This window comes from Oryctolagus cuniculus, chromosome 8 (genome assembly GCF_051225735.1).
Source record: "Oryctolagus cuniculus isolate XC-2025 breed Fujian yellow rabbit chromosome 8, ASM5122573v1, whole genome shotgun sequence".
NCBI classification, from domain to species: Eukaryota; Metazoa; Chordata; class Mammalia; order Lagomorpha; family Leporidae; genus Oryctolagus; species Oryctolagus cuniculus.
This window is the reverse complement of record NC_142874.1, coordinates 116,521,320-116,804,305: the sequence shown is the minus strand read 5'-3', so window position 1 is coordinate 116,804,305 and position 282,986 is coordinate 116,521,320. Positions and strand designations below refer to the sequence as shown.

General features: G+C 40.9%; 2 protein-coding genes across 6 annotated transcripts; one reads left to right on the top strand and one right to left on the bottom strand.

The window, feature by feature from the left end:
- The first annotated feature begins 71,467 nt into the window (after positions 1-71,467).
- On the top strand, positions 71,468-222,490 carry BMP2K (BMP2 inducible kinase). Of its 2 annotated transcripts, XM_002716997.6 has the most exons (16): positions 71,468-71,775; positions 130,228-130,346; positions 132,901-133,006; positions 142,014-142,156; positions 144,384-144,505; positions 147,547-147,628; positions 152,616-152,748; positions 163,448-163,551; positions 164,951-165,030; positions 170,722-170,882; positions 176,032-176,237; positions 177,134-177,232; positions 177,819-178,003; positions 183,692-183,849; positions 191,761-191,871; positions 216,641-222,490. In XM_002716997.6, the coding sequence occupies exons 1-16, from the start codon at positions 71,610-71,612 to the stop codon at positions 218,071-218,073; spliced, it is 3,408 nt and encodes a 1,135-aa protein (XP_002717043.1). In that variant the 5' UTR covers positions 71,468-71,609; the 3' UTR covers positions 218,074-222,490. The 2 variants fall into 2 exon arrangements, with proteins under 2 accessions (XP_002717043.1, XP_008265910.1); XM_008267688.5 differs by lacking the exon at positions 191,761-191,871.
- PAQR3 (progestin and adipoQ receptor family member 3) lies at positions 215,292-246,566 on the bottom strand. Of its 4 annotated transcripts, XM_051820186.3 has the most exons (7): positions 246,168-246,533; positions 242,415-242,577; positions 237,693-237,848; positions 232,079-232,276; positions 230,139-230,229; positions 226,531-226,679; positions 215,292-218,104 (listed from the first exon to the last, which is right to left on the bottom strand). In XM_051820186.3, exons 1-6 carry the CDS (start codon positions 246,350-246,352, stop codon positions 226,537-226,539), a joined length of 936 nt encoding a protein of 311 aa, XP_051676146.1. In that variant the 5' UTR covers positions 246,353-246,533; the 3' UTR covers positions 215,292-218,104; positions 226,531-226,536. The 4 variants fall into 4 exon arrangements, with proteins under 4 accessions (XP_051676146.1, XP_051676149.1, XP_069904083.1 ...); XM_070047982.2 differs by lacking the exon at positions 215,292-218,104 and having other exon boundaries at positions 224,029-226,679; positions 246,168-246,566; XM_051820189.3 differs by lacking the exons at positions 226,531-226,679; positions 230,139-230,229 and having other exon boundaries at positions 246,168-246,496.
- Positions 246,567-282,986: the final 36,420 nt, after the last annotated feature.

Sequence of the window (282,986 nt, the reverse complement as noted above, 5' to 3'; positions counted from 1 at the left end):
AAAAATCTGGAAAACTTATTTTTAAAAAAGGTTTATTTATTTGTTTGAGAGGCAGAGTAAGAGACAGACAGAGACAGAGAGAGACAGAGAAAGAGTGAGAGAGATCTCTTTCATCTGGTAGGTAAGTCCCCAAATGGCTGCAACAGCTGGTGCTGATCCAAGCTGAAGCCAGGAGCCAAGAACTCCATCCAGGTCTCCTATATGGTTGGCAGGGGTCCAAGCACTTAGACCATCTTCTGCTGCCTTCCTAGGTACATTAGCACGGAGCTGTATCAGAAGCAGAGAAGCTGGGTCTTGAAACGGCTCTCTAATATGGGATGCCGGCATTGTAGGTAGCAGCTTAGCTCATTGCACTACAACACTTGCCTTGTACCTTTAAGTAAATGTGCAGGTTTATGCTCAAAAGAAGTGAGTACATTTCCAAAAATTACTACTATTCCTAATTGCCCAAAACTGGAAATCATCTACACACATGAACGAAATAATGAAATTTTCTGGAATATTCCTGCAGTGAAATACTATACAGCAGTATATATGAAAAACCTACGACTATATCAAACCACATAATTGAATCTCCCAAACATCATACTGAGGAAAACTAGTCACTTTCAAAAAAAAAGTAGGATTCCATTTATAAAAAGTCTAAAAGTAAGCAAAACTAATCTTTTATTTTTGAAAGGCAGAGAGATCTTCCATCCTCCAGTTCACTTCCCAAATGCCCCCAACAGCTGGTACTGGGAATTAGGAACTCAATCCAAGTCTCCCATGAGGCTGCTTGAGCATCACCTGATGCCTCCCAGGGTGCACATTAGCAGGAAGAAGGAATCAGAGGCAGAGCTGGAACTTGAATCAAGACGTCCCTGATATGGGATACAGGCATCCCAAGGGGCTTCTTGACTCTGTTCCCAATGCCCACCCCTAATCGCTTATTTTGGAAGTCCAGCTAGTCACTAACCTTAGAAAGAGGTAGAAATAATGATTAACAGGAAACAGGAAGGGGGCTACTGGGGTCCTTGTGAGGTTCTGCTTCTTGAGCTGAATCCTGGTCATATAGATGTGCTCATTTAATGAAAATACTTACTGCCTGTACACTTTTCTGTCTGTAGGACATGTTTAATACGTATGTAATATATTAATTAATTTACTCATTACCCTGTTGTCCATGCCAAAGGCAAGCTAGGCATGCCATCATTCTGTGCTATGGCTCCACCTTCTTGAAATCCCAGATATCTTAGGAGCAGAGGAAGGAAAACCAAGCTGAACATAGTCTGGGAGTCCATGATGAACCTTTGGCTGGCATGTCCTTTCCTCACCTCTCCTAATGAAATCCTAACCTCCTTCAAGTTCTATTTAATGACAGCTCCTGGGACTGGCATTGTGGTGGAACAGGTTAAGCCACTGCCTGCGACCCCAGGATCCCATGGGCACTGGTTTGAGTCTCAGCTGCTCCACTTCCAATCCAGCTCCCTGCCAACGCTCCTAGGAAAGCAGAGAAGGTGACCCAAATCCTTGGGCCCTAGCACCCATGTGGGAGACCTGGATGAAGCTCCTAGCTTCAGCCTGGCCCAGTCTTGGCTGTTGTGGCCAACTAGTGAACCATCAGATGGAAGATATCTCTCTCTCTATCTCTCCCTCTTCCTCTGTAAACCTTACTTTCAAATAAACAAAATAAATCTTTTTTTAAAAATGACAATTTTCTCCATGAAGATTTCTCTGATTGCTTCAAACAAAAAAATACTCCTTCTTCAAGGCACTTATCTCTGCTACTCATAATTTATTATAATGCAATACAGTGATTTCTAAGAGATAGTAAATATAGTGCTTAAAAGCTTAGACTATGGCGTCAACCAGAGTTCAAGAGCTTCCTTTAAAAAAAAAAAAAAGATTTATTTATTTATTTGAGAGGTAGAGTTACAGAGAGAGGAAGAGACAGACAGAGAGGTCTTCCATCCACTGGTTCATTTCCCAAATGGCCACAATGGCTGGGGCTGGGCCTGGCCAAATCCTGGAGCTAGGAGCTTTTTCTGGGTTTCCCACATGGGTACAGGGGCCCAAGGACTTGGGCCATCCTCTGCTGCCTTCCCAGATGCATTAGCAGGGAAATGGATCAGAAGTGGAGCAGCCAGGACTTGACTGATGCCCATATGGGATGTTGGGGTCGCAGGCAGTGGCTTAACCTACTACACCACAGCCTCGAGATCTTCCTTTACCACTTGCTGTGTGACCAGGAACAAACTGCTTAGTCACCATGTATTTGCTTCCTCAGCTGCAACACAAGATAATAGTACTGCCTACACAATGGATTGTTATGAAGATAAGAAGAGATAATGGAGGTACAAATAATGGAAATCAGTAAAATCTCAGGAAATGTTTCCTAATTTCATAATTATCTCCTCTATCAGATAAGAACGTGAAACATGACTAGGACGAGTTTCAACAAATAAGCTTCTTGCCCATGGACGCTGCCTTTCCATGCATACACTCGTGTTCTTTTCTCTCTCCCACCAGGACAAGAACCAGGACTTACTCACTGCACTGTTGCTCATATTGCATAACACTAGGTGGAGACCTCGGAGGTACTTAGTAATGGGTTGAATCTACTGGGCAACATGTGTCCCTTTTCATTTGAAAACAAAAGAGAACTTGCATAAACTCCCACTACAAATTGTCCTACTTTGAGGGCGACCAACCATTCCAGTTAGCCCAGGGATGTCATACTTTTTTGGCACTGAAAATCTCCAGAACCAGGACACCTCTCAGTCTTAGACCAGCCAGAGACTTCGAGTCACCCGATCTGCACCTGTGACCATCCACTCGGGCTAGCCTGTTGTTTGTGTGGATGAACATCCACACTGGTTCTGAAGCCAAGCCCTTGCTCCGGCTGGCATTTTCTCTGCCTTCTCAAGGTTTGGGCTCTCAAAATTCTCTTTCTTTCCTGCATTATCAACCTTTTTCTCTCTACTAGATCACTCCCATTAGCATACAAACTCACTGTATTTTTTCTATGTTATTTTAAATTCTTTTTTATTTTCACTTCAGTTGAAAAGCAGAGGGACAGAGAGACAGACAGAGAAAGATTTTTCATACATTGGCTCACTCTCCAATTGCTGACAATAGCTGGCAGGCCCAGAGCCTGGCACTCAATCTGGGTCTCCCAGAACAGGGACCCAAGTACTGGAAACATCATTCGCTCCCTCACAGGATCCGCATTAGCGGGAAGTTGGATTAGAAGCAGAGGAGCCAGGACTCAATCCAGACACTCTAACATGGGATGGAGCATTCCACGCAGCAACTTAAGCGCTGTGCCACTCACTTACCTTACTTTTCCTATTTAAAAAGAAGGCTTTAAAATAAATTAAAAAAAACAATTTCAAACCTACATCTCCCTGAAGCTACCACCACTTTTCTTGGCTCCTTTTTAGAACAAAATTCCTTGAATATATTGTCTACACAAGCTCTAATTCCAATTCCTCTTTTACCTATTCCATGTTGAACCACTTCAATCCAGTTTTTGTCCCCAACTCTTGTTAGAAATAGGTCGATCACAGTTTTCCAGTGAACTAGAATTCCTTAGAGTAGTGGATTGTGAGAAATGACTTTCTATTGTATTGAGCTATTTTTTTTAATCACAGAAGTTTGTTCTAACTTAAGTAATAGAGCTAATGACTTCCACATTTGTGTCTTCAGTTTTATAACTCCCCTGTAATTTGCACGTATATATCCAAATGACTATAGTCAACTTAATACAAAAAAAAGAATCTCAAACTCAACATACCTTTGATTTTCTTCCCCAGGTAGTGACCCCTCTCCAGAAATGGCTCTTGCTTCTTGCTCAATCTCCGAACTGTTGAGTCATCCCTGATACCTCTCCTCTCATATCCCACACCCATACCCCAGGAAAGGCCATCAGTGGTTACTAACAAAAGTTTCCTAACTGGTCTTGGGGCTTCCATATGGCCCTGCCATAGTCCATTCTCAGCACATCATTCAGAAGAAGCCTTTAAGAACATAGGTTGCTGTAAGACACAAAACCTCCCCCAGAGTTTCTTCATCTCATTCAAAATAAAATCCAGACCTCTTTTCTTAACCTACAGGGCCAAATGCTCTTTTGTTGTGTTATGGGTCTGGCCCAACTTCTGCTTTCCTCCTCCCTCACCTTCCTCCCAGTCATTCTGGCCTTTTTGTGCTTCCTCTAAGACAAGTGCCTCCCTTGCCTCAGGGAAATCCAGCCTGGGGGAGAGGGGAGAGAGTATGTCATGAGCTGGCTGCACTTCCTGCCTAGAAGGTCCTTCCCAGGTAAAGATGAGACTCAACAACCACACCCTCTCCACCTTTTCTTCAAATTGTAAACTCTAGCCTTTGGCTTTTAAATCATTCATTTATTGATCTGAGAAATACTTTTCATGGCCGGCGCCGTGGCTCAATAGGCTAATCCTCCACCTTGCGGCGCCGGCACACCGGGTTCTAGTCCTGGTCGGGGCACCGGATTCTGTCCCGGTTGCCCCTCTTCCAGGCCAGCTCTCTGCTATGGCCAGGGAGTGCAGTGGAGGATGGCCCAGGTGCTTGGGCCCTGCACCCCATGGGAGACCAGGAAAAGCACCTGGATCCTGGCTCCTGCCATCGGATCAGCGCGGTGCACCGGCTGCAGCGGCGGCCATTGGAGGGTGAACCAACGGCAAAGGAAGACCTTTCTCTCTCTGTCTCTCTCTCTCACTGTCCACTCTGCCTATCAAAAATAAAAAAAAAAAAAAGAAATACTTTTCATGTAACAGACACTATATTGGCAATCTGAAGATGCATATGACATGAGCTCTGTCTCCAGGAAACTGCTAGATTGTACTCGGCTGCCTAGGAAATCTTGGAATAGGTTGTCCCTGAGATGAATCTTGAATAAAAAAATATGGGAGTTAGCTGGGGAGGAGCAGAAGGGTGATGAGGCCTCTCTGCCTTTCAGGAGAAGAGCAAATGTGAGTGTGTGTGGATATGAGAGAGGATGGCACAGCCAGAGGCTACAGGATCAGCTCCATCTGACCCCAGAGCCTGGTGTGTACTGTGACGTGAACACTGGCGCTCGTTCAGTGAACCGCACACAGGGAGTGGTAAGGACAAGAGAACCAACACTAGGGTGGCCATGAGGGTAGTGCAGGAGAGCACACCAAGAGTAGCACACAATGTGGAAACTTCAGAGCCCTGCAGTGAAAAGAGGGGATTTCAGACATTAGCAGGAAGAGCCATTAGCAAGAGGGAGGAGAAATAGCGCAACATGTGAGCAGAGTTTGGGAACAAGATTCCCTAAGCAAGCAGGAGTCAGAGGAAGTGCTGGCTTTGAGAGTCTGTTACACTCGGTGGGGACTTGCTTCCCAGTAATCACCCTCTTGTAGAGCCTGTCCCTAGATTCTGGGCTGCCTAGTGACTCACTTTTCCTCAGTAGTTCACATCCAGGGGAGATTCTGTCTCCGTAGGGGATATTTGTCAATGTTTGGAGACAATTTTCTTTCAAATGGGCAGGGAGAGGGCTTAACAAAGAGACACAGAGCCTGGCAGCACCACTCTGCTCACAGGTAAAGCCCAGGGATGTGGCTAAATATTCTATAATCACAGGTCAGTCCCCCACAACAAGAATTATCTGGCCCAAAATGTCAATAGGGCCAAGATTAGAGAGGCTGACATTGCAGTGTAGCAGGTTAAGCAACATAAGCATTGCGTATGAATGCCAGTTTGAGTCCCAGTTGCTCCACTTCCAATCAAGGTCCCTGCTAATGCACCTGGGAATATAGCAGAAAATGATTCAAGTAATTGGGCCCCTGCCACCCACATGGGAGTTCTGGATGTAGTTCCTAGTTCCTGGCTTTGGGCTGGTCCAGCACCAGCCATTGCAGCTTTTTTGGGAGTAAGCCAGTGAAAGGAAGATATCTCTCTGTAACTCTGCCTTTCAAATAAATAAATAAATCTTTAGAAAATAAAAAAAAAAAAGCCAATGAAATGCAGGCTAAGCCTTAAGATCATATGTCTTAAAAAATCTAAGTCACAAGAAGACCCAAAAACTTCCATATTAGCATTCTTGAAAGAAAGTAGCCAATCTTTTTAAATGGCAGCTTGGAGAGCCATGGAGAGACCACAAGGAAAGAGAGAAAAGTTCTGTCTACATGATTTCTCTGACAGAACCAAGGTCCCAAATGCACAATCCCAGGCAGGCTCTTCCAGGTAACCCCTAACCATCTGAGCCATCTTTGCTGAGGTGACAAAAGAATGAGCTAAGAAGTTGTCATGAATGTGTGCCATCATCAGGAGACATCACAGAGAGCAGAGACAAACTGTCCCCACTGAACTCTGCCCCAGTGGCAGAATCTTGAGCAAACAAATAAGTTGTTAATCGCTATGTGTTGGGATTGTTTGTTACATAGTTACAAAGAGATGAAATATTAGCCGTTAATTTTAACCATTCCAGTCACATCCTAGCTACAAACAAGTGAGGTAGGATCTTTAGGAGACCTAAGCGCGTATGCACAGAGAAGTTAAGCACCAACCCAAGATTAACACAACTAGAAAGTAACTGAGTTAAGACTATACCTATTTTTTTAAGATTTTATTTATTTATTTGAGAGAGAGAGTTTCAGGCAGAGAGAGACAGAGACAGAGGTCTTCCATCTGCTAGTTCACTCCCCAGATGGCCATAATGGCCGGAGCTAAGCCACTCCAAAGCCAGGAGCCAGGAGCTTCTTCCAGGTCTCCCAAACAGGGGCCCAAGCACTTGGGCCATCTTCCACTGCTTTCCTAGGCCATAGCAGAGAGCTGGGTCAGAAGAGGAGCGTCTGGGACTAGGAACTGCACCCTTCTAGCATCCCAGCACTGCAGACAGAGGCTTAGCCTACTACACCACAGTGCCAGCCCCAAAGACTCTATCTTAATCGCCATACCATATGGCCTTTCCAATCATGTGCTCATTCACTCAGTTATTCAACAGATATTTATGGAGAACCTACCATGTGCCGGTCACTGATCCAAGCACCCGGGATACAGCAGGGACAAAAACAGACAAAACTCCTTGGTCTCATGGAACTTATTTCTAGCATTGTCTGAGGATCCAGAGAAGTACACCATCAAGTAGAAAGACTCCAGCCACCCAATGGGACATGGTGGGCATGAATTGCTCTTTTCACTGCCAGCCATCTATGCTAGCATTTCCATTTCCCCTAGAAATTACCCTCCCATTTAGGTACAGCGTGTTAAAACTGCTTGCAAATCAAGGTGGCCAGCTCTCCATTAGCCAAGCCAAGCCAAATGTTCCTCCCCTGCAATATGACCCTTCATAAGAGTAGTAAAAAGATTGGAGGTTGGAGCTCATTCATTCCAGGGCTGGCTCCCAAAGAAAATTCTTAAGACGTTCCCGTTATCCACATGGCTATTCGCCTTGCTTCTTACCCGGTATGAGCCTTGCTAGATGGATTTCTTGTTGACTCTGTTGGCCGTCTAATATCTTCCTAAGAAATTCCTTTGTGAGTTAGGCAGAGACTGGTTCTGACGCTTGTGACAAAAGGACTTTGACTGCAGGTCTGGAGCTCAGGGGCAGAGACTGGTAAGAACACAGTAGAAAGAGAACCTCCTGCAATTCTCGTTTACTTCATCTCCGTTTTCTTGATATGAACACCACATGTTTGCACAACTTTATGTACAGTGTTAAAAATGTTGCCAAACCTCCTTCTTCGGGCTAGATTGCTATACTAGCAACACCTTTCTGCAGAGAAATTCTAAAGCCAACACTGAGGACAATGTTTAAAGCAGAGATGGAGACACAATGATGCTGGTTAATAGAACCGGGATAAAGCCACAAAAGGACTGATGAGCCTTAGCTCGGAGCAGAGCTGCAGCCCACACTCAGAACAAAGCAGATTCCAGGGCCCCGTCCCCGACTCCCAGAATCAAAAATCTCCTGAGCGGAGACCCAGAATCTTCATTTTCATATGCATGTCAATGATTTTAAGACTCAGTCAAGTCTGATAACCATGCCGTGCAGTAGGGGCCTACAGCCCCTTAGACTAGTGCTTGATGTGATTTTGCTACAACGTGGATTCTGACCCAGAAGGTTGAGGGTGGAGCTTGAGTCTCTGTTTCTGACAACTTCCCAGCTGATGAACCTGAAGCTGGAGTCAGAAGGCACAGAGCCAGGAGCAGAGCTGTGAAGTACGCAGCACCCGACAGCTCATTCCCTGGCAAACTGACAGAAGGAAACCTCAGAGCCTGCAAAACCGACAGCTAAGCTTCTTCACCAAAGCCGTGCCACCGTGTTTCTGGCTTCCTCTGAGCAGCCCGGCTTAGCAGCTAGCAGATCCAGTCCATTAATTAAACCCACAAGTGGCACCTTTGCCTGACCCATGCCCTGGGACTCCTTACTCAGCACTACCCAAGATGAAACAGAAACAAAGAGGCGATTCTGAAGCCCAAGCCGATGTAATTGGTGCTTTGTTCTTAATGACAGTGCAAAGCATCCATTGAGTCTGCAGATAGCAGAGTGTCCTGTTTATTGTTCTACTTTAAACTGCTTCGCATTATGAAAATACATGTGCCTCAAAAAGCTGACGGAGAGTTTCCAAATGATGGATGTGACAGAATCAAATTACTCTGAAGAGCCTGTGAATATTTAATTACCAGACAAGGCCCCTCCTTCTCTATTCATTGATGCATTCAATAGTAATTAGAGGCCGGAGATTATGCTAAGCACTGGCACATGTTGTAGACAATATATGGTCCCCAGGGCCTGGCAAAGAACCTGGGAAATTCAGCCTCTGCATACAGTTTAATGAAACTCCCAGGATCCATCCCGTTGTTGGATTTATTTATATAATGGAAGACTATGTGCAAATCCCTGTTCCATGTCCTCTGGAGTAAACCCAGAAATGAAGGTAGAATTCCAAATGGTAGGGAATAAACAACAGGTGGTCTGGGCTTCATTCAAACTGTGAGTCACACCAAAAGTGGATGTGGTTTGTTGTTTTTTTTTTTAAGAGTCATTTCCAGCCCTGATTTCAATGTACGCTGCTCAGCATAACGTGGGTATTGAATAACCACCACCATGCTGCATCTGAAGGCTAAACTCTGTTGAATTGATACTTTTAGAAGTGTGAGCAGCATTTGCAGGGCTGAAGGGATGGAGCTGGGGGGAGAGTCATCCGCCTCAGAGCCTTTTATCTCTCATATACAGCAGTTCGTTGAACCAAAGGCTTGGAAACCTCTGATTTATACTAGAATGACTCCTAAAAATAGCCATTTCCAAGGCATATGAAGGATATTAAAAATATGTAAGCAGCAGCCACATGCAAATTCTTTGTGACAGGGCTAAGCGCTTTAAAGAAACTCCTGGAAGTGATTAGGGAAAGAATAGCAGACAGGAAGGAGTCCAGAGCGAAGGCAAGCCTAGGAAAGTAACACAGCCCTGGGAAGAGTGGGACTGAGGGCGTGGGGGAGCGAGAATAGGCAAGAGGGGTAGGAGAGAAGCAGAGGTGAAGAAGTAGGTCACCAACAGCCAGGTGGCTGGAGAAGAAAGTAAAAACACCGAAAGGAATGTCACCTCGTGGAGTCCTCACCAAATCCAGGTGCCTAAAATAACTAGTGACATCATTCTCTGTTTATCTGCACTACTGTTTCTTTCCTGATGTTGCTTTTAACCTAACAGCACTGTTTTATGTGATACAATATACGTGTGTGTGCCAGGGTGTGCTTTTCCTGATTTCAGCTGGAACGGAAGATCACCATGCTAGGAACCTAGCCTGCTGTGTCCACAAACCTCCATCAGAGCTTGATAATAGTGAGTGTGCAACAAGACTTGTGGACTGAATTAGTGAATGAAGCCAACACAGGGAATTCAGCAGGAGAAAAGAAAGATTGCTAGCAGAAGCATCCAGAATAGAGGGGCAGTGAATAAAGATGAGGAAAAAGACAAGTGCAAGTACAATGTGTTATCACAAATCTTAGAACGCAACAAGATATGGGAGACACTAAACACACTCAAAACCCAACTTGAACCACCGACAAACACTGAAAAATACTTGTGAGCATTAGAATAAAAGAAGCAATTTTTAAAAAGGAGAAGAAGCAATGAATTCTCAGAGAGAAAACCAGGGCCCAGACTCCAGTAACCCTGGTTCTCCACTCAGCCCCAGCCTTGGGCGAGCTGCCTTGCCCTGGGCCCGTGGGACCCTCCGTGTGAAGTCACACTAGGGGGAGGCTCCAATGCCACTGGAGAGCGGTTCCGGAAGAGGAGAAAACAGTCGGCAGCTTTAGCAATCTGGTAAGGAGTCAGGAAAGAGAACTTGACTAAGCACCCTGGCTTCCGCCCCTGGTGGCCTCAGACAGCGTCTCATTGTCTAAATCGTGTTTATTTCAGAAAAGACAAAGCCTTGGCTGTGCCGCTGTGGTGGTGCACCCCCTAGTACTGTTTGACCAAATACCTCCTGGCCCAAAGCAGTGACACGGAGGGGGGCCGGGGAGGGGTGGGAGACTCCACCGAGGAGAGAGTGCGACTTCCATAGCAGCCACGGGTGTGTCCGTGGCATGGGTAAGTTATGGCTTGATAGACTGCTTTAAACAAGATGCTTGCCCAGGCTAACCTGACAGGGGCGGTTGCCTCTGAAGATTGAAGGGAGAAAGAGGGGGCTGCTTACTTATTATTTCTTATAAAGTCTAAAAAAATGGTGAAATTTGTTTTATTTTGTTAGGTTTTTTTTTTTTTGCTCCAATCGACATTTTTGAAAATGTTTTGTTGAATAAAAAAGTGGTGCATTGGGACCTCTGCTGTGGTACAACGGGTTAAACTGCCACTTGCCACAACGCTGACATCTCATATCCGAGTGCCAGTTCAAGTCCAGCCCAGCTCCCTGCTAATGCAGCAGAAGACGGCCCAAGTGCTTGAGGCCCTGACACCCACATGGGGAATCTGGGTGGAGTTCCTGGCTCCTGGCTTCCGCCTGACCCAGCCTTGTCTGTTTGCAGGCATTTGGATTGTGAAACAGAGCATGGAAGAGTCTCTCTCTCTCTCTCTCTCTCTCTCTCTCTGTCTCTCTCTCTCCCACCCCACCCCCTTCTCTCTTACTCGGCCTTTCAAGTAAATAAATAAATCTTTTTTAAAGAATGGTGGATTATGGAAATGTTTATTTTTAATGTCTTGTTACAATTCACTTTTTAAGTATAGATTTACATTGGAAGACAATCAGTTTGCAGACAAAAATCAGGTTTAAAACAAATAGGAGCAAGCCTTTGGGGCAGCCATGTCCCATAATAGGTGCACCTGGGTTTGAGTCCCAACTCTGCTCCTTAGTTCAGCTTCTTGCTAATGTACAACCTGGGAAGCAATAGGAGATGCTCAAGAAACTGGGTCCCTGCCACCCATGGGGGAGATGTGGATGGAGTTTCTGGTTCCAGGCTTAGGCCTGGCCTGGTGCTGGCTGTGTGAGCAAATATTTGGGGAGTGAACCAGTGGATGGGAAATCCTTGTCTGTCTGTCTGACTCCTCTTCCCCACCCAATGTGTGTTTGTGTGTGTGTGCATGTGTCTAACTTTCAAAAATACAAAAATAAAAATTGGCCGTTGGGTTAAAAATGGTTTGAAAATGGAACTACCAGTTGGTCCTATTTTATAGCACTGTGTAGATTTTAGCATGGTTATGGTACAATGATAACTCAATCACACTCCTTGCTATGTCCTAGGAACTGCTGTGAGTTCTTTGTTCTGTGTTTATTTAAACTTTACAGCAATCATATAAAGAAAACACTATTACAACCCCCTTTTATAAATGAACTGGCACCTTTTGGGGAGGAAGATTTAAGAAACTTACAAAGTCCTGGGGTTATGCCACTGACAGCCTGCAACTGGCAACAGAGATGTGATATAAGCTGACCTGGACTCTTTTGTTAACTTTTTAATTAAAAGTTAACATGTAAACCGGTGCCTCAGCTCACTTGGCTAATCCTCCGCCTGCGGCACCCGCACCCGGGGTTCTAGTCCCAGTTGGGGCACTGGATTCTGTCCCTGTTGCTCCTCTTCCAGTCCAGCTCTCTGCTGTGGCCCAGGAAGGTAGTGGAGGATGGTCCAAGTGCTTGGGCCCTGCATCCATATGGGAGACAAGGAGAAACACCTGGCTCCTGGCTTCAGATCAGCGCAGTGTGCCAGCCATAGCAGCCATTTGGGGGTAAACCAATGGAAGGCAGACCTTTCTCTCTGTCTCTCTTTTTGTCTAACTCTGCCTGTCCAAAAAAAAAAAAAAAAAAAAAAAAAAAAAAAAAAAAAAGTTAACATGTATGTATTACAATTCACAATGTACACCAATCTTGGATAAATAGGTTGATGAATTTTTACATCTATATCCCACTGGAAAATCATCATCCAAATCAAAATATAAAATATTTCTAGCATCCCAGAGGTTCCTTTCAGTCCCTTCCTAATCCATCTCTCTCCAAAGATAAACATTATTCTGACTTCTATCATCATAGATTAGTTTTACCCATGCTTTAAAAAAAAAAAAAAAACTATTTTTTTTTGACAGGCAGAGTGGACAGTGAGAGAGAGAGACAGAGAGAAAGGTCTTCCTTTTGCCGTTGGTTCACCCTCCAATGGCCGCCGTGGCCCGTGCGCTGCGGCCTGCGCACCACACTGATCCGATGGCAGGAGCCAGGTACTTATCCTGGTCTCCCATGGGGTGCAGGGCCCAAGCACCTGGGCCATCCTCCACTGCACTCCCTGGCCACAGCAGAGAGCTGGCCTGGAAGAGGGGCAACCAGGACAGAATCCGGTGCCCCAACCGGGACTAGAACCCGGTGTGCCGGCGCCGCAAGGTGGAGGATTAGCCTAGTGAGCCGCGGCGCCAGCCAACAGCTATTTATTTAATTACTTATTTGAAAAGCAGAGCAACAGGGAGAGGGAAAGTCAGAGACAGAGATCTTCCGCCCACTGGTTCACTCCCCAAATAGCCAAAACAATCAGGGCTAGTGTAAGCCAAAGTAAAGAGCCTAAACTCCAAGCAAATCTCCTCTGTGGGTGTCAGGGACTCAAAAGCTTTAGCCGTTATCTGCTGCCTCCCAGGCACAGTAGCAAGGAGCTGGATCAGAAGCCAAGTAGCTGGAACTTGGACCAGCACTCTGACATGGGTTGCAGGTATACTTAAATAGTGGCCTAACTCATGTACATGGAATCGTGCAGTGTATATTCATTTCTGGCTTCCTTTACTCAATGTTATGCCTGTGTTTTGTGTATATTAATAATTCACAAGGCCGGCGCTGTGGCACAGTGGATTAACGCCCTGGCCTGAAGCGCCGGCATCCCATAAGGGTGCCGGTTCTAGTCCTGGCTGCTCCTCTTCTGATCCAGTTCTCTGCTGTGGCCTGGGAAAGCAATAGAAGATGGCCCAAGTCCGTGGGCCCCTGCACCCACATGGGAGACCCAGAAGAAGCTCCTGGCTCCTGGCTTCAGATCAGTGCAGCTCTGGCCGTTGCGGCCATCTGGGGAGTGAACCAGCAAGTGGAAGACCTCTCTCTGTGTCTCTACCTCTCTCTGTAACTCTCTCTTTCAAATAAAAAAATATTCACTATTTTTGTTGCTGTAGAGTATTCCTTGTGTTGAATATTCCAAAACTACCCATTCTGCTCTTGATGGGCTTCTGGGCTGTTTTGCAGTTTTAATTATTATAAATACATATTATAAATAGATAAATGTGACTACCCTTTTCGACGTCTTCTAAAGAACAAACATCCTCATGTGTCCCAGGTGTGTACCTGGGGATGGGATTGCTGGGTGATAGAGTAAGTAAGTATTTAAAACGCTGGGATCTCATCTAACAGTTTCCTAAAATGGTTGTGCCAACTTACACTCCCACCGGTGATACATGGGAGTTCCAGCTGCTTGCCAACTCTGCCGTGCCAGCGGAAGTGTAGCGCTCTCTCACTGAGGGTTTAATTTGTGCTTCCCTGATGACAGGAGTGTCCAATACCTCTTCATACCCTTGTTTGGCCATTGGATGCCCTCTTTTGTGAAGCGCTTGTCTAAATCTTTGATTTATGCTTTTAATTAGGTGGTTTGTTTTTTCTTATTGAATTGTAGGAGCTCTTAATGCTGTATTCTTGTTATGAATCCTTTGGCAGATGCATAGGATCAGGAACTCATGGATTCTCACAGTCTGTGGCTTCTCTTTACACTCTTAATGGTGTCTTCTGACACCAATTCCTTTTCAGGAATGAATACATTTCATATAACAAATGTAAAACAAAAAACTTAGCTAATTAAGTTAGCAAACATATACCACGTAATAAAATGTATACGAATAGCTTCAAATAAAGTCTCTTTCAAATAACTATTGTGTTCCGTCAAGCATACATTTCATATTCATTCCACATCAATTATATACAAGGCATCATGCCTCAGGAGCAAGAACCTGCTGAGACTCGTCTTGATGTCAGGAATTCACTGGATTCCATAAGGTTGGCAGGCAGTACATTGCCATAATGTAATGAACACAATAATATAAGGCAAGTACACATTCCTGTGAGACCATGTTAAAGTGAATGGTTTTTTGTTTGTTTTTTTTGTTTTTGTTTTTTGTTTTTTGTTTTTTGTTTTTTTTTGACAGGCAGAGTGGATAGTGAGACTGAGAGACAGAGAGAAAGGTCTTCCTTTTTGCTGTTGGTTCACCCTCCAATGGCCGCCGCGCTGATCTGATGGCAGGAGCCAGGTGCTTCTCCTGGTCTCCCATGGGGTGCAGGGCCCAAGCACTTGGGCCATCCTCCACTGCACTCCCTGGCCACAGCAGAGAGCTGGCCTGGAAGAGGGGCAACCGGGACAGAATCCAGTGCCCCGACCGGGACTAGAACTCGGTGTGCCGGCACCGCAAGGCGGAGGATTAGACTATGGAGCCGAGCACCGGCCGTGAATGTATTTTAAGAGTGAGACAAGAGCCAGGAGGAGGAGCGTTAGAGCAGGTTCTTCAAGTGACATTGCCCAGACTCTTCAAGGAGTTCACCAGGCAAGCTTGTAGGCAGGGAGGTGGAAGGCACAGGGATTGAATGCAACCATCTGGCTCTCACCAAAGCAATGATTCCTAATATGTGGTTTTCAGTCCACCTGCACCAGATGGACTTGGGGTACTTGTGAAGATTGCAAATACTGCCTCTCACCCCAGACTTTCTTAACACAACTCTTTGGGGGATAGGACTTCATAATCTTAATTTTAAATATGTTCTTTGAATGATGGGATTCTGTTTTTCTTTTTGTCAGATTCTTTTACATTCTTGGGTTTGAGAATCCCTGAATTAGAATGCAAGGGAACGGGGGCTGGCACTGTGGCCTAGCAGATTAAGCTGCCATCTGCTGTGTCAGCATCCTATATTGGTGCTGCTTTGAGTCCTGGCTGTTCCACTTCCAAACAAGTTCCCTCCTAATGCTCCTGGGAAGGGGGTGGGGTGGGGTGTCGAGAGAAAACAGCCAAATTTCCCAAACAAGACAGTTTTACCTATTATGATAGAGAAATCCCTTCTGCTTTAAGCTTTACAAGAAAAATAACTTTGAATTGACGAATCTGGTTTCTGCCCTCTGTTCCTGATTTTCTTCAGTCCTTTCTGTCTATCCAACCAAACTTCATTGCTGGGGTGGATATTGGCTCAGCAATTGAGATGCCACTTGCCCAGTTCTGCTTCCAATCCAGCTTCCTGCTAATGTGCTCCTTGGACAACAGCAGGTCTCAAGTACTTAGGTCCCTGCCACTCATGTGGGAGATACAGACTGAGTTTCTGGCTCCTGGCTTCAGCCTGGCCCAGGCATTTCAGTTGCAGGCATTTGAGGAATGAACCAGCGCGTGGAAGATTCTCATTCTCTTTTTCCCCCTATGCCTTTCAAATAAATAAACAAATATTTTTTAAAAAGATATTTAGGCCAGTGCCGCGGCTCAGTAGGCTAATCCTCTGCCTTGTGGTGCCGGCACACCGGGTTCTAGTCCCGGTTGGGGCACCAGATTCTGTCCCGGTTGCTCCTCTTCCAGGCCAGCTCTCTGCTGTGGCCCGGGAGTGCAGTGGAGGATGACCCAAGTCCTTGGGCCCTGCACCCACATGGGAGACCAGGAGAAGCACCTGGCTCCTGGCTTCGGATCAGCGCGGTGCGCCAGCCTCAGCGCGCCGGCCGCGGCGGCCATTGGAGAGTGAACCAATGGTAAAGGAAGACCTTTCTCTCTGTCTCTCTCTCACTGTCCACTCTGCCTGTCAAAAAAAAAAAAAAAGATATTTAGGGGGTCAGCATTGTGGCATAACAGGTAAAGATGCCACATGTAACGCTGGAAGTCCATATAGGTGCCGGTTCCAGTCCTGGCTGCTCCACTTCCAATCCAGCTCTCTCCGAAAAGCTTGTGAAAAAAGCAGATGATGGCCCAAGTCCTTGGGCCCCTGCCACCCATGTGGGAGACCCGGAAGAAGCTCCTGGCTCCTGGCTTTGGCCTGACTCAGCACTGCCTGCTGCAGCCATCTGGGGAGTGAACCAGCAGATGGAAGGTTTCTGTCTGTCTCTCCCTCTCTCTCTGTAACTTTGACTTTCAAATAAATAAATCTTAAAAAATAAAATAAAAAAATATTTAGGCTTTGAAAAACTGAATGAGGCATTTCTGGATTCTAGACTTGCAAATAAAAGCCATTTAGATCTTTGGATTTGTTGTCAAGAAGTGTTTTAGGCTTTGCAGGCCACACAGCCCCTGTCACCACCTTCTTGAATCTGCCTTCCTAGCGGGAACCTGGAACACAGTCATAGGAAATATGTAGGTGGATGTGGTGATGGATGTGGCTGTCTTCCAAGAACACTATCAGGTGGCCAGATCTGGCCCATGGGAAGGATAACTGGCCCACCATGGTTCCAGGTAATTTCACTTAGTCTAGCGGAAAACTTCTAATTTAGCGTTTAAGTGCAAGAAATGTAGGTCATAGCAGCAACTCCTCCCCAAAATTATGCTTAATGGCTTCAGTTTTAAATAAATGTTAATCTGAAACCAATTGTGAAGAAAAAAACAGCCAGTAAAACCTAGATTGTGATCGATTCCGCAAAATAACTGCCCTCAACGCTTGAAAGAAAACTTGAGAAATGGGAGGAAAAGGGCAAGAGGAATGTCGCAGTCTAGATTTAAAGGAATTTAAGAGGCTTTATGACCAAATACAAGCCATGAAGCTTGTTTGGGTCCTGGATTTAAAAATGAAATAAAAACTGCTAGAAAGAATATAAAAAGCTAGTGGGAGATTGTCATTAAAAGATAAGTTTATATTGGAGCAAAAATAATGTTGGGGCAGTGTCAGCATTGAGTGGGCGCCAGTTCAAGTCCCGGCTGCTTCACTTCCAATCCAGCTCTCTGCTATGGCCTGGGAAAGCAGTAGAAGATGGCCCAAATCCTTGGGTCCCTGCACCTGCTTGGTAGTCTGGAAGAAGCTCCTGGCTCCTGGCTTTAGATTGGCCTAGCTCTGGCTGTTGCAGCCAATTGGGGAGTGAACCAGCAGATGGAAAACCTCTTTCTCTCTCTCTCTCTCTCTGCCTCACCTTCTCTCTGTGTAACTCTGACTTTCAAATGAATAAATAAATCTTAAAAAAAAAAAGAAAAGTTACCGAACAAGGTAGGTTTGCTGCCCAGTGCGCTCCAAGTCCAATCTGTGATGTTGCTGGCCTTCCAAGAGGAGAAAGCGGTTATCGGTGTGGCCCCTTGCATGGAGAGCGGGGAGCCGGGAGGGTGGGGGGACCAGTCATGGGCTGGGGAAAGTTTTATGGATTAGGTAGGACACACTGGTATGCAGAAACACTGGTGAGACAAGTTCCAAAGGCAGGGGCTTGCACTCAGACCATTTATGATAAAGTTTAGCAAAAGGGGCTCCAATGGCAGATTTCCTTGTTCAAGGGACTCCTTGCCTTTCAAGGACTTCGGATGCTTAAGTCTGAGCTTGCTCCAGTCTCATGGTTCTGCAGGCTAGGTGTCTCCTAGCCTAGGTGTCAGTCCTAGTCTGTTCTGCACCAGTGAGACTACCTTAAACAGCTTTCCTAAGAAAACAGGAAGTCTGAAGGTGTGACTGCAGTATTGTGGCCAGAACCTATTGTGAAAGCCTTGGATGGGATGGAAGGGTGGGAAACAGAGGAGGCCTTTGAGTTTAAATGTGTAGAGGGAAACCCGATTAGGGGCCAATCCAGTTTCAAAATTTTGAAATCCATGCATAGTTTTTTTATAATACACATTTTCCATGAACTATTTTGAAGACCCCTCATATATGGAACAATTGGAAAACTTTGAATATGATCTTTACATTAGATGATCTTCAATCTATGCTGCATTTCTTAGATGTGATAATAATAGTATGATTATGTAGAGAATGATTTTGTTCTTGGAGACACATGTTCAAACAAACATTTAGCCCAGCAGTGTTCCATGTCAGTGTTGGTAGGATTAAACAGTCCTTGTAGCAAGGCTAATATCAAGTTTATTTAAAGGCAGGATATGAGAGTGACTTGGGCCCAGGAGACACAACTATTAATGAGTCTTGGGTAGTTTCCAAAGTGGCCAAACTGTAGTCAGAATTTATATATTCCATGACAGTAAATTTTAGTTTTACATTACACACTAAACATGTGTTTGCTTGCCCCAGAAAACATGGCTTTCCATAAGGGGGAGTGAATTCCTCAGATTGGAGATTACATTCTATTGAATGTGATTGCTTACAATCTTAGCCCCTTTCTGAAAAGGGGCTCCTGACTAATTTTAAGGAGGAGATTTCTGGGAATAGATTAAAGAGCAAAGGTGAGTGCAAGGTCACTCCAGGTGACTGAAAAAAAACAGAACCTGGTGTGCATCACTCAAGTGAAACTGGACACTCCTCAGGTCTCAGCAGGTGCCTCTCCTCGGTGCTTCCAAGGCCTTTTAGGGGCAGTTTGTTCTCACCCCAGACACTGGATTTGAGTTCTGACTCTGCTCCTATGTCCTGTTTCCTGTTAAGGCAGACCCAGCCAGGTGAGGGTGATGACTCAGATGGGTGACTCTGCCACCCACGTAGTTTCCAGCTCCCAGGAGGCAGCTTGGCCCAGCCCAGCACAGACCCTTTGCAGGCTGACCTAGCATATGGGGGCTCTGCATCTCAAAAAAAAAAAAAAAAAAAAAAAAAAAAAAAAGGAAGAGAAAGAGAGAGAGATACAGAGGAGGCTAAATCTTAGCAAAGTTCAGTCTTGGCGATTGGGTACACAGGTTTTCATTGGGCTATTATTTCACTTTTTCTGTGACTAAATAAAATGAAATTTCGGAGTAAATGAATAGGGTAGACCTCAACTCGCCCTATACACAGTACAGTACTAATTTTCCATTTTGAAATACAGAAGGCTTGTCTACTTCAAAGCAGTTCAGTGTTAGAATTCTGTTGCAGAAATGCAAGCCCGCATCAAAATCTTCAATTTGGGTCTGGAGTTGCCATTTATAATTTTTGGCTCTGCTTGCCCCATCCTCCACGCCTCCTTTCTTCCTCCTCCCCCCGCCCCCACCAAGTTGCGGGAGAGAGGGCGGTGGAAAAATCCACATTCCACAAGAGTACAGCACAGGACATGTCATAAAACTGCGGCTTGTGGCCATGTTGGGAGCACGGCCCCACGCCCTCCCCCACCGCGGCGTTGACATTGTCCGGGGCCACCTTGCGTCTCCTCCCTTCCGTGCAGGCTGTGGGGAGCTGATCAGAGAGCACAGGCTCATCTGTTTACACAGTTCCCGGCTGTCTCCGGCTTAACTCCACCGCTCTTTTATCTTCCCCCTCTTTCTGGCTCAGCCTGGCCTCCCCTCGGGTCATTTCCGGAGTGGAACCCGCGCTCCGTCACTCCGCCTGGCCGCTTCCTTCCCCTTCCCTTGGCGGTTGCAGAACCTGGCCCTGAAAAGTGTTCCAAGGGGGACGGGATGGTTGGCGGCTGCAAATAAAACGACACCTAAACCTAGCTTGTCATGGAGGCTATTGTGCAGATGTATGTACCCTGGACAAGAAAACGTGTACGATGCGAAGGGAACGACCAGGAAGTAGGGTGTTGTTTAAAAGCAGGACACTAACAAGAACAACATGAAGGCATCGTGCACACGAGGAGTTAGGTAGACAGGAGGGTAGCTTTGCAAAGGCCACTGGCTGGCAGGGCCGTCTCAGACCGACTACCGAACTTCTCTGAAGCGCAACTTCCTCGTGTATAAAATGGAGCAGACACAACAGCTATGTCTTCCTAGGGGGAAATGTCACAATATGATTCTTCCCTCCTGATGGAGGGGGCTTCTGGATATCTGAACTTGGATCTGACAGCGTTGCCTGCGAGCAAAGTGGTTCCTCCTATGCCGCAGGAACGGCTGAGCACGCACAGCCCCCGGGGAGAGAAAGGGACAGCTGAATAGCTTCCCTGAGGGCCAAAGGCAGAGCCCTTCTTTGAAGTCTTTTATGATTCAAATCGATCCGGAGCCTATCTGGGCAGCTCTGCCTCTAAGGTGAAGAGTCACCTGCGGCCCTGGTTAAAAGGCCAGCTTTGATTCCTTCGGCGTGGGGTGGGAGTGGGGGTGCTGCTGGCCCCTGGCCCACACTGGACACTGAATACTAAGGCCCTGGGGGTGTCTGTTAGGGAAGTGGAGCTCGCTCCGCAGTGGGAACTTGTAGGATTTCCAGAGTCTCCGTTCTATCTTCATTCGCATTCTCCTTCTCCGGCAGTAACCTACTTAACGGGCTCATTTTTCGGTTTCCATCCTATTAAAACGTGATGTTCCTTTCACCATGTTTTAATGAAGTAAGGCTCCTTTGCAAACTGAACGGCATTGTTAGCTGCCAGCGGAAAGCTCACCAAAGAATGAAAGAAAACCACGAGTTTCTCCGCAAACGCGAGGGCTGCCGTGTCAAGCTGGTAATGAGAGAGGCAGCTTAGCAACAAGCACCCCGGGGTGCATTTCCACCCCCTCCCACTAAGGGTGGAGGCGCCCTCCAATCCCCTGCGGTATTCGTGAAAGCTGGAAAGAGGAAAGCAAAGAGCTAAGGAGGTGAAGCCCTGAGCACCTTGGATACTTAAGGTGGCTTCTTTTCTTCCCTTTCCTCTCCACTGGACAAGTTAGCACTTGCACCCTCCTCCCGGAGAGGGCAAATGCCCCTTAGGAGGGGCTGGAGGCTCAGGACTGGCCCAGCAGGTTCTGTGTGCTATTCAAGGCCTCCCTCTGTGAGTCTCAACAGCCTGCAGAGCCCAGGGATTTTACACTGCTGGATTTAGCATATGTTTGATGTCAGAGAGGTGTCAACAAGAAAGAATTAACTACATTTCTCATCCACAATCACCAAAATAGTTTTGAGATTAAAAAAAAAAAATCAACCAAAGCAACAAACACCGAGAGTCCATCAAAAGCCAAGAATTAGGTTAAGGACTGTGGAAAATCAAGCTTAATGAGACACCCCACTGTCTTCAAGGAGTTTTAATTTTATTCCAGGAGATGGGCAAGCAAATTTACAAGGCACAAGACATTAATAAGTGCAGAACAGTGCAACAAGTGAGAGGGTGAGAGTACAGACTGAAATGAAGGAGTCCATCAAACCAGTCTGTGTTTGTCTAGTGAGTGACACAGGACCTGTTACAGAAACGCCTAATTTTGCTGAACGAATGAGCCAGTGAGTGAGAACGAATGAGGAAATGAATGTGCAAGACATTCATTTCATCAAACAATCAAACTCACTTTTCCCTTTTTCCCCTCTTTAATTGATTATCACCCCACCCCCAAGCTGTCAGGGCAGGTGTTGTGATGAAGTGGGTTGACCCTCCTCCTTGGATGCTCTCGTCCCATAGCACAGCTCAGATGCAAGTCCCAGCTGCTCTGCATTTCCCATCCAGCTTCCTGCTAGTGCCAGGGAGGCAGAGGATGGTGGCCCACGCACTTGTGTTCCTGTCACCCTCATGGGAGACTTGGTTGGAGCTCCTGGCTGTTGACTTCTGCCTGCCCTGGTCCTGGCTGTTGTGTCATTTGGAAAATGAACCAGTAGATGAAAGATCTCTTTGTCTTTCTTTCCATCACTCTGCCTTTTATATGAAGAAGGAGGAGAAGGAGAAGAAGAAAAATAAGAATGTGTACTGCCTCTCACTTTGCCCTCAGCAGATGTGTTTGGAGTTCAGATTTGTATATTGGTACCTAATTCTGCTAGGAAATTTCTCCCACAGTTAGCAGATATCCTGAGAGGAGTCCTCCAAGACTAGGAACCACTGTTGCTACTTTTCTGATGGAGGAAAAAAGAGAGTAATTGTGTACTGAGAGTTTGTGTGTTCCCACTGCCCTCCAATGATACATTGAAATCTAACCCCCAGTTGTGATGATTTGTGTAGCTGGAGCCTCGGAGGTAGTCAGATCATGAGGCTGGAGCTTTCGTGCCGTATAGGAAGAGCCTAACGAGAGCCCTCTCACCTTCTCACGGTGTGAGGACGCCACAAAACCAACAGTCCACAACCTGGAAGAGGGAACTCGGCAGCCAGGTTGGAGTTCAGACTTCCAGCCCGAGCAATGTGAGAAGTAAAGCTGTGCTGCTTGTAAGCCATCCAGTGTGAGTGGGATTTTGTGAGCCACCTAGACAGCCTAAGACAACGGGGAAGAAGAGTCACAGCTGTGATGGCAGGACAGGTGCAGCAGCCGCAGCAATCGCCCCTTTCTGGAACAGTGTCCCAGAGCAGTGTCCCTCTCCAGCAGGGAGGCTGCGTGAGTGCAGGCTTTGTTCAGTTGTATCTCCCTTTATTGGTGCATCAAACTAGACAGAATATTATGGATATGAAAACTTAGAAATACAGTGTTTTAGGCTATGGTTCTATTCCATCAGCACTTAGTGAGTACCTATTAAGTACTCCACTCACAAATCTTGTTGATTGTTATTGGGACCGTGTACAAAGAGGTCCACTATTGTGGTAATAAAGACAAAGATTCAGAAAACTGATCTAGAACCTGTCTTACATGACCCTAGCCTGGCCTTACAAGCCCATCAGGAGCCTTCGAATACTTAGGAAACTGAGAAGAGAATTTCAAATGTAAAGATATTATAGATGAAATAGTACTGAATGGATTACTTGGGCCCTATTTCAGAGTCTTGGAATAGCAAACATCCTGTTTGTTTGTTGGAGGGCAGTGGAAGATGGCCCAAGTGCTTGGGGCCCTGCCCTGCACCCACATGAGAGACCAGGAAGAAGCTCCTGGCTCCTGGCTTCGGATCGGCACAGCGCTGGCCGTAGCAGCCATTTGGAGGGTGAACCAGTGGAAAGAAGACATTTCTCTCTGTCTCTCTCTCTGTCTAACTCTGTCATATAAATAATAAAAAAAAGAAAGATAATACATATTCTGCATGAGTTTTTCTTATAAGATTTTTGATTCTGTATCTTTTTTAGAAAAGGTTTTTATTCATTTATTTGAGAGGCCAAGTTACAGAGAGAGGGAAAGGTCTTCCATCTTCTGGTTCACTCCACAAATGGCCATAACAGCCAGAGCTGGGCTGATCTGAAACCAGGAGCCAGGAGCTTCTTCTGGGCCTCCCACATGGATGCAGGGGCTCAAGCACTTGGGCCATCTTCCACTGCTTTCCCAGGCCATTAGCAGGGAGCTGGATCGGAAGAGGAGCAGCTGGGACACGAATCAGGGCCCACATGGGATGCAGGTAGAGGATTAGCCTACTACGCCACAGCGCTGGCCCCTTTCCACAAGTTTTTAAAGCTGTGTGTTATCTATACCATTCTTGGGAATAGTCCAAAAGTTTAGTTTTAAAGTCAAAAGTTTCTTTTTAAACTTTGTATCATTTATTAGCAGTAGACCTGGACAAAACTCATTTTCCTTCCCTATAAAATGAAAGAAAAATCTGCTATTCACAAATGGAAAAAAGAAAGCATTATGAGAACTCCTACTTAGGGACAACTTACATGCCAGGGCCTATGCTAAGTACTTGTGGCAAATCCTGTTTTCCTAATACTTGTTCTGAATGTAATAGAATCCTAATTTTTTGGTGAGAGGGGAAAATCCTGCCACCTGTTTTTTTTTTTTTTAACAAATTTTTATTGGTGTACAGCCATTCACTTATGTAATTTTTATGGCTGCTTTTATGCTACAACAGAATTAAATAGTTGCAACTAAGACCAACTGGTCCACAGAGGAGAAGATATTTACTGTTAAGCCCTTTCTAGAAAAAGGTCTCAGATATTAATGAACATTAGAAACACACACACACACACACACACCTTTTCTGGACTATTTCTATTTCTTACATAACCATGGTATAGTTATAAAAATTAGGAAATTTAAAGTACATACAATACTTTTATCCAATCCACAGTCTTCGTGCCAGTTTTGTGTCCCAGAAACATAACATTTTTCCTTCTCCAATAAGATCCAGTTTGTGATCACAGACTGAGTTTTTGTATCTTTTTGATGAGCTGTTTTTCATGTATTTTCCCCGTTTGCAATAGGATTTTTTTCAGTTTTTAAAAATTCTATTGCTATTAGGGAAATCAGCCTTTTAATTCTAATACATACTGCACAGATTTTATAATAATGTATCATTTGCTTAGGTGACAGATGATTTTGCTCAAGCAAGAGTTTTTTTTTTTAATGTAGTGAAATTTAATATTTTTGCATCTGGATTTTTGAGTCATACTCAGAAGCTTTTTCCTACCCTGAAGTTAAAGTGAAATTTTCTCATGTCTTCTTCAAGTGCTTGCATAGTTTTACTTTTCTATTTTGATCTCTCATTCATTTGGAGTTTATTTTTATGTACACTCTGAGGAATGAATCTAATTTCATCTTTTTTCAAATGGCTACCCAATTGTGTCAGCACTAATTATGAAAAAAAATGTATCTACCTCAGGGATTTGAAATCCCATTGTTATCATATGTGAGATATCATATGATATCATTGTTATCATATGTCATCATATGTGAGATATCTATATGTAGTGGAGCCTATTTCTGTTGGACATTTCATGCGAGGTTTCCATTGTATTTATGCTTTTGGGTGCATGTACCAGTGTCGTGTTACTTTAATTATGCAGGCCTTGGCAGTGTGTTTCTAAAGCTGGTATGGTTACTCCCTTGTTGCCAAGTAGCAGTCCTCAAAGTAGTTCCTGCTATGCTGTGCTTTAGATAGTCTAGGATGTATATTTTTCCGTGCAAACTTTTTTATATCAACTTTTTGGCTCTGTATGTTTTTATTGAGATCACAGTAAAATGGTGTATTAGAGAACTAATATCTTCATGATTTTGAGACACTCATTCATTTCAGTCTTCTTTGTGTTTTTCAGGAATATTTTACAGTTTTCTTTGTGTGAATATTCAACATTTTTTACAAAGTCTGTTCTTAAATATTTTACCTTTTTTGACACCTCTTGCAAATGAGAGTTAAAAGAGATTCTAAGAAACTTTGTTTTTATCTGTGTGTGAAAAATGTTGATTTTTGCATGTGGATGTTAGTTATAACTTACTGCTTTACTGAATTACTTTATTGCTGTCTAAGCATCATAACTGATTAATCAAGGCAGCACTGTCCAGTAGACATACAATGTACAAGTATAAAGTTTAATTTTTCTAGCAGCTAAATCAAAATTAACTAAAACAAACAAGTGAAATAAATGTTAATACAAGTTAAATATGCCTTGTCCAAAAAGATTGGAACCATAAGAGCTTCAGATTTCATATTTTCCAGATTTTGAGATATTTGCGCAGGAAAGTGCTTCAAAAGTTCATTGGTAGGCGATGTTGTGGCACAATAGGTTAAGCCAGCACCTGTGACGATGACATCCCATGTCAGAGCAGCTGTTAGAGTCCTGGCTGCTCCGCTAATGTGCGTGGGAAAGCAGAGGAAGACTTCTAAGTACTTGGGTCCCTGCCAACACATGGGAGACCTGAAGGAGTTCCTGTCTCCTGGCTTAGGCCTGGACTAGTGCCAGCCATTGCAGCCATTTGGGGAGGGAACCAGCAGACGGAAGATCTCTCTATATCTCTCCTTCTCTCTCTCCCTCTCTCTTTCTATGTGTGTGTGCATGTGTGTGTCCCTCTCTTTCTATAACTCTGCCTTTCAAAAGATAAAAAATCTTCAAAAAATTCAATAAAAATGTGTATATATAAGTATGCAAATATGAGAGAGAGGAAGAAAGGGAGGAACAGATAATGCAGTTGGGGCAAAATGTTAACAGTATACAGATCTAGGTAAAGAGCTTAGAGTATACTTTGTAGTACTCATGCCTCTTTCCTCTAAGGATGAAATTATTTCCAAATTCAAAGTTTGAAAAACAATTTGAAAATGATTTTCCACTATTTCAGAAACAGCTGACTGCGGCCATGCAACATGGGGACCAGCAGCTTTTTATCTTTTTACCACCTACCTATAAAAATGTCAACGAGTTAATATTAGCAAAGGCCCCACATTTGGACTCACTAAGAAAAAGAGGAAACATTCACTTGGAAATGATTTTAAACAGTCACACTTTCCCCCACTTGAAAACAAAAGGTAACTGTTGGCTATTGCCTTTAAATTGTTGGCTGGCCCTCTCCTTATCTTAATGAGCTGGCCTGCAGAAGCACTGGGTAAATTCACTAGAACGTTTGAGATCTTGGGTTCAAAGGTCATGCACTGCCGTAATTTCTTTCTTTGGTTTCATGGAAACTTTCCTTTTGGTCAGGAAATCTCTTGCTGAGTTTAGTGAGTAAAGGCAACTCAGATATGAGGGGGAGCGGGGGAAGCCTGTTCATGGGCTAACTGTACACTTGTTAGTAACTTCAGCAAATGTGTGCAAGGCAGCTCCACCTTGTCTAGGCTAGAAGAACTCTCGCAGCTGGTCATCAGGAATTCCTTCACTTGCCAGAGTTCTAATGTCGATGCAAGTCACCACTGTCATTCAGTCTAACAACAGCTTCCACGTTTCCCACAATCCCTGCATGTAATCGTCTACTGTGTGCTTGAATATACTCAGCAGAAACAGTCACTATGCCTAAAACAGCACTGTGAATAATCTATCTTCACTTAAAAAAAAAAAAAAAAAAGGTTGTGCCTTAGCAGTTAGTGGTGATGGTTTAAGTATTTGAGTCCCTGCCACCCACGTGGGAGACCTGAATTGAGTTCCAGGCTCCTGGCTTTGGCACAGTCTTTTGGGGAGTGAGTCAGTGGATGAGAGATCTCTCTCTGTATGTTCCTCCCTCTCTGTCTCTCTGTCTTTCAAATAAATGAAATAAATACATAAATTTAAGAGATAACCCATTTTCTTATACAAACAAAAATGTTCATTGCATTGCTTTTAATGATAAAAAAAGTTAATCAATAGACTTAATTTCTTGAACTTCTAAATGTAATTTAAAAGGAAAAATTGGCCCTATATACTCCTATTCAAAAATAATGTCTCCACTGTAATGCTGCTATGGTTTGAGTGTGGCCCCTAAAAGTTCATGTGCTGGCAGCTGGGTCCCCAGTGGGGCGGTGCAGAGGTAACCACCTAGAAGAAGGTAATTAGGTCTTAGGAGCACCACTGTTAGAAAGGATTAAATGTAGTTTTGAACCATCAAGTTAGGTCTTGTGAAAGTGGGTTACAAAGTGAGGTCACCCCGGGGAATTTGTTCCTCCTGCAGGTGTAGCTTCCCTGTTGGCTTCTCTGTCACACCCTGATGCAGCCATTGTCCTCTCATCAGAGGCCAAACCAATGTGGCCACTGATACTGAACTTTCAGCCTCCAAAGCTGTGAGCTACATAAACCTCTTCTCTTTGCAAAGAATCCAACAGCAGTTATTCTATTGCAACACAAAATGGACTTATGTTAACTTATAAAAGGAGATTAGGGGCCGACTCTGTGGCATAGCAGGTAAAGCCACCACCTGCATCCTATATGGGAGAAGAGTCCCAGTTGCTCCACTTCCAATCCAGCTCTCTACTAATGCACCTGGGAAAGCAGAAGATGGCCCAAGTCCTTGGGCCCCTGCACCCATGTGGGAGACTCAGAGGAAGCTCCTCGCTCCTTACTTCTGATGGCCCAGCTCTGTCCATCTGGGGAGTGAACCAGAGGATTGAAGGCCTGTCTCTCACTCCATCTCTGTAACTTTGCCTTTCAATATGAATCTTTCTTTTTTTAAAAAAGGAGATTACTAGATAGCTTATATAATCTCATTCTGATTTTTGCACAAAAAATGAAAAAAATATATACTCACTTAAAAAAAAAAAGGAAAGAAAAAAAAATTTGGAGGGATAAATTCCAAACAATTCCTAGCTGCTAACAGTGATTTCCTAGGAGGATGTTGGTGGCAACAATTATTCCCACTCCTTCTGTTTCCACTGGGGGGAATTTCCCTTACACTTCTGACCTCTTGACCCCTGCCTGTTCTTTATTCCAGTCCTTGGAGGTTGACTGGACAACGTGGTAGACAATGCTTGTTTTCAGGTATGGGGGCAGGCATTAGAGAAGCAACACTCCTGGGTGAAGGAGTGCCTTGTCAGACTGGTAGTTCTGTGGACAGGAACAAGTGTAACTCAAGCACATTTTCTCTCCCTCTGGGTGGAATCAGCAAGAACTTGTGCTGCTCTTCCACCCATGTGTGAGTTTACAGGGGCAGCCGCGTTAGGAGCAGAGGCTGTGGTTGCACAGCATTCCCAGCGACTGGGGCAGACAGATGCCATCCTGGACCAGTGCTGCCTCTGATGTAGTCCATTTCAGTGGTATCCCTGGCAGTAATAAAACTGACGCTTTTATTTCTGTCTTCTTTGTTCTGCATTTCTTTCACTAGTTCTGAACTTGGATATATAATATGAGTATCATTCATTGGAATCCCTCAGATGTGAATAAAAATAGCATTTTTATTTGTATGTATCTATGTTTTTTTTTTTTTTTTTTGACAGGCAGAGTGGACAGTGAGAGAGAGAGACAGAGAGAGAAAGGTCTTCCTTTGCCGTTGGTTCACCCTCCAATGGCCGCCGCTGCAGCCGGCGCACCGCGCTGATCCGATGGCAGGAGCCAGGAGCCAGGTGCTTTTCCTGGTCTCCCATGGGGTGCAGGGCCCAAGCACCTGGGCCATCCTCCACTGCACTCCCTGGCCATAGCAGAGAGCTGGCCTGGAAGAGGGGCAACCGGGACAGAATCCGGCGCCCCGACCGGGACTAGTACCCGGTGTGCCGGCGCCGCAAGGTGGAGGATTAGCCTATTGAGCCACGGCGCCGGACCTGTATGTATCTATGTTATTTTAACGTTTTATAATAATGAGCATATAGGGGACCGGCACTGTGTAGTGGGTAAAGCCACCACCTGCGGTGCCCACATGCCAAATGGGCGCCGGTTCAAGTCCTGGCTGCTCCTCTTCTGATCCAGCTCTCTGCTGTGGCCTGGGAAAGCAGTAGAAGATGGTCCAAGTCCTTGGACCCCTGCACCCACATGGGAGACCCAGAAGAAGCTCCTGGCTTCTGGCTTCAGATCAGTGCAGCTCCAGCCATTGTGGCCATCTGCAGAGTAAACCAGCGGATAGAAGACCTTTCTCTCTCTGCCTCTGCCTCTGCCTCTGCCTCTCCCTCTGTGTAACTCTGCCTTTCAGATAAATAAATAAATCTTTTTGAAAAAATGAGCATATATTACATATAGAGCTATCAATAGATATCTCTGGATACAGAGATAAGAAATCACCATATGTGTGTGTGTGTGTGTGTGTGTGCATTGTTATCATTTTCACCCAGTATCAGGGTTCCTGTGTCCATTTTGTCCTTTACACTTCAATTTTTAAAGCAATATATTTTCTTTTTAAAGATTTATGTATTTTCTTTCTTTTTAAAGATTTATGTATTTATTTGATAGGCAGAGTTACAGAGAGAGAGAGAGAGAGAGAGGGGAGAGAGAGAGAGATCTGGTTCACTCCCCAAATGGCCACAGTGGTCACAGCTGCACCAGTCCAAAGCCAGGAGTCAAGAGCTTCTTCTAGTTCTCCCACACTGGTGCAGGGACCCAAGGACTTCGGGCTATCTTCCACTGCTTTCCCAGGCCATAGCAGAGAGCAGGATTGGAAGAGGAGCAGCTAGGATTGGAACTGGCGCCCATATGTGATGCCGGCACTGCAGACGGCAGCTTTACTCGCTATGTCATAGTTGCAGTCCTCAAAGTATATATTTTCTTAGAAAAGATACTTTGCCTTGACCTATCCTGTACTTCCTTAGTTACTAGACACTAGTTTCTTGTTGCAAACATACCAAGGTGTTGCACAAATGCCATGAAAGCAAGATAAGTTTATTAGATGCAAAAATATTTAAAATCTGTGAATAGGAGGGGGTCTTCAAAAAGCTCATGAAAATGTGTATTATTAAAAAGTGCATGGTTTTCAAAATCATTTTCACAAAAATGAACTTTCTTAATTCCATTTTTCACAGTTGAACATTTTGCAGCCCCCTAGTACTTTTCTCCTTCTGATGTAAGCAGCTGATTGGGCCCTTCTCAGGAAGAGAAGAACAGCACCTGCAGGCACTGATGTGGGGATCCGGAAGTCCACCACTGGATGGAAGATCTCTTGCTGTCTCAAGGCCACTGTCTCTCTGATGCAATTTGGAGTATTTCTTGCTCTTCTGACAGCTTCCAAGCTTACTGTCTTGTGCTCCTTTTTTGAAATAGTATCTTGAAATAGACAGTAATATTGCCCACCCAACACTCACTTCCCTTTTACTCCACAAATAACTCCTCTCCCACACAGTCACATGTTTTAAAGAGACCTGACGCATCCCCACCTCCTGAGGAGTCTAAAGGTTAAGGATAATCCATGATCAGCAATTTTTGGTTTTGGATATGCACATTACCCAAGTAGGCCAATTAAGACTGGTTAAGGGACAGGGTTTCTCTTATTCTGGGCAAAAAAGATAATCATTGGCAGCCCAATGACCACTGGCAACCACCTTCCAGCCAAGAGAAAAGCAGAAAAAAAAAAAAAAAAAGAAAGAAAAAGCCATTTCCTAGGACCGCAAAGCAGAAGGATGCAAAGAATTTGAATCGAGTCACTGAGTCAGCCAAGCTTAGATCCTGCCCTGCCTCCGATTCCTTGTTATATGAAATAATAACTTTTGTTTTATTTTCCCAAAGCCATTCCAAGTGAGGATTTCTGTTACCGTCGCCAAAATAATCTTGACATTCATCAAGATGTAACTTGAACAGACTGAGTGCCCTAATCTCAGTTAAATTAGGTGCTGATTGCCTCATTTCCTCCACCTTCCTGAATCATAGTCTCAATTACCCTGCCCCATATTCATCTCAAAGTTTGTATTTGAATATTACTGAAATGTAGAAACTAGTGCTATTCTTTAACTCACAGACTTTCCAGGAGGGTGAGGAAGAATGAACACAAGAACCTTTCTCCCATTCTGAAGCCTTGAGAGGGAATTGAGATTGTTTTATTTTTTTTCTTAAGATTTATTTTATTTATTTGAAAGTCTGAGTTACAGAGAGAGAGAGAGAGAGAGAGAGAGAGAGAGAGAGGAGAGAGAGACAGAGAGAGAGAGAGAATCTTCCATCCAATGATTCACTCCCCAGATGGCCACAACAGACAGCCCTGGGCCAGGCTGAAGCCAGGAGCCAGGAGCCTCATCCAGGTCTCCCATGAGGGTGGCAGGGACCCAAATCCTTGGGCCATCTTCTGATGCTTTCCCAGGCCATTAGCAGGGAGCTGGATTGGAATTGGAGCAGCCAGGACATAAACAGGTGCCCATATCAGTTGCCAGTGTCACAGTTGACAGCTTTACCCACTGTGCCACAACACTGACCCCCAATATTGCTTTTTAACTTACCCAATACATCAGGCAATTCAGTTGTCTGGTTCATTTTATTATTGTTATTCAAATAACACATGCATCTGGGACATCTGTTTTGCAGAATCCCTAAGTAGTAAGTCTGTGCAATTTGGAGGAGGGGAAAATTAACATGGCAGCCACCATACGAATATTTTGCTGTCAATAGAAAAAAGGAGGAAAAAATCCAATTTCCATTTATCACTCTTGGTTTGCAACCTTAGAATCTTTTCTTGTTTTTCAGAAGAGAACAGAAAGTGTTTGTAGCTGCAGCTATGGCACAACTGTTAGCTCCTCTTGTTTCCTTATGCAGCAGCAGGAACGAATCTCTCCCCCGTGACCTCACAGCTGAAGGAAAATTGTCAGTTTTTCTTTCCTCTATGAGATGGTTTTTCAGATACTGAAATTAGAAAGTCATTATTTAGGGGCTGGCGCCATGGCTCACTTGGTTAATCCTCCACCTGCAGCACCGGCATCCCATATGGGCTCTGGGTTCTAGTCCTGATTGCTCCTCTTCCAGTCCAGCTCTCTGCTTTGGAGGATGGCCCAAGTGCTTGGGCCCCTGCACCTGCATAGGAGACCAGGAAGGAGCTCCTGGCTCCTGGCTTTGGATCGGCACAGCGCCGGCCATGGCGGCCATTTGGGGGGCGAACCAACAAAAGGAAGACCTTTCTGTCTCTCTCTCTCACTAACTCTGCCTGTCTAATAAAAAAAAAAAAGAAAGTCATGATTTAAAAAGTGATAACGCAGAAGACACAAATCCATTTGCTCGGTGACTTACTGTCTTTCCTGCCCTCTAGGCTGCACAGGTCATGGTTAAGGTGGTTTTCATTGTCATCTCCAAACCTGAGAGGACAGCTGTGCAAACTGAAAACAAATCAAATGAATTATAACTTAGGAAAGAGAATATTCTCTTCAATTAGGGAATACTCCCTTCTAGTAGGGAATACTCAGAGTTTCTGTGTTGTCAGAATTAGTCTATAAACAAAGAGACTAAATGAATTATTTACATGAATGAGCTAAAAGATTCAAGTTTTTTTAAATGCTCATTTTTTCTTTTTTTAAGATTTATTTTTATTTACTTGGAAGGCAGAGTTACAGACAGAGGAGAGAGAAAGAGAGAGAGAGATCTTCCATCTACTGGTTTACTCCCCAAATGGCTGGCAAGATGGGGTGGGGGATTGGCTGAAGCCATGAGCTAGGAGCTTGCTTCTTCCAGGTCACTCACTTAGGTGCAGGGGCCCAAGCTCTTTGGCCGGGGACATTAGCAGGGAGTTGGATTGGAAGTGGAGCAGCTGGTTCTCAAACCAGTGCCCAAATAGGATGCCAGCATCACAGGACAGCGCCAGCCCAAGATTCAACCTGGGAGCCGGCATTGTGGTGTAGCAGATTAAGCTTCCACCTGAGATACCAGCATCCCAAATGGATGCAAATTTGAGTCCTGGCTGCTCCACTTCTGATCCAGGTCCTTGCTAATGGGCTGGGAAAAACAGCAGAAGATGGCCCAAGTGCTTGTACCTGTGTATCCATGTGGGAGACTTGGAAGAAGCCCAGCTCTGGCCATCTTGACCATTAACTTTTTAAAAGACCTTTCAGGTTTATAGATTTTGAAATGTTTTTTTGCACCAAAATAAATGTAAGTCTTAATTCCATTTTCTCCATGAACTTTTTGAAACATCCTCCTATGTACAGATTCCTTAATAGAAAAATACTGGCAGTATAGCTGTATACTGACAGTATATATATATACTTGTATATATGCCAAATGTTTTCTCTCTTATCTTTAACAGATACAGTAATATTTTCTTTGTCCTTTTAGATTCTTACCACAAGTAATATAAATGAAAATAGCAATGTCTTGAAATACAAGAGAATCTACCAAGATCAATTAATATTTGAAAAAGAGCTTTGAAATGTGTTGCTTAAAAAATACCTAGGGACAGGCATTGTCATGTAGTGGGATACACCATTGCTCAGGATGCCTACATCCCACATCAGAGTGCCAGTTTAAGTCCCACCTATTCTACACTTCCAATGCAACTACCTGTTAACAGGCCTGTGAGGCGGTCGCTGATGGCTCAAGTATTTGAGTCCCTGCCTTGCACATGGGAGACCCAGATGGAGTTCCTGACTCCTGGCTTCAGCCTGGCCCAGCTCCAGCTCTTGTGGAAATTTGGTGAGTGAACCAAAGGACACCAGAAATCTCTCTCTGGGTCTCTTCTTCTCTACATGTGTGTCACATTGTCTTTCAAATACATAAATAAATCTCTAAAGTAAATTTAAAACATGATGATTTTTTCAAAGATTCAGTCCATCAACACTCATCTCATACATTTTCCAGCACAGATCAGAATCTGTCACACTTACTGCTTAATTTTCCTTGATGTAAATGAGAAAAGGGCTTCATTTTAAAGCCCTAAAGGCCAAATTTTGAAATTATCATAATATTTGGCAAGTTCTACTATAAAGCCTAAAAGTTTCATTTGGACTTCAAATAGAAAACTTTGGGTTTATACACAATATTCTTAGTTACCTTTCTGGCCAAAGTTAAGATTATCCTTTCAGTGGATGTTAGTCCTTCCTGTATTATAATCTGCTTTAACACCTGTTATTGAAAATATCCAATTTCTTTCATAGTTTCTGGAAGCTTACAGTTTATTGAGATTTCACAGAGCTTCTGTGGACCTTTCACTAGAAGGCAATCAATGCTGTGGCTAGATTGTGGAAATATTCACTTACATTCCAGACAACCTGATCAGGAGTGGTTGAAGGGAGAGCTAAGTGACTCAAAAGAACGAAATGGAAGCTGAAGCTTCTGAGCCATCACCAGGCCAAAGCCATGATTATTGCAGACATAGACTGACCTTGGCTCTACTCACAGAGAGTAGGTAGTGTTTTGGTTCTTAATGGTGTCATTTCTGTTCTGGCAATTTTAGCTATAAGGCCAGGGAGTCATGCAACTGGTATACTAAACTCTCTCCTAAAACTGACTTGATTCACCTGGGAAAGGAAGCTGATTCTGCCCTGGGCTCATGCGCGTGATGACAACCAGCTTCCACAAGCACAGAACTCAGGAGAACTACAGATCAGCTTTCAAAGGCTGTGCTTGCGTATTTAATCTTCACACTTTTTTTTTTTTAAAGATTTATTTATTTATTTGAAAGTCAGAGTTACAAGGAGAAAAGAGAGGCAGAGGGACAGAGAGAGAGGTCTTCTATCTGATGGTTCACTCCCCAGTTGGCTGCAACAGCCGGAGCTGCGCCAATCCAAAGCCAGGAACCAGGAGCTTTTTCTGGGTCTCCCACATAGGTGCAGGGGCCCAAGCACTTGGGCCATCTTCTACTGCTTTCCCAGGCCACAGCAGAGAGCTGGATGGGAAGTGGAGCAGCCGGGTCTCAAACCAGTGCCCATATGGGATGCTGGCGCCTCAGGCCAGGGCGTTAACCTGCTGCGCCATAGTGCCGGCCCCTCACACTTTTTCTAAAAATTGAGTTTTCCATAAATATAATTAAATGTCATGAGAAGTTAAAAAACATAAATAAATACCAAGTTATCTTTATTTGGAAAGAAAATTATATGGCTAATATTTTTAGTTGAAAAAAATGTGTGCACATAAGAAAGAGAAATAGAATAGACACCATCTGAAAATCCACACTGGTTCTTGGGAGAAACAGAAATTAGAACCCATGGCTAGGTCTACATTATTACAAGTACTTATTAATTATACAAATTCAACACAAAGTAAATTCCATGAAAATTAATAAAAACCTCTTTATTTTTCATTTTAATAATATAAGTGAGGTAATCATTTGATTAGTTGATGATTACAAATATTCTTAAAACCATTTTTAAAATAAATGTTCATTATTTTATTTCAATCTATATGTTCATTATGAAAAATTGAGAAAATTTAAAAAAAAATCCAAAGAACAAAAATTACCCATAAGTCCACTTTACAGGTATATTCAGCATTGTCCTTTTATTGTTTGCCCTTTGGATTTTTATAAGCAGAAATTATATGCACTCATTTATGTATTCAAAACTAGGCTAATAATGTATGCTGTTTATAGCTTTTCCTTCACTATAACTCATGATTAGATTTATTCTACTATGTCTACTCTTGTAATTAATATATATGTTCTTGTCAATGTTTTGTTAGAAATAAAGCTGAAATAAAGGTACTTGCAAATTAATTTGTACATCTACTTTAGATTAATTCACTAGGGAAAGACTGATTGGAATACCAAGATAATTATTAAGGCCCCTGGAACATCTGACCTTTTAGAAACTTTGAAATAAATAAATAAATTCACAAATAGTGAAAAGGATGCTAGTTTGCCCATCTCTAGCTAACACCGAGTGCCTGCAGCCACCTGTTTTCCCATGGAGACACAGAATAAAGTAACAATCACACCAGCTTGACAAGTACCTATGCATCCATGCATTTCCTTCTAAATTGTCCAGAGACTTCTTTTGCGCTCTCATATCGTGCAAGTCGAAACCAAGTCTTCAAAAGCAGGGATGGAGGGACTGGACTGACATCATGATTTTGGCCTTCATGGTCCAAAACTTCTATCTTCTGACTCATTCGTTCCCTGTTGTCTAATTTGTCTTAGCTCTTAGGCTGTCTTTGTTTCAAGTTACTCAGTGAATTATGAAAGTCAGATCATCAGCAAAAGAAGGGAAATGGAACCAAGTGCAGAGGAGGGTGCTTTTATCCCTACAAATTCAGTGTCTTATTACAGTAAATTTTTTTATTTATCCATGAGACTAAAATGCTGCAATTTGTGTAGCTTCTTATTACCCACAACAAAATAAGCATATTTTAAAAATTAGATGAATTTTCTAAGAAAATTCCAGAGGAATTACACCACATCATAGGAATCAACAAACATTTCCTGTAAAGGCCAGATAGCAAATATTTTAGGCCTTGCAGGCCATGCAGTCTTTGACAGAATGATTCAATTCTGCCCTTGCAGTGTGAAAACAGTAATAGAGATATGTAAGTAAATACAAGTGACTGTGTTCCAATAAAATTTCATTTACAAAAATGGTTACCTGGATTGATTCAGCCTGTAGGCGCTATTTTGCCAACCCCTGTTCTATCACAGAGATTGGATATAAAGAAAAAGTGCATCGAGGAAAGGGGCAGATGTTCGGCAGAGTTACCATCTCAGTCACCACTTGAGATGCTTGCATCTCATTACCAAAGAGCCTGGTTCAAATCTCAGCTACTCTGCTTTCAGTGTAGCTTCTTGGCAATTTGCACCCTAGGAGGAAGCAGGTGATGGCTGAAGTGCTCACGTTTCTGCTACTTATGTGGGAGACCTGGACTGAGTTCCAGACTCCTGGCTTTGGCATGACCCACTCTGGCTGTTGTGGGCATTTAGGGATTGAACTAGCAAATGGAATATTTCTCTCTCTCTCTCTCTCTCTCTCTCTGCCTTTCAAATAATACGAAATATACATATATATAAATATGCATGTGCATATTTTTATATATACCAAGGAATGTTTGCATAAATATTCCTGGAAAATGAAATCATTGCTTATATAAAATGAAATAATTCTTTACAATAGGAGATGATGTCTATAATAGATGTGCTAAGCAGGAGTGATCCATATAAAGTTGCAGACCTTCCAAGGAAGGGTGATTACTTTTGCAGAAGGGGCACAGGAGGGAAAAGTCTGTGAGCTCCAAAACTAGAAGCAAACAGTTTAGAAGTTGAGAATTGAATCAGATGGAAAGGGACTGAAAGAGACAGCCTGGGACTAAATATTCTGGGCCCAGCCGGAGACAAAAGAAGATTGAAATGGAAAGGACTCCCTTTGCTTCACTTAAATCAAACTTAATACTGAAACTCTTCAACTTAAGTACTTTAAAACTTACAAATCTTCGTAGATCAGAACAAAGATATGCCCCAAAGCCAAAACAAAGCAGAGCTCAGTGCAAAGGCACCGCTCTGCTAACCAGCAACAGTACAGAGAGCTCTCTCATCCTGATCACCCTGGTATTAGGACTGACTGACAGGCTTGGTGCACCTTCTTGCCTTTTTTTTTTTTTTTTCCCTGATGCTTATTTTGGAGATATTTTTCAAAGCTTAGCTCTCATGGCTAAGGGCAAAACAGCAAGGGCAGGATGGAAGTGCTTAAAAATGCTTCAGAGAGACATAAGAGGATGAGCAAAATGGTAAACTGGGAAGTCAGCACCAATTCGAGTTCTTTTATAAAGCAACTTTACATGGATGTGTTGCATTGTACAGATTTCAGTGGTGTCACTTTGGCTTTATGAATAAAAGGATTTATGTAGCCAAAGGCTAACCTGTTCAAGAGTTCAGAAGAAATTTCTGTATTATTTTCCTTCACAACACAAAACTTTCAGCCAAAGAGCTTTAGCCTATGCGGCAGATTAATGATGGCCAGCGATTCTTCGAAACTCCCCTTGAGAGTCAGGCTCAGCGGCCCCTCAGCTTCACTAGCGGAATGCAGTGGAGGAAGGGCTGGTGTCATGGTGCAGTGGGTTAAGCCACAGCTTGCATGATGCCGGCATCTTGTACTGGAACAATGGTTCGAGTTCCCATGGCTCTGCTTCTAATCTGTAATCAGCTTCCTGCTGGTGCGCCTGGGATAGCTGTGGAAGATGACCCAAGTCTTGGGCCCCTGCACCCAGGTGGGAGACCTGGATGGAGTTCCAGGCTCCTGGCTTTAGCCTGGCCCAGCCTGGGCTGTCACAACCATTTAGGGAGTGAATCAGTGGATTGAGGATCTCTCTGTCTATCTGTCATTCTGTCTTTCAAATAAAGTAAAATAAAATATTCAAAAAGAAGAATACAGGGGAGGTAACCCTCTGTCAGTTTTCAGGCCCAGGCTTGAGGAGCTCAACATTTTCATTTCCTATCTCTTATAAAATTTGCTCTTCGGGAGCCAGCATTGTGGCATAGTGGGTAAAGCTGCTGCCTACTATACCAGCATCCCATATGGGTGCCAGTTTGAGTACTGGCTGCTCCATTTCTGATCCAGCTGCCTGCTAATGACTTGGGAAAAGCAGCAGAAAATGGCCCAAGTACTTGGGCCACTGCCACCCACATGAGAGATTTGGTAGAAGCTCCTGGCTCCTAGCTTTGGCCTGGTCCAACACTAGGAGTTGCAGCTTTGGAGAGTGAACCAACAGATGGAAGATCTCTTTCTCTCTCTCTCTCTCTTCCTCTCTCTCTATTTCCCTCTTTCTCTCTCTATAATTTTGCCTTTCAAATAAGTAAAATAAATCTTTTTTTTAAAAAAAACAAGTCCAATTACCTTGTTGTGAAGGGCATCTGGACCCCAAGATTGCATGAACGTGAGAAGCTTCGCTGAGCCAGGCTTTCCAGTCATTCCCTCATGGTGGCAGGCATGCAGGTGAAGCCATCTTGGACCAGCACATGTTGAGCAGAAGAACCACACTGCTAAATTTCTGGTTCACAAAACTGTGGGAGTTAAGAAAGGCTTGAGGTTTTAACTTTGATGTTGTTAGTGATATAGCAATGGGTAGCTTGTGTGGCATAGAATGATGAACAGCAGAAAATAGTTTACATGTATTCTATAGGAATGAATTACTTTGTGTTTCTCCCTTTTATTTTTTGTTTACTTATAATAAAATGCAAACTCCCTGGCAGACATGTGGTCTCATGGTTAAGATACCCATGTCCCTCATTGGAGAGCCTGAGTTTGATTCTCAGCTTTGATTCCTGACTCCAGCTTCTTGTTAGAACAGACTCTGGAAGGCAGTGATGATGGCGCAAGGAACTAGGTTCCTGTTGTCCATGGGAGGCCTGGGTTGGGTTCTCAGCTCCTAGCTTCAGGTCCAACGCTACTCCACCACTCCCAACCAGCCATTTGGGAAGTGAAACAGCATATGGAAGGGTTCTGTCTGTCTGCCTCTCTTTCTCCCATTCCTTCTCTCCCTCTCTGCCTCTCAAACAAATAAAAAAACTTTTTTAAATTCCCAGCTTTTCCTACTCTGTAAAAGTCATGATCGCTTTCCATCTGAATGTCATGATATTTCACTTCCTAAATATGAACTTCATGATGAAATGTTTAAGATTCTTGTTGACTCATGATTGCCAATTAAAAAGTTACTTTCAAAAAAATTGTCCAAAGCCTGCCACAGAACAATTGTGAACTGGCAGGCAGATCTTAAAAATAAGCAATGGACCAAACAGCTAATTAAGAGATTAATCTTGATAACCAAATTCAACTTAAATTGCCTTGTTCAATGATTGCACCCCAAGTCCCTTATTTTCATGCATGACATGTTTCTAATGAATGCATTGAATCACAAAATTCTCCATAATATCTCAAAGAACTTTTTCTATCATTCACATTAGAATGAAAGTGTAGATCATATCACATAGCAGGAATTGGGGGTAGAGCAAATTATACCTTCCGTGCATATATAAACTCCTTTAGAATGCAGAATATGTACCATAAGAATACGTAATACTTGTTTATATCTTTTCTCAGCATTCCCATCTGGTATTCTCATGCATGTAATTCTATAGCAACATCCTATTCTCTCAAGTCAGAGCCAAGAAGTTTGTTGAATCTCTATAAACATCTGGCTTATGATCTCATGAGATTCACTAGTTAACTCATGGGAAAATTTTTCTAATCTAAAGAAAAAGAACAATTTATGATAACAAATCTTCCTTATGAAAAATACTTTCTAACACAGCCTGGCATGGTGCAGTATTTCTCAAAAAGGATTCTTCAGGATTAGATTCCTCAGATATGAAAAGTTGTTAATTGGATTAAAAGTGTTCTTTGCAAGTATGTTTAGGAAAATTTAGGGAGAAAATTGTTAAACAGTTTTCCATTTCAGAATTTTCTGGGATCCTTAAATGTGCTAAACACTCCCAGCAAAAGCAAAAATAGTTGGATGTGGCATCTTTTTCTTTTCTTTTTGGAAAAGTATTTTGTGAGGTACATGTGGACTCAAACTCTTTGGGAAAGACTGTCTAGAACTTGGAGCCCAAACACTTTTTGACTTTGACCCTGACCTGCTGAGCAAGTCATTTTATTAATGTCAATCTCATTTTATGCAAGCTAAGAATGAGAATACATACACTCACTGTTGACTCGTAGAGTTTTGATGAGAAATAAATGAGAAACTTAAGGTAAATGTGACTAATTCAATGCCTGGCTTACAACAAGCCCTAGCGACTGTCTGGTAGAGGAATGGCTTTCTTTCTACAACAATGCTTTTGGTGTCCTTTGGTGGCTTAAGGTCTTGGTGAGAAGAGGCTCCCTTGATTGTGATTCAAGTGCTGATTTCTTATCAACTTCTAAACCTCTACTCCACATTGATAAGTCTAGGTCCAGTTCTCCACATATTGAACCCCCATGGACATTACAAACTCTCTACTCTCTGCTGAATTAAAGGTCAATTGATTTTGTTGTTAAGTCCATTTACAGCTGGACAACTAAGTACAAGGATTTTACAGTCAAATTCTTAAGGAAATATTAGATGGAGGTAGAATCTATATTAGCACAGATGGCTAGTACCAGATACTCAGGGAGGGGCTTATTTAATCTCTGAGGCTCTTTGTTTCCTTGCTTACAAATAAAAATAATACTTGACCCTCAGGAATATTATGAGGATTAAATTTGGCATTACATATGGGAAATATGTAGTAAGTACAGAACATAGTATACACAAGGCTTCAAAGAGTTTGTGGGAAATTGAATTAAAAGATATGTCTATTTTGGTGCAAAAAGTGAAATGCATTAATTTTTTTCATAATATGTATTTTCCATGGATTCTTCGAAGACTTCTCATAGTGAATAAACCACTTTTGCATAATATTAAAATCAAATAGACTACTATAGATTACTTAATTTAATTCCCTCCTTTTCTAGAACTAAAAAAAAAAAAAAAAAAAAGAAAAGGGAGAGTTCAGAAAAATGAAGGAATTTAGCTAAGGCCTTATGATTCTCAGTGGTAAAGCCAGGCAGGTTGTAGTAGCTTTCACCAGCTGTGCACTGGAACTTACGCATAAGCATCATGACTTGGCCACACGACCAGCGCAATGCCTGAGATACACCAGACCCATGACAGTGCTAACCTTGGACTTTGTGTTTTGCAGGAATGCAGGAGTCACAACCTCATTGGAAGAAAGCACTGAAAGTTGTCATTTCTTAGCACTTTATATGAGATTGAGAAAATGTCAAGTAACCATATCAAAGAATAAGATCTGAAGGAAATTATAGGGGGAGCTAAATTCCTTTAACCAACTTGGCATGATCTTTGGGTATATATAGAAGCTTGGGTCAACTCTGCTGTATGGTTAACCATAATTTTAGAATCTGTAATTTTCTATTATCTGTACTGACGGCCTTTTTATTTGTGTGGATAATTGAAAATTGACTGTAATTATGAAATCTGACAACCTCAAGCCAAAGTCATTGAATGTCACTTTTTAGAAACAGTGTAAATTGAGATGTTCCACCCACTAGACAACCCAAGTAATGTTTTCTCATGGGTAAAGAACGTGCTGTCAATCACAATACCCCAAATCAAAAAATAAAGTTCTCTCTTAGAAACAATCTTAGTGAGACAAGACTGACATTCGTAACAAAAGAGAAGTGAGAGGTGATTTGAGGAAGTAAAATAAAGTTCAGTAAAGGCTGGGATATTTCTGTGAAACCTACTAAAAGGGGAACTCCAAGAGACGCCTGGCCCTACACAGATCTGGACCTGAGTTTGCATGTTTTTGTGATTTCAGAGTAAGTTCTGATTAAAATAGTAAATACACTTAGTATAAGTGGTTAATGAGGCTTCAGAAAAGGAGGCACATCCTGTTATAGTGCACATAATAACAAAGCTAATATTAACAGAGTGCTTGCCATGGGCAGGCACTGTGCAAAAACGTTCCACATGAGTTAACTTGTTTAATCCTCATTACAGGCCTGTGATGTACGTGCTAATCTTGACCCTATTTTCAGGAAACTGAAAAATAGAGAGATTGACTGCTTTCCACAGCTGACACATGTCCCACCCTCAGGTTTGAGTCAAGATCTTTTGACTGTAGACTTGGTCTTCTCACTAGGGTGCACTGTATGTTACTTGTGCACCTGCCCTTGGAACATTGACATGGAATGCAGTTTTCTTGTTTTAGTATCACTGTCATTATCCCTGGAGAAGCCTATTATTTACTACCCAGGTGGCTAGCTATCTGCAGGCCATCTGTGGGCATGCCAGATGTGTCTACTTCATGTTAATCTTTGGAAGAAGCCTACTTAAAAAGTAAACTTTTTTTCCAATCAAGGTCACGATGAGTCAAGATCTACCGAGGATGAGACGTGCCTTTACTTGTTGCAATAGAGTTTATTCAGAAGCAGCATAAATTTAAGTATAATCAGGAAAACTATCTGACTCTATTTTATAATGATATTTAATGTTAAAAATGACTTGTGGTTGTTGTTGAGGAACTCATTCAATGTCATAGACTAACTACAGCAGGTCTTAATATCCAAACCCTAAGGGAAATAGGGTAGAGGGTGAGCCCCAACATGTACAGAGCAGGAAGACATTCAGGATGCCAAAAAGGGCATCTTCACCCAACTTGTTTTCTCCCGGAGTTGCCAACTAGTCTTAAATTCTCCCCACTACTCTCACTTACTTGGATAAAGACCCTTATGTTAGAATATAAACATATTTCTTTTTTTATAAAGATTTTATTTATTTATTTGAGATAGAGAATTACAGACAGTGAGAGGGAGAGACAGAGAGACAAAGAGAAAGGTCTTCCTTCTATTGGTTCACTCCCTAAATGGCCACAACAGCCAGAGCTGTGCTAATCCGAAGCCAGGAGCCAGGTGCTTCCTCCTGGTCTCCCATGTGGGTTCATGGGCCCAAGCACTTGGGCCATCTTCTACTGCTCTCCTGGGCCATAGCAGAGAGCAGGACTGGAAGAAGAGCAGCTGGGACTAGAACCAGCGCCCATATGGGATGCCAGTGCTGCAGGCGGAGGATTAACTTACTGCACCACAGCGCCAGCCCCTAAACATATTCTAAAAACATGAATATATCAAGCCTTCAGCAGTCATTATAGATGAGTGAGCTGTGATGTTAGAAAACAGAGCTGAGCTTTGAGTGAATGAGACCCTGGTAGGTAAATCCTGATGGAAAAAAGAAGAACTGGGAAGATCACAGCAGTGATTTCTAAATACCAGTTTGCAGTTCACTGTTGGTCCAAGAGGAAGCACTTGTTACCTGAAGGCAAATATGAGCAACAAAGACAATGTTGCAAGATATTATCATTAAAATGATAAATTCTGAGGTCATATTCTCCTATTTGGAAAAGATCATGCTGTTTCTTTTATGAAATAATTACAGTAGGTGGAGGTCATACTTTGCTCTTTACTGTCTTATCTTGGTCACATTAAAAGTTAGTATCATCTTGTTAGTCTTGAACATGCTAAGTGCTTTACAGGCAATATTTTATTGAATCCTTACAATAATTGTATGAGGAATGTACTATGATAATCACTAATTTATAGATGAAGAATCTCAGGCCTAGAGGATAAATAACTTACTCAAGTTATTTATATATATATAGTATATATATTTATATATATATATATATATATATAAACTAACAAGTGGCAGAACTGTGATTTGGACTCCTTACTCCTCCCTTTTGGACAGGGACATTGGGGCCATTGTAGGATGGCTCAGTGCTAAAATTGGAAAGAGAAACCTTAGAGGAATTTACCAGTAGGTAAATTTCACCTACTTAATTTTATCAAAGACTCCTTTAAACTTTGCTTGCAAAAATATTCTCCCTTATAGTCAGCATTTAAAAACTAACATCATAAAAACTTGGAAGGGTAAGAGCAAAAAGAATCTTACAGTTCATTCTTCTTTTTAATAAATGGGGAAACTTGGAGCTAGGGTCTGACTTAAAATTCTATGTGGTTGGGTAATAACAGCACTCAGGAATGTTTACTTTAAGCAAGAGACATAATGTAGCCATTATTTGGAAATATAGAGAAAGAAAATAGCAAAGAAAAATGCAGCCTGCTCAGATCAGCTAAGTGCCTGAATATCATAAACTCCAGTCCAACCAACTTGGTCATCCATGACAAATGAAGAGCATTAAATAGGAAAAAGAAAACTCAAAGTAGAGTCAATTTCAACTGAGTGCTTTCTACACAGTAAACATGCAACAGAAAGTAAGTTACTAAGAGAAATAATGAATCTCCAGGTAATGCCCATTGATGAGCAATATACATCCTTTTGTTCTAGAAGTGCACATTGGAAGATCTATGGTAATGCTTAACCAAGAAAGAAATTATATGAGGCTTCACGTTGATTGATCAGGCATGATTGCCGTTAAATCAGATGTGAACTGAAAATATGCTGCTTTAGACACAATACACACAGTGATTAAGACATAAGAATTAGTGTCATTTGTTTGACATTTTTCCAAGCTCTGAACATTTGAAAACATTTTTTATTAGTGAACTTTGTTGCCACCAGGGAGCACAACTATGTCCAGAATTAGACTTTCTTGAGGGAGAGAGGAGGAGTTCTCATCAGTCACAGTAACCTGAGCAGATGGCTGTCTTGTGCTTGCTCTGGAACACATATCAAGACTTAAAGATTAAAGATGTGCTCAGCATTTCCAAGTTCTAACCAGCATCTTCTGTTGACTACAAGGACCGTGAGTGAGCAGTCAATTCAAATATTTCGGGAGGTTCGGCCAGACAAATGTAAGATGGCGTTCTATGGCCTTAGTTCTAGGCTTTAGGAAATACCATTGTAACTCTCACGTCTCTAAGCCAAAGAACTGAGGGAGTCCAGATAATGCTTCTGGAACTCAAGCATTAGGGCCCTCATCCACCTTGTAGGCCAAGATACTGCCTGTCTGAACAGGAGCCCAGGTATCCCGTTGAAGAGCTTCTCACCATGGCTTGGGTTTACAGGAGAAACATCATCAAATCAAACTTGACTCCTGAACATGGGTAGAGAGATGCAAAACTTTGAAGATACTTCCTCATTCATTGGGGATCCAAGGTGTGACTGGCTACTTTCCTCACTTCCGGAGGGAAGCTGAAAATTCTAGCAATATCTGAGCCCACTTCTGGCTTTCAGAACCCATTTCACTCACAATCTTGAGCCCCTAAGGCTTACAGCTGGTGAGAGTGGGGCAGGATTTCCCACTATTCTCATTCTATACAGACCTGGCCCGCAGACAGCGGCTGGGTCCTTGCCAAGTGGCTTCACTATTTGCAGAAGTTCCCAGCTGTTCACAAACTCTAATCCCTGCTTCAGGCCTCACATTCTGAAAGGAGTCAGATGTCCCTGAAATAGAGATCCTGTGGTGACCACAGGCCTGAACATGTAGGTCCCATTGCAACCCTTGTGGGGCCAGCAGTCGTTTTTTTTAGGAAATTTCTCAAATTTTGATCTCTGGTTATAAGATTTTGGAGGATGACACTCAGCTGGGAAACTGGATTTATTTATTTACTTCAGCAAAAGTGTATTAAGGACTTATTTTTGTAACACTAGAAAGGATGGGATTGCTAACAGTTTGAGGATCACTTTAGAGACAGCTTGCAAGTGCTGCAGACGAAGCAGCACTGAATATCCGGCCAAGGTGTTCCTTACTTCAATCTCTTCTGGAAAGGGTCTATTTGGCACCATCATTAATCCTATTAGGTTTTTTTTTTTTTTCCTCCTGAAAATTTTTATGTCAAGACTGATTAGACACGGGGCCAACGCTGTGGCGCAGTGGGTTAAAGCCCTGGCCTGAAGTGCCAGCATCCCATATGGGCGCCGGTTTGAAACCCGGCTGCTCCACTTCCTGTCCAGCTCTCTGTTATGGCCTGGGAAAGCAGTAGAAGATGGCCCAAATCCTTGGGCCCCTGCACCCACGTGGGAGACCGGGAAGAGCCTCCTGGCTCCTGGCTTCAGATCGGCACAGCTCCGGCCGTTGCAGCCATCTGGGGAGTGAACCAGTGGATGGAAGACCTCTTTCTCTCTCTCTCTCTCTCTGCCTCTCCTCTCTCTGTGTAACTCTGACTTTCAAATCAATCAATCAATCTTTTTAAAAAAAAGAACTGACTAGACGGTTGCATGATAGTTCAACCATTTAGGAGATATCAAGGCTAACGTTGTTGGACTGTTTATTAATCCATGAAAATCAGTAAAAATTAGAGATCTTTATTTTTGGCTTCTGGTGTATAGCACAGTGCTTAGCCTATTGTGGTTGTTTGTAAATGTTGATAGCATTGAGAGTAAAAGAATCCCGATGGTGAGTATTTTACCTCGGGCTTTGCTTGACAGGATTCAACTATTTGCATGATATTTTTTCAGTTGAAATGTTTTTTGAGCCAGAGAATAGTAACACTGAATAGCAATAAAGCAACAATTGATTATTTTACTTTTAAGCTAGGAAATTAATGCCTATTCAAGTAATGAGATTCAGTAATCCAGTCCATTGAGTCTTCAGATACTTCAGAGCCAGAGCCAAAATTGCTGCTCCTTTTGAAGTATCAGGAGCGCTGACAAGGCCGGCCCGTGGCTCACTTGGCTAATCCTCCGCCTGCGGTACCGGCACCCTGGGTTCTAGTCCCGGTTGCTCCTCTTCCAGTCCAGCTCTCTGCTGTGATGGCCCAGGTGCTTGGGCCTTGCACCCGCATGGGCGACCAGGAGGAAGCACCTGGCTCCTGGCTTCGGATTGGCGCAGAGCACTGGCCGTAGCGGCCATTTGGGGGGTGAACCAATGGAAGGAAGACCTTTCTCTCTGTCTCTGTCTCTGTCTCTCTCTCACTGTCTAACTCTGCCTGTCAAAAAAAAAAAAAAAAAAGAGTGATGACTAGACTAGAACCTATTCTAAAACTCCCTCTATAATTTTTGTCCTCTGACTCAACTTCCCTGTTTGGAAGGTCCTTGTTGTAATGGTCTATTCTTTAAGAATGACACCAAACCCCTACACAATGGCCTTGATATAAGTATTAGGTACTACTAAGACTTAGGCTCCCTCATCTCTCCCCTTTATCTTGATATTTCTTTGGGGCTGGCACTGTTGCATAGTAGGCTAGGCCTCAGCTTGTGTGCTGGCATACCAAATGGGCCCCAGTTTGTGTCCCAACTTCTCCTCTTCTGATCCAGCTCTGTGCAATGGTCTGGGAAAGCAGTGGAGGATTGTCCAAATATTTAGGCCCCTGCACGGACATGGGAGGCCCAGAGGAAGCTACTGGCTCCTGGCTTCTGATTGGTCCAGCTCTGGCAGTTGTGGCCTTTTGGGGGATGAACCAGCAGTTAGAAGACTTCTCTCTCTGTCTTTCCCTCCCTGTCTCTATCTGTAACTCTACCTCTCAAATAAATAATCATCTTTTAAAAAAGTGCTCCTTTGCCCTATGATTGCAAATCAACCACTTACTAAAATTAGCTCACTAAATTTGGGGAGTGGTACATTAGGTCTAGTTGGTACTCAGAAGGTCCCAGATTGTAAGACTCATGGAGTCATTTATTTCTTGTATAGATAACATCTTAATGTTTGTTCTTATATTGAAGGTCTTTTTTTTAATAGAAAGCTTTTATGCAGGTACCAACGCCATCTTACTAGTTAAAGTGATCAGTTTAAGTTCATAACTGATCATAAAGGTAGGATTAAGTGTCAAGGAGATCACATAAATAAGATTAAGTGTCTGCTAATAGTAATAGATAGAATTAAAAAGGAGAGAATGATCCAACAGGGGAAGCAGGCCACAGCAGACTCATAGAATGACAAATGCCCTAAACAGCACTCTGGCCTCAGAATCAGCCCTTAAGGCATTCAGATCTGTCTAAAAAGCCCATGAGAGCATTTCAGGCATGAAAGCCAAGTCACTGTGGCAAAAAATGACCTACATGAAAGATCTCTGTGAGTGAAATCCCAGTGGAAAGAAGGAGCCATTAAAGAAGGAGGTATTGAGGATCTTCCCAGGAACCCCAAGCCTTGAACAAAATGTAATTACTGCCTACATACAGTCCCCATACTGACTGGAGCCCATTTTGTCATCATCAGAATTCACAAAAGAACTCAGCAGTGCTGACCCAAGAAAGGTCATAAGCACTGAGGACCAGCCGGAGACCTGTGCACGAGCTGAGCATACACCTGTCAACCCCAGCTTCAGTCTCTAGGATCCTGCACACTTAATGCCTTGAGAAGTTCAAGAATTAAGCAATATCTGCCCGACTCTGTTCTGTGCCTTGCAAATAAATACCTGATGTCAGTGACTGGCTTTTTGTGAGTTGGGCTAGTAGATCGAGGCTTTCTCTAGAGTTCTGTACCAGGAATATCTATGAAAAAGTATGTGAACTATCAATTAGATATTACTGAATACTTATGACTACCATGACTGTCAATGCTAATTATTAGATATACAAATTGTTGAAAACAGTTGTATACTTCCAGCAATAAAGTGTTGAAATTTTTTTTTTGACAGGCAGAGTTAGACAGTGAGAGAGAGAGAGAGAGAAAGGTCTTCCTTTTTCCGTTGGTTCATCCCCCAAGTGGTCGCTACGGCCAGGAGCCAGGTGCTTCTTCCTGGTCTCCCATGCAGGTGCAGGGCCCAAGCACTTGGGCCATCCTCCACTGCCTTCCTGGGCCACAGCAGAGAGCTGGACTGGAAGAGGAGCAACCGGGACAGGATCCGGCACCCCAACCAGGACTAGAACCCAGGGTGCTGGTGCCACAGATGGAGGATTAGCCTAGTGAGCCGCGGCACCGGCCTAAAATGTTGAATTTTAAAAATGATATACAGTCAGCCTTCTGTGTCCACGGGTTCTGCATCTGTGGATTCAGCCACTGCTGATCATTTAAGAATGGTTTCTGTGTTGAACATGTATAGTTTTCTCCTTGTAATTTTCCCCCTAAACAATACAGTATACTAATACTTATATAGCAATTATATTGTACTAGACATAACTAATCTAGAGATGATACAGAGCATGTGGAAGGAAGTGTTTAGGTTTTATGTGACTCTTATACCATTTAATATAAGTGACTCACGCTTCTGCAAATTTTGGTGTTAATGAAAGTCTTGGCATGAATTGCCTAGGGATATTGAGGGATGACTATATTTAACACATTCAATTCAAGACTATCACTCTTCCATGCATTCCCACTCCCTGATTTTTTTTTAGCTAATTTTTTCTTTATTTTTGAGAAGATGTACTTATTTGAAAAAGAGAGAAAGAGAGAGAGAGAGAGGGAGATCTTCCATATGCTGGTTCACGCCCCAAAAGGCCAAAAGACCTGGGGCTGGCCAGGTCAAAACAGGGAGGTGGGAACTCTATCGGGGTCTCCCACATGGATGGCAGGGCCAAAGTACTTAGGCCATTCTGCTGCTGCTTTCCCAGGTGCATTAGCAGGAAGCTGGATCAGAAGTGGACCAGCTGAGACTGGGACTGGCACTCCAATGCTGGCATTGCAAGTAATGGCTTAATCTGCTGCACCACAATGCTGGCACCCTTAAGCTGATCTTTTCTGAGTGGCAGAGAATGAGGTGGCACATACCAGGTACTAGGAACTGATACATACATAGCACACAAGGAATCTCAGTGGTCCACCTTTGTTGTGGGAGTGTGTGACACGTAAATGTCATCATTCACTTGTGGCAAAGTGGAGAAGTTTGCATATTCCATTCTATAATCCTTATCTTTTACTCTAAATTATAATCACCACTCAGAAATTTAAGTTAATTGTACACCCTTAGAAACGAGGCAAACATCTACCTGGTAATACACCCAAAACCTACATTACCAGTCCTTTTCTCTGCCTTTCTTATCCCATAGCACTTATTTCCATCTGAAATGTATAATTTAATTATCCATTTATATCTTCTTTCTAGAATTTACACACTCCATGAAGACAGGTATATTTGTCTTATTTTCTGTGATTTTCCTAGGCCCTGGAATAGTGCATAGTATGTAACAGGCATTCAGTAAATATTTGTCAAATATTTTCTCAACTCAGAAATAGTTATTAAGAAAATCTAGTAATCTTTTCTATTTAGATTGTCAGTTGCTTTTATTAAAACAAAATTTGTATGAAAGATGAGTGAAGTAAAAACATCCAATAATCCAAACACAAGTCCGGTCCAAAAGTAAAAATAGAGTAGTGATGGAAGAGAAACAATCTAAAATTATGGCCCTGCTCTCTGACAAATTTTTCAAGAGCTTGAGTGATACATAAATTCCAAGTACTTCTGGGAAAGGAACACTTCTCAAATCAGTGTCTTTTAGAGAAAAACTACGCATCAATTATCAGGCTGGACAATAGTGTTATGAACAATAGGTTGGTAATTCTAATAAACCAAAGTAAAAAGATAATCCTCCTGATGTACAGTATTAAGAAGAAGATGCAACTTAAAGTGAATCAATTTTAATTGGCAGACAGAAATAAAAAGATTATGAGTCCTACTTCATTTCACCAAAAAAGAAACCAAATGCTGACACAGATTATCATAGGCAATACATTTGTTTATTTTTTTAACTTTTTATTTTTATTTTTAAAGGTGTGCTTTATTTATTTGAGAGGCAGAGTTACAGAGAGAGAGGGAGAGACAAAGACAAATAGCTAGAATGGCCAGAGCTGGGCCAGTCCAAAGCCAGGAGCCAAGAGCCTCTTTTTGGTCTTCCACATGGGTGCAGGGGCCCAAGCACTTAGGCCATCTTCTGCTGCTTTTCTCAGGGAGCTGGATTGGAAGTGGAGCAGGCAGACTGGTGCCCAGATGGGATAGTGGGCATTGCAGGTGGTGGCTTTACCCACTAAACCACAGCACCAGCCCCTCCACCCCACCCCTAACTTTTTATTTTTGGGTCATTGTCAGTTCACATGCAGTTGTGAAAAACGATGCAGAGTGATTTCATGTATCTTTATCTTCTATCAAGTAGTGGTAACATCTTGCAAAACTAGAGTATAATATTGCAATCAGGATACTGACATGGATAGAATCAATATAGAGGATATTTGCACAAGGAATCTATCACATTACTTTTTTTTAGTGGATTTATTTGAAAGGTAGAGTTACAGAGAGGCAGAGGCGGAGAGAGAGAAGTCTTCCATCCACTTGTTCACTATCCAAATGGCCACGATGCCCAGAGCTGGACCGATCTGAAGCCAGAAGCCAGGAGCTTTATCCAGGTCTCCCATGAGGGTGCAGGGGCCCAAGGACTGAGGCCATATACTGCTTTTCCAGGTCATAGCAGAGAGCTGGATTGGAAGAGGAGCAGCTAGGACTTGAACTGGCGCCCATATGGGATGCTGGCACTGAAGTCAACAGCTTTACCTGCTATAACACAGTGACAGCCCCTCTTTTTTCTTTTTTGAAGATTTATTTACTTATTTTGAAAGTCAGAGTTGCACAGAGAGAGGGAGAGACACACACACACACACACAGAGGGAGATCTTTCATCCTCTGGTTTACTCTCCAAATGGCCACAACAGCCAGCGCTGGTCCCAACTGAAGCCAGGTGTCAGGAGTTTCATCATCTGAGTCTCCCACCTGGGTGGCTAGGGCCCAAGCACTGGGAGCATCCTCTGTTGCTTTTCCCAGGTGCATTAGCGGGGAGCTAGATTGGAAGTGGGGCAGTCAGATTGGTGCCCATATGCTATGTGGATATCGCAGGTGGTGGCGTTACCCTTTGTGCCACAACAGCAGGGGGTGGGATAGGGGTAGGGTTGCAGGGTGGGGGGGCATTACTCTTCTGTAGCCACATTCACTTCCTTCTGCCCCAATCCCTCTTGAAGTCCTGGGAACCACAAATATGTTCTCCATTTCTACAATTTCTTTATTTCAACTGTTTTATATAAATAAAAACAGACAGTATGTAGTATTTTGAGACTGGATTTTTCTCATTCAGTATTATTCTCTGGAGATTCATATGGTTTTTTGAGTGTTATCAACAGTTCTTTTTTATTAATTAGTTTTTTTTTAAAGATTTATTTATTTTTTGAAAGTCAGAGTTACACAGAGAGAAGAGAGGCAGAGAGAGAAAGGTCTTCCCTCCGCTGGTTCACTGCCCAGTTGGCAGCAACGACCAGAGCTGCACTGATCCGAAGCCAGGAGCCAGGAGCTTCTTCCAGGTCTCCCAAGTGGGTACCAAGCACTTGGGCCATCTTCTATTGCTTTCCCAGGCCATAGCAGAGATCTGGATTGGAAGAGGAGCAGCCGGGACTAGAACCTGCGCCCATTTGGGATGCTGGCACTGCAAGTGGTGGCTCAAGATTGCAATTGCTGGGTTGTATCGGAGCTGCACTATTAGTTTTTAAAGAAACTGCCAGCCTGCTTGCCAGAACGGTCATACCGTCTGTTTCCTTCAGTAAAGTGGAAGTAATCTACTTTTTCAGCCTTCTTGCCTGCATTTAGGGCTGTCACTATTTTCTTTTTTTTTAATTGGATAACTTGCTTTCTTTCTTTTTACTATTTCCTTTGTTTTAGCTATTCTGATAGGTACATACTGATATTGGATTGTGGTTTAAAGTGTATTTACTTGATGTCTAATGATGTTGAAAATCTTTTGAAGTGCATTTTTATAGCCTTTCAGTGAAATATCTGTTTAGGCCTTTTGGCATTTTTCCACATGGACTATTAGTTATTTCATAATTGAATTTTGTAAGCTCTTTAAATCTTCCAGATACTGGTTTTTGATGTATACGTGGTTAGTAGATAATTTCTTCCAGTCTGGAGGTGATCTTTCTTATTCTTAAAGGAATTTTAATCATGGTGAAAAACAATTCAGCAATTTTTCCTTTGCTCAATCATATTTCTGGTGCAAAGCCTAAGAAAATTTTGTCTAGGCCTAAAACCCAAATATTTTTTCCTAAAAGTTTTATTTTTTTCACATTTGAATCCATAATTCACTTTGAATTTAATTTTTAGACATGATGTTTAACTTCCCTAAAAGTCCCTATACCCTCTCTTGTTTATAAAATAAATGTCTTAAGTATTTCATATATAGAACCATATCAGACAATATTATAATTTTTGTTTCAACATCAATAATTTTTAAGGCTTATTTATTTATTTGAAATTCAGAGTTAGAAAGAGAGAGAGAGAGCTTGATTCCATCCACTGGGTCACTCCCCAAATGGCCACAATCAGAGCTGGGCCAGGCTGAATCTAGGAGTCTGGACCTCCATCCTGTTTTCCCCGGGGGTGGCAGGGACCCAAGCACTTGGGCCATCTTTGGCTGCTTTCCCGTGCCTATTAACAAGGAGCTGGATCTGCAGTGGAAAAGCTGAGACTCGATTCAGCACCCATATGGGAGGTTGACATCGCAGGCAGAAGCTTAACCTGCCGCACCACAATGCTGGTCCCTCAACATCAATCTTTCTTTTTTTAAGGATTTATTTATTTATTTGAAAGTCAGAGTTACATAGAAAGAGAAGAAGAGGCAGAGAGAAAGAGAAAGAGAGAAAGAGAGAAAGAGAGAGAGAGAGAGAGAGAGAGGGGTCTTCCACCTGCTGTTTCACTCCCCAGATGGCCGCAATGACCAGAGCTGTGCTGAACCAAAGCCAGGTGCCAAGATCTTCCTTGGGATCTTCCACGTGGGTGCAGGGGCCCAAGGACTTGGGCCATCTTCTACTGCTTTCCCAGGCCATAGCAGAGAGCTGGATGGGAAGTGGAGCAGCCAGGACTTGAACTGGTGCCCATATGGGATGCTGGCGCTGCAGGCCAGGGCTTTAACCCTCTGTGCCACAGCGCCGGCCTCTCAACATAAATCTTAATATATAAAATTAAAGAACAGAAGGAAAGTTTATTTTATTTTTACATTCTGTGTTGTCATGTTGATCATTTCTTTCCTGTTTAGAAACTTCCTTTAATCATTCTATTAGAGTACATTTGCTTTATTTTTAAAATTCGTTTAATTTTTCTTTTATCTGAGGAGTTCTTTGTTTCCCCCTAAATCTTGAAAGATATTTATGCTAGGTATAGGGCTCTGGGTTGACAGTTGTTTTATTTCAGCATGTGCAAGGTCACGTGCCACTTCCTTCTGGCTCGGTGGCTTCTGCCGCGACATCAGCCATCATGTGAATGGTTTCCCCTTTAGGTAATGTGTCCCTTTCCTTCAAAAGTTTTTCTTTGACTTTAGTTTCCAGAAGTGTAATTTTACTGTTTCTATGTGGATTTGGAGTGGAGGGGGTGACTTATGCTGTATGGCATTTTTCTCTGCTTCCTGAATTTGTAGATTTTTTTCACAATTCAGAAATTTTCAGTCATTTTTTTCCCATGTCCTTCAAGAACTTGACCACTTCCCATGGGTTTTATAATCTCATATGTCTATAGCCCCACCAATCCTGAGACTCGGCTCTCTTTGTTGGGTTTGTTCAGATGAACTAATTTGTATTGTTCTATCTTCCAGTTTACAGATTCTGGTCTCTGTCTCCAATATTCTGCTGTTAAGCCCAGCCACTGTGTGTGTGTGTGTGTGTGTGTGTTTTAATATTAGTTATTTGTATTTTCCCACAAATTTCTAAGTTAACAAACTGGTTCCTCCTTGTATTTTCTAGTTAATTTTTGTCTGAGGTTTTCTATGTCCCGTTGGTTTCAAATGTGGTTATGATTGCCAACTGAAGTTTTTTCAAAATCATGGCTGCTTTAAAATCTGTTAGATTATTCTAACATCTCTGTCATCTCAATGTTTATTGACTTTTTAAAAATATTTATTTATTTATTTGAAAGGCAGAATGAGAGGGAGAGTGAGAGGGAGAGGGAGAGGGGCAGGGGGAGGGGGAGGGGGAGGGGGAGGGGGAGGGTTCGAGTGAGCATGCTTTCATCCCTTACTTTCATCCCCTACTTCAATTCCCAAATCCCTGCAAGCAAGTCTGAACCAGGTGAAAACCAGGAGACAGGAACTCCATTTTGGACTCCACATCATCTTCTTCTGGCTTCCCAGGCACGTTAGCAGGAAGCTGGATTTCAAGCAACGTAGCGAGGGTTTGAATGAACACTCCCATATGGGATGCTGATGTTGCAATGGCACCTTAAACTGTTGTACTGCAAAACAGGCCCCTACTGACTGCGTTTTTTTTTTTTAATGTTAGTTTTAGATTAATTCAGTTGAGGTTCATTCATTATTGAATCTCTGTAAGAACAGCCTCAGCTTGAAATCTTCTTTCTTTGTATAATGTGTGATCTTTGAATAAAAAACTGAATGTTTTTGCACTATGAGATTCTGGATCTTTTTAAACTTTCTGTTTGACTGCCTTTCTCTGACCCCACCCTGGTAGGGGAGGGGTGGGCACTACATTCTTATAGCCAGGTGGAGGTAGATGTCAACTCTTCTTACTTAGCCTTCATTGTCCTCTGCTTGGGGCAGGCTCCTCCTTGCCAATAGGGGTGGCAGTTTCATCTCCCCATATGGTCGCCGTTGGCATCATAGGTGGATGGCCTCATTACTGCCAGGTAGTGGTGAACATACCAACTGTCTACTAAACTTTGATGGCGCTGCAGTGGGGAAAGAAAGCTATGTCTTGTTATTGCCAGGACAGGCTGGAAATACAGGCTCTGCATATTTCTGTTGATGCTACAGAAGGTGGGGCACTCAGTACAGAAGTGGGGATGAAAGGGGCAGTGTCTACCTGCCCTTCTCCGCCACCACCCTGGGGGATGGTCATATCCTCAAAGCCTGGAAGGTTGAAAGTCTAGATTCCCTTAGTCAGCTTTTGCTGGTGTCAGTGGAAGTGAGACACAGTTTTCTTCCTGTGGTGTTTGGCTGAGGGAACAATTAATGTTAAACATTTTTTGCCTTACTTGGTGACCCTTTCCCATTTTTTAGCTAAAGAAAGTGCTGAGGGGGCTGGTGCTGTGGCACAGCGGGTTAAAGCCCCAGACTTTATTGCCAGCTCTGGGGAGCAGTGGGTTAATGCCCTGGCCTGAAGAGTTGACATCCCATATGGGCTCTGGTTCTAGTCCCGGCTGCTCCTCTTCTGATCCAGCTCTCTGCTATGGCCTGGGAAAGCAGTAGAAGATGGTCCAAGTCCTTGGGCCCCTGCACCCACATGGGAGACCTGGAAGAAGCTCCTGGCTCCTGACTTCAGATCGGCACAGCTCCATCCATCGCGGCAATCCAGGAAGTGAACCAGCAGGTGGAAGACCTCTCTCTCTCTCTCTTTCTGCCTCTCCTTCTCTTTCTGTGTAAGTCTGACTTTCAAATAAATAAATAAATCTTTTAAAAAAAAAAGCCCTAGATTGCAGCACCCACATTCCATATGGGCTCCGGTTCTAGTCCCGGCTGCTCCTCTTCTGATCCAGCTCTCTGCTATGGCCTGGGAAAGCAGTAGAAGATAATCCAAGTCCTTGGGCCCCTGTACCCACATGCAAGACCCAGAAGAAGCTCCTGGCTCCTGGCTTTGGATTGGCACAGCTCTGGCCTTTGCAGTCGTCTGGGGAGTGAACCAGCAGATGGAAGACCTCTCTCTCTCTCTCTCTGGCTCTACCTCTCTATCTAACTCTTTCAAATAAATAAAAATAAATCTTAAAAAAAAAAAAAAAAGAAGTGCAGAGACTTTTTTGTCTTGCCCATTGGCATCCTAGGTTGTTTGCTTCTTCAGCTTCACCTAGGCTCTGTGTGACAAAAAGAAACCCCAGGGAACTCAATGCTACGTTGTTCATTGGATCCCAAAGTCTCCAGCTGGTCTGTCTGCTCTCCATCTTTCAGTCTCTTCCTATATTTGTTTTTATGTAATATCCAGGGAAAATAGGAAATATCAATAAAAAGCATCTCTGCTTTGTCTTCCTGGATATAGAACCACATGCAATGTATTTTATTCCACAAAGATATAAGTAAATAAGCAGAGAGCTATCACTGAACTTTATGAAAGTGTATTGTAGGCTGGCGCCACAGCTCAATAGGCTAATCCTCTGCCTTGTGGCGCTGGCACACCAGGTTCTAGTCCCAGTCAGGGCACTGGATTCTTTCCTGGTTGCCCCTCTTCCAGGCCAGCTCTCTGCTGTGGCCAGGGAGTGCAGTGGAGGATGGCCCAAGTGCTTGGGCCCTGAACCCCATGGGAGACCAGGAGAAGCACCTGGCTCCTGCCTTTGGATCAGCGCGGTGCGCCGGCCGCAGCCCGCCAGCTGTGGCAGCCACTGGAGGGTCAACCAACGGCAAAAAGGAAGACCTTTCTCTCTGTCTCTCTCTCACTGTCCACTCTGCCTGTCAAAAAAAAAAAAAAAAAAGTGTATTGTACAATATGGTAGAGCCAATTTTTATAAGGGAGTACTCAAATTTAAGTTAATTTTAAAAAATAAAAAATGTAAGTGAATTAGAATGGAACAAAATGAAAAATCCAATTCTTTGGCTGCTCTAGCAGCACTTCAAGTGCTCAGTCGTAGTCACAGGTGTCTAGTGACTCCCCATTGGACTGTGCAAACTCACACTGTGCAAAACATCTTGAACATGTCAGAAAGTTTTTTGGATAAAAAGGATCTAGACACTGAACAAAATGGTTTGTTATACTAAATATTGATTTTCTTTAAGAAATGGGAAAAATATAAGGTAAATGGATGAGATAGTGATCCTGGGCATGCCAAGAATATGAAAAGTGAGGATTTATTCATAAGGCAAATTTGTGAAATGGACACCAAACTCACAACCCATGGATTAAATTTTTACTGAGTCTGGCCTGCCTGGGACTATTCCTCAGGCCATCTCTTTTCCCAAGGCTTGATGCAATTTGGGACAGTCAACGCTAACTGATGTGGTACCTGAAAGTAGCATGTGTCTGCCCTCGCACCGGATGTCGTCTTCTATTCTGGTTTCTTCTGACTTTAGCACGTGTTCAATATATTTGTCAATTTTATTTGGTAGTGGGGATTCATCTACTTTGTAGAATTGTTTTTAAAACGCTAATAAGCTGGAGGTCAGCGTGGTTGACACAGTGGGTTCCACTGCCAATTGTGATGCTGGCATCCCGTACTAGAGTGCTGGTTTGGGTCCTGGCTCCTCTGCTTCTGATCCAGCTTCCTGCTTAGGTGCTGGGGAGGGCACAGGAACATGGCCCAAGTACTTGGGCCTCTGTCATCCACGTGAGAGACCCAGATGGAATTCTCGGCTCCTGGCTTCAGCCTGGCCCAGGCCTGGATGTTATGTCACTTGACCTTCAAATAAAATAGATAAACAAATCTTTAAAAAGAAAGAATAAGCCAAAGTGATATAGAGGCAACTTTAGCAGGACAGTACAATTTCAGAATATACAAAGCCCAAATACATACAAATGAGATATATACAAATAAAAAGGGAGATGGCTAAAATATCATAAAGGTTTCAGAACTGAAGACTTTTCTCATTTAATTTATTCAGCAAGCATTTACCAAATACATGTTTTCATATTGCAACAAAACTATATGAACATAGAAATTGGCTTTCATTACTTAGTGGAAAAGTAAGGGAAAAACACAGGCCACTCCTTCAACATTTAGCACCCTTCCTGTGTACAACATACAGCCAACTAAAGGTCATTTGTAGCCATAGTGGCCATGTTGGACTCTTCTTATTTGACAAAAATTCCAGCAATTTCTCTTCCACGGTTAACTTGTGCTTTTTCCTTATTATCAATTCTTTCCACAAATACTTGTCAAGCACCTACAGTGAGCAGCAACTTCCAGGCACCAAAGTACATGCATCAGTGCACTGTTTGAAAGAGAGATCCATATCAGAAAGCTTACATTCTCATGGTGGTAAGCAGACAACAAATACGATCAATAGGCTGTAAAGTGTTAGAAGAAGAATGTTATGGAGGCCGGCGCTGCAGCTCAATAGGCTAATCCTCCGCCTAGCGGCGCCGGCACACCAGGTTCTAGTCCCGGTCGGGGCGCTGGATTCTGTCCCGGTAGCCCCTCTTCCAGGCCAGCTCTCTGCTGTGGCCCGGGAAGGCAGTGGAGGATGGCCCAAGTGCTTGGTCCCTGCACCCCATGGGAGACCAGGAGAAGCACCTGGCTCCTGCCATCGGATCAGCGCGGTCCGCCGGCCACAGCGTGCCAGCCGTGGCGGTCACTGGAGGGTGAACCAATGGCAAAAGGAAGACCTTTCTCTCTGTCTCTCTCTCTCACTATCCACTCTGCCTGTCAAAAAAAAAAGAAGAAGAGTGTTATGGAAAAAAGATTAGTAAATTTTTTTTTGTTTTCCAGGCAGAGTTAGACAGTGAGAGAGAGAGTTTTAGACAGTGATAGAGAGACAGAGAGAAAGGTCTTCCTTCCATTGGTTCACTCCCCTAATGGCTGCTATGGCTGGTGCTGTGCTGAACCGAAGCCAGGACCTGGGTACTTCCTCCTGGTCTCCCATGCAGGTGTAGGGACCCAAGCACTTGGGCTATCCTCCGCTGCCCTCCCACGCCACAGCAGAGAGCTGGACTGGAAGAGGAGCAACCAGGACTAGAACCTGGGGTGCCAGTGCCACAGGTGGAGGATTAGCCAAGTGAGCCATGGCGCTGGCCAAGAATAGTAAATTAAAAGAAGGGTCAGATAGGACCAGATGGACCAGATGAAGTCCCTCCATTGGGACCCACCAGCAGCATTTGCTGGAGTCCTGTTTTATCCAGTACCATTCTCCTCTACCACCTTTTCCAGGAAACCCTCCCCAATAGCTTTGTTAGGATTAATCTCTCCCACTACACTCCTATAACACTTCTGTCTTCATTACAGCACTTAGCATTCTGACTTGTATTAAGACGAGAATGCATCTGTCTCTTTATTCGAATCTTAACTCCTTAATAAACAGAATGTGCCTCAGTAATCATTTTATCCATTGCAGAGTCACATATTGTGTCTGGCTTAATAAGTATCGATGGAATAATGAATCTTCACTTGAACAGGAATTGATAAGGTGCTGGATTATTTATCAGCTATAATCTTTATGTTAGGATTCAATAATATGCACTCAGTATTAGAGAGCAAATGCTCTATTCACAATAGCAGGCTTTCTTCTACTAACAGCTACAGGGTTAGAGAAATCATAAGTACTTTGAGGAGGAAGTATCCATTTTTTGCTCTTGCTAAGTTTCTAGTACAAGAATATGGCATGCTAACAAATCTAGCAAAATAATGGTATCATCAAGAACTGAATTCATCTTCAAAGATAAAATGCTTTATTCATATATCCTATTAAATTAATTACTGTAGATTAGAATTCAGAAAAGGCAATCAACACCATTACCTTTATATGGTATTATGCTTTTATCCAAGAAACATAATTTATGTGAAATTGTCATTGTTCATTTTCTCTTTGCCAATGAATAAAAACCACAGAAACCATCAAGTTATATTATACTTGATTTCTTTTACAAAATGCACTGCTTTACACGGCCAAGAACCGGTACAACTTGTTGGTTGAGAAACTATATTTTTACAGCATAATAACATACTATGTTGAAAGTGCTAGTATAGACAATATTTTCTATACTCATGACTACTAAATAAAACATAGCTACAAAATTAATTTTGATTACACATTCTGCAGATATCCTAAATGGTAGGTGTGAGCAAAAGACTTTTTAAAACAACTATAATGTAGTTTTTGCATTTTATTTCTTTTTTTAAAATCTGATAATTTAAGGATTTAGTTAGAACATAATTAGAAGATATTTATAAATTCTTAGTAACAGTAGGTTGAAATGCTTAAATTAGTGATAAATGTTGCTCTTTTGAATAGAAATGTGACAACATGAAATATTAATGAATGCTCTATTGGAATTGTTAATGACAAATTTTTCTGAAGAAGAGTTTAAAACAAACCTCTTTAAAATAAGGAAATGTGTATTTTAAATATTTTTATTAAATTGGAGCATTGATGTTACTCTTAAAGGTATTTGTTTTTATCTAACACTGACACACAGGACATATTTTGATTACATTTTATCTGTGATGTTCTGGGACTTACCACAGTCAAGATGAATGAAGTTGCTAAATTGGAGTTCTCGGTATTATGGTAACATTATGATTATTGTAGGGAAACATACCAGATGTGTCATAGGTGAGAGAGGTAAAAATGGCAAGGGGAAGAGAAAATAGCAGAGCAAATGTAACAAAGTACAGGATGATTAATAACAGGAGAAACCATGCCTATACCCACTAGATCCAACACCGGGAAGAGTGTGGCTAGTACACCAGTGTGTGCATGTTCATGCATATTTAGGCCTGCAACAATGCCTATTTAATTAACTTAATTAGGTCTGAAGTTACTCTTTGCCCTGATGCTGTGTGTGAATGCTATCGAAGCAAGTGGCAGATTCAACAACAATAAGTTTTTATGTGAAATTATCTTTGTGGTTGGACTTCATTTTTAAATGTTTTTTTATCACCTGCTCACTGTTACATTATTATAAGAAAAGTCAAAGCTTAAGTGGGTCAAATCTATAGGTGGATAATCCTCTTTGGTATAAAGTATTGACATTAATAGAAATTGTAAGAATTATTTTTTAAAAGATTTATTTATTTTATTTGAAAGTCAGAGTTACACAGACAAAGGAGAGGCAGAGAGAGAGAGAATGGTCTTCCATCCGCTGGTTCACTCCCAAATTGGCCGCAATGGCCAGAGCTGAGCCAGTCCAAAGCCAGAAGCCAGGAGCTTCTTCCAATTCTATCACGCAGGTGCAGGGGCCCAAGGACCTGTGCCATCTTCTACTGCTTTCTTAGGCCACAGCAGAGAGCTGGATTGGAAGTGGAACAGCAGGGACCGGCGCCCATGTGGGACGCCAGCACTGCAAGTGGCGGCTTTACCCGCTATGACACAGCGCCAGCCCCAAGGATTATTTTTACTAAAATACGTAGTAGACACGTTTTCTTTCCCTCCCTCCTTCCCTCCCTCCCTCCCTCCCTTCCTTCCTTCCTTCCTTCCTTCCTTCCTTCCTTCCTTCCTTCCTTCCTTTTTAATTTGAAAGTCAGAGAGAGAAGGAGAGACAGAGAGGCCTATAATATGGATATAACATAGGGATTCTACAGATAACATTTCATTTGCCCAAGAATGACAAAAATTTTAATAAGAGTTAACGATATTTGAGTTTTTCTTAGCTATGCAGTTTCTTTCAGTCTTAAATTGAAGTGACTCAGAGGTACAAATTCCCTTTGCATCTTGTAGATCTCTCACTTGCTGCTCATTTATCAGTAAACAGTTGTTGGGTGTTGTCATGGTAAATGAGAAAAATGCTGTTATCTGTCAATGTAAGTAGGTCCACTGCAGTCCACAGATCAGTGTGAAAACAGAAACAACTTGTGGTGTTGCGGTATGAAAAACTAAAATGTTTTTAAAAACCACATATTTACTTTTTTTTTAAAAAGATTTATTTTACTTATTTGAGAGGTAGAGTTACAGACAGTGAGAGGGAGAGACAGAGAGAAAGGTCTTCCTTCCATTGGTTCACTCCGCAAATGGTCGCAATGGCCGGAGCTGCGCCGATCCAAAGCCAGGAGCCAAATGCTTCTTCCTGTTCTCTCATGCAGGTGTAGGGGCCCAAGAACCTGGGCCATCTTCTACTGTTTTCCCAGGCCACAGCAGAGAGCTGCATTGGAAGAGGAGCAGCTGAGACTAGATTAACTTACTGTGCCGTAGCGCTGGGTCGGCATATTTACTCTTAAAGGAGTGATTGTTTTGAATATTGTTTTTAGAGTATCATGCAAATAATGTAACTGAAAAATTTCAATAAAAATGTTTTCAAATGATATGATTGAGACATGGGAACAATATTCTATTTTAACTTGGACTATGCACTGAGATGATGACACATCTTCACCAGGATGAAAACTGATAAAAATTGCTTTTTGATCATTTCCAGTTACACTTTATAAAAATTTTTCCAAAGGCAGACCTACAATAGGAATTTCTTTTATACCTTTAAACATCAGGATGATCAGTTTACATTTGCTTCTTTAGACTTTGATCAATTGCAACTTTCCCCTCAAAGCATTTGTGTTTATTTTCTCTCCTGTGAATTCAAAATATAATAATACTAACTTTTTGACAGGCAGAGTGGACAGTGAGAGAGAGAGAGACAGAGAGAAAGGTCTTCCTTTTTCCGTTGGTTTACCCCCTAATGGCCGCCACGCTGATCCGAAGCCAGGAGCCAGCTGCTTTCTCCTGGTATCCCATGCAGGTGCAGGGCCCAAGGACCTGAGCCATCCTCCACTGCACTCCTGGGCCACAGCAGGGAGCTGGACTGGAAGAGGAGCAACTGGGACAGAATCCGGCGCCCCGACCGGGACTAGAACCCAGGATGCCGGCACCACAGGCGGAGGATTAGCCTATTGAGCCACAGCGCTGGCCAATAATAATAATTTTAAAAACTACCATAATACATGTGATTTGGTCTGGCAGTTAAGATCCTAGTTAAGACGCCTGAGTCCTACAATGCATGTGTGTGTTTGAGTCCTGTCTCCAGCTTTCTACTAATGCACATCCAGGGGGCCAGTGGTGATGGCTCATATCGGGCAGGTTCTTGCTGTTGTGTGCATTTGGGCCAGTAGATGAAAGCTGTTTTTGTCTATCAAATAAAAAATAACCCCGAGCTCCCAAAATGCACATTTCAATTGCAAGTGGCATTTTTAAAATCTAGGCACTTTGATTCACTAAGTGTTTATCACCTGCAGTGTTCCAGTATTGGGCTATGTATGGAATTACTTAAAAATGAAAACCAAACATTGAAACATTGCCTATTTTGTTCAACAGGTAAGACTTAGATCCACAGTCCAATTAAATAATGTAGTTTAGTAGGCTTGTATGCAGCCAAAAGTGTCTTGGCAATTCTGAGAAGTGATGTAGTGTTACATACTGAGGAGGTTGGGAACAAACTTCTCAGAGGACAAATTCGTGCTGGGATTGCTATATCTATCTACAGGAGGGAAAGTCAGTGTTCAGGGCCAGAGAAAAAGCAAGAGCAGAAAGGGTGAGAGATTTTAGGCACTGGAAAATTAATCAGCTTCTTAGAGCAGAACTGGGGGTTTCCAGTGGTGGGATCCACTTTTCATTACATCCTCTGGCTTTGCTTTCAGATTTACTGCAAGTTTCAGAGTTCCTTGCCTGGCGTTACTTGCTGGTGATACAGCATTTTCTTGGTCATGCTGTCCTGATTCTAACACTTTTTTTTTTTTCATTTTTTCACTCCAGAATCAGGCTATACTTTCTTATAGTTTCATAAGCCTCCCCATTTCTTGTTTTTCGTTTTTGTTTGTTTGAGCTCTCTGCATTTTTTTTAAAGATTTATTCATTTATTTGAAAGTCAGAGTTACACAGAGAGAGAAGGAGAGGCAGAGAGAGAGAGAGAGAGAGAGAGAGAGAGAGAGAGAGAGAGAGGTCTTCCATCCACTGATTCTCTCCCTAAATGGCTGCAACTGCCGGAGCCAGGAGCCAGGAGCCAGGAGCTTTTTCCAAGTCTCCCATGCGGGTGCAGGGGCCCAAAGACTTGGGCCATCTTCTACTGCTTTCCCAGGCCATAGCAGAGAGCTGGATCAGAAGTGGAGCAGCTGGGACTCGAACCAGTGCCCATATGGGATACCAGCACTGCAGGTGGTGGCTTTACCCACTACGGCACAGCACTGGCCCTTCTGCATGTCGTAAGACTATCCTGAGGGATCCAGGAAAGCCCACAGGTTTACAGTGATCAGCACTTCAGTTCCACAAATGTTTAGTAAGCACTCCTCGAAGGACAGACATACACAGAGACGGAGAAGCCATGGTCCTCACCTCCCAGAGGCTTTCAGCCCGTTAAGCACCTTCTTGCCCTGAATTTGCATATACTGTCTTCAGCTACAATTGCAGTTTAAAGTCTGCCAAAATAGAAAAAATAAAATAAAATAATAAATAGTAAGAATAAAACACTCCAAATTAAGAATGGATGGATTTCAGCTTCCTGCTAATGTGATTGGGAAAGCAGCAGAGGATGGCCCAAGTCCTTGAGCCCCTGCATCAACATGGGAGACCCAGAAGAAGCTCCCAGCCACCTGTGGAGTGAACCAGAGGATGGAAGATTCTCTCTCTCTATATATATAGCTCTGCCTTTCAAATAAATAAACAAATCTTAAAAATATTAATGGATTATATGTGTGAGGCACTGTGATGCAATGCCAGCATGGTAGTTTGCATCCTAGCTCTGTCACTTCAAGTGACAGCTCTGAACAAGATAATAGGGGCAAGAGGAAGAGCAGCAAAGTTTCTGGATTACTTACTATGTGTCCAGCACTGTGATGAGTTTATTACATATTGTTTAGTACATATAGTATAGACCACCTCCAAGCCCCTCACTTCAAAAACAAAGCCAATACAACCACTGAAAACAAAACATAAAACTCATATTTTTCCCATTTTATTTATTTTTAATTTCAATTATTCATTTGAGAGAGAGAGATTTCACTCACTGAATTACTCCCCAAGTATCCACAAGGGCAGAGCTGGGCCAGGTCCAAAGCCAGTAGCTGGGAATTTATTCTATCGGTCTCATGAGAGTGGCAGGAACCCAGTTACTTAAGCTGTAACTGCTGCCTTTCACGGTTTGCAGTGGCAGGAAGCTGGGTCAGGGGCTGGAGTGAGGTGTTCAACCCAGGCTCAGTTCCTGCCCCCTTCCTATTTAAAGATGTTTGAATCTCAGATGCAGAGAGGCTGAGTTTGGAGTTTCAGAGAGACCTGTGATTTGTGTCTGTGCTCAGCCCCTCGGTTCCACCACTCACAAGACGTTTTGCTACGTCACTCTTTCCTTCATTCAATACTTCAAGTCGAGCATGTTGCTTGGCATTGGGTTTCAGGAAACTGTGTGACATGTTCCCATTCCTTAAGAAAACCTTTGATAGCACAGCAGAGGGAGAAAAGCACGCAAGGACGCCCTAGTTGTAAATGAGAGCTGCAGTTCTGGAGGATCATACATAGTGTGGGCCAGCAACTGAGGCCCTAGCCCATTCTAATCCAGGACTGGCCGGTGGTAGGGGTCAGGAAGCTGTCACAGTGGCAGTGGCCCTGGAGCTCCACATCACTCCTTAAGCCAGGTAATGGTGAGACAGAACAAGACATTCTAACCTGGGTGAGCACCGGGGCCTGAAACAGCACTGAAAGAAATGAAGTGTTTCAGGGCTAGCTGGAGTGAGACAGCTGAAACTGGGGGCAATACTACCCACTTTCCTTGTTAGAAGACTCAGGAAGTAACATGCATACAATAACACAGATAGTGTCCTGAGCGTGAGGCCTGGGGCATACTAGGTCCTCAAGAAAGGGTTCCCTCTCTGCTTAATCATAACTATCAACCTCCAGCTCCGAAATTTTATGATTTTTTTCATACCATATGGGTTTTTGCTGTGAAATGGTTCTCACACTGCCTGGCATCTTGTCATGTTAAAAAAAATAGCCTGTACTGCAGTTGGCAGAAGTCTAGGTAAAACAAGATACAAGATCATTTGAGAAATGATTGAAGCAAAAACTGAATTTAGCATCAATCACTTTTTCCTCTTTGTCCCTCTAAAGAAACTCGAATTGATTTTTTGCATGTGTGCATGGACTGGAAGTGTTGTACATGGGTTAAAATTCAACATCAGTTCAACTTATTAGAACAGAATTAAGTATTTTTCCATGGGAAATGCTCACCTGTTTGCAAACCCAGGCAAGATATTTTTCTGACTCTAGAAGTTTCTAAGATCATAACACCAACCACAGTGCCAAGAGGAGACTTGAGGGCGGTGTACACAAAATAACAGCCACAGAGCTCATTTCTGAATAGAGCTTATAGTCAGCTCTGTGTCTACTTCCAGTCTGCCTCCTTTTACTTTAAATGGTTCTCTGTACATACTTGTCTCCTCTCCAAGAGTATAAACTCTGAGGCCTTGACTTGTCTTACTCAACTTAGTGTCTCCTAGCTGTACTCTAGTCCCACAGTGCTTTATTCATTGTCAATATTCAGCAAAATGTTAAATTTAAAAAATTTAGATTTTTAAAAATCTTAAAATATTAAAAATACCTGGCTATCAGAAATTAACTATAATCTCCCTTATTATACTAGGACTCTCTGAGCTATGGCCGAAACTCCTATTAAGTAAGTGACCAGAAAGTATAGGAGGGTATCTTCTCAGACTGTAGCTATCATGTCATTTAATGCTTGTTTTCAAGGAGCCTGCTAAGAGCATGAGCCATAAAGTCATACCATCTGGTTCTGAACCCTGTTACTAGTCATAAGACTTTGGGCATGTGTGTGGTCTAATCTCTGTGTATCAGTATTCTCATCTGCAAAGTAGGAGTAATAACAGAATCTATCTTCCAATGCTGGCATGCAGATTTACTGAGTTAACACATTCAATACATGTAAAACACTTTGTAATAGCTTTGGAACATTGCAAGGGCCCAATAAGAAGTAAGTTTTTAAAAAAAAGTTTATATTTTTTTAATTGAGAGGCAGAGGAGTGGCGGGGGAGAGAGAGAGAGAGAGAGAGAGAGAGAGAGAGTTTGAGAGAGATCTTCCATTTACTAGTTCACTCCCCAAATGGCTGCAATAGCCAGAGCTGGGTCCATATAGAGGCAGGGGCTTCATTCAGGTCTCCCACATGGGTGCGGGGCCCAGGGACTTGGGCCATCTTCTGCTGCTTTCCCAGATGCATTAGCAGGGAGCTGGATTGGAAGCGGAGCAGTCAGGACTCCAACTGGTACCCATATGGGACGTGGGCACCACAGGTGGCGGCTTTACCTGCTATGCCACAGTGCTCGCCCCTTGCACATTTTTAAAAGCATGGCTAAATAGTAGGAAAAACACTATCATAGAAAGTTATTTCATGTGAAATTAGTCATTTTTCCTATAAAGAATATTTGTGAGCATCTTGTTTTTTTTTTTTTTTTTTTTTAATTTTTTGACAGGTAGAGTGGACAGTGAGAGAGAGACAGAGAGAAAGGTCTTCCTTTTGCCATTGGTTCACCCTCCAATGGCCGCCACGGCCGGCGCGCTGCGGCCAGCGCACCGTGCTGATCCGATGGCAGGAGCCTGGTGCTTCTGGTCTCCCATGGGGTGCAGGGCCCAAGCACTTGGGCCATCCTCCACTGCACTCCCTGGCCACAGCAGAGAGCTGACCTGGAAGAGGGGCAACGGGGACAGAATCTGGCGCCCCGACCGGGACTAGAACCTGGTGTGCCGGCGCCGCAAGGTGGAGGATTAGCCTAGTGAGCCGCGGCGCTGGCTTGGAATTTTAAATTATGCATATATATTAAATAGATGTTAATTTATTTGGAAGGCAGAGTGACGTCAAGACACAGACACAGATGACAGAAAGAGGTGGGGAGGAGAGAGAGAGAGAGAGAGAGAGAGAGAGAGAGAGAGATGAATCAATCATCTGTTGGTTCACTCTCCAAATGCCTGCAATAGCCAGGGCTAGGAGAGGCCAAATCTGGGGGCCAGACAGTAGATACGAACATTTATTTGGCAGTAGAAGTGTTTGCAAACGTTTGACATTATTTTTATTACTGATACAATGTTTCTGCAATGTTTTTAGTAAGGTAATGTTTGTTACTGATGGTTATAGAATATGGCAGAATTAACACTCCATGACGATCAGAGAATGAATAATGTGACATGGTTGGTGAAAAATCAAAGAAAATACTGTTTGGTGTTACCCTTGGTATTTCAGAGAAGTCCCTCCCCTAAACTATTTGTGAACTTCAATATGGAAAGTCAGGTTATAGGGGCACACAGTGACGATCTTTTCAACAGCAATTGCGATAAATTAGCTCCCAAATCTTTTAGGCAAGATTTTATTTATTCCTATGTTGTGATTAGGTGAGGTTTCATTAGGCCCAAACTGGACTTCAGTCCGAATCCAGTTTTGAATTTTGTGAAATGACTAAATTTCTCCAGTCTGCTGGAAAAGCAGAATCCCGATGTTGTGGCAATGAGGCTCTGCAGTGAATCGCCACGCACAGCAACGGCCAGCTTACTTCTAAACGGAGATTCTTAACTGGCATGCCACATCAATCATCTGACATATAATCTGAATTCCATGAGCGGAAATGTACTTTCAAAGGTCAGGTCTCTGGATGAGGAATTTTCATTTAGTGGGTTATATAGCAGAAATGCTTAAATCTGGAGCACAGTTTCAGTGGTAGCAGAAATAGCTTCTCTTCAAATAGCAGAGAGGAAGAATGATTTTAAGCTCATTTCTAACGTTTCTGCCTGTATCTCATTAAAAAAGTTGGATAAGAGAAATGAGGTTGGGGAGGGAAGCACACTCATTTCCTCTCACAGAAAGTGCATCCTGGTGGCCTGCAGTTATAGTTTGGGCTGTACGCTAAACAATTTGAGAAATGCCACAGTAGAAGAAGACCCGAATTTTGGGTTTCTCTTAAGAAATGGGTACCGTTGGGCTTGTGTTCCTATGTGGGAAAGTGGAGTGGAGCGGAAGCTGCTTGCCTTACACGGGTCCTAGAATTTGCTGTTCCCCACCCATCTGAGCCTTCTTAGAACCACATTCCCTTCGCTGTCTTATTCTGCAGACAGGAGACTTCTGCAGCTTATGAGACGGATGCAACGGGATTTTCACCTTTTTTCTTTTTTTTCATTTGAATGGGCAAAACTCTTTGTTAAGGCGGGGGAGGCGGAGGCCAGGCTACTTTGGCTTCCATATAGTCCCAAATCTGTGCGTTTTTCAACGACCTGACCCTAACCTACTTTTCCACAACGGCCCAAAAGCGTGGAATCAAGCATGCAGGCACGGTCCCAAGGACCCCACGCCAGCCGCGTGACCTTGGGCGCCTCCGTCCGGCTCTCTCAGCCCACGGTGACGAGCGGTATCTGTAAAACGGCCCGCACACTTGTTCTGAAGCCTCCACAGGACTGCAGCGCTTCCCACGGAGCTGCTAAGCGCCGATAAACCGCAACGCGCTGCCCTGCACCCGCGTCCGCCACACGACGGTTGCCGGAATCCACTCTGCAGATCCGGCCGGCTCCCACTTCCCACGCTCAGGGTGGGCGAGCGGAACAAGATGCTCGAGGCACGAGGTCCAGAGAGCTGGCTACCACGCGAAGCGACGAGTCCCCCAGCGGGCTGAAGTTGCTGGCGGCATTTCTAAGTCCCCACGTTGACACACCGAGTGCCCCGCGCGGGAACAGGCCCTCAGGACACCTCCCACTGCTCGAAGCCGGGCTTCCCGGGCCTGGCCCGAGCCCTCCTGCGGACAAGCCCGACTCCGGGACCCCGGACTTCGCCCTCGGCCCCCAACCCCCACAATCACGTCCCCCACTCCCCCTCCACGTGACAAGAGCCGGAACCGTCACTTCCGGCGGCGCCTGCGCGGGGCACCCGGCCTCAGAGCGGTTGGCAGCAGCGCCGCGCCGCCAACGGCCGCGAGTGGCGGGCGGCGCGGGTCCGGTGAGGGGCGGCGGCGCGGCGGGCTGCGGTCCTCAGGGTGTGCGGCCGCAGCGGCCCAGCCCACTCCCCGCGGGGGCCGGCCGCCCCGCCCCCTGCCCCGTCTCCTCCCCTCGCCCCCTCCTCTCCGGCTCCCGCCCCGGGCGCTCCGCGAGGAGGCGAGGGCGCCCCGGGCACTCGCGGAGGCGGCGTCGTCGCCCCCGCACTCGGGCCCGCCCCCTCGCGCCCCGCCCCGTCCCCGCCCTCCCCGCCGCCCTCTGCGGGAGCCGGGCAGCTGCAGCGGAGCCGCGGAGCGGGCGGCGGCGCCGGGGCTGTGCGCTCGGAGCGCGCGGAATGTGAGGCTCGGCGGGCCGCAGCGCGCACGGACGCTCGGACGGGCGAAGGGCGGCGACCCCTCGCGGACGGCCGGCCGCGCGCCGGGCCGGGGACTCGCCCTCTCGCTCGCCCTTGCGCGCTCCCCGCGCCCTCCAGCGCGCCGGCGGGACCATGAAGAAGTTCTCGCGGATGCCCAAGTCGGAGGGCGGCAGCGGCGGCGGAGCGGCGGGTGGCGGGGCCGGCGGGGCCGGGGTCGGCTCGGGCGGCTCGTCGGTGGGGGTCCGCGTGTTCGCGGTCGGCCGCTACCAGGTCACCCTGGAGGAGTCGCTGGCAGAAGGTACGGGGGCTTGGGGGGCTTGGGGCAGGCAGGTGAGGGAGGGCTGGGGTGTGGCGGCGGCTTCTCCGGGTCCTCGCCCTCTCGACTTTTCTTCTCTCCCGCTCTGCTACCTCTCTGCTGGGCCGGCTGAGGCTCTGAAGAGAGTCGCTCAGGCTCTCGCCGCCGTGTGGGTGTCTCTCATGTTGCGAGTTTAAATCATCCTCTGTCCTGCCGGCCGCGAGGACATCAGCAGAAGACGTCCTGGCGGTTGATGCGGCGTTGCGAGTGGGCTGGTGACTCAGGACGGGGTCGGATCGCGCAGGGTTGAGGCTCGCTGCTTTGCCAGCCCCGGCTCAGGCGGGTGGCACGCGTTGGCCTCCGCATCCGAGCCTCCCCAACCCGCGCCGCAGGGCGCAGCACCCTGCAGCCCCCGGGGTCGCGCCTGAGCAGTCGTCAGTTTAGAAGCAGTCCATTTCTGCGTGTGTGTGTTTCAGGGGATACAGTGTCCCAAATTCAGTTTGGGAGGTTGCCTTGGAGGAAGAGGTAAACTTGAAGCCAGCCCCATTTATCTTTGTTGTTTAGAATCCTCCCGGCACGTCGGCTTGGGTAGTACATTACAGGGTGATGGGAAAGCAAGTTAACTTTCACTGGGCCCTTCGGAGACCTGTAACAAGTTGTGACAGCAGTTAGACTTGCATAATAAAGTTTTTTTTTTTCCTTTAAAAAACATCCCTAAACTTTAGCTTTGTATTTCTTGTGTCATTGGCTTGAAGAAAATACTTTTCTCTTGTTTCTTGGATGCTTTACTGACCTTTGAGTTTTTAATTGCAAAGTGATGTTACAACGTAAATAACTTTAAAAGATGCACAAGAATAATTTCTGTTGATAAGTGGCTCTTTTAAGTTCTAAAGTTAAAAAGAGAGTAGTTCTGGTTTCCTGAGAGTTAGACGTTGATGTGGTTTGAGACAGCAGACCGAGATTCCGCCTGTTATTTTTTTTAAATGTCCATAAACAATAGTAAATTGGTGCAGCAGAAAAAGCTGAGGGTTTTTGTCTATAAATAACCGAGAAATCAATCTTGAGTTACTCAGGGTGGATATCATTGTTTTGAAAGCCCTTGCCCACAGTGAAGAGGCCACAGTGAAGAGGTGGGAGGTGATGATGCTTAGCTTTTTAAAAGAATGCACATATGGTAATGGTCTTTATAGAGGGATTGACTGTGCCAGGAACTTCCTAGCTCTTTATTACATGAATTTCAAATTTTAAGGACACAAGGCAGTTAACTCACAACAGTAACTAATTGAAGTGTAGTGTTAATGTTCACTTCGTTCCACTAAATCTGAGACTAGAAAGAATATATTGACATCTCACAAACTAGATTGTGAATTTGTAACTTGTATCACTGCCCTAAGCATATCCTATCATCCTACCATAAGCAAGTCATTTTCAGTAAGAGGTGGATTTAGGAAATGAAAATAAAAATGAATTTCAGAAGAAGTCTTTATAAACCACAACACCAGAAATTCCTCTTAAGCACTAATGTCACTGTCACTGTTCCACTGACTTTGCCATAAGTTTGTTGCTTCTTGTGAAAACTCAGTAATCAAGTGATAGGAAGAATCGGGTTGAAGAGACGCTATTTGAAGATGAAACTTCCTTATCCCTCAGCCCAGCTGCTTGGGACTCGGCTTTTAAGTCTCCCCTGGAGGTGAAGTCATGGCCTAGCCTTTCTTCCCTGGGTGTTTCTTCTGGTGCCAGCATGCACAACTGAAGTGATCTGTATAAACGCTTCTCTGTTTATAGTGGGATTACATCCCTATAAACCCATCCTAAGTTGAAAGTGCATTTAATTCACCTACTGAACCTCATAGCTTAGCCTCATCTACCTTAAAAGTGCTCGGAACACTTACATTGCCCTGCAGCTGACAAAACCATCTAACACAAAGGCTGTTTTATAATAAGGCATTGAGTATCTGATGTTCAGTGAATACTTGACTGAAAGTGAAAAACAGAATGGTTGTGTGGTGTAGTTTCATTCGATTGTAAAGCTGAAAAAAGTCATCTCTCAAACCTTCATAAGTCAGGGACTGCCTAAATCCAGTTTACTTTTTGATGCTGTTTTATTTTATTTCAGGTGCTTAATATCCCCTTCCCCTTTGAATGAGTGATGCCACAATTCAGACAAGATGTTTAAGCACGAGTTTGGTTCACATTTAAGCGGGATTGATTGGTAATTGACAGGTTTGCTTGATTATAAGAGTGAGGCAAGCCTTTAAGAAAGGCACTAGAGTTTAGACTACATGAGTTGGAGACTGGTGGTTAAGGTGCTGGCCTCCCAGATCAGAGTCCCAGGCTTTGAGTGGTGGCTCTGGCTCCCGGCTGCAGCTTCCTGCCACTTCAGACCCTGGGAGGCACAGGCTCAAGTAACTGGCTTCCTGCTATGCTTGTGGAGGCTAAGATTGAGTTCTTGACTCCTGGCCTCTGCCCTGGCCCAGCCTTGACTGTTGTGGCTATTTGAAGACTGAGCCAGTGGATCAGACCCTCATTCCCACTATGCCTCTCTTTCTGCCTCTTAAAAAAAAAATCCAAGAAAGGTGTATCATTGAGTGGAAAAATAGGTAGATGCTAAGACAGATCAAAAACCAGTTTTTTCCCTTGGGTCAGTGTTGTATCAACAGAGCCAGCAGATGCTGTGCCCTGAGGTGTTCTTGCTGTGCTGCTGCAAACACAGGCAGCTTCCTTGTAGTAATCTCTGCGGTGTCTGTCCCTGTCTGTGTCTCTTTAGTTATTATACATAATTTGTTATGTTCCAGAAAGTCACCATGAACACTGACTTAACAAACACTGAACCATTGCTCCTAGGGGAGATGCATGGTTATGTTCCTGCAAACCGCTGTTTACAATGTTTTGTCACCTGATCAATATACTTCCTTGTTTATGCAGGTTTCTGTTTAAAGACCAAATTTGATATATATTGTTGATATATGTTTTATTGTTATATATATTGTTGATTCACTAACGTCAAAATCATGGCCAACAGAACTATAACTCATGCTTAAGGGTCATTCTAAACACCAAGAAAAAGCCCAAATATGAAAACATAGAACTCAACAGACCACACAAAAGACACTTATTTGCAGTATGAGAACTGAAGCACGAATGTTCAAGTCAGGAGACATGATTTTTCACGATTGGGCACATGTCTGTAAATGACCATGGATGTGCTAAAAGGAGTGATTTTGGGGATACATGTGCATTGTTGTGACTAGGTAGATCTGCAAATGCAAGGTCTTCTAATAAAGAGGATCAACTGTATGATTTATGTACATGAAGATATACATCTATAATTAAAATAAGATTCTATGGTATAGTTATGTTGTGTAACTGAATTGTTGGGGGAGTTTCCTCTCTGAAACATTATAGACTTTGTATCTTGTCCTTTAAGTCAAGCACATACTTGTTTGAAAATGCTGACAACTTGGCGTTTTTTTTAGTATCTGCTCAAAGTTTGGAGGACTGATATAGTGGGAGTTTTCATTTTTTTTCCTCCTAAAAATGGTTTCGTTTCAGGAGTCTGTGCCAAGAAAATCCCAATTTTGGGCTATGTGTTGGAGAGGCGGCCAGGGCCTAGGGCTAAGATGCTATAGGCAGGATGCCCTGTGCAGGGCTTCAGGTTTTATCTGAAGTACAGTTAGAACCTATTGAGGGAGTTAAATTGGGGACAATGACATCTTCTGATTTGTATTTGTACATAATCATGCTGATTACTATGTAGAAAATGGTTGACGGGTGTGCAAATTAGATGGTTAAAGTGGTGACAATCGGAATGAAGATGAATTTGGAAAAACATTTTATTAAAATATAGTGTACATATCAAGAAATGCATTTAAGTGTACAAATCAGTGAGTTTTTTGTCATCTGCTCACCCTCATAACTACCACCCAAGTCAAGAGCAAAGCATTGCTAGTACCTCAAGAGTCCTTGCTATCTGCCCCGTTCCTTTCTTTTTTTTTAACATGCGAAAGAAGAGTATATTGTCATTTGTGTGGTATGAGTCAGTGAAGCAACATTTATAACTATATACCAAATGGTCTGACATCCACACAATTTTTATTCTGTTAACTACCACAAATAAGAGAAAATATGTGATATTTTTCTTTTGGGTCTGGCTTATTTCACGTAGCATAATGAACTCCAGTTGTATCCATTTTGTTACAAATGTATTTCATTTTTTTAATGGCTGAGTAATATCCATATATGTGTATACATATATCTATATATTTATCACACTTTCTTTATCCAGTCGTCAGTTGATGTACATCTAGGCTGATGCTGTATCTTAGCTATTTTGAATTGAGCTACTATAAATGCAGGAGTATAGGCATCTCTTTGGTATGCTGCTTTCATTTCCTTTGGATATATTTCCAGGAGTGGGGTAGCTGAATCATATGGTATGGATGAATGTCACAAAGCTTGAATGTGGACAGCTGGTGGTGGATTGGATGGGGAATGGATAGTAGGAAGTATCAAGAATGACTTGCTTAGGCAACTTATGGATTGAGGCACCATTTGCTAAGATCAGGGAGGATTTGTGTGTGTGTGTGTGTGATGTTGGGGGATATTCTGTGGTTCCAGACTTACTATTTGAGATATCTGGAAAGAAATGTCAGGTGGGAAGTTGGGTAATGGTGTGGAACTCAGCAAAGGTGTCACAGATTGCTGGGCTCGCCCCAAGTGTGATTGAGTGTGTCTGGGTAAGGCCTAGAGTTTGCCTTTCTGTCAGCTTCCTCTGATACTGGTGCTGCTGGGCCGGGAACTACACCTTGTAAGCCACGGACTTAGGGCAAACAAAGATGACCAAGAAAGAGCTGCCAGACAGGTGCGAGGTACATCAGGAGGCTCAGCTGCCTGGGAACCAATGAGTATTTCAAGAAGCGGAGGGAACGAGCAGTCGTGTTGCTGGAAGTCATCTTGATCGCAGCTTTTGGCCTGGTGTTCACAGTTATGCATGCTCAGTCCAGTCTTAGGTCTGGTTATTTGCTAGGTGAAAGTTCTTTGCCCCAGCCTCGGCTGCTCCACTTTCTGTTGCTCTGTGACGAAATCTCGTCCTGGCCTGTCACTCTGCCTGTGCAACTCCTGTTCCCTAAGTACGATCACTTACGATCACTTCCTCCTTCCTGCGGACACTTAGTGATCTGGTTTTTTTCCATCTTATCAAGTTTGATCTTTTGTCTTGAGATATAATTGTGCAAGCACTTGGAAGCACTAAGGTGGTTAGTTATTATTCCACTCTTACCTCTTCTAGCAGACAGTAAAATATTTGAGGCTAGGACAACTCTGTTTTAATGCTGTAGTATCATACAAATGATCTGACCATAGCATGGGCATCCAAATATAAGGGTACTTCAAAAGGTTCATGGAAAAGTAGAATTAAAAGATATGTTTATTTTGTTGTGAAAGATTTTAAAATCTATCCGTAGTTTCATCACAGTGTGCATCTTTCATGCACTTCTGAAGACCCCTTGTATGCATAGATTTCAAAATTTTTTGCACCACACTAAACGTATCTTTAAATTGCATTTTCCTTAAGCTTTCTGAATTGCCCTTGTGCTTCTCAAAGGAAAGGATAATTGACTTCTTTTTTTTTTGGTTTCTTTTAAAAACCAAATGGTCTTCAGTAGAATTTGAAACTTATTTGCAGATTGAAAAGTACCAATGGAGGGCTCTTTATTGGGCTGTCAAAAGTCTTCTGCTTAGGTCAGGGGAACCTGAATTTTCAGTGTTGCTAAAGACAGTGGTAAATAGAGTGGCATTTCACTTAGCCCTTTCATGATTGTAAAGAAAGAATAATCTGGATGCCCTCCTATAGTCATCTCAGTTTATTAGCATTTTCTTTATTCTACAAAAGTGGTTAAATTAAAACAAAACATTTTGTTGCAAATGTATTTCATTTTTTTTAATGGCTGAGTAATATCCATATATATGTATACATATATCTATATATTTATCACAGTTTATTTATCTAGTCATCAGTTGATGTACATCTAGGTTGATGCTGTATCTTAGCTGTTGGGCAGTTGTTTTACATTCTGCAGTTGATTTTGTCAGCCTTTTTGGCTGGTGACCCTTTGTAGAACAGAACCTCTTGTCCTCTGTTCATATTTATATGGTAGGATATGTCTAGCAATTTTCTTTTGTTAAACTGAACCCTCTGGAAACATTGTTTCCTCTTTTGAAACATCAAGTTAATATATATATATATATATATACACACACTGAAGGTATTTTGGACAAAAATATTTATTTGAAAAGCAGAGCATCAGATCTTCCGTCTGCTGTTTTACTCTCCAAATGGTCACAGTAGCCAGGTCTGGACCAGGCCGAAATCAGGAGCTGGAACTCTATCCGGGTCTCACACGTGGGTGGTGGGAACCAAACACTTGTGCCATCTACTGCTGCTTCCCAGGCAGATTAGCAGGAAGCTGAATTGGAAGTGGAGCAGCCAGCACTCCAGTATGGGATGCCGGTGTCCCAGGTGGCAACTTTACCAGCTGTGCTACAATGCTGGCCCTGTTTTGAAGATTAAAGAAGATAATTTGTGAGAACACCTAAGAGTATATGCAAAAATCATCAGATTTGGATTTGTTTATAAGTGTTCAGTGAAAACTTCTTTTGCAGTTGTGGAAACTTGCTTTTACCTTAGACAGACAGTTACATGACATTCAGCCATATGTAATTTTCAAGTTTCAATCATCTATATAGAATTTTGACTTTAATAGCATCATATGCTTCCACAGTGAAATGTGAGTGATGTGCAACAAAGGATATTACACAGACTAATAGCATGCACTTCTCTTTTGGGTTGTTTATGTTATTGTAGGTGCAGCTCCTAGGACTTAACAGTGTTTATTTTCTCTTGCATTTTCTGTAGAGGTAGCAATTTTACTCAAGGACAAGCTACTAACCCTAAAGTGATTATTCCCAATTTTCAGTATTTCAAAGAATATAATGTAAATTATGTAGTTCATCTCCAGTGAAGGTGCTAAATTGCACTAAGAATGAAAAGTTTCTTTGCTTTTTGCAGTTGTCTGTGGCTGTGGTTAATACTGACATTTTCATGCTGAGCAAATTGAAAAGGTTATGTCTTTGTTATTTAAAACACAGTGAAAAAGCATATTTATTAGTATCTTCCATCTTGGAGTCTGCAGGAGGGAAAAGGAACGGATCCTGATGATGTGAACATTAAGGAATGCGCGAGAAGGTGGCTTGGTGTCCTCTCGTTGGTCCTATGTCTTCCCCTGCAGAGGTCTTCACTAATCTTGTGTGCTGTCTTGCTTTTCTTTCTCCATTTCCTGCACATTGTTTGTCAAGACTTGAAGCAGACTGCATACATTAAGACTCCTAATTTCAAGCTGCTCAACTTTCTTGTGGTTTGGACATAAGGTTTCATCTCCAGGGGGCGAGACTATTTATTACGTGGTTTTATCTTGCGTGCATCTGGGGAACCATTCGTCTTAACCCGCAAGTCTGCTATTTTTAGGAAACTGAGTTGGGAAGTTGACTGGTTAATGACTGAGCTGTTGTGCACTTAGTTAATTTGGAGATTCCCTGAGTGTGTCATCTTTATAAATGAGTTCAATCAACACATGTCTGTTAACAGTTTCAAAAGTCTCGCAGTGCTCAGTGGGGCAATCCTCCGCTTGCGGCACTGGCATCCCATTTGGGTGCCGGTTCTAGTCCTGGGTGTTCCTCTTCCGATCCAGCTCTCTGCTGTGGCCGGGGAAAGCAGTAGAAGATGACCCAGGCGCTTGGGCCCCCGCACCCAAACATCCCATATGACCCAGAAGAAGCTCCTGGCTTTGGATCAGCTCAGCTCCAGCCATTGTGGCCATTTGGGGAGTGAACCAGCAGGTGGAAGATCTCTCTGTCTCTTCCTCTCACTGTCTGTAACTCTTTCTCTCAAATAAATAAATAAAATCTTAAAAAAGAAAGTACTTTGCTGGAAAGTAGTTACAAGGCCTTTCCACAATGAGATATTGTTTTTGGAAATTTTGGTTTGTCATAGTCTTGTAGAATTTCAGAAACTTTAATGATATAGTTTGGATATGGCCTTTAGTGTGACATTTTGCAATGGGTGTTATTTTAAAATATGAAATGACTGTTGCTACTGGTTTGCCTGTTTTAATTTTTTTTTTTTTTTGAAATTGTACCTTCTTGCAGACAAATATAAGGTTGGGGGAGGGAGACAGAGTTTGGAGTTGTGCCAGCTGCTAATCCTAGTTCTACCCCCCAACTTGATTGTGGCTTTGTTTTTTAAAGATTTATTTATTGGCCAGCGCCACGGCTCAATAGGCTAATCCTCTGCCTGTGGCGCCGGCACACCAGGTTATTTATTTTACTTGAAAGAGTTACAGAGAGGCAGAAGCAGAGAAAGAGAGAGAGAGAGAGAGAGCGAGAGAAAGGTCTTCCATCCACTGGTTCACTCCCCAAATGGCTACAGTGGCTGGAGCTGGGCCTATCTGAAGCCAGTAGCCAGCAGCTTCTGGGTGCCCATGCAGGCGCAGGGGCCCAAGGACTTGGGCCATCTTCTACTGCTTTCTCAGGCCATAGCAGAGAGCTGGATTGGTTGTGCAACAGCCGGGACTAGACCGGTGCCCATATGGGATGCTGGCACTGCAGGCAGAGGATTAACCTACTGCGCTACAGCGCCGGCCCCCATTATGAATTTTTGATGCTAGCTTCTAAAAGATAAACATGATTTTGTGACATCTTTTTCTAGTTTAGTATTCTGGTTCTGTCTCTATAACTGACTTTTCTTGCTTCTTATGATAAGACAGGAGCATGGAATGGGGAGGCGTAGCAATGAACACTTGTAGTATTGTGGCTGTAATAAAAGGATTGTGTTTCATTATATATTTGAGTTCTTTGACAAACTTAAAATTTAGCATTTATTTACTTGAAAGGCAGAGTTACAGAAAGAGAGAGAGAGAGAGAGAAAGGGAGAGGGAGGGATCTTCCATCTGCTGGTTCATTCCCCCAAATGGCTGCAATGGCCAGAGCTGGAGCTACTTGGGCAGCTACAAAGCCAGGAGCCAGAGAGAGAGAGGTCTTCCATCCACTGGTTTACTCCCCAGATAGCCAGAATGGCTGGATCTGGGTTGGGCCAAAGCCACGAACTTGGAATTCCAGGTTGGGAAGGGGGCTAAGCATTTGGGCCATCTTGTGCTGCTTTCTCATTCACATTAGCAGGGATCTTGATCTGAAGCAGAGAAGCTGGGACTCCACTTTGATATGAGATGCTAGAATTGCAGGCAGTGGCTTAATCCACTGTGCTACAACACAAGCCCCTGAAAAAAAGTCTTTTCTAAGAATTTCCCTTATGTGGTACCCCTTGAGATCAGAGCAAAGGAGCTCAAATAAAATTGTGTGCATTTCAGGATGCTATTTAGTTTTGAAGGGCATCCACCTTAAATGCTTATTTTATTATCTTAATAATTTGTATTTTCCAAGTGACTCTTAATATCTTTCATTCATATGTAGTTTGGAGGGAATTGGGAAGTAAAAGAAACTCTTTTGATTTCAAGTTTTTATAGGAAAAAAGTGTGTGAGGAAAGTTTGTTGCAGTACTTTCTCTGAGTGAGTTTGTGGGTAGAAAGTTTATACCCATGTTAGGTGTGAAGAATTTGGTAGCTTTTGTTTCCCATGCTGTAAACTGTAATACCTTTCACTTAGATCATTATGTTAGCATTTGGGCTGCTTTTTCAGGCTTTCTTCTTGCCAAACCACGTCTCCAATTTTTCCCACTTTATTCTTCCTGAAGTGGACTTCTGCTCCTGCCACTCACTTTATTTGCCTAACCAGGTGAAGGACAAATTCATTACTCTGGGACTCAAGGCCTTCTCTGCAGTGTGTACCATACTTCAGTCTTAATCTCTCACCCTTACTCCAAATGTATATTACTGCACACATTCTTGATATTTCCTGTGCTTCCCATTGGTTTGTTTTTCATTTTTATTTGAATGAGAGGGGTGGAGAGCAGAGATCTTCTTTTTTTTTTTGGGGGGGGGGGTTATTTTATTTATTTATTTTTTGACAGGCAGAGTTAAAGAGAGAGACAGAGAGAAAGGTCTTCCTTCCGTTGGTTCACTCCCCAAGTGGCAGCTACGGCCGGTGCGTTGCGGCCGGCGCGTGGAGAGCAGAGATCTTCTATGCACTGGTTCAGATGCCTGCAGCAGCCACAGCTGGGCCAGGCCAAAGCAGGAGCACGGAATACAATCTAATGGTATCCACAATGCCTCCTGGGTGGCAGAGACCCTGTACTTAACCCATCAACTGCTACTTCCTGGGTAAAAATTAGCCAGAAGGTGGATCAGAAGTGGAGGATCAGGGACTTGAACTAGGCACGCTGATAGGGAGTTTATGGTTGCATAAAGTCATGATTTGACCTCTGTGTCCAGTGCTGGCTACTTCTGCACTTCTCTGAGGTTTTCTGCTGCAGTCTGAATGTGTATGAAGCCCACCTCCCACCACATTCATTTGTTGAAATCCTCATCCCCAGAATGACAGTATTAGGAGGTGGGGCCCTGGGAGGTGATTAGATGGTGAAGACAAGAGCCCTCTTGGCTGGAGATAGTGCCTTTGCAGAAGGAACCCTGGAGAGAGCCCTTGCCCCCTTCTACCATGTAAGGTTGTAGGGAGAAGGCAGCTTGTTATGACAGACTGGGCGCTTGCCAGCCTCTGAATCTGCCAGTGCCTTGGCTTGGACTTCAGAAACTGAAGAACAAATTTGTAAGAAACAAATCTTTTTTTAAAAGCCACCCAATATTATGGTACTCAGAGCAGACTAAGATATTTTCCCATTCCTATTTTGTAGCTTTTATTGTTATATTTGCCTAGAGTGCAAACACCTGCCTCCTTTACTCCCTTGAAATTGGGACCTTGTAAGATACATTTAAAATACAGTTACTTTCTTGTAATCTTTATTTTTCCATGAAACATTGTCTCCAACTGAATGCCTTCCTTTGATGCCTTAGGTTGGAACTGTTACCAATAGGCACTAATCTTACACAGTTTTGTTCTATTTGGTAAAATGTGAGGTTTTTTTTTTTTTTTTTTGTATTTCAAAATTAGCTCCTTTAAGATATGTCTTGTACTCATCATTGATCTCTTGAAGTGCTATACTCATGTTACCCATTCAGTGCATTTGTAAAAGACTTGAGTTTTGGAATGAACCAAGTGGTCAGAATGCCTATTAAAAATTACTATAAAACAATTGGATCATAACCATATTTGACATATCCAGTGGACAGTTGATGTTTAGGAGAAAATTGGCCTTGTTTTTTATATCCATTTAAAGAAACTGTAATAAGGAGATAAAAGTATTTGATAATACAGCTGAAGCAACATCTAGATGGATAAGACGTACTACTAGTTTTATTTTTGAATTCCTCACATGTTTCTTTTCTGGTATGATCTCACATATAGTATATCTTTTATTTTGTGGGTACTGCATTGCTTTTCTTATTAGGTTTAATTCTCAAAATGTTCTTGCCTGAGTTCCCTTGAACCATGTCATTTCTCTCTAGTAAAGAAAGTTACCGTGGGATAGAGCAGAAGCTGAGAAGGTCTAGAAGAAATGCTCTAGATAACGTATCCAAAAAGGGAAAGAGTTTTGGGACTGGTCAGCTGTATACAGCTTTCTCTTGTGTGGCCAACAGTATCAAGGCTTAATGGGTTTATGAGTACCAAGAGGATGATCTAATAGGAAGAGGGGGACTCAATCTCCCAAAGGCACTGTGGGAAGGAAACAAGTTGCTACTGCTTTTTGAGGGGAGCCATGTAACTGATAGATACTATATGGAGGTATTTATTTTTTAGGTAGAGAGACATTGAGTTTGCTTTTAGATAGAAATTTGTAAGCCTGGCGTAAAGGTCAAAGGGTAGTAAGCCAGGTCTCTGGAGTTTTGTTGATAGTCATCATCAGCTGTGACGGACAGTACATCCTGTACTTAAATGCTGTGTTTACTTATTTTCCTTAAGTTGAGGTGATTAAGTCATTGTTAGGGCTGACTGGAGCTTTTATGTACTTAGTCTCTTTTGAATGAGATTGTCAGGATTTCACTGTTCATTCTGCAGTTGATAAATTAGCACTACAATTGCTTAAACAAAAATAATAAAGTATTTTATATACTGAATCTTATCAGGGCTGTTTTTCTAGGGAGTAGGATTGAGCATCACTGGCCATGACCCACTTTTTCATTCTCTTTGCTTGTGTTACAGAATCTCTCCTACTGAATGCTAATGGTCTGTTCTTTGTATAGGGGGAAAAAATGATGCCACTGACTCATGATCAGTTGGGCATGTGCTTTGAGTTATTTTTTTAGAAGTAGGATGTATGAAACCCCAGCTGTACATAGGCTTTTGATGGTATTTGCTATGTTCAATAACAGAAGTTTGTGAGATAGTTCACTGCACACAGTAACGTGGATCTAAAGAATTTCTAAAAATTATATGTATTGTGGGTCTAAATTGAAATTGAAATAGATTCTTGGCCTCATTAGCACAGTGTTATGGTTAACTCATCCAACCACCAGTTAAAATCCTAGTGAATAGTTAACTGCTTTGGTAATTTCTCGTCTTCTAGCAAAGTGTTGTTTGTACCCTGTGACGGAGAAGGTCTAAGGCTCTCAACCTGAGTTAGTGCTTGTTCTTGTGTTTATCTCAGTGATTTTATGGTGTTTTTTTTTTTTTTTTTTTTTTTTTTGCCTCATTGAAGTGGGAACTTTAGAAATATGGTAAATCGATGGATTTATTTATTTTTTAGAATTTTCATTTATTTATTTGAAAGGTAGTTGAGGGAGGGAGGGAGGGAGGGAGGGAGGGAGAGAGAGAAAGAGAGAGAGAGAGAGAATCTTCCATCCTCTAGTTTACTGCCCAGAGAATCAACAACAGCTGGGGCTGGCCCTGCCACAGCCAGAACCAGACACTCAGCTGAGTCTCCCGCATGGGTAGCAGAGACCTAATTACTTTAGCTGTCCCTGTTGTCTGCCAGGGTGTGCAGTAGCAGGAAGCTGGAGTCAGGATCTGCAGTTCCCTAAATTTTCCATAATTGTAATGACTATCAAATTTTAGTTTGTTCGGTTTAGTATGTGACTGTGGGAAAGATGGACCTAAAGCTACACTGTCAGCGTACACCTTATGTAGCGTGACACTAGCACTCTTTCTGCTGCAGGTGGCCTCTTTAACTGACTCCTGTGTACATACTGGCAATTGGCCTTTGATTGGGTGTGGGCTTGAAGTAGACTTAAGGGACTAGAGGGTTTTTAATAGGCTGGAGGAAGCGGGGCTGTATTAACAGGTGCCTGAGATGTCTGAGTGGGAGAGATGTTTCCAAACATTTTTACCTGAGTTTCAAGACTAAAAGTTTGCTCTTTCTGGAGGCCATGAAATAATGTGCTACAGTTGAGTTAAAATATCAGGATTAATTTTTTTTTTTTTAATTTTTTGACAGGCAGAGTAGACAGAGAGAGAGTCAGAGAGAAAGGTCTTCCTTTGCCGTTGGTTCACCCTCCAATGGCCGCCACGGCCAGCGTGCTGCGGCCAGCGCACCACGCTGATCCGAAGGCAGGAGCCAGGTACTTATCCTGGTCTCCCATGGGGTGCAGGGCCCAAGCACTTGGGCCATCCTCCACTGCACTCCCTGGCCAGAGCAGAGAGCTGGCCTGGAAGAGGGGCAACTGGGACAGAATCCGGCTCCCCGACCGGGACTAGAACCCAGTGTGCTGGCGCCACAAGGTGGAGGATTAGCCTAGTGAGCCGCGGTGTCGGCCTTCAGGATTAATTTTAAAAGTTTAAAGTTCCATCTTTGTTCAGGTTGGCTTATTATCTAGGTATGGACAGGTCTAGGCCTAAGTGAAATGACACATTTGTGATTTGTGAAGTAGCATAAAATCATAATATTTTAGTTAGCTCCTTAGTTGAATCTAGCATCGCAGTTCTTAGGACCTCTTGTAGAGAGGAAGGACATGAATAAAAGGAAGAGAATTAGCCAAGTACTTATTCCCCACTTTCTTCTGTTCCTAGTTCAAGGTTATAGGAGCTGCAAGGCTTGGAGTCTGATGTGCTGTGGGGTAAAATGTGTTTTTGCATTGTATCTAATGCATTTGTGTGGCATTTATTTCAAGAAAATAAAATAGGGCTCTTCCAAATTTCTATTTATTAAATCACAACACAGATGCATTTGACTTAAATCCAGAGTACTAAGCATCCACGGATGGATATTGTGGCCTGGTAGCTTAGTGACGGCTGGGTTGCCCGCCCACAGGTCTCAGTGATGTAAATTCATGACATCCTAAAACAGTTGCCTTACTTTTGGTGCAGTGCTTAAGATGGCCATGGGATGCTTGTATCCCAAATCAGAGAGCTGGGTTCAAGTTCCAGACATGCTCCCATTTCCAGCTTGCTGCTGATGTGTACCCTGGAGATGCACCCAGGAGATACTGACTCAGATGGCTGGATTCCTGCCACTCATGTGGACGTTAGTGAATGGGAGCTCACTCTGTCTCTTTAGTAAACAAATAGTTTTGACGATTGGGATGGGTGTTGTGGCACAGTTGGTTATGCCACTGCTTTGGATTCCGGTGTCCCAAATTGGAATGCCTGTTCAAGTCCTGGCTTCTTCCCTTCTGATTCAGCTTCCTGCTGAATCAGTGTCCTGAGAGGTAGCAGGTGGAACTTGAAGGATGTGGTTCCCTGCCATCCACGTGGGAGCCATGGTTGGAGTTCTCTGGCCCTGACTCTGATCTGACCTAACCTCAGCTGTTGTGGGCTTTTGGGTAGTGTACTAGTAGATGCACAATCTCTTTCTGCTGCTGTGCCTGTCAAATAAATAAAAATAAGTGAACGTTAAAATGTTTCAAAAATAGTATCATGCTTGAGCAATCTTTAAAAAATGTTAAAAGCTAACTTTTGAGTATTTTCAGTCTGTGAAAATATCCCCGTTATTAGTTATCAGGTAACATTCATCTTGTGTTTGTAGTTTTCTGAGAGAGCTTCTTGGTAAGTCAAGGTCGTAAACCCTACTTCCCCTGCCATCTGCTTCTAAACTTGTCTCCCTTGGGCGTCTTCCCTCTCATTTCTGTTTCCATTAGTGGTCTGGTTTTTCTGTTTTTAAGTTGTTCCTTAATATTTACTTTATTTAGATTCCTGTTTAGCATATACACCTGTTTTTCTCTTAAGAGACCAAAAAAAAAAAAAAAAACCTACAAATAAAACTGTCCTGTGATCTCTGTGTTTTGGTTCCTTTATTAATTGACCTTTCTGAAAGATGAGGTTCCTGTGGAGCAGTCTGTGGGATTCAGGGGGAGGAGTTTTCAAGCCCTTTGGAAGGGGGTCTGTCAGGGTAAAATTATTTTTATAGTAACGTTAAGATATAATTACCATTTGAACTGCTGGCACCTTAACACAGATCAAAGCAGTTGCCACTAAATTGTGCTGTTAGTTACTGTATCCTTAACTATCGTGTGCTCTCAGTTTATTTTATTTTAAGATTTATTTATTTATTTGAAAGTCAGATTTACACAGAGAAAGGTGAGGCAGAGAGAAAGAGAGAGAGAGAGAGAGAGAGAGAGAGAGAGAGGTGTCTTCCTTCTGCTGGTTTACTCTCCAATTGGCTGCAATGGTCAGAGTTGTGCTGGTCTGAAGCCAAGAGCCAGGAGCCTCCTCAGGGTTTCCCTGTGGGTGCAGGGACCCAAGGACTTGGGCCATCTTCTCCTGCATTCCCAGGCCATAGCACAGAGCTGGATGGGAAGTGGAGCAGCCAGGACTTGAACCACTTGAACCAGCACCCATATGGGATGCTGGCACTGCAGGCATCTGCTTTACCCACTCCGCTACAGCACCTGCCCTCATGTACTCAATTTAAGAATGAAAAGCCAGTGTCCTCCCTCCTGCCCTTTTTAAAAGATTTTATTTATTTATTTGAGAGGCAGAGTTACAGACATAGGAGAAGAGACAGAGAAAGGTCATCCATCCTCTGGTTCTCTCCCCAAATGGCCACAACGGCCAGAGGTGGGCCGATTAGGGGCCAGGAACTTTGTCTGAGGCCCCCATGTGGCAGTGGACCATCTTCTACTGCTTTCCCAGGCCATAGCAGAGAGCTGGATCGGAAGAGGAATAGTCAGGACGCAAACTGGTGTCCATATAGGATGCTGGCACTGCAGGCAGAGGTTTAGCCAGTGTTTCCTTAAGAGTGTCCTTGATAATGCGATAAAAAATATGCCATTAATCTTGGCTCTTGAGTACATGTCCTTTTTTTTAATTGTAATTGTAAAAATTGTAAAATTGTGTAAGTTACTATCTTACCCATTAAATTATTGATTTGAAAGGCTCTAGAGAGAGAGAGAGAGGGAGTGAGAGAGCTCTTTCATCTGTCACTCCCTAAGTACCCACAACAGCTCGGGCTGCGTCAAGGCTAAAGCCAGGAGGCAGGGACTCAGTCTGGGTCTCCCAGTCAACCTGGGTCTGTGACGTGGATGGCAAGGACCTAAGAATTTGAGTCGTCACTGCCTCCCAAGGTGTGTGTTAGCAGGAAACTGGTATTGGAAGTGGAGTTGGGACTGGAACCCAGGCACTCTGATAAATGAAGCAGGCATACCAAGTGATGTTTCAAGTGCTATGCTAAACGCCTGCCCATCTTAGTCATTTTTAAGTGTACAGTTTCATGGCATTAAATACACTCACATTGTTAGGCACCATAATCATTATGCAGTTCTAGACATTTTTCACCACCTGAAACCGAAACTCTACCCATTAAGCGCACTGCCTTTTCATTTCTTATGTTTCCTGTAGCCCCTGGTAAGCACTATTGTATTTTCAATGTCTATGAATTTGATTGTTTGAGGTCTGTCTTAGAAGTAGAATCGTATGATGTTTGTCTTATTTTTCCTAGTGTAACGTCTTGACGTTCGGTTCCTTTTGCAGTGTATGAAAAGGTCCTTCCTTCTCAGGGCTCACTGCTCCTCCATTGTGCTTGTGTATCGCATTTCGCTTACCTCTGCATCTGGTGGTGGACATGTAGGCTGTTTCTACCTTTTGGCTATTGTGCATAATGCTGCTGTGAATTGGGCATACACATGTATGTTTGATTTCCTGTTTTCATTTCTTTTTGGTATTTTCCCAGAATTGCAATAACTGAATCATGTGATAATTCTGTTCATTTTTTCTAGAACGGCCATACTGGTTGTTTTTGTACAGCAGCTGTATCATTTTACATTTTCACCAGCAGTGCACATGGATACTAATTTCTCCACATCCTCTCCTCGACAGTTCTTGCCTATTTTTTTTGGTGGTGTTACTGCTTTTTAATGAGCACCATTAATATGAAGTGGTGTCTCATTGTGGCTTTGATGTGCTCTTTCCTAATGATTAGTGATCTGAGCATCTTTTTGCTGCTTTTTGGTCATGTATAAGTACATATCTTTTTAACATCTGGTGTAGGCCGGCGCCGCGGCTCATTAGGCTAATCCTCCACCTTGCGGTGCTGGTACACCGGGTTCTAGTCCCGGTCGGGGTGCTGGATTCTGTCTTGGTTGCCCCTCTTCCAGGCCAGCTCTCTGCTGTGGCCAGGGAGTGCAGTGGAGGATGGCCCAAATACTTGGGCCCTGCACGCCATGGGAGACCAGGAGAAGCACCTGGCTCCTGGCTTCGGATCAGCGCGGTGCGCCGGCCGCAGTGACCATTGGAGGGTGAACCAACGGTAAAGGAAGACCTTTCTCTCTGTCTCTCTCTCACTGTCCACTCTGCCTTTCAAAAAAAAAAAAAAAAACCAACCAAACAAAAAACTGGTGTAAAGAAATGGGACATGCATGTAAAGCATTTTTGTTGGATGATGAAGCATGATGATGCTTTTAAGGAATAGCACTTCGGTGACTGAGCTGTGTGCTGAACAAGGTGCCTTTTTCAAGGAATATAATTTCTTATTTGAAAGAGTGATAAACTATGATTCTTTACATAGACTTGGGTATTTGGCAGACAGTTTCTCAGATGATAAAGTGAGTCTGTCCCTTCAAAGAGAACAACTGACAGGTGTTACTAATGTTGGAATTTGAACTGGCAGACAAGAATTAGAGTTTCGGAAAACTTTTATCTCCCTGTGTGAGCTTGACAGCTTCCCATTACTATAAAGGCTTTTCTGTGGAGATAGGTGATGATATTAAGAAATGTGACCTTTTTTTGGGAAATTGTATAATGGAAGATTGTACAATGCAGTGAATTGATATTTTCCAGTGCATGAATTTATAAATGTAAAGTACAAGATCGATCAATGGATTGTTGTGATAACACTGCAGGCAGTTCAGTGATGTGGCCTTTGGTACCATATTGCAAGTAACCTTTAAGAAATTACTAATTGTCATGCTTTGCTGCAATAACAAACAAAAATAGAATGTCTATAGTTATCTGAAAAGATGATTAAAATAGGCTTCACCTTTCCCATCACCTATCCGTGTGAAGCTGTTTTCATCTGCTTCATTCAACCAGAACAACATAATGTAAGAGATTCATTGCAAAAGTAGGTGTGAGAATCCAGCAAAAATATAAAACAGTGCTTTCTTCTAATTCTTTTGAAAATTGTAGCTATTTTTCCTAAAAATGGTATGTTAACATATAGTTTATTATTTTAAATGAATTAGTGAAGTTTCTAAAAACTTTAAATTTCTAATGTAATAAATATGGATTGATATTGCACATGTGTAAAATAAAGCTTTCTGGAGTCTTTGATAATTTTTAAGAATGTAGAGGGAAACCTAAGCTAAAAGGCATGAGAATCTTTCAGACTTCACGGGATAGCAACACTAGTACAATTAATAGCTAGCTGCATGTGTGTATTGAGCTCTTGAAATAGCCTGGTCTGATTTGAGATGTATAGTACTATAAAATGCACACAGGATTTCAAAGCTTTAATATGAAAAAAAGAATGCAAAAGACCTCTTAATATTTTTATCTTTATAATATTGAATACATGTTAAAATGATTGTATTTTGGATATATTAAAACTAATTTATTTAAAATTTTTTAAATTTTATTTTTAATATATACATAAAAATTGCACATGTTTAAAGGGCACCATGTGATGTTTCTCTATAAGAATATACTGGGTAATGTCCAGTCAGGATGAACATATCTGTCTCCTCAATGTATTTTTTATTTTTTTACCTTTTTAATATAGCTACTAAAAAGTTAAAATTATATACGTGGCTCACATTGTATTAAACATGTGAGTATATTAGTGCTGATCTGTGCCATTTGTTGTGTGGACCCTGCGTTGTGTAGTTTTGATTATTCACATGGTATTTGTAGACATCCATGTTTCTCTTGGGAGATGGCTGATGGCTTTCATCATAGCCTCAAATGGGCTTGTGGCCGAAGAAAAGTTAGTTGCTGCAGTATGGTTTGCACACTTGCCTGAGCTGCTGCTTGTGGTTCCTTGGGTATGGCTGGCAGTTTGGATATGGAGGACTCCTCTTCTTACAGTTTGGAAGGTGGCTGAAATCTGTGTTGCTGCGTGGGAGCAGTGAGGTGCATTCTTGGCTTCTCAAGTTGGATCACTGAATGAATGTTTCCAGAAAACATTCATAAAATAGATGCACATTAAGCATTATAGGACCATGTGTACTAAACTGCATGTGGACCTGCAAACCCAGTAACCCCATGTAAGGGTGTTTCTGAGGGAAAAGATTCTGTGTGCCAGAAGTAGACTTAGAAGCTGTCAGAGCACAATCCACTAGTAACCTGGGGATTTCATACACTTTGTGTTGGGAACCTGATCACATGAGGAATATGTTAACTTGAGCATTCATAAAATTTGCCAGACTAAGCATGTGTTAAAATAAAGTGGTCATGCATTCTAAAGATGATGTTATGGGATGGATGCTTACTGTGTATCCCTGAGAAGTGGGATTACATAAAGAAGCCACTGAACTTGAGGCTGTATGAATTAAGTTGGTTGCATGTTTAGTTTGAGTAGGTCTTCAAGGCTATGGTTGTAATAGATTCTTGGTTACACAGTCAATTCTCATCAAGAAAGGCTTTCTAAAACAATGACATGTCAGAGCCCATTTAAGTGAACAGAGAGTGCAGAGTAAGCTTTTTCCAGACACAATGATTTCATTAAAACCTTTTATACTCCAGTTATGTTGCCTATGGGGTTCATTACAATATGCTATAACTTCTTTTTGTCTTTCTCCTCTAGTAGAATATAAGCTCATACTTATATTGTTCTGCTTAAAATGTGTTCCAGAGGCTAGCATGCTTTGCCTTTTTTTTTAAATTTAAATTTATTTATTTGAGAGGCAGAGTTACAGACGGGGGAGAAGAGAGAGAGAGGTCTTCTATTTTCTGGCTCACTCCCTGAATGGTTGCCATGACTGGAGCCGAGCCGATCTGAAGCCAGGACCTTGGAGCTTCTTCCAGGTCTCCCATGTGGGTGCATGAACCCAAGCACCTACGCGATCCTTCACTGCTTTCCCAGGGCATTAACAGGGAGCTGGATTGGAAGTGGAGCATCCAGGACTCGAACTGGCACCCAAATGGGATGCCAGCGCCACAGGCAGAAGCTTAATCTACAACGTCACAGCACCAGCCCTGCTAGCACACTTATCAATAGTTGTTGAGAAAATGAACCTGAGGTGGGCTCTCAACTGTTGGTTAGTTAATGGGAGTTTAGTTAATTAATGGGAGTGACTGTGTAAGGTCACTGGGGGAAAGGAGCAAGGAAGGCACCCTGAGAAAGCAGATGATGGCTGTACAGCTGCAGGTGCAGAATTAGGGGAGATGTGATGAGGTGAAGTGTTGATTTTTGTACTTAGTAGTTATAAGGCCACTTGCCGGAGTCCCAAAGAGAAGTAGGCACAATGCCGAATTTGGCAAGAAAAGATGAGGTTAGCAACACTGAATAAGAATTGACTATAACTTGATGCTTTTGGAGCCTCCTATTCTGTTGAGAGGAAGATGTGAATGGATGAGTGAGTACTGTATGAGTGAAGCTTTGGATTTATGAATGGAAATATTTTGAGATAGGAGAAAAAAAGTAAAATTAGTGGAGAGTTAAGTATGTAGTTTTTTCAGTTCTGCAAAAACAAAACCAAACATCAATAGTTTCAGAATATGACAATTCCACTGTAGAAAAGAAAATGTAGGTTAGTGAGGGGAGAGGATGTAGTGACTGGAGTTCAAGCAAAGTCAAAAGGTGTGGCAGCTTCATTCCAGACTCCAGCATGGGGGTTGGGATGGGGCGCCCTGGAGACTGGTGCTGCAGCAGGGATGCGCAAGGGGACTGGATGCCCTTTAGCTGAATTGCTGGTCTATTTCAGAGTTAATCTATTTTAAATAATTTTTTAAAAAAGATTTGTTTATTTTATTTGAAAGGCAGAGTTAGAGAGAAGGAGAGGGAGAGAGAGAGATTTACCATCCATCGGTTAACTCTGCAAATGGCCGCAATGGCTGGAGCTGAGCCGATCTGAAGCCAGGAGCCAGGAACCAGGAACTTCTTCCAGGTCTCCCAGGTGGGTTCAGGAGCCCAAATACTTGGGCAGTCTTCCACTGCTTTCCCAGGTTCATTAGTAGGAAGCTGGATTGGAAGTGGGGTGGAGGGGAATCGAACAGGGACCCATATGGGATGCTGGCACTTCAGGTGCTGGCCCCAGTTACTATATTTTAAAAAGATTTTTGGGGCCAGTGCTGTGGCATAGTGGGTAGGGCTGCCACCTGCAGTGCCGGCATCACACATGGGCACCGGTTCGAGTCCTGGCTGCTCCACTTCTGATCCAGCTCTCTGCTATGATCTGGGAAAGCAGTAGAAGATGGCCCAGGTACCTGGGCCCCTGCACCCACTTGGGAGACCCGGAAGAAGCTCCTGGCTCCTCCTTCAGATTGGTGCAGCTCGGGCCATTGCGGCCAACTGGGGAGTGAACCAGCAGATGGAAGACCTCTTTCTCTCTCTGCCTCTCCTTCTCTCTCTGTGTAACTCTGACTTTCAAATAAGTAAATTAATAGATCTTTAAAAAAAACCCAGAATTTTTAGGCATTTCTGTTCTTAATGCAGCATATCTCTAACTCTGATACCTAAATGAGTCACTTGGGATTTATTAAATTGCATCTTGGTGGCTGCATTTCTGTACTAGCAGCAAGCTCTGGTCTGTTGCCAGTGCTGCGGCTGCCATGGGTCACACTCTTACCCCCGAAAGTGATCTAAGGGGTTCATGAGGAATATCTGCTTTGTTCTTGGCCTTCTGTGGGGTCCTTAGTAGACAGCAGAACTCATGTAAAGGTTCTTAAACTTCATTTAGGGTGCTTTGTTGAATGGATTTCTTGACTCAAACCCAGAGATTTAAATCTAGGTTTAGAGGAAGGTCCAGAAAACTTTTGGCCTTCCAGATGATTTCTGCAGTGTGTTGCTTTTGATTGGCATTACATGAAAACCGTATATTAATTTGGGAGATTGGCATACTGACAACATTCAGTATTCCTTTCCAGGAACATAGGGTGTCTCTCTGTTTTATTATATTTATTTATTTAAAAAATTTTTAAGATTTATTTATTTATTGAAAGAGTTAGAGATAGGAGAGGCAGAGAGAGAGAGAGAGAGAGAGAGATCTTCCATCTAATGGTTCAATCCCCAGTTGGCTGCAGTGGCCGGAGCTGCGCTGATCCGGAGCTGCGCCAATCCGAAGCCAGGAGCCAGGAGCTTCTTCTGGGTCTCTCACATGGGTGCAGGAGCCCAAGGACTTGGGCCATCTTCCACTGCTTTTCCAGGCCATAGCAGAGAGCTGGATCAGAAATGGAGCAGCGGGGTCTCGAACTGGCGTCCATATGGGATGCCAGTGCTTCAGGTCAGGGCGTTAACTCGCTGTGCCACAGCACCAGCCCCAGTTTTATTATATTTAAAAATTCCTCTCAGTGCGGTTTTTCTAGAGTTACGTCCTGCAACTTTATAAGCTTAGTCATGTGTGTTTTATATTACGTTGTAAATGGGTTATGATTTTTCAGCAGTGTCAAAAATTATTTTGATTACCCTGATTTTGGGAGCAAATGATTTGCCTCTGATTGAGAATGTGTTCTTGCAATACTATTGCTCAGGCCTAGGAAGTGAAGATAAAAGGCAGATCTGTCTGGGAAGGCCTTGCCGTCTGGTATGCTTGTAATGAACTGGTTTCCTCAGAAGCAGGGTTGTCAGGTCAGTAGAAGAAAACAGAGTCATGTCATAAACATGAGAACTGTAAGGAGCCCTTTGAGCATTTGGTCAGAAGAAACAAAGGAAGGAGGACACCGGCTGGCGGCCGGAGAGAAACCTGACTGCAGTGAGTCAGAAAAGGCTCTGGCTGTTGTCTGGGTTCTTCCAGGGCGAAAGGAATAGTCATATAGTTTTTAGGTTATGGGCATGGTTTTAGAAATATTTTTTAACATATGTAGATTCACTGAGTAGAAAAATAACTGGTTTGGGGGCCAGCTCTGTGGCACAGTAGGTTAATCCTCCGCCTGCGGCGCTGGCATCCTATATGGGCACTGGTGTGAGTCCCAGCTGCTCCTGGTCTGATCCAGCTCTCAGCTAATGGCCTGGGAAAGCAGTGGAAGATGGCTCTGGGAGACCCAGAAGAAGCTCCTGGCTCCTGGCTTCAGATGGGCTCAGCCTCGGATGTTGCGGCCATTTGGCGAGTGCACCAGCAGATGGAAGACCTTTCTCTCTGTCTCTCTCTCACTGTCTGTAACTCTGCCTCTCAAATAAATGAAATCTTAAAAAAACTGGTTTTATTTCTTCTAGAATAAAGGTTTTATGCTGAAAACAATATGTTCTTAGAATACTATGTTCTTTCACAGGTGAGACTGCTTCTTGCAGTAGTAGTGGTCAAATATAGCACTTCAGGTGGGCACTAGTCTACAAGAGAGTTGCAGTAGATACCTGGATTCTCCTACCCAGAGTTTCACTGTAGTCATCATTAATGAAAAAGTGCTCATAACTACTGTGTTCTCTCAGGTAAAAATCTATTCTACTGTAAACCGACGTGTCATAGAGACTCACAAGCTGAACAAGAGAACCAAAATTGAGCATCAATGCTTGTGAGTTGAAGAGTGTTCTTTTTATGGTACAAACTTTGTCTGAAATTTTAAATCTACAGATCATACTGACATAAGTTAAAAAAAATCAGTGATAACATAATAACATTATCAAGTTGTTTCTATATCAGCGTGTTTTGATAAAAATATTTGGTTGAAGAAATTTCTTCTTCATTGAAACATTTAGTGTTCTTAACAATTCTGAAGTATTCAGGGCAATAGCTCTTCCCATTTTTACAGAGGAGGAATCTGTGGCCAACAGAGGTCAGACCCTCAGAAACTAGTTTATTTAGACAATAAATTTTTTGCATTTACCTTTTGAAAGGCAGAGAGAGAGAGAGAGATCTTCCATTAATGGGGGTGTGAGGGGGCAGGAGATCTCCCATTAACTGATTCACTCCCCAAGTGTCTGCAACAACAAGGAGTCAGAAACTCAATCAGGATTTCACATGTGGATGGCAGGGACCTAACTACTTGAGTCATCAGTGCTATCTGCTAGGGTGCCCATTAGCAGGAAGTTGAAATTGGCAGTGGAGCTGGGACTCTGGTTTGCGTCTCTAGTGGTATTTTAACGGCTGTACCAAATGCCCACCTCATTTGCAGACACTTTAAAGAAGGAGTTGTATACTTGTAGGACCATAGTTTGCAAACTATTTTGTTTGTTGGGTATTCTAACAAAGGTATTAAAAACATTCTTATTGGGTTGTATATTTCTTTGAGAATCGGATAAAATTATAAAGACCATTGTCAGGAAAGTTTGTATACAAATCTTGCATATGATTTCAGAAAGTGCTTAGACTATGTAAATTATTCTTACGTTATACTTTTTGATTTCATAGTGTTTAATTTAAAATTAGCATTCAAGGTTTTGTATTTTAAGAACTTGGTTTTTCATTGTGGCAATAGGTATTTATGATCAGCATGCAAATATTGGGAAGTAAAATTGTGTAGGGAATTGATGTTTCTGAGCTGTATACAAATACTTGTGTGATTGGTAGAGATTCTGGTGCTGACTTGAAGGCTGTGTATGTTTATACATGTATTTAAAGAGTTTTATGTATGAGTTTTCCTCCGTATGACTGGCATTTCTATCTGGAAAAGCCATGTAAAATACATAAAGTGAGTGTAAGATGTTCTAGACTTAGCTCTGAGTATCAGCCCTTCTCGACTGTTGTGCTCAGTCTGGTATGCCACAGATGGATTACAGGTGTCCCAAAGTGATGTCCCCCTTAGCCCTCAAAGTAGCCCTGTCTCTTCCTGGCAACTCAGACTGAATATAAACTTTTTCATTAACTCATTGGGCTGGCCCCAGGGGAAAGCAACAGTGATACTGGATGGTGTTCCTTGGGTGGGATAAACACAGATTTCGTCAGCGGAATAATGAGTTCAGGGAATGGTGGAAATTGGTGAGAAGGATGTGCTTTACTTGCCTGACAGGCTTAATCAGTCAGGAAGTAGACTGGAGCTGTCTTTGGAAGGGAGGAATTTCACAAAGGGCTCTTTCACTTTGAGAGTCTCATTTTTGTTTTGTAACATCAAGATAAACTTACTTGAAACATTGTAGAGTGTGCTTTTCTTGGGCCCTACACAGAATATGTAAATACGTGTCTGTTTTCTGAGCCAATGTTTTGGTATCAGGCCTTGGAGTCTAGATAGTGGCTCTGAGCTGTGGCTTTTCTCAGTAGTCCTCTCGCTCCACTTCTGGAGTAATCACAGAAGACACTGTGTTGACTTGGCACACTTGAGATGGTTGTGCAAAGTGCGTGCATGAGCATCGACATGTTGTGCTGGCATAGTGATAGAGGATAGTGCCCAGAGGAGCTAACGTAGCCCATGTAGTATACGCTCTGGTCTGTGACTTAAACGCGTTTACCCTTATTTGAATTGGAAGATGCGGTATTATGTGTTTCCTACCCTTCACATGTATATTCAGTAATACAAGTTTTCATGGTTTTTGTTTGCTAACCTCAGACTGTGATGTATAATTTAAATTCTGTACTGAAGTAGGTACTAGAGTGTAATTATGTGTGTGTTGTCTAATTTCAGGTTAGCTGAAATTTCAGGTGTTTTAAAAAATGGGTTTTGCATTTTACATTCTTCTATGATCATTTTTCCTTAGTATTTTAAATTGGAATGGTGCAAAACTAACGTTGCCACCAAAACTTTGAAATAGAACAGTTTTATTTAATAAAAACAGGATTTGCATTACAAAGCAAACAATTGAAATAAAACATTGCAAGCTCAACTCATATGCTGATGGACTTTAGATTAAATTGCCTGTGTATATGCAAGGAGTATCTCAATGTAATAAGTATTATCTTTCATGTAAAGAAGTTTTTGAAAGATGGATACATTTTTAAAGTTTAATAAACCTTTCAAAAATGTAGCTCAAACTGGTTTATTTTTTCAAACAATCCTGTTTTCTGGGGCTGGCGCTGTGGTGTAGAGTGCTAAGCCTCCATCTGCAGTGCTGGCATCCCATACTGGCGCCAGTTCTAGTCCCAGCTGCTCCTCTTCTGATCCAGCTCTCTGCTATGGCCTGGGAAAGCAGTGGAAGATGGCCCAAGTCCTTGGGACCCTGCACCTGCATGGGGAGACCTGAAAGAACATCCTAGATCCTGGCTTCAGATTCGCCCAGCTCTGGCTGTTGTGGCCATTTGGGGCGTGAACTAGCAGATGGAAGACTTCTCTCTCCCTCTGCATCTGCCTCTGTAACACTGCCTTTCAAATAAATAAATAAATCTTAAAAAAAATTTACCTGTTATCTCCTCTCTGTGAATTATCTTTGTTATCTCTCCCCTGCTCTGGTGAAGTAACTCTGTGTGTGTGTTTTAATGCTGTAAGTAAAAGGAGTAATTTTTTCTTACAGAGCAAACAGTATACGTAGAGGAAGTTCTTCACCTTGACCTATTCCCACACCCCTCTTAACAGTCTCCTGTATCCTTTTGAGACCTTTTTCTGAAAATGGAAATAGCTTTTGATTTTTTTTCTCCTGCTTTTTTGCTCTTGATTTTTTCATATCTCTTCAGTGCTTGCTAATGATCTTTTTTATTCTTTTCTTGTTTTGTTTTGGCCTGCTTAAGGGTGTTTTTCTGCCAGTTCATCTCTTGCCTTCTGTTATTGGAAGCAATGTATGTGTTTTTCCTATACTTTTAGTGGTTGTTTAATCCAGTAAGATAAATATGTATCTGTATGCCTCACAAGATTCAGAACCTTAAATACTCCAATTCCCATTACCACCACCTCCCCCTTCTGAGAGAAATGATACAGTTCTTACACTATGACTTATGTTATTGCTGTCTGAGATTTTATGTGTATCTTCATTTTTCTTTAATCCATAAATTAGACATTGTACTTATTGTTTTACAAGTCAGTGTTAAGGGGCCAACACTGTGATGCAGTAGGTTAATCCTCTGCCTGCGGGGCCAGCATCCTACATGGGTGCCAGTTCTAGTCCCAGCTGCTGCACTTCTGATTCAGCTCTCTGCTATGGCCTGGGAAAGCAGTGGAAGATGGTCCAAGTCCTTGGGCCCCTGCACCCACGTGGGAGACCTGGAAGAGGCTTGAGGCTCTTGGCTCCTGGCTTCTGATCAGCCAAGCTCCAGCCTTGTGCCCATTTGGGGAGTGAACCAGCGGATGGAAGACTTTTCTCTCCGTGTCCCCCTCTCACTGTCTGTAACTCTTTCTCTCAAATAAATAAATAAAATATTTAAAAAAGTCAGTGTTAATAGGTCAGACTGAATGCAAGCTTTTTCATTAACTCATTGGGCTGGCCCCCGGGGAAAGCAGCAATGATACTGGATGGTGTTCCTTGGGTGGGATAAACACAGGTTTCGTCAACAAGAAGTCAACAAGGAAGTCTTATATGACGTTCTGTCTGGGCTCAGTTGCTTTTCATCTGCATTTCCTTCTTTAGTGAAGATTTTTTTCTTTTGTTAGCTAGAAGGAGTGTTGTTGAATATAGAATTCTAGACAGACAGATATTTTCTTTTAGCATTGTGAAGGTACCATTTTACTGCCTGATTGCCTCTGTGGGTTATATGCCTTTTCTCACTGCTAGTGTTGATGGCTTTTCCTTATGTTGTATAGTTTCACTGTGATGGTATAAGTTACGTTTCTGTTATTTATCCTATCTTAGAATTCATTGTTTTTCTGAATCCAGTGTTTGATGTCTTTCATCAGTTCTGGAAAAATTCTCAATGCTTCTTAATGGTTTTTTCCTAAATAACAGATGTATCTTAAATCTTCCTATCCTGTCCTCCAAGTGTCACCATAATTCCTCCTTTCTGGTTTCCATTTTTATTTTTTTTGATTTATTTATTCATTCGAGAGGCAGAGGCACACAGAGAGAAGGAGGGTGGAGAGAGAGAGATATCCCCATCCTGTGGTTCACTCTCCAGATGGCTGCAATGACTGGGGCTGGACCAGGCCAGAGGCAGGAGCCAGGAGCCAGGAGCATCCTCCTGGTCTCCTGCATGAGTGCAGGGGCCCAAGTACTTGGACCATCTTCCCTGGTTTCCCAGGTGCAGCAGCTGGGAGCTGGATCAGAAATGGAGCAGCCAGGACTTGAACTGGTACACATAGGGGATGATGGTGCTGCAGACAGAGGCTTAGCCTTCTGTGACACAGCACTGGCACTGGCCCCCTAGTTTCCATCTTCTACTCTCTATGCAGATTTTGCTGCATGTTAGCACTCTGCTGCATTCAGATCTCTCAGTGTGCTTCATTTGATGTTTACCTGTCTGGTGAGTTTCTGATTTCAGTTATATTTCTCATATTAGAAATTAAAATTACTTGGATAAGGTTTTTTTTCTTTTGGTCAATTCTGATAACCTTTTAATTCTCTGTTTACTGTTTAATTGGTCGAAACAGGTAGAATTACATTTATCTTATATTCCATGATTCATAATTCTGATATTTATATTTTCAAGTCTTATTTTGTGGTTGTTTATTTCCTCTGAGCTTTGTTCATGGTTGTTGGTTTCTTGAGTAGTCAAGGAAAATCACAAGGAATGACTTTACTTCCTTTAAAAATATTTGGGGGGCCGGCACTGTGGTGCAGTGGGTTAACGCCCTGGCCTGAAGTGCTGGCATCCCATATGGGCGCCGGTTTGAGACCTGGCTGCGCCACTTCCCATCCAACTCTCTGTTATGGCCTGGGAAAGCAGTGGAAGATGGCCCACGTCCTTGGGCCCCTGCACCCACGTGGGAGACCTGGAGGAAGCACCTGGCTCCTGGCTTTGGATTGGCACAGTGCTGGCTGTAGTGGCCATTTGGGGGGTGAACCAATGGAAGGAAGACCTTTCTCTCTGTCTCTGTCACTGTCTATAACTCTACCTGTCAAATAAAAAATATATATATAGAGTACAATATGGGAACAAAATTTGCAGTTGATTCTCATATTACAATTCATTAGGGAGAGAGGTCCTATCTGGCGAGCAAGTGCACAGTGACTACTGTTGTACCTTTAACAATTAACACTCTAATTTATGATGTCAGTGATCATCTGAGGCTCTTGCCATGGGCTGCCAGGGCTATGGAAGCCTTTTGTGACCATAGACTCCATTGGTATTTGGACGCGATACATAAGCAAAGTGGATGTTCTCTCCTCCCTTCAGAGAAAAGTGTATTTTTCTTTGATGACCCTTTCCTCTGAGGTCTCACAGAGATCCTCAATGTAGGATTTTTTTTTTTTTGTCATGGAGTTTTGGCTTTCCATGCCTGAAATGCTCTCGCAGGCCTTTCAGCCTGACCAGGAAGCCTTAAGGGTTGATTGTAAGGTCAGAGTGTTATTTACAGTGAATGTCATTCTAGGGGTCTGCAGTGTGGACTACTTCCCATGTTGGTGTTTCCTTCCTTTTTAATTCTATTATTTTTACCGGGTACTTGATGTTATTTATATCATCCCTTTTAAACTTAGACCGATCTATATGTTCAGGCTTATTTCCAATAAATGTACAGGCTTATTTTCAGTTCTTTTCTGTTGGTTTAGTTGTCTCTCCTGCCAGTACCCACACTGTCTTCATTACTGTAGCTTGGTAGTGTGTTTTTAAATCGGGAGGTGTGGATATCCCTCTTTTTTTCAAGACTGTTTTGGTTCTCTTAAATTTCTGTATGAGTTTTAGGACCAGCTTGTCTAGTTCTGCAAAAAAAGGTAATTTGGAAGGGATTTGGTGAGAATTTCCATTCAGTTTTCCAGTCTATTCATGAGGGATATCTTTTCATTCATTTACATCTTTAGTTTCCTTCTATGATATTTGGTAATTTTTAGTATATGTGAGTTTAATCTTTTGTTATATTTATTACTAATTAGTTTACTCTTTTTGATGCTGTGAATTGACTTGTTTTCTTAAATTTTTTTCAGATTCTTTATTGCTAGTGTATAGAAATATAATTGATTTTATCATTTTTTGCAGAATGATCTTGTATCCTATTAGCCTATTAAATTAAGCTTTGGTAGTATTTGTTTTTGCAGATTCTGCAGTCTTTTCTAGATGATGTCATCTGCAGCTGGAGATAGATTTTTTTTTTTTTTTGACAAGTAGAGTTATAGACAGTGAGAGAGAGACAGAGAGAAAGGTCCTCCTTCCGTTGGTTTACTTTCCAAATGGCCACCATGGCTGGCGCTGCACCGACACGAAGCCAGGAGCCAGGCGCTTTTTCCTGGTCTCCCACGCAGGTGGAGGGGCCCAAGCACCTGGGTCATCCTCCACTGCTCTCCTGGGCCACAGCAGAGAGCTGGACTGGAAGAGGAGCAACCGGGACTAGAACTTGGTGCCCATATGGGATGCCAGCTCTGCAGGTGGAGGATTAACCAAGTGAGCCAGGTGCCAGCCCCGATAGATGGTCTTTAAAATTTTTCTCTCCGGGCCAGGCATTGTGGCATGGTGGGTAAAGCCGCTGCCCCCTATAACACAAGTCTATCATATGGGCTCCACTTCCTGTCCAGCTCCCTGCTAATGGCCTGGGAAAAGGAGTAGAAGATGGCTTTAGTGCTTGGGCTCCCACTACCCATGTGGGAGACACAGGCGAGGTTCCTGGCTGTGGCCTGGCTCAGTCCCTGGCCATTGTGGCCACTTGGAGAGTGAACCAGTGGATGGAAGATCATTTTCTCTCTGTTCTCCCTCTCTCTGTAACGCTTTCAAATAAATAAATAAATTTTTATATGTATATATTTTATTTTTTGATTTTAATTTTCAATTAATTTTAACAGATTCAGTGTACTTTGTAGATACAATTCTATAAAAATAATGATATTCCCTTCCTCCCTCCTCCTTTTTCCTTCCCATCTTCCTTCTCCCTTTCTGTTTTTTTTTTTTTTTTTTTTTTTTTTAGTTTTTGAGATAACATTTAAAATAAATAAAATACAATAAAAGCACGTAATACTTCGCTGAAGAAGTTTAACAAGTGAGAAGCGAAAAGACTCTAGTTTATTGGGAATACAGATAAGGGCATAAACAATAATTGAATGGAAAAATATTTCAGCCATATACAAACAATTTTAAAGTAATCACAGATCATTAAAACTATAGTAGTATAACCTTCTTAACCATTGATTTGATAAAGGTATAAAACAGTTTTACAAAACCAAATTTGCAGCAGTACTGATACACACACATCTCTTTCTTCCTCCTCCCCCCTCCTCTTCCTCTTCCTTCCTCCTCCTCCTCTTCTTCCTCTTCCTCTTTCTCATCTTCATTTTAGCTCCCACATATAAGGGAAAACAAGTGGTATTTGTCTTTCTATGTCTAGCTTATTTCACTCAACATGATTTTGCTGCAAATGGTAGAATTCCATGCTTTTATAGCTGAATAATATTCCATTGTATGTATGTATGTGTATATATATATACACACACACACATATATATGTATATATATACACACCACATTTTCTTTATCCATTCGTCTGATGATAGCTTGGTTGGTTCCAAATTTTGACTATTGTGAACAGCACTGCTATAAACATAGTACTACAGGTATCTCTGATACGTTATGTTCAAGTCTTGGATCAGGTAGTGGGATCGCTGGATCATACGGCAGGTCTATTTCTATTTTTTTAAGAAATGTCTACACTATTTTCCACAGTGGCTTGACTAATTTACATTCCTACCAACAATGTATAAATGTTCCCTTTTGTCCACATCCTCCTCAGCATTTGTTACCCTCTGTGTTTTGGACTTTAGCCATTTTGACAGGGGGTAAAGTGATATCTTACTGTGATTTTGATTTGCATTTCCTTGATGGCTAGTGATGTTAAGCATTTTTTCATATATTTGTTGGCCATTTGTATTTCTTCTTTTGAGAACTGTCTTTTGAAGCTCTGCCTATTTCTGAACTGGACTGGTTATTTTATTTTGTTGCTGAGTTTTTAAGTTGCCGATATAGTCGGGATATTAAAACTATGTCAGGTGGTTTGCAAATATTTTTTCTCATTCTATTGGATGTCTCTTCATTTTATTGATTGTTTCTTTATTTTTTTTCTTTGCTGTGCAAAAGCTATAAGTAAATTTTAAATTATTTTTTCTTCTTTAAATTGGCTTGGCTAGAATCATCCACACAGTATTTAATAGAGGTGGTAAGAACAGATGTCCTTGTCTTGTTCTTGATCACAGGGTTTTTTTTTTTCACGGTTTTTTACTATTAAGTATGTTACCTAATTTTTTAGTAGATATTCTTTATCACATTGAACAAATTCCTTTGTATTCTTTAATGAGTGTTAGGAAAAGGGTGATGGATTTCGTCACATATCATATCTGCATTTATTGAGATAACCATGTAGATTTTATTAGAATGTTTATTACATTGATTATTGTCTGTTGAACTGATCTTGAATTCCTGGCTTCAGTGCCACTGAGTAATGGTGTGCAATTTTTTTTTAAAATGAGTTTATTGGGTTGCTAGGGTTTTGTTTAGGATTTTCACATGTGTACTCATGAGGGATATTGGTCTGTATATTTCTTCTCTTGTAATTTTTGCCTCCCCCCCCCCCCCCCGGCTTTCATTAGATGAGTGAAAAAGTGTTCCCTCTTCTTCTGTTTTTTGAAAGAGGTTCTGAAGGATTGTTTTCAATGATCTTGACACATTTGATAGGATTTGCTAGTGAAACCAAGGGTATTTGGCCTTTTCATTATTGAATTTGTTTGGATACTAACTCAGTCTGTGTTATAGATCTATTTGAACTTTTTATTTCTTTTTGGGTCAATTTGATTTTATTGGTTGCATCCAGGTTATCTAATTTATTATTTTTTAAAAAATATTTATTTATTATTTTTGAAAGGCAGAATTACATAGAGGCAGAGGCAAAAAGAGAGAGAGAGAGAAAGAAAGAGAGAAAGAAAGTCTTCGATCTGCTGGTTCACTTCTCAGATGGCTGCAGTGGCCAGAGCTGTGCTGGTCTGAAGCCAGGAACCAAGAACTTCCTTCAGGTCTCCCAAGGGGGTGGGTGCAAGGGCCCAAGGACTTGGGAGCCATTTTCCACTGTTTTCCCAGGCCATAGCAGAGAGCTGGATTGGAAGTGGAGCAGCTGGGTCTTGAACTGGTGCCATATGGTATGCCGACACTGCAAATTGTTCACCTTTAAATTGTTTTAAAATCTTTCCTGTGATGTTGATAGTAATACTTCTTTTTTTAATTAAAAGATTTATTTATTTATTTGAAAGGCAGAGATAGAGAAGGGGGGGAGAGGGGGAGAGAGATGTGGGGGAGAATCTTTCTTCCTTTGGTTTATTCCCCAAATGGCCACAACTGCCAGGTCTGGGCCTGGACAAAGTAAAGAGCCAGGAGCTTCTTCCAGGTCTCATAGGTGGGCACAGGGGTGTAAGTACTCAGGCCATCTTCTACTGCTTTCCCAGGTACATTAGCAGGGAGCTGAATGGGAAGTGGAGCAGCTGGGAGTCAAACCAGCACCATATGGAATGCCAACCCTGCTGGCAGAGGCTTGGCCTTCTACACCACAGCACTGGTCCCAGTAATATTCCCTTTTGATTCTTGATTTTAGTAGTATATTTTCTGTTTTGATCAATTCATCTAATAGTTTGCTAATTTTGTTGACTTTTTAAAGAACCAAATTTTGGTGTTGTTTTTTATTTTCTGTTTTTTAATTCTTTATTTCACTTATTCCCTAGAATTCATTATTTCCTTCCTTCTGCTTTGTGTGGGTGTGTGTCTTCTGCTTTTTCTAGCTTTTTTTTTTTTTTTAAAGATTTTATTTATTTATTTGAGAGGTAGAGTTACAGACATGAGAGGGAGAAACAGAGAGAAAGGTCTTCCGTCTGTTGGTTCACTCCCCAAATGGCCACAACGGCTGGAACAGCGCCAATCTGAAGCCAGGAGCCAGGTGCTTTTTCCTGGTCTCCCATGAGGGTGCAGGGGCCCAAGGACTTGGGGCATCTTCTACTGCTTTCCCAGGCCACAGCAGAGAACTGGATTGGAAGAGGAGCAGCTGGGACTAGAACCGGTGCCCATATGGAATGCCAGCACCACAGGCGGAGGATTAACCTGCTGTGCCACAGTGCCGGCCCCATTGGTTTTTCTAGGTTTTAACAACGTAAGTTAGGTTAGTGATTTAAGATCTCTATTCGTTTTTGAGTATAGATTATGACAATTTGTAAATTCTACCCTAGTATCTATTTTAACTGCACCATATAAGTTTGGGTATATGTTTTTAACTTTCATTAATCTTAAAGTATTTTCTTTTTTCCCCTGTGATCCTTCTGTGGTTCATTGATTATTTTTAGTGTATCCTGAAATTTCTGCATATTTGTAAATTCCTTAAATTTCCTTTTATTATTGATTTTTTTTTGACAGGCAGAGTTAGAGTGAGAGAGAGAGAGAGACAGAGAAAGGTCTTCCTTCCATTGGTTCACCCCCCAAACGGCTGCTACGGCTGGTGCGCTGCGCCCATCCGAAGGCAGGAGCCTCCTGGTCTCCCATGTGGGTGCACGGCCCAAGCACTTGGGCCAACTTCCACTGCCTTCCCGGACCACAGCAGAGAGCTGGACTGGAAGAGGGGCAACCGGGACAGAACCTGGCACCCCAACTGGGACTAGAACCCGGGGTGCCGGCACCGCAGGTGGAGGATTAGCCTAGTGAGCTGCGGTGCTGGCCATTATTATTGATTTCTAATTTTATTTTATTATGATTGTAGAACATAGTTTGTATGATATTAGTCTTAAAATTTATTGAAACTTATTTTATATTCTGACACATCTATTCTGGAGAATGTTGTGTGTGCACTTCATAAATCTGCATCCTGCTGGCGTTCAGAGAAATGCTCTCTAAATGTCTGTTAGGTCTAGTTAAGTTTGTAGGGTTAAGTCCCATTTTTTGGTTGATCGTCTGCCTGCTTGTTCTATCCATTATTGAAAGTGAACTATTGAATTTTATTTTACTTATACATCTACTTTCCATTCATGTATTTTGGAACTTTGTTAAGTATATATCTGTTTATAATTATTATGACTTTGGGCCACTAACCCCTTTTGAGATCATAAAGTGCCTTTTGTTGTCTCGAACAACAATTTTTCTTTTAAAATACAGTTTGTGTGATGTAAGGACATTCATTCCAGCTTTCTTTGGTTACCGTACACACGGTGTTTCTTTTATCCTACTTACTTTTTTTTTTTTAAAGATTTATTTTTATTTGTTTCAAAGACAGAGTTAGAGAGAGAGGTAGAGACACAGAGAGAAGTGTTCCATATGCTGGATCACTCCGCAAATGACCACAACGGCTGGAGCTTTGCCGATCTGAAGCCAGGAGCCAGGACCTTCTTCTAGGTCTCCCATGTGGGTGCAGGGGCACAAGGACTTGGGCCGTCTTTTACTGCTTTCCCAGGCCACAGCAGAGAGCTGGATCGGAAGAGGAGCAGCTGGGACTAGAACCGGTGCCTATATGGGTTGCCGGCGCTTCAGACCAGGGCTTTAACCTGCTGTGCCAAAGCGCCGGCCCCTATCTTACTTTAAACTTATGTGTGTCTTTGAGTCTGAAATTTTTAAAAATAATTTCTGTTTGGGGACCGTCACTGTGGCACAGCGGGTTGAAGCCCTGGCCTGAGCGCTGGCATCCCGTATGGGTGCTGGGTCTAGTCCTGGTTGCTCCTCTTCCGATCCAGCTCTCTGCTATGGCCTGGGATAGCAGTAGAAGATGGCCCAAGTCCTTGGGCCCCTGCACCCATGTGGGAGACCCAGAAAAAGCTCCTGGTTCCTGGCTTTGGATTGGCGCAGCTCCGGCCGTTGTGGCTGTCTGGGGAGTGAACCAGCGGAAGGAAGACCTCTCTCTGTGTCTCTACCTTTCTCTGTAACTCTTTCAAATAACTAAAATAAATCTTTAAAAAGAAATAATTTGCTTGTTGATTTCTCCGCTTGCTGAGACTTCATTTTTATAAATTATTTTAGTTCATTCGTTCTTTTATTTATTTATTTGAAAGGCAGAGTTACAGAGACAGAGGGACAAAGAGAAGCGAGATTGTCCATCCGTTGGTTCATTCCCCAAATGGCCCTGATGACTGTAGCTGGGTGGGGCCGAAGTCAGGAGCCAGGAGTTTCTTCCAGGTGTCCCTTGTCGGTGCAGGGGCCCAAGCACTTTGGCTGTCCTTCACTGCTTTCCCAGGCCATAGCAGGGAGCTGGATTGAAAGTGGAAAAACCAGGACTTTAACTGGCACCTATATGGGATGCTGGCGCTGCAGGTGGCGGCTTTACCCACTACACCATGGCACTGGCCTCCGTTTTAGTTTTTCAGACATGGCTTTCATAGTTCTTTGATGACGTTTATGATAGCTGATTTAAAGCCTGTCTAGTAACTCCAGCATCTGGGTTTCCTCAGAGACAGTTTCTGTTGACTGCTTCTTTTTCTCTGTTGGCCTTATTTTCCTGTTTCTTTGCGTGTCTCATGGTTTTTGTTGAAAATTGGACATGTTAAATAATGCAGTATGTTATCAACTCTGGAAATTGGATCCTTCCATACCCCAGAATTCTTTGTTGTTGCTGCTATTTGTTGACTTTCCTATCCTGATTCTGTCAAGTCTTATTTATTTATTTTTTTTCCTGTGAATTGCCACTGAAATCTCTACACAGGTTAGTGGTCAGCTAATAATTGGACAGGAATTTCCTAAAGTACTTGGGCCAGCTAAGTCTTTTGGCCCTTGCTGAAGGGCTTTGTATATTTGTTACGACATGAATTAAATGCTGCAGGGTAGTTTAAGATTCTGCCTTAGCCTTTACTTCTTGCTCTACAGAGCCTGGAGGCCATACACACCTCAGAGACTAGGGCCTTCTCAGTTCTGTCCTTGGCATGCACCTGTAGATGTGTGTGGCCCTCAGATTCCCAGGAATACATTAGAACTTTCCAAAGTGCTTTATAGATTCCTCACTGCCAGTTTTTCTGTGTAAGTTTTTTGGTCAGTCTCTTTGCTGCCCTCAACTTATATTCCTGCCTGTAAGGGCTTCAGTGTAATAACAAATGCTGGTGATTGTTTCCAGTGGTACTCTGCTGATAGACTTTTTGCTCAGACCAAGTTCTGATCCCGTTAGCTACCCAACAGGTCTAATAGTGACAAGTCTTAAACATGTTTCGTTTCCTCTAGTAGCTGCTTGGCCAGAAATTATCACAGCTACTCTGATTATATGCTGTATCTCTCAAGGCTTCCATTGGAGCTAGAGAGAGTAGAATGGGAATGAGGCAAATTAAAATGCCACAAAGTGTGCTGTTCTTACCAAGATTCAGCTAATTTTCTTGAATAAATGCTCCGTGTTGCAAGCCTTTGGTTCATCCCAAGAGTTGCAAAGAATTTTATTTTACAGTTTTTGCCAGTATTCTCATTGTATTTATGGAGGAACAGATTTTTGAAGATCTTTAATTTTCCATCTGGATGTCCCCCAACTCTAATATTTTTGTGCCCGTTTTCCTCTCTAAGCTTTACTTCACTTCCTTGGACGTTCAGCTCGTATGGTACTTTTCATTGATGTGTTTTCTGATTTCCTTCCATATGTGACATTTCTTTTTGTTTCCAAGTGCTTTGAATATTACTCTTAATGCACTTGTTAATAGTATTTTATTTGTTTAGTCATATTGTGTGTTAGATTGTGGGTTACTTGAAAATGTTTTTACATATGGTTCCCCAAAATAGAAGAATTTGTAGAGTTTATGTTTAGTTTTTAACATAAGTTTATAAATGAGGAGATTGAGGTCTAGAAAGAATAAGACATATGAGAAATTTGACTATTTCGTGGCAAGTGTGTCTCTAAAATATGCTTTCTGTTAATTGTGCAGTATGTAATTGTCACATACTTTTAATTATGTATTTATTGAATTTTATGTAAAGCTATGGTTGTATGTATTGCTGTATTTTATAAATACAATTATATATTATTAGAATTTAATATATACACATATGATCAGGGAATTATAGATGTATGACTTCTGCCTTTTATTTTCAAAGTTTTTTTTATTTTCATTTTATTTGAAAGGCAGAGACAAATGCCTGCAGTAGCTGGGCTGGGCTGAAGCCAGGAGCCAGGAACTCAGTTTGGGTTTCCCATGTTCTGGTGTAATCACTTGCTCCCTCCAAGGCATGCATTATTAGGAAGTTGGAATTGGAAGTGGAGCTGCAAATGGAACCCAGTTACTCTGATATGAGATCTGAGTGTGCCCTGAGTGTGCCAAGCAATGTTTTTTTTTTTTTAATTGCTTTACCAAATGTCTACTCCTTTTCTTTATAAATTTTATAAAAATAATAAGAAAATTGCTGTTGTGCATGTTGATAAAGTAATGAGTTTGATCTTTTAGATAACTCTGCAAATAAATGAGCGGCATTTTACCAAGTAATTGCTGATAAGCGGGTCTGTTTTGGTAATAAAGACATATCCTAAGTCATTACAGCCTAACTTGTTGACCTGTCATGTATTGACTCCCAAATACTCTTTTTTTCCCCCTCATGTCAAAACTTTTATTTCTCCTTGTTCATCTGGCTTGGCTAAGGATGACTTAAAAAATACTTTTGCAGAAGCTGGCATTATGATGGTAGTGTGTTAAGGAATGGCCTGTGATACCAGCAGCCCATATGGATACTGGTTCAAGTCCTGGGTGTTCCACTTCTGATCCAGCTCCCTGCCAATGGCCTGGGAGAAGCAGCAGAGGATGACCCAATGTTTCGGCCTCTGCCACACACGTGGGAGACCTGGAAGAGCTCCTGGCTCTTGACCAACAGAGTCAAATTTTACCTATTTGCAGATGAGATGATCTTATATATAGAAGACTTCAAAGACTCCACCAAAAACTGTTATATAACTAATACATTCAAGCAAAATTGCAAAGTACAGTCAGTATGTTAAAATCAGCAGTGTTATACACCAATAGCAAATTATCTGAAACAGAAATCAAGAAAGCAATCCCATTTCCAATAGCTACAAAAACAGAAAACCCCTGAAAACCCCCTACAAACCCTAGAATAAATTTACTCAAGGAAGTGAGAAATCTCTACACTGGAAAGTATGAATCATTGATGGCAGACATTGAAGAGGACACAAAGAAATGGAAAGACAACCTGTGTTCCTGTATTAAATAATCAATATTGTTGAAATTTTGAATTACAGATTCGGTGCCATCTCTGTCAAAATACCAATGATTTTTTTCACAGATCTAGATCTGTGGAACCATAAAATACCCCAAATAAGCAAAAGCAGTTTGGAGCAAAAAGGACAAAGCAAGAGGCATTATACTACCTGATAGTAAAATGTATTACAAAGTTATTAAAGCAGCACACTGCTGGCATAAAGACAGAAACAAACACCAGAGAAGAGAGCTGAGAAGTAAACGAACACATCTATAATCACTTTATTTTGACAGTGGTACTAAGAACGTACATTGGAAAAAGGAGAATCTTTTCAGTAAGTGATGCTGGGAAAACTGGATATCCATAAGCAGAAGAATTGAACTAGATTCCTATTTCTAACCATGTATATGAATCAACTCAAAGTGCACTGAAGACCTAAATGAAAGACATGAAGGTTGAAACTTGTGGGAAAAAACACAGGGGAAATGCTTCAGGACGTTGAAATGAGCAAGGATTTTTCTTTGATCATTCCCCAAAGACACAAGAAATAAAAACAAAAATAGGCCGGTGCTACGGCTCAAGGCTAATCCTCCACCTTGCGGCGCCGGCACAGCGGGTTCTAGTCCCGATCGGGGCGCCGAATTCTGTCCCGGTTGCCCCTCTTCCAGGTGAGCTCTCTGCTGTGGCCCAGGAGTACAGTGGAGGATGGCCCAAGTGCTTGGGCCCTGCAACCCATGGGAGACCAGGAGAAGCACCTGGCTCCTGGCTTTGGATCAGTGCGGTGCGCCAGGTGCAGTGAGCTGTCCGCAGTGGCCATTGGGGGGCTGAACCAATGGAAAAGGAAGACCTTTCTCTCTGTCTCTCTCACTGTCCACTCTGCCTGTCAAGAAATAAAACAAAACAAAATAAACGAAAAAAAAAAAAACAACAACACAAGAGTGAAAAGATAACCTACAGAACGGGAGACGCAGTTTACAAATTGTATATCTATCTGACAGACATTCCTAACCAGAGTGTATATAAGGAGCTCAAACAATAGCAACAATCAAACCATATAATCCAATTAAAAAGTGGACAGTAGATGTAAACAAACATAAAAAGGATGAAATCTTGTCATTTGCAACACTGGGTGGAACTAGAGGTCATTATGTTAAGTGAAATAAGCCAAGATCAGAAAGGTACATACCGTCTCACTCATAGGTGAAATCTAGAAAAGTTGATCTCATAAAAGTTGAGTATAATGGTGATTAGCAGAATTCTGGGGGAGTAGGGAGTTGAGAATGATGGGGAAGGTGGTTTAATGGGTTCTGAGTTATAGTTAGAAGGTGTAAGAAATTACGAGGAAATTACGAAGTCCTGTGGCTCTGTAGCAGATTAACTTGTATATTTCTCAGTTAGGAAAAACCTAGGATAGGTTTTTTAATCCAAGATAGGATTTTGAATGTTTTCATGATAAAGAAATATTAAATGAGAAGATACATATATTTATAATGATTGAACATTATACAAACATAGTCATGCATTGAAAAATTACAAGGTATCCCATAGATATGCGGTTTTTGTGTTTCTGTTAAGAGTTTAAAAAATATGTATTCTACATACCTAGAATTGCAATTTGATATTTTGATATGCATATATAATATCTGATGAACAAATCAATTTAATTAGCATATCCATCATCTAAAGCATTTATTATTTCCTTGTGTTGAAAGCACTCAAAAATCTTGTCTTTTAGATATTCTCAAATACACAGTAATGTATTGATAACTAAAGTCACTTTACCATGATATAATTCACTAGACTGCATTCCTGTTAACTAGCTATAGTTTTGTACCAATTGGAGAGAGGTTGCTTATTTTCATATTTCTAATTTAATACTACTCAGCCATAAAAAGAATGAAATCTTTTACAACAAAATGGATGCAATTGAAACCATTATACTTAGTGATAATAAGCCATTCTCAAAAATATAAATGTTTTCTCTGATATGCGATAGTTAATATAGAATACAGAAATGTGTAGGAATGAAACGGACATTTTGTGATATGATTGTTGGTTTTAGCCCTTGTTTATACTCCTGTGGAACTGTGGTCTTCCTACTTTTTCTTGTTGAATATTATGGTTAGTGGTGAATGAAGCCTGTGAATATAGAGTGCATTAAAATTATGTCTGCAAAAACTGATGGAGAGGCAAGGAGAGTGGGGGAAAAAGGGGAGGGAGGGAATTGTTGTTGTCTTCTTGGAACTGTACCTATGGAATGCCTGAAATCTGTTTTCTTGACATTAATTAACAAAAAGGGAATGCCGGCACTGTGGCTTACTAGGCTAATCCTCTGCCTGCGGCACCGGCACACCGGGTTCTAGTGCCGGTTGCTCCTCTTCCTGTTCAGCTCTCTGCTGCGGCCCAGGAGTGCAGTGGAGGATGGCCCAGGTCCTTGGGCCCTGCACCCGCATGGGAGACCAGGAAGAAGCTCCTGACTCCTGGCTTTGGATTAGCCTGGTGCGCCGGCTGCAGCGGCCGTTGGGAGTGAACCAACGGAAAAGGAAGACCTTTCTCTCTCTCTCACTGTCCACTCTGCCTGTCAAAAAAACAAACAAACCAAAAAACAACAACAACAAAAAAGGGAAACAAAACTCTTTACAAATGCTGGTAAGAATTTGAAACTACTGGAATTCTCCTACATTGCTGTTTGGAATATAGACTATTACATCCCTTTGAGGGAAAAAAGAGAGGATCTAGGTTATTGTGTTGTAAGAATGAAATGAACTGTGGTGTAGCAGGTAAAGCCATTGCCTTGCAAACCATACAGGCGCCAGTCCGAGTCCTGGCTGCTCTACATCGATCCATTTCCCTGCTGATGGCCCTGAGAATATGGCAGAAGATGGCCAAAGTGCATGGGTCCCTGCACTCCTGTGGGAGACCTGGATGAAGCTCCTGGCTCCTGGCTCAGGCCTGGCCCAGCTCCGACCATTCTGGTCATTTGGGGATTGAATCAGTGGATGGACGATCTCTCTCTCTTTCTCCCTTTCTGTGTAGCTCTGCCTTTCACATAAATAAAAAAAAAAAACTTTAAAAAAGTTAAATTAGATAATTTTGTGAAAGTGTAGCATGGAGCCTGACATGTGAAATACAATTTTTAAGTTTACTTGCAGAAGAAGAGACAGTATTCTTCTGGCACATTTATATTGTTAGATTAGCTGTTTATTTTCTTTCTCAGTGTTAGGTTTATTATTCATCTGTAGAATAGGAATAACAAGTTAAATGCTATGCAATATTATGAGAGCTAAATATGATAATATTCTCTTTCTACCTCTCTCTTCCTGTTCTTTGGCTGATCAGATGTATTGAGTCATTCTTTGATTGCTTTGTAGTAAATGGCACTTACTGATAACAGCAGTTTGGCAAGAATTTAAATTACTGGGGGCGAGAGTTTAGCTTAGCAGTTACAAAACCTGTGTCCCACATTGGAGTGCCCAAATTCAAGTTCTGGCTGTAGCTCCTGACTCCAGCTTCCTGCTAATGCAGACCCTGGGAGGCAGATGCGATGGCTTCTGAATTCGGGGTCTTGCTGAGGGACTACTTGCTTGAGGGACCTGGATTGAGTTCCTGGCTCCTGGCTTTGTTGTGCACGTTTGAGGAATGAACCAGTGGGTGAGAGTGCATATCTTTTTTTTCTCTGTCTTCCTCCTGCTGCTTAAATAACTAAATAAATAATCTTTACAAGGAATTAAGTTAGTAATCACTTCTTCTTGGGAATATTTCACTTTTGAAAGACATTCCTGTAGTCATTGTTGTAATCTAAAGTTACACATCTGATGTTTCACAGCTTCTTGGTCATTGGATGGGTCATTTTCTGTCTCAGATCCCACAGGGACTAAGTGCTTGTTCCTCTTGTAGTTTTCCAATGGCATTGTTTTCTTTGGCAAGTTTGGAACCCGAAGTTGCTGATAGGTAACTATTTCCTCTGTTTTCCTGATTGACGAGATGTCTGATGATGTATGCAGTACAGAAAGATCATGACGACGTTTTATTTTTTCTGTCCCTCTCTCTCCTTCCACTTGCTAGGAAAACAGAGTTGATAGAAGTAAACATTACTAAAAGCTCAGTTGTGTGTTTTGGGATGTGGAGCTGTAAGTGTCGAGGATACCATAGAATTTTCTGTGGCAAGAGACTTAGGGTATCTTTGGGGGAAGACTCAGATCTGGTTAATGAGCAGCAGTGGCTTTCTTATGGAATAATTATTAACAGTGGTGATAGGATTGTTGGATTGCAAAAGGAAGAATCCACCTCCCATGTCTGTCTTTGTTTTTCTTCCAACTTTTTAATGAAAAGTTTGAAACTATACTGCAAGAATGCAAGAGTAGTATAGTGAATACCCATATGTTTAGATTCAATTACTAATAATAACATTTTGCCATATTTCCTTTAAATATTTTTGTAGCATGTGGGTAGTTTTGAATGAGTACTGTATGTTAGAAGAATTATTTATTTCCTTAGGTGGGATAGAGGTACTGTAGTTCCATAGGATAACCTGTGCATTTTTAGGGTGTATATATGTTCAAGTACTCATTAAGTATGAATGAGCAAAGTGACATGATTTCTACAACTTACTTTCAAATAGTTTACCACCAATAAACTGGCTGTATTCCAGCAATTCTCTGACAAGCCAAAAATTCCACTCAATTCTGAACTAACTACACAGAGTTGGCACAGACCCCTCAAGTTAAGGGACTCAGTCTCACAAGACTGCTGCCATGTCAGACACCAGTTTTAAGTCCTAGGAGCCACGTTCACTTCTGATAAACTGGCTTGACTGCAACTTTGATAATTTGCTAGAAGGACTCACAAAACTTAGAAAAGTGCTAGAACTATGATTACTGTTTTATTGTTAAAGATACACATAAGCAACACAGTGAACAGGTACATAGTGCAGTGTCTGCATGGCTCCCAAGTGCGGAATCTTTGTCCCCAGGGAGTCAAAGTGTGCCACTCTCCAGTACATCAGCCCTTTTCACTAACCAGGAAGCTCTCTGAAACTCCTTATTCTGAATTTTTATTGAAGTCTCATTATATTGGCATGGCCGATTAGATTACTGGCCATGTGATTCAGCATGTTGTCTCCCATCCCCAGAAGCAGAGGGGTGACATTGAAAGTTCCAGCCCTCATTCTAAAGCTATGTGGGTACTCCAAGATGAATCACATTATTAATACAATGACATGTCTATCAGGGAATTCTAGGTGTCTTTTCAGGTCTGTGGGATCTGGGGACCAAAATCAGATGAAATATTTTTTCTTATATGATGGTAATAAGAGAATAATGCTTTTAGTAAACATAATAAACCATTAGGACATTACTACCTTAAAATGAGTGGAAGAGGTATTCATTTAGGTATTTTTAGTGACTCTAGTGAATTGCTGTTCCATTAGGCACAGAGTTACAGAAGCCAAAGCATAGAAATGGGTGATGGTGATTAAAATATTATCTCAGGGGACCAGTGTTGGGTGCAACAGGTTAAGCCATAGCTTGTGATGTCAGCATACCATGTGGGTGCGAATTTGAGTCTTGGCTGCATCACTTCCAATCCAGTTCCCTGCTAATGTTCCTGGGAAAGCAGCTAGAGATGACCCAAGTACTTGGGCTCCTGTCACCTACGTGGGAGACTCAGATGAAGCTTCTGGCTGTGGCTTCGCCTAACCCTGGCCATTGTGGCTATTTGGGTAGAGAACCAGTGATGGAAGATTCTCTGTCTTTGCCTCTCTCTGTGTCACTTGGCTTTCCAAGTAAATAAATAGACCTTTAAAAAAAAGTTACCTTAGCTTTCATTTAACTTTCAAATTGCTAAATCTTTTAAATGAACTATTATTTTATGAAGCTGATTTTTGGGTGTGGATTATATATATCTTTCTCATTTATATTTATATTTACAAATGATATGGAAATTTTTAAGCAGGTAAGCCTGTTCTTTTTGATTAGTATTGTGTTTATTTTTACTTGTTTACCAAGCCATATGTTTATTTCCATTCTTTATATTCTCTATCTTCATAATATGGAGCAGTATTAATAATAGCAGTGTAATTGAAATAATAGTGGTAGTAAGTATAATAGCTGCTATTTATGAAATGGGCTGTACCAGGTGCTTTATGTACATATCTCTTTTATTCTTCAGAATAATTCCATGAGGAGATCTTATCTCTGCTGAATGTATGAGGAAGGCAGAGCCCAGACGTTGATTTGCATATAATCACAATTAATAATGGTGGAATTAGTATTTAATTTCACTTCTCACTCTAAATTGCTTCCCATTTCCTCTTGCTATGCTGTATTCTAAAAAAAGAAAAATTAACAGAGCATTTTCCTATCTGTTTATTCATTCAGTAAATAATATTGTGTGTTCACTAATTCATCTGGTATTGTTCTGCCTTCCATTTATAGTAGTCTTTCTCTTGGAGGGATGTGTTCCAACATCCCGAGGGGATTCCTGAAACTGCAGATAGTACTGAGCCCTGCGTATACTATGTTTTTCCTGTAGGGCCGGCAGCATTACCATGTGGTAGCACAGTTGATCAGTTCTTCTGTGTTTTATACTGTAATGCTTCCTTTGCATCTCTTCTTGTGCTTGTGGTATGACCATTTGCTTGAGCATTAGCACTGTGATCCTGTGACAGTCTGATAACTGAGGACTACTAAGTGACTGACAGGCAGGTAGCAAATACAGTATGGATACACAGGGTAGAGGGATAATTTACATTAGGGGCTCTACGGAGTGAGACAGCACAAGATTTCATCATAATGCTCAGAATGATGTGCAATTTAAATTTAAGATTTATTTATTTCTCAAATTTTCCATATATTTTTAGACTGTGGTTGTAGTAATTTTAACTGCAGAAAGGGAAACTATGTTCAAAGGGGGAATACTTAGCAGTGCTTATTTTAACACAAAATGTTTATGTCTTTTTATTTATTTGGAAGTCAGAATGATGGGATTCCGGGGAGATATCTTCCATCTGCTGATTCTTTCCCCAAATCCCTGCAGCAGCCTGGAATGGACCAAGTTGAAGCCAGGATCCTGGAACTCCATCTGGGTATCCCACTTGCGTTGCAGGGACCCAAGTACTTGAGTTGTCATCTGCTATGTCCCAGGTTGTGTGTTAGCAGGAAGGTGCAAGTGAAGTAACCAGGACTCAACCCAGGCACTCTGATTTGGGATGCAGGTGGTTTAACAACTGTGCCACAATGCTCATTCTGTTGGCTCCAACCTCTACGATACTCATTATTAATTTAAAGGATTAAATCCTAATTTGTCCTATATCTCCTGCTGATCACTTTTTTGAAGTGGTAAATTTGGAATACTCAGTTTTATTATATAATACCTAGAGTTATTATTTTTTAAAAGTTATAGTAGGTTATGGATTCTAATGTATCTTCTGGATACGTTTACACTATTTACTGGCATTATTCTAATGTTGGGCATTTATCATAATAATTTTATGATGACTGTGGAAATGGAAGCTTCTTGAATCAATTTTAAAAGTTTTCATACTGATTTAGTAAAATGATACCATCAGCATATAAATGCCAGTTTAAAAATAATGTTAGCTTAATTTTCTGACACATTCACTCACTCTTTGTGAGATGACTGGTTATGGATTAGGGCTAATGCCATCCCTAACTAAGTCAACTGTGCAACCAATTTTCTTTATGGTTGCTTTTAGGATCTTTTTATCCTGAAATCATCTGAAATTCATGGTTATAAGCCTTGATGAGGATGTTCTTTTTTGTTCAGTGTACTGAGTATTTACCAGGTGAGATCTCTATATGTGGGATCTCATGTTTGAAGGTACTTCAGAAACTTTTTGGAGAAAAGGAATTAGAAGATAAATTTAGGGTCTGGTGTTATGATGCAGTGTGTTCAGCTGCCTCTTGGGATGCCGGCATCCCATATTGGAGTTCTGGTTCACCTGTGCTCCGGATCCAACTCCCTGCTTATGCTCCCGGGAAGCAGAAGATGATGGATGGGCTAAGTACTTCAATTTTTACCATGTGGGAGACCTGGATGGAGTTCCTGGCTCCTGGCTTCAGCCTGGCTCAGCCTCAGCTGTTGTGGCCATTTGGGGACTGAACCAGAGGATGGAAGATCAACCAATCTCTCTCTCTCTTTCTCTCTCTCTCTCTCTCCCCCTTACAAATAAATAAATCATAAATTTATTTTGTGCAAAAAATTTTGTAAACTATATATTTGAGAGGGTCTTCTGAAAGGTTATGAGAAGTGCTTATTATGGAAAAACTTTATGTGGGTGTCACAATTTTTTTGCATCAAAATAACTTTTTTTTTCCATTTTCCATGAACTTTTTAAAGTTCCTTCATGCCTTATGTTTGATGCATGTATTGTATGTTGGACATATTTTTCTCCTTCATTTTCTCTTTCTAATTTATGTAAATTTAATAATTTACATTATTTTTTAAAAAGATTCATTTACTTATTTGAAAGAGTTAAATAGGGAGAGGAGAAGCAGAGAGAGAGAGAGAGCGAGAGAGAGAGCGTGAAAGAGAAAGAGAGAGGGGTCTTTCATCCACTGCTTCATTCCCCAATTGGCCACCACGGCCAGAGCTGAGCAGATTGAAGCCAGGAGCCAGGAGCTTCTTCCAGGTCTCCCACGTGGATTCAGAGGCCCAAGCACTTGGGTCATCTTCTACTGCTTTCTCAGGCCATAGCAGAGAGCTGGATAGGAAGTGGAGCAGCTGGGTCTTGAACCAGTGCCCATATGGGATGCCAGTGCTTAAGGCCAGGGCGTTAACCCACTGCGCCACAGCGCCAGCCCCTAGAATGTTCGTTATTGAATATTGACATGAATGGGGCTAGTCCTTCAACATTCCTGTCTTTCCTCTTTCTTTTATTTTGTGGAAAATTTCTGAAAGATTTCTTCAATTTTATCTTCTAGTTCCTCTGTTGATGTTTTTACTTTTTTTTTTTTTTAAAGATTTTTTATTTATTTGAAAGGCAGAGTTACAGAGAGGCAGAGGCAGAGAGAGAGAGAGAGAGACAGAGAGAGGTCTTTCATCCACTGGTTCACTTCCCAGATGGACACAATTACCAGAACTGGGCTCATCTGAAGCCTGGGCTGGGTGCAGGGGCCCAAAGACTTGGGCCATCTTCTCCTGCTTTCCCAGGCCATAGCAGAGAGCTGGATTGGAAGAGGAGCAGCAGGGACTCGAACCGGCGCCCATGTGGGCTGCCTGCACTGCAGGCTGTAGTTTTACCTACTTCGCCACAGTGCCAGCCCCAAAGTTTTTACTTTTGAGCTCTTATTTCTAATTTGCAAAAGTAATTTCTCATTTTCCAAATATCCATTTAATGAGAGCTTGCTCCTATTTTGTGATTTGTAAGCTTTGTTCAATTCTGAGACTAAAGGTTTTTTTGGATGATTTCTTTGGCTCCTAGAGCCTCTTTAACATTCTGTTTTCTTTTTGTTCTTGCCTTTCTTCATAATAGAGATTTTCTCTCACTGTCCTTTTGTTTCTTAGAAAGAAGGAGAGAGGGAGAGAACATGCTCCTATCTGCTGATTTGCTAGATGCCTGCAGTGGCACAGTGGCTTCAGCCTGGGCTGTGGGACTGGTCTGCCTGAAGCCAGAAGCTGGGAACACAATACAGCTCTCCTGTGTGAGTGGCAGGCACCCAACTACTTGAGCCATCAATACTGCCTCCTAGGGTGTGCATTAGCAAGAAGGTAGAATCAGGAACCGGAGCTAGATATTGAACCCATGTGCTCTGATAATGGGATGCCTGTGTCTTAACTGCCTGCCCTGTTCTTTGTAAGGAATTAATTTGTAAAGTAAATGAATTTGATTAGAAATGTTTTATACAAATGGCAAGTTTCTTGTTTAGGTGCTTCACTATACAGTAATGAGAGAAAGTTGCTTTTTCATTGCTTTTTCATTTATTGACTCCCATATTTCATTATCTTTTTGTTTTGTCAGTTTCCCTTAAGAGACATTCTCTATAATTTCCTTGTGTGATTAGCCCTGAATTTAGCTGCCAATGTTCTGGTACCTGAACAGTGACATTGGCTTGAGATGAGGGATTCTCTTTCCAAATGAAGACTTATACTTAATTTCTCCCGTTGTTAGGACTACACTCATCTTTCCCTCCCCTCTCCTATCCATGTGCCCCCAAATAGCACTTACTGTCTCATATATACAACTGGCTTAACTGATTCTGCTTTGGGGTGAGTGTTGGTCTGATTGTGAGGAGTAGGGTAGGGAATCTAGAGATCTGTTTCTGTGAAGACCTTAAGCCAGACTTCTTCAAAGTCCCATTCCAATTCTTCTGTGTCTTCAGCTTTATGCTGTTAGGATAGGCTTGCTTTTGCCCACCCCTGGTTCTCTCCTTGCTAATCAGTTCTCTTAAATTTGTTGCTATATGTTGGTTAGTTTTTCTCTATCAAAATTTTGTTGACATCTACTGTCTATTCCCTACTCTTTGACTTTCTGGATTTATGATTTAAACAATTCTTTGTTACTTTTGTTCTGGAAGACACAGAGGTAAATGCTAATGTTGATACTATAATATCTTAATTGGAAATCTGTTGACTTTGTGTGATTCATTTTATATGCTGCTTTTATTCTGTAGCAGTTCTGCTTGCTAACATTCTTAACATTTATGTCCCTGATCTCCTTGATATCTATTTAAAGGTGGTGAGTAATTTGCTCATTCACTTAAAATTAATTTTACACAGTTCTTTTAAAACTTACCAATGAAACACAACCAGCACTACAATGGCAGGTTAAACAAAAAAGGGGGTTGAATTCCTTATCCTTCAGTTGTCATGTTGAGGCAAGTTTTTGTGTATGTCCTTGGATTTTTTTTTTTCTGGAGAAATGCTACACATGTGCTTTTTCATTTGTTAAAACAAACACCACTCATAGCCAAAGTAGAACAAATATTAGACTAGAAAAAATATTTATACTTATTAATTACTAATTGACAAAAGTTTATAATGCTCTCTTACCAATTTAAAGAAAATGATAACCCTTAGGAAAAGACTCCACAGAGGCAAAGACAAGTCACAGAAGTGGAAATGTAAGTGGGCAACAAATAGGGTGAAGATGTGGAGGCTCGCTGGTAATCAGAGGAATGCAGGTTGAAATAACAATAAGAAAGACTTATCAAATTGGCAAAAAATAAAATGCTTCACACACTCTGGTGAGGATGTGAGAAAACTGACTCTTGCAGATGGAAGTTGCCATAACCTTTCAGTGTGTAATCTGCTTCCTCTGAGTTGCCTTGGGAATTTACAGAAACAAAAGCACCCAGTCTTCAACAGTGTTACATTCAGTACAACATTGCTGATAATGGCAAGGAACAAACACACACAAAAAATAAATCCAACCCACATGAATGACCATCACTTTGGACGTAACTACATTATGGTACATACTTGGTATGACATAGTATAGTGCCACGTATACAGGTGGGATAGGTACGAGATGTTACTGTGATCTGTAGAATATGGTTCTTTTTTTTTTAAATTATTTATTTGAAAGAGTGAAAGAGATAGGGAAAGATTTTTTTTTTTTTTAAAAGGCAGAGTGGACAGTGAGAAAGAGAGAGACAGAGAGAAAGGTCTTCCTTTTGCCGTTGGTTCACCCTCCAATGGCCGCCGTGGCTGGCGCGCTGCAGCCGGCGCACCGCGCTGATCCAAAGCCAGGAGCCAGGTGCTTCTCCTGGTCTCCCATGTGGGTGCAAGGCCCAAGGACTTGGGCCATCCTCCACTGCACTCCCGGGCCACAGCAGAGAGCTGGCCTGGAAGAGGGGCAATCGGGACAGAATCCGGCGCCCCGACTGGGACTAGAACTTGGGGTGCCGACGCCGCTAGGCGGAGGATTAGTCTATTGAGCCACGGTGCTGGCCAGAATATGGTTCTATTTTTGTAAATGGGATTGGAGGAATGATAGGGAGAGAGTGAACTCCCTACAGGAGTGTCTTTTTTTACAAACCAGATATTTGTATAAACATTATCTGACTGAGCCTGTAAGAAATTTCCTTGGGATTGGCGCTGTGGTGTAGCAGTTTAAGCCACTGTTTGCAGCGCTGGCGTCCCCTATGGGCGCCGGTTCATGTCCTGGCTGCTCTACTTCGTATCCAGCTCCCTGCCAGTGTGCCTGGGAAAGCAGCAGAGCATTGCCCAAGTACTTGAGCTCCTGCACCCATCTGGGAGACCAGAAGAAGCTTCTAGTTCCTGGCTTCAGCCTGGCCCAGCCCCGGCTGTTGTGGCCATTTGGGGAGTGAACCTGCAGATGAAAGACCTCTCTCTCTGTCTCCTCCTGTCTCTCTCCCAGCCACCGCTACAACTCTGCCTTTTGAATAAATGAAATATTTTTTAAAACAAGAAATTACTGCCGGCACCATGGCTCAATAGGCTAATCCTCTGCCTGTGGTGCCGGCACCCCGGATTCTAGTCCTGTTCGGGATGCCAGATTCTGTCCCGGTTGTCCCTCTTCCAGGCCAGCTCTCTGCTGTGGCCCGGGAGTGCAGTGGAGGATGGCCCAGGTCCTTGGGCCCTGTACCCGCATGGGAGACCAGGAGAGGCACCTGGTTCCTGGCTTCGGATTGGTGCAGTGTGCCGCGCCGGCCGCAGCGTGCTGGCCACAGCGGCCATTGAGGGGTGAACCAACGGAAAAAGAAGATCTTTCTCTCTGTCTCTCTCTCTCACTGTCCACTCTGCTTGTCAAAAAACAAACAAATAAACAAATACGAAATTACCTCAATAAAGCCTTCATTTTTACTCATCTACCTTTGTGTGTATTAGTGTATAGAAAGAAAAGAAGTAAATTTTTAGTTAATTGTCACAGGGAGTTATTTCACGTGTGAACCTCATATACTACCCTGGAAAAAAAGCTGAAAGAGGCTGAGAATCAGTGTTCCTCAGAGCGTATACCTACGAAGAGGTAGGTACAGTCGATATCGCTTACAGGTTGCAGAAGTGACCAGTCATCCTCCTTTTCATATTTATTTTCATAAATAAGCATGTATTTCCCATTTTATTCCATCAGATTAATCCCTGTCACCAGTTCTTTTATTTTCATGAGATTTTTGAGACCATTTTAAATGCTTTAAATACCCTGATCATCTCATATTTGGAATTATAAATACAGTATTTATTTAACAACTGTGCCTTTATAATGTTGAACTGAGCATAGAAATAGATAATAAATGGAAGGTGTGGTTATTGGCAACAATCTTTCTTTTTTTTTTTTATTTTTTTTGACAGGCAGAGTGGACAGTGAGAGAGAGAGAGAGACGGAGAGAAAGGTCTTCCTTTTTGCTGTTGGTTCACCCTCCAATGGCCGCCGTGGCCGGCGCGCTGTGGCCGGCGCACCGTGCTGATCTGATGGCAGGGGCCAGGTACTTCTCCTGGTCTCCCATGGGGTGCAGGGCCCAAGCACTTGGGTCATCCTCCACTGCACTCCCGGGCCACAGCAGAGAGCTGGCCTGGAAGAGGGGCAACTGGGACAGAATCCGGCACCCCGACCGGGACTAGCACCTGGTGTGCCGGCGCTGCAAGGCGAAGGATTAGCCTAGTGAGCCATGGCGCCGGCCGGCAACAATCTTTCTTATGTATAAAATGAATTGAGAACTGAAGTACATGAGAATATGATACAGGTGCTTGTGTGAGTGAGGAGTGTGGAAATGATCCTGGAATACTTCCATGAGGAAAAATAAGTGTTGAATAATTTGGTATATATGACTGGTGGCCGGCTCCTCTCCTGGACTACTGCAGTGCTTTAACTACTTATCTTCCACTAAAGGTGTGCTTTGAGCAGACATAATATTAGTTATCACTGAAGCAGAAGGAGATATAAGCAAGTTAACCCTTTTTATTGTGAAAGCAGACACTGTCAATGATCATTATTTACAACATTTCAATGTAAATCAAATCTTAAAGTTGATGAACACATTTTCTTTATTTAGAAAATTTAACATCTGACCACATCTCTCTCTGAATTCATTGAATTGGAAAACTTTAATTTAGAAAAGTGTCTTATGAAGAAAACGGTACTCAATACTTTCCCCTTTTTCCTAATTTGCAGTTATAGAATCACACTGCCCTCTGGATAGGTAAGAATGGTTCCTCCAGGAATTTTTCACTGGCTGCATAGTTTAGTTGTGCGTCTGCCCCATCTGAGTAAGCTCTTCTTCCTCCCCTCCTACCCATCTAATAACCAATTTAAAACATACACAAAAGTAGAATAGTTAACTTATGTTGGGGGGAGGTTTAATAATATATGTACTAGGGCCCCATTTAGATCTGTTGGTTCAGACTTGGGTTAAAAACTTGGAAACTATTCAAGATAAATGGACCCATGCACCAGCTCACCAGCGGGTCTGATGTATAGGTGTTGTCTGGCCTTAGGTAAATGTCTCAAAACAAACATCATGAAATGATTTCTCTTGACCTGTAGTCATACCACTTCTTCATTCTAAATATGTTCTAACTTTCAGCATTTTCCTTAATTTTTGTGAACAAAAATTTCAGTAGATTAAGTGGTGCTTTATTTTTTATTTACTTTCAGGTTGGTTACTGTTTTAATATGAAATTAATGCTAAATGAGCTTTTTATACCAATGTCCAGCATTGTCAGAGCTTTTGCCTTAGGTACCTTTCCCCAACATGATCTTACTCATTCCTGCTAACTGCCTTGTGAGGTGGTTGATTTGATTTTCCTTTCATCATACACATGGAGATTCAGATCTAAGACATGGGAATTGTGCAGTTGGAGGAAATGCAGAATGTACTGACTCTAGAGTTTCTTAAGAGCACTTTTCCCTTACCTTTATCCCTAATAGTTTACTTTTCCTTTGGCTGCTTTGAATAGAACCAGAGTACAGATTACGTATTATGACTCAGGATGCTGCTTTACAAGGGCTATCGAATTGATAGACATGTGGGGCTGGTGCTGTGGCCCAGTGGCTTAAAGCTGCAGCCTGCAGCACCAGCATCCCTTATGGGTGCTGGTTTAAGACCTGGCTGCTCCACTTCCGGTCCAGCTCACTGCTATGGCCTGGGAAAACAATAGAAGGTGGCCCAAGTCCTTGGGCCCCTGTACCCACATGGGAAACCTGGAAGAAGCTCCTGGCTGCTGGTTTTGCATCAGCTCAGCTCTTGCTGTTGCAGTCGTTTGGGGGAGTGAATCAGCGGAATGGAAGACCTCTCTCTCTCTCTCTCTGTGGCTCTACTTCTCTCTGTAACTCTGTCTTTCAGATAAATAATTCTTAAAAATATTGATAGACATGGTACAATTTTAAAACTGCAATTAACCTATAGAGGATTCTGTGCCAAGAAGCTTTAAAAATTAAGGTGAGAAACTTTGTTTAGATGTGACAGAAGCAGTTGTTCTTTAGAATATACAGTCAATAGGATGCTTCAAAAAGTTCATGGAGAATTGAATTAAAGATAAATATTTTGGTGTAAAAATGGATACATGTGTATGAGAGATCTTCAGAAGGTTCATGGGAAATGCATACTATGAAAACAGCAGCATGGTTTTCAAAATTTTCTTACATTAAAATAAATGTGTTTTTAATTTTTTCTTTTAATTTTTATTCATATTATTTGAAAGAGAGCTCTCCATCTGATGGTTTACTTCCCAAATGCTCTTAACACACAAAGCTGGGCCAGGCCAAAGCCAGGAGCTGGGAACTTAATCTGGGTCTCCAATATGGGTGGCAAGGACCCAAGTACCTGCTCCCCAGGATGTGCAAAGCAAGAAGCTGAAATTGGAAGCAGAGCCAGGGCTTTAACCCAGGCACTCTGATATGAGATGCAGGCATCCCAGGCTGCATCTTAGTCGCCGTATCCAGAAGTCCCCCCCCCCCCCCCCGCCCCCCATTGGTTTTTTACTTCTATTTTTCCACAACCTTTTTTTTTTTTTTTGGACAGGCAGAGTGGACAGTGAGAGAGACAGAGAGAAAGGTCTTCCTTTGCCGTTGGTTCACCCTCCAATGGCCGCCGCGGCTGGCGTACCGCGCCCATCCGAAGGCAGGAGCCAGGTGCTTTTCCTGGTCTCCCATGCGGGTACAGGGCCCAAGCACTCGGGCCATCCTCCACTGTACTCCCAGGCCACAGCAGAGAGCTGGACTGGAAGAGGGGCAACTGGGACAGAATCCAGTGCCCCTACCGGGACTAGAACCCGGGGTGCCGGCGCAGCAAGGCGGAGGATTAGCCTACTGAGCCGCGGTGCCGGCCTATTTTTCCACAATCTATCTGAAGCACCCTCGTTTGAATTTCAGATACTTTCTCAGATGCAGTTAACAGAAATGCCCAATTAGCTGTGGCTTATGTAGTAAAAACATTTATTTATTTTTAAAGATTTTATTTATTTATTTGAGAGGTAGAGTTACACACAGTGAGAGGGAGAGACAGAGACAAAGGTCTTCCATCCGCTAGTTCACACCCCAAGTGGCCGGAGCTGAGCCGATCTGAAGCCAGGAGCCAGGAACTTTTTCCGGGTCTCCCACATGAGTGCAGGGGCTCAAGGATTTGGGCCATCTTCTGCTATTCCAGGCCACAGCAGAGAGCTGGATTGGAAGAGGAGCAGCTGGGACTGGAACTGGCGCTCATATGTGATACAAGCACTGCAGGTGGAGGATTAACCTACTGTGCTACAGTGCCGGCCCCCAAACATTTGTTATCTTAACATGAGAGTTTGGGAGGAAGGTAATTCCAAAGTTAGCTAATTCAGTGCCCCAACTGTTGATGTTCTGGGTAATTTCCTCTCTGATTCTTTCTTCCATCATGGCCATAGATGGCTGCATTGAGACAAAACATCATATCTGTATGCAACAAAATTGAAAAGCAGGAAGAGCAGGTTCTTCAACAGTCAGTCTGTATCTCTTCTAGATAGCTAAGATGTTACTTATTTACTAACACATATCTAAAACACTATTTTCTTGTGTTTTTAGATGAATAGCCTTTGATTGCTTCTTCATATTACAAGGGTTTTCTCACATAATTTTTATTTAAGTTTTTAGCAGACACATAAAATCATACATCATGAGGGGCAACCGGGACTAGAACCGGGGGTGCCGGCGCTGCAAGGCAGAGGATTAGTCTAGTGAGCCGCGGCGCCGGCCTCAGGCCAGAACTTTATCCCACTGCACCACAGCGCTGGCCCCCTGAATGATTATCTTTTGCATTGCATATGCATCTGGTAGGGTGAATGCTATAGTAGTTGTAGTTTCAATTTTTTAAGGAACTGCCAACCTGTCTCCACCATAACTGTACTAATTTACATTCCCGCCAACAGTGTGTGCAAGGATTTCCTTTTCTCTGCATCCTCACCAGCACTTCTTACCTTTTATTTATTTATTTATTTTAAAGAGTTATTTGAAATGCAGAGATAGAAGGGGGAAAGAGAGCGAGCGAGTGAGCGAGAGATCTTCTATCCACTGGTTCATTCCCCAGATGGCCGTGACTGAGATGATCTAAACCAGGAGCCAGGAGCCGCCTCTGGGTCTTTTTTGTTGTTGGCAGGGCCCAAGCCATCCTCTGTTGCCCTCTCAGGAGCATTAACAGTGAGCTGGGTTGAAGTGGAGCAAATTGGTGAACACTTTACTTGGTATAGAGTTGGTCTTCTGTGTATAAAGTTAATTGAAAAATGGATCTTAGTGGAGAATGGGAGAGGGAGGAGGAGGAATAGGGGTGTAGCTGGAAAGAATCATTTTATTCCTAAAGTTGTACTTATGAAATGCATGAAATTTGCATTCCTTAAATAAAAAATTTCTTTTTAATTAAAAGAAAAAGAAAATGAAGTGGAGCAGCCCAGGCCTGAACTGGCACCCCAATGGGATGCTCTCACTGTACATGAAGGCTTTATCTTTTATACCACAGCATGGGCCCCTATCTTTTATCTTTTTTGATAAAGCTGGATCTAACTGGAGTGAGATGTTGTCTCATTGTAGTTTAGATTTGCATTTCCCTGATGGTTACTGATGTTAAGTATTTTTTCCTGTACCTGTTGACCATTTTCTGTATGTCTTCCATTAGTGATAAGTGATATCTGTTTAGATCTGCCCATTTTTCATGTTGGAGTGTTTGTTTTTGCTTTTAAATTGTGTGGGTGCCTTATATATTCTGGTTATTAATCCATTGGTTGTCACTTCACTCTGTTTGTTGTTTGCTGTGCAGAAGCTTTTTAGTTTGATAAAATCCCATTTTTGTTTCCTATGGTTTTGGAGTCTGATTGAAAAAGAAATCCTTGCTTATTCCAATGTCCAGTCTTTCTTGTATCTGGGTAGAAAAATTGTTCCCTGCATTTTACCCTTATGTTTCATGGAGTTAGTTATATACTCAGTCCTGGGTCAGTTACTCATGAGGGGAAATGAAATTCCCAAGATTGAGATCGCAGTGTTGGTTGGTTCCATAGAACTGGATGAGTGACCCCGTGTGATTTGTTGATTTCTTAGTATTAAGTAACTTTATTGGTTTGTTATCACAAGAGTAGAAGTCTGATAGACAGTCAGTAGCATATGCTAAACTATAGTGTTATAATCATGTTCTGACATTTTCCATATGCTACAATTAAGGTATTCCAATGCCGAAATTAAAATTTCAGTATTAGCCTTTATAAGAGAAGCAAATTATCCTCTCTGTGCCCGTTATTGATTGGCATAGGAGGCCAGTGATAGGCTTGTAATCTGTTGGCTGCTTACTGTACTTATTTTTGTTTCCCTCTGATATTAAGCCCCACAATATTACATGATTTTGGCAGTAGTTGCTCATTCTTTTAAATTAATTGGCACTTGTTCTTGTAGGTGGATTCTCCACAGTTTTCCTTGTGCGAACTCATGGTGGAATCCGATGTGCATTGAAGCGAATGTTTGTCAATAACGTGCCAGACCTCAACATTTGTAAAAGGGAAATTACAATAATGGTAAGTGAAGAGTAACTTTGTTTTTGAAATTTGGTGTGTGTGTATGTATATTGTAAAATATTTCACTTATTTGAGAGGCAGAGAGAGGGAGAGACACAGAGAGAAGTCTTCCATCACTGGTTCATCCCCAAATGGCCACAACGGTTGGAACTGAGCCTATCCAAAGCCAAAATCCATGAGCTTCTTCTGGGTTTCCAGTGTGGGTGCATGGGCCCAAGGACTTGGACCATCTTCTACTGCCTTCCCAGGCCATAGCAGAGAGGTGGGTCGGAAGAGGAGCAGCTGGAACTAGAACCAGCGCCCATATGGGTAGCCCGCACCGCAGGAAAAGGCTCAGCCCACTAAGGCACAGTGCCGGTCCCAGGTGTATGTTGTTTTGATTTTGTATTGTAACATTCACTAGCTTTTACTCCAGCGGCTAATCGGTTTATACACCTTTTAGAAAACCTTTGAAGAACATTAAATTGGAAAACTCTCTGGGGATTTGCAGTGCATTCCTTATAGTAGTAGTTAGGGCTAAATGCAGCCAGCCTTGTCCCCTCCTCTTCCCTTTCCTGGTGTAGGTTCAACAGGCAAGCAGCTGTACTTCTTGCTTTCTTTTCTTGAATCCATTTTAATTATAGAATATTTTGAAGATAGAAACATCCAGAGAATTATATAGTAAACACCAAGTTTATCTACCATCCAGCTTAAGAAATGAAAACCTTGCAGATACTATTTGAAGCCTTCTGTGTATTTCTCCCCAGCTGTGTCTGTGTGCTGTCTTCCTCTCTGTAAAGAACCACTGTCCTGAATTTGGTGTTCTCTGTTCCTATGCTTGTATTTTCCTTTTTTATTTAGGGAATTCATGTTTCACTGCTGTGGATGGCTTCTTCTTATTATTTTCACCTCTTCCATTATTTATCAAATGATTAGACACAAAGACACATATATGTGTACACACATATTTTAAGTTTTTGTTTATTGAAGTGAAATATACATAATGTAAAATTAGCCATTTATAAAAATTTATTCGAAAGGCAAAGTGACAGGGAGAGACAGAGAGAAAGGGAGAGAGATCTGTTTCCCACTTGCTGGCTTATTAAATAAATAGCTGCAGTAGCCAGGACTGATTCAGGCTGAAGCCAGAAGCCAGGACCTCCATCTTGGTCTCCTATGTGGGTGGCAGGGAAGTAGTTTGGAAACAGAGTAGCTTAGACTGGAACCTGCATTCTGATAAGGAATGCAGGCATCCCATGCAGCAGTTTAACCTTTCACATCACAATGCCTGCCCCAAAAATTAACTGTGTTGAAGTGGCCAATTCAGCAGCATGTAGTACATTCCCATTGCTGTGTAACTGCTACCTCTCTAATTTTTAATGTCACCCAGAAAAGAAACTCCTACCCATTTAGCAGCTGCTTCCCATTTCCCCTTCCTCCAGCTCCTGGCAACCATAAAACTGTGCTGTGGCTCTCTGGATTTATCCATTCTGGGTATTTCCAATAAATACCGTTGCCTAGTATGCTGTCATTTGTGTCTTTTTACCTAATATGTTTTTGAGATTATGTCCATGTTATAGCATATTTCAGTACTTCATTACTTCATAAGGCCAAGCAGTATTCCATTGTGTGAGAATGCTTCAAAATATTGATGGAGCAATTAAAAGATGTGCTTATGGGGCTGGTGCTGTGACCTAGCGGGTAAAGCTGCTGCCTGCAGTGCCAGCATCCCACATGGGCACCGGTTCGAGTCCCAGCACTCCACTTCCAGTCCAGCTCTCTGCTATGGCCTAGAAAAACAGTAGAACATGACCTAAGTGCTTGGGCCCCTGCACTCCCATGGGAGACCTAGAAGAAGCTCCAGGCTCCTTACTTTGGATCAGCCTGGCTCTGGCTCTTGATGCTATTTCGGGAGTGAACAAGAGGATGGAAGACCTCTTCCTCTGTCTGCCTCTGCCTCGATAACTCTGCCTTTCAAATAAATAAATAAATCTTAAAAAAAAAAAAAGGATTTGTTCATTTTGGTACAAAAAGTTTTGAAATCTAAGAATAGTTTTTTTTAATCATAATGTGCATTTCCATGAGCTTTTTGAAGACTCCTTATGTAAACATATATAAAATATTTTGCTTATTTAATTGAGAGGTAGAGTTATAGACAGAGAATGGGAGAGAGAAAAGCAGAACAAAACATAATTGTTAATTCATAAATAGAGCTTCATTCTTTTACTTTTTTAGATTAAGATAAATATAAGTAAAAATTCTTTTGTTCTTGAATTTCAAAGGACTGTCTTGTGCTCTCACTTTTTGAGTTACTTTTGAGGGAACTGTCTTCCTGGTTGAATTGAAAAAGAAATATTTATAAATATTTTCCTACTATAAATGGCAGTCACATATGATAAACTTTGAATTGAAATCATAGAAGCCTTTGGTTGATTGAAATATGTCAGATTCCATACTTGTGCCTACTGCTTACATTTAGTCTTTAAATATAGTAATTTAGATTTATTTAAATGAGTGTTTAATGTTATACTTCAAAATGTATATTTTCTACTTTTTAAAATTTTCTTTTTTACAGAAAGAGTTATCTGGTCACAAAAATATCGTGGGTTATTTGGACTGTGCTGTTAATTCAATTAGTGATAATGTATGGGAAGTGCTTATCTTAATGGAGTATTGTCGAGGTAAGTATCTTTCTGCATTTGTCATACACTAAAAATTTGCCTTAAAATGGGCTAGTTATCTTGAAGTCTCCCAGGATAGCTGTTATTTTGTCCTGAACACTTACTATTGCAATCTCGGCTTTAATTTTCTATTTAAGAATCCTATCAAAAAATTATTTAAAATCTAGTCATAGCTGCTGCAGTTATGAGCATGTAGTTGGAGAATTAGAAAATGCCGTTGGGCTTAAAACAGGAAATATAAGTAGATAAAGAGTTAGACTTCTTGATCATTATAGTTCTTTAGTAATGTAATCAAGAAGAGCAGAATGTGTCGATGCTAGTGTTGGGACATTTTTCCGTACTAAATTTAACAAAATTGAGAATGCATTTTGATCTATAATCTTTTTTTTTTTTTTTTTTTTTTTTTTTTGACAGGCAGAGTTAGACAGAGAGAGAGAGACAGAGAGAAAGGTCTTCCTTTCATTGGTTCACCCCTCAGATGGCCGCCACAGCCCGCGTGCTGCGACTGGTGCACCGCGCTAATCCGAAGCCAGGAACCAGGTGCTTTCTCCTGGTCTCCCATGCGGGTGCAGGGCCCAATATAGCCTTCCTGGGCTATAGCAGAGAGCTGGACTGGAAGAGGAGCAAGTGGGACTAGAACCTGGGGTGCTGTCGCCTCAGGTGGAGGATTAGCCTAGTGAGCTGCGGCGCCGGCCATGGCCTATAGTCTTTAAAAATCCATATTATGTAGTTTTATTTATTTATTTTGGTAAATATCAAAAGAAGATAAAAAGTCAGTGTCTTTGGACCTAATATGAGATATTTATGTCTACATAAGGATTTATTTATTCAGTTGAAAGAGTTACAGAGAGAGAGAGAGAGAGAGAGTTAGTTGGTTAGTTCTTGCATCTGCTGGGTCACTTGCCAGGTGGCTGCAATGGCTGTGACTGGGCCAGGACAAAGCCAGGAGCCTCAAACTGCATCCAGGTCTCCCATATGGGTGCAGGGACCTAAGCACTAGGGCCATCTTCTGCTGGTTTCCCAGGTGCACTGAGGGAGCTGGGTTGAAAGTGGAGCAACTGGCATTCGAACTGGTGTCCATATGGGATGTTGGCATTGTGGACTGTGGCTTAACCCCCTGTGCCACAATGCTGGCCCTGATAGTGATATTTTTTCTTCCCACTTTCCTGAATTCTAGCGTTTATGATTCAGATTTTTAGGTGGGTTACAGTTCACCAGTAGACCTTTACTAGTTGTGCCTTTTTACAGATAATTAAGTCAAGTGTAGTCATATCTCTGGTTGAGTTTCATTCACTCAGAAGACTTTTTTTTTTTTTTTTTTTAAGATTTATTTATTTGAAAGGCAGAGTTAGAGGGAGAGAGAGAGACAGAGAGAGGCGTCTTCCATCCGATGGTTCACTCACCAAATGGCTGAGCAGATCGAAGCCAGGAGCCAGGAACTTCTGGTTCTCCCATGTGGGTGCAGGAGCCCAAGGACTTGGGCCATCTTCCACTGCTTTCCCAGGCCATAGCAGAGAGCTGGATCGGAAGTGGAGCAACTGGGACTTGAACCGGCGCCCCTGTGGGATGCCGGCACTGCAGTTGGTGGCTTTACCTACTGTGCCGCAGCGCTGGCCCCTCAGAAGGCATTTTAAAAGGGAAAATCTAACGAGCTGCAGGCTTTAGGGACAAATTTTATTTTAAAGTAGAATAGTCACTACTCTCATGCCCTATTCCTCTCCTACAAGGCACTTAAAATACTGAAGATATATCCTGTTTTTTCTTTTTTAAAGATGTTATTTATTTATTTGTGAGGTAAAGTTACAGAGAGGGAAAGACAGAGAGAGTGGTCTTCCAGCTGTTGGTTCACTCTCTAAGTAGCATCAGTGGCTGGAGCTGGGCCAGGAGCTTCACCCGGGTCCTTCACATGGGTGCAGGGGCCCAAGCACTTGGGCCATCTTCTACTGCTTTCCCAGGCCATAGCACAGAGCTGGAGCTGGATCAGAAGTGAAGCAGCTGGAACTCGAACTGGCACCCAAATGGGATGCTGGCACTGCAGGCGGAGGCTTTTACTCTCCATGCCACAGTGCTGGCCCCTAGAGATATTTCTTATCATACTGTCCTGAGGATCGATAATTTCATTGAAATCTTAGAGTGCAAAATAGAAGGAACTCAGAAAATCAGGGCAAGGATGTGATTCTGGGCATGTGAAGGCTCCTCAAAGCAGGCGTGCTAGTTCTGTGTCTGATTGAATGTTTGGATGCTGTCTCCAAGAGATAATATATTCACTTTTTAAAAAAAGATTTATATATTTATTTGAAAGTCACAGTTACACACAGAGAGAAGGAGAGGCAGAGAGAGAGAGAGAGAGAGAATCTTTGATCTGTTGGTTCACTCACCAAATGACCACAACGGCCGGAGCTGCTCTGATCTGAAGTCAGGAGCCAGGAGCTTCTTCCAGGTCTCCCTCGTGGGTGCAGGGGCCCAAGCATTTGGGCCATCTTCTACTGCTTTCCCAGGCCATATCAGAGAGCCGGATTGTAAGTGGAGCAGCTGTGAGTTGAACTGGCACTCATATGGGATGCTGGCACTGCAGGTGGCAGCTTTACCTGCTATGCCACAATGCCAGTCAATATATTCACTTTTAAATTCACTCACTGTTTTAATTGTTTTGTTTGCCACTTAGTGGTAATATGTAATAGTCTACAGTTATATTTCGCTATACTTTTGTTTTCTCCTGAAGTTAATTCCTTTTTTTTTCATTTACCTAATTTTCTTTTCTTTTTCTTTTTTTTTTTTAAGATTTATTTTATTTATTTGAAAGACAGAGTTACAGAGACAGGTAGAGAAAGAGAAAGAGAGGTCTTTCATCCACTGGTTCACTCCCCTATTGGCTGCAATGGCCAGAGCTGCGTCCATCCGAAGCCAGGAACCAGGAGCTTCTTCTGGGTCTCCCACACAAGTGCAGGGCCCAAGGACTTGGGCCATCTTCTGCTGTTTTCCCAAGCCATAGCAGAGAGGTGGATTGGAAGAGGAGCAGTTGGGACACGAACCAGCGCCCATATGGGAGGCCAGGGTGTTAAACTGCTGTGCCGTAGTGCCGGCCCCATTTACCTAATTTTCTTTGATATGTAGTGGTATTTTAGTCCCACAGTCCACATTAGAGATTTTTATGCAGGATGTTTAGACATGTCAGTATTTGTGTCGATTTTGTTTTTTCTTCTGTTGGAAACATTCCTTGGGACACTTTAGTCCTCCTGCTTAACTTTAAACAGCACTTTGTTGTCGTTCCAGGAACTCTTTGCCTTCCTTCTAGTGAGACTCTCTGATACTAATGCCTCCCCATTGTGTTTACGCCCTTGCTTGGAGGAGTTCATTTTTCAGTGGCTCTCTGATAGGGAATTTATTGGAGGAAACTTTCTGAAGCCTTGAATATATAAACATGTGTTTATTCTACACCCACATTGAAGTTTTAACTGAGTGGCTGGATTTTAGCATAGAGATAATTTTTGTTCTAGAACTTTGAAGGCATTGTTCCTTTCTTTCCCTAGCATTGCTATTGAGAAGTCTGATGTTGTGACTGTTTTCTATGTGACCTTTTTTCTCCATAGACACTTTCAGTTACAATTTTCCCTTTATCGCCAGCATATCAGAGTTTCAGGATTAAACATCCTTAGTAATGCTCATTTTGGTATCCTTTTTCCAGGACACGCATTTCTTAAGATTTACTTTATTTATTTGAAAGACACCGTTACAGAGAGAGAGGGACAGAGAGAGAGAGAGAGATCTTCCTTCTGCTGGTTCACTCTCGTAATGGCTGCAACGGCTGGGGCTACACCCGTTCCAAAGCCAGGAGCCAGGAGCTTCTTCCAGGTCTTCCATGTGGTTGCAGGGGCCCAAGGACTTGGGCCATTGCCTACTGCTTTCCTAGGCCATAGCAGAGAGCTGGATCAGATAAGGAGCAGCATGGATTAGAACTGGCGCCCATATAGAATGTTGGCGCTTCAGGCCAGGACTTTAACCCACTGCGCCGTAGCGCTGGCCCCTATTATTCTATTTTAGTTGGATTCATTCATTCTTTTTTTTTTTTTTTTTTTTCCGACAGGCAGAGTGGATAGTGAGAGAGAGACAGAGAGAAAGATCTTCCTTTTGCCGTTGGCTCACCCTCCAGTGGCCGCCACAGCTGGTGCACTGCGGCCAGCGCACCGCGCTGATCCGATGGCAGGAGCCAGGTGCTTCTCCTTGTCTCCCATGGGGTGCAGGGCCCAAGCACTTGGGCCATCCTCCACTGCCTTCCGGGCCACAGCAGAGAGCTGGCCTGGAAGAGGGGCAACCGGAAAAGAATCTGGTGCCCCGACCGGGACTAGAACCCGGTGTGCCGGTGCCGCTAGGTGGTGGAGGATTAGCCTAGTGAGCTGGGGCGCTGGCTGGATTCATTCTTTAACTCTTATCTTTCAGTTCTATAGAATTTTATATTTTTAAGTATCTTTTTAAGAAGATTTATTTATTTGACAGGCAGAGTTACAGAAAGGAGAGAGAGAGAAAGAGATAGTGTGCACATGAGCTATATTTTATCTGCTGGTTCCCTTCCCAGATGGCCACAATGGCTGTGGTTCGTCCAAGCTGAAGCCAGGAGCCTAAAACTTCTTCTGGGTCTTTCATGTGGTTGGTAAGAACTCAAGTACTTCAGCCATCTTTTGCTGCCTTTCCATTAGCATTAGAAGGAAGCTCTGTTAGAAGTGGAGCAATCAGGGTTCGCGCTGTGTTGTAGTGGGTAAAGTCACTGCCTGCAGTGCCGGCATCCCATATGGGTGCTGGTTCGAGACCTGGCTGCTCCACTTCTGATCCAGCTCTCTGCTATGGCCTGAGAAAGCAGTAGAAGATGGCCCAAGTGCTTGGGTTCTTGCACCTGCATGGGAGACCTGGAGGAAGCTCCTGACTTCTGGCTTCAGATCAGCCCAGCTCCGGCTGTTGCTGCCATTTGGGGGAGTGAGCCAGTGGATGGAAGACCTTTCTGTCTGATTCTCCCTCTCACTGCCTGTTACTCTACCTGTCAAATAAATAAATAAAATCTTAAAAAAATACACCTTGCCTTTTTTTTGGTTTTAGGCCCAAATCATCTGTTTGCAGATATTAATTTCAGTTACTAAAATATTTTTTCTTTCTCTTGTGTTTTTGTTTTATTTGAATTCTTTTCTATTGTTAGGCTCTTTTATGTTTGTAGTTTTCTGCACATGTTTCACTGGCTAAGGTTAGTCCATGAGTTACAGATGAAAATGTACCTTCCTGCGTGGGCAGTTCTGTCTTTAGAGAAAGAATCCGAGGACCTGAACAGAATATGCTCAGTCCTTTTGTCAGATAAATCATTTAGGTACACTCCTTTTTCTCCCACGGAGAAGCAATGTTTTGGAGGGGTTGAACATGGGAAGTAAATACTCTCTCCTTATATCCTCTATAAAAGTAATTGTATAACAGAAAATTATTGAACAATGAATGCACTTTTGCAAGAAAACCAGTGTAGTATTTAAATAGTTCAAGTGCATTGGTCTTGATTATGTAGAAATCAAGCTTTATAGAAAGTAAAAAAATGTGAAACCCCTACATGGTTTCAGATATTCAGTGTTTATAATCAGCTTTTATCAGTCTCTGCAAATTCATGGCTTGATAGTGCTTTCTTTGTGATTATTCTGATATACAGATTGAAGGGAGATGATATACTTAAGGTACCAGACTTCCAGATATTAATGTTAGTATTTTGAGAACATTTTCTGTTATTTTAGGTATAATTCATGAGTAAATTATGAAAATTTATGAATTTTTAATTTCTGTTCCTAAGAGGTGTTCTACTTAAGTTCCCATGAATTATGTATTTTAGCTTTTGTATATTTAGAAGAATCCCTGAACTCAGGAGTATCAGACAGTAGCTGTCTGTTGCTTGTGTGTGTCTGTGCACTGCTGCTCTCCTCTGAGCTGATGGGTGGTGCTGCTGGTTTTGGCGGGGCTGGGTCACGTGTCAGTGTCCTTAGCTGGGATTAGTTGGGATAGCCATCTTCACGCATTCCTCTTCTTCCTGACATGAAGAAGCTGTCTTGGGGCAGGTTTTTGCCATGGCAGTGGTGAAACTAAGAGGGCATGTGGGAGCACATGAGGCCCTTAAAGCCTCATTTTGGGACTGGAACACTGCCACTTCTGTCCTTTTTGTTGTTCAGAGAAAATCATGACCAAGCCCAAGTCAAAGAGCAGGAAACCTCTGCCCCATTTATTGGGAACATCTGCAAAGTTACCTGGTAAAGGCAATGGAACAGGGGAAGGTCGGCAATATGGGGCCAATGGTGCAAACAACTACAGATAAAATTGACTAATCCTGTAGTACAAGCAAGCCAAATTACCAAAATTTAAATGGAGCAGTAGGCTGTACTTAATGGTTTTTGAAGTGAAGTAGTACTCAGTGTGCTCAGGAATAAAGGTTGTTGAACAAAGTTAAAAGGTTCAAAAAATGTTGAGTTGTAAAGTTTTAGTAATGAAATTGGGCTTAGTGTACAAAGCTTTTGTTTAAGAAATGAGAAATATGCAAAGATTTGAGAGGAATATACATCTTACTTTAATTTTAAAGTATTTATTTATTTATATGAAAGAGTTATGGGGGTTAGGGGTGGGAGAATAGACAGACAGATCTTCCATCCAATGGTTCACTTCCCAGATGGCCGCAATGGCTAGTGCTGGGTCAGGCTGAAGCCAGGAACCAGGAGCCTCATTGGGGTCTCCCATGTGAGTTGCAGGAGCCCAGACACTAGGGCCATGTTCCGCTGCTTTTCCCAGGCCATTAGCAGGAAGCTGGATTAGAAGTTGGGCAGCCAGGATATGAACTGGTGCCCATATAGGATGCTGGTATTGTAGGCATTGGCTTTATCTGCTGTGGCCCTTATATCTTATTTTAAAAGGCCGTCAATATATTATGTTTGATTTCTGAGTCTCATTCTATACTTTTTTCATTATAGTAACCTTCTTTTAAACTTTATGTAATTTCCATAAAACTGATGTTGAATGAAATCTACATTTGAAATTCAACTCAAATACAGTTTTTAGTCTTCTGTTGGGACCTGATGTGTTGGTTCAAGATTTCAACTCTAGAGATCTCTGATAGATGAAAGGGGATCTGTTTAAAATTTGGTTGCTCAGTTTGTCATTTTGAAGTTTGGAAGAGGTAGAATGAGTTCCAGGTTTTGACTTCTTTAGTTGCAAAATTGTAGTTGAAGTATGTGAATGACAATCAAGAAAGCATTTTTCATCCATTTAGTTTTGATTTAACCAGATTTCTCTAGTTTAAGAAAATATAGGGAGTGGGCCAAATGACAGAATGGAGGAAGGCATTGTCCAGTCAGGTGCCTCAAGCTTTTGGGATGAGACAAATGAAACCTGAGTTTTCTGAAAGTGGAGATTCATAGGTAAAATGTAATATTCTTTCTGCCTTAAAATCCTAAGGGAAAAACAAGTATTTTGGAAAAGACAGAGATTGCTATTTAGGTAGTAATAATAAAAAAAAAAAAACAGTGTATCTGCACTGCATATGAATTTCAAAGTAGTAAGCATTTGTTTTATCCAGTTTTGTTAAAAGGAATGTTAAAATTTTTTAAAAGATTATTTATTTGAAAGTCAGTGTTACAGAGAGAAGGAGAGGCAGAGTGAGAGTGAGAGAGAGAGAGAGGGAATGAGGGAGAGAGGTCTTCCATCTACTGGTTCACTCCCCAATTGGCTGCAAGGGACGGAGCTGTGCCAATCTGAAACCAGGAGCCAGGAGCTTCTTCCTGGTCTCCCACTGCTGGTGCAGGGGCCCAAAGACTTGGGTCATCTTATACTGCTTTCCCAGGCCCTAGCAGAGAGCTGGATTGGAAGTGGAGCCCATATGGGATGCTGGTACTGCAGGTGGTGGCTTTACCCATTATGCCATAGTGCTGGCGCCAGAATGTTAAAAATTAATACAAGATTTATGCATTTTTAAATTATCAAGTTTTGTTCTTAATAGATAAATTTCTGTATGAGTCACATTTATTTGTGTTCTTATTGTATAATGGTGTTAAGTTTTTCTCATTGTTATTAGACTATAATTATTATATTATATAATAACCCTCTCAAGGCTGATTGATTTTAGCAGATTACTCTGGTCCATTCTCTCTTACGGGCATTATAGCACTAGCCTCTTAACTCACCTCTGCATTCCCAGCCTTGATGCCCCTGTCTCCCAGTCAAGATAAATCTTCAAGAGTCAGGTCAGGAAATTTCACTGACTCTCAAGATAGATGTATTGGAGATCCCCATCTGCCTTGTCAGTGTCATCTCCCCTTGACGTCCTCTCTGGTTCCTAGAGCATATTGGCTTTCAGGCTCTCCTCCATGCTGAAGTGTTTGCTGTGTATTCTTTTCTCATCTTTGCTAGCACACGCTTTGCCTGGTTCTCCACCTTGTGAATTCCTCATATGTTTCAGTCTCAACATAAATGTCACTTCCTTAGACAAGCCTGATCTGACACTCTTTTCCCCATCTTCCCTCACCAATTTAAATTCAGGTATCCTGTATTAAGTTCTTTCTTATTACTATTACTGTATATAATTATGATTGTGTATCTCTCTCTACTATTAGACTACAAGTTCCATGGTGATAGAAACCTTATTTTTGTTCACCACCATTTATCCAATAAATAGCTCACTGTTGGACAACTATTTTTATTTCTTTACATGTAATATTCTGTCAACTAACAGATATTCCTTGACTTCAGAGAAGTTAAAATGTTAAAAAGTGGCTGATTCAACTAACAAACCTTTATATTTCTTAAGATGTTCTGATCTTAGAGTTGTTAAAATGTGAAAAACTTCATGTTTTTGAATGAATATGCTATAAGCAGCACCCTTATATGAAAAATTGAAAAGCCAATTCCTATTACCTGAAGCCATAGAGAGATTTCTTAATTTCTTTGTTTGTGGTAGACTTCATTTATTAAAGATACATCTGCTCAAAATTACTCTTTTGATTAGCTGGGCAGGTAGTTAATCAGATGAATAAGAAGCTGCAGACGGGTTTTACGGAACCAGAAGTGTTACAGATATTCTGTGATACCTGTGAGGCTGTTGCAAGGCTGCATCAGTGTAAGACTCCGATAATTCATCGGGATCTAAAGGTAAGAACTTTACTTATGAATTGAGTGATACTTCGGACTTTAGAGTTAAAATATTCTTGGACTGTCTTCATCTAAACCCTTTTTTTAATCAGTATCCCCGAGATTAGTGTCTCTGTTCCCTCCTACATTTTCTGAAGTCCTGTGAAGGCTGCCTGTAGGTTTGCATTTGTGCTTTACCTGACCTGAGGCTTTCTGGCATGACTGTGGAGGTGGATTTTGTGCCTCCGACACTGTCATTGTTTTACTTAGCTGCCTAATATATGATACAGAATGTTTCATTTGAAGAAAAATGTGAACACGCCTCCACAGGATTCCCTCAGGTCAGCATTCCTCCTACCCCCTCGAGTCCATGTTAAGTATCAGTACTGGAAGAGGTGATGCTGGAAGAGACCGGCCGTGGCTCTCTGTTCTCATTTGTACTTGCTGTGGTTTTTGTACTTTGCTGGTATTTGATGGTGATGGTCACTTAATCTTACCTTCCTCTTGGTTCTAGTCTTCTTGTATTTGGTACCTTGTTGCACTGGAAAAAGTCTCCCAAGAGGACTGACTGTTTCTGGTATCACAGTGTGAGACCTGTCGTTTAGAACTAGAGGTGTCTTCATGAATGCCCACATACACTAACAGTACAAAAATCACTTCCTGAAATACTTTGTGCCAAGCTAGCCCAGGAGTACCCTTCTTTAAGTCTGCCAGATTTCGCCATCTCCGTGAGACCTATCTTAACTCTCCTTGTTGTTATTATAACCTAGCATTTCTAACCTCCACTTGCTCCGTGTTGTAATAGCACTTAACCACTTTCTAGGATGCCCCATGACTTACCTGGTAGTGATAGATGTCCTCTCCCACTAGAATGTCAGCTCCATGTGGGAGGAAACTTTGTTTTTGTCTCTTTTAGTGATGCATTAAGAACACTGCCTGTCATATAACACAATCTCTGTAAATATTTAATTAATGAGTGAAACCCATTTCTGATGAATATAGCATTTTATGAAAAGGAGTTATGAAATGCTGTTAAGATGAAAGAGAATAGTAGGTGTTTTTTAAAATATAGGATGTTAATCATGAAATCATCATCCAGGGAAGTGTGTGGGAGTAGGAGGTAAGGTCAAGGGTTGAGAGCAGACTTTTCTTCCTTCACTTGGATAACCAGTACAGCTTGTCTCAGTTCTGATTATGCAGTTTTTACATTTCCCCTAACATTTGGTATCTTTTTTTGTGCTGCTATATAGCTCATTAACTCTTTTCAATACAAAGTTGATAATTTCAGCTGAGTCGTCTTGGTTTAAAATTCTAAAAGGAAATTCAACTGCATAATTTTAAATAGTCTACTTCCAAGTGCTTCTTCTTTTTACATGTGTACCTTTGTGCAAACATGCATTTGGTTTAAGTACATTTCTTACATGAATCTTTATTTTGTACTAATTTTTTTCAAAGTACATAAATATGTGGAAGAAAACTATGAAGAAATTGTAATATGTCTATTTTGATAGAAGGCAAAGATGTGAGTTACTCATCTAGGACTGTATCATAAAAATGATAGATACTGTGAAAAAACGTGTAAAATAATAGAGTGTGTAGAGTGCTTACAGTATTCCAGGTACTCTTCTAAGGCACTTTACATACTTTAACTCATTTAATTTTCCCAACAGTTCCAGTGGTAGATACTGCTATCTTACTTGGTTTGTAGATAAGGAAACCACAGCAGTGATTAAGCATATTGCCCAAGGGCATACATATGCTAGTAAGTAGCAGATTGGACTGTGAACTCAGAGTCTACTACTAAGAAACTGTGTACCTAATTTATTTAGTTAATATAACCCTGATTTCCAAGTTAAGCAAAGTCTAATTTGTAAATGGTACTAGGAGTCAATCAGAGGAAGGATTTAAGTGATTTTCATTATTACTTGTCTGTAGATAATTTGAAGGATCAGGAAAAGAGAGAACTTGTGACTCAGTAAAAAGAATCTGGGCTCTGCCTGTTGCTGGTTCTTTTAATTAAAGCAGTTTTAGGGTTGCTTGGTCCTTGCACTAAACATTTGGAAGAAGCACTTCTCAGTTTTTATTAAAAGAAGTAGGCATAGTCAAGTGTGTTTTTCTCTGGTTTGTCTTTGAGGTATCTCATGTATGCACACACATACTGCACCACCACTTCCATGTTTATCAAAAGTGTTGTAAAAAGGATAATTTTCATTTCAAAAATGCTAATTATTGATTTTCTTTTCTTAAGGTAGAAAATATTTTGTTGAATGATGGCGGAAACTATGTGCTTTGTGACTTTGGCAGTGCCACTAATAAATTTCTTAATCCTCAAAAAGATGGAGTTAATGTAGTAGAAGAAGAAATTAAAAAGTAAGTGTTTATTTTATTTTCTTTCATGGGAATTTTAGTTAACATAAGTCTGTAACCAACTCTGCTAATACAAATTTTAGATACTGCATTAGAAATTTCTAAATTAATGCCATTGGGGCCGACGCCGTGGCACAGTAGGTTGATCCTCTGCTTGCGGCGCCGGCATCCCATTTGGGCCCCGGTTCTAGTCCCAGCTGTCCCTCTTCCAATCTGGCTCTCTGCTATGGCTTGGGAAAGCAGTAGAAAATGGCCCAAGTCCTTGGGCCCCTGCACCCGCATGGGAGACCAGGAAGAAGCACCTGGCTCCTGGCTTCGGATCAGCACAGCTCCAGCTGTTGCGGCCATCTGGGGAATGAGCCAGTGGAAGGAAGACCTTTCTCTCTGTCTCTGTCTCCTCACTGTCTGTAACTCTACCTCTCAAATAAATAAATAAAATCTTTAAAAAAAATAGCCATTGACATTGATTTACATTTCATCTAGCTCAATAGAAAATATATTTCACTATGGATGCTTTAAATTATACTGTAAAAATTTATGAAGAAATTTAATAAGTAAGCCATAATAGTGAGCATTAAAGGGAGTATTTCTTTTATAAAGATTTTATTTATTTTATTTGAGAGGTAGAGTTCCAGACAGTGGGAGAGAGAGAGAAAGAGAGGTCTTCCTTCTATTGGTTCACTCCCCAAAGGGTCGCAACTGCAGAAGCTGCGCCAATCTGAAGCCAGGAGCAAGGTGTCCTCCAGGTCTCCCACGTGGGTGCAGGGGCCCAAGTATCCAGGCAATCCTCCACCACTTTCCCAGGCCACAGCAGATAGCTGGACTGGAAGTGGAGCAGCCGGGACTAGAACTGGCGCCCATGTGGGATGCCTGTGCCGCAGGTGGAGGATTAACCCACTGCGGCATGGCGCTGGCCCCTAAAGGGAATTTTAAGTGATTATAAAGTTCAGTTAAAAACTTTGTTTCTGCTGAGGATTTATGCTTGTCATAAAATGATTACCTTATTTAATTTACTTCTTGTTTAATATTAAGAAAACTGACTAATGTATGCACTGAACAGTGTATGGAAAATAAAAGTGTTGAGTCTGTGTCAAGTCGTGGTTGCTTTGTGATGCTATGCTGAAAAGCTCTGGTGGGAATGCAGGTCACACCTGCCATTACGCTGGGCTTTCCATGGTTGCTGCAGCACCTGTGAGGTCCTTCTGACTTCTTAGGGTTTCTTTCTTTGTTTTTAAAGTTTCAGTTTTGAAAGATGAAACTATTCATAAATTTTAATTGTCTTAATAAAGTGGTACAGAATGCAGAAAGATCTGTCAGAATAGAACTTTCTAAGATGCTGCCTTTGCTAAGTTGCCTTGCATTGTTTCCTCACAGATTCTGTTTGAGACTGTATAGGAACTGTCATTGAACTGCAGTATTTTGAAATACTTCAAACAGAAATGGCATTACTCTGGCCCATTTGTATAAAACAGTGGATTTCTGTATTATTTTTTCTCAGAAATTTAGCCTATGATGATTGTTAGATTCCATAAAAATTAACACCTTGATTAATACATTAATGTCCTGAAGAATGCAAAACTAATAAACTATTGAATTGGTTTCTTGGGGATATAAGCATATAAATTTAATTTTAAAAATTAATTGGGTTCTGATTTCTAGTGGCTGCTGTGAGACTTCACTTAGGCATCTCTGACCTGCTAGGTGTTTTGTTTCTTGTTCTTGTAGTCTGAGGTATAGTTATGGTTCAGCTGAATTTTCTATTAATGATGAACTAAAGCTCACCAGGGGTCTTCTCATGCTTTTTAGCTCGCTTGAGAAGTTAATATTTTGCCATTCACAACGGGCAAGTATGTGTTCAGAACTGACAATGTTCTTGGTTCTAGGGTTTAGTAGTTAACAAAAGTCTTACCTTCATGCAGTCTGTATTCTAGTTTTTAGGTCATTCCTCCGTAGTTGTACCTTTCAGACTGTCTCGGGGTAATCTGGAAAAAGTAAGAGGGAAAGTGTTGAATTCTAAGACATTTCTTGTAAAATAAGATATAGAATAGAATACTCAAAGTAAGTCTTACATTATGTCATGATCAGGAACTCCATCTATACTTTGCTGTTTTCTGCCATGAGATTTTAGCACTACTTCATTAAAATGCTCTGGTCTTAAGAGATTTGGGGTCTTTGAATTGGTAAATGTTTATTTATATTATCTTCTAATTATAAATAGCTTTCCTTGGCAGTGACTATTCAAAATGTTCATAATGAATATAGTTAGAATTATGGTAACTAGATGCCTTTTTAAACAGCAGTTATACACATAGACTCAAAGATTTACTACTGTGTGCAAGGAATTATCTTAGTGTCCCTCCAGTCCAACTCCCTGGGGCAAGCATTGAACCTCGCAGTTAAAATGACCACATTCCAAGTCACAGTGCCTGGGTTCGTTGCCCACCTCTGGTTCTTGACTGCTAATGTAGACCCTGGGAGATGTTGGTGACGGCTCAGGTAATTGGGTTCCTGCCACATATGTGGGAGTCCTGAATTTAGTTCCTGGCTTCTGGCTTTCCCTTGGCCCAGTCCTGGCTTTTGGGGGCAATTGAGGAGTGAACCAGCAGATGGGAGCTCATGCTTGCTCTCTGTCTCTTTCTGCCTTTTGGAAAAAAAAGAAACTTCCTCAGTAAGCATATAAACTAAGCTTTTGAGAGGGTAGAAGACTTACCGTTAAATTGACAGAGTAAAATAGTAGAGTCAAATTGTATTATTTCATGGAAGAAATTCAAGGGAACCTATTTTCAATACATTGTTATTTAGAATAAATAAAATTAAGCTTTTATATCATTAAAGATATGCAATTTGTTGAGTAAAAATTATATAGTTATTGGATAGCTCAATTCTTGATGGACTTTTAATAATTTTTTTAATAATATTATTTCCATATAATGTTATAACCTAAAAACTTTTTTATGAAAGTGTTTATGCAGAAACAATGTATTATCTGTTGTTTTATATCTCTCTATATATCTCTCTTCTCTATTTCATTCATTTACCACCAGGTATACAACTCTGTCATACAGAGCCCCTGAAATGATCAACCTTTATGGAGGGAAACCCATCACTACCAAGGCTGATATCTGGGTAAGATCAAGGAAGACTGAAATTTGCTCTAAGTAAAAACATCTTAGTTCAGATGACAATTTCTCCCTTGCCCTTCCAAAGACATTTCCTAATAAGTAGAGCTTTTTTTTTTTTTTTTTTAAAGATTTATTTATTTATTTGAAAGTCAGAGTTACACAGAGAGGAGAGGCAGAGAGAGAGAGGTTTTCCATCTGATAGTTCACTCCCCAGTTGGCTGCAACGGCCGGAGCTGTGCCAATCCAAAGCCAGGAGCCAGGAGCTTCCTCTGGGTCTCTGACACGGGTGCAGGGGCCCAAGGACTTGGGCCATCTTCTACTGCTTTCCCAGGCCATAGCAGAGAGCTGGATCAGAAGTGGAACAGCCAGGTCTCGAACTGGCGCCCACATGGGATGCTGGTGCTTCAGGCCAGGGTGGTAACCCACTGCTCCACAGCACCAGCCAAAGTAGAGCTTCTTATCTGAGAGAGGAAAGATGCTAGAACATTTTATCTTCTCAGTACTGAGGTGGAAAGCCTGAGTATCAAAAAGCAAATAAAGAACTTTTCCCCACAGTATTTTTTAGGATTTAAATTACATATGAGTGTTAGCACTTTTTTTAATTGAAATTTTGATTGATCACTGTATAGAAAAGCTAGACTTAACTATTAAGTTACTTTTCTGGAGCATATAGGATCTTTTTAGTGGAAACGGGCATGAGCCAACATTTTTTTAATTACAGACATGCACTGACTAACCTGTCTATTGAGGTTCTTTATCATTTCATATATATATATATGGTATATCTGGATATTAGGTCTTGTTTCTATATAAAGTTTATATAAGACTGTCAAAGATTTATTTTATAAATAAAATATGTTTTTGGTTATATTTAATAAACTAGTAGGGAACTGTTAGTTTAATGATGTAGTAAGAAACTAATTTTTTTACTATTAAATTCAGTGATTTAAAATTAAATCCAGTAATTATTTTTCCATATCTACCACTCGGGAACATATCAGACATGGAGGAATGAGATATTTTTGGGAAACTGTTCCAGAGTTTACAAAAAAAGGCCAGATTTTTTTTGTTTTTAAAACATAATGTAAAAAAAGGCCAGATTTTTTTTGTTTTTAAAACATAATGTTTGGGGCCAGCATTGTAGCATAGTGGGTTAAGCCACAGCCTGCAGCACCCACATCCCTTATAGGTGCCAGTTCAAGTCTGTGCTGCTCCACTAACAATCCAGCTCCCTGCTAATGTGCCTGGGAAAGCAGCAGAGGATGGCCCAAAAGTTTGGGCCCCTGCATCCATGTAGGAGACACGGATGAAGCTCCTGGCTCCTGGCTTCAGCCTGGCCCCCTCCTGTCTGTTGTGGCCATTTGGGGATTGAACCAGCAGATGGAAGACCTTCCTCCCTCTCTCTCTCTAACTCTGTCTTTCAAATACATAAAATGAATCTTAAAAAAAAAAAAACCAAAAAACAAAAAACATAATGCTGAGAAGTAGTCAAGCATAGGTTGTGTGTGGAATGAATATTTGCTTGATTTTCCTCTCCTGACCTCCTCCTTCCTGGGGTCGGGGTGCCAAACACAATCTTGACAGGCAAATGATTCTTATAAGGTATCTTTGACACATTTCCATCTGTCTACATACCATGGACATTTTCATGAAACAGTGATTCTTGTGGTAGTTTAGTTTTTTTTTTTTTTTTTGACAGGCAGAGTGGACAGTGAGAGAGAGAGACAGAGAGAAAGGTCTTCCTTTTGCCGTTGGTTCACCCTCCAATGGCCGCTGCGGCCAGTGCGCTGCGGCCGGCGCACCGCGCTGATCCGATGGCAGGAGCCAGGAGCCAGGTGCTTTTCCTGGTCTCCCATGGGGTGCAGGGCCCAAGCACCTGGGCCATCCTCCACTGCACTCCCTGGCCACAGCAGAGAGCTGGCCTGGAAGAGGGGCAACCGGGACAGAATCCGGCGCCCTGACCGGGACTAGAACCCGGTGTGCCGGCGCCGCTAGGCGGAGGATTAGCCTAGTGAGCCGCGGCGCCGGCTGGGTAGTTTAGTTTTTATCCAGATACATGATCAAATCAGATCACAAGTTAAGTTTGCTTTAGTTAATTTGACGCTGCATATGTATATCAGCTTGTGTGACTTGAATTTGGTTTGCTTTCCTCATCATTAACCTTTGACTCATTATTGGCTTATAGTATAAATGAAAATTATATATACAGTGTAGAAAGCAGTTTGAATTAATGCTTACTTTATAAAATGAAAGTATTAGAAGAGGTGATTGTGGAGGTTGTTGGTGGCCTGATTTTGTGGCTGCTGTTGAATTCCAGTTTACTTGAGGAGAGCATTTCAGCGGCAGGTAAGCAACAGGCATGATAGCTCATTTGGATAAAAAGTTGTTCTCCAGGTACACACTTGTTACCCAGTGTCTTAACACAAAGAAGGGAATCGTTTGTGTGGGTAGTATGATTGTCAGTGAAATTTATACCATTTATAAATTAATATTTGAAGTAGTGTTTCTGTGATGGCTAGCTAGCTATAGCTGTGGGATTGCAAATAGACTTTCAGAGATAAAGACACACAATCAGAAAATAATAGCTATGTTTATATGCTTATGACAAAATTTTAATTTCTGTGATGCAGTTTTTATGCTTATTTTACTTAGCTGCTGTGAAAATGAAGTGTGCTACAAGATTGTAGATGTGAATTCAAGAATATCCAAAAAAATCCAAATATGTCAAGAATTACACTTTTAAACTTGTTTTAGGATAGTAGTGATGCAAAATTATGATATTCAGGCTTAAGTCCTCAATTAGCACTTCATATTTTGGCAGAAATTTTTTGTGTGGGGATTTCCATTCTAGGTTATTTTTATTCTGATCCTAAGAGGCTGATTTTGTGCAGCTTTATACAATTCAGTAAGAGGTACTTCATGTTTCCTTTTAATGAAGGGAATTGAAGATGGTGATCCATTCAGCCTTCAAAATCAGGTCACTTGTTCCCTCTTGTTTCTTGTACAATTCTCCCTGAATTAAATGGATAAAGACAAAAATGCCTTTGGTATGAAAAATTAGCACACTTCATTGTGTTCACACTGTGCCAAGGAGAGCATTTAGGTTTGCATTTTTTAAGTACACTGGTGTTGCTCAGATTGTTAGCTGGGAACCCCTACAACATTTACTCTATCAGATTACAAATTACTGAAGATTTGATTCACTGGATAATATTGGATAAAATGCAGATCTGTTATCTAGACTCATCTGGGCAGTGGAAAGAAAGATATAATTTAAGGAAGGTGTTAGACAGTTAATAGATTTTTTTTAGCACTTTTAAGGAAGCCTTATGTTCAGTTTGCTGTATATGTACTAAAAATGTCTTCCTGTCTTCCTTATAGAATAAAGCATAACAGGTTTTTAAACATATTGAACTGAGTATTGCTTTTCAGAATCTTTTTAATCTCGTTAGTCATATATTCAGTAATATTTTTGAGTGAATACATTGAAATTTCCATAGTTTAGACACTTTTTTAATTAGAAGGCTGCTACAATATTAAGAATAATGTTTTATAAATTAATGTTGTTGAACTTAGAAGGGAGTTTTGTGTATATTACAATCTTCCTAGTAACGAAAATTTATATACTTGTTTATTAGCTATTCTAGCTAAATTGATATGTTGAGAAAACCCAACAAAGAAAAGCTGATTTGTTCATATTTAAATCTTAAGATCAAATTTCAATTTTCCTGATACAATTGTATATTAACTGTTGGGTGATTTTTCCAGTTAGAATCGGGTAAGTTCCATACACACGTATGGCTTGTAGGTGACAGTTCTTGTGATGAAGTAATGATTAGTAATGATTTCTTGAGCCAAAAATTCTGCATCCCTCCCTCCCTCCCTCCCTCCCTCCCTCCCTCCCTCCCTCCCTCCCTTTTTCTTTCTTTCTTTCTCCCCTCCCCTCCCCTCCCCTCCCCTCCCCTCTCCTCTCCTCTCCCTGCTGTTCAGGTTTGACCTTTTTGCAGTTTAGCTAGAAATTTCCTATGCTACTTTTCTAGGCACAGTTTGTGCTTCAGGGTCTTTTGCTTTTGTTCTCAGCAAGTAGATTTGTTGTTGTTGGAATGTTTATGAAACTGTTAAGTTAGGCCGATAGAAACCTTCTTTTGAATTTTAATATAGATTACTTAGGTTACAAATATAATTTGTGTAATATATGCATTAGAACTATAAGGTTGTATACATAAAGGACTGATTTTTATAGTAGAAATAGCATGTTTTTAGTAAATAATTGATAACCATTTATTGATAGTTATCTAAGTTTAACTGTGCTGGCTAATTCATACTTGGAAGCCCAGGATTTTTAAACATGTTTTATAGTGAACTTTTAAAAAGGCTATTAGAAGGAGTCATGCGTTTACTTTGTTAGTTATAGGCTAAGTACTAAATTTATTTTTTCTTTATGGAAGAAATTTAAAAATACATATTTTTTCCCAAAGGGACCATCCACTTTTAATTTTAATGATATCATTCATGATCAAAGTGCTATGATACCATTAATTCAGACAACTGACTAAGATATGACAGAAAAACATGGAAATGATATAGTTTAAAATTTTTTTTTAAATTGACGATACTGATGTGTTTAAGCCAGGAGTGTGGAACCTCTGGCCCACCAGCCATAAAAAGCCAGTGAATCATATGGTATGGCACTACCAAGGCAACCATAAGTGGGTGTTGAAATTAAGTAAATCTATTATAGCAGGCTAATTTTTAAGTTGATAATTTTGTATGGCCTTCAGATGATATTATAAATACCTAAGTAGTCCTTAGCAGAAAAGGTTCTCAGCCTTGGTTTAAGCAATTGTTTGTAAAAAGATTGATCCAGTATAGAAACATTAGAGATTTGTTTTTCTTTAACATACTTAGTTTTGGTTTGGTTCTGTGTTTATATCTTGGGGTTAAGTTATTTACTTGGGCTTTGGTAATATTCATGTTTCTTTGTCCTACAGGCCCTGGGATGTTTACTCTATAAACTCTGTTTCTTCACTCTTCCTTTTGGTGAGAGTCAGGTTGCCATCTGTGATGGCAGCTTCACCATCCCAGACAATTCTCGCTACTCTCATCACATACATTGCCTAATAAGTAAGTACCTGGAAAAACTATGAAAAAATTTGTAAGATATTTATATCCCTTTACTGAAACCTATTCTTTTAATTTCATGTGTTATAATTTTTGAAACTTAAGAAGCATTAAAGAAGGTGTTTAAGACTTACAGGAGTGAAAGCTGCCTAATTACTGAATAATATCATTGTATTTTTAAGTCCTCAGATAAGATTTAGTACACACAGTAGAGATAATATAATTAAGGAGCCAGAATTTCTGGGAACACTTACAGCACACCATTTCATTGTTTGGTCTTTGTACTTTTGAAATCAGATATCTAGATCTTTAGTTATTTGGATATAAAAGTTTTGCTAATCTTATATTGTAGCTTATCGTCCTACCCTTTTAAATGTCTATATCCTATTGATTGTGTAGTGATTAATATAAAGCAACCACAGTGTAAGCTCAGAAGGGGTAGGCTGGCAGGCCCTCCAATTCCTAAAAAATTTCTGTTTTCCTTCCAACCTCCATTAAGGTTTTTTTTTTTTGGGCCCACTTAGATAAATCCTATAACTTAATGCTTTATATTTGTACATGGTAAAATATCTGGAAAATGTTTTGAGAGGAGGAGAGAACCATTAAATACTAAAATATATTAGAAAGGTGCAGTATTTAACCAGTGCCTCCCAGCACTGTTTAAAGTATCTCTAGTATTTTCACTTTGTTCTCTGCATTTTAAGTACCTTCTGTTGTAGCCTACAGCTAAATGGAATAGAAGGTCAATTTAAATACATTTGATGTTTAAATGATTAAGGTGGCATTTCAACTCTGAAGAAAAATAAATGGAAACAAAAATTTTTTAGCCGTTTTTGAACAGAAAATATGTCTGGATTGTGTTTCATTGCTTGTGCTAAATTTCAGGTAAATTAAATACTTAAATATAAAAGATAAAACACAATGTGCTTGAAGAAAATCAATGTGAATTTTTTATAGGACTCTAGGAACTACTATAGAAGAAAAGATTAATCAATTGACATGTGTCTTTAACCCACCAGAAGTTCCCTCACACTCTTCAGTCAATACTAAATAATAAGTGAAAATAATACTCGTTATGCATTTGATAGGTGGCTAATCTTTGTAATTATGAAGCTTGTATAAATGATAAAAGGATAAGCACTCCAAGTAAAAGGTAAAAAAGTTGGCCAAAAGAAAATCAGGAGCACTAAATCTAGTCTCACTTTGCAAACTTATTCAATGCACAATCATTTATTTCTGTGATGTCAGTTTATTCATAGTGAATTGGAAATTGGATAATTATGTCAGTTTAACTCCAAATTTACTATGGTTCATGTGGAATGTTTTTCTTAAGAATAATGGAGTGGGTTAGGTAGTGGTGTATAACTTGCAGAGCAAAGGAAATAGCCTAAACTTGGCTGCTGCACTGTCAGCATAAACACTTTTAGCTCTGTTTTGGCAATATGAATTGTCTGTTCCTGGGGTTTTCTCCCCAAAGAACTACCTCTCAGCATGGAAATGGCTGCCTGCTTAGTAGCCTGGGGGCTCCACTTTTATCTTCTTGGGTGGAGAATCTATCAACCTTGTTTTGATGTGCTTTTATATACTTGTGGCACCCTGCCACCAAGTTAAGTTGCCTGCCTAGCAGTCCAAGTTACCTTCCCTGGCCCAAGTTTAAAGATTTATTTCATCCTTTGGTGATAAAGTTGTATAGTTTTTATTTTGTTTTTGCTTTAAAAAAATATTTGAGAGCAGAGAGAGAGAGAGAGAGACAGACAGACAGGTAGGTGGAGATAGAGGACTCCCACTCCCTAGTTCCATCTTGAAATGCTTGTGCCTGTGCCTGTGCCTGTGCCTGCCCATGGGCTGGGGCAAGCCGAACCTAGTACAAAGCCGGGAATTCTCAGGACTCAGTTTGGGTCTCACTTGTGAATGGCAGGGACTCAACTACTTGAGTCATCAACTAATGCCTTCTAGGATGAATATTGTCAGGAAGTTGGAATCTAGAATGGTCCTGGGACTCAAACCTAGGCATTCTGATGGGGTGTTTTGGTATTCCAAGGGGTGGAGTCTTAACCCTTAGGCCAAATGCCCACGTGCCCAACAAAGTTGTAATTTGTAAATTGTGCACTTCAGCATTGTTATTTTCCCTCTGATGCCTGCTTTTTTTAGCATTCCGTTTTCAGACTAGTTTTTTTTGAAAGGGAAAACATTGATTGTATGCTTGAGTAAACATTAGACCTTTAATCCCATCTTTCAACTAAATTAGTTGCTTTCTCTCCAGAATTTAGGGCAGTAAAAATATGAAAGGATTCTGATTACTTGAAATGCTTATGATTGAGGAATTGCCTGTTGTATGTTCTGGCTAACTGAAGCTTAAACTTTTATTGCAGTCCTTTTTATAAATCATGGTAGCTATGATACTACTTTGTTCTAAGTACAATATTTTAATCATAATTGAACTTATGATAACCATAAGATAAAGCATAAAAAGATATATCTTTTTTAGTATTAATGATAATATTGTTAGTATTAATTTTATACCATCCACAATTTTTGAAAGTGGTCATCACAGGTCTTATTAATAACTGTATGCTTGATAATTACCTAATTTTGAATGTATTTTTGATTATCACTAAGGTAGGTAAAGGGGCTATTATTATGTATTAATCTTGCTTTCTTGTAGGATTTTTTTTCTTAAAAGCAACAGAATTAAATGTCTCAATTTTCTTTGTAGCTTCTGTTAACTTTACCAGTAGACAAGTAATGGGAGTGGTATGTGGGATGAGGAGAAAAGCGCTTTACTTTTTGAGTCCACGAGTTGAAAAGAATTTAGAGAACTTTTAGAAGTGAGTGAGAAGTATAACTCACAGGATTACTGAACAGTTACGAAGAGTGAACAGAAGGCTGGTTGCCTCACTTTCTTTTACCTCTTGTATTATAAGGTGGTTGAGGAATTACACTGTAGAGATTATGAGCAAGGCCTCTACTGCTAAACAGCCTGAGTTTGCATCTATTCTTTTACTTACTTAGTATAGAACATTGGGCACCTCTGTTTATCTCAGTGTCCCTACTTCTAGAGTGAATATATTAATCTTAGTGTTATTGTGAGACTTCAGTGAATTATGCAAAGTGCTTCTTAGTGTGTTGAAGTGCTTAGTGAGAGATGACCCTTAGTACTGCTGTCATTACTACCACTACAGCTGCTGCTGATAACATCATATAATTCTTCCTGAGCAGACTTGATGTCTGGCTTCTTGAGTAAGGGACAGGAACAGTACCGGTCCCACAGAATATGCTCTTTTTTTCTTTTTTAAAGATTTATTTATGTATTTGAAAGTCAGAATTACACAGAGAGAGAAGGAGAGGCAGAGAGAGAAAGAGAGGTCTTCCATCTGCTGGTTCACTGCCCAACTGGCTGCAGGGGGCGGAGCTGTGCCGATCTGAAGCCAGGAGCCAGGAGCTTCTTCCAGGTCTCTGATGTGGGTGCAGAGCCCCAAGGACTTGGGCCATCTTCCACTGCTTTCCCAGGCCCTAGCAGAGAGCTGGATTGGAAGTGGAGCAGCTGAGACTAGAGCCAGTGCCCAAATGGGATGCCGGCACTACAGGTGGCAGCTTTACCTGCGACGCCATAATGCTGGTCCCCAGAATATACTTTAATGATTGTCTGACTACTAAGATTATTTTTCTTACCCTTCCTCCCCCCACTTTGGATCGGTTTACTCACTATTACTTTATTTATTATCTTAGCACTTAATATCTTACCTATTGAGATTAAAATTTTTTTTTTTTTTTTTTTGGACAGGCAGAGTGGACAGTGAGAGAGAGAAAGAGACAGAGAGAAAGGTCTTCCTTTTCTGTTGGTTCATCCCCCAGTGGCCACTGCGGCCGACGTGCTGCGGCCAGCGCATCGGGCTGATCTGAAGCCAGGAACCAGGTTCTGCTCCTGGTCTCCCACGTGGGCGCAGGGCCCAAGGACTTGGGCCATCCTCCACTGCACTCCCGGGCCATAGCAGAGAGCTGGACAGGAAGAGGAGCAACCAGGACAGAATCTGGCACCCTGACCGGGACTAGAACCCCGTGTGCTGGTGCCACAGGCATAGGATTAGCCTATTGAGCCGCGGTGCCAGCTGAGATTAAAATTTTAATACCTATTTTGTGGGAAACTAAGTATTTGCTTTCTTGGTTTAATATACTTAAAATGATATGGAAATTTAAAAATGTTTAGTAATATAAAAATAAAATAGTGCAATATATTTTCATGTGCCTGTCAGCCAGCTCCAGTGATTGTCACTTCATGGCCAATCTTTCATCTATATCTCATCCACTGAAGATCCAATAACATATATTTGAAAAGAAACTCAAAATGAGGGTGGAATTTCCTTGGAGGTTTTCAGTCATTGGCTCTGGGTTATCAGTTGGAGAGATGAGAGACAGGGATCTGAACTATAATTTCTAACGATGTTTACCAGGACCTTGTAAAACATGTATATATTTTTAAATTTGAGAGGGATGGGAGAGAGTGAGCAAGTGAGCTGTTATCCATTGATTCACTCTGCAAATGCCTATAACATTTGGGGCTGGGTCAGGCTGAAGTTGGGGGCAGGAACTGTATCCAGGTCTCCGGCATGGATGCCAGGGACCGACTACTTGAGTCATCACCTGCTATCTCCCAGAATCTCTGTGAGCAGGAAGTTAGATTCAGGAGCAGAGCCAGGACTCAAACCCAGCCACTGCGATGTGGGATGCAGGCATACCAACCAGCGTTTTAACTGGTGGCCAAATGCTCACCCTTATCATGGCATATTTATAATGCCACTTAGTGTTTTAGTTATGATTGGACATAATGTTAGCTGTTATATTTGGTTTTATTTCAACTCCATAGAGTAAGATATGTGGGGCATATGTGTCTAATATGTCAGCTTCTATAATGATCTCTGGTAGCTTAACAGAATAACAAATTAATGCTTGAATATTTATGGTTGGAAAATTAGGGTGATGTTTCTTTTTTCAAGTAAATTATTAAAATGTATCTGTAGGTCACCAAGTTTGGGGAAGAAAAAAAGTGTCTCTATGGAAGGACAAAAAAATTCAACAAATTTTAAGCAGGAAAATTCTTTTGAGACTTCTGTTTAAAGCATTTTCCTCTTAAATTAATTCAGCTGTTAGACTAGAAATACCAACTTTTGTGTAGACCCAGGCATGGATCCATTGTTTTGTGTAACTTGAATGGTAACTACTTTATTTGATTTTTGGCTTGGGTCCTTGATTAAATCCTAGTATGACTTGGCTGCTACTATAGCAGTAACAGCAGCTCCTTTAGCTGCTATTTTTGTTGGAATACGTAGCAGTGTTGTACTTTTCTACATTATTAGAATAAACATAATTAATTCAGCAGCCTTAGATAAATGTTTCTTACCCAGAATTGTCTGATAGCTCAGTAGGAAATACTGTGTTGGTTTAATCATATCCTTCTTTCAATGCTGAGACTATTTTGTGTTCTCAGCTTGGATTGATGGTGTTTGTGTCAATAGAAAGATTTACACAGTTAAGTTGAGCAGAAAAATATCCACTTATTTCTGTGTAGCAAATGTTTTTAGAACTTGATTTTATCTTTGTGGTAGAATCAGGGTCAGTGGTAAAGGTCTTGTGACCATTGAAGTTGAGTAAGCAAGGGTGTGATTTTGTTTTTAAACTTAATCACGTGACACCACTTTTGGATGAAATGGACATACATATTCCTTAATCTACTCCTCTCCAAGGGCATGTTTTTATTTGATAGTAAGGTATTTTACTTTAACTCATACAAAAAATTGTTAACATTTATGGGGTGCCATGTTATATTTTAATATGTATATGCATCGTTAATGTTCAAATCAATTGAACTATTTCTGTGTCTGCAAATAGGTATCATTTATTTTGGTGATAACTTTCAAAACTTCTAACTGTTTAAAAAAATTTATGTATTTTATTTTATTTATTTGAAAGTCAGAGTTACACAGAGAGAAGGAGAGGCAGAGAGAGAGAGAGAGAGAGAGAAAGAGAGGTCTTCCATCTGATGGTTCACTCCCCAGTTAGCTGCAATGGCCAGAGCTGTGCCAATCCGAAGCCAGGAGGCAGGAGCTTCCTCCAGGTCTCCCACACTGGTGCAGGGGCCCAAGGGCCTGGGCCATCCTCACTGCTTTCCCAGGCCATTGCAGAGAGCTGGATTGGAAGTGGAGCAGCCAAGTCTTGAACCGGTGCCCATATGGGATGCGAGCACTTCAGGCTAGGGCATTAACCTTCTGCGCCACAGCGCTGGCCCCTTATGTATTTATTTGAAGTTCAGAGTTACACAGAGAGAGGAGAGGCAGAGAGAGGTCTTCCATCTGCTGGTTCACTGCCCGATTGGCTGCAGGGGGCGGAGCTGTGCCGATCTGAAGCCAGGAGCCAGGAGCTTCTTCTGGGTCTCCCACACAGGTGCAGGGACCCAAGGACTTGGGTCATCTTCCACTGCTTTCCCAGGCCATAGCAGAGAGCTGGATTGGAAGTGGAACAGCCGGGACTTGAACTGGTGCCTATATGGGATGCTGGCACTGCAGGCGGTGGCTTTACCTGCTATGCCAGAGCGCTGACCCCAAAACTTCTAACTTTTAAAAAATTATCATTATCCGTAGAGCAAAATTGGAGATGGGCATAGGAGCTCATGTGATGCAACAGTTAACCTTATTTTAGGTTGAACATCTCTAATCTGGAAAGTGAAATTTGAAATCCTCCAAAATTCAGAACTCTTTTAGTACCAACATGATGCCACATGGAAAAAATTTCATATTCGACCTCATGTGTAAAATTACTTTAGGCTCTGTGTATATATGGAACATAAATGAGTTTCATGTTTAGACTTGGTCCCACTTCTTAAGAAATCTCAGCATATGTAGGAAAACAAAAACAAATCTGAAACAGTTTCGGTCTCAGATATTTTTGGTAAGGGATATTCAACCTCCTGATAAAGGAGAATGCAGAATGAAATTTGCATCTGAAGCTAGATAGGCCTGTTATTCTGTACTGAGCCCCAGCTTTACCCTTACTGAGTAGAGCAGTGCTGGGAAACCAGAGTTCTTCCGCAGAAGAAAGCCACTTGCCAAAAATAGTTTAGCAGAGAACCTGTATGTTTGGCGAATAACTGGTTCTGAAAGAAGGAGCGTCAGAGATTGATGAATGGATGCACTTAATTCTTTTTTCTAGTCCAACAGTTAAATTAGATAAATCATTGTCTTTCATGTGGGGAAGAATTGAGTTACAATGTTAGAGGTTATGTACGGCAATATACTAGGACAATAGTTTCAAACTTTATTATTATCATTATTATTTAAGATGTATTTATTTTGAAGACCAGAGTTAGAGGGAGAGATCTTCCATCTGCTGCCCTCACCCCCACCCCAGATGGCCACAATGGCTGGTGCTGGACCAGACCCAGGTCCAGAGCCAGGAGCTTTATTTGGGTCCCCCATGTGGGTGGCAGAGACCAAATACTTGGGCCATTTTCTGCTGCTTTTCTCAGGCCACCAGTAGTGAGCTGGATTGGAAGTAGAGCTGCTGGCACATGAACATATGCCTATAAGGGATTCTGGTATTGCAGGCTTTGGCTTAACCTGCTATGCCACAACACTGGCCTCAATATTGTTTTTTCTTAGTTTTATTTGAGAAGGGGCCAGAGAGTAAAAAAGAGTGCATCCCCATTCCCTAGTTCACTCTACAAGAGCCTGTAGTGGCTAGGGCTGAGCTAAGCCAAAGCTGGGAGCCAGGTGTTCTATCAATTTCTCCCACCTGAGTGGTAGGAACCCAGGTTCTTGAGTTATTATTGCTGTGTTCCGAGTGGCATTAGCAGGAATCAGGAACAGAGTCAGAACTCAAATCCAGGCAATCTGATTTGGGTTGCAGGTGTCCTGACCAGTTTCTTAACATCTAGACCAAATGCCTGCCCCATCAGACTTTTTTTATTGTGATCCAGTTTAAATCATACATTTTGGTATGAGCTACTGCTGCTGCTGCTGCTACTATTGCTACTACCACACACACACAGTTCATGGAATACTGCTTATGCTTACGACATTAATACACTCCAATATTTTCTAATCTACTTCATTACAGAAGATACTAGTCATGACCTTATATGTTGGTTTTCTATCACGGAAGTTGGGATCCTTACAGTTAGATAAATTAAATTGGTTTTAGCAGGTGTACTGTGTACTGTCATATGTGAACAGGAACTAGAACCTTTTACTTCTTTATACAATAATGTCAGTTCTACCTCAAACCTGACTAGTTGATCGTTGGAAGCTGTGGCATTGTTCTTAACTTGAGAGAAAATTACCTGTATCAACATTGCTTAGGACATAAAATCTCAAATCTGTTCATTTCTTCCGTGCTTCTCAACTACTGTGAAAGAAAAACTGTGTATAATTGCCTGAAGGATCTTTGTGCTCTATATTCTTAAGTTTTTGTTTGAGCTAGGCCACTCGGGAGGTGTATTTTTTTTTTTAAATTTTTTTTTTATTTGAAAGAGTTACAGAGAAAGAGATAGAGATAGAGAGAGAGGTCTTCCATCTGCTGGTTCACTCTCCAGATGGCCACAATGGCCAGAGTTGCACTGATCCGAAGCTGGGAGCCAGAAGCTTCTTCCAGATCTCCCACGTGGGTACAGGGGCCCAAGCACTTGGGCCATCTTCTACTGTTTTCCCCGGCCATAGCAGAGAGCTGGATCAGAAGAGGGGCAGCTGGGACTAGAATGCCGGCTCTTCAGATCAGGGCTTTAACCCGCTATGCCACAGCACCGGCCCTGGGAAGTGTATTCTTGTACTATTCCGTTCTCTACCCCTGTGGAACGGCTCTTGCTGAACTTTAGTTAGGTGTCACTCCAGAAGGCCCCTCTGAAAGAGTGTGAGACAGGACCTTGTTCCCTCAGTGGAATTCTTGACTGATGTCTCACTCTGTGTCAGCCATCTTTGGAAAGATTCGAGGGTGAATTCGCTCTGCTTTTCAGGATTAAGAATTGTGTGTTTTTCCTTAGCACTGTTTTGTTTCGGACACAGTGGTTCATGCAATGTATCACGTTGCCCTATTTATTATGACAGCTAGAAAGTTGAAAGCTCAAATTTGGACCTGCATTTAGCAGCAAGTTTCTTTACTGACCTTATTATCTTGTTTGCTTCACCCTCCTTACTTCTCTGTTAGTCCTAAATTTCTCTTACCTTTAAAGACTCTTTGTTTTATCTTCCACTTCAAGTCCCTAAAGTAAGACTATTTGTAATAGCTACTCTTGAAATTGGATTTAAAACCAAATAAATTTGTTGGACTAGAAGACTATGATCATAAGTTTGTGAATTTGATAGATTTCTTGAGATTTGATTGTTTTTTAAAATTATGAATACTTTTGTTAAAAAGCATGATTAAATTTATTTGAGTGAATTAATTTGTATGCTGCTGTTACTTTTAAAATGTGTGTATTGAGATAAAACATGATTTATTTTGGGTAATTAAATAAATAGACCTTGGTAAATTCCTGAAATCTTTTCTGGGATGAAGTTGAATACAAAGTAGTTAATACTAGAATTAAAATGTTTTTTGTTATTTCAACATAACCATGAGGATAAAATGATAAAAATCTTAACTGATGTGCTTACATTTAAAATATATGAAATTGAGTTACATGGAGGGCTTTTATATTGTTAAAACTGAGAATGGGATCTCACAAGTAAATCCCCATGTTTCTTGAACTCAGTATCATTTGTCACACAACTGTGTTTTTAGTAAAAATAAGCTTAATGTGTCATTGTAAACGTTACGTATTCGTTGTTTAAAATATTACATCAATTTGAAGGAAAAATATATTTTGATTTATAATTATATGTTAGCCATTTATATGCTTAGAACTACACATTATTAGCAAACTTCAAGATGATCTGATGCTATAAATTATATTTCAAATAGTTTAAAAATAATTTAAGCATGAGAACTTAATGAAGCAGAGTTAGACATGGCGTTGTCTTAGGACAATATGAATTTTTTATTGTAAAATTGAGTGTAAATAACTACCTTCTTGAGAAATTTTGAATTAGAAGTTCAGGAAGAAATAGGTAAGTGGCATTTCAAGCAATGCTATAAGATTGGTGTGAAATCTGTTTATAATGTACAAACTCTGTGCATATTTTTGGTCATGATGTGAATAACAGGTTAAGGTACAGAACTGGAGCGGGTATCATGAGCACCAGCCTGGGGAAAAAGTAGGTTTTTGGAAAACTGTAATGCCAGTCTTGTAAAGCCTTGTTAAATATATTACAATGTGTACAGCTTAGCTTTGTGTTCACTGTTTCAGGGTCATTTAAAGATTAATGAAAGTATATTAGATAATAGTTAAACTTATTTTGAATTCCCTCCTCATCCACCACCACCTTGAAACTTTCTTGAATAATTTCCTATTCACTAAACTTTAGTTTTGGTTTTTATCAGTTTCATATGAGAGTAATCAGTTCTGGTACACAACTATATTTAGTTTGGGTTAATCTTCTTTAAGTTCGTTTATAAAATGGAGTTTCTGTATTTTCCATAAACATTAACAAAGTGTGCTGGAATATCACTGGTCTTAGAATGGAACAGAAAGAAAAAAGTTTTATCCCTATAGCATTTCCTAAGTTGCATCTCTATGTTCACTAAAACTTCTTAACATTTTGATCTATTTTTGTAGGATTCATGCTTGAACCAGATCCAGAACGTAGACCGGATATTTTTCAGGTGTCATATTTTGCATTTAAATTTGCCAAAAAGGATTGTCCAGTCTCCAACATCAATGTAAGTAGTTTTCCCAGTACCGTATGAATTTAAATTTCATTTTATCATGTGTGGATTTATGAACTTTGAGAGTTACCTGTTCCATGGCAAGTGGTCCGCTGGCATGTTTACAGTTATATTTTTGGTGTAAAACCACACTTCCCAGACTGTGTGCACTGAGGCGCCTTGGAGAGCTATAGCAGACTCCGGGATCGCTGTATATTTTACGTTTTCGTGGGAACCATAGTGACATCTGTCTGGCTCAGTACAGGCTATGTTTATTAAGTTGTTTGGGCTAAAACATTTAATAAACAGGATTATTCACTTTTGTTTTTCCCAGAAGATGTCATGAAAAATTATGCTAAATGCTCTGTTAACTGAGAGTCTTTGGGAAGCTTTGGTATAAAGAGCACATGCATTACAAATGGAGAGCCCTGGGTTTCATTCTGTCTTATGAGTGACTGATTTTAAATCTTTGGGGGAGGTTACTTAATATGCATGTCTTTTTTCTATAAAGTGAGGATAGTAGTGATAAGAGTTACAGCTGATAAATGTAAAACTCAGTGCCAAGTCCATCACCATTGCTCAGTTGGCAATAGCTAACAGCATGCAAATGCTCTGAGTTGTGTTTGCTGCTGCATAGGGCACCTCACTACTTCAGATGAACTGTGTATGGCAAGTCTTTGCTAATTTTAATCGCTGTTAAATATTCATAGATAGTCATCAGTGATTTTAAGCCACTCTCAGTATTGTAAAGATCATTCTGGCTTAATTTGTTCTCATAGAGTTTCCTTTAAGTAGAATGTATAATCTATGTCACCAAGAAAAAGGGAGGAATGTGTGGTACTTTTCTATTTTATTTTTGAGTCCATAGCATATATATGAAATATTTTCTCTGTTAAAACTGAAAGTTACACAGTTCTAACATCCTAATAATGATAGTAGCTTTTGCGTTATTTGCCATTTGACTGGCTCTTTAGTTTTTTTATTCAGTGTTTGGAGTACCTGCTGTGACCCAGACATTGGGCGTAAACCAATGAGTAAGGCCTTCCATCATCTGTGCTAGGGAAATTATCTATAATATTTAGAAAAGCACTTTATGCCTTGTGTTTGCTTCTTTTGCCAAGGTTCAGTGTAGTCGGTGATTTACAAGTGTAATACACTCTTTTTAACCAAGATTTACCCATTCATAAAGTGTATGAAGTGATATTCTACTTATTTTCCAAGGATTTCCATGAAAAATGAAAGTGACATTTGTGTAATATGTAGTGTTACTATCAAATTAGATCTGGCAAATATAAATCAATTATTTGTAAGAATCTATTGTGAAAGTAGTGCTTTTATAAATTTTTTTAAAGCTTTCTGCAATTCAAATAGAAACTAAAATGAAAAGTTCGCTCTCACTTTTTTTCCTCCCAAGAATTCTCCTATTCCTTCAGCTCTTCCTGAACCGATGACTGCTAGTGAAGCCGCTGCTAGGAAAAGCCAAATAAAAGCCAGGTAGGCCGAGCTATGCTGACATTGCAAAGGCATTTCTGAAAAAAAGGTGATGCTTCTTGTTTTAATCCTAGCAGTGTCATTAGTTCAATATCATCATCCACAAAAAATGCTGTGTGGCTTATTTCATGTGGTTTAGTTTTGATGGCAGATGTGAAAGAAACTTTTTTAAATGAATTTTTATGAGTTTGTAGGTTTAACATCAGTCCCATTTGAACTGCTCACTCTCAGCAACAAGGAAGTGATTGTTTCCTGGTGACGGTATAGTGGATCTTTATGGGGGGGTTGGCCTTTTCAGCATATGGCAACTTAAATTTAGGAAATTTTGTTTCACAGCTAATACGCTTATTTTTTAAATTTAAGGAAGAGAAATTAGTTATTACAGACAACTAGAATATGTATTTTGCAGTTTGTAACAACTAGTATAAGTGTAGTTCAGAATGTTCGTGGAAAATTGAATAAAAAGGCTTATTTTGGTACAAAAATATTGAATTTCATAATAGTATTTTCTTTTTTTAGATTTATTTGTTTATTTGAGAGGTAGAGTTACAGAGAGAGGGAGAGACATAGAGAGAGGTCTTTCATTCATTGGTTCGCTCTCCAAATGGGCGTAGCAGCCGGAGCTGAGCCAATCCGAAACCAGCAGCCAGGAACAACTTCTGGGTCTCCCATGTGGGTTCAGGGGCCCAAGCCCCTGGACCTTCTTCCACTGCTTTCCCAGGCCATAGCAGAGAGCTGGTTCAGAAGAGGAGCAGGCAGGACTGGAACCGATGCCCATATGGGATGCAGGCACTGCAGGCAGAGGCTTAGCCATTGCACTGGCCCATACAGTGTTTTAGTAACATGTATTTCCCATGAACTTTTTGAAAAGCTCTCATTTATGGGATTTAAAAGCTTTTTGTATCATAAAAAACTTACCTTTTAATTCCATTACCCATGAACTTTTAAAAGCACCTTTGTATTTTTGAAGACTGGTTAAGAAATATTTTAAAATATTTTCATAGTTTATTGCATTATTAGCTTTAAAATATATTATGTAGGCTCAGAGGCTGAGACCTGATATGTTAATGATTGATCTTTTTCCTTTTTTAAAAACTGTACCAGTTGATAAGGAGGACTGTATTGTAGATATTAGGTATAATTTTTGTGTTTGGGAAGATTCCTCTGTCATAGCTATTTGGTATTATATCTTTCTTATGCAGTGTTTTATTTGACATAAAAGACAAAAAAATGTACTTGTCATATACCTTTAATGTGCAAGATATAGCTACTGGAAATTCAAAGAAAAAGAAGCAGTGCACATTCCAGTTGGCAAGTAGATGTTAAAGCTTGACAGACTTGAGGCAGCTTCTGAGGGTGAGGAGGAGGGCAGGGCGGAGCAGAGAGGAGGGAGCACAGGAAAGGCTTCAGTGGAGCAGCCCGCTGGGCTCTTCCTCGACGGATGACTCATCGCTGGGAAGGCTGGGCCCTGCGCTCTAGCAGGAAGGCCATCCGGGTAGCAGCGTGGCCCTTGTGCGTCAGCAAGGCTGGAGCACAAGAGGACACAGGTGCGAGGAGTTGGGGGTGAAGCCTGGGAAACAGGTGAGTGCCCGTCAGGAGCTGCTCTACTAATAAATGATGTCCTGCTGAGAAGTTTGTACTTCTGATCAATTCTTTTTTTCACTTGGTAGTTTGATGTGTTGTAATTGATCTGTTATTTAGAAATTGTTAAGATATCCTTTGTGAATGACTTCCTTTTACAAAGAATATGGGGGGGCTGCAGTAGCGCAGTGGGTAAGCTGCTACCTGCAATGGGTAGCAGTTTGTGGCCTGGCTGGCAGCTCCACTTCTGATCCAGCTCCCTGTTAATGCCCCTGAGAAGGCAGCGGCCCAGAAGCTTGGACCCCTGCCACCCATGTGAGAGACCTGGATGGAGTTCTAGGCTCTTGGCTTCTGTGTGGCTCAGTCCTGGAGATTGTAGCCATTTGGGGAATGAACCAGCAGATGGAAGATCTCCCTCTCTCTTCCCCTCTCTGTAACTCTGCCTTTCAAATTAATTAATAATTATTAAATAGATAAACAAAAAGAATAGGAAATCACTCTAGAAATATCTACATTCACTTGAATTTCAAATGCTATCTTGAGGAGGAGACAAAGGAGTGAAGCTGCATCTGACTCCCAGGACTCCAGCGTGGTCATCAGTCTTCCTCACCTATGTCACAGCTTTAATTAGCAACTGCTGTTACAGTTGAGGGCTAATTATGAATTATTATAGCTCTTGTCAGTTAGGTTTTATTATGATGTGTTTTTAAATGAATTTATTAATAATTAAATTTTTAACAAAGAAGTTATAGATTAAAAAAAACATGAATCAACTGAGCAAGAATGATTTGAATGTCTTTTCACCATGACACAAGTTATAGTTATACAGTTACAAGCAGATGGAATAGTACAATTAAAATTCACACTACTGGGGTTGAGTGTTTACCCTAGCAGTTAAGATACCAGGTAAGGTGTCCGTGTCCCACATCAGAATGCCAGGATTTGAATTCTGGTTGTGGCTCTTGACTTTTGCTTCCTGCTTATGCAGACCCTGAGAGGCAGTGGTGATGGCTGAAGTAACTGAGTTCTTGCTACCCTCGTGTTAGATCTGGATTGACTTTCTGGATCATGGTATCAGTCTGGCCCAGCCTTGGCATTTGCAGAATAAAAACCAGCAGATAGGAGCTCTCTCTTATTTTCACTTTCTCTCTTTGTTTCTCTCTCATATTAAAGAAAAATAAAAAAATCAGTGCTTATTTATATATGTCAAATATATTATGTATATTTAAAAATAAAATTCCTTTTTGCATATTGGTAATATAGATTTACTCTTTATTAGTATCAATGAAGAACGTGGAAAAATTTAAATGTGTGCAAAATTTAATATCCGCAGATTGTTAGGTGTCTCTTCATGTAAAAGGCATGGTGGGGACTGGGTCTGTCAGCAGCTGGTTGCATCATGCATGTTTCCCGAGCTCTTACGGATGTTGTCTGCCCGCTGTGCGTCGTCTGCGCCACGTCGGTGCTTCTCACCAGGCCCTTCACCATCTCACACTGTATCCGCCCTGGGACTCTGAAGCCTTTGTACTTGCCTGGCAGATGTCTTGGGGATCTCTCTCCTTGCACAGGAAACCAGTGCAGAGTTTGACAGGAGAAAAGTCTCCGTTTTAGGAAGGCTGTTGGGGTAATAGTGAGGAAGCGGAGGAAACTGCTCTGGGACTGTTGTAGGCAGATGAGGCAGCGCAGCAGTGCACATGCAGTAAGTACGTGCTTCTCTTCATTTCTGTCAGTTTTATGTCTTCTCTCTGCCTAACCTGTCAAGGTCTTGTCTTCCTCTTCCTTCACAGATCATGATCTGATGAAATCATAATTATTTAAAATTTTTAATCTGCAGTTCTACCTGAAGCCTTCTTTAGCCATTAGGTTAAAGGTGGAAGTAGTCCTCTGAAATTCTTGACAGCACTAGTTTGACACCTGTTATTTCCCATCTTATATTTTGTGAAATTTTCACCATTCTCTACTGTTTCCTTAGGTGTATTGTAAACTCTTGGAAGACATTGTTGTGCAGTGTTTTACTGGGAATCAGTAATTATATACAGAGACTGGTACAGTGGAAAATAAGTTGGAGACATTAGATTGAATACTTTCTGCAGACTTTTTATTTTTTTAGAAGATTTATTTATTTATTTGAAAGAGTTACAGAGAGAGAAAGAGAGAGAGAGAGAAAGAAAGGTGTTCCATCCACTGGTTCACTCCCCAAACGGCTGCAGCGGCTGGAGCTGGGCCTTTACAAAGCCAAGAACCAGGAGACTCCTCAGGGTCTCCCATGCAGGTACAGGGACTCAAGTGCTTGGGCCATCCTCCACTGCTTTCCCAGGCCACAGCAGAGAGCTGTATCGGAAGTGGAGCAGCCAGGACTTGAACCGGCACCTGTATGGGATGCTGGCACTGCAGGTGGTGGCCTTACCTGCGAGGCCACAGTGCCAGCCCCTCTGCAGACTTTCAAAATGCTATTCAGAGCGTTTGCTGTTCTCATGTGTGTTGTTTTAAGTTTAGATCAGAAACAAGTCAAAGTCAAGGGTGACCTACACTAGCCACTTGCTAAAGAATGCAGAGTTAAACAGAGAGAGTGCATAAATAAATTACTTGAACTGAGAGGGGTACAGCATTGATTGGACTTAGTGCCATGGCCTGTAGTTTGAATTGAGTAAATACTTGATTATCATTAAAATGAGATAAAATTGATTACATGTATACACATACACACATGTATATATGATCAGTTTTCATACGATTTGTACCATATCCTTCTTACCTAAAAGGTGTCACATTTAGAAAATAGCACATACACATGTAATGTATTTTTTGTATCATTTCCCCAACTTCTTGAAAAGATAGTTGTTAACAGGGCTCCCTCTTGTGGTTCCTGAAGAGGTTAGGAAAGAACTTTAGATTCTGGCAGTGGGCTTTTTCATAATGTAGCAGATGTGTGCATGAAATAATCACGTGTCTAAAAGTTAAAGTATTAAGTCACTTGAAAATGTGGTGAGGGAACTTAGTAAATCTTGCTGGAAAGTGAACATTTGACCCTACTCAAAAATATTTGAGTTTTTTACTGACTTTATAGAAAGCAAAGTTGATGGATAGGAATGTTTAGATTTTACATGACTTTTTTTTTCTGAAAAAGAAAGGCAAATATCTCAGTCTTCTAAGACTTATTTACTGTTTCTTGCTTTTACAAATGTGTTTAATACTTGACCACCCACATCTGGTGCCTATGCTAAGTCCTAGTTGGCAGGATTTCATGTAATTTCCATTTGGTGTTTCAAGTAAAGCAAATTTGAAAATACAAGAGGTTGAATATGAGCAGGTAGCACTTACTGCTAAAATTTTTGACTCCTTTTGTTTTAAAATCCCTGAGGTGCATTCTTTTCTTTTTATTTAAGTCTCAACCAGTAGAGATTATTTTCTTATTTTTTTTGTTTTTATTTCTCTGACTAGTTCAAAGAGTTGGCTGTCAGTTTTGTTCAAATCCTTATGAGAAGGTATCTGTCTGTTCCCCTTCAGTCTCATTTCATCTCGTTAAAAGTATTCTTTCTCTGGCACCTTCAGTGACAGATTGTCAATGGCAGTGTACCATCTTAAAGGAAAATTAGTTTTCTTTCCTTTCTTCCTTAAATATTTAGTTTTTAATAAGATTTGTTTATTTGAAAGGCAGAGTTGGGGGGAGATTAAAAGAGAAAGAGAGAGGTCTTCCATCTGCTGGTTCACTCCCTAAATGGCCACAGTGGCTGGAGCTGGGCTAGCCTGAAGCCAGGAGCTAGAAGCTTCATCCATGTCTCCCACCTGGGTGCAGGGGCCCAAGCACTTGGGCCATCTTTTGCTGCTTTCCCAGGTATATTAGCAGGGAGCTGGATTGGAAGTGGAGCAGCTGGGACTAGAACTGGCATCCATATGGGATGCTGGCATCGCAGGTGGGGGCTTTACCTGCTATGCCACAGTATTGGTCCCAAATATGTAATTCTTGAGAGTGGCACTTGGAAGGAAGCCAAGAAGACTAATGTGATGTTCAGTAATAATTGGATCAATTGAAATACTAGTAGAGGTTATTGAACAAATGGTATGTTAAAAATAATCCAAATATTTGAAATGAATTGTATTCTTGTCTTATAGAATAACAGATACCATTGGACCAACAGAAACCTCAATTGCACCTAGACAAAGACCAAAGGCCAACTCCGCTACTGCCACTCCCAGCGTGCTGACCATTCAAAGTTCAGCAACACCTGTTAAAGTCCCAGTTCCTGGTGAATTCGATAACCACAGACCAAAAGGTAATACAGTCCTGCAAACTCTATTCCCTTTATAGTGAACATAGAAAAACCTTATATAGTTTCATTTGTTAGGGCTATAAATTACTGGCAAACTTATGATACAAAGCGTTAAGACACTTTATCGTGATGCCTCATAAACCTGTTTCCCTAAAGTTGTAGGCAAAGGAAAGTTACTGTCAATACAAAGGTATAATAGAAAAACTCAGCTTGTTTTGATTCTATAGATGCCACTTTATTCTTAGAGCCATTAGCTAGTAGATCTTGAGGGTTGTAGAAAATTGTGTTGCACTGGAAAAATTCAAGTTGAAACTGTAGCTGTAGAAGGTGATATGTGAAAGAGTCTGTCTTGAACCATGTGCACATTTACAACATAAAAACCTTATCTTCTCATTTGATTTTGAGAAAAGTTATTTTTCTAATCTAAAATGTCTTTTAAGTGTTATGGCACAGTATGGTACTTACTTCTTAATATTCTAGAGGAAACTTGATTCTCTCAAGGATCTGGCAGTATAATCTGAAGATCCCTTTCAAGGAAATCTCGATTTGTACTTTATTTTGTGACAAATCTTTCTTGTTTTAATATTGAAATGTTTTCATTTAGGTTATGGCAATGGTTAAGAGTCCACACTTTGAGTCTCATCAGTGTGGTTTGAGAAAATTTCCTCCGTTTTTCAGTGATATACCTTACAAAACTACTAGTCTCTCTCTTATAGGATTGTAGAGAGGGGTAAATGATAGCTTAATGTAGTGCCTGATGGATCATAAGCCCTTCAGGATTTTAACTATTAGCTACTGAAGTATATGGTCAGGGAAGATAATGTGTATTTTATCTGGCATATTGCTACATTACATATGTAGTAATCAGGTATGCCTGTTTGAAGGGTATTCCATGGAAAAGAGAACAATAGAATTTCAAGTAATTTGTGTTTAATTCCCGTTTTACCATTTCCAACCTCACTTTTCTCTTCTGTATAATGAAAGTAATTTTTTTTTTCTGTTCTGAGGAGTAAATGGCAAAGTGTCTGGCATCTAGAAAATTCTGTCTCAAGTACCTATTCAGTGTTAGTTTCTCTGTTTCTGCCTTTTGGATTGGGGGTTCTTGTACTTTTTTGTATCAGTGCCTCCCAACCAAAAACCACCAGGAAATACACTTGTAGTTGAATGTGTTAGGTTTATAATTCCCAGACTATGGGGGTCTTTTGGAGTATCTCGGTAAGATGGAAATTGAAAAGGCTTGCTAAAGGATTTGGGCTTGAGTAACTTGAGGGTGGCTTTACGGAAACTGGGTTTTGCTCTGTATTGGATATTAGCAGAAATGGGGGCATGATAGGATCAGGTATCTGAATAAACCTTAACTTGAAGGAGGGAGGCTAAGGGTTCTAATGTAAAGAAGCAGTATTTAGGCACGTGAGGTAAGGCAGGGGATGCTGGATCATTTCTGTGGTTTGGCCAGTGTTCATGATTTTGTCTGTATTCAGACAGAGTTATGGAGTGGTCTTGACTCTTGGCATTCAGAGTGGTCTTGTCTGAGGTTGGTTCTGTGTGAAACTGCTCAGCAAGAGTGCCCCAGGCCTAGCCATGAGTGACAGGCCTGTTCCTGTGTCAGGGCTGCTTGCTCTTTTCTTTTTCTTACGTGGTTCCAGCTTAAGTTGGAAAAATTATACTCCCTCCCCCGCCTTGTATTTTTAACATCTCTCTCCTTTCCCTTTGAGTTAACCAGCAGCCAGAAGTGTACACCCTCCTAGCCCTCTTTCGTATATATATTTTTTTAATTTTAAGATTCATTTGTTTGAAAGAGTTGGAAAGAGAGACAGAGAGAGAGAGAGAGGGAGAGAACAGAGAGAGATCTTCAATCCACTGGTTCACTCAACAGATGGCCACAAGGTCTGGGTCCTGGCAGCCAGGAGTCTAGAATTCCATCCGAATCTCTCATGTGAGTGGCAGGGTCCAAGCATTTGGGCCATCTTCCCCTGCTTTCCCAGGTGCATTAGCAGAGAGCTGGATTGAAAGCAAAGCTGCTGTGACTAGAACCTATGCTCTCAGAAATGCCGGCATTGGAAGCAGTGGCGTCAAACCGCTGCACCACCACACTGGTCCTTCATTTTCTTGCATGTATCTATACAGATAGGAATAATTGTGGTTGTCTTTAACATAAGTCATTCCTATTCTACTTTTTTGCAACTTGATTTTTTTTTTTTTTTTGCTTAGTATATTTTGGAAAGCTTTGATTAGCAGAGCATATAGATCAACTGTGTAGTTTTAGTAGATCTTTATACTGTGAATATATCTATGTAACTAGGTTTTTCTGATATTTGCTATTATTAATAGTGTTGTCATGAACATTTAAAAAAAGATTTGAAAGAGAAAAAGAGAGAGGGAAAGAGAAAGATGGATAGCTAGGTCTTCCATCTACTGGTTCACTCTCTCATTGGCTGTAATGGTTGGGGCTGGGCCATGCCTGAAGCCCGAAACTAGGAACTCCATCCGTGTCTCTCACATAGGTGGCAAGGGCCCAAGTCTTTAGGCCATCTTATGTTGCCATCTCAGGCGCGTTAGTAGGGAGCTGGATAGGAAGCTGGGCAACTGAGATTTGAATGGGTACTCATATAGTATGCCATAGTCACAGGCAGTGGCTTGACCCGCGCCTCAATGTTCCTGAAGCCAGGAGCCAGGAGTTCCACCCAGGTTTCACATATGGGTGGCAGAAAACCAAGAGCTTGAGCCATCATCTGCTTCCTGTGATGCCAGCATCCCATATGGTCACTGGTTTGAGCCCCAGCTGCTCTACTTCCAATCCAGTCCCTGGTAATGTGTCTGGGAAAGCAGTGGAAGATGACCCAGATACTTGGGACCCTGCTACCTATGTGGGAGATCCAGATAAAGCTCCTGGCTCCAGGCTTCAGCCTCGCCCAGCCCTGGCCATTGTGGCCACTTTGGGAGTGAACTAGCAGATGGACGATCTCTCTGTGTCTCTTCCTCTCTCCTTCTGTAACTCTGCCTTTCAAATAAAGTAAGTCTTAAAAAAATGAGGTCTATATTAGATCAAGCCTAATTTTGTATTTAGATTTCTGTTCTTACTTATTTTTATTTGATCTTTTGGTGAATTCATTTCTTGGGCTTAGAGTTATCATTTACAAAAGGGAGAATAATAATATGGATAATTGTGATGTATTTGAAAGCATTCTTTTATGTGAAATTGCTGTGATGTTGATTGAGGGTGTTCTGGTGCTCTTTGGTTATGGCTTGAGCTCTCTCCTTTGCCTGGTGACACTAAAGCAAAGTCAGAGTTGGTTAGGTGAGGTGTAGGGCTCATCAGTCATAACTTGGTACTGCTGTGCTGGAGGTGGGGCTCTGGCAGTGAACATTGCTCGGCTAGACATCAAGACCCTGAGTAGTAAGTGGATAATCAGGGAATGACCTGACTCTTTCACACTTAAATATCAAGTTATGTCTGTGTGGTACAATTGTTATTTTCATTTTCTTCCTTGTATTTTTATAAATATTTCTGAGAATAATTAAAATGGGCATGTATCCTTTTTTTATATATATAATTAGAAATAGTTATGGGACCTGTGCTGTGTTGTAGGAGGTTAAGGCTCTGCCTGTGGCGCCAGCATCCCATATGGGTGCCAGTTTGAGTCCCAGCTGCTCTGCTTCTGATCCAACTCCCTGCTGATGGCCTTGGAAAGCAGCAGAAGATGGCCTGAATGTTTGGGCCCCTGCACCCATGTGAGAGACTCAGAAGAAGCTCCTGGCTCCTGGCTCTGGATTGGCCCAGCTCTATAGCCATTGTAGCCATTCAGGGAGTGAACCAGCAGATGGAAGATCTCTTTCTCTCTCTTACTCTCTCTGTAACTCTACCTTTCAAATAAATAAAATAAATATATTTAAAAAATAGTTATAAAACTTTTCTTAGAGCTATTAGTACTTAGGCCTGGGGAGATTTGAAACTGTTGATATCAATGACAAAGTTCCTTCTCTTTCTCTTTGCACAGTTCATCCACTTCTCCCTTCACCCCTAATATGGAGTAGTTGTATTTTAAATTAGGAATAGTTTTGGAAGACTATAGAGATTATACTGTATTTAGTCTCATCTTTTCTGATGTTTATATCTTTGTAACTAATTTAAAAAGTTTATTGGATTTTCCAAGAGTAACAAGTGGATTCTAAATATCCATTTAAGAGATTGTGTTAATGGACTCATTGTAGTGTGCGTTTTATTGAGAATCTGTTACATAGAAGATTCTTTGGGTCTAAAGAGTAAGGCATCCCCTCAAGGACTTGGGTCCCATTTCTGCAATAGCTTTTCCATTAAAATGTGTAAGATGGAATGAAATGTAATATATAAAATAGAAGCATTAGATGAGGGACAAAGGAAGAGAGATTGAGCTAAACTTTAAAGGATAATAACATTTCAGTAGGTGGGAAATGGCAGTCTAACTTGAGAAAATCATATTAGCAAAGACACCTACTCATAATATGATATAGTTGAACACAGAATATGACATGACTGGTGTGTTCTTGAGGAAAGCATGAAACATGCAATTTTTCTAAGATTTTCATTTGTTCAGAATTGTAGATGACATAATTAAGTTCCCTGAGTATTTAGAATTACAGTAAATAACACCTTTAGACTTACATGCTGATGGAAGTTGCTCTGTTATAAGGTATGTACACCTTAGTTAAATTATTATTATTATTATTATTATTATTATTATTTTTTTTTTGACAGGCAGAGTGGATAGTGAGAGAGAGAGACAGAGAGAAAGGTCTTCCTTTTGCCGTTGGTTCACCCTCCAATGGCCACCACGGCTGGCGCACTGCGGCCGGCGCGCTGCGCTGATCCGATGGCAGGAGCCAGGTGCTTCTCCTGGTCTCCCATGGGGTGCAGGGCCCAAGCACTTGGGCCATCCTCCACTGCCTTCCCTGGCCACAGCAGAGAGCTGGCCTGGAAGAGGGGCAACTGGGACAGAATCCGGCGCCCCGACCGGGACTAGAACCCGGTGTGCCGGTGCCACTAGGTGGAGGATTAGCCTATTGAGCCACGGCGCCGGCCAGTTAAATTATTATTGAAATGAATTGTTTGAAGTGTAGCCATTTTGTTGAGCTTTTTAATGTGTTGATAGACATTTTTGGAAACCCGTTTTAGGAGCACTAAGACCTGGAAATGGCCCTGAGGTTTTACTGGGCCAGGCCCTGCCTCAGCAGCCTTCGCAGCCGCCGCCACAGCAGCACAGAGTCCTTCAGCAACTACAGCAGGGAGACTGGAGGTTACAGCAGCTGCATCTACAGCCACGCGGGGCGCACCAGCAGCCACAGCACCATCAGCTACTTCAGGATGCTTATATGCAGCAGGTAATGTTTTTATTGTTCTTTAAGTAAGGACATTGATGCATCACTTGAATGTCATTAAATCCTCCTCCCCACACCGTGATTCTGGGTACCTTGATCTATGTTCCTGTAAGTATTTTCCCCAGTTTGCTAATTATTATGGACTATGTATTAGTTTTTTGTTTGGTGAGATACCTAAAGAGTACTCTGTTAAACAAATGGACATTGCAGTTGATGACAAGTAGTATCTGTTTTAGGTTGCATTTTGAGTTCACAGACTAATGATAATATTGTTAGAAAGGTAGTATTAGGCTTCTCTGAAGTGATATTATCTTATGGTTTTTATTAAAATTTTTTCTTTTATAAGGGCAAAGAACAGCATTTAGAATTTTGAGGGACATAGGAAAAAGATGAACTGACGTTCTGTTCTGTTACCTCAGCAGAACTATTTGTGATTTCCTTTAAAAAGTTTTAAATTGACCTATGGTAACCTCTACTTTTGATTGATAGACTCAGAGAGCAGGTAGTAAGTGGTGCCATGGGGTGGACGAGGACTTCATTGAGGAGGAGCTGGAGAGAAGTGGGGATTTACCGTGCTGGGTTCTGGCCAGAAGTCACTTTAGGGTTCATCATCAGCTAGGAAAAGGAGCCATATATGTTTAGGGTTATCTTTCTTTCAGACATCCTTGAACTGTGCTGAACATAGCTTTCAAGAAATCTCTCTTTTTTTTTTTTGATAATTTTGAAATCAATTTTCATAAGCATATAAAGGAATAGTCACTTACAGGCTGTTTTATATTGGTGAATGACTGCTGATGTTCCAAATAATTGTTATGGTGAAATCAGTGCTTTAAAAAAGGACTCTGGCGGGATAAAGCCATGAGTAACAATGATTGGTTTGGTTTTTTCCCTGCGTCTAGTATCAACATGCAATGCAGCAGCAGCAGATGCTTCAACAACAGTTTTTAATGCATTCAGCCTCTCAGCCGCAGCCTTCTGCATCACAGTATCCTGCGATGGTAAGTGTGAGACGCTTCTCTGAGTATGCATTATAGTAGTGGAGCACACATCAACATTACCCTGATTTAGTCATTTATTTTAGCAAAGCCAGTATTTTCCCAGGAGCCTTAAATTGTGCTGAACAGTGGTACCTGAATATGGACGTTGTAACTGCCTGATCACGTACTTGTGTAGTAGAAGGGGACTGATCTGTTGCCTGCAATCTGTCATAGGTTTCCTCCATTCAGCAGATATCTTTTGAATAGACAAGTTAAAAGTTAAACCCACCAGAAAGTGCGTTTGCTTCAGAGAATAGTTTTTTAAATAGCTACTGCCGTACCAGTGACTCTGCTCTTTCATTTCTTTGTTAAAATATTTAAAGATGGATTTCTGAATCTCATCAGGGGAGCCTAGCTTCACCACTTTTTGAGTAGATTTATTTCTCCTCACGTTGGGTTTCTGGCAGTAGAGCTACTCTGTGAAATTATAAATGGTTTCTGATTTTGTCATCCACGGGGAAAGGAAGGGAAGTGGCACTTGGACTGTGACGCTGCTGATGCCTCCGTGACTTGAGCACTGTTGTGTGTGATGTCTTTCTTGTTTCAGGTGCAGCAATATCAGCAGGCTTTCTTGCAGCAGCAGATGCTGGCTCAGCACCAGCAGTCTCAGCAACAGGCGTCACCCGAGTACCTCACCTCCCCTCAAGAGTTCTCACCAGCCTTAGTCACCTACCCTTCCTCACATCCAGCTCAGCTTGCAACCACAGTGGACTCCTCTTACAGTGCCAGTAGGCAAGTGTTTTTCCTGTGAATGCAAAGTGATGTTGTGGAAGTGGATGCAAATATTCAATGGGGTTATTAAGTGGCTCTTGAATTAATTTATTGCTCATTTTTCCATGGAACTGCCTCTTCCCTCCCCGTAGTTCTTTCGTGTCCTTTTGCATCCCCATCTTCCCTCCCATTCCTGTCAGTTAGTTCTGCTAACTGCTGTTGTGGATAAGGCTTAGCAACATCCAGCTGCATGCATGGCTGAATAAATTTTTGGCTTACATATTTGCATTCTTTGTAATTTAAGTAGAAACAAAAAGTTAACAAGCTGCTTTAGTAGTTTAAAATAAATAATCTTTGTAGACAAGTTTATTTTGTATATAGTATTACTTTAAAATAATTTGCCTATTTACTCATAAAGTTTATATAATTTGGCTTAAACAAGTACAAACTTTCATATAAATAATTTTTTAAACATTTTTTTTATTAATTTGAAGGAGTTACAGAGAGAGGAAGAGAGACAGAGAAATTTTCCATCCTCTGGTTCACTCCCCAAATGGCTGCAGTGGCTGGGGCTGGGCCAGACTGAAGCCAGGAGCCAGGAGCTTCATCTGGGTCTCCCACATAGGTGCAGGGGCCCAAGCACTTGGGCCATCTTCTGCCGCCTTCCCAGACACATTAGCAGGGTACTGGATTGAAAGTGGGGTGACTGAGGCTTAAACTGGCACCCATATGGGATGTCGGCACTGCAGGTGGAAACCCAACTTGTTAGGCCACAGTGACAGCCCCAATATTATACATTTTAAACAAATTAGAGTCACTAAAATATAAACTATGAAGTGCAAGCAGTAATCTCCAAGTTTGAAGAAGAGACATATCTGAAAATGAGCCCCACAGTGATAAGAAACTGGTTTTCCTCATTAAAAATAGGATATTCTCAATATTCTTTAGTTTAATATATCCGTGAGACTGTTGTACTAGTTAGAAATCTGCTTGTCAGGAGACAGGATTTTTGCACAGCCTTGTGAGTGAACCGTTTTGTAAAACAGATCTAACGAGGCAAGTATTGCCGACCCAGTCATACCAGGCACAGTGACTTGGCTAAGGCACTCCCCAAATTCCTGACCTAATGAAAGTGTGTAAGAAAGTAAGTGTTTTAAAAATTACTTATTTGAGAGGCAGAAGCTCCCCACCCACTGATTCACTTCTCAGATACCTGCACTGGCTGGGACTGGGCTGGGTTGAAACTGGGAGCCAGGAACTCAGTCCAGGTCTCCCACTTGGGTGACCTGGGCCCAGCTACTTGAGCCATCACTGCTGCTTCCCAGGGTCTGTGTCAGCAGGAAGCTGGAGTCTGGATCTGTAGCTGGGCATTGAACCCAGGTAGTCTGATATGCAATGCTGGGTCACAACTGGTGCTCTGAGTACTAGGCCAGACACCTGCCCCTATTGCCTAAAACTCCTAAGTTTCAGGATAATTAGTTATCATCAGTGGATTCAACAGGACAGTTATAAGAACTAAGATCATTTATGCATATAGGACATTATTTTAACTGTTACTGAAATAAAATGCAGTATTATTCTTCAGTTGTTTTATTAATGGTAAGTAACACAGTGGAAGAGTAGAAATTTTAGTGGATCCTTGGGAAAGAAAAGGATGTATTTATTTTAACCAATAAAATGACCCTCTGTTTCTAAGAATGACATGGGTTCTTAACACCTACTCATCCCTATACACAGAGACAGACATTTAACTTGTTTTCATCTTCAACTCATTTAGTCGTTAGCACTAACATTTGCTTGCAGAGAGCTCTTTTTAAATTGTTTGAGAAGATACTGTACTTAACATATGAGTGTAATCTGACATCAAGTTGGTTTAGTAATATTAATGAAGTAGTATTGAGGCACCAAATGCTGCTGGAGCAGAGTTTTTTGTAGGAAGTTCTACATTGCTACCCTCCTATGGCCTAGTCTGTAAATATTTCTACCCTTCAAACCATCACCCCTTTCCTGCTCCATCCTCCCCATCCTGCAGTAACATAACTTTACAGTAGCGGGCCGGCGCCGCGGCTCACTAGGCTAATCCTCCGCATTGCGGCGCCGGCACACCGGGTTCTAGTCGCGGTCGGGGCACCAGATTCTGTCCTGGTTGCCCCTCTTCCAGGCCAGCTCTCTGCTGTGGCCAGGGAGTGCAGTGGAGGATGGCCCAAGTGCTTGGGCCCTGCACCCCATGGGAGACCCGGATAAGTACCTGGCTCCTGCCATCGGATCAGTGCGGTGCGCCGGCCGCAGCGCGCGGGTGGCGGCGGCCATTGGAGGGTGAACCAATGGCAAAAGAAGACCTTTCTCTCTGTCTCTCTTTCTCTCACTGTCCACTCTGCCTGTCAAAAAAAAAAAAATTAAAAAAAAAAATAACTTTACAGTAGCAGAATAAAACAAATATCCAGCCGGGGAATGCAAGATGATTTATTGGTAATCCATTTTTTAAAAAAAAATAGTAGTCATATAGAAATTAGGAAAAAATGTGTATCTGATATACCAGACTTGTGGTCTCATGAACAGTGTCACTAGAAGTGAGAGTAGGGTAGGAAGTGCTATAGTAATTCACATGAGTAGGCATCTGCACCTTACATGCTTGTTTGCCTCAGATCTTTGGATACCCAACTTTTCTTTATGACAGATTAGAGTCGAGATAGTGCATTTGCTATGGAACACTAACACGGATTTTGTCATAAAGGATTCCCTGTTCATTACTCCATTATTATCAGAAACACAACTTTGCTTCCAGAAGATGATAGTCTTTTAGAATATGAAGTGTACTTAAGTGTATATATGCTGTACCAGTTTAATATCTTTTTTTTTAAGATTTATTTATTTGAAAGAGTTACACACAGAGAGAGAAAGAGAAGTCTTCAATCAGATGGTTCACTCCCCAATTGGCTGCAATGGCCAGAGCTGTGCCGATCTGAAGATCTGAAGCCAGGAGCTTCTTCTGGGTCTCCCACATGGGTGCAGGGGCCCAAGCACTTAGGCCATCTTCTACTGCTTTCCCAGGCCATAGCAGAGAGCTGGATCAGAAGAAGAGCAGCTGTGACTAGAACCAGCACCCATATGGGATGCCGGCGCTTCAGGCCAGGGCATTAACCCACTGAGCCACAGTGGGTTATCTTTTGTACTCTCCCACTACATATACTAGGTTTTTTTTTTTTTTTTTTTGGGACAGGCAGAGTTAGACAGTGAGAGAGAGAGACAAAGAGAAAGGTCTTCCTTCCGTTGGTTCACACCCCAAATGGCTGCTACGGCTGGTGCACTGTGGCTGGCACGCTGCGCCTATCTGAAGCCAGGAGCCAGGTGCTTCCTTCTGGTCTCCCATGTGGGTGCAGGGCCCAAGCATTTGGGCCATCCTCCACTGCCTTCTCGGGCCACAGCAGAGAGCTAGACTGGAAGAGGAGCAACTGGGACAGAATCCGGAGCCCCAACCAAGACTAGAACCCGGGGTGCCGGGGTGCCGGTGCTGCAGGTGGAGGATTAGCCTAGTGAGCGGAGGCGCTGGCCCATATACTAGGTTTAAGTGGTGTTTTGATGCTAATTAGTATCAAAAGTAAAAGAGAACACTCATTTAATGAATAAAACAGTCTCATTTATATGCTAAACTGAACATTGAGTAGACTATCCCATTTTTAAGTGAGGGAAATTCTTCCATTTTTAACCAGAGGAATTAATTTTGGGTATGTCTTTTCTAGGATTTATTAAGATTACTGCTTGTAATTTTTAAGTTTATTTGTTTGAAAGGCTGAGCAACACAGTGAAAAAGAAAAGAGAGAGATGGAGAGGGAGAAGGAGAGGAAGAAGGAGAGAGAGAAATTCATCTTCCATCTGTTTGTTCGTGTCCTTCCTTCTCAATGCCCATGATAGCTGGGGCTGCAGGCTGAAGCTAGGGGTCAGGAACTCCATCCAAGTCTCCCACTGGGTGGCAGAGAGGGTCCCAAGCACTTGAGCCATCAGCTGCTGCCTCTGAGAGTGTGCATTAGCAGGAAGTTGAATCAGAAGCAGAATAGTCTGTACTGAAACTGGCGCTCTGATAATAGGATATAGACCTCCCAAGTGCCGATGTAACCTCTCTACCACAATGCCCTCTGAGAACTGGTATTTCAGAGTTTATGTTTTAGTGATTCTAGTTCTTTGAAGTCTATGTCATGTTTTCCTTTTATTATTTATAATAGTGCTATTAATTTATTAAGAAAGTGCTGTGTAGGTAGAGCAAAAATTGCAAGTAGAGTAGGAAATGATAAAGATGGGAATAGGTTTCACCGTTTGAAGGGAGGAGTGTCAGAGAACTGTGCACATATTTTCATTCCTGTTTAAACTGTATCCATTGGAATACAGTCTTCCAAGAAGAATCCATAAATTCATTCCATGCATGGGAGGAGGGTGATTTCAATAGGGAATCAGCCATTTCTGTGTGAGGTTGTTGGCAGACAGGAGTAGGAATGCCCGTCTCTTTGGAGTTTTCCCCTTTCTGATCTGTGGTTTGAGGACTCTGAAAGTCTGTAAAGATAGTTTCGCAATGAGAGATGGAGTTGTGTCACGTGAAGGCTGGCTTACTTACCCCTGGCAATTAATACATTCTTAAATGAGTGGTAAACAGAATTTTATTTCTTATGAGGGTATCTAAGTTCTATTTACTCAGCAAGTCCATCTACGTTTAGGTAAATTGCTGTGTGGATTTTCTTCTGTTAGACTCTGGCCTTCAGTAAATATTTAAACGTTCTATTCTTGGCTCAGGTATACTGAGGCTTCTTGGACTAAGGAATTCTATGGACATTTACTCCCTTCTAAGACCTATATGGTGGCAATGGCAGTGAACTGCCATTGAGAAAGTGAATTTAATGGGATGAATCAAGGCTTGCACAGCTGAGATACTCCCTCCACTGTCACTGTTAGCGGCTCTGGAACTTGACAGCTTTGTTATATTGCTTCATTCCCAGGCTATGTTTCTAGACTGGACCGATGAGAGGTACCCAGGGACTCTGGGTAAAGAAATCTTTGGGCTCATCTTCCCTTAGAAGACAGGAGGGCCGTAAGACAACTTCCATGGAGCCAGTGGTCTTGAGCCTCAGACTATAGTTACTTTATATATCATGGATTATTTATTATACAAAATAACCTCATTTAACTTTGGCTGATTCATAAAGCAATCCCAGCAGTTTGTTGGTAACTGTATCTCTGTCAGAAGGAAACTTACTGTGGTTTCTGCACATAGCCAGGATATTTGGTCATTGTACAGTACTAGTAGTGATTTTGGAGTGAGACTACTTGGTACGGTAACTGGTTTTCACTTTAAGACTTGTTTGCTGTGATAAAAACAGATCATTTATATTGAGTGCTTCTTTACTCCACATTGTTCTCTTGCTTTATATATGGAAAATAATTTAATCTCAGTTACCCTGCAAGGTAGATACTGTTACTTTTTGTTTGCCCAGAGTACACAGCTAGTGTCCCTTTACGATGAAGGAGCCAGTGTGCCCTCTGGAGGTGGTCCACAGGCCAAGTATTCTCTCTCTCCTTCATCTACCATGAAGGCTCATCTGTCATGGCCACTATTATAAAGTAATCTGGTTTTCTAAGCATTTATAAAATGTGAACTAAGGCTCTGTAAAAATTGTTTTTCATTCTAATGTTTTCTTCTTTGTCCTTTCTCTATTATGATAGGTCAGTTGCTGATAAAGAGGCAGTCACAAATTTTACAAATCAGAAGAACGTCAGTAACCCACTGGATATGTCAGGGTGGAATCCTTTTGGAGAGGATAATTTCTCCAAGTTAACTGAAGAGGAACTATTGGACAGAGAATTTGACCTTCTGAGATCAAGTAAGGGACACTTGAAGGCTTATTTTGCTTCACAGTAAAGTAACAAGTCTATAATTACTCGGCAAGGCCAAAGACTGTTTTGAGGTGATGTATAGAAAATTCTTTTTGTGCATTTGAGGGCAGAATTCAGGCCATCTTCTTTCATAAACGCTATCAGACGATGTTGTGTGCATTAGAAATCAATTGCTTGGTAGTAGCTATTTAATCCAAAATTGCTTATAGTATGCTGATATCCTAATACTTAAATATTGCCTATCTATGAAAGTGAAATTCAGAACATCTCCAAAACATGGAAAATTAATGTTCAAATAAAAAGGGAGATACTAATACCTTTCCTTATTAATAATTTGGAGCTGTGTTTTCTCGCACACTCAATAGAAAATATTGTGGGTCTGAGATGCCCTTTGATGCCTGAAAGAAAACATGGGCTACTACATTATGTTAATGTTCTGTGATGCCCTTTAATGGGTGGTGACATGAAAGGGCTGCTTTGTTTCCTGATATGGCAAAGTTAAATAAATTCTTTCCAACTTTAAATCAGATATCTCAATGTTTTTACTCAAAATCATTGCCTTTTCTTAAACTGCCTAATAGATATATGTCCGCCCTCAGCATACATATTTTTAGAAGTGTTCCTTTATGTAGGTTATAAAATAGGAGCAAAAAGCTCCTTTCTGGAGTACGCTGATAATTTTCAGGTTTCTGAGGGTTTGTGTGTATGTATATGTGTGTAGGTGGGCATACATACTAGTGTCTTACTCCTTCTGTGTATGAAAAAGTCTTAGTAGTCCCCAGTTTATAGTTCCCAGCTGCTGTTTTATTTAGGTAACTGGTCTTAGGAGAAGAACACTTAATAGGTGAAATGCATTGTTCCAAATTGGTATCTATTTTGTGTAAAATTTATGAATGCTCTGAATGAATGTAAGAATAGTTGTTTGGGATTTAAATTTGTGTTTACTTAATGGTTATATAATTATGAAAAAATTAAATTTGGTGATTAAATGCAGGTATAAAAATGAGTTCTGAGCCTTTAATAAAAGTTTGTTAACTTTAGGAAAGCCAATTTTACATCTTATTAAAAGTATTTTTCTTGAACCACGACTTTTTTGTTTGGCATTTTTTCCAGATTTTATATTGAGTAGTTCTAAAAGCAAGATTTTAAAAAAGAAAATAAAATATCTCTCTTTTTATTTTTGGAGAGATGATATGGGGAGGTAGCAAATCATTACAATTTATAGGATTATTTTAACAACAGATGGTATTTATTGTATGGTTTATTGTACGGTTTAGTCAGTACTTCTTATTCCTTATGTAAAAAGTTTTTTTTTTTTTTTTAATCAGTTTTTGGACTGAGTAAAGGATTCTCATTGATTTTTACCTGATAACAATCTAGTCTGAGCTCCCTAGCATTTGTAACAGTACCTAGGTTTTATTTATGTGGGATAGGCAAGTATGAAAAAGAAATATGTCTGTATGTTTCTAACTTCATAAAATTGAGTTTAGCATGTACCACTTATTTTCCTTCTAATTTCAAGGTGACTGACCTTGGACTCCCAGGTGTAATTTGTATACATATCTGTGCACACCTATGTGTGCCAAAAGAGAACTCAGACTTCACTGTAATATTAATTACAGAGTGATACTAGGTTCCTGATGAGAGTGCAGGAGGAACTTTAGCTGAAGGTCAGACTTGGAGCAGCTTCAGGCTTTGGAAAACCACCTGATGATCTCGGAGTTGCTGAATCACCATCACAGGGCTGATGCACACAGTACCAGAAACAGTGGCATTTAACTGGGTTTTATCTCAGGAAAGTCACTGCTGTTGGTCCACATCGAGATTTTTAAACTGGGGAGAATGATGCCTGCCTCACAAGATTGTCAGGAGGAAGAAATGAAATATACTTGGATCACCTTTAAGGAACCTGAACACAAGTAAATTCTGTTTTCCCTGTCTTAACTGTCCTTATAAATCTGTAGGCTCTGAATCAAGGGGTTGTAGCCTTTAGCTAAATTATTATTAAATAATTATGTCTACATTATTGTAAAAACAATATAATTATTCCTATATTATCAAGTTTCTCAGCTAATTTAGAAATGAAGTGTTTTGGGGCAAGCATGTCAACATCAGAAGTGAGAAATGCTAGCAAGGAGGGAGATGGAAGATTGTCTGTCTTTAATAACTGAGAGCCCTTACAAAGGAGTTCAGAAAAGGTGAAATGTCTTTAATAAGGTTTATAAAGAAATCAGTAGTGTATAGAATATAGCTTAGAAAGCTTTTCCCCCAGAGTTGTATTTAACAGTGGCATCAAGTCAACTTTACCATTTCTTTCATTCACAAGCAAGAAGGTATTTACGATTAGAACTATTTGATAGGGTTTAAATTACACGGATGGCAAGAGACCTCTTCTAGAACCTCAGAAGACTGAACAGAAGACTTACTAGCAGTGCAGACTGACAGTTGATCATTACTGGTTAGTTCTCCTGTCCTTGACTTTTTCCTAAACAAACAAACAAATGCATTTGAAATGCTTAGTGAAATATTTGCACTTTTTTCCCCCTTGGAACGGGTATTTATTAATACTTTACCAAAGCCCTTTCTAAATAATTAAATAGTTTTATGAAATACTTTTCTATGAGAAACTGAACACCTTTATATGATCCTTAAAAATATGGGCATTTCCTTGTGATGATGTAATGGTTGTGGAGCATCACAGAATAAAACATTGCCATTTGAGGTTTTACTTGTAAAATGGTTATTTTATTTTATAAATTAAATTATTTGAAAGGCAGGAAGAGAGAAAGAGAGGTACAGTTCACTCCCCTCACTCCCTTAAACTTCCACAAAAACCTGGGAGCTGGGGATTCAGTCCAGGTCTCCCATAGGGTGGGCAGGACCCAATCACTGAGCCATTACCTGCTATCTCCCAGGGTGCATATTAGAAGGAAGCTGGAATTGGGACTGGAGCTAGAACTCAAACCTAGGCACTCTGATTTGGGATGCTGGCATCTCAGCTGCATCTTTCTTTTTTTCCTCTTAAAGATTTATTTTATTTATTTGAAAGGCAGAGTGACAAAAAGAGAGGGAGAGACAAAAGAGAGAAACAGATCATTTATCACTCTTCAGATAGCCACAGTGACCCAGGCTGGGCCGTGATGAAGCCAGGAGTCAGGAGCCTGGAACTCCATTTGGGTCTGGTTTGCAGAGGGGCCGTTTTCACTGCTTCCCAGGCTTCATTAGTAGGCAGCAGGATCAGAAGCGTAGTAGCAGCTTGGACTCAAACTGGTGCTCTGATTTGGGATGCTGGCATTGCAGGTGGCGTTTTAACTGGCTGTGCCACAACACCAGCCCCTCAAGTTGCGTGTTAACTGATAAAACAAATGTCTGCTCTGTAAAAATGAGAGACAAAATGTACGCTGTCTAGGAAATATTTTACTTGTTTTTTTTTACCCTAGAAGCTAATTTAAAAATTATAGTAGTATTTTGAGCTTTATTTTTTAGTGATCTTCAAGAAAAAATATATTTCATATACTAGGTAAAGGGTATATTTAGTATATTTATATTAAATAAATAAATTATTCTTTTACTTTCAGGGAAATGAACATTATTTGTGGTTCACAATTTTTTTTACTAGTTCATATTTAAGAGTAACACATTTAAATAAGACTAAGCATTAATGTTAAAACTTGTCTTGATGTTTTTTTTAAACTTTAAGCTTGTATTTTTCATTGTCTTTTGTACCAATATATCCAGATTAGCATGTAAACTTTGTAATTATAACATTTAATATATTTGGGATATAGAGATTTGATATGGGGAAATTTTTTAACTTGCATTTGTTCAAACAGTTGTATAGTTCAAAATGTTAATTAAAATGATTAATGCAATATTCTTTTCTTGTTGATGGTCAATTTATTGTGTTTCTGTTTAGAATTGCATCAGAATAGCTGAAAGGAAGGATAACCAGGATAGACAGGTTGCTTTGCAAATATGACTCTGGAGCCATAGAAATAGGTACACACATCTGAATGTATACATTCTTGTAACATTAACTCACTTTTTAAAAATACTTCAGACTTATTGTTGTTCCTTCCGTACAGAATGAAAGAGCTTTTCACTTACATTAGAAGTTTCAGAAGTCTCAGATGAAGACTGCACTGCTAAACCTTCCTTATCAACCTGTAAGCCATTATGTAAACAGAACAGTGAACTCTTTAGCATGGGCCGTATAAGGCCCATGAAATCATTTGATCTGGCTCTGCGAAGGAAATCCCAGGCCAGACTCGAAATTCAATACTATAGCAGGCTAATTTTTAAGTTGATAATTTTGTATGGCTTGTTGATGATGTTATAAATATTCAGATAGCCTTTGGCAGAAAAAAGGTTCCTACCCCTGCTTTTAGAGTACTTTTAGTTTGTTTTAATGGTATGAAATATACTTTGGCCCTGGGATTTTTAAAATCTGAATTTTTGCCATCCGTATCAATTATAATTCTTGAGAATGTCTTTATTCACCAACACAGTCCTTTTGAGAAGGCAGGATGAGGTAAGTTGGATATTGGACAAATCAGTTCTAAGCTTTGTTCTCAGCAAAACCATCTGAAAATGGTTCTTAAGCGCATTCTAGGTGTAACTTCATATTGGAGAAGTAGCTTTCATAATACCTTCTTTAATTCTTATTTATAGATCATTGATAATTTGAAAAAATATAGCTATATTTAATTTGTATTTTGTCTACTGGAGTCTGGGTTATTATGTAAGCCTTACATCTAAATGATTTAAGAAATATATTCCATTGAAAAGTTGGCTCTATGTTTTGTGGAATTACGAGAACATAATTTTATTAATATATTCTGACTTTGTTTTACAATAATTAGGGAAGTGAACTCTACATAGAATAGTCTCTCCTATATTTTTCTTATGGGGACTTTCTTTTAAAACTTTGTTCACCTCTATGTGATAATGTTTGTATTCATGTCATAACTAAACAGGGCTGTTTGTACTTTTCCCTGAGTTTACCATGGATTGATGGAAATGAAATGCCAGTGTGTGAGGATTCAGAGCTGTTGGATATTGATGTGCTATAATTATCCCTCTGTTAGTCTTTCTCATTGTTATTCCCTCTGTCCCTTTTCTTTGTCCTTATTGTCTCATTTACTGGAATCTGGGAGATGAAGGAGGATGGGGGAGTCTAGGAGGACTGTGATAACAAGGCATAATTCCTGTCTTTCTAGTTACTGTGTAAGTGCATTGAGAAACTGACACACTGGATGACCACAGATAATCTCTATGACTCAGTGAACCTTAGGCAAGCTCTCCTTAAAGTTTGATTGTAGCTTCCCACCACAGTAATGATAATTAGGGGTCCTTGTGGGGAGCAACTCGGACTAGACTAAGTTACTGGAATTAAGACTTATTCTATGCATCTGCTTTCCCACAATATGGCGCTGAGAAGGGAAACAGCTTCTACACAGCTGCCTCCAGTTCAACCAATAAACTGTAGGACCTGCTCCTGATTGGAGGAGAGCAGCGTACTCGGCGTGTGGGTAGCAGAGTTGGGATTGGTGGAAGAGGACTATAAAGGAGGAGAGAGACAATATGCACCAGGAACATCTATCTGAGGGAACACCTGTGCAGCCCCCGAGAGAGCCGGCCGGCGGTGTGCCGCTCCCCCGCGGAAGTGGGGAAAGTGGCCAGGGGGAACCGCCCTTCCACGGAGGTGGAAGGGACGGTAGCCAACCCGGGAAGAACCAGCAGCAAACCCGGGGAGGGCCGAGCAGACAAAAGAACAGCGCAGGGTACTGTGTCGTTCCTCCACGAAGAGGGGGAGCGACAGATCCTTGGTTATATAAATTATCTGCCAATCTTTTTCAGAGAGTTGTACTATGAGACAGGCTTCACTTTACTTCTCTTTAATAGTTTTTTTTTAACAATGATATATGAAAAAAATCTCATGGTACCGTGAGCATTTGCTATGGATTTCCTGAATTAATAGTTAGCATCTTTGAATATCACCTAAGATAAACTTTTTATTGTTAGCCATTGCAGTATTGGATTTGAAAAGTAGCTCTTAAGTTAGCAGGTTTCTTTGTTCATAAATCTGTTCTTAGATGTGTTTGTTACCTCTCGTCTTCGCTTCAACAAAATATTTCCTAGTGTTTCAATGATATTGTAAGTAAAAATTTAGACGTTAAGTTTCATGTTGCTACACAAAGTTTGCTTTAGTTATAAAAGCTGTCATAAAGGCTTTAAAAATGAATTTAATTAAATACATTCAGATATTGTAGACTGTAGGACTTTACTTTTTCAAGTGTGCTTCTTGGCCTAGCAGGATCAGGATCTTGTGAGAGCTCATGGAAGCTGCAGAATCTCAGGACACGTCCTACAGTTATCTAATCAGAATCTGCATGTTAAATTTGAGAAGCACTGTCATAGGAGATGCTGCTCTAAAGTGGGGCTTTTGCTTCACTTTGAAGTTGTGTTGTTTTTAGAGAATTCCATTTCCATCTGGTATCTGCCTCCCTACCCTTCAGTCCCTTCTTAGAACTCAGTGAACCAGTATAATTTACCCATTGATTATAGGTGAGCTGAAACATGAATTGGATTTCTTTGAATAGCTGTGGCCCAAAGGTCTAGTCTTGGGAATGCCTAAAATACCTGGAGAGGAGGCAGAGGGAACCCCGAGTAATATAATTTTGATTGCTAAGATCAGAAGATAGGGAGACCATTCTACAAAAATCAGGGGGTTCTAACCAATGTAAGTGTATTGTGTAGAGAGTTTGATAGGGAAGAGATTATCATTACTAGGATGTTAGGATGCATCAGCTCTTCCTCTGACATATCAGGCCTGCTCCTGTCTTAGTCTTTGTTCCAACTCTTCCTCTTCCTGAGTGTTCTTCCCCAGGTTTCCACTCCCTGACTTCCTTCAAGTCTTTGCTCACCTCGTAACTGTTAGAATCATTCTGTTACTGCAACTTGTTCCCATTGACTTAATTCCTTTTACTCTGCACATTTTTCTCTGTAGCTTTATTAGTTATTAACATACTGTGTAAATTTCTTATGCTGGTCTGTTTTTCCACTCTTCATATAAACTGCTTGAATTCAAGTGTCTTTGTTTTGTTGTTACTTGCCAGTTGCCTAGAATAGTGGTACGTGGTACATAGTTGATGTTCAAGACTTTGTCTTTATGTGTTTGTGTATGTGAATGGTTTGATAATAGAAAATAATATGAGAAATGAAGAATAAAGTGAAATATAATGGATTACTTTGTATTGCTGTTGAAAAACAGGTAGGGTTTACCTGTTTCATGGGTTGATGACCATTTGCAATATTTTTTCAATATATAATTTTGGAAACAGTCTGCCAAATATCTGCTTGTTTAGTAAGCTGGATTTAATTTCAGTGCACTGTGTTACAGGTTGAAGACTACCAGTATTTAAATTTACTACACTAAGTTCTTAGATCATTTGTATTTACAGAAACCTTGTAGCAATGATTATCTTGTTAAACTTGCCTTTGTAGTAACAAATGTGTGTTAAAGCCATGACTTCTCTCAAATATGAGGGTTCTTAAAAATGTTCATGGAAAATAGAATGAAAAGATAAGTTTACTTTAGTATAAAAATTTTGAAACTGTATATATGAAGAGGTCCTTAAAAAGTTTATGGAAAATGCATATTATGACAAAACTCTACATGGATTTCAAGATTTTTTACAGCAAAAAAAATTGCCTTTTAATTCCATTTTCCACAAACTTTTTGAGTTACCCTTGTGCTCGTGATATTAGAAATCTGAATCTAGTATTTTTCAAAAAGGCTGTTGCTTTGTTTAATTTCCACTTTTATATCCCCTTTTGATTTTAAGATCATTTTTATTTTGTTTTATTTTTTGTTTTGTTTCATCTTATTTTTGCAGACAGGCTCGAGGAGAGAGCATCCTCAGATAAGAATGTAGACCCACTGTCTGCTCCACATAACCATCCTCCAGAAGATCCTTTTGGTTCTGTTCCTTTCATTTCTCATTCAGGCAAGTTACATATGTAACACCATCATGACCATTGCAAAAAACACGCACAGGAACCACTTCAAGCCTCATTAATGTAAAACATGAGTAAGATGCATTGTCAGTTACGAAACATAGATGAGACAGTTGTTTGAACCCGTAGCCACCCTGTTCCTCACAGTGTGGTGCTTTCCCTTGGGCTACTCAGTTGTACCTTTGCCAACATAGAAAATGCTGATTTACCATAATAGAAGCCTAACTGCTTCTTTTCACCTTGGATACTATTGAAAAAAAAATCATGAAAATATCTCTCCTTTTATATATTTAAAATACATTTAAAGGTACTTTATACTTAGCTTTTGCTTAACAACCAGAAATTTTCCCAATTTATACATATTCTCTTGTAGTTGCATTTAATAGGTATTAATGACTGTACTTGTTGCAATCATTTTGTTTTTAGGTACCTATTTCTTCTTATATCCCTGTTTTTGATTTGAACCCAAAAAATTTAAATAATGGTGTTCACTGTTTAAAACTATGTTTAGTAATAGTTTCGAAGTAATTATTTAGTTACCATTTGGGAGATAATATAAGATGGAATAGGGTCCCACATTGGCATAAATGAATTTTTGGGTATATGTGGTTATAGTGGAAAAAATGAGTTTTAATTTTGGCAAAGGGAAATAAATTGGAAGAAACCATGCTTGGTTCGAAGGTAGTCTTAGTTTAATATATTCAAGGTAATTGTCAGCTGTGTTCTTTGGTTCTGTTCCTTTTGTTTCTCACATGGGCAAGTTATATATGTAACATCATCACTCCTGTTTAAAAAAATGCATGCAACCAGTCAACAAAAGAAGAACTTAAAAATGTGAAATCAGGGAGCCAGTGCCGTGGCTCACTTGGCTAATCCTCCGCCTGCAGTGCCGGCATCCCATATGGGCGCCGGGTTCTAGTCCCAGCTGCTCCTCTTCCAGTGTCCATCTCTCTGCTGTGGCCCGGGAGGGCAGTGGAGGATGGCCCAGTGCTTAGGACCCTGCACCCACGTGGGAGACCAGGCTCTTGGCTTCCAATCGGCGCAGCGCACCGGCCGTAGCGGCCATTTGTGGGGTGAACCAGCAGAAAGGAAGACCTTTATCTCTTTCTCTCTCACTGTCTAACTCTACCTGTCAAATAAGTAAAACAAACAAACAAAAAATGTCAAATTAGTATGGGACCTGGGTGTTGAGGATTTCTGGTGAATATACTGAGGCAGTGCTGTTGGAAAAAGAAAAATTCTATCCCATGAAAATATACTCCGCCTAGCATTGTGAGATTGAAAACACATCTGGGGATTGCTAAGACCAGTGAAAGGCAAGAAACTGCCTTGGAGTATATATGTGTGTGCCCAGTAAAGAATGGAAAATACACGTGATAAGCCGTCTCACTTGAATCTGAGAGGTGACACTTACTCAACAGAACTTAAGTAACCATATGGAGAATGCTGGTTTGGGAAAAAAGATGATTTGTGTGGCAGGATGTTACAAGAATGCAGGAAATTTGAAGTCTGAGAAATGTTGATATGTACTTCGGAAGTACCTCTGTACTGAGTCTAGTGTTCCCACACTGCTTTTGTTAGCAGTTGTTCTCTTGAGTTTTAATATAAGATATTTCTGTTGAAATTCTTAACTTTGAAATATAGCAGATTAGTTTTTGCTTTGCTTTTCTTCAGTTTATCATACTTTTACAAAGTGATTTTTATATTGAAACCTTAGTTTTATTAAAATAGCATATATAATTTAAAGTCAGAGTTCACCCCAAAGGCCCCCCCCCCAAAAAAAAAAAAAACCTTACCAGCCTGCTCCTTCTGGTCACATTTCTCATTTCTCTGTTGAAGGTTCTTAATGGGTGATTGTTTTGCTTCTAGCATTTTAATATATTATGCTTATTCTACTATTTCTTAGCCCCTCACCTTCATTTTTATATAATATCCACGGATGTCTTATGGGCAGTGGGGGTAGAGATTAATTGTCCTGTTATGCCCTCTCTTGCACACTCAGCCTTGGGCATGTGTGTGTGTGTATCTGTCCATGTCCATCCCCCTCATCTTTCCAGCACAGTGTTTTTTTTTTTAATTTTTTTTTAAGATTTATTTATTTATTTGAAAGTCAGAGTTATACAGAGAGAGGAGAGGCAGAGAGAGAGAGAGGTCTTCCGTCCAATGGTTCACTCCCCAGATGTCCGCAACAGTCGGAGCTGCGCTGATCCGAAGCCAGGAGCCAGGAGCTTCTTCCAGGTCTCCCACGTGGGTGCAGGGGCCCAAGGACTTGAGCCATCTTCTACTGCTTTCCCAGGCCATAGCAGAGAGCTGGTTTGGAAGAGGAGTAACCGGGACTAGAACCTGGTGCCCATATGGGATGCCAGTGCTTCAGGCCAGGGCTTTAACCCGCTGCGCCACGTGCCGGCCCCGTCCAGCACAGTGTTGACATAGCTTTCCTTTGAATCGGTGTTCAGTGTGTACATTTTCTGAACATGTAAATATTTGTTAGCACTGAGATCTAGTAAGCCATGATCACATTTACTTTCTCCTGAAGTTGCTTACTATGTGTATAATTACTTTGGTTTTTGTTTGCTTAATTTTCTGTATACTCTTCTACTTACCCATCTCCGTTTAGAAGCATACATTTCTCCCAGTTTAAGATGACTGCCATTGTCATTTGTACTTCGTTGTAGCTCTCTTGGAGCTCTGCAGCCTAAATTGGTCGTATCCTGGGCCTCCTGCATTGCATAGTCTTGATATTTTCTTTGAATTCCTCAGTCTTCCTGAAAATTCTTGGTGGGTATCTTCTCTTTATTGTTTTGCTTTAGAGTAGCTCCTCAAGTTGTTTCTTTACAAAGTAGATGTGGAAGGAAAAGGCTTTAAAGTTTTCTCCCGGAAAATATCTTTTTTTTTCCCTCTAAACTGGCTCTTAATTGATAATTTGGGTCAGTAATTATAGTTTAGATTGAATTTTCCCTGTGAATTTTAAAGTCATTGCTCCATTGTATTTTGGCTTCTAGTATTGTTGTTGAGAAATCTGATGTCATTCTCATTCCTGGTATGTGACCTCTGATGGCTTTTTCCTTCTCTTCATAGACATTTTCACATTTTTTAAAAAAGATTTATTTATTTGAAAAGCAGAGTTAGAGGGGGAGAGAGAGAGAGAGATCTTCCATCTGCAGGTTCACTCCCCAAAGGGCCGCGATGGCCAGGGCTGGGTAAGGCTGGTGTCAGGAGCCAGGAGCTTCATCTGGCTCTCCCATGTGGGTGCAGGGGCCAAATTATGTGAGCCCTCATCCACTGCTTTCCCAGGCACATTAGCAGGGAGCTGTATTGGAAGTGGAACAGCCAGGTACCCATATGGGATGCTGGCATTTCATGTAGCAACTTAACCCATTACACCTCAGTGCCAATTTTTTGCATCTTTATTACATTCTCTGAATACTCAAGATATTGAGCCTTTTTTATTCACTGTGCTAGGAACCTAGTGGTCTTTTCAGTCTGTGAAGTTACATTTTCTTGCTTTATACCTTTTTGTAACCTTTGTTCTTTTAGGATTTTCTTTTTTTTTTTTTTTTTAATAAATATTGTTATTAGGATATTGTGCCTCCTGGATTGATTTTAAATTTAAATTCTTGGCCGGCGCCGCGGCTCAATAGGCTAATCCTCCACCTAGCAGCACCGGCACACCGGGTTCTAGTCCCGGTCGGGGTGCCGGATTCTTTACTGGTTGCCCCTCTTCCAGGCCAGCTCTCTGCTGTGGCCCGGGAGTGCAGTGGAGGATGGCCCAAGTGCTTGGGCCCTGCACCCCATGGGAGACCTGGAGAAGCACCTGGCTCCTGCCTTCGGATCAGCGCGGTGCGCCGGCCACAGCGCGCCAGCCATGGCGGCCATTGGAGGGTGAACCAACGGCAAAAAGGAAGACCTTTCTCTCTCTCTCTCTCTCTCTCTCTCACTATCCACTCTGTCAAAAAAAAAAAAAATTTAAATTCTTTTCCCCTGTTTTCTATAAAAACTTTGTCCTTTATATTAGCATCTTAAAAATTTCTTAATTTTACATAACAAACATTACTCTTATTTGCAGAGAGAAGTTTATGCTTTTTTTTTCAGATGAGATATGTTTTCATTTCTTTGTTTTGCACATTTTGTTGTGTCTTCCACTTTAATTTCTGCAAATGATTGTTAGTCCTTAGCAGCCCAGAGAAGAAAGCACTTAGTTTAAATTCAGCCCTGTAGGATGTGAAGTAGTTTACTTATTGCACCCAGCGTCCCCCATGCCTGAGAAGTCTTTAACTTGGTGCACATCACTGAGTGCAGTCTGTGGTGGGCAAGTGGGAGAAGAGGAGACCATGGGAATGCCAGACCAGTCTTGAATTTCTTGGATATATCCAACTTGACCATGATATATTAAAAAATATTGCAGGTTTTAGTTTTTAAATGTTTTTGTATTTTTTTAATTCATGAAGAATTTTGGTCTTTGACTTTTTCTGTAATGTTTTTGGTCAAGTTTTTGCATCAGAGTTAATGCTAGTCTCATAAAATGAAATGGGAAGTATAACCCATGTTTTTTCAGGAATTATTGTATGATTTATTATATTTTTTTATCTTAAACATTTAGTAGAGTTTGTGAAGCAAACCAGGTTTAGAGTTTTCTTTGTGCTATAGTTTTTGATAACATCTAATTTATTCAAAGCTACAGGGCTGCTTAGAGGTTTAGATTCTTCCAGGGTTAACTTTGAAACTTGTATTTTTCAAGAAATTTGCCCATCTCATCTACCATACTTTTTTTTTTAACTTTTATTTAGTAAATATAATTTCCAAAGCACAGTTTATGGATTACAATGGCTTTTCCCCCCCATAACTTCCCTCCCACCCACACCCCTCCCATCTCCCGCACCCTCTCCCCTTCCATTCACATCAAGATTCATTTTCAATTGTCTTTATATACAGAAGATCGATTTAGTATATATTAAGTAAAGATTTCCTCAGTTTGCACCCACGCAGAACATTAAGTGTAAAATACTGTTTGAATACTAGTTATAGCATTAATTCACATTGGACAACACATTAAGGACAGAGATCCCACATGAGGAGTAAGTACACAGTGACGCCTGTTGTTGACTTAACAGTTTGACACTCTTGTTTATGGCGTCAGAAAATTCCCTATGCTCTTGTCATGAGTTGCCAAGGCTATGGAAGCCTTTTGATTTTGCCGACTTTGATCTTATTCCGATAGGGTCATAGTCAAAGTGGAAGTTCTCTCCTCCCTTTAGAGAAAGGTACCTCCTTCTTTGATGGCCCTGTTCTTTTTACTGGGATCTCACTCGCAGAGATCTTTCATTTAGTTTTTTTTTTTTTTTTTTTTTTTTGCGCCAGAGTGTCTTGGCTTTCCATGCCTAAAATACTCTCATCGGCTCTTCAGCCAGATCTGTATGCCTTAAGGGCTGATTCTGAGGCCAGAGTGCTGTTTAGGACATCTGCCATTCTATGAGTCTGTTGTGTGTGCCGCTTCCCATGTTGGATCGTTCTCTCCCTTTTTTATTCTATCAGTTAGTATTAGCAGACACTAGTCTTGTTTGTGTGATCCCTCCTCTGTTTTCCCAGGCACACCAGCAGGGAGTTGTATTGGAAGTATTTGTATTGGAAGTGGAGAAGCCCCCTGGACATGAACCAACTGCCCATATGGGATGCTGGCATGATATAGGCGGCAGCTACACTATAATGCCAGCCCTAACTTTTGACTTTATTTGCTCATTTAATTCTTTAATATGTACTATAATTAAAATTTTCTTAAACATGATTTGGGAATAATTTATTTGCTGTTCTTAAACAGGCTTAAAAACTCAATTTTGCACTGATCTTTTAAAAGGACAGGTGTTGAAATGACAGACTTCTTTTCAAGCACTGTTTTAGCTGCATCTCACACATTTGATTTAATGTGTTTGTCATTTAATTAAAAATATTTCTAACTTTCTATAAGTTCAAAAAAAGCATTTTAATTAGTGTTTTAAATCCCAGAAGGTTTAGGATGAAGTTTTGAAAATAGAAGATGTTGAAGAGTCCCTTAAAGTAAATTGCACTTAGAAATGTAAAAGAACTGATACTTTAAAAAATAAAATAAAATAAAAATTGAAAGTAAAACTTGGTTGAGAAAAAAAATAATATATGTATTTCTGTATTTATTAATGGATGATGGGATGTGGATGGGATTCAGTCCAAATCTGTTTTTTAAATGATATACAACACCACACTGGAAAATTTTATGGAGGAAAAGGATATTAATTTTTTGCCAAATATGTGCTCAGTTTCAAAAGAGTACAGTTTTAAACTAGTTTAAAATTTAAATTATTATGAATTTCATAATAGACTTTTCTAATCCTGTCCCCTTACCCTTATGAATCTATAGCCTGTTTTGTAGTCAAGATTAAATGATTTTGGTGTCAGAACAAGGGATAGACTATTGAGCTTGTAGAGCCAAGTATAAAAGTATCAGATCTGGCCTGTGCCGCGGCTCAATAGGCTAATCCTCCGCCTGTGGCGCTGGCTCACCAGGTTCTCGTCCCGGTCGGGGCGCCGGATTCTGTCCCGGTTGCCCCTCTTCCAGGCCAGCTCTCTGCTATGGCCCGGGATGCAGTGGAGGATGGCCCAAGTCCTCTGGCCCTGCACCCGCATGGGAGACCAGGAGAAGCACCTGGCTCCTGGCTTTGGATCAATGCGATGCGCCGGCCGCAGCGGCCATTGGAAGGTGAACCAACGGCAAAGGAAGACTTTTCTCTCTGTCTCTTTCTCTCACTGTCCACTCTGCCTTTCAAAAAAAAAAAAAAAAAAAAAGAGTATCAGATCTGTAATTTTTTATGTAAATGCTTATTTTTTTTAAAGAATTATTTATTTAATTGAGAGGCAGAGTTACAGAGAGAGAGAGAAGGAGGGAGAGACATTCCATCTACTGTCCCACTCTCCAAACGGCCACAGTGGCTGGAGCTGTGCTGATCCAAAGTCAGCAGCCAAAAGCTTCCTCTGGGTCTCCCATGTGGGTGTAGGGACCCAAGCACTTGGGCCATCTTCCCATCCTTTCCCAGGCCTTTAGCAGAGAGCTGGATTGGAAGTGGAGCATCTGGGACTTGAACTGGCATCCATTTGAGATGCAGGCACCGCAGGTGGCGGCTCAACCTACTGTGCCAAGTGCTGGCCCTGTAAATGCCTGTATTCTGATTAGATAATCAAAGGTATGCATTGAAAAAAATAGAGATTAGAAAACATTTAATGGGACTTAAATTTTGAAAAAAAGATCTATCTATGAATATATTCTTGAAGCCAAGATAATCTGCATTCAATATAAGCTTCTTTCCTTACTAGCTGTGTCACCTAGGCAAATGACCTACCTTCTGTATGTCAGTTTTCTTACCTAGCTATAAAATGGGAATAACAGTGGTGTATATATCACATGACTGATATGCCTTCTAGTGATTAATAAAAAAAACTTGGTGAAGCCTGACAAATGTCTGAGAAATAGTTTTTCAAAAAAAAACTTTCTTTGTCATGACATCTATGCACATCTGCTAAATGCAGTACAGTGAAATCTCAGTTATCTTAAAACTGTTAATTTTGATATGTTTATTTGATTTTCACAAGTGATTTATCTTACCATTCTTGAGGGAATTTACAGGAGTTTTCACATCTTTAATATTTGTTTATGTCATATGCCATCACATTATATTGCCGCTGGTACTTTTGCAGATTTACCAGATAGAATTGACAATATTTTAAATAATTCTTTATTGAATAACCTTGTACATGAACATTCAACACATAACATTATTTCTAGAGGAGAAATTGTTCAGCCCAAAGTATGTACATTTACAAAATTGATTTATTGCTAGATTGGCCTGCAGTATGAATATTAACCATTTATGCTCTCACTGGCAGTGTTTAAAAATGCTCATTTATTTGGAATCTTTCATTTTAGAGTTTTGATAGTTCATTATGTTTAAATGTATTGTTTGGGGAAAATGTACAATTGAGCTGGTAAGTCCAGTGTGATACTGTTTTATGTAGTAAATTAGCATGCTAATATTGCTTTTGGTGTCATAAATTGGCACTTTTTTTGGAAAGCAGTGTTTTTTGCTTGTTTTATTCTCTCTTCTTTTAAAAAGATTTTATTTATTTATTTGAGGTAGAGTTATAGACAGTGAGAGGAAGAGACAGAGAGAAAGGTTTTCAGTCTGCTGGTTCACTTCCCAAACAGCTACGGCTGTCAGAGCTGGGCTGATCTGAAGCCAGGAGCCAGGAGCTTCCTCTGGGTCTCCCATGAGGGTGCAGGGGCCTAAGCACTTGGGCCAACTTCCACTGCTTTCCCAAGCCATAGCAGAAAGCTGGATCAGAAGAGGAGCAGCTGGGTCTTGAACCGGTGCCCATATGGGATGCCAGTGCTGCAGGTGGAGCATTAACCTACTGGCCATAGCATTGGCCCTGGAAAGCAGTTTGAGTAAAATGTTTATATTTTTAGATTTTTGGGGGCTTATTTCTGGCAACTTACTTAAGGAAATAATGCAAAACTTGAGGGAAAAATGCAACTACAAAAATATTCAGTCTTTGAGTTGTAGAAGCAGAAAATTTAAAATATCCTAAATGTCCAATATTAGGCAAATGATTAAATTGTGACCTATTTAGATTAAAGTAACTGTTTAAAAATAATAGTATTAAAGTATAGCAGTATGGAAAAATGCCTGTGCCATGATTGACTTAAACAATTTTAATGAAAGGATATAATGGAAAGATAACTGTTATAAAACTGAATAATATTGGATAAAACACTCATATTGTCCTTATTGTACTAGCACAGCTACTTGCATTTTGATCTTTTGGCTTCATTTCCCTAAGTTTTGTACTTGTTAGGCATGGTATATGTAGAATTTTTAGATCCTGCCTCTTCCCACTTGATACTATGTTTACATAGCAGTTTTTTCATTGCTAAGTGTCCAGCTGGGTACAGATAATTCTGTTTTAATTTGCATTTGCATGGGAGCCTCGTATTTCTCCCACCTGCTAATCCCAGCCTTGGTTAAAAAGAGAATTGCTTCAGAAGTTATTTAATTTTTATTTGTGTTAGGACTAGAGTTCATTTAGGTAGAAATAGCCATGATAACCATGCACATTTTACTGCAGATGCTACAATAGGTTGACATTCAGTGGTCCCACAAAGGGGGAGAGTTGCTTTGTTCTGGCTAAATTAGGATTGGGAAATAAGGAAAAATTCATGGAAAAGTTATGCGTTGGGAAATAAATACACGTGAACTTGTATGAAAGATAGGGTACCGGATTCAGAGCAGAGAGAGCAGTTGTGAGCAAAAATAGGCCTGAGACAGGTCAGTGTGTTTGGGCAGTTTAGCATTTGAGGATGGTAGTATTAGTTGAAGGGAAAAATTAAACTGGAGATGCAGGGAGGGGCATGAGGTGGAGACAGTGGAAGCAATGGGTAGATACAGCAGGACTGTATACAGGGGAAAGGAGTATGATGAGATGCATTCTAGAAAGCTTACACCGCAAAGACTGGAATGTAAAGTGGATAACTGAAATTGGAGCTAGGAATTTAGAACAGTACTCAAAGTATGGTCTGCTGAGAGCAAGTGAGAAATTAACTTTGCGAGTGTTAAATTGCTTGGATGGCATGGAATGGGAACACCAAAATAAGTAGACTTGTCCCTTAACCTCACATAGTTTGAGAAATGGTGGTCAGACTATTGGGAAACATTCCACACTTGAAGTGACAGCCTGAAGGAGGCTATACAGACAGATCTATAGGATTCTGTGACCATTTAGGAATGAGCTGGGACATTGAGGGAAACAGAGGAACATAAAATGATTACCAGACTTTTCATTTAATGAAATTGGTGATGGTAGGACAAGAAGAAAAATTCATTTTCATACCCACTGAGCTTGAGTTGTCTGCTGGGGCTCACCAGAATCTCAATAGTAGGAATTTCGATACAGAGAACTGGCATTCAAGGCACAGATAAATCTTGGCTAGAGACAAGAGAATTCAATTTTTTTAAAAATTATTTTATTTATTTATTTGAGAGGTAGAGTCACAGACAGTGAGAGGAAGAAAGAGAGACAGAGACCTTCCATCCCTTGGTTCACTCCCTGACTGGCTGCACTGCAGGAGTTGGGCCAATCCAAAGCCAGGAGCTTCTTCCAGGTCTCCCATGTGGTTACAGGGGCCCCAGTGGTTGGGCCATCTTCCACTGCTTTCCCAGGCCATAGCAGAGAGCTGGATCAGAAGTGGAGCAGCCAGGTCTCAAACTGGCATGCATAAGGGATGCCAGCACTGCAGGTGGTGGCTTTGGCCACTACGCCACAGTGCCAACCCCTAGGCCCTACCTCTTAAAAGTCATACCACCTTAAAAAATAATAATAAAAAAAGGCTGGTGCTGCAGCTCACTAGGCTAATCCTCTGCCTGTGGCACCTGCACCCCAGGTTCTAGTCCTGGTTGAGGCGCTGGATTCTGTCCCAGTTGCTCCTCTTCAGTTCAGCTCTCTGCTGTGGCCCGGGAAGGCAGTGCAGGATGGCCCAAGCTGTACCCACATGGGAAACCAGGGGGAAGCACCTGGCACCTGGCTCCTGTCTTCGGATTGGCGCAGTGCGCCGACCGCAGTGGCCATTTGAGGGGTGAACCAACGGAAGGAAGACCTTTCTCTCTGTCTCTCTCACTGTCTAACTCTGCCTGTCAAAAAAAAAAGTCATGCCACCTTTTAACATTGCACACCGGGGACCAAGCTTTAGAGGGACAAACTTCATCCAAACAATTCCAAGAGGGAAGACCGTGAATATGGGAAAAGAGATGAATAAAGAAGGATCATAGAGACAGGAAAAATAGAGAAGAATTTTAGTAAAGAAAGAAAATATTAAAGGGTTGAATATGTTATGTGAAATGCACATGGGCATATGTTGTGTCCTGCCCCTGGAAATGAGAAGGAATCCTGGTACTGAAGATTGAAGAAGTTCCGTGTAAGAATGAAGAATGTGAGACTGGTTCTGTAGTGTAACAGGCTAAGCCTCCGCTTGTAACCCTGGCATCCCATATGGGTGCTGGTTCAAGTCCTGGCTGCTTCTCTTCCAATCCAGTGCCCTGCTAAGGCCTGGAAAAGCAGTGGAAGATGGCCCAAGTGCAGGAGCCCCTGCACCCATGCGGGAGACCGGGAAGAAGCTCCTAGCCTCCTGGCTTTGGATTGGCCCAGCTCTGGCCGTTGCAGCCATTTGGGGTGTGAACCAGTGGATGGAAGACCTGTCTCTGCCTCTCCCTCTTATTGTCTGGAACTGTACCTAATAAATAAATATAACCTTAATAAAAAAAAGGGCAATTTACATATGAGATTATAGTCTGGAGTGGATGGCTAATTTGGACAAAGCTGCAATAGGAATTTTCTATGCAGGGCAGCAGAAGGAGAAAGTTTTTTTTAATAAACTTTTTTTTAAAAAAAGGATTATTTATTTATTTGAGAGGCAGAGAGAGATCTTCCATCCGCTGGTTCACTCCCCATCTGGCAACAATGGCCATTGCTGGGCCGATCCGAAACCAGGAGCCTTGAGCTTCTTTGGGGTTTCTCATGCGGGTGCAGGGACCCACACTCTTGGGCCATCTTCCACTACTTTTCCAGGCACATTAGCAGGGAGCTGCATTGGACGTGGAGTAGCCTGGACCAAACCAGTGTCCATATGGGATGCCAGCACTGTAGGTAGCAGTTTTACCCGCTACACCAGAGCACTGGCCCTGGAGAAAGATTTTATGCATTTATCAATTCAATAGCGATACAGAGTAGGACCTTGTTCTGTAACATCACTTTATAAATGTTTTAGGAGCTGGCCCCTCAGGTGTCCTGCTAGTCTGCCTGACTTACTGGAAAGACATGGGATAGCAATTAAGCTTTATGACCAGGTAGCAAAGTCAGCTAGACCAAACAGATGGTCAGTGTCCTGTCATAGAGGGAGAAGTGAAAATGGGTGGGTGAGACTCGACATGGAGTTACTATGGTTTGTTGTCCACAAGGGTAACGTGATTGGAAGTAGTTGGTTAGATTTAACATTTAGGAGCTATTTGATCTTAGCAAGAATGATGTAGTTAGAATCCTGATTGCTGTGGACTTAGAAGTGAGTGGGAGATGAAGAAATTTGAGATATCAGTGATGGGTTATTAGGATGAGTCTAAGTGTACTAAGTACAGAAAAAAATGTAAGGGTTAAAGAGAGGAATTTGTTTAGTTTTGATAGGAGCAAGACCAGAAGTAGACATAGGAAGTGGGAGCAATGTTACTACATATAGAGAAAGGAGGATTGAAAGTAGAAGAGAAGACATAAGAGAACAGTTGCTAGAAGAGATGAGCTAGCATCCCAGATGGAAGGAGCGGTGTGCAACCAAATGCAACAGTTTGTCCTTGAGAAAAGCATGGATATAAATGTTTGTGGTGGAAAATGATGGAGAATTGATGCTTCGCAGCCTCACCATTTCTCTTTGAAATGTGGGACAAGGTTGTCTGCCGAGATTAGTGAAAATGTTGGTAGGGCCAGTGGGAAATGACAGTGCTGATTCTGGGGATCTGTAAGGTTCTGAGAAACCAATCCAGCTTGGTTGTGATTGGCTTATAGTGTCGTCAGTCCCCTTGACTGTCATTGCTGTGGTTTGTTGGGATTAGCTTAGGGAGGAAGGTGGCAAGTACCATTGTGTGTGATCAGCAAGAAAGATTTAGAAGGAAAGGAAGGGTGCTGGTAAGACAAGGTGAATTTGTGTGTGCAGGATGAAGTCATACTGGGGAATGCGGTACAGCCACTGGGGGTGATAAAAGTCACGGGACCCATAGAAAATGTGATGCTCACATAGAAGAAGATCTCCGCAGTTGAGAGGTTCTGATTATAGACACATTTCTAAGTGGCTGTGCCAACCTGGAAGTGGAGGATCCACTGATTTAGTATCTGGGCAGGGCTATCATATCTGACACTGAGGTTCTCACATGAAGGTTTTTGGCTAAATGGTAGCAAAGACAAAAAGGGCAGTCCTATGGCTGTCTGAGCTAGCAAAGGGAAAGAGTTCTTATATGGAAGTTGGAAAATTATATAGAAATAGCCCAAAAGAGAGAACATCAGATTTTAAATACTCTCCATTTGAAAGACCAACAAAGGAAGCAAAAGCTAAAGAGTGTCAGGTTTTCTCATTGATTTAAATGACTTTCTCTGCTAGGTAGCATTTTAAAAATTTTTTAAATTTATTAGATAGTGAGAGGGAGCAAAAGAGGCAGAAAGAGCAAGCGAGTAGGAGTGAGTACACTAGTGCCCTCCAGCCGTTGTTCACTATCCAAATGCCTGCAATGGCCAGGGCTGCAGCTAAGAATCAGGAACACAATCTGAGTCTTCCATGAGCGTGGCAGGAATCCAATCACATGAGCCTCACCACTGACTCCCAGGGTCTGCATTGGCAGGGAGCTGAGGTCAGGAGCCAGAGCCAGGAATTGAACCTAGGTCTGGTTTGGAACATCTTAACTGCTAGGGACAAAACCTTACCCTGTTACATTGAAGTAGAAAACTTTATCTGATGTTACATTTGTAGTTTTCAGCCTCCAAGGAGATAAGAACCTCTGTAGTTGAAGCGTGTGCATAAGGAGCCATTGACACTGATGTGGATGGATGGTAGGAAAGGTGGTGACTAGGAACAGATGATGTTTCAACTAAGTTTTGGAAGATAAGGAGGAGTTTCCAGAAGGAAAATAGGTAAAAAGGTGTTCTACCAAATGGGGTAGGCTGTGTTTTCAAGGAGGTTATCCGAGAACCTGTTCCCTTTGTCCCCATATACTCTTGAGCCCAGACTATCTTCTTGCTGCATGCATTTTCTTCCATGTGGGTAATAGGTGCATGTACTCCCAAACTAGTATATAGTCAACTGGCCTAACTTATTTGGCCACATAGAATCATCTTGCAGATTTGTTGCCTTAGTTTATGATATCGATTTCAGACCTCAGAAAGAGTAGCTAAAGATAATGGGTTGGCCTCCGCCTGCGACGCCAGCACCCCGGGTTCTAGTCCTGTATAGCATAGCCATAAAAATCATACTGAAAGCATAGCATTCATTCTCTGCCTTGAAACTCATACCCTAGTGCCTTGCTTTGCAGTTGGTATGTATGCCAACATATGGTATACTCACTTTTAAGGAGCACTTCTGAAACACCTATATGTTTTGTGGAATTCTAAAACTATATTTGAAGAGCTTTATTGCCATGTAGGCCATATTAGGTCACTGGAGTTTCAGATTTCTTACATTTTATTTTCATTTTTAATTAGATTCAGGTCCAAATGCTGACCATTATCATAAGTCACCATTAGGTCTATTGTTTATTCATTTAGAGTGGAATATTTGATTCTTGAACATTGTTGAATGTTCAAAAATTTTTTATTTCTGGATGTTCACAATAGTTGTTCCCTTAATATTGAATTCTGTGTACATACAGTGGGAAATGAGCCTCCACGTCAGTGATTTGCTCAAGTCCATGTGGTTTCTAAGAAGGAACTCTATAATAGTGAACAAATGAAAGCTTTGAGTAACTGTTTTAAACAAAAATCTGTAGTAATTTGAGTAACAAAATCGAAATGACAGTTTTATGGCATTTTTAATCTGGCTAGGAAATGCTGTTCACAACTGGTATGATTCTCTTGTACTCAAAGGCTGTTACTTGGCCTGTCTTCCGAGAAGTACTACAGATTTGGATAAAACCTCCTGATCCTCTAATCCCTGGGCCTAAGATGGTAAATTGCTGGGAAATGATGACAGGCAGTATGCTGCCAATTCAGAATGAGTGTACCATCTTACAGCCCCTGCCCTATCCCTAAATGATGAGACAACAGAAGGCATGCAATTAGAGGAGCAGCTTCAAGACATTTATCCTCTATAATCTGATAGCAAAGAAAAGAACATCAAAATGAAATTTCCTTGATGCTGGAATCTTCTTATATGATGAAAACGTACCACCTGTTTTATAACAGAAAGTACAATGGGAACCCTGATTAGAGAATGGTAATAGGAATAGTATGGTGCAATACATGCTCCTCTCTCCATAGTTGATACTTCCTAAATATTCTGAATTTTTTGGTAGAGTTTATAAAGTTTGATTTATTTGACCACACATATTTTATAGTATTAGCTTAAAATCATGTGGCATTAGCTAGGATATTCTTTTTATGACATATTTACAAGAATACTGTATAACAGCTGTATGAATGTCTAGTCTAAGAAATGCCATTTCAGGTCTAGTTATATATATGGTTTTTGAGTTGGAATCTTCTGTTAGACTTTGAAAAAGGTGGTATCTTTGCAATCTAAACATTTAGAAATACCTTTTATGTAAACTTGTTATTCTACAGTAGATAAATGCATGTTCTTATATCTATCTGGTGAATCTTTGTTCTAAGTTTTATTTGGTGAGGTAATCTTGTTTTTCAGAACTGCCCAAATTTCCTTACCTTGGTTACTCATTTTCCAGGTCACTAGAATCAGGATTAGCTGTTAATGTGAATGATAAGCTTCCTTGAAGTCAGGTATTTATCTTTGTATGTCATACAATACCTTGCTGAATAAATTCTTTATCAAAGTATACTTTGGGAATCTAATCTCATACACATCCCCCCAATTTAATGCACTTGCAGTAACTAAGATGATGATTAATCATCCCTATCAGGTAAGTTCTATTGTTGGTCCTTTTTTATAGATGAGGAAAATGAGGGTCATTTGGATATTTATCTTTCAGGGTTTTTTAAATTTTATAATTTTTTTTGTTCTTTGATAAAGCTTTATAGTATATCTTAACCCTATAGGCTATAAAATACTCTTTTTTTAAAATAAATATTCCATTTTTCCTCTAATTTTTAGAGTGTGTAAGCTATTTCTACTTTTTTTTTTAAGATTTATGTATTTATTTATTTGAAAGGCAGAGTTACAGAGAAGCAGAAAGAGAAAGAGAGGGAGAGGGAGGTTGGTCTTCCATCTGCTGGTTCACTCCACAGAGAGAGAGAGAGGGAGAGGGAGGGAGGGAGGTCTTCCATCCACTGGTTCACTCTCCAGATGGCTGCAGTGGCCGTAGCTGAACCACTGCAAAGCCAGAAGCCAAAAGCTTCTAGGTCTCCTATGCTGCTGCAGGGGCCCAAGCACTTGGACCATCTTCCACTGCTTTCCCAGGCCATAGCAGAGAGCTGGATTGGAAGAGGAGCAGCTGGGACTCGAACCGGTGCCCACATGGGATGCTGGCACCACTACACCACAGCACTGGCCCCTAAAATATTCTTAACCCAAGGAACTCATACGTGTCAACAAAACACTTTGATAAAAAAAAAAATAACACAGATCTCATCCTGTTTGTATTTTTGACTTTTCAGGCATGGCTTTGTAAAGAGGATACAAAAGATAAGCAAGATACTGATTATGTTCTATGAGTAGCTTAATTGTTGAATTTACAAGTAAGACTTTTAAACAAGTATTGTTAGAGGAGAAGTCACCATGGCCTTAAACTCAAATTCCTTATATGTTAAGAGAAATTAGGCTAAGTATTTAGAAATCCCTTTTTTGACTTATGCCTTTAAAATATAGTTGAAACTATGCAACAGAATTAAGGTCACCAAAAGATAAAAATAGAAAGAAGGGAAAGCTGTGACCTGTTTTGGGTAGTCACAATGATGCTTTGTGGTAGGAAGTTGCCACAGTGATCTGACATGGGAAAAAAAAGCTAACTTCTTGAAGTTGGAGTTGGTAAAACTGAAGAAGGGAAAAAGCTGCAGGCAAGATCATAGCAAACCTTACAGAGCATTTCTGCCCTAATGCTGTTGTGGAAGCATAATAATGGGTTAAGGGATGATGTATGAAAAGGCCTTGGAACTGCATGTGTGCCCTTGACCAGATTAGTTCCTGTTGTTTAATGCTCATCTCTATCAGGTGATTTAGTTTCTATTACAGTATGTCTGTGGTAGGTACTCCATAAAGAGTCGTGGAATGATGGTAGCAGTAACAGTTACAGCCCTTTATTTAGAATCTGTAACATACTAGTACTTTACATGTATTTCCATTTCAACCTCTGCTACAGCTCTATGAGGTGGTTATTGTTGTTACCTGTGCTTTAAGAAAGTGAAATACTAAATAATGCATGATTCCAAATAACCACACAGCCATCAAAGGACATTTGCCTTTAGTGTCCCCTGCAGGTGAAGGAATATATATATATTATGGACAGTTACTAAATGGTTGGTGTTATATTTAACTTACTTAGTAAATGCTTGTTAGTTGACGGATAGCTTTGAGTGACTATCTTGCAATTCTTTGCGTGGGGTATATGAAGTATAGCAGTGAGAATCAATCAGAGTTTATGTGTGTGAATAAGTAGCAGTTCTGTTAACACTTCACTGATACCTCCATTGCTGTAACATTTCTTGCAGTATTTGAACTTGGAATTTCCTTGAGACAGTTTACATGCTACACAAAGTAATGTGGGCCCTCATAACCCATCATTGTTCTTCAATAATTTACACAGATCCGTATTGTCTGTCTTAACCACTCACCTATTCTTAGGATTGGACTCTGAGTAATTTTGGCTGTTTGTAGCAGTCGCTCCCCTACCTCGGAGATGAGGATTTGTGTATTTCCGACAGTGGAATCTAACAGAAGTAAAGAATTGAAAGAGCACAAGATGTTAAGACCTTCATTCTTTGCAAGTTCTATTAAATATATGTATACTTTCAGTTAAAGATTTCAGTTCTACTTTAAATGGTTTAGACCAATACTAATTACATTATCTCTGAAGTTTTTCTGTTTGTAAAAGTCTGTGGTTTTATAGGTCTAGGTTCTGAAAATAAGGTAATAGTAGTAATTCAGTCCACAATATCGAATCTGTGAAAATATTTGTTATTTAAAAGTGGAAAAACATTCTGTCTGTCCTTGAGCTACCTTAAAATAATTTGATTCCATATGTTATGTATAAATATGTCAAGGATGTTAATGTAAGTTACTTGCTAATTTTCTCACTAAATAAGTTATTTGAGGAACAGCATTTGAAATAACTTTCTGTTGATTAACTCTTGTTAATATTTGCTTATAGATACTAGTGATCACATATTTTTGCATGACACTTGTTTATTAAATCAGTACACTTGCTTCAGTATCACTGGTTAAAATCCAACTTGCTAAATTACTCAGAAAGTTAAAATTATTAGTTTGTAGTCCCAGGCACAAAGGAGAAATAAAGAATATCCTGATTAGTAGCCACAAAGACCTCATTCTACTTTAGTTAGCTTAAGGAGAGAGGAATGCCTACATAGAGCCTCAAATAAAAAAATTAATCAGTATATGAAATTTTACCATGTTTTGTAAAATAAATTAACAATAAAAGATGTAACCTAGTAACCATCCCAGGCACATTCTAGCCATTTGTTTGTGTTGTAAGTGTACATTCTTAGTGCTGTTCTCTCCTGCAGTTTACTTGAAAAACAGCCACTTTCATGTTAATAATATAAACCTTAGTCAGTATGGGGATTATTAGGATTTAGGATATATTGAAAAGCAACATATTTAGAATATACTTTTGGGAAATTAACTGCAGCAGTAAAATAATCCTGATTAAATTTCATAGTAAATCAAATGCGTATTATTTAATCTGACAACTGGGAAGAAGCAATCTGGCTCCAGAAGCAAAAAGTAGGAACATCCAACATTTTTTAAATAATAGGAATATGTTGAGGCAAAGTAATGAATAATGAAAATTCATGACACTCTTAGCTAGAGGTCACATTTTAAAGTACTATACATTGTACATTGTATAACCAACTTTATGATTTGAAATACTTATTTTGATAGTTATGTTCTGGCTATGGGACAGGATTTAAAAGCCTTAGGGTGTATTAAAGTGTTTTTTTATTTTTCTTTCTCAGTTCTTCTATGGTTTCAGTAAAGAGGGATGAGTACATAAACTGCTGTTACTGTAGGGAAGTGAACCCTCTCTAGGCCTGTTGCAGCCTGGAATTTAAATTTCCCTTAGCAGGAGATGCTGGAGAGAGAGGGCCACGTGTATGAAAACTGTTCTTGCTGGGGGTCAGCATGGTAGGTGCTCTCACCCTGCTTGACTACAATGGTTTATGCAGGGGAAATAGAGAAACGTCTGAATGTTAGTGTGGTTTGCAAGAATATGGGGATAAAAATAATTTGGATATTTTTATTTATCTTTGAAAAGGAGAGATATTTATCTATCCACTGGTTCACTTCCAAATATGAGAGTAGGGAAGAGGGAGAGAAAGAGAGAGACATACTCACACACAGATATCTCTGCTAGCCACTGGTTTACTCCCTAGATACTCGCGACAGACAGCTGGGACTGGGCCATGATGGAGCCAGGAACCTATAACCCAATCTGTGTCCCATGTTGATTGCACAGACTGAATACTGGGGCCAGCACCATTGCCTCCCAGGGTGTGCTTTAGCAGAAAGCTAGGATCAGAAACAGAGCTGGGATTTGAACTCAGGCACCTCAATATGGCATGCAGGCTTCTAAAGCAGCATTTTTTTTTATTATTATTATTTTAAAGAGTTACAGAGAGAGAGAGATCTTCCATCGGCTAGTTCACTCTGGAGATGGTTTCAACTGCCAATGCTGTGCTAGGCCAAAGCCAGGAGCCAGGAGCCTCATCCAGGTCTCCCATGTAGGTAACAGGAGCCCAAACACTAGGGCCGTCTTCCGCTGCTTTTCCCAGGCCATTAGCAGGGAGCTGGATTAGAAGTGGAGCAGCACACACATGGGATGCCTGCATTGCAAATGGTGGCTTTCCCTGCTATGCCAGAATGCTGCACCCACTGCTTGACTACTGTGCCAAGTGCCTGCATCTGTATACATTTGAAAACTAATTTTTTGAGAGGCAGAGAGAGAGAGAGACAGAGAAAGTGAACCACTGGTTTACTTCCCAAATTCTGGCAGTAGCCAGGGCTGAGATACAGTAAAGCCAAGAGCTGGGAAAAATCTAGGGTCTTCCCCAGGAGGACAGTAGCCCAGTTATTTGAGTCATAATTACTGCCTCCCAGGGTCTGCATTGGCAGGAAATTGGAATCAAGAGCTGGAACTTGTTGGATATTTTTGATGGCTATTTTAATTTTATGAAGGGGAGACAGCCAGTCATTCCACACCAAAAATTTCCCCAGTTGCCTGTACTTTTTGGAGATGTAATCTGAAACCACAAAGATGGTATAGGTTATTGTCTGTCTTGTTCTTTTTGAAGGCAGTCCCTTTTCAATTCTTAAACTGTTCTCAAATATAGCTCTTTAAAAATCAGAAGTTATAGAGCAGCATTTTCCCATGGTGCTTTGTGCATAACTGTTCACAGAGCTTAGCAGGTGTTGCCTGTAAAAGTATAGTGAAGGCTTCATAAAATCTTAAGTTTCCTAAAATGGATTCTTTTGTGTGTAAGACTCATCAGCACATTTAATGAGCTTTTCCAGCTGAATTGGAGTAGAGGAGGACTGTAGAGTGCGTCATTTGCTCAACTCAGTCACCTGAAACCACTCGTGTAGCTCTTGTCATGGCCGTAGTGTTCTGCAGAGTACACTTCAGGAAGCAGAATATAACCAGTCATGACCATGCACAGGTGCGTGGGGTGCACGTTGTGGCTCTGTGTGGGTGGGATAACACCTACAGCATATAGTTCTGGGCTGGTTGTAAGGAACCAGCAGAAGATTATATTTGCATTTCAGTGTAACCTGTGGAATTTTCCACCTTCTTTCCCACTCATCACTGTTGCTGACAGATCCAGGGGCCACTTTCCGTCATCAGCTCTGTTGTGTTGGCCCCCCCGGAGATACTGTTTCTCCCAACTTCCATGACATTGTACTTCCTTGGCTTTGCTGCTCTTCTCTGGCTGGTACTTAATAGGTTGAAGGTTCTTCCTCTGCTGACATTTGAATGCTTTATAACTTAGGGTTCAGTTTTTCACCACTTTCTTTCTAGGTAATGCCCTTTAGTCACTTGGCTGTGTCCTTGCTCTGCGTGATGATAACTTGCAAATCTGTTTTCTTCAGTCCAAAAAACTTAGCACTTTGCTCATGTCAGGAATACCTGCTCTGCACATAAATGTTGCCTTGTTTAGTTATCAAGTTTAGTGTTTCCAAAACCAAATTTTTGATCATCTCTACTTTCCCACTTGTTTTTTACTTACCCTTCCTTCCATCCAGACTTTTCCTCTCCAATGTCTTTCAAAATTTTTCCACTTCTATATCCTAAGTACTTGGGACCCTGCCACCCATAAAGGAGAATCAGTGGAGTTTTGGTCTCTTGGCTTTGGCCTGGACCAGCCCCAGACATTACTGCCATATGGGGAGTGAGCCAGAGGATGGAAGAGCTCTATCTCTCTCTCTCTCTCTCGCTCACTCTGCGTTTCTAATAAATAAATAAATAAATCCTTAAAAAAACAAGCAAATTTTCCCACTTCTATCCACCCAGTACTGCGAGCTCTAACCTGAATTACCATTTCCTCTTCCATGATCCCTCACTTCTGCCACTCCTCCTCTAGTCTTCCCTACATGTCCGTGGTCTTTTTGAAATATCTGATTATGGCACCCATCTTAAAGCCTTCCGGTGGCTTTCCACTACCCACCGGATTTTGCTTAAAATCTGACTCCTTCATGGTCTGGCCTGCTGCAGTCTCCTCTCCTTCATCTTGTCCACGTCCTGTTTGCTCCCTGAGTTGTAGTCTCACTAGCCCGTGTTGAGGCAGAGTGAGCGAGGGGCTCAAATACCCTGTGTGTGACTGGTGCCTTCTCCTGTTTGGGCTTAACCGTCCTCTCCTTAGGGAGGCCTTCGCTGACTGCCCGGAGTGGGTTTTTACACCCATTCCTTCTGCTCTGTTATTTCTAAATTTACTTACAGCCTCTGATTGTGAACCCCATGTCTGTGGTGTTCACCAGGGCTTAATCAGAAGAGAGCACGTAGTAAAGTGCCCTTTGAAATAAATGTATTGTTGAATGAATTAAGTAAATGTGAGTGACTAAATTCTGAGCTAAAATATCTCCAGATGTAAAGAATTTATCTTGATTATATTCCTTTATTATATTAAATTTATGTTTATTATCACATCCCTTAATGTAGTTTGAATATAGTTGGTGATTTCCAAGTAGTCACTTACTGTTTCAACAAATACTGATACCTTACAATGCTAGAGTACAGAGATGAATGATAAACAAGATAATGATAAATAGCAATACTAGACAAGTAGACACATAATTGCAATAGAGTAGAGTAGGTAGTACAGTTAGGGTTTGTACTAGTTTCATTAGGAGCATCATGTTTAGAGTAGTTCCTATCCCCCCCCCCCCCCCCCAGGAGTGGCTCTGAAAGGCTAGGCCATGTGTTAAGTTCATCAGGCTGTCCAGTGGGAGTTGTAGAAGGGCACTCATACTGAGGTACAGTATTGCAAAGGGAGACAGATCTTAATACAGCAAAAATTGAAATTAAAGAGCAAGACAGCTCAGAACAAGCCATCCCATCTATTTGGTTCTTGTTTTTAGGTAGGGAGCATGTGGGTGTGGCTATGAAGAGACTACCCAAGGGAGGCATCGGGCTGAGGCTGCTGATGTGGTGGGATGGAGCCCTGTGAGCAAAGAGCACCCTGCGCCTTGTGAAGGGTCAGGCTCTTAGAGAGACCCTGGAAAACAGTAGTTGTGTGATTAATGTCATCGTTCTGGTGACCATGTAAAGAATCCATCTGAAGGATAATACTTGAGGCAGAGGCAAGCTTAGAGTTGATCTGTGAGATAATGAAAGAATCAGACAACAAGGAATGAAATGGCAAGCAGAGGGAGGAGGGGAACAGGTTCATTAGGTTTTAAAGCAGTGAATGGTGGGAGGAGGGAAGATGACTTCCACATTTTTGGTGACTTGAGGATCTGAGTAGATGGAGGTGCCGCTCAGTCGTTTGCAGGGAACTGTGGAGGCGCACATTTTAATGGTGTCTTTTGAAATGACTGAATTTGAGGTAACAGTAGGATCCTCTTCTCAATAGACAGGTAAAATGTATTCATGGTAAGTATTAGAGATTTTTGTCTGGAACTTAGGAATAATGGGTTAGAGATTAGAGCCAGCCAAAACTGTTGGTGTACCTTGCAGTCACCACCCAGGTGGTTAAGACCCCAGAGAGTGCATGCAGAGAAACACAGGCAAAGATAGAATCTGCGGGACCTATGCATTTAAGGGAATGTTGGTAAAAGCAAAGTCCCAGCAGTCAGAGAGGTGGGATGACAATGGTTCTGACTTTTCAAAGAGGAGAAAATACTCCAAGGTGTCATGTCAGAGACTGCCGTATTAATAATGGGAAAGGAACTGTACCTCCTACCTAATTATTTTTTCATGATTACAGACTTCAGACCATTTAATTGTTTTGAAAATGTCTGATTTTATTTGAAGTGAAAGGGGGCAGGAATGAGAATGTGTGGTTGGATCAATACAAATTGATCTTCACCTTTAAAAAATCAGTACATGACTATACTGGGAGGGCAGTATATTTTCATGTAAGTGTGTACACTGTATTTCTTTCTTATAGACCATACAGTTAAATTGCAAAGCATTGTGTTTTTTGGTGTATTCTTATTGCGTGGCACACTGTTAACATACTGATGGCTTAGATTTGTTTCTAAAGGCAGAATAATTTCAACGGAATGCCTAATAGTACCAGGAAACTTCAGAAAATATGTGGGAAAGTTGAATCAAAAGATAAGCTTACTTTAATGCAAAAATTTTTCATAACATGCATTTTCCATTAATTTTTTGAAGACCACTTCTATAAATATGACAGCTAAACAAAGATGTGTCCCTCGAGAGGAGGTTGATGTCCTTTCAGTCTCAGTTTAGTATCTTGTCTTTAGCTTTAGTGATGGAAGATACAGTTCAAAAGATACTATCAGAACACGAATTTAAAAAATTTCGTGAAACTTTTTTTTTTTTTTGACAGGCAGAGTGGACAGTGAGAGAGAGACAGAGAGAAAGGTCTTCCATTTGCCGTTGGTTCACCCTCCAATGGCCGCTGCGGCCGGTGCGCTGCGGCCGGCGCACCACGCTGATCCGATGGCAGGAGCCAGGAGCCAGGTGCTTTTCCTGGTCTCCCATGGGGTGCAGGGCCCAAGCACCTGGGCCATCCTCCACTGCACTCCCGGGCCACAGCAGAGGGCTGGCCTGGAAGAGGGGCAACCGGGACAGAATCCGGCGCCCCGACCGGGACTAGAACCTGGTGTGCCGGCACTGCTAGGCGGAGGATTAGCCCAGTGAGCCGCGGCGCCGGCCAATTTCGTGAAACTTTTAACGAAGCAGAAAATCCATTCATGCTTGTTTATGGGAAAACTTTAAGGTTTGATGAAGGTGAAATCTGAGCAGTCAGAATGAGCTGAATACTTTTTATTTTCATGGTGGGGAGAAGTAATTTGCTTGTCTGCTCCTTTTAGGGTCATATTCTGAGTGCTATTAAATAAAAAATTAGCCGTCACTGAAGGTCTGTAATACGTAAGGCAGTGTGGAGGTAGATATGATGAGTCTGGCTTCATTAAAGAGCCATTAGGTTGAGGACAAATGTGTCCACTAAGGCTAATGAAAAAGACTTGACAATACTTTTTCCTCTAAGGAAACTGGTGTGAGGGATATGTAATATCATGTACTAATGCCTAGTACTGTTTAGTGCAGATAGATTTTTAAATGCATTGAATATTGTTCTAATTTTTCTTTGAACCTGCAGGTTCTCCCGAAAAGAGAGTTGAATATTCATCCATGAATCTAGAACATAGCACTGCAAACCCCATCAGGAATGGAAAAGCAAGTCTGGTATGTAAAGATCAGCGGACCGGAAAGAAAAGCTCAGAGAATTCATCATTACAGGGTCAAGTGCAAAAGGGGAATGATGAATCTGAAAGTGATTTTGAATCAGATCCCCCTTCTCCTAAGAGCAGTGAAGAGGAAGAACAAGAGGATGAAGAAGTTCAGGGAGAGCAAGGGGATTTTAATGATGAGGATACTGAACCAGAAAACCTGGGCCATCGGCCTCTGCTTATGGATTCTGAGGATGAGGAAGAAGAGGAGAAACACAGCTCTGATTCTGATTATGAGCAGACTAAAGCAAAGTACAGTGGGGAGAGCCTTGTCTGCAAAGACAAACCTGGCGGTGGACCAACTCAAGGCCTGGCCACAGCACTCCTCACCCCCACCCCGCTGCCCTCTAGGTTTGGGTTGGAGACTCCCAAACAGGAGTTTGACGTATTTGGCGCTGTCCCCTTCTTTGCAGTGCATGCTCAACCGCCCCAGCCGGGAGACAACGCAAAGAACCTGGGTCAACAGAGGTCTCCCACTGTGGGACTAGAGCAGGAGGAATTTGATGTGTTCACGAAGGCTCCCTTTAGCAAGAAGGTCGATGTGCAGCAGCGCCACGTGCCGGCGCCCCAGGCCCACACTCCCCCTGGCTGCCCCCAGAGCGTAGATGTCTTTGGCTCCACTCCATTTCAGCCCTTTCCCACATCAACAAGTAAAAGTGAAAGCACCGAGGACCTTTTTGGCCTTGTGCCCTTTGAGGAAGTAACTGGGAGTCAGCAGCAAAAAGTCAAACAGCGCAGCTTACAGAAACTGTCCTCTCGCCAAAGGCGCACAAAGCAGGATATGTCCAAGAGTAACGGGAAGCGGCATCATGGCACGCCGACCAGCACCAAGAAGACCCTGAAGCCTACCTACCGCACTCCAGAGAGGGCTCGCAGGCACAAGAAAGTGGGCCGCCGAGACTCTCAGAGCAGCAATGAATTTCTAACCATCTCGGACTCCAAGGAGAACATCAGCGTGGCCCTGCCTGATGGGAAGGAGAGGGGGAATGTCTTACAGCCCGAGGAGAGTCTGTTGGACCCCTTTGGAGCCAAGCCCTTCCATCCTCCAGACCTGCCCTGGCACCCGTCCCATCAGGGCCTGGGCGACATCTGTGCCGACCACACCACCATCCTGCCCGGGCGGCCACGACAGAATTCACTCCATGGGTCATTCCACAGTGCGGAGGCATTGAAAATGGATGACTTTGGTGCGGTGCCCTTTACAGAACTCGTGGTGCAAAGCATCAGTCCACATCAGTCCCAGCAGTCCCAGCCAGTTGAATTAGACCCATTCGGTGCTGCTCCATTTCCTTCTAAACAGTAGATAACTTCTCCCGGACTCTCGGCATTAACTCCTGTTTCAAAAAAGTATGACTAATTTTATGAACTTGAAAGAAAATTTATTTGTATAGCTCTTTATATCATTCATTCTTACAGGTCAATCAGAGTAGGTGATTTTTAAATAAACCAAATAGAAAAAGGAAGTATCTCTACAGGGTAGTAACTTGATGCTTCTTCCAGGCAGGAGAAAAGGGAGCTACACTGCAAGCTCTAAACAAGGGTTTCTGCTACTGACAGTGCAGCCCAGAAATGCGGCTGTGGCAAGGTACTTCCGGTGAAAGCACATGGCACCTTTTCGGGGTGCAGAGCCACTTAGAAGGGACAGTCAAACTGTATCGTTATTTTTGATATCAGAATGTCACTTTTGCGTGCACATCCCAGGCTCACTCCAGATCCAGCATTTAGAACTAGGGTGATTTGTACTTAGGTTATGTTTGTGAAATTTTAAAAGGTCTCTTCTAGAAATTTCCACACAGTGAAAGCTCATCTAGTTCTCTTAAAGCAGCAGAACGCTATCTGGACAGTGCAGAGATTTCAGCCCATACTCCTTTCTCTATAAAGCAGAGCCAGAAGTAACTGACTATTGTGCCTAAAATTCTGTTGCATTTTGAAAAACAAGTGCCATTAATGTGGAATACCTAATGATAAGTATGTGAAATAATCCATACGTCAATTAGCTCAATTTAGCCCTTCTATGATGTATACATATTTCAAAACATGTTGTACATGCTAAATATATACAATTTTTGTTTGTCAATTAAAAAATAAGTTAGAATATGGAATATATATGCTGAAGCCTAGAACAAACACATAGGAGAGATTTGTAAAATGTCAAAAAAATGATATAGAAGAAAAAAATGATTCAGTACTTCAGGAACACTTTATCCTCTGTTTTGGAATGGCTTCTTGCTCTAGCCTTTTATTATCATGTCTTTAATAAAACAGATTATTGGAAAAATTGGTAGTAAGGACAAGGCTTTTAGAAATTTTACTTCAGGAAAGATGTATGTATCTGGAAACACTAAACTTTTAGGACATTTACAGTGTAAAATCATGTTGCATTTATTAATATACTTTGTGAATTTACCACCTTCATCAAATACTTCCCAAGTCAGGAGCAACACTCATTTTGGTTAGGTTTGAGGGCGAGTGGTCTTAATGAAGTGCACAGAACTGTGACGCCCACAATGCCTTACAGGCAGGACCCCCACGTCCTGCGCGCGCCTCCGCACGAAGCCACCTGAGTGCACAGTGGCTATACGGTGGTCAGTGATGAGGGACTAGCATCTTACCTCTGCCAACTGATTGTGTTCTTAGGGAAAAGGGCCCAGCTACCAAATTGCCTTTTCTTTTTTAACACCACAAATCTTAATTTTAAACTTGGTGTTTTTTAGAAATTGTGTTTGATAGAAATTACATCTGTGGATTAATGTGAATATAGTATCGTGCTTCCTGTGTCTCTATTTTAAGTTATAATTAACTATCCTTCCCTGCCAGGTTAACATTTGAAAGTTTCCAGAACTGTTAAAGCTGTTTACCAAGAGGGATGGAAACTCATCACCTGGCACTCTCCTTGATTGCTATATTTTAACTCTCTTTGAGCCCAACTCAAGTGTAATGAGTAATCTGGTTAGACTCTTAGTTCTAGTACTCCGGTAGGATAATCTGTTTGTCTGTTTTCATGGTTCTGAACTTAAATCAAAACATAGGTAACTAAACCACATATTCATTTTTTTTCTTCTTTTATATGTTAAATCAGTACAGATTTCTAAACAGTTGGGAAGCAGTATGTGAATCACAATGTAGCAGAGGCAGACCAAGCATTACATTACTACTTAAAGAGTTACCTTTTAGAGCTGGACTGCACCAGTTACTTGTCCTTGTGCCAAAGGCAGATATTACGTTTGCACCTTTTTTTCTAATTCTCAGGTTGATTAATACTGCTAATGCAAATGCTCAAGTAGATATCTTTAAAAAAACTTGATAAAATAAGATTCAAGTGAAACTTTCTTTTAAAAGTGGTGAGTTGATGATTACACAATAAATTCATGAACTACATACAGGAGGTTTGTATCAGACAAGTTTTGTTAAACAAAAATCTGTTAATGTGAACACCATATGCTTCTTTGACTATTTTAGTCCTTGGTCTCTGCTAGACCGCCTGAGTTTCATCCTGTAGAAAAGTAGTGGATGAACTGAAGTACCCTCCCTGGGATGTAAACATGAAATACCTAGAGTTTTATTTGCTTTTCAGAACACTGAATACTTTTAATGATTCATCAGACACTGATGGAGACCCTTTGGCTTATTACGTTGGACAAAGCCCGAGGAAACTACTCTGAGAAAGTGGAACATATTTACATTCTTTTATTGCAGTGCAGCTGGTGACTTTCCTTTTTACTCACTGTAGCTTAGGGGAAACATTTAAGATCTGATTTGAGATGCAATGGGATGTAAACGAGGAGATTTCTTTGTGTTGAAGTATAGGCATTTTCCCAAGGAGTACAGATTTATCCTGTCCATTTCCACTCATCGCTTCCCACCACAGTCAAGGTGTAGCTCACTCCAAACGGCTGCGATCCAGGTCACTCCCTTCCCTACTGACAATTATGAGAATAAAGCTCCCAAGGCATGTGAAAGCATTTAATACAGTACCTGGCACATAGCAGCCAGTAAAAGTTTGGCTGCATTAAGGGATAGTCCAATTCTGGCTTACGGATGGAGAGTTGGAAAAAAAATATTTTCCTGTTATTATTTGGGTGTCCCTCTGCTTCTCTGGGATGTAAAGCACTCATAACTCTAAACCTGTTATACTTGAACATCACTAAGGGAAGTAAAATATTGTAAAACTAGCAAAAATACGAGGCCAAAGTTGTTTCCTAACAGCTTTAGTAATGCTTGTTGGTTTTGAATCATCTTGTTAAAAGCGGATCATTTGCTAAATTATTTTAATATCACTTCAGTAAAATGTTAATGTTAAAACGACCAGCTTTTATGGCATTGAAGAATGTATTTGCTAAGACTTAAAAACTGCATGGTGTATATTAAGTGGAGGAGGAATGGTTGTTGGCTGGATGAAAATGTAACTGACTAGTTATTTATTCAGAAGTGTAATCCCTCATCCCAATTCCCAAGTATGTGTATACTTGGGCATAGTTACAATATCTGGGTTTGGAGATAAATGCGCCTTTCATTCCTACCTGGTTCAAAGTTCCGCAGGGATTAACTAATTCTCATCTTGCTGGTGGAAAATACTAGGTGGCACCCACTCTTCTGTGCTTATGTTCATCAGGTAGAGTGGTTTTCATAAATTCAGCTACTCGGCTTGGTTTACTTTAGATTTTGGTACTTCCCATAAGCACTGTTAGAAGGTACAAGTAAATTAATGTCACTGCTTCTGAGGAGTTTGGGTGTATTTGTCATAATATATGTAGAATGTACAGTGAACTTTTCTCACTTTTTTTTTTTTTAAGCAAAAGTACTCTTGTCATTTTAGGTCCAGTTATTGAGTTGACAGTCTACTGTGAGAATGAGATGACATATCTACTGTGAGAATAACATAAATGATAGTTTATTTGGGAACTTTTATACTTTGGTGTTTTATATAATAAAGAATATATACACACACATGCATGCACATGTCACAACTCTCTACTGTGGAGTTAATGTGAATTTTTAAAAAATGGAATTGCAACCACAATCATATCTAAAAGAACATTCACTCCTGGTGAGGGTTTACAAAAGCCACTAAAAGAAGGCAGATGAAAATGCAAAGGGTCATCATTGGGGGTTATTATGTTTTATTTTAAAATCTATAGTGCTTCTTTGAAAGAGAACTGTTTATTACTATGCTCTTTTTATGATGGAAAAGTCATCAAATAGCAGTATAGAAGCTACTTTTTAATTGCTGGCAAACAGCTTTAAGTGCACTTTCTTTGATTACACTTCCATTTTTTGTTAAACTTGAATTTTCTTAAGCCTTTTATGTACCACTAAGCAAACAACTTTAACTTTAAATAAACCAGATTTACATCTTGATTGTATTTCTAACTGTTATAAAGCATACTTGCTAAAGTAACTTCGGTCCTCAAACATAGCTGGGAAACTTAGGAGATAGAATCAGTTGTCCCCCACTTCCCCAAGTCTAATTAAGCACTAACTGATTTTATTACTTTACTGCCTTTACATTGCTTATTCTTTTTGATTGAATTCTGTCCCTGATTCACTTTGGTTTTTTGTTTGAAATTTAAAATTATTTTCTTACTTGTATTTATCGTACCTACTGTTTTAATAATCTGCTTTCTTTAAATGCAATAAATCCCAGATGGATTGCATATTCTTTATAATCTTGTGATTTTGGAGTTTTTCATTACTTGCTTTATTAAATGTTTTGGATGTAAGCTTCTCAGGTCTTTCATTCATACCACACCCATGCATATATTATATAACAGACAGTGGGATTAAAAAAAAAAAAAGATAAGCTCCCCTTTCTTAAGTAGCCCATAGCTTAGAATCTAAGAAACCTATTTAGTCCTAAAATTTTTACAAGAAGAAGACTGAATAGAACAAATTTTTCAGGAACTAAAATTGCTGATACCCACAGTGGTGATGGTAAGGCAAAGACATGATCTTGAAGTACCTTTTGAATAACTTAGTTGGCATAGTTTTCTCATAATTTATTTTGTAAACTGTTAGGACTGGTAGTACACAAGTATAACTGAAAAATACTGTCAGAAAAGAGGCTTTGGCACATTAAGAAAAAACCTGTTTATTGAATGGGTGGACTTACTTGGTATTAAGGTCTTAATATTATAACGTATTATTTCACACACTGGAGTCTAGAGATCTGTGACTTGTGAGTTTCCCAACTACAAATAGGATTCATCTTATTTGTTAGGAATGAGTTTTTTTTTTATTGGAAGTATTAACATTTATGTAAAGTTACAGGAATCTATTGAGTGGTACAAAACAGCAAAATACCACACATGAGTAGAACAAAATATACAAAATCTGCAATGTGTCATTGCTCAAATCCAGTCATAATGAATATTCTTTAGAGAATGCTGCATTTTAAACTTTATTTTGAATAATTCCATTTTAGGAAAGCTCAATTCAAGAATCATTCATGGAATAGTTAATATTCTCATATTGAAGGCATGAGTTTTTATGTGTTGTTGCATAGTAAGTCCAGTTGGAGGGTACAACTGAGATTACAGGCAGAGTAGGTAGTATTCTGGTGCTACATTTGCACAGCAGGACCAGAAGCTGGGTAGCTGTTGATTTCAACCCCGAAAGGATGAAGCTTCAACTCCTGCTGCCCTAATAGTACTTCAAAAAAGTTCATGGAAAGAAACAGAATTACAAGATAACTTTATATTGGTGCAAAAAACTTGGAATCATTTTTTTTTAAATACACATTTCCACAAACTTTTGGAAGACCCCTAGGATTAATCTCCCCCTCCAGAAAGTGTTTCCTTGAAGATAATTTCAGTTTCAGATTATTATCTCACCACCCCATTTGGAAGCCTGCTACAAAATTTCAGGGGACCCTGGTACTCAATAGCACCTACCCCTCCTTTCAGCACAACCATAGTTACTGTGATAATGCACGTAACAGCCTCTCCTGGTAGTGTGCTGATTCTCCACATACTATGGCAGAGGTAGAATTCTGAGTGGGTATGGGCCTGCTTAGCCCAGCAACTGGCAGGAAACCAGAAGTGCAGGCTTTGCCCCTTGATATTCAATACAGGGCAAGGTGTATCTCGGGTAGGCACCTGCCCAATGGAGGGCTGGGCAGCTTTGCCGCAGTCATAATCTGCATTCAGACACTGTCCAGGTAGGATGTTGTAAGATATGACAGACATTCCCTGAACCTTTGTCCTGATTTAGAGTATCATTTTAAAGCTGTGATGTAAAGAATGACAAATGGCACTTAATATATTTAGTAAGCCTGCTTTATTTACATAATACATATTTTTGCCATGCAGCTTAATAAATTGCACTCAATGTAATGACAGACAAACACTACCTGGCTATTTGAAAATGGCTTTATATAGAAAGATAACTGTACTTAAATGAGTTAATTACAACCCTTTAATTTACTGTAGACAATATAAAACAGGCATAGTAATTTTAAAACATAAAGTCTGTAGGTAAAGAACTTTTATAGTTTACACATAGGTAAAATTAACACCAGTTGTTTTTGAGCATTGAAGCTGGATAGCATACTTTTAATCTTATTTTGATAACTATAAAAACAAAATAAATATACAAGGCTCAGATTTGTATGTAAGTTTTAAATGTTCTTTAATGTTAACAATATCTTAAAAATTTTAACAGTAGTGCTGTGCACACAGTAGGTGGTCAATAAAGGCGGATATACAGAAGTGCTTATAGTTTGACAGCAATCGACTCCTTCATTCCCTACTTAATAATAAATATAACATAGAAAAGATAAAAATGAGAGGAGGCCCTCTTCCAAATTCTAGCCTTTTCATAAACAGTTGAAATGTTTACATGGCATAATTCTCTCTACGGTGAGACAGTATATCTTTTAATCAAAGAAAGGTGTTAAAAAATACAGTATACTCTATGCATTAATTCATATGGCAAGCATTAAATCAATACACTAAAACAAAAATAGGAATTTAAAATTGAAAAAATTTAATTTCTTTTTAATTTGGAGAAGATTTTATAATAAAAAATGGTTCCATACATAAAATAACTGGACTTCCACTTTATTTTTAACTTGATTGTTAACTACTCAGTGTATTCTGTTTGGCCAAAATGACAAAAATATTAATTTAAAAGTAGGCCAACAAAGCATGCTTTAAAGGAAATATCGCCTACTCTTGTACCACTTAACATAAACATCGAATTTGTGGCCTTATGAGGTAAGAGAGCCATTTTCAGAGTAGCAATCTGTCATAAAAAACGGGTATGACAGAAAATGCCCTGACTGAACCTACCTAGGGAAATGCTCCTTGCTGAGCCTTGGGGATGGGGTGGAGGTGAGGGTATGGAATTTGTATTTCAACAGCACTGCACTGGAAAGAAACACAACATTTTACAGATGCATAAACTGAGGTACATTAAAGCAGCTTTCCTAGTATCCGATGTACACGAGGCATTTTGGGAATAAACTTCACCAGGATCAACTTTTTTTTCTGATATTCAATAATTGTGTTCTGAAAGCAGTTCATGCTCATGAAGAAACTTGGATAATATTTTATATTCCAATAAAAGATGTACATTTTTGTGAATCTGCTTTAAGGGATTTAATTAACGCAGATGAAAATACTACAATACAAGGGGGTAGGGAGCCCTAGTGAGTACACACAAAACGGAGTACGTTTAACACTTCAGGTCCAAGTATCAGTGTTTCTCGGCACTTTGTCAGGGCAATGCATAAAACATGCAGAAACAGGACCAGAGCACAGGTGAATAGCCACATCACCCAACTGGGCATTGGCATGACTTGTTCTAAGGCCTAAAAGTGCACTTCCAGGTCAAGACGGCCATCTGGGTCCTATGGCCTTGAAATTACTCGTGGCCATATGGCTGGGAACCCCCATCATCAGGAAATTTAGGAATACAAATTCAGAAAAGCAAGTTTTTCTGGAATTTCAGAATCAAATTTTCTGTCTTGCAATTAAATTATTACTGGGAATTAAATAGTATCTGGAATTAAAACTTTTGGTGGCTAAAGACTTCTATGGTTTTACACCATAGAATCTGTTGCCTAATCATGTAATTACTATCTAATGTGATTCTTATCTGATAGAAAATAACAATGCAAGTTTCTTTTCCTTTTCTCAATACCCCTCTCAACTTGACAAGAAGTTGCAAGTTTTTGTTCTGGCAAAGTAAAAAAATCCAGTGTTGCTAGAGAGTAGAGAATGTATAACTAAAGGAAATACTATCTTAAGTGCCAGTATCAAACAAAGTATGTATTTAATGGCTAGTGATTATGCAAAATCACTGTCCTAACTTATATGAATACTAAGCACAGGCCGTATCAATCTTGCCTTGATTAGGCACTTAAATTTGACAATTTACTGAAAGTATCTTCTATTAAAGTAATCACACAGGATGACTCCATTTTCTAATGGAGATGAGCCCTTCCTAAGGAAACGAAGCTGGTGGTAAGTAAAATAAAATCCTATTTCTGCACTAGTGTCACATTCATTGTTCAGATGTTTCTTATGATTGCCAACGAAACTTCACTTTCTGTATAAGCAGAAGATTAGTAGTTTTAAGGGTCCATAAAGCAATTGTTACTACACAGATACCCAAGTTTATTTTTCCATTTTTATAAAGCATTACTCATGATATATTAAACAAGAGGAAAAAGAAAAACTAATGAGAACCTTAGAAACAGTGGGGTATACAACTCCCCATTATATATTGCTTAACAACTGAATTCACCAGGTGGCCATACCTGAATTCACAAATGTGAAACATAGTCAGGACAAGGCTTGCTATGTCTATACTGCATGACATACACTGTTGACTGATGCCACCAATATAACATCACTACTGCAAGGATATGCCATATTTGGTGGCTTGATCCGAGGTAGTTTAGTTGTCCTGAAAGGGAAGGCGGAAAGAAAAAATACTGATTGTAATATTTTGATATTAAAAGAAAAATATATTCCTGTCTGGCCTTTGAAAGTACAGTTTGGCTTTTTGGTAGTCTCTAAGTACCTAGAAACATTTCAGATCTAAATGTTTTTAGAAAAGGATAAATTCATACTAGGTCTACTCTTAAGGTTTTATTCATCAACTACACAAGTGAATTTTGACATACTAATCCTAGTATGCTTTCAAAACCTAAGTTTATTAATTTCAGGAATTTGACCTTTTGCTTTTCATGTATTAATTCATGATGGAATGGAAAAAAACATGAGTGAGACACAAAAGAAACTAGTGTTACTTCTAAATCATGGTGTGATTTAGGTATGAATCTGTGAGAAGCAAATGCTGTATTTAGAGATGAAGAGATATGAAGCTGGTTGAACCACTTGTTTCAAGTAGGTATGCAAAGAGAAAACATCTGGATCTTATGTTCTCTGATAAAATAATCTGCAAAATATTATAATTAGTAATGGAGTAGCTAAGGTGGATTAGTTCATATGCAACATCAGCAAACAATTTCTTTGTGATTAAATGTCAAATCCCAAGATTAAGTAGTAGATTGGAAGCTTCTTGAACTGCCTCAATAAATACAAAAGGCAGAACTAGGAGAGTAACAATTTAAATGTTAATAACTTTTTCTTACTCATGGTGCTTCTGTTTTCATAGTTCATAACAGAACTATCCTCTAACCTCTTACCAAAATATTCATTAGTATAGTAAGCAGATTTTTAAATCAACAAGGTTCTTTCTGTACAGGCGAATACATATGCACACACGTGCGCCATAGTCTCTTTCAATAGTCTAGTGAAGCCTACAGACCCACTTTTAAAAGAAAATACAGAAGATTACAAACAAAAATTGCTTACTTTGTAATTCAAGTATCAGAGATCCACTTAGTTCTATCCATGGACACCTTAGGGATCCTTGGACTCATTGTAGTATTTATCTATTTCTAAAAATTTAACATGATCTGAATGAAAACATTTAACTTTGTTTATATCCTGGTGTTCACTGCACTTCCCACTCTTGTGGTCATGTCATATGTGAGGACTGGTTGGAGAAGGTTTGTAAGGCATTTAACCTGAACATCTGAGGCTGTCATTTTGACTCTAAAAATTTTTCATTTTTTACAGTCTTCCATATCTCCACTGGTCTCATGTACTTGAATTCAGCTATACACATTCAGACCCATTATGCACATTTTATGTCAGGATCTTGGAGGAAAGTTAAGTTATACAACATTTGATCTTTGGCAGGTGTTCTCTATTAGACAACTGCTAATTCCTGAATATTTTAAAGCTTAAAAGCAATATGGTTCTAATTTCATAGTGAAGAGAATTTTCATGGTTGAATTTTTTACTTGTATGTGATGAAGAAGAAACAGCATGTTAAAACATTAATAAAGTAAAACAATATTTTTTGCCAGAATTATTTTCTGAGTAAAATGTTGGCCCTTCCTGGAAGATACATGGTCCTTAATTCAGGGCGATGTCTGACTTATGTTCCCGAAACCTAATGTTCGAATATTCAGGTTCTTATTTGAATTCCTGTTTTTATAATGGTAAAAAAACAAAAGCATGGAGGAATGCCTGAGGATCTATGGGGTACATGACTTCTCGTCCTTTCTCTTCCCCCAACAATCCCATCTCATAATTCACTGTGGAAATGATTCTTAACCGAGGAGAAGGCAGGGACAAGGCTGCTCTCCAACTTCTAGTCGTTCCAATTAAAAATTCACTTTTTGGTTCTCTAAATGTTATTCTTGACTCAAGCCAAAGCTTCCTTGTCTCTGCATCATTCTGTCCCTTACTAAACCACATATTTCAAAAATAAGACCAAGGTTTAGGGACGACATCACAATAATAACTGCTAACATTTATACATGCTTACTTTTTGCTAGGAGCAGTGCTACTTTCCAAGCGTTTTCTTAACTGCTCCTCAAAATAACCAGGGAGAGCCAGTAGTCCTATTCTCTCCATGTTTCAGATGGGAAAACTAGAAAGGAATGAGCTTCAGTAACTTAGCTCAAGCAGCCAATAAGTGGCCAATGTAGGATGTGAAACCAGTCTGACTCCACTAGTATTCTTTTTTTTTTTTTTTTTGACAGAGTGGATAGAGAGAGAGAGAGAGACAGACAGAAAAGTCTTCCTTTTGCTGTTGGTTCACCCTCCAATGGCCGCCACGGCTGGTGCACTGTGGCCGGAGCACCGCGCTGATCTGAAGGCAGGAGCCAGGTGCTTCTCCTGGTCTCCCATGGGGTGCAGGGCCCAAGCATTTGGGCCATCCTCCACTGCGTTCCCGGGCCACAGCAGAGAGCTGGCCTGGAAGAGGGGCAACCGGGAAAGAATCCGGCGCCCCGACCGGGACTAGAACCCGGTGTGCCGGCGCCGCTAGGTGGAGGATTAGCCTATTGAGCCACGGCGCCGGCTCCACTAGTATTCTTAGTTACTTCCTATCAGAACTTTATTTTCCCATTCTTGACCAAGGTACAGAGAAATCTATACTTCTGTTGAGTGACTAGTTTGTATCTTGAAGACATGAAGATTATTAGCTTTTACTCTTAGTGCTGGGTGCCAGGAAGCTGAAAGCCAGATTTGTGGTCTTTATCTATTTTACAGAAACTTATGATGTACATAACAGTAGTCCCCCCTTTATCTGTGGGGCATATATTCCCCCAGTAAATGTCTGACACTGTGGATAGTTTTTTTTTTTTTGTATACATACATAGTGTCTATACAGATTTTTCATACACATACATACCAATGGTAAGGCTTAATTTGTAAACTAGGAATATTAAGAGATTGACAATAATATTAAAATAAAATTATAACAATATGCTCTAATAAAGTTATGTGAATAGATTTCTTTCTCTCTCTTCAAACAAATACTAATATTTTCAGAACACTGTTGACCACAGGTAACTAAAAGCTCAAAAAGTAAAATGGCAGAAAAGGGGGACTATTAAATCTGAAGAGTTCCTAAAGCTGGTTTCTTTTCCTCAGTATCATATTTTCTTTTCTTGCTTTATATATCTCTGCTTATAAAAATTACTTTTGAACAAACTTGGTATATAAAGAAATAAATGGTAGTTCATAGTTAGTGGTCTACTTTTTGAAAAGAACAATGGCTGTGACACAGAAGACTCTCAGAATCTAATGCCAGCCTTGTTATCAGTTTGTAAACATGGAACAGTGGCAACCCCACCTATTAGACTGAACTTCTGTTTTGAAAAAGAAAGGAACAGCTTGTGGGAGCCCTTTGGAAGTTAAAGTTTTAGATAATGTTTGCAAATGGAAGAACCATTCTACAATCAATAACACTGAAAAAGGTCTGTTTAGATGCTCTTAACCATATATCTCAAGCATATGATTTAGAATCAAGCTATAGAGCTGCTATACAAGAGAGACCTACCTGGAAAGTACCGTTCTGGCACTTTGGAAATGTAGAAGAGGAAAGCAAGAAGAGCAATCATATACATCACAAGTACACGGGGTGCAAAGTCCTGAAAAGCAAAACAAAACACTTTTGCAGTGACCTCCCTACCATTACCAAATTCCCAGTTTACTATGAACCTCTTGGTGGAATCTCATGGTTAAGTCTGACTGGTTCTGCAGAGAGTCCCCAATGATAGAAACCTTGCTGACTATACTCCAGAAAGCAGTGCTCAGGAACAGAGCATAGGGAATGCCCTGAAGGTTAATCTACAGGGGTAGAGCTTTAATACTGCTGAATGGTCAAAGGGTGCCCAACTCCATCTACAATGCAGGTGTGTAGGTGGAATATGTAGGAGAATGGACTTAGCAGAGAATAGGCAGACAGGCTAAAGACCATGGACTTATGGCTAGAAACGACCTAAGTAACTGTTCAAGACAGCAATCTGTTCTGATATCCTAGAAAACAGTCCTCCTGCACACTACTATATGAGGCATTCCAGGTCACTGTCGATTCTCTGTGAGAAAGGTTTTCCCGACCCTGAGAAAATCAGCCAGTTATACCTTGTACAAATGAGGATGCTTCAAAAAGTTTGTGGAAAATGAATTAAATAAAAGCTTTTTTGGTGCAAAATATTTTGAAATAGTATATATGACAGGTCTTCAAAGAGCTCATGGAAATGCATATTTTGAAAAAAGACTACATGGATTTCAAAATTGTTTTGTACCAAAATAAACATCTTTTAAAAAACACTATTTCTGAAAAAAATATTTATTTTCATTTTATTTGAAAAGCAGAGAAACAGGAAGAGACAGACAGACAGAAACATCTTCCATCTACAGGTTAACTCCTTAAATGGGTGCCAACAGCTGGGGCCAGACTGGGAACTCTATCTGGGCCTCCTACATGGGTGGGAGGGACTACTTAAGCCATTATCTGCAGCTTCCAAGGGTGCACATTAGCAGGAAGCTGGAACTGGAAGCAGAACAGAAACCTGACTCAGTACTCTGATACAGGATGAGGGTGTTCCAAGGGGATCTTAACTGCTAAGCCAAATCCCTGCCCGAAGACTTATCTTTTAATTCCATTTTTCCCACAAACTTTTTGATGTACCTTTGTAGAGGAATTCTATCTCTGACAGCCACTGTCTTTCAAAGTCATATTTCTATTTTAAGATTTCTGAACATGGAAACATTCCCATATTTTTCTGAATTTCTTTAAAGTCCACTGGCTTAATAGATATTGTTCTTAAACATTATATGCTTAAAAGGGATATATTCACCACATCCAAAATTTTGTAATTTCTATTTCAACAATCAGGTCTTCATTTTCGGTTAGAATTAAATCTAGAGTAGCAGTTGTCTAATCTGTTTTCTTCACTTACTTTCAATATATTTTCCTTGGCAGATTGAATATGCTCCCTTGGATGATTTCCAAATCTTTATCATTATTTTCAAACTCTGGCTTAAATTCTAGACCCTAGGTCTACCTTTATATGCCATATATACCCAAACTGAACAGGTGCAGCAGAAAACAAACAAAAACAATGTCTCATCACTCTGTACTTCTATACTTTATCATTGGCCTTTCCACTACCCCAGCAGACAGAGATGGAAACTTTGGAGTCCTCCTTAACAAATCGTGACCCAGGGATTTACACACTTAGGGTTGCAGAAAGAGAACTAAGAATGTATGATTGCAGGGAGACATCTCAGAAAGAAATAGTCACTTCACCTGTAGTTTTGCAAAGTATACTTATTTATATAGCTGTGAAAAAAATTATGGTGTCAATGTGCAATTACAAATATGCTTACAAATGGCCAAGAGCCAACCACTTCCTAACACTCTACTGAAAAGAAGTAAAACTGAAAGACAACAAAAAAAAAGAAGAAGAAAAATACCACTTACACTTGACCTACCTGTACAATAGGAGCACCGATTCCTCCATTGAGCCAAACCCAGTGAAGAGTGGGGATCACTCCATATCCCGAAACAGAACAGAAGATGATAGAACGGAGCCTCTGCCATTGCTGTGTGAGGTAATTGGGATGAATCTGCGCAAAGAACACTGCCAGGATCATGGCCAGCACTGTGATCAAGTACACTTGGCGCCAATACTAGAATGCAAAGAAATCAAAGTTTCATTCTGTTGTTATGATAAACAAAAGGAAAGATTAATTTAGGCTCCTATGTTAACATTCCAAATACAACTGTCCCCCTTCCTTAAAAAATTCATGCTGCATACAACTGTTAGGTTTCTTAGGATGATAAACTAAATTACAGAGTGAGTGATAAAAGGCCACATTTATTCATACAAGAACACTGTCTGCCTGTTATATACCAGGCACAGTTTAAGTCCGTGTAGAAACTGTCGCTCCCCGTCTTCGTGGAGGAACGACACAGGACCCTGCGCTGTTCTTTCGTCTGCTCGGCCCTCCCCGGGTTTGCTGCTGGTTCTTCCCGGGTTGGCTACCATCCCTTCCACCTCCGTGGAAGGGCGGTTCCCCCTGCCACATTCCCCACTTCCGCGGGGGAGCGGCACACCGCCGGCCGGCTCTCTCGGGGGCTGCACAGGTGTTCCCCTTAGATGTTCCCCTTAGATGTTCCCCTTAGATGTTCCCTGGTGCATGCCGTCTCTCTCCTCCTTTATAGTCCTCCCCCGCCAATCCCAACTCGGCTGCCCACACGCCGAGCACGCTGCTCTCCCCCAATCAGGAGCAAGTCCTACAGTTTATTGGCTGAACTGGAGGCAGCTGTGTAGAAGCTGTTTTCTTCTCTCCCAGCGCCATATTGTAGGAGAGCAGATGCATAGAACAAGTCTCAATTCCAGTAACTTAGTCTAGTCCGAGTTGCTCCCCACAGATCCCCCTTTCTTTTTATTTTTTGGCGTTGATACGCGCCTGTCTTCGGTGCCCCGTGGCACACACTCTGCTCTGCTTGCTAGAGTTGCCACAGGTTCTTACAAGTTCTATCAATCAGGCAAACCGAATCCGGGTCCTCTCTTCGCCATGTTGTGAGGAGGTTTTTAGGCGCTGATGCGTGCCTGTGTTCGGTGCCCTGCAGCGCACGCTCTGCTCTGCCTGCAGGTGCTTGCAAGCCCTATCAATCAGGCAAACCGAATCCAAGCCTTCTCAGCGCCATATTGTGGGGAGGCTTATTGGTGTTGATTCGTGCCTATCTTCGGTGACCTGCAGCTCATACTCTGGTCGAGCCGCCTGTTGGTGCTTACCGCCCTAATCAGGCAGACCGAATCCAAGCTCTCTCATTGCCATGTTGTGGGGTGACTTATTGGTGTTGATAATGTGCCTGTCTTCGGTGACCGGCGCATAAGCTGCTAGCCGCCCGCAGGTGCTCATCACCTCACTAATCAGGCAGACTGAATCCAAGCCTTCTCATTGCAGTATTGTGGGGAGGCCTTTCTATTTCTCTATTTCTCTATCTCCGGGCATTCCTATTTCTCCCATTTTACTTCTGTCTGCCAACATTCCTATTTCTCTCATTTTACTTCTAAACTTCTGTTTCTCTTATCCCTGCGGCTTCCCGGTGCCCGCCCCGAGGCTGCTTCTCGGCGGCTTCCCGGCTGAGCCGCTTCAGCCCGCTTCTCTTATCTGCGCGGCTTCGCGGCTCTGCGCGGCTCGGCTTCGCGCGCACACTCCGCGGTCTTGCACTAGCCCAGCGTTCCCTATCTACTTGTGCCCCGCACGCTCTCTCTGCGTGCGGCAGCCTCCGCGAGTCACACAGCCCCAGCTCACGTCTCCGCCACTAGCATTCAATCTAAGTTCCCTGGGCTAACCTGGCGAATTCAACCTAGCTCACGCGTCTGCGCCTTTCGGTCTGGCTTCCCGTCCTTTGCTCCTCAGGCTAATCTGACGGATTCCAACCTAGCTCATATGTCTCCGCCTCTAGTTTTAGATTTTCGCCTTTTGCCCCCCGGGCTGACTTAAAGAATTCCAAACTGGCTTACGTTTCCACCTCGGCCTGCCCCCCACGGCTTCAATTTCCCTAACATTTTTCTCTACCCGGTATGTTTCCCCAAGCTTTCTTCCAACAATATTCCTCCCTCATTTCTCCTGGCCTCTCCCCACAGTCCGTATCCAAGTCTAAGTTTCTTATAGGTTTCACTTTCACTTTCAAACTGCAGTCCGTATCTGAGTCTAAGTTTCTTCTTGCTTTCACTTTAAATCCTAACTTCTTTCCCACAGTCCGTATCCGAGTCTATGCCTAGGCTTTCGATAGCTTCTTCCGGCACCTTTTCTGTCCGGCTTTTCCCTAGGCTGTTTGCTAGTCTCTCTCTCCGGCATTTTCCACTTCTTCCCGTTTCTTCCCTCTTAGGTTTCCTATCCGAGTCACGGCACCATTATGTCGCTCCCCGTCTTCGTGGAGGAACGACACAGGACCCTGCGCTGTTCTTTCGTCTGCTCGGCCCTCCCCGGGTTTGCTGCTGGTTCTTCCCGGTTGGCTACCATCCCTTCCACCTCCGTGGAAGGGCGGTTCCCCCTGCCACATTCCCCACTTCCGCGGGGGAGCGGCACACCGCCGGCCGGCTCTCTCAGGGGCTGCACAGGTGTTCCCCTTAGATGTTCCCCTTAGATGTTCCCCTTAGATGTTCCCTGGTGCATGCCGTCTCTCTCCTCCTTTATAGTCCTCCCCCGCCAATCCCAACTCGGCTGCCCACACGCCGAGCACGCTGCTCTCCCCCAGTCAGGAGCAAGTCCTACAGTTTATTGGCTGAACTGGAGGCAGCTGTGTAGAAGCTGTTTTCTTCTCTCCCAGCGCCATATTGTGGGAGAGCAGATGCATAGAACAAGTCTCAATTCCAGTAACTTAGTCTAGTCCGAGTTGCTCCCCACAGAAACAAAACCACCAACTATGCCATGGGCTGTCCCAATGAGCTCAGAAGACTCCGGGAGAGCAGACATACAAATAACTATAATCTAATGATAAGTACTGTAACTGAGCTGTGAACAGAATGTTGCAGAACAGAAAAGAGAACAATGAACTTCACTTCAGATAACTTAAAAAATGCTTCACAGGAAAGACAACATCTAAACCAGGTCTTAAAGAATCAGATTTTGTGGGAAGAAGGAACTCTTGAAGAAAAGGACCACCAGACACAGCAGGGAAGTTGTGAGAAGGAAGGCTGAGAAGGCCTGAAGTTGAGAGAAGGCAGGCATGTGGTCAGGCTACATTTTGAACTGTACTATGTTGGCAGTGAGGGAACAGCAAGATTACTTTAAGAATGGGATGGCATAGTCATTTTTCAAACTGACTTATTAGAAACACAACTGACATCAGTAGAGCAAAAAATGGTGACAGGAAGCCAGCTAGAAAGATATTAGAATGCTTCATTCAAGGAGAGAAAAGGGACTTGGAATCCTGTTGAAGAGCCAGGTGAGCACAAGATTCAGGAGGCATTTATAAAATAAACTACAGTCTTAAGGCTGACTGGATGGGGGAGAGGGCAGTAGAGAAAGGCTCAACTGTTTCTAGCCTGAAAGCTTCCCTAAGTGGCTTCCATTAAACAAGCATGAGCAAAGATGATCGAGGTTAGAGGTGTGTGTGTGTATGTGTGTGACAAGGGAGAGCATAGGAGTGTATAAGAATGTTCACTTTAGAGTATTAAGTTTGAAGGGCCTATGAGATATTTAGTTATAAAACCATGCAGCAGAAAAGTTGGTCTACAAGCTCAAAAGTTAGTGATATAAAGGACAAGAGTTTTTTTTGTTGTTGTTTTTGTTTTTTTTTTTTTTGACAGGCAGAGTGGACAGTGAGAGAAAGAGAGACAGAGAGAAAGGTCTTCCTTTTTGCCGTTGGTTCACCCTCCAGTGGCCACCACGGCTGGCGCGCTGCGGCCGGCACACCGCGCTGATCCGAAGGCAGGAGCCAGGTACCTATCCTGGTCTCCCATGGGGTGCAGGGCCCAAGTACTTGGGCCATCCTGCACTGCACTCCCTGGCCACAGCAGAGAGCTGGCCTGGAAGAGGGGCAACCGGGACAGAATCCGGCGCCCCGACCGGGACTAGAACCCGGTGTGCCGGTGCCGCAAGGCGGAGGATTAGCCTAGTGAGCCGCGGCGCCGGCATAGGACAAGAGTTCTTAACCTGGCCTCCAAGGACCCGGCGCCCATACTGGATGCTGGCGCCGCAGGTGGAGGATTAACCAAGTGAGCCATGGCACCGGCCCTAGTTTTTTTTTAAAAGATGTAAATAGTTTCATGCAAAATGAGTAAGTTAGGAAAGCTGTGCAGACAGGAGCAGTTCATTAATAAAAATCAATCAATTTACAAGGCTAATGTATATACATTTAATTATACACTTGTGTCCCAAAGTTATTAGGCCTAAAAAATCAAATGGCTCATGCTTAAATGGCTACAATTTACACATTCAAACTAAATGCTTAATTTTTCTCTTTGCTAGTTTTACATACAAGGTATGCTGGCAGTTTTCCCTGTTATTGGGAAAAAATATATAGATCTTATTTAAGATATAGATATTATATCTATATCTATATATAGATATAGATCTTATTTAAGACTCCCAAATAGTCAGGAAGGTTGTGCTGCAGACCTTTCCCCAAATGTGAAGGCTGGGGACTGTGGCTTAGAGCACCTGTAACATGGTGGGGGTGCAGGGGTGAGGGTGGGGAGTAGGGGGTGGGTTTGGGAACAATAGGCTCTATTTCTTGTGAATAAGATTAGAACTAATTATTAAGTATGTTGTTCCTAAAGGACAAGCTTAATCTTGGCTCTGAAAGGGAGACAAATAAAAGAATAAGAAAAAATAAGACAAGGTTAGGAGAATAGAAGAAAATCCATAGGGCTGAAGGTGACTTGGAATAAAAAGCTTGAGATATACTGAACCCACAGGAAGATTCAGTTTGCCTTCTTGGCTATGACACGTGGTGATAAGGATTTTTGTGACCTTAGTGACAGACAGCAGACCTGATCCAGAACTCAGAATAAACACATGTTATCTTGATATTTGTTAGAAACACTCATACTCATATGGACTTTCTCTAGGCCTACTCTCAAATGTAACAAAAAAGGAAAACATATTTCTCACAGAAGAGTTTGGGTCAATACACTCACAGATCTAACTCCTTTATTTTTTTTTTTCCAATGAGAGTAAAGGATTAGAAGGGAAATGGAAAAGAGTAGCCAACTATATAATCTTATCTAGTGCTAACTTTAACTTCAATCATGTAAACATAAAAATAAAAGATATATAAGTGCCTATCTGAGGAACCATGTAGCTATATGGACTTAGTGGAAACAATAATTAAATATCTTTATTAAAATGATAATTCAATGTCTATATTAAATTTTATAGAACAACTTTATATATTTTTTCAATAAAAACTAATAAAATAAATATGAAATTATATGTTAGAAAGTACAAGGCCTTTTTGAAAAATGAATTTATGTCTACATAAAACTTTTCTAACACTGTACTATTCAGAGACTCAAAGGAACCATGGCAGGAAAACTCAAGACTTATATGAAAGGTGGAATGTGAAATGTTTTAAGGTACTTACATTATTACAATAAAATGCATAAAATACTCCTGAGACATAGCAGCCCAGTATTCCAATAGAAATTCCTGCATAATCTAATGCCATCCATCTTCGACATGTTTTTTCTGATCGATGGCAAGAAAAAAGATGATAGCCCACAGAGCAAAGCATACAGACCTAAAGGAAATAAAAAAAAATTTTAACAAAGTATAAACAAAAATAAATAAAAGCAATTCATGCATGATGCTCATAAAGTGGTTAAGTGCCTGGGTTTTTAAGTCAAACACACAGTGTCATTTCTCTAAGGCTCAATTCTTTCATGGATAAAATAGGGATAACAGTCAAAAAGAAATTTAAACTATATTTCATGATACAAAAATTATAAGTAAAAAGTAGAGTAGTGGAAAAATTATATAATGTAAATGTTTTAAGAATATCATCTGGACTTGTTTTGATTCATGAATGAGTTTACCTTGAGAAAATATTCGTTATAGAGCACAAGTCCTTATATTAAAAAAAAACTCAATGAATATCTAATTATATAATATACAAAATACAAGTCAACCTATACCCCACAGGTAACCACTGATAATGTGCCCTTCCAGATCTTTTCAATGCATTTGTCAAAAAACTTGTGATACAGAAGTCTACACTCATGATAAATATATACATTTCTTATCAAGTGGAATCACACTGTTTTGTTCTTTAATTTGCTTTTTTCACTTCACCTTTCACATCTGTATGAGAAGCACTGTACAGAGTTTACTTTTAAGTTCTAAAGTTAACACAGTTTTACAATCTCCAAGAAAAAATAATCATGAGCTGTTGATTTGTATCAAAGTCAAACTGAGTCGGCGTCACGGCTCACTAGGCTAATCCTCTGCCTGCAGCACCGGCACCCTGGGTTCTAGTCCCGGTCGGGGCACCGGATTCTGTCCTGGTTGCTCCTCTTCCAGTCTAGCTCTCTGCTGTGGCCTGGGAGGGCAGTGGAGGATGGTCCAAATGCTTGGGCCCTGCACCCCATGGGAGACCAGGAGAAGCACCTGGCTCCTGCCTTCGGATCAGCGCGGTGCGTCGGCTGTAGCGGCCACTTGAGGGGTGAACCAACGGAAAAAGGAAGACCTTTCTCTCTGTCTCTCTCTCATTGTCTAACTCTGCCTGTCAAAAAAAAAAAAAAAAAAAGTCAAACTGAGAAAAAAGCTAATATGATTCAATCAACCGCTTTGATGACTGATAGCACCTGTATGGCAGAATTCTCTCCAGTCATCAAGCACCTGCTCTGTGTCATACATTGGATGGTGACACAAAGAGAAAACTCCTACCCTCGAAGAGATTTTGTAGAAACAAATGACAAAACAGTGGCAGGGGACAATCAGAAAATGGAGAAGGAAGAGTACTGGCACTGTGGGTGTATGTGTACAACTGGCAGTTGGGACTGGTAGAAGCAAAGGAACATCATAGAAGGACTGTCAACTGGGATGGATTTTAAGTGTGAACTGGCATTGATCAAGGAAGTAAAAAAAGATATGCTCTTGTTTTCTGGGGGTCCAGAGGGAAAAGCAACATACTGAAAAATACAGAGCCTTTAAGGACATTTGGCCTTCTTCATGATAGTATTATGATTAATCTTATACATGAAAGGGTTTTAACTTCAGTATTACGGGCTGGGGATATTACTGAAGATTTTAAGTGTGTAGATTAAAAGGGCTGAGATGCCAGGTTATAGGATCAGCCCTGGGGAACAATAAGAGCCTACAGAAAGATAGTGGGTGTGCAGAAAATGAGACAAATAAACAAAATGAAGTAGGTGTCAATAAATATGTTGCAAGCACCTGCTAACTGTTCAAGGGCCATCTGGTTATTTTATATCAAGCTTAACCAGTTCCAACAGACTCAATATTGATACTCAGCCACAACTTCATTTCTTCATCCACTGTCTGAAATCCTTACTGGTCTGTGACTTTTTGGATACTAAGCTACAAAGATTATTGACCCAATTATACATGACTCTAAGAAACTTGGTTATTTGTTTTCTCCAATTATCTTTGGGGTTATGCATCATAAATCTAGAGAACATAGAGGTGTACTCAATGAGGGGGAAAGATCAGAGTCATGACTGAATGACACAAGAGCAGGCTTCAAAACAGCAAGTAGCGATGACTGCAGCTTGGAAGCAGGGAGACAGGTAGGTGTGCAAACTGGCAGACAAAAGTGAGGCAACCATGTAGACAATCTGTGTAGAGGAATTTTAACCCAAATGTCCCATGTGGTTACCTGTGGGCAGTAATATCAAGGAACTTACTTTCTTCTACCTACACTTTATTGTTTGCTTGTATTTCTACATGAGCAACAGTAAAGCTTATTTTACTCTAAATAAGGAACATAAAAGAGGAAAAAGAAAAAACTATGGTATCAAAGGAAAAGTAAAAAGTATTAACAGAGAACCCCAAGTTTTCAAAAAGTTAATATATCCTGATTAAAAAGGAACCCCAAGTTTTCAAAAAGTTAATATTTCCTGATTAAAAAGTTCCTTACAAAAAAAAAAAAAAAAAAAAAAAACCAGAAACAAATGCAGCAAGCTGAGTATGTTTCATTATAGTGGAAAGTTTCCTTCTGTGGAATATCTCATTCCATCAATGTAGGCAGTGTTAAAGCTCCTTAGACTGATAAGAAAATACATCACGATCTGGCCCTTGGCTGTTGCTCTGCCTCATCCTCCTTTATCCCCTAGGTTTCGAACTCAAAGACCTATTCTTACAAGTCCACAAAGTGCTAAGCTAGCTCTTGCTTCTTGCCTTATACAAGGAGCTCTTCTGCCGCCCCGCCTCCCTCTCTTCTACCTCCTACATGGTGACTACCTTGTTAGCGCATGTTGGTTTTATTTAGCACTGTATTAACATAGGGTCTGGGGGCATATAGAAGGCATTCAATGATTACTCATTGAATTGAATCTAGGAAACGGCATTCTTAGATGCTACTCCTCTCCAAAAATATCCTCCCTTCAAAAAACTACAAAAACAAAACAAAACAACAACGCTAAAAACCACTGGGAAGGTTCAATAACCTTGAATTACATTCTGTCATTCAGAATATACTACTCTGTTTGGGAAGAAAGCACTGAGCAGAAAGAAAAATCAGGAAAGAAAAAAGTTATGTTTTTCAAAAATTAAATGTAAATCAATATTACTAATTATACTTATGGTTTACTATGTTGCTGCCTACCCTAATAATTTGGAAAATGTGGGTGAAAAAGTTCTAATTTTATAAAAAGAAAAAGATAAGAGACAATCTCCTTAAGTGGAAGCTCATTTGAATTTTTCAAGTTGTACAGTGTATAATGGAAAGACCAGGATTTTAAGGTCCTGCTGCATAACCCTGTGGAAGCCACCATGACTTTAGGGCTGTTTCTTCATCAGCAATTGTCATTATTATTTAATCATTTTAGTTTTGCAATACATTAATTTCTTAGGCCAGTGAAGAAATTAACATGGGTTCTCTGACCTAACATCAACTATGGCAGGAATAAGGGCAGGTATAGCAGGTGGAGAAAAACACAGAAGATTCTTAAAGTAGATAACAGTCATGTAATTAACATGAACCAGTTTTTACTTATGAAGATCATCTTAGTTCAAGCTAAGATAAATCTAAAAAAAATTTAACTATAAAGAAATCAATTCATTGCCATTGTAAAACTAGGGTTGTAGTCTAGGAAATATTCTGGCTCTAAGCAGGACAAAAGTTAAACAACAGAAAGTATACTTTAGAAAATATTTCAGGAAAAAAATAACTGTCAAATAACACAAAAATACAGAGCATCATTTCCCTCAAATAAATTTAAACTATTCATATTATTGCAGAAATTGGAATTGGAAGAAAAAGAAGAAAAATGGTGTTTGTGATGTGCATCTTGGTCATTTGGATACAAAGTCTGAACTTGGGTAAAATGAAGGTCTGAATGAAATGCAATGATAGCAACATCTGTGCGGTGGATTGACAGGTTTACCTCTCCAACTAGGTAGCAAGAGGTTAAGTGCACAGAATGGTGGTCTGTGTCTGTCAGGAGGAAAGGGGATGGAAGGCTTTTCTTTCTGTTTTTCTGTACTCTGTATTTTTAATTTTAAAAACGTCAATAGGATTATAGAAAATGTTTGCTGATTTCAGATAACTTGTTTGAAAAATGACTAAATATAACTCGTAAAGGCATTTTTATGAATTCTTGAAGAAAAATCTAAGTGCTACAAAACTAACAGATGCAGGCGGTAGAGGAAAAGAAACTGAAAGTATTTGGAATCAGGCAACTGTAAAAGGAAACTAACATTAAAGCAAAAGAACAAAAGATCATACCAGCAAAACAAACACAGTAAAATCACAAGCATATTAATAAATACAGATGAGATAAGAAATCTTTCCAAGTTTTAAGTATACACTAGTATTCTATTTCAAATAGAACAGAATAAGAAATTTACACCCTTGTGCTAAGCTTAAAACAGAAATTCTTGAAAATGTTATAAAAATTAATTTTCCCAAAATCTTTAAAACTTACTGGATTTCAAATATCCTCTCTTAACAATATCCAAATACAATCCTATAATAACAGACTTTTTTTGATGCTTATGAAAATGAATAAGCTGACCGATGTGTCATTTGCTTTAAAACAAATAGTGGGTCTGAAGTAAGTTCATCTTTCCCAGGCTGTCTTACAAAGTTCTCTTTACCAACAACAGTGTTTGTGAAATAACTTACCTGGAAGCAGAAAAGACAAATAGAACAAATTACAAAATCTTCTCTGGATGCACTTGCCGAGGGTAACACAGATGTCATATCATATATTCCCAGGGTGAAGAAGAGAAAGAAACCCAGCAAATGACTCCAGATGTTAACCGTCTCATTAGATAAAATAAACAAACTGGAAAAATAAACAAATATGCAGCTCAGATTCCAACTGGCTCACTGTCAGCATTCAAAGATTCAGGACAACTTTGGGGAGTTACTACTGCTCTCTGCTCTCCGCCCTTAACCCTGTCTGTACCTTTCTGCATTTTATTGTATCATTTAAGTTAATTAGTCTTTAAGTCTTTCCGTACCTCCACCAACCCTGGGATCTTAAAAGCTTTTCTGGCTCAGCCCTATTATACTTACCATGTTCCCCCTACTGTTGGCGTTATTTGTGTGTAGATTCCATGCTATCTCCCTCCAACCTATCAATTCCCTGCTGGCCAGCAGCATTCCTCTTCATGACATTGGTGATCCAAGCACAGTGCCTTGCTCAGATTATTCTCCAAATGTCTACCGCATTAAATGGGCAAGTGAAAACTAGATGTTACTTAGAATACTGTTGAAAATACTAGCTACCTGGGAAGCTGCTCATGCAATTTGTCAGTTTCTTAAAATGCCTTTGTAAGTATTCATCCAAATGCAAAGTTACATGGACTTAAAAGAAGCAGAATAAATAAAGTGACCCATGAGAACTGACTTGGAAAGGTTCTTTGAGATGGATATGCTGGGATAACTGCTGTGGATGTATTGAAAGCAAACTAGTTTCTAAGTTTAGGCTTTTAGGAACAACAGGAAATTACTTTAAATATGGGTACTATTTGCACTCTTTCAAAATGCCCTAACTGGTCTTGGCAGCACAGGTCGGTGGGGAGTGTGTCACTTTAGCCAGGAATCAGCAAGCTTATTGTCCTGTTCCCAGCTCCTGCCACAGATTAGCTCTGCAATCAGGGGCAAGTTATTTCACCTCTCAGTTTTTTCATCTATAAAATAACAGAGCTGGATCAGATGCTGCCTTAATGTCCTTCCAGCTCTTTCCATAACTCTGTGAAATGGTTCTCTAGATGTGGAAAGGATGCATCAGATTAACTGACTGAAAACTGATTTCATGACTAAAGAGTAAAACATTCTTGAAAAACCAATCTTTGTGTTTACACTAACATGCTTCACTGACTCAGAAATCCTTATTGGTAAGCATTAACGTGTCACTCTCATCTACTAAATTTGCAGCAGTTGCCCATGGTTCGCCCTTTTCCATTTCTCAAGTGATAAACATAGCAAGGGTGCAAATGATCAATGATCAAGTGATCAAGTAGCATGAAGTTCAAACTTTATCCTGTACTCACATCAAGGATAGACTACTTAGAGTTGGAGGAAGGGATGCAGGAGTGTGCTGGAAAACATCCAGAATTGTTCTGACAGTCAATGTTATACTCTATTGCCTCAGAACTTTTAAGTGAAAACCAGTATAACCTGATTAACTGCATCAAGAGGTATTGTTGGCAGGGTTGTTTTGACCAAGAACAGCTCCTCTCATATCCAAAATATGTCTTGATCACTTGTGAAAGCTTAAAAGACAGTAAAGGATGAACCTGGAAAAGATCAAGGTAGTAGGACGAGCACCTGGAAGAATGTCCCCAGTGGATGATCTGCATTTGTCACATGAGAAGTTGTCCCAGACTCTGGTCAACTTTAAAATCAATCATCAGCTTCATATCATCTGTTTGAAATCACTGCTGCTGATGCTAAGAGCCATCAATCACTATGCACTTATTAAGTGCGAGGTCTTTTGTAGTATTTTACATGCACAATCTCATTCGCCCCTAATACCACGTGAAGCAGGTGGTGTGATCATCTGCTGCTGTGGTTTGAGCATGATTTGGCTCCAGGATTCATGCAGAATTTAAAAAAGCCCCAAAGTCTTACATTAATGGCACTAACAGCATGTATGGTGTTTACAAGTTGGGACTAGTGGGAGGTACTTATGTCACTGGAGAAACGCTCTTGGAAGGTAGCTTTCACCAGAAGTTGATTATAAAAGCCTAAGTTGAGCCCTGTTGTTCTGCTTCCTGGGAGCAGTGTGACTTTCCTCCACAAAGGGCTCTATCATTGTCATTTATAGTCCTCACCATCCATGGTTCAACCAATGAGGCCACCAGATTTTGAACTTCAACCTTCCAACTCTGAGTTACATAAATCTCTTTCCTTCTGAAGTACCTTGTGTTGGGAATTTCATTTTATTATCAAAAAGTTGACGAATAGAAACTTGTTTTTACAAATGGCAAAAAATAAGGCTCAAAACAGTTAACTTCGGCTCAAGATCGCACAGCTGTTTGGTCGCAGATCTGAATACCCAAGTCTTTGTGACTTAGCAGCTCAGATCTAATGCACAATTCTTCACTTCTCACTCCATGAGATATGGAATCTAATATTGGTAGAGGATCATTTCTAGGTGGGTATAAAATATCTATGGCAGTTCACTGCCTGCCCTATCCTTGTGGAACTCCACATCAAAACAGGGCCTGGCTCTGATATCTTGTGAAATTACTCATGCGAGAGACTCTGGGAAGTAGTTACTAGAATTCAAATTGTGAAGTCCTGTGGGCATCCATTCAAGCCAAGTAGGGACCGCCAGTGATGTCAACTTGTGACTGTGAGTCACAGAGACGTTTTCAAGGCAGGACAAGGGGAGGATGGGGAAAGGCCACGCTGGAAAGATGGTCAAGAATCAGACATATGGATGTTGCTTGAGCAGTTCCGGAGCCCACATTCCTGCACTGGGGGTTGCCACCATGGTGATCTGGAGCTAACCAACATCTGAACCTTAAAGGGTACTGTATGTCAGCACACAGTGTTTTTACCGAATGCTATTCTAAAAATCCGAACAGATTTTCAGCTCTGTTTTTTATTTTTAAACATGGTTTTCAAGGGGCTCTGGTTTTGAAGGTTTAGAATGATCAAGGAATTCCTTTCAGAGAGACGCTTCTTTGGGGCTTGAGCAGAGGTTGAATGCTCCGTTACGGGCTCTCCTTGCTACAGTGCTTTTCCTGTACAGCATTTCCCACAATGTTGTTATGTAATAGTGTCACTATCCCTTTAATGTCTGTCACCCAGGCCAGACTCTGGTAGCTTCATGAGAACAAGGGTCATGTCTGCTGGTCTTTTTTTTTTTTTTTTTTTTTTTTGCAGGACCTGGTTCAGTGCCTAGCACCTAGCAGGAGCTCCCTAAGTATTTGAGAAATGAATGAAATCAGGGCTTTCTAAATACACATGGATGGCAACGTGAACTTGTTTCCTATGACACACGCACTGATCGACCGAAAGCTTCCGAATTCCCATAGGGGTGTGCCAAAAAGAAACAAAGCTTAGGTAGAGGCAGGGCAAATACAGCTCCGCCACTGTCAGTGGGGTTGCTTCCAACACGTATCCCAATGGGTACCACATGGAATAAAGGATGGAAAAGCGCTTTGTAAGCAGCAAACAGCCACAGGAGAGGTGGTAATTATGATCACGCTCACTACCATCATTATTCCGTGGATCAAGTGCCCTGACGGGCTTGGAGGAGGAGATAACGAGGAAGAGGGGGGGCGGCAGAAAGAGATGAAAGGACCGGTGGCGAGGAAGATGGGCACAGGGCAACGCGGGGAAGGCGGCAGGGAAAGCAGACAAAAAGGGGGTAGGCGAGGGGCAGGGGCGCGCCGGGCGGAGGCGGCCAGACGATACCTTTTGATACACAGCCTGGAGGGCAGGTAGGCCCGGTAGCCGTCGGTGATGTAAGGGTTGTCCTTGAGGGACACGGGGATCTGCTCGTAGGTGTAGAGGCGGATGCCGCGAGGCACCAGGACCGGCCAGTACTGGTAGCTGCCCAGCTCGATGTAGTGCGCGCTCTTCAGCAGCTTCTGATGCATCGTTCCCGGCCGCCGCCGCTCCCGGCTCCGGAGCTCGCCCAGGCCCCGCCTCCCCGGGGAGGGGGCTTCGCCGCTGGAGCCCCCGCCCCGGAGCCCGCGGACGCTGCGCGAGGCCCTACGGCGCCACGGCTGCCCAGGCCCGGCCCCGCTCGCACACCGGCCACCGCCGTCAACGCCGCGCGGCCCCGGCGGCGTCGCAGCCCTCTCTGACGTCAGTACGCCGCGTGGCCCCGCCCCCGGCCCGCGGTCTGGGCGCGGGCAGTTCGAGCGCCGCGATGTGGCGGCGCCAGGGGTTTCTCCTCGCCACTGAGGAGAGTTGACACCACAGAACCGGACCGGCGGAAGCGAGCGGGCTTTTGCCCTTTTCGCTTGTTTAATTAGAAGCAGTGGTCGCTGTATTTTGAAAACTCAGGGGGAAAAGAGTAACAGGAAGAGGCATAACAGCGCCCCAGGGTTGGTTTCTCCCTGGAGTCACGCACTTAGGAGGGACTTGTGAGGTTGGCTAAGCTCAAGGCGGCCCTCAGGAGTGGTGGGAAGCTGAGCAAAGCTGATGCACGCGGAACGTCATCCCGAATCGAGGTATCGAGCGGTAAAGAAAGCACCAACTCGTCCCAAACCCGGTTACCACTCAGCCTATGTTCTCAGGCGGCGCTGGAGTGCAACTAGAAATCTCCTCTGGTAGACACTACGTCCAGTAATTCACGGGCTCAGGAAGCAATCAAGGAAAAGGAGAAAATCTGCTTACTTGAGTCAGAATAAAGGTGAAACTCGCCAGAGCCTGCGGAGCGCAGCTTAGAGGCAGTGTTGTGGCGTGGGGTCTGGTGCGTGGTCTTGCAAGGCTTGCTTATTCAGGCTGGCAGCAGGGCTGATCTCAATTTGACTCCGTGTACAGGGAGCCCTTTGCCCACCCACTGTGTGGCAGGTTCGTGGCTGACACTCCTGTTTAAAAAAAAGAAAAAGACGAACAAGTGAAAAGCATATCAAACTTAACGAAGTTTTATGTGACCGGCCAGTCTTCAAGAATGAAGACCCCGCAGTCTGATAAAAGCAGATGGTTGTGGAGAAGGTGACTGGACGCAAAGAGCCGGATCTGATGGCGATACGCTGCTGGAGGATCCCAGCAAGGCCTTTTGGTTCAGATCCTCATGGTCTCCAGCCTACTCCTGGAATAGGGGTCTGGCCACCTTCTTTCAGGTGAGGTAGGTCCCGGGATTCCTTTGTGACCGAAAGGCAGAAGAAGGGCACAAAGTTACTTTTCTAGGTTTTATCACATGCTTTGGGGAGAGGAATTCTGGCTTTTCTCACCCACCTCCAGGAAATGAAATTCATTTCTCTGAGCTGCCTGGGGAGACCTGAGAAGAATTGCTGCTGGGAGGTTACAGTGCTTCGGAGGCCCCCTCCTTCAGCTCTTGGCATTCAGCACGCCAAAACATTATAATGTGGGATTTTGTGTTCTGAGGCCTGACAGCAAACACTAAGCACTCATAATACCTATTATTTATTGTTATGTTAATAATGTTGATTTTTGAGAGACAGTATGGCTTGGTATTTCAGTCTTGGGGCTTGAAGGCATATCAGAATTTACACGTGAATTCATCATATTCCTGTTCAACCTTGTACACGTTACTTGACCTCTCTGTGCCAATTTTCTTGCTGGTAAAATAGAGATAATAACAGAAGTTTGTCTTATGAGGATTAAGTGTAAATTCATGTAACACTCTTGGAAAACTGCCAGGCATATTATTAGTGCCTTAGCTATAAAGAGAGTTCAGAGGAAAAAGAAATTAATAGATAACACTGGAAAAATACATAAATTAATAGATATGTTAGCAGAGATGGGTGGGGTAGATTCTTGTTTTTGCACAAGAAAGAATTCAGATGTGAGACAGTGAGCAGTGGTAAGAAAAGTAGCAAGGTTTAATGGGGTAAGGCACCCGTACGAACAGGTGGGTCAGAGTTCGAGAAAGAGTGCCCATTCAGACTGGCGAAGCCAAGGTTACAAGGTTAAATGGAGAGCATACACCTGGCAGGCCAGCAGGTGGGTGGCTCAGGAAAGAACTATATCATCAGACTGGGGCCTATAAGGGAATGGGGTCCAGTTCTTCTTGCTGTTTCTCCCCCTTCTCCTCCTTCTCCAGGACAAGGGGTTTGCTGAGTGTGAATTAGGTGAAATTCTTCCCAAGGTTTCACCACTCAGCGCTATCAGACGGGGGAGCCCACCTGGCACTGGATAGAGGAGGCTCCCCTAGGGTGCCTGCCTTGGAGGAAGGTTGTGAAGATTTTATTGCTTAGTGTTATCAGACCAGGTAACCCATTTGGTGCTGAGGAGAGAGGATTCTCCTGGGGAGCCTTTCCCAGTGGAAGACTGAGACCACCTGTAAGGTTACTGCGATGTGAGCAGGACTTTGTATTGTAAAATACTGGGCTGCTTCCAAGGTGAGCTTATGTGGATGCTTTGTTTTTCTTAGACTCCTCTCATACACATAAGCTAATTTCTAACTTCCTACCTAACAGATAAACCTGAAGATAAGTTGAGGTCTATCTTAAATGTCATATAAAGAAAATCAGATGTATTTTTTAAGCCATGGAGCTAAAAATAATATTTGAGAGCTCACTATGTGCCCGATACATTATCTTTGTTGAAGGTTACTGGGTATGGGAAATCTCATCTTTTGTAGAGGAAGATCAGGCCTGAGAGTGCCTCCCTGCCATTCCTATGGTGCCCCCCACCCCAGGAACTCCCTGCTGCATGTCCTCTTGCTGATACCACATGGCACAACTTAGTGGCCAGTGCTGGCCCAAAGGTGGATCACTAGTCCATGAGATGTACTGACACATGTTCACACAGGAACAATGGTAATTCGTTTGAGCAATCCATTTCTTCCCTGGGAATTTGGCCTTGAGGTCTGAGGAGAAAGTCTTTAGCCTGGTATTTGAAGCAGAAGTAGAACGAGGTCCAGAGATGATCAGAGATAGAGGAAGGAACTGTGTTATGGTAATGGTAGGACACCAGACTAAAGAACTGAACGTGAGACTGTCTTTGATCTTTAGCAATGTCCCCAATGAGCCCGTTGTAAAATGGCTTCTGGAATGATTGTGATGATTAATAGCCCATTTCAGTTGTCTTTTGTTCATTCTCACTGTTTAACTTCGTTAAAAATAAGATTTATTTATTACTTATTTGAAAGGCAGAGTTACAGAAAGGCAGAGGCAGAGAGAAAGAGAGAGAGAGAGAGAGAGAGAGAGAGAGAGAATTCTTCCACCCGCTGGTTCACTCCCCAAATGGCCACAACGGGCCAGAGCTTGGCCGATCCAAAGCTAGGAACCAGGCATATGGGTGAAAGGGACCAAGGACATGGGCTGTCTTCTACTGTTTTTCCAGGCCATAGCAGAGAGCTGGATTGGAAGTGGAGTAGCCGGGACTTGAACTGGCACCCATATGGGATGCCGGCACTGCAGGTGGTGGCTTTACCTGCTATGCCACAGTGCTGCCTCCTGGTTTGACTTTTAAATTAAGCACTTTTGACACCACATACTTAAGAAAAAAGCTTTTGAAATGCATGGACAAATATGAAAAGATAGATATAACACTAATCCATGTCTGAATCTAGGAACAAGAAAGAGATTTTTAAGTGAAAACAAAAATAAAGAGTTCTTCCACTCAGGTCTGTAAGACAGTGGCAACAGGAGAAACACTGCTCTGGGCACCTGTAATGGATGGTAAAACAAAGATGATTGGGCACATCCCCCAGCAGATAACCATGAACCTGGGACACCTTCAGGGCTATAGCTGCTTAGTGATGGTGCTTGGCAGAAGCCGTCAGCAGCCTAATGCAAGAATAATAGCTGGTGAGGCACCTGATGGGACACCAAGAGCTGGTGATAAAAGAGGGGTCAGCAGTGGCATCTGGCAGGAGACACTGGTATCTCTTAAAGTAGCAGGATGGGAACTGAACTGACCAGTAAGAGTTCATGGAAAAATGGCAGCATTCTCTCCTGGGCACCTGTGAGATATGTCCTGGACTTTAGACATTGTTGAGGTGGTGGTTGGTGGGGAGGCAACTCTCAACAAGCTGGTAGTGCTGCATTCCCACATAGGAGCAAGCACCAGGGAAATCTGAATTCTTACGGTTGCTGTGAGTCAGTATCACACAGACAGGTGAGGGATGGGAAAATATCAGTGTACCTTTCTTTATAGGATGATTTTCAGCGAGACTGATGAGGGCTGCATGGAACATTTTGGGGGAGGGAAATGTCTTCCTTCCCTCACTTGTTGCATCCCCCCGCCTTGTTTCTTTCCTTCCTGTGTGAGAGCAATTCAAAAGTGTTTGTGGAAAAATAGGATTAAAATACAAGTTTAGGGGCTGGCTTTTGACACAGCAGCTAAGCCTCCACCACTTGGAATGCATGCATCTCATATCAGAGTGCCTGGGTTTATATCCCAGCTGCACTCTCCATTCCAGCTTTCTGCTAATGTGTACCCTGGGAGGCAGCAGATAATGGCATAAGTAGTTGAGTCCATGTCACCCACATGGGAGACCCAGATTGAATTCTGGACTCTTCCAGCTCAGATTTTGCAGGAATTTTGGGAGTAAAACAGCAGATGGGAGATTTTCTCTCTCTCTCTCTCCCTCTCTCTCTCTCTCTCACTCTCACTCTCTCCTTCCTCTCTCTTTCTCTCTGCTTTTCAAATAAAGAAAATAAAATTACATTTTTGGTACAATATTTTTAAAATTCATGTACACAGGTGGTCTTTTGAAAGTTATGGAAAATACATGTGCAAAAACTGCTTAGATTTCAAAATTTTTTTGTGCTAGGATAAGTTATCTTTAATCTCATTTATATATGAACTTTTTGAAATGCTGTCATAAATCCTTTCTGCCTTTTTTACAACTCTAACAATGTTGGTGTGAGACTTGCAGGTATTGGAATGAAAACAACATAGAATTCACATTTATTGAGTTCTGAATATGAGACACACAGTAGCCCTCAACATAAAAAAATACAAAAGATGAATAAGTCTTGCTTTACATAATCATCTCTATGAATCTCAGTAGCACAGGCATTTTGACCACTTCCCCACTTTACTTTTGGGACCATACCACTTGTGCTTTTTAAACTTATTTCTCTGGTTCATTCATCCCTGTGGCCTATGATACTTGGCTGATCCTTTAAGTAGTATAGTTGTCAAGATTTCTTTCTTCAGAACGGTGCTGTGGCATAGCAGGTAAACCTGCCACCTGCAGTGCTGGCATCCCATATGGGTGCCAGATTGGGACCCGGCTGCTCCACTTCCGATTCAGCTCTCTGCTTTGACCTAGGAAAGCAATAGAAGATGGCCCAAGTCCTTGGGTCCCTGACCCTGCATGAGAGACCCAGCAAAAGCTCTTAGGTTTGGATCAGCCCAGCTCTGTTTTGGCCATTTGAGGAATGAACCAGTGGATGGAAGACCTCTCTTTCTGCCTCTGTCTCTCTGTAACTCTGCTTTTCAAATAAATAAATAAGTAAATCTTAAAAAGATGATTCTTTCTGCAGGTTTTTAAAATTATATTTTCATGGTTTCAGTTACTGTTTCAAAGTTTTTATTCTGGAATCTGTATTTCAGACCAGATCTATGCATCTGGACATAGAAGCCTGAAATACTGAAACTGAACTCATTATCTTTCTCCTAAACCTGTTCCCATCCTTAAATCCCTATTTATTCTCTTAAGACACAAATCTTGGGGTCATCTCCACCCTTGACTCATTTTTTTTTTTTTTTTTTGAGAGGCAGAGTTAGACACAGAGAGACAGAGAGAAAGGTCTTCCTTTTCCATTGGTTCACCCCCAAGATGGCCGCTACAGCCGGCACGTTGCACCCATCCAAAGCCAGGAGCCAGGTGCTTCCTCCTGGTCTCCCATGCGGGTGCAGGGCCCAAGCACTTGGGCCATCCTCCACTGCCTTCCTGGGCCACAGCAGAGAGCTGGACTAGAAGAGGAGCAACCGGGACAGAATCCGGAGCCCCAACCGGGACTAGAACCTGGGGTGCTGGCGCCGCAGGCAGAGGATTAGCCAAGTGAGCTGGCCGACTCATGTTGTTAGTACCCTCCTTCACTCCTTTCCCATTGCCTCAACTAGTTCCTTTCCAATTATTTCTACTCCCCTACCTGATTAAGCTGATCTGGAAAAACAGTTCATCATTTTAATGTGCTGCCTATAATTTTGTATCCAGATTGCTAAAGAAAAATGATAAAATATCATGGATTGGTATCTTCACACATTTAGTTTATCATCTCTGTGGAACCTTTCATACCACTTGGATATTTTAATGATACTTTATATTCCCCACCTCCCACCTCCACTAGCAAATAACTTTCTTCCTGTTTCACTGAGAAATAGAGGTCATTGAGTAGGGACTTCCTCAGCTTTCTGCTGCTAACCCTGCATTTCTAATTAATTATAACTTATAGTTAAAACACATTGTTTGTTTCCTTTCTTCTGTCTCACTAGAAATGACTACTTTAAGCTTCCTACTGAAGGTCAATCTTGGTACTATTTTCTGGAATATGTTCTCTTTTTTCTCCTCATGTCATTTATCTTTCTCTCTGAAGGATGTTTACCTCTCTTTCTCTGTTTTTTTTTTTTTTTTAATTTTCTTTTGGCACATAAACATGTTCTAAGTCACTAATTTTAAAAGAAAAAAAACTTCCCTTTTTGCTCTATGTCATTCTAAAACTATAGCTGCCCTATTCTCAGCCACATTTCTAGGAAGAGTCATCTTGATTTATCTCTCCATTTCTGAATTTTTGTTCCTTAACTCTTGGAAATCAAACTTTTCTTAGGGCTCTATTAAAACTATTTTACTGATACTAACTTTGGTAGACTCTTAAGTTTTAAAAAACTCTTTCACTGCAGAATAAAAATATAGGTACAGACAAATAAGCTACAACAAAATAGAACTTTGTCAATCACCCCAGTAATCCATTCATGTTTCCCATAGCAATTATAATACTGTATTTTCCCTGTAGAAGTTACCATTGCCTTGATTTTTATAATAATCACTCACTTGGTATTCTTGATGTTTTTGTTATCCAAGTATGCATTCCAAGGTGTAGTAGTTTTAGACTTGACCATATAAAAATATCTTGATGTATCTTTTAAGTCCCTTTTTAGCATAGAAATTCTAATTCTCCTCCATTTGTTTTACTTCTTACAACTTATTTGTGAAAAAGCCCATAGAGTTTCTCATAGTCTGGATTCTGCTGTCTTCTGGACCATGATTCAGTTTAATATGTCCTGTATATTTTCTGAAAATTGGCCGTGGGCTCTAGAAGCTTGATCAAACTGCCATTTTATCCCTTTGGCAAAACTATCAATGGTGAAGTATTCTTTTCTTCTGCAGACACAGAGGATCTGATTTTGTTTTTTCTTGATGTTGTCAGTCATTGATGTTCAGTGCCTAGATCTATTAATTCATGGTGGCTGCAAAATAGTGATAATAAAATCCTATCACTTTGCTTCCATATGTTAACTGGAATAATTTTGGTAAGGCAATACCTCATCCACCAGTTTGCTTCCCAGTGGTATAGTTCATACTGGAAAAGCAAGATAAATATTTGTTTATTTCATCTTATTTACCAAGTTGGTTTCCTGTCTTCAGGGGGTAACCAATTTATTATTATTCTTTTAATGTTATTATGGGGCTAATGCTGTGGTGGCGAAGATTAAGCTACTGCTTGTAACAGTGGCATCCCATGTCAGAGTGCCAATTTGAGTCCTGGCTGCTCTAGTTCTGATCTAGCTTCCTGCTATGTGCTTGGAAAGGTGATGGAAGATGGCCCCTGCCATTCATGTGGGAGAACAGGATGGATTTCCTGGCCTTGGATTTGGCCTGGCTCAAACTCAGCTTTTGTGGACATTTAGGGAGTAAAATGGAATGTGCTCATTCTCTCGCTCTGTCTCTTTCCTTCTTCCTCATCTTATTCCCCCATCCCTTTCTGTTGCTATACCTTTCAGATAAATAAATTGTAAAAAATAAAATGATCACTATAGACACATGAATTTAAAGATATTTGCTCATTTTTAATTCATGGTAATCATTTTCTTCACGGATGCTCAAATTGTCTAATTTTCAGTCAGTGTATGCCTCTTCAACCTGGTTCCTGAGTTCTTTTGACATGACCTTGGTAGTCTGATAGCTCTGGAGTATCTACCTGGTATGTTATGATGTTTCCAGGTTATTGTATGAATTTACTGTCTCAGATTTGGAATCAATTATTTCCTTCAAAAGCTCTCTTAGTGGGATGACTGTACTTCTCTCAAAAAATATGTCCAAGCCCTAACCACTGGTCCTTGTGAATATTAATTTATCTGGAAATAATTCTTTATATGTATAATCAAGTTTAAGATCTTGAGATCATGGATTTGGGCCAGACCCTAAATACAATGAATAATAGCCTTATAAGAAAAAGGAGATGCTGATTTGAGATGTGTTGACACAGAGAATAGGAGACAAATAAAGGAACTGGAATTATGCTACCACGATTCAGGGAACCTATGAAAGCCCTATATGCCAGAAGAGGTGAGTAAGAGTTCTCACCCCAAACCATCAGAATGATCGTGACCTGCCACAGAGTTAGGAATTGTGGCCTCTAGAACTCCAACAGAATGCATTTCTGAGGTTTAAGTTACCAAGTTTATGGTAGTTAATTATGGCAGCCATAGGAAGCTAATATAGATTTTGGAATAAGAAAGAAAGGGTCTGCTACACAATGCCTAAAAACGTGAAAGTAGCTTTGGAATTGGTTCATGAGTGGAGGCTAGAAGAATTCTGAGGTGCGTGGTAAAAAAATGCCTGTATTGCCTCAAAGAGATAGTTGGTAGAAATATGGATATCTCAGGTGATTTTTGCAAAGACTTAGAAGGAAATGAAGAGCATAGTATATAATGCTTACATTGTTTCAGAGAATGTGTACACTGTCATTGGTAGAAATATGAACATTAAAGGTTATTCTGGTCAGGTCCTGTGACAAAGTAAGGAAAATGTAATTAGAAACCAGAGCAAAGGCAATCTTGTTGTAAAGTGGCCAAAATGTGACAGTTTTGTGTTTATTGTTGGGTGAAATCAGTGTTTGTAAGTGATTAACTTCTTTGTTTAGATGAGGAAGTTTCCAAAAAACGTGTGAAAGATGCAGCCTAGTTCTCCTTGTTGCTTATAGTCAAATGTGAAGGAGATAGATAAATGGAAGAAGGAATTGTTTAAGCACAAAGGAACATGTCTTTGATGATTGGGAGGTTCTCAAACTATTCAGATCAGACGAGTGCTAAAATTAGTAAAGTCACTGTTTGAAAAGCATGTCCTGGAGAGAGAATCAGGAGTGTGGCTGGGTAACTTTTTGCTTAGAGGATTATGAACGGGACTCATGGGTTTAACCCAACCATCTCAACAGATGTCAGGAATAGCCATAGAGTATCCAGGAAAGGTCTGTGGAGGATACTTTTGTCTAGTGGCATAGATGTCTGTGGCATGCACAGGAAGCTCACGATATTTTTGAGAATGTTGTATTAGTAGAAACACCAACAACTTGAACTGAGTGGGTCAGAGAGGAAAAAGCAAGAAAAGGTTGGTGAACTTTGATTCCATAGGCGGGAAACTGGGTGATAGAACTATCCAACTGCAAATGTGTGCTACCTTTCAAGAAAAAGGAGAATGACTCGAAGAGCCAAGCCCTATGTGAGACGGTGGCTAGTAGATCCCCACCACAGACACAGAGAGCAAAGTACCAAGCCACCAAAGATTATATTAAGACCTTGAAGCCTAAAGTAATTTGCTCTGCTACATTTAGAACTTGTTTGATAGTGTGATGTCTGTCTTGTTCCTGTCACATGATTGCATTTTGGAAGCAGATATCTTGTTTTCTAATTTCAAAGGTCTTCAGATGGAGAGGAATTTTATTCCATGGTGGAACATACTTAGAGTCTCACCCATACCTGATTAGATAATACGATTTGGAACTTTATAGTTGATGATATATAAATGAGACTTTGGGCTTAGAGCTGATGTTATAATGGATTGGGACTTTGAGGGGAGGTTGGCATGGGATGAATCTATTTTATATGTTGAACAGATATGAATTTTGGTAGTAGATTGAATGTTGTTCCCCCAAAAGTTAGGATCACCTGAAGTATGTAAATATAATCTTATTTAGAAAAATGGTATTGAAGACATAATTAAGTTAAAGATCTTGAGACAAAATCATCCTGGCTTTGAGTGAACCCAGGTCCAGTGCTGTGTATCCTTTCTCTTATCCTTAAAAGAGAGAAAAGAGGAGAAGACAATAAAGGCCATGTGTAGATGGACACAGAGATTGGAGTCATGCTGCTAGAAACCCAGGAATGCTTGAAGGCAAATGAAACTTGGAAGAGAAAAGGAAGAATTCTTTAGAGGAAGCATAAATCTATATATACCTTGACTTCAGATTTTGGGCTTCATAACTGTGAGAGAATAAATTTCTGTTATTTTTAAGCCATCAAGTTTGTGATAATTTTTACATCATTTCTAGGAAGCTAAGACAACATAAGTTTTCTTTAATGCAAAATAGTACTTCAAGCCTACACTCTGGATGTTAGGAATATTTATTCAAATATTAATATTTATATTTCAAGGTTAAATACCACATGAGTTTATAATGACATTTCCAACTAAATTCAGCACTATAGGGATTTTACTGAGAATCCTGGTTATTAAGGAGTCATGATATGATTGAATTAGAATATCACAATTATATATCTCACAGCAAACAATATCAGATTACAATATTGATATTACCCACACCAATTATGACAAATGAAAAGGTTAATTTTTGCATATTCTGTGTATTTTTCCTTTACCTCCCTTTTTTATGATATACTATATCTACATAATCAGGATAGTCATTTACACTATACCCCCCTCTTTTTTTATTTGTATGTATCTCATAGATAGAACATTAGGAACATCATAATTCTTCCCACTGCACCTGCCCTCCCACCCACTACCCCCTCCTTCTCCCTCTCATGTTTGGTCTGAGAAAGAAAAAGAAACAAAGAAAAAAAAGAATGGAATAAAAAAAACTAAGAGAACTTTTTCTCAACAGTCTAAACAAGGGCTGTTCTTTGTTATTGCTTCTGGAAGGTGATTTTTTTTTCTTCCCTTCCTCTTTTCCCTTCCTTCCCTCCCCTTCTTTGCTTTTTGAAACTTAATTAGCCGGCGCCGTGGCTCAATAGGCTAATCCTCCACCTTGCGGCGCCGGCACACCGGGTTCTAGTCCCGGTTGGGGCGCCGGATTCTGTCCCGGTTGCCCCTCTTCCAGGCCAGCTCTCTGCTATGGCCAGGGAGTGCAGTGGAGGATGGCCCAGGTGCTTGGGCCCTGCACCCCATGGGAGACCAGGAAAAGCACCTGGCTCCTGGCTCCTGCCAGGATCAGCACGGTGCGCCGGCTGCAGCGGCGGCCATTGGAGGGTGAACCAACGGCAAAGGAAGACCTTTCTCTCTGTCTCTCTCTCTCACTGTCCACTCTGCCTGTCAAAAAAAAAAAAAAAAAAAAAAAAAAAAAAAAAAAAAAAAAAGAAACTTAATTGTCTTTAAAGAAGAACCCAAAGATGAAACATCTTTTTTGAGCTCTTAGACAGAACTCTAACTTAGGAGACATCATAATATCCTCCATTTAATACACCAAAAGAAAGCGATTTTTGAGAACAAGTTTTGCTATTAAGTCTCATGATACAACTCTTTGTGGACAGCTGTCCTGCATGGGAAGTTAGTGCACAGTGACTCTTGTTGTTTATTTAACAAATAACACTCTAATGTATGACATCAGTGATCACCCAAGGCTCTTGACATGAGCTGCCTTGGCTATGAAAGCCTTTTGGATCCTCTGGCTCAACAAGGCCATAAGCAAAATGGAAGTTCTCTCTTCCCCTCAGAGAAAAGGACCTCCTTCTTTGATGACCACTCCTTTCCACTGGGGTCTCACCCACAGGGGCCATTTATGTAGGATATTTTTTTCTAGAGTGTCTTGACTTTCAATGCCAGAAATGCTCCCCCTGGGCTTTTCAGCCAGACTGGAATTCCTTAAGGGCTGATTCTGATGTCAGAGTGCTACTTAAAGTGATTGTCATTCTGTGAGTCTGCTGTGTGGACTGCTTTGGAGCCTTTGCTCCTTTTTAATTCTATTATTGTTTTCAAACACTTAGCCCTATTTATATGATCACTTTAACTCTTGATCTCACTTTACCCCTTATTCCTATCCATTTGATCTTAATAACTCTTAAGCTGCTATTTTTATCAGACAGCTTAAGGGATTTTGGGGTCTTATGGCTAGTTGTTAAGTTGTATACTTAGAAGTGAGTCCGTATGAATGTATGTAGGACATTACTGCTTTGCAGTTGTGAACTTCATACATTTCATAATTACAACTTTATGATCTTAGTGATTCTTCCCACTGTGCCCACCCTCCCACCCTCTCTTCTACCTTCTTCCTCTTCTCTTTCTTATTCTAACTCTTATTTTTTACTAAGATCTATTTTCAATTACCTTGATACATATATGATTAACTCTATGTTAAGTATAGTGTTCAATGAATCATATGAAAGAGAAAAGGTTAAGGAAACTATTATAAAGGAAAAGATAAACAAAAATATAGAATAAGAAGCTGTTCTTCAACAGTCAAGAGAAGGGCTGTTTATAATCATTGTTTCTTAAAGTTCCAATTTCGTTTCTACATGTTGTCTTTTAGGTGCTCTATTAGTTATCACATGTCAGGGAGAAGATATACAGTTTGTCCCTTTGGGACTGGCTTATTTCACTAAGTGTGATGTTTTCCAGTTTCATCCATTTTGTTGCAAATGACTGGACTTCATTTTTTTTACTGCTGTGTAGTATTCCATGGTGTACATATCCCATAATTCCTTCATCCAGTTTTCAGTTGACAGGCATTTGGGTTGATTCCACGTCTTTGTTATTGTGAATTGAGCTGCAATAAGCATGGAGATATAGATAGTTTTTTCATATGCTGATTTCATTTCCCTTGGATAGATTCTCAGGAGTGGGATGGCTGGGTCATATGGTAGGGCTATATTCAGACCTCTGAGGTATCTCCACACTGTCTTCCATAGTAGCTTTACCAGTTTACATTCTCACTAACAGCAGATTAGGATACCTTTTTCCCTACATTCTCACCAGCATTTATTGTTTGTTGATTTCTGTTTGAAAGCCATTCTAATGGGAGTGAAGTGAAACCTCATTGTGGTTTTGATCTGCATGTCTTTGATGGCTAGCAATCTTGAGCATTTTTTTCATGTGTCTTTTAGCCATTTGGATTTCCTCTTTTGCAAATTGTCTAAGTCCTTTGCCCATTTCTTAACCAGATTGTATGTTTTGTTGTTGAGTTGCTTGATCTCTTTATATATGCTGGTTATTAAACTAGTGTCCCATAGCATAGCTGTGCTACTTGGTGTTATCATTCACCTGTTGAAGGACATCTGGGGTGTTCCTAATTTGGGACTATTACAGCTGTAACTACTATAAGCACTAGTGTACAGGTTTTTCTGAAAATGATTTCTATTTCTCTGGAACAAATGCCCCAAAATACAATTACTGGGTAGTGGCCATATATCTTAGATACATGTTTAGTTTTTATAAGGAATTTCAAACTGTTTTACAGTAATTTTTTCATGAATAAAAGAATGAACAAGTAATGTTACATCAAAATCTTTAAAGATTAGAATCAAATAAATCTATTTTTACTAATTGCACAGCCAATCCTTTTAGCCACAAAAGAGATATTTTGAAACACACTACAAAGCAGGAATCAATAAAGCTTAAATGTCATAAGTTTCTTTATTGCTCTAGGAGTCAGGGTTTTTCTTTTTTAACCTAAACTGTTTTTACAGCAATAGTGATGTATAGACATTGGATGATAATATTTGATCTCCAAATGGCTGTACTTCGAAAATTAGATAAAAACCCCACAATTGACATAGTTTGAAAATAATTAATACATATTAAATAAGTAACCATAATTTCTTTGGAGACACTTTTTCTATTTTCATGGTGTTCCATAAAATCTAGTTTGACTCTGCTCTATGGAGGAGCAGGTACCTTGTGGGTGATGTTGGCCTGTGCCGAAAGGCCTTATTTAATGCAAAACATCTTTAGGCCAACACAAAGACTAACTAAATGATTATTGTTATCTTCAGAAGGACCCCCATTAAAATGTGTTGGAATTGTCTTGGTGATGTGCTCAGTTGGCACTTGTGATGGGGTAGTTTATCAGATTAGCTAGTCACCACCAAGGTTGAAAACCTGAGAATGAAGCACAGTTTAGTTTTGTTGGAAGTGAGTAGGATTGAGAAAAGTTCCTTGCATAAAGTGTGTTTAAGGAAGAAGAAATGAGGAGCTGATAAAGGAGGAGGGGGACCATGAGGAAGCTGGAGCAGCTGGAGTCTTGCAGCATCAGCCAGGTGTAAACTGTTTAAGGACTGGAAATGTTGATTGCAAGCTGGGACTGTAACTGGAACATAGCAGGTGCACAACAAATGTTTACTGAACAGTTAAGGAATGTGTATTCTAAAGTAAGGAGTGGTGGTTATTCTAAAGAAGGGAGAGGAAAATTTTAGTAGTTTTTTTTTTAAATTTAAAAAGATTTATGTATTTTATTTGAAATGCAGAATTACGCAGAGAGAGAGAGAGAGAGAGAGAGATCCGTCTTCCATCTGCTGGTTCACTACCCAGATGGCTGCAACAGTTGGAGCTGCACTGATCCAAAGATAGGAGTCAGGCACTTCTTCTGGGTCTCCCACGTGGGTGCAGAGACCCAAGCACTTGGGCCATCTTCTGCTTTCCTAGGCTATAGCAGAGAGCTAGATTGGAAGTGGGGCAGCTGGGACTCAAACTGGTGCCTATATGGGTGCCGGCACTGCAGGCAGTGGCTCTACTGGTTATGCCACAGTCCTGGCTCCAACACACTAAATTTATATTAGTTGTTTACCCAAGTTTGCCTGTGCCTGGCCCTGTTGAAGTCTGTATAACTATCATATGGGTGTGGAAAGTTATGAGATCCTTTCTGTAAGGCCTTTTAAAACAAGATGTATTCTGGTGGCTGGTGCTGTTGCTTAGTCAGTCGGCTAAGCCTCTGCCTGTGGTGCAGGCATCCCATATGGGTGCTGGTTTTAGTTTCAGCTGCTCCTTTTCTGATTCGATTCTCTGCTATGGCCTGAGAAAACAGTACAAGTTGGCCCAAGTCCTTGGGTCCCTGTAACCACATGGGAGAAGCTCTCTGCTCCTGGCTTCAGATCTGCCTATCCCTAGCCTTTGTGGCCATTTGGGGAAGTGAACAAGCAGATGGAAGACCTTTCTCTGTTTCTTCTTCTCTCTGGCTGTAACTCTACCTCTCAAATAAATAAATAAAAACAAGATGTTTTTATCTGTCTTATCTTATCCCTTTTTCATCTTTCTGGAAGAGTCTCTAGAAAAAAATAAGAATGACCTGAAAAAATTGAACCTTGGCTCTTTTCTTTCTTGAGCTTTCTTGCTTTGGTTTTTAATTTCAAGAAATTCAATTCAAATACATATACTACCATCATTATCATAACATAAACAAGAACAATAACTAGTTGAGAGTTAATGTATGCCTGGCAATTTACTGAATGTGGAAGTTGTACAGTGGAATTGTGTTATTTTTGAGAAACTGTTGTGGCCTTTCCCTGTAGTTACACAGTCTTCCTGCAGATGGCACTGTTCTCCCACAGAATTGTTTCTTCTTTAGTCCATGACTGGAACTAGATTTGATAGTTCATAAAAGATCAACTTATTGTCTATATGTAAATTGAACTTACAAAATATGAATCAGACATCTCTTTAGAAAGTTATATTAGTTTTTTAAAAGATTTATGTAGTAATTGGAAAACTTAGTGATTAAGTTCCCATACTCTGAATAGCTTTTCGGCTTTTCCTGTGTCTTAAGCACAATAGAATACAATTTGTGGTTCTATTTCCCTTAGGAAAATTGAAACAAACATATTTTTTGAAATTCAAGCTTCACTTCAAAAGAATGATCAATTTTTTTAAAGATGTATTTATTTATTTGAAAGGCAGAGCTACAGAGGAGGAGGATGAGATAGACAGAGAGGGATCTTTCTTTTTTTTTTTTTGTTTGAGAAGTAGAGTTATAGACAGTGAGAGAGAGAGACAGAGAGAAAGGTCTTCCTTCCATTGGTTCACCCCCCAAATGGCTGCTCCAGCCGGAGCTATAACGATCTGAAGCCAGGAGCCAGGTACTTCCTCCTGGTCTCCCATGCGGGTGCAGGAGCCCAAGCACTAGGTCCATCCTCCACTGCCCTCCTGGGCCACAGCAGAGAGCTGGGCTGGAAGAGGAGCAACCAGGACTAGAACCCAGTGCCCATATTGGATGCTGGTGCCGCAGGCACTGAATTAACCAAGTGAGCCACAGTGCTGGCTCCAGGATCAATGGTTTGACCCTTCTTTGTTTTCAATCATTCTCTCTACCACATTTCTGACTTATTTTCCATCTTTCCGAGGGCTTAAGCTTGAGGAAATGGATGTGTGGTCAAATCTCATGGACCTAAGTGGAGGCACGGTTCCTGTCACCGGAGCCTCGTGCTCTTTGTGGCTGCAGTGGGAGTAGAGAGTCCACAAAGAACTTGCAGGTGTAGGATGGAAGAGCAACATTGCTTTAACAACATGTGCTGAGTTGTATTTTCATTATTACTATTCCATGATATCTTCAAAAACACTCATTGAGTCTGCATCACTTTCTTTACGCATTGGATAAATGTGCAACACCTTTTTAGCTTTCATGTGGCTGTGGTGAGCAGGGATGTCAACAGCCAGGGGAAGCTCCTAGTTTTCTGGAACTCACTTGGAGCATTTGGGACTTCATAACTCAGAGCTCTGGAATTTTCACCTATTTCATCAGAGTCCTGTATACAGATCTACTGCAATGCTGCTTCAAGTGTGGCCTGTTGATCATCTATTTCTGAATCAGTAGGGTATTAAGAAAGAAAAATCCAAAGAACTAGGATCTCTGAAGAAGTGATAAGAAACCATAGTGATTGTTACCCTCAATAAAGTTTGTGAGCATAAGAAATCCAGTGCTCTCAGCAGCTAGCACTTGGCTGAGCATGCATTAGAAGTCTGGTTTTGCTCCTGCCTTTGGCTGGTATTCCTTTCCACTTGGGGACATCTTCAGTGCTCTCTACAATCTTTATTATCAACCGATTAAAGTTTGTCCCCAGAGTTTTTCTTCACTACAGATGATCTGAGAATCCCCCCAGAGTTCAGTGCCCTGTAGCCTCAGGGAGTTGGTAGCCTCAGGGAGCCCTGAACTCCTGTATGCCTCTGCCAGTTGAAGCCTGGCACAGTAAGGGCCTATTGCCGAACTTTGCCCCCTCTCCCCCCTGGATGTCTGGCTTCTCCTGGCATTCCCCTTTTATTCTGTTTTTTACTTAGCAAGATAGGACTTTTGTGCTCTGACCCAATGTCCTTCCTCAGGGAGGAGTTCCTCAAGTCCTCCAGGAAGGGTGGTTGACCAGTCAGAGTTCAGAGCGCTTACTGCCTTGTTCTCCAGTTCATTGGTCTCCTATCATCTTCTTGGAAGAAATTTTCATCTTCCTTGAATTCTTGGCAGCCAACCTAATGCCTAGGGGATAGTAAACCCCAATAAATGTTTACTCACTGAAGAATTAAAAAACAATTCCCACCTCCCACATCTGCTCCGTCTATAAGTATAAACGGAGTATTAATTAGTAGGCAACGTCAGGATAGCACCTGTGTTTTCTTCAGGTGTTAACCTGAGTGAGTGAGCCTGTGAATAACATGTCATCTTTTACTTCTGTTTCCATAGAACACTTTGAGACACCATGGACATTAAGGTAAGCACAAAATTTCATTCATGTGTATATCTCTAGCCTTGGCGCTGTGCTTAGGACCCGAAATAAAATTCAAGAACCTGACCATGAAGTCACTCCACAAGAAAATGCAGCCTGGTTTTCACGGATGTGCCTGCAGTGCTCTCATGGACAGTGGGAGGACTGGCCCTGGGTGTTGCAGCAGTTAGAGGTAGATGCAAGACTGGAAATCAGGGATGTTCCAGTGCAGAGGAATCTCCCTGTGGTAGAGAAGGTGGGATAAAAAAACTTTTTTTTGAGAAGACTGTAATGCATCATATTGTCAGTAGGGGGAAATGCTGATATATAAAAATGTGTGAAAGAGGCAGAATTCCAGAGGAGGGGACTTGGGCATGTTTAAGGGGTCCTTTGCAATGAGTTGATGGAACCTTGTTGCTATAACAGCAAACAGTACCAGCACCAGCACTACTGTTAGTTGCTATGTATTTCCCTGCTGGTGAGTGGCCCCACTGATATTTTTGAACTCAAGTCTTTTTGATTTTTAGTTCAGTATGCTTTCTGTTATACTACAATATGATTTCTTTCAATAGAGTTTTTGGTTGTTTGTTAAAAATATATATTTTTCCTTATTAGAAGAAAAGTAAACTTTTCTTGCAACAATTCAAATTTCAAGATGTGGGTGTTTAAGAAGTTAAAAGTTCTCCCTATTCCAAATACCTCCTATATATACAAGTTTTAAATATCATTTTCCTATGCATGAACTTCTATTTCTTTAATAGAAATTAAAACATATTACAGCTATTTTTCCATTTAAAGCTTTATGCAGAGTGGACCTAGATCGCTCCTGAATGCTCTTGGATAATCTAATTTTATACACTGCTTTTTTTTTTTGGACTCATTTCTGTGAGTTACACTTAAATATTCATCATGTAGCTCCTAATTATTATTTTTCTCCTGTTCTTTTCCAGATTAACATTATTGTGATTTTAGCCATTTTAATTTGTAACACATGGTGTGATTCAAACCACTGAGTCTTAGCATCTGTCAATGATAAGATCATTCCTTTTAGTGATGAAAGGATGGTTGCCAATAATGTGGTAGAATTGAGCTTTTCATTGTTATGCTATTAATGACTGCAAAAGAGAACTTATGGGGAACGTGTTTTTTCTACTTAAGCCTCATCCATTCTCCCAAAGTCTCTTTTAAATGTCTATATAAAAATAAAACTAAGGGGATCTTGGATTTTTCCAAAGCAAGACTTTTCCCCTAGCCATAACGTTTGTATTCCAAATAATGTACGAAGGACTACCTAACATTATCTTCTCACTTCTTAACGTGTCGGAGTCGTATGCTGCAGTTGTAGTGATGGGACAGGGCAGTCTGGAGTAAGCCGGAAATGGGACCACAGTGGACCCTGCATTGGAGGTACCCTGCCAAAAAGGCAGTGACTTGCCTTCTTGGACACTTGCTCCAATGCTGCTGACTTCCTTTTACTCAGGATCATTTATATTTCATTCCTTTTAACTTTAAACTTTGTGTGCATTTTTTTCTGATATTTCTCTATGTATACTATATCAAAATACTGGCATTGTTTTGTATATATTATGAGTGCACATTGAATTATTATGGTAATACTTGTATGTTTACTTATTTAGAAATCAGACATTTATGAGATTAGGTCTGTGTGCCCATTTTTTCCCCTGATATTGGTATACAGTAAAAGCAACATATTCCATATGAATTTCTTGAGAACAAGGATAATTTCTTTTCTTCTTGGTATCACCAATTGTTTAGTACAATATCTGGCCTATAATAGGTAGTTAATAAGTATTGTTGTCAGGTTAGCTTGCTAGATAGATGGATAAATGAATAAATAATGTGGTAATATTTTTCCTTATGAGTAGGAGCTTAAGTTACCACTTAGTAAATACTTCGGTGTACGAAGGGTACACCTGGGTAATCAAACAACTAGACTGTGATAACTGATCTAAGGTGTTATGTTTGGATGTATTAAAAACTGATTCAATTTGCCACATTTTTCAACAATCCACCAGACTGATGGATTAACACAAAATAAATGGTGAGTATGATTGAGAAATTTTATGTAACTCTGCTTCTAAGGATCATTTGTCTTAAATATTGTCAGAATCATTTCCAGGCTTTAGCAAATGACATGGTCTCTACCAACCTAAAAGTTTAGCTTTTAAAATATCTTTAAATAGAAAAATGCAAGGACATGATCAGAGATGAAGTTAGGGAGAAGAAAAGTTACAAGAAGACTGAAGGGCTCCCATTCAATGAAACATTAATTCTGCCGGGGCTGGGCTTCTGCCCCCTCAACTCATTACTGTGGCAGTGATGGAATTGATGGGCACTACCAAGCAATAGTGCTCCCTGCACTGTCCTTTCTCTTGCCTCTCTTTGGCTGGTACTGGCTGGTACTTTTTTTTCAATTTATTTTATTAACTTTTATTTAATAAATATTAATTTCTAAAGTACAACTTTTGGATTATAGCAGTTTTCCCCCCCATAACCACTCTCCCACCCACAAACCATTCCATCTCATACTCCCTCTCCCATCCCATTCTTCATTAAGATTCATTTTTAATTAACTTTATATACCGAATATCAACTTAGTATATTTTAAGTAAAGATTTCAACAGATTACACCAACACAGACACATGAAGTATAAAGTACTGTTTGAATACTAGTTTTACTGTTAATTCGCATAGTACAACACATTAAGGACAGAGGTCTTACATGGGGAGTTAAGTGCACAGTGAATCCTGTCGTTGATTTAACAATTGACACTCTTATTTATGATGTCAGTAATCACCTGAGGCTCTTGTCATGAGCTGCCAAGGCTGTGGAAGCCTCTTGGGTTCACAGACTCCGACCTTATTTAGATAAGGCCATAGTCAAAGTGGAAGTTCTCTCCTCCCTTCAGAGAAAGGTACCTCCTTCTTTGACGGCCCATTCTTTCCACTGGGATCTCACAGAGATCTTTCATTTAGGTCATTTTTTGCCAGAGTGTCTTGGCTTTCCATACCTGAGAAACTCTCATGGGCTTTTTTGCTGGATCTAATGCATTAAGGGCTGATTCTGAGGCCAGAGTGCTGTTTAGGGTTTTTGGCATATGTCTTAATTCTTTTTTGTTCCCCTATATCAGTGGCTCTCTGCTGATGATTTTTGCTCTGCAGGGGCCAAACAGCAATGTCCAGAGATATTTTTGATGATCGCAAATATCACAAATAGAGAATCTCAGAGGTTGTCTCTGCATCTAGTCCAGGGAAGTCAAGGATTCTGCTGCATATTTTATAATTCTCAGGACAGTGCCTTCTAACAAAAAATTGTTGGCTCAAATATTAGTAATAGTGCCACTGTTGAGAAACCCATCCTGGATCCTTGAAATAAAAAGACAGAAAGATTTATTTTTTCTGCTTTGCTTTCTGCCATTAATTCTTTTCTTAAGGTAATGAACACAGGGTGTCCTGCTTTCAAATGGGGAAAGGAAGTATAGATAACTGTACATCAAGTTTGTTTTGATTCTCTTGTGGGAACATATTTAAGAATTCAATTTTTTCTTCCACATATATACATTTCTCTCTGTAAGATTTAAAATGGAGTATTAGAAATTATCTGGGACTTTGAATTGGCTAGAAAGACAAAGCACCTAATTTGAGAGTTGAAAAGTAATTTATCTTAAAGCTGGAAGTTTCTTCATTCAGAGAACTCAAGTGAGTTAGGTGTGAAATTTAGCTCATTCATGCCAGGTTGTGCAGCACACTCGGCAGAGAATGGGGGACATGGATTCCATCTTTCTTCTCTTCCTGGATACTTGAACAGGCAGCTTTACTCTTCTGGGCTTCCATTTTTTCACGTGTAGAAGGTTTACACTGGATTATCTCTGAAATTATGAATTGTTATTTAATTTGTTCCTATAATTTAGGGCCAGAACAGACTGGGAACAGAAATATTTTTTCTTGTCAGACTCTAACATGTACTAATATGAAATCATCTTCTTTCATGACATCCTTCGAAAATTCATTTTTGGCCTGCCAGTTGTCCAGTGAAAGCTGTTCTTTGCTCTTTCTGTGTGCCCTTGATAAGGCTGAAAGAGTAAGTAGCTAGACAAAAGGGACTCATCAAGGCAGTGCCTTTCAACTTTCAAAGAATCAAACGAACAAAGCTAGATCACATTTGCTGAATCCCCTCGCATTTGGGTGTGATTAAGTTTTCACTAACAGAATGTGGGGAGGGGTAAGGTATCTAAACACTGATCCCAGTCCTGAAGCCAGCAGGTGTGCCTCTTTCAGACTTTCTCTTTTCCTGCAGCTAGAATCTCTAGTGATCCACCTGTCACCATGCAGGTGGCCGATGATTCCTGAGAGGATGGCAAAATAAAGTGAAAGGAAGTCTGGAATCTCAGGTGATGAAATGAGACAGAACTACCACACTACATTGAACTGTTCACCTAAGACTTGTTTGAGAAGAGACATGAACTTATTTTTTTAAAAATTATTTATTTTTAAAATTTTATGTATTTGAGAAACAGCTGCCATATGCTAGTTCACTCTTCAAATGCCTGGGAGTTAGACAGTTAATCTAGGTCTCACACAAGGGTAGAAAAAATTCAGATATTTGAGTCATCACATGTACAATTGGTGTACAATTGGGAGGACCCTGGAATTGTGAGTGGAGTTGGGACTCCAATTTGGACTCAGGCAGCCCAAGTGTTGACTGCTGTCCCAAATGCCCATCCCTATTATTGAAATTATGGTTGGTGTCTACATTATAAGAGCTTACCCTTGGGGTTCGTGTATGGCATTGTGGGTAAAGCAGTCACCTGCCATGCCAGCGTCCCATATGGGCACCAGTTCAAATCCCAGCTGCTCCACTTCCCATTCAGCTCCCTGCTAATGCACCTGGGAAAGCAGCAGATGATGGCCTGAGTGCTTGAACCCCTGCCATCCATATGGGACACTTAGGTGAATCTCCTGGCTCCTGGCTTTGGACTGGCCCAGCTCCAGCCATTGCAATCATTTGGGGAGTAAACCAGCACATGGAAGATCTCTCTCTGTGTCTTTCCCTCTCACTCTAACTCTGACTTTCAAATAAATAAATCATTTAAAAAATATCAGAAACAGCTTACCCTTTTACTCTAATAATACAATCAAACAGTGAGGAAAACAGCAAACGTGAAATAAAAACATACATTCTGTTTTACTCTGTCTGAAGTTTTTAATGTTGACATAATACTTTATTACTAAAATATAAATGAAATATTTTAAAATAATAAGATGGACAAGTTTAGGTCTATCTTGTTCAGTCTCTTTGTTTCTCCACATGGTTCTGCTCCAGGCTGTGAAATATACCATTTTCTTTTGTAAATTCTGTACCAAGTAACAATCCTTATAATGTATTGCAAGTTGGTCTTTTTGTTTCAGGGATGACCTATACCCTCAGAATATTATCAGTTTCTCAATCCACAATTGCTCAAAATTCAGAAGTAGTATCTTATTTCAAAATATACTTCTCTTACAGCTTTTTTGATTTTTGGTTTTAATGTTTAACTGGAAAAGAGGATATGTGGCTATCTTCCCATGTTGTCTATTGCAATCATTAGAAAAGAATACTTAGGAAAGCCTTCACTTTAAGTTGCAGGGACACAGAAGCAGTGATATAAAAGGATGGTGGATTAGATCATCTTGGCTTTTTTATTGGAAATGCAGCAACTTCTTGCCAGAATTCTGCTAAAAACAATCTCTCTTTAGCAAATGTTTTCTTGGCTATTGTTAAAGCCACTAATATGTAAGTTACCATAGTAGTAATTATTAAGTATTACTTCCAATATTAGCCTAATTCTTAAAGTGAATTGTTATGTTAAATGAAATATCATCTTTTAACCATGCAATCATACACAGAGAAATTGTTTCATTGGGATAGATATTAATTTAATTACAAGATCATGAATAAGAGAAAGACTATAACTTGAACATTCAATTTTATATGCTTGTATGTTCAAATATGGACAAACAGGTTACTTTCCTATTGATTTGATCTTTTCTGTCTTAAAAGGCAATGTTGATCAGCTGATCTGATCTGAAGAGAAATGGCTTTGATCATCCTATCAACCTTTCATTTTAATTTTGTTTAAGTGGACCTATCTTATATCCTTGGCATAGGACTACTTACAATATAGTTACTATTTGAAATAAAAATTCTTCCTGGGTGCTAAGGAGATTTGTGTTAGAGTTAATTCGGTGAATTTTTTTCTCTATGAACTTAAGGTGTAACTACCTTAATAATTTAAAATTGATCCTCTGGAAAAAAACTTGCTTCCCAGTTGTAATCTTGATATTAGTTTATACAAGCCTATATAATTTTTATTTTTCAAGTGACAAAAGACTGTTTAAATCCATACTTGCTTTCTGGGATTTCATTTGTGTTTGAGTAGAAGACCCACCTTTCTTCTGTTGTTTTAAGTAGACAGCTGTGGATGATTTCTCAGGAAGAAAATCCCACTAGGGAACTTTTTGAAGAGTTGTTGCATTCACTCTGTATGCTTTCTGTGTTTTGATACACTGAGCAAAGAATGTTGATGAGACATGAGGCAGAACAGCTTGTTCCTCCACAGCTATTTTGACTTTGCAAATGTTGGCAGTAGTAAAAAAAAAAAGTTTAGTGTGTTAACTAAGCAAACACATGGGGCTTGGAAGAAGGCTAGGGAACAGCTAGGCTATTCTTGGTATCCAGAACCCTACTGCTTAGGAACTTTTAATTCCAGTTCATGAATGCATAGTACTTGGAGTTCTGCATTTTGCTTTCTAGATGTCCTTTGTCTCTGGGTGTGTTAATAGGAGCAAATGATGTCGTTAATGAAGTAAAATTCAAGTCATGTTGGATAATAAAATTACAACCCAAGAAAAATGACTCAGAAGAATAGATACCTCAAAGGTTTCCAAGTGTGATTACAAAAACCAAATTAGTTCAAAGAAATGCCTATTCTATTTTAGATGTTAAAATATGTATTATCCTGGTAGAGTAGGGGTGCTGCTGGGAATTTCACAAGATGTGGGTTATAAACTTGAGTTTTATGAGTTGCTGTGACTGTTTTTCACAGAATTGACAGTGTGCCAGCTCTGAGCCAAGGCTTTAAGACACATGGCAAGTTTCCATTGGCCTCTCTTATGGTCCTGCCATCTGCCATGAGAAGAATATGCCATAGTTAGCCAATGCCTCTTTTTTTGGGGGCCCAGATCAGAGATACAAGAAACAAACCTGAATAAAAGCCCGGACAAATCTAATTGATTCCAGCCAATCCAATGCTTACATGCAGAGTTATGAGGGAGAAATAAGTATTTTTTTTTTGCTTTAAACTATTGAGATTTGGTGGTTTTTTGTTATGCAGCATTATTGCAACAAAACCTGACTAATACATTTTTATTAGTATTTTTATAAAATAAACTTACATTTTTTTATAAAATGCATTTTATTTTATTAGTCTCTCTATTGCAAAGCTATTGACCCAGATCTTACGTCCTGCCTTGGATTTCCTTACCCTGTTGATTTTCCAGTCTATGGTGTCAATGGTTGGACACTGGCCTATGTTGTCATTGTATGGTCGCTACAGTGTGGTCAGGTTGACAGGCTACAGGTGAAAGTTTCTGAATCCTCTCATTCCTTTTTCAGACTCAAATGAAATATCATAATACTAGGTATTGTTTCTTGCATCTCTAGGGGTCACCAGAAGAGCTAGATGATGCAGCTGTTAAGTATATTAGTATTAATTCCCATGAAGCAATCTTTGCTCAATGAGAGATGGAATCTGGGAGATAGCAAATTTCACTCACCCTTCCTTCCTCTTTCTCATGGACTATTCCAACCACAGAACCACATAGTTCTGAAGAAGTCCTGTATGGCCAAGCAAAACTTCTGTGGAGTGATCTGCGTCTCTACAGCTCACTGAGAAGCAGTGCTGTGCAGGGCAACCTGCCATTTTTCATGACTGTCCATCCTTCTTTGTCTTATTTACCTTATCCTTCACTTTCCCTGATGATTTGTACACCCCAAGGAAAGCATCAGTGTTTGATCCTTGATTTTGGCTCTGCTTTCTAGAGAACTCAAACTAAGACCTTAATTGAAACCACATCAAAGTGAACATGTTAAAAATGATGATTGGAATGACTGTTGACTATGTATCAAGCAATATACTGAATGCTTTGAATTCACTTCATTTTGTACTACCTACAACTTATGAACTGAATAATATTATTAGCTTGTTCTATAGAAGAGGAGAAATCATAACTTTAAAAAGTTGGATAATCTGGAGGCAAGACATAAACCCAGGTATATTTGATGTTGTATTATATGATTTAAATAATTAAGAAAGACTAATAAATGGCGTGATAAGTCACAAGATACTGAATTTCAATGTCTTATAAGCTCTCTTGTGCATCATTTTTTCCTAATACAGTGTGCTACATAATATATGTTCAAGATGTAATTTTTAGATTTAATAATGTATTAAACTTTCATTTATTGATAGCATTCTGGTAAGCCTAGCATTATTCTATTATAGCATTCATGGGTTATGAATTTTTAAAAATTTGACTAAAAGAGCCATATATATCAATAAAACTTACCCTAAATCTGGAGACTTTAGAAGTTTTCAGGGTTAGAGAGAAATTCTAACGTATCTTTTTATATTGTTTGGAAGTAGAAGTGAAATGGACACTATGATAAACAGTGACTTGATCAGCTCTTGTCCTGATGGTTGATGTACAATGTAATACTTTATCCAATATAGTATTTTTTTTGTTCTAGTACCATTGGTTGAACTCTGTAATTTTTTTTTTATTTTTTTTATTTTTATTTATTTTTTTTTGACAGGCAGAGTGGACAGTGAGAGAGAGAGACAGAGAGAAAGGTCTTCCTTTGCCGTTGGTTCACCCTCCAATGGCCGCCGTGGCCGGCGCGCTGCGGCCGGCGCACCGCGCTGTTCCGATGGCAGGAGCCAGGAGCCAGGTGCTTTTCCTGGTCTCCCATGGGATGCAGGGCCCAAGCACCTGGGCCATCCTTCACTGCACTCCCTGGCCACAGCAGAGGGCTGGCCTGGAAGAGGGGCAACCGGGACAGAATCCGGCGCCCCGACGGGGACTAGAACCCGGTGTGCCGGCGCCGCTAGGCGGAGGATTAGCCTAGTGAGCCGCGGCGCCGGTGAACTCTGTAATTAACACACAATTATTCTTAGGTGTTTAAATTTTAACTGAAAAGTGATCCTTGTTAGGAATTTGGAAAACATTATGCTGAGTGAAATAAGCCAATCCCAAAGGGACAAATACCACTTGTTCTCCCTGATAGGTGACACCTAACTGAGCACCAAAAAGGAAACCTGTTAAAGTGAAATGAACACTAGGAGAAATGGTGACTTGATCAGCCCTCACCCTGACTGTTGATGAGCAACTTGGTATGTTATCCCTCTTAGTATTTTCTTTTTGTTTGTTCTACTTAATACTTTTGGTTGAATACTGTAATCAATACACAATTCTTCTTAAGTGCTGAAACTTAACTGAAAAGTGATCACTGTTAAATATAAGAGTGGGACTAAGAGAGGGAAGAGATGTGCAATTTGGGACATGCTCAAGCTGACTTACCTCAAACGGTAGAGTTAGAAACCTACCAGGGGATTCCAATTCAATCCCATCAAGGTGGCATGTACCAATGCCATCTCACTAGTCCTAGTGATCAATTTCTGTTCACAATTGATCATAATTAGAGGACTAAGAACCAAAGGGATCACATAAACAAGACTAGTGTCTGCAAATACTAGCTGATAGAATCAAAAAGGGAGAGAACGATCCAACATGGGAAGTGAGATACACAGCAGACCCATAGAATGGCAGATGTCCTAAACAGCACTCTGGCCTCAGAGTCAGCCCTTAAGGCATTTGGATCAGGCTGAAATGCCCATGAAAGTATTTCAGGCATGGAAAGCCAAGACACTCTGGGGGGAAAGAAAAAAAAAACCTAAATGAAAGATCTCCGCGAGTGAGATCCCAGTGGAAAGAACGGGTCATCAAAGAAGAAGGTACCTTTCTCTGAAGGGAGGAGAGAACTTCCACTTTGACCATGGCCTTGTCTAAATATGATCAGAGTTGGTGAACTCAGGGGGCTTCCATAGCCTTGGCAGCTCATGACAAGAGCCTTGGGTGATTACTGCTGCCATAAACAAGAGTGTCAATTTGTTAAGTCAACAACAGGAGTCACTGTGCACTTACTCCTCATGTAGGATCTCTGTCCTTAGTGTGCTGTACATTGAGATTTAATGCTATCACTAGTACTCAAACAGTATTTTTCACTTTATGTTTCTGTGTGGGAGCAAACTGTTGAAATCTTTACTTAATGTATGCTAAACTGATCTTCTGTATATAAAGAAAATCGAAAATGAATCTTGATGTGAATGGAAGGGGAGAGGGAGTGGGAAAGGGGAGGGTTGCAGGTGGGAGGGACGTTATGGGGGGGAAGCCATTGTAATCCATAAGCTGTACTTTGGAAATTTATATTCATTAAATGAAAGTTAAAAAAAAAGTAGTCTGTTTGAACCTGATGAATGTGAGAATAATAGGAATAGCTTCTTTTTAAAAATGTCCTTGTTGCTTCATAGGGGAAGCTCATTGTAATAGAACAATCGTAAACTTTGAATTAGTGGACTTTAATTCTGTTCTTGAGTTTTTCATTAACAAGTTTATGATTTTGAAAGTCAGTGTGGGTTTGGACTTTGGATCTATCATCTGTCAAATGCAAAAGCAGTTGGAGAATATTTCCAGCTCTGACTTACATCTGTGATTTCTTTGATGTTTCTGGGGAACCTATATCCAGATGGCATCTGAAGATATGTTCTGCTATTTCTCTCTTCTGCAACATCTCCTTCTCTTCCTGTTCCTCCATTTGTCAGATTACATTTTCTTTAAGTTTTAGTTCAAATACCTTTTTTCTTTTGTGAACTTCTCCTGATATTTTTGGGCAATTTCATATTCTTTAATCCTAGGGCAACTTTATATACCTATGTTGTATCTTTACTCCATTATTATGTGATTCTTTGCATATGGATCTATCATCAAAGTGTGAACATTTTAAGAACCACAACTAAACATTTACTGTGTTTTAATAAGGTAACTAATTGCAATGGTGTTACAGAATGTGTTTCTTTTTCTCTTAATGCTTTTTGTGTTTACAGACTCTAGGTATGAGCACTCTCAGGTTTTTTTTTTTTTTTTTTTTTTTTTTTTTTAGTTTAGATGGTATTTTTAAATAAAAGACATGGAAATTACTTATGTGGTGAAAGATTTCCAAACCTCAGTGGAATGGGCAGCTTCATATAACTCCATTTCAATACAGATTTCAATCTACATATTTTCCAAGAATGTCACTCTCTCTAAATAAAAAAAAATTCTTGTCGTCTAGCCCAGAGTGGGTTCTGGGCTCCTGGCTTTGGCCTGGCCCAGTTCTAGATACTGCAGGCATTTGGCGCTAGCTGATGGAAGATCTCTGTGTCTTTGCCTTTCAAATAATCAATAAGTAGAAATTTAGAAAAAAGATTTTCTTAATTTTAAAAATGCTATTGCCTTTCTCTCTGTCTCTCTCACTGTCTGTAACTCTACCTGTCAAATAAAAAATGCTATTGCACATGATAACTGCTTTCTAATTTTTATTTTTCAATTGTTTATTGCTAATGTATAGAAATATGGCTGGTTTTTGTATCTTGTATCCTGCCCTTTATTAAATTCAATCATTCTCTTAAGTTTTGTGTTGTTTTGGTGTAAGGAGAAGGGGTAAATTTCACAAGATTTCAATACAATTATGTTGTCTGTGACCAAAACAGCTTTACTTCTTCCTTTCCATGTTTATGTCTTTTAATTACTTTTCATACCTTATTACACTGGCTTCTATTTTAAATGCAATGTAGAATAGAAATGGGGAGAGTGGACATACAGATATGGGAATGGGGCAAAGTGTTTAGTTATGATGTTAGTTATAGATTTTTCATAGATCCTCTTTCTTATTGAAAATTTTTTTTCTTATTAGTAGATAATTTTTAATTATGAATAGGAATTGGATTTTGTTAAATGCTGTCTTTGTACATTTTAAGATAATTATATAATTTTTCCTTTATTCTATTAAGTTGGCCTGTTATTAAACTTATTATATTAATATTTGTAATTATACTTACTATGTTTAATGTGGCATTGCATTTATTTTTATTTTAATAATTCCAGTGAAGGATGGTTATATTACTTTAGTAGGGCTACCATAACAAAATATCACACACTTAGTGGCTTAAACAGCAGAAATTTATTATCTCACAGTTCTGGAGGTTAGAAGTCCAGATCAAGGTATCTTAATAAAGTTGTTTTCTTCTGAGGCTGCTCTCCTAGCTTTACAAATGGCTAGCTCTTTGCTATGTCCTTACATGGTCTTTATGTAATCTGCATCTTCATCATCTCATCTTATAAGGACACAGATTATGTTGGATTAGAGCTCACCAACATGGCCTTGTTTTACCTTAATTATCTCTTTAAAGATCCTATATCTCAATAAAGTCACATTCAAGATACTTCAGCATGTGAATTTTGGGAATACAATTGCTGTCCATAACACTAGCCTACCATAAACTTCACATATTTAAAGTACACAATTTGATGTCTTGACATATATTTATATATTTGATATACATATATATGTCTACATACACACACATATATAATGCCATCATCTTCCTCACAATCCAGATATTGACTAAATCCACTGTTCCCAGAAGTTGTCAGTTGCCTTGATCATCCCTTCCTTTATCCTTTCCCTACTTTCCTCATCCCTATGCAATCATTGATCTGGTTTTGACCATGGTATGTCAGTTTGTATTTTTAGTATTATGGAGTTTATACTTATTTTGTCTTTCAGTCTAATTATATTTAGATTCAGCGACAATGTACATGTACCAATAGTTTATTGATTTTTGCTGCTGAGTAATATTCCATGCTATAGGTTTGTCATATGTGTTTATCTATCCATCTGTTAGTGAACATTTGGGTTTTTTCCACTGGGGGCATTAAAAGTAAGGCTGCTATGAATGTTTATATATGGATCTTATATGGACATGTTCTGTTATTTCTGTTAGGCAAATACCTAAGAGGGAAATGGCTGAATTTTCTAGTAATATTTAAAAATTTTTAGCTGTTTTTCAAACAAAATGGTTGTAGTATTTTATTTTTAAAAAAATTCATTTTTTTAAATTGACAAAATTGTATACATTTATCATGGACAATGAGATGTTTTGATATATGATAGATTATAGGATGATTATATCAAATAATTAACAAATCATTGCCTTACAATCAAATCATTTTGTGGTATGAACATTTAAAATCCACTCAGCAATTTTCAAGCATATTTTATTAACTATAGTCACTGTCTTGGTCTATGTTTGGTTGCTGTAACAAAATACATGAGACTGGGTGTTTTATAGAGGTATTTATTTTGTTTCACAGTTTTCAAGGTTGAGGCGTTCAAGAGTATGACAAGCTGGGTCCAGCATTGTGGTGTAGTGAGTTAAGCACCACCTGTGGCACTGGTATTTCATATACCAGTTCTTGTCCTGACTGCTCTGCTTCCAATCCAGCTTCCTGCTGATGCAACTGAGAAAGGAGCAGAAGATGGCCTAAGCACTTGGGCCCCTGCCTTCTATATGGGGGAGAGCTGGATGGAGTTCCTAGCCTCGGCCTGGCCTGGTCCTGGATGCTGCAGCCATTTTGGGAATGAACCAGAAGATGGACTATTTCTTTCTCCCTCTGTCTCTTCCTCTCTGTGTCACTCTGCCTTTCAAATAAATAAGTCTTTTTTTTTTTTAAAGAGACTGATCAGTGAATTTGTTGATCACTTTAGTTTTGTGAATTTTTTGCTTCATATATTTTTAAAATATGCTATCAGATGAATAGAAATTTAAGATTCTTATGTGTTCTTAATAAATAAATATTTTTATACTTTTGAAATTTCTTTTTCTTTGGGAATACTCTGTTTTGATGTCTACTTTGCCTGAAATTAATATGGACACCTTTCTAATGCTTATCATTGTTATGGTCTATCTTTTGGATCCTTTTACTTTCAACCTATTAGGGATTTTATAGTGTGCTTATTTTAAATATGTCTTAATTTTTTTTGAGTGTCTGCTAAGTGCTATTCTAAACACTTAACACAAGTCTTTTATTTATTTTTTATTTTTGACAGGCAGAGTGGCAAGTGAGAGAGAGAGACAGAGAGAAAAGTCTTCCTTTTCCATTGGTTCACCCCACAATGGCCGCTACGGCTGGTGTATGTGGCCAGAGCACCACGCTGATCTGAAGCAAGGAGCCAGGTGCCTCTCCTGGTCTCTCATGTGGGTGCAGGGCCCAAGGACTTGGGCCATCCTCCACTGCACTCCCGGGCCACAGCAGAGAGCTGAATTGGAAGAGGAGCAACCAGGACAGAATCCGGCGCCTCAACTGGGACTAGAACCTGGGGTGCCGGCGCCATAGGCAGAGAGGATTAGCCTAGTGAGCCGCGGTGCTGGCCTAAATATGTCTTAATTTTTAAAAATTATTTTAAATAATTATTTTACATAAGTCTTTATTTTTAAAATTGAATTTGAATATCTCTTTCTTTTTACCAAAATATTTAGTCCTTCTACTTTTAATGTAGGAATTGATAAGCATAGAAAATTATGTCATCTATCTTCATATTTTTTATATTATTTTATTCTGTTTTTTTAGATGATTGGGATATTTTTCGAAGTTCCATTTAGCTATATTATTTTTTAGCTATAGATACTGCCTTTTAGTGATACTGTTTGAGAAATGGCTTTAGCAGTCACTGTGCAGATTTTAATATGCATATTTAATATATTGACATCTATCTTCAAAGATATTGAATTTCATGGGCAATTAAGAAATGTAAAACAATATAATTTGACATACATCCTTCTTCCCCATTTCTGTTGCTCTTTTACTTTCACCCATATGGTATCAACCCATAGTACTTTGATTTTTTTGAAAAATTTTATTTATTAATTTAAAAGCCACAGTGAAACAGAAAGCTGGAGGGTGAGGGAGAAGGAGAGAGAGAGAGCAAGACAGAGGGATTGCATTTGCTGGTTTTCTCCCCACATTCCTGTATAAACTGGTACTGTGTCAGACTAAATCCAAGAGCTAAGAAATCCATGCAAGTCTCATACATGGGTGGTGATGACCCAAGTACTTGTGTCATCAGCTGCTGCCTCCTAGGGATAGTAGCTGGAAGCTGGGTTGGAGGCAGAGGCAAGTCTTGATCCCAGGCAGTCCATTATGGAATGTAGGCATCTCAAGAAGTGGCTTAACCTACTCTGCCATAAAATCTCCCCTTTTAATTGGCTTTAAATATGCAAGATGGGTAATACGCTTTATAAAGCTCTTATATTTGTTCAAATATTTTATCTTTTCTTGTGTTTTAAATTAATTTATGTAGAATTCATGTGATATAATTTCTTGGAAGGTTTAAAAATTTCTTTTAGTATATTTAGTATATTTTGCTGCAGAAAAATTATGTTTTGTCAGGGGATGGGTCTGCAAGTAGTTTTATTTTTCATTTTTATGGAATGTAGAAATGTCTGTAATTCTATTTAGAATCTGTTGAGAATCCTGTAGAGAACTGCAGACTAATGTGTCTCTTTTTCAGTTCTTTAAAAATGTCACATCATTCTTTCTCTTGAACTTCATTGTTGCTTATGAGAAGTCAGATATAATTATCGTGCGACTGAAAGTTTGGTCACTGTCCCTGGTGCTGAATCAAAATAATGAGGACCATGTTTGGGGGTAAAGAAAACAGATAGTTTTATTTATTGATAAATGAGAGGATAGCAGGTTAGTAAGCTCAAGAACTATCATCATCCTATGTTAGGATGGTCTGGGGTTTCTTAAGAGGCTGTAAACGTGGTTGGGCTGCTGAGTCATGTGCTGAAGCTGGCTGCAGGTCTAACAGTAAGTTCCCCAGGGTGGGGGGAACTTGCTTGATGGGTTGACTTTATCATGAGGCGGGCATACCAGGATGTTATATAAAACTAAGTGGCTACAAAATGTTATTTAGCTGGGATCTAAAAAGGCAAAGTATGGTGTTCAGAGAGTCCAGTGTTTTATTAATCAGGATGAAACCCACTCAGCGTACAGTTTACACTTCCTGTGCCCTTCATTATTCATTCCTCTTTACATTGTTACAATCAATTCAAAACTCCAATCATACTGACTGGGAAGAGCCAGATTACTTTGTAACTTCTGCTGGCTTGCTCAACGCCACTTTCTAGAATTCAGAAGCAAGCATTGTCTATCTGTTTTGAACAAACATTTTAGTTACAGGCTCAATAGTTTGTTTTTGTTTCATCACAATATGAAAAGAAAGATATATTTGGTTTGATTTCAATTGCATCCTTGTATGTAATTTTTTAAATCTGTTTTTAAGATTTTTTTGTGCCATCTCTCACTCTACATTGTTACTATGGTTTCCCTTGCTGTGGTATGATCTGTGTTTATTATTTTTGGGGTTACTACAGTTCTTGATATTATTTATCTTTGATATTTTAAATCATTTTGAGCCATCAAGTCTCAAATATTTGTGACTCATTTTCTATACCTCATTGGATGCAATTAGACTGTTTAATATTATTCCACAAACCAAGGACTCTGTCCCACATTTTCACCATTTTCTTTCTTTTTTTTTAAATAAAAAGATTTATTTATTTAAGATGCCGAGTTATAGACACAGAGAGGAATAGACAGAGAGAGAAAGAGAGAGAGATCTTCCATCTGCTGGTTTACTCCCAAAATGGCTACAATGGCTGGAGCTGGGCAAGTCCAAAGCCAGGAGCCAGGAGCTTCCTCCGTGTCTCCCACACAGGTGTGGGGGCCCGAGCACTTGGGCCATCTTCCACTACTGTCCCATGCCATAGCAGAGAGCTGGATCGGAAGAAGAGGAGCCAGGACATTAACCAGCACCATATGGGATGCCGGTGCTGCAGGCAGAGGCTTAACCTACTATACCATGTACCTGGCCCTCTTTTTTTTAAGTTTGAATTTGGGTGATTGACCTGTTTTGAGATTTACTGTTTCTTTTGTTCTGCTGATAATAATCCAAGCTCATGTATCAAACCAATCAAACCAATGGTTATATTGATGATATAACATTTTCTATTTCTGGCATTTCAATGTGTTTCCCTTTTATAGTTTATACTTTGCTGCTGAAAATCTCTTTCTACTCATGCATATTGTCCTCCAATTAAATTATTTGACATATTTATTAATGTTATGCTAAAGTTATTCTCTGATAATTCTAACATCTGCGCTTCCTAATGTCTGATTCTATTGACTCTTTTTTTTTTTTTTTTTTGGACAGGCAGAGTGGACAGTGAGAGAGAGAGAGACAGAGAGAAAGGTCTTCCTTTTGCCGTTGGTTCACCCTCCAATGGCCGCCGCGGCCGGCGCGCCGTGGCCGGCACACCGCGCTGATCCGATGGCAGGAGCCAGGTGCTTCTCCTGGTCTCCCATGCGGGTACAGGGCCCAAGCACTTGGGCCATCCTCCACTGCACTCCCGGGCCACAGCAGAGAGCTGGCCTGGAAGAGGGGCAACCAGGACAGAATCCGGCACCCCGACAGGGACTAGAACCTGGTGTGCCGGCGCCGCAAGGTGGAGGATTAGCCTAGTGAGCAGCGGTGCCGGCCTCTATTGACTCTTGTGATTTGATTACTATTCACATTTTCTTCTTTCTTTGTGTGTCTCATAATTTTTTTAATTGTGTGTTGGACATTGTAAGTAAACAAAAAAGATAAGTAGATATTGAAATAATTGATATTTACCCCAGAAAAAGACATACTCTTTTTTTTTTGTCCTTCATTTGAGAAGGTTGAGGGAATCTTACACACATTAGAGACATGTAGGTATTGTTTATGCTTTCGTTAGATTAGTTTATTACTGACTTCAAAAGTTTTAAGGAAAGAGTAAGGACTTTTGTAACATTAAGGCTTATTTTCTGAGCATTGTTAAGATTCCACATAGCTCTGTGTGCTTCTAGCCTGTTTAAGTTGCTCGGGAGCTCTGTTTACTTTCTTGCTCTTGACTTTAGTCACCTCAGGAGGTCTCTCTTCTTCCTGATGCTCTGCTTCAAGCCTTTGGCATCAAATGCCTTGCACTTAGTGTAAGTTCTCAGTGCCCTGAGGATTCATTTATGTTCTCCTGCTGTAATTCTGCATTCATTTGCAACTGTACTAACATTAACTAGGTGAAGGGACAGACTTTATCAGACATATTTCTTTCAGTTCTTCTTCCCTGAACCCAACTTTCATGGGGATACTGCCTTATACTAAAAATATCCTCAAACATCTCAGGATTATGTTTCCCAGATTTTGTAACTTGCTCTTGATCTTCAGTGTAGCTTGGTGAATGCCCAGAGAAGGCTGTTGGCTGCTGGATGCATTCTCACTGTGTGGATGGGATTTTTGGAACTTCATCATGTCAAATGAGTCCACACATAGGGGCTAATAGTTTTTTGAGATTCCTTTGGTTTGTCCTTTTTCTTCAGTGGTGGATTCTGCCTTATTACTATACCATACCATGGATGTCAGTATTCATTATTCTCCTTCCTCCTAGAATGACATGACTATATAGATTTTAATTTTGGTTTTTGTAAATT

Coding starts and splice junctions, on each gene's coding strand:
- BMP2K (XM_002716997.6), top strand. CDS start 71,610: ATGAAGAAGTTCTCGCGGATGCCCAAGTCGGAGGGCGGCAGCGGCGGC. Junction 130,347..132,900: donor AAAGGGAAATTACAATAATG/GTAAGTGAAGAG, acceptor TCTTTTTTACAG/AAAGAGTTATCTGGTCACAA. Junction 177,233..177,818: donor CATCACAGTATCCTGCGATG/GTAAGTGTGAGA, acceptor TTCTTGTTTCAG/GTGCAGCAATATCAGCAGGC.
- PAQR3 (XM_070047982.2), bottom strand. CDS start 246,352: ATGCATCAGAAGCTGCTGAAGAGCGCGCACTACATCGAGCTGGGCAGC. Junction 242,578..246,167: donor TCCAGGCTGTGTATCAAAAG/GTATCGTCTGGC, acceptor TTATTTTTCCAG/TTTGTTTATTTTATCTAATG. Junction 237,849..242,414: donor TTTGTCTTTTCTGCTTCCAG/GTAAGTTATTTC, acceptor TATTTCCTTTAG/GTCTGTATGCTTTGCTCTGT.